Source organism: Lontra canadensis, unplaced genomic scaffold (genome assembly GCF_010015895.1).
Source record: "Lontra canadensis isolate GAN:19392208 unplaced genomic scaffold, GSC_riverotter_1.0 scaffold3, whole genome shotgun sequence".
NCBI classification, from domain to species: domain Eukaryota; kingdom Metazoa; phylum Chordata; class Mammalia; order Carnivora; family Mustelidae; genus Lontra; species Lontra canadensis.
In genome coordinates this window covers 18,112,762-18,401,119 of record NW_022630997.1, presented here as the reverse complement: position 1 = coordinate 18,401,119, position 288,358 = coordinate 18,112,762, and the positions used below count along the sequence as shown (strand labels likewise).

Here is a 288,358-nt window from a genome sequence, read left to right as displayed (position 1 = left end):
TGCTTAAACCAGTGCTTGATGCATGATAAATTGTTATTGTTGTTGTTTGCCCATAGGGTGATCAACTCATACCTGCTTGCCTGGGGTCCCTGGTTTTATCACTATTAAGTCCCAAATCTTGGAAGATCCCTTAGTCCTGAGAAAACTAGGACGTTTTGTCACCCATAACCCTATTGCTCAGTACGGTGTGTGTTTTTTTTCCTCCATCAAAACCATACTATGCAATACCTATAAGGATTAGCTCGACTTTTATAGATACATCACAAAATGCAATTTTTTTTTCATACACATAAAGTCCATGCTCTTATCTCATTCCAGTTGAGTGTCCTCCCCCCTCCCCACCCCTCCTGGTCCTGGGGGCTTGTAGACATTCTTTGTCCATCAGAGTCTAATCTGGGATTTCCTCTGGCTTCCACGTGAGCCATGATCAAAGAGCCCCCCTTCCACTGCCAAGAAGGGAAAGGTGTTGGGAGAGAAGTGGGGGGTTGGGGTCAAAATAGGGCTAGACAGAAACACAAGGTACAATGACTCCAGGACATTGGAGTCTGGGAACACTTTGCTTCTAGAATAGAGAAACAGAACAGGATCCCCAGGTTTGACTAGCTAGAATGTAAAAGGACAATTGTCCTCCTCACTGACCATCCTAACTTTAGCACTGTAATAGACTAGTAGGATAGATATCACTGGGAAGGGAGCATGGTATGTGTTTATCCGATCCTGCCACCAACGCCGTGCCTACTCAGAGGAGGTGTCTGGCAGTTTCTGTATCCATCAGGACAAAAGTGTAAGGTGCCTGGCTGGTTGGAGGGAAGAGGAAAGAGAATTGTTTGCATTGAAGAAATCAAGCCTTGGGCTTAATTAGACTAAATTTAACAGTGCAATGGAGAGAGGTCTGGACCAAAAGTCAAAAAAACTTAAAACGAAGTTCTCATCCCATCTGTTTCTTGACTAACTCTAACCCCAAGGACACGTGACTTTCACAGAAGCCTGTGAATGTGCCCCATTAAGGCTCACAATACACGGATACCCCCACATATCTTCCCATGCCCTCCATTTCTCCCTTTATAAAATGAAGGACTAAATTTGAGTCTTTCATTATTCTGTTGACAGTCTCTCTCTCTCTCTCTCTCTCTCTCTTTTTTTTTTTAATATGTTCTACACCCAGTGTGGGGCTTGAACTCACGACCCCAGGATCAAGAGTCACATGCTCCACTGACTGAGCCAGGCAGGTACCCCCAGTTGACAGTCTTTATGGTTCAGTTCTAAGCACCACACTGGGAGAATGGGATCCTGGCACACCAAGTTCCTTCAGTTAAGTGTCGTTTGAGAAAACACCATGTTCTGGGTTTCTTTGACTCCTTCCCTGGAGAGTACAGTGGTAGAAACAAACACGATGACAATGTGGAATCTGTTGTTTCAGCTTCGCCTGCATCCATTAGCCCTTCTTTTGGTGACTGTTCTTTGTTTTGCTTTGGGGAATCACCTTTCCCAATTGGACAAAGTCTGGCCAGTGAAGGCACCCCACCCTCTGCTCGCCGGAGAATGAGCAAGTGGCCCAAGTTCCGCCAGTCAGATGCCCTCTCACTGGAATTTGAATCTTGAGCCAAGTGATGTGAAGATTGAAAACAGAGCAGATCCATGCCGAAAATGTACCTTAAAGCAGGGGTTAGCAGACTATGGTTGTGAACCAAATCCAGCCCTATGGCAATATTGATAAAGTTTTATTGGGACACAGACAAAATAATTTATTTACTTGTTGTCTATGACTTTCATGCTACAATGACAAAATTGAGTAGTTACGTTAGAGACTGTCCCACAAAGTCTAAAATATTCACTATCTGGACCTTTGCAGTAAAAGTTTGCTAATCTCTGCCCTAAAGGATTTCCCATTTATTCCTGCTGCCTAAATCCCAGGAGCTATCCTGGTTCCTGCCCATTTCAAAGCCTGGTTCTTCAGGTTTTCTACTGAGCTATTCCATATTTTTCTAAGAAATTTCCTTCCCTCCTTCCTTCCTTTTCCTTAAGTTAGAGTGAGTTTGTTTCTGTTGCTTACAACCAAAGAAGCCAAATTTTTTGGCACTTAAATATGTTTTTAGTTTTAAAAATCATTTAGAGAAATAAATATTTTTCTTTTTAAAGATTTTATTTATTTATTTGACAGACAGAGATCACAAGTAGGCAGAGAGGCAGGCAGAGAGAGAGGAGGAAGCAATCTCCCTGCTGGGCTGAGAGCCTGATGCGGGGCTCAACCCCAGGACCCTGGGATTGAGGCTTTGCCTGAGCCAAAGGCAGAGGCTTTAACCCACTGAACCACCCAGGCGCCTGTAGAGAAATAAATATTTGATTAAATTTTTCTATCTGGCTAAACGTGTCCATTTAATGTAGCACTGATGGGGAGGAACCATATCTCTGTGGAGCAGCACGGGTGTGGCAATGAAAGCAAGTAGTATGAGTATGAACGAGTAGAAAGAGGAGCGGTACTTTAAAAAATAAAATAGAGTATTTGTTTTAAAAATTTTCATTGCTTTGGTTTGTTTAAGCCACAATATTCTAAGTATTTTAAGTTTTCAAATAATGTTCAAGGAAAATGTGAGATTTTCCTGTTTAGCTAAAGAGAACACAAACTTATTGGTTTTTTTAAAAGATCGATTTGTTTATTAAGGGGGGGCGTGAGTGGGGGGAGAGGCAGAGGCAGAGGAGGGGGAGAATCTCCAGTCGAATCCCCGCTGACCGGGGTCCACCACGTGCTGCTCAGTCTCATCGCCCGTGAGATCAAGACCTGAGCTGAAATCAGGAGTTGGACACTTAACCGACGGAGCCACCCAGGCACCCCAAGTTTATTGTTTTATAGCAGAAATAGTAATAACTGAATCATGGAATGAATTTTGGGTTAGAAATCCAGAATTCTGGGGGCACCTGGGTGGCTCAGTGAGTGGTTGGGTGTCTGCCTTCAGCTCAGGTCATGATCCCAGGGACCTGGAATCAAGCCCAGCAACCCGCTCCCTGCTCAGCAGGCAGCCTGCTTCTCCCTCTCCCTCTGCCTGCTGCTCTGCCTACTTGTGTTCTCTCTCTGCCTATCAAATAAATAAATAAAATCTTAAAAAAAAGGAAATTCAGAATTCTGGGTCCGTGTTCTGCCTCCGGGAGGATAGCACTCTGTGTGTGAACATCACCTCTACCTAAGGTGACACTCAGTTGCCTTATGTTATAATTATCGGTGGAAGGAAAGGAGAGTACCATCACAGATCATTTCTGTAACCTGGGCCAACAACCAGAGCCTGGTTGGTGCCGGTGATTTCAGAAATGAGTCCAGGGCTGATGCTTGCGTGAAGGAAGGAGACTGATCCTCTGGATTTGCAGAGCCCTGGAAAATACCTTCGGTGATGAAAAACATCTCGTTGGATTAGGCGGTCTCCAATAAGTAGGCGGATTATCCAGCTTCCTTCGTTCAGAACTGACTGGACTTGTTGGACGACTTCTTAACTGTCAGGAAGGAAGAGGGAGGGATGTGCATGTTAAATCTAGTGCAAATATGAAGCACGCTGAGTTGGAAGACAAGCTTCTTTCTGTGTATGAGCAGAGGATGACCAGGGGGTGGGAGGGGTTGGGGTTGGGCTGATGGCTAGAGAGGGGAGAAACCCCCAGATTAATTCTGAATAATCACATAGTCACGGGAGCCGGAGAGGCTGGTGGTTTAGGAAGAAGGGATAGAAAAAAAAAAAAATGAAAAGGGAAAGAGATTTGGAAATAATTTCTTCCCTTCACCTTTCCCAGGCTCATAAGCATAGAAATTCTGTGAAACAGATGTTTGTTGAGCTAGAAGCCACTGTCACTTGTAAAATTCAGGAAGTCTGTGAACTTGGTTGGGGGGAAAAAAGTGACATCTTTATTTTCCTTAACATAAAATGAAATCTGGTATTTCCTTCAATTACAAAATATACACCACAGACCAGCTGTATTGGTGAAGCTGAGACCTGTCACTAATAGAAATCATGGATGTTTTCATATCATGTTATTGTGTGCAGATCTCATGAAATATTTGTGTCCATCATTACTTTGGAATTATGATAGAAATTAGACTCACCGTTAGTCTTGTTCTTTAATGTGCAAAGAAGTATGTATTATTACTATATTACACATTTTTATTTTGATAATTGCATTTCAGTGTAATTGACTTCTTTGTTGGTCCTATATATCTTATTGTGTACATTGGAATGTACGGTTCTGAGAAGGGGTCCTGAGGTTTCACCAGGCTCTAAGGGCTATGTCCCTGGAGCTCTGCTGTAGGCACTGCCCTGTGGAATAGCCCAGCACCTTCCACAGCCCCCGTGCCCTCTACTCCCTGATCCAAGCCTTTGAGAAAGCTCTGTAGAAACACGGACGAATGTTTAACACGGACGAATGTTTCAGATAACATGCAAAGGAAGTATTTCAGCATGGTTCTAACCAGGTAAAAATACTTGGTCTAGTTCTTGTATGGGAACAAGAACTGGAAAATAATTAACAAAAATGAAACTAGCTCTGTTCACTTTTAAAGTATTGTTACATTGTCTTTTCAGTACTGTTTGTAAAAAAGAGTGTGATCTCTTTTTTACATAAGTAATATATCTTCTTTGTTGAAAAATTATCAAATGTACATGAGTAAAAAGAAAAAATATCCAATCTTCCTTCGCCAGTTTTTAAAAACCATGCTGGGTTCTACAAAGTGTTTTAAAAAATGATACAGAGCTATATATTCTGACATGGCAAGATTTCTATCATATAGTAAGTGAAAAAGAAAAAATAGTACATAAAACAGAATCCTATTTTTTTAAAAACATGTGTGAAAATGCCTAGGAGGGCACTGATCCAACAAGCATCGGTGTTTACAATTGGCAATTATGAGCTAATATTAGTCAATACCAGTTTTCTCACAGGAAAGGAAATCCTTCAAGGAGAAGCACAGTGTTGATGCTAGGATTAGCAGCTTCTCGAAGTCCCAGGTATATCCTGTGGCAGCCCGTAGAGCGGCTCCTTGGTCAGATGGCTGGTGTCTGGGGTGGGGGGTGGGGGTCCGCCAGGCAACCCCCACAGAGACTCCTGGGCCTGGGCCTCAGCTTCACAGTCTGGAAGCCCCAGAAATTCTAAACACTTCCAGCTGCCTCAGTTAAACCCACCATCAAGGTGGGTCTTCCTGAAGTCGCCCTCCCCACCCCACCCTCCAGGTTCCTTTGATTGGATTCTGATGTTCACAAATTTTCTTGGGATTTTTTTCTTAAGGCTTTATTTTTTTTATTTTTATTTTTAAAAAGATTTTTATTTATTTATTTGAGAGAGAGAGGGAGGGAGAATCTGAAGCCGACTCTGCACTGAGCCCAGAGCCTGACATGGGGCTCGATCCCACAACTGTGAGATCATGACCTGAGCTGAAACCAAGAGTCGGATGCTTAACCGACTGAGCCATGGAGGCGCCCTTAAGACTTAATTTTTTTAGAGCAGTTTTAAGTTCACAGCAAAATTAAGAGGAAAGTGCAGAGATTTCCCCCATGCTCCCCTGCCCTCACACGTGCAGAGCCTCTCCCCCTTTATCAACATCTTCTACCAGAGTAGCACTTGTTAGCACTGATGGACCCAGATGGACACAACATACTCACCCAGGGTCCACAGTTTACACTAGGGACAAACGTATAAATGACATGTGTCCACCATTAGAGGATCATGCAGATTATTTTCACTGCCCTAAAAATCCTCTGTGCTCCACCCAGTCATACCCCCGCCCCCATCTTGGGACATTTTAAAGATGGCAACTCTAATTCCTAAAAACTGGACCCAGTTCCTTTTCATTGTCAGAGTGGGACTGTCAGCCCATTAAACCAAACACACATCCTGCATACCCCAGGGAACTGAGTCTGGTTGACAAAGGTGCAAATTGATTTCACCTGAGTTTGGACCCGTAGATGTGGGTGTGCGCTTTTAGGCATAACCACTGTGAGCTTAGTTCTCCCAGGCTCCAGGCAGGGGCTGAGACTGAGGAGATCCCGTCCCTGGACAGCTGCAACCAGGCTCTCTGCTCCTCAGCAGGACCTGACCTTGGACACAGGGCTCGATGGAACACAGCTCTCTCGGCAAGTGTGTAGGACAGAGGAGTTGGGCTGACTACGGTCTGGTGCAGGCTTGTTAGGGCTTGAGAAGGCCACAGAAGCTGCTAGTCCTTTCTCTTAGCTGGACTTCTCTACAGGCCCATGAGGCCTTGAGGCTGTGCTGTTTTCATTCCTGGCCATTATTCCAGGACAATGGATTTTTTTTTTTTTTTTTTTTAAGCACATGAGGGTTTATTCAACAAGCTTAAGCTTGGGCCCAAGTATACCCAACACAGCGGAGTAGGAACTTGGACCCTGAACCGGTTTACAGTCAGAGTTTTAAAGGCCGAGTAAGGGTGGACTCGGCTGTGGGTGAAGACAAAGGTGATATTTTTTTTTCTTTTTTTTTAAATTTTTTAAATCATTTTTTTAAATTTATTTTCAGCATAACAGTATTCATTGTTTTTGTACCACACCCAGTGCTCCATGCAGTCCGTGCCCTCTCTAATACCCACCACCTGGTTCCCCCAACCTCCCACCCCCCACCCCTTCAAAACCTTCAGATTGTTTTTCAGAGTCCATAGTCTCTCATGGTTCACCTCCCCTTCCAATTTCCCCCAACTGCCTTCTCCTAACTCCCCATGTCCTCCATGCTATTTGTTATGCTCCACAAATAAGTGAAACCATATGATAATTGACTCTCTCTGCTTGACTTATTTCACTCAGCATAATCTCTTCCAGTCCCGTCCATGTTGCTACAAAAGTTGGGTATTCATCCTTTCTGATGGAGGCATAATACTCCATAGTGTATATGGACCACATCTTCCTTATCCATTCGCAGGACAATGGATTTCTTGTCAACAACAGTATTTCTTTATTCCTGAAAGACATGCTGCTGACAAGAATGTTTCACGAAATCCTTCCCTTCCACCTCTGATCTTCCACGTGAAAGATACTGTCTTCCTATTCCCACTGCACCCTTGTGGTGTACCCAGGCCATTGGCATTGCATCGGAAACATCCAAGTCCTGCTTGTCTTATTATTTCCTTAACATTTTCCTTTAAATGTGCTCCCTTTTTTTTACTTTTTTTTTTACATTTCTTTTCAGCGTAACAGTATTCATTGTTTTTGCATGACACCCAGTGCTCCATGCAATACGTGCCCTCCCTAATACCAACCACCTGGCTCCCCCAACCTCCCACCCCCCCGCCCTCCCTTTTCTCTTAAATGAAATAATTTTGTTAGGAACTAGGTCAGAAATATCTGTGGAATTACAGATTTAATGAGCTGCATTTTTCTGAATATATTAAAATAAATACATAAGTATGGATCAGTTAAACATTTTCCTATGGATCCTCTAAAAACACCCTCCCCAGGTGGCTCCCGCTGGTATATTCCAGCCCAGCCACAAGAAACCCTGGCAAGGTCTGTAAACTCTTCAAGAGATGCTTCTGGGTCATCCGTGTCGTTACTGTTGACTTCGTTCTCTGAAACCACTCAGTCTGCGTCTGTGGGCCAATGTGGCAGGAAAGGAGCAGGTCATTTCACTTGAGGTCCCACCCTGGGAGTGGTGAGTTCCGTGGCGAGGTGCCCTCTTCCACTCAAAGTTAGATTTCCTTCATCTCTGGTCATGAGAGACCCATTCTTTTACTGATCAACGATGAAAACAGGGTGAGGATTTTAAGCGGCTTTCCTCCCTGAGGCATGATGACCAGACAAGGCCCTGGAAAAGGGGGCCTCAAAGGCGATCGAAGCTGGGGGCAGCTATGCAGAAAGGATGGGCTTGCCTGTCTAATTGAAGGACAGACGTTTGCCTCTTTTCACAAAGTTAACAGCTGAATAACCGTTTGCCTCTTATCCACAGAGAATTTGAGGTGTTGTTGGCTGTGAAGACCTGAGGGCTTTGTGGGTCCTACCTCCATCAGTTAGTTACCAGCTGTGCAGCCCCAGGCAAATCCCTTCATCTGCCTGAACCTCAGTTACTCCCAGTAGAACAGGACTGGTGACATTTAGTCACACTTGTCTTATCTGCTGTCCAGGCTGTGGGGAGGATTAAATGAGCAAAGGAAGGAGTGACTGATCTGAGTACTCGAAGGCAGGGTTCGCAACACTGGATGCACTCTGGAATTGTGTGGTGGGGAGAGGGGTGGCTTAAAAAAAAAAAAACAACCACCAAAACCATGCTGTAAGACCCAAACCCAGAGACTCTGATTGAACTGGTCTGGAGTGGGTCCTGGGCATCTGTACTTTGAAATGCGCTTCCGGTGATCCTCATGTGTAGCCAAGATTGAGAACCACTTCCCTCAACACATGCCATCCAATACAGAAGCCACTTGCCACAGGTGGTTATTTAAATTTAAATTAGTTTGAATTCACTACAACTTAAAATTCAGTTCCTTACACTAGCCACACTTCAAGTACTCAGTGACCACGTGTGGCTCCTGGCTTACCATATTGGACAGTGCAGAGATGGATTATTTCTGTCGTCACAGAGAATTCTGTTGCCTCTTAAAGCATTGTCCATGTACCAGCAGAATCAGCGTCACTGGGAGCTTGTTAAGAATGCATACTCTCAGGCCATTGCCCACCCCACTGAATCAGGATCTGGATTTTAATGGAATTGAACAAAATCTTTAGCGTCTTCTTCAAGTCTGTAAAGCACTGCTGTAAAGCATACATTCATTCTTTCAACCGATGTTTATCAAATGCCGGGCATGTGCCTTGTACATGTCAGGTGATGGAGAGCGATTAGGGAAAAAACAGCAGTGTCTGCCATTCCAGCTGGAGGAAACAAATAGTCATTGCGCAAGAAAACCAATAGGCAAATGCAGTTCAGAGGGACAAAAGTAATACAGGAGAATTTGCTAGAGAGGCACTCTAGGGGCAGGGCTGCTACTTTCAGTTGGGAGAGAGTGTCAGATGCTCCCTGACATCTCTCTAAGGACCCCTGAGTGGAGCCTGAGTAACAAGGGGCTGGCCAAGGGAAGATGTAGGGGTGGTATGTTCTGGACAGAGACATCAGCAAGTAAAATGCCTTGAAAGGAGATTGCCAGATATAGCAAATAAAAATATAAAACGTTCACTTAAATTTCTGCTAAGCCATGAATAATTTTTAGTTATCTGAAATACTGCATGGGACACAGTTGTTGTTTTGTTTTGTTTTGTTTTGTTTTTTTATAGAGTGTATTTGTTTATTTGAGAGAGAGAGAAGAGAGTGAGAGAACACAAGCAGAGGGAACTGCAAAGGGAAAGAGAGAAGCAGGCTCCCTGCTGAACAGGGATACCAGGAACCTGGGATCATGACCTGAGCAGAAGGCACACACTTAATCTACTAAGCCACCCAGGGGCCCCTCCTTGGGACATACTTATACTAAAAAAAGTATGTGTGGTTAACCTGAAATTCGAATTTAACTGGACATCCTATATTTTATGGAGACCCTACCTTAAAGAGGACCAAGGAGGGACCAGAGTTGGAGGGACAAAGGAGGAGCAAGCGACTGGGATAGTCAAGGCAGGGTGCCACGAGGAAGGGTGGGAGGGGTAGCAGGGCCCAAATCTTGGGCTACATAAAGGCAAGTTTTAGAAACCAAATGGTCACCAAAGGACTGTACTGACCACTGTTGTTTCTTTCGCTTTGTGTAGTCATTGGCTTTACCTTCCTGCAACCCTATGGTTTCTGGGAAGGGCTTCTTGGAAGATGAACAATTGTCCAGGCTGTCAGGCCTGGGTGGGGCTGGGGGAGACGGCAGACCCCTGGTTGCCCTGCCCAAGCATAGCGTGCAGTATACATTGTTTGGTCTGAGCTTTTAAGTGCTCTTTCCCTGTTTGTTTGTTTAATTCCTGTGCTTTTGTATGTGATCCCCTATAAATCTCCCTCTCCTTAAGGACCATGTTTGACAACTTCATTTCCCCCCAACTGGAGACATTTCCCCTGCTAAGGGTCAAAAAGACTAATTACCCAAAACTGAGTATTGGAGACACCCTCAGGCCACCCATGACCCAGAAGTGCCTGATCCCGGTCATATGAATAGAGGAATTCAGTGAGAGCAGACCTGAGCACAGAAGCAGTGATGTCCTCGAACCCCAACTGTATTCTTATCAGAAAATAAACTCCTGACCCCTTCAACAACAATAAATGTGGAAGAGACCATAAAGGATCTTCCGTTCAGTTTAGTTTACATGTGAGGCCCTGGGAGGATCATGATTTGCTGAAGGGTCCCACATAGGTGATAGGGCCGGGACGTGAGCTCAGAACTTCCTAAATCTCTGTCCAGTGCTCCCTCCTCCCAAGTTGGGCTTGGTGTGGGGAACTGTGGGAAGGGAGAGCAAAACAGCAGCTGACCCTCATCAAGTGCTTTAACACTTAGAAAGCACTTCTCTACATTATCTCCTTCGAGGCAGGGACAGTTTCCATTTTGGAAGCAGGGAAGCAGGAGCTCAGAGAGGTTAAGTGACTTGTCCAGGATCACACAGCTGTTAAGTGACAGAACCTGGAATTAAAATCCAGATGCAGGCTCCTTGGTCTGTTTCCATTATAACGTGGAAAAAAGGAGGAACGAGAGAGCAGCACACTCACCACCAGTATTATCAGAGGTTGAGAGCCGGCAGTGGCCTGAGAAATGAGAAAGAAGATTGCTTGCAGGGAGCCTTGGTGGCACATGGCGTGCATCATCCCCTTCAACTGTCATATCAGATTTACACTTGAGGAACTGAGGCTTGGAGAGGTTGGCTGGTGGCTCAGCTGGTTAGTAGCAGGGCTGGGACTTTGATCCAGATCTGTCGAATCGAGAGTCTCAGCAGGTCCCTCCTGGGTTTTTTGGGGGCCGGTGAAAGTGCAGGATGAAACAGGACAGCACTGAGAACATGCAAGAAAAAAAGGACCAGGAAGGCTTACAGGGACAATGAATGATCCTTGGGCGGCGGGGGAGGACAGTGTGTGGGGGGTGTGGAGCCTCTTCCTCCCTCTTGCTTTCCCCTCTACTCTGCATGCAAATATTGTCCCAGAAGCATTAGCTAAATCCCCTCTTTTTAAAGTCTGTAGATTTGCTTGGGGGCTGAACTGCAGCTCTACTTGCGTTGCTAGTCGGTTCTGTCCTTGGAACTGCAGTACTCTGGCCCCCTGGCTTCTCTGGCCACAGCTAACAGGGCCTCCTTTCCCCTGAACTGCCCCCTCACCCCCCAGCTTCCAAAGACCACCAGCATTAGGCAGGAAACAGAGCTGGATTGTCTTGTTTTCATGCAAGAACTTGTTCCATCTTCTCCTGTCTCCCTCCCCCCACCTCCAGCTTCTAATTTTGTTTCCAAAATAATTGTGAGGTTTTTCCCCAGCTGAGGGTCCCTGATTGACTACTAGTAGGGAAATTCCTACCAAGGCTCCCTTATCTTTTCAAGTCAACCATCCTGCTTGTCTGTTGTTGGAGGCTGGCATCATTAAGTCTTCTCATTTGCCCGGGTATCTAATTCAGTCCTGATGAGGAGTAGGTTCACATTAATCTTTCTGCCCTGAATTGACAATGCAAGGGAGTAAGAGGTAGAATTATTCTGTGGGGCTGTCATCACTAATGTTTCCCTTGTTTAGACATCTTTTGTAGCTGGGGAATCTCTCAAGCCTGGCGTCTAGGACATTCCTCAGAAGCCTCCCCATTAGGCGAGTCACTGGATGACCCTCTTGTCCTCTGGGGGAATGCTGGGAGTCGGCACATCTGCTCCCGGGGCTTGGGGTTCACACGTGGTCAGTGAGCCTGCTGCCCACCAGCCAGCTGCCACGTTGCTTCTCATCATCGCCCTTGGACAGTGTCTGTAAGCCTCAAAAAAATGAATGAAAATATAAGTCCAGGGGAATATAAAAATGTCAGAAAATGTAGTTAATATTTACTCTGGGCAGTAAAAAGGCCAACATTTGGGGAATGGGGGTGGAGGGTCTATGGGGATTCTTCATATTGTTCTTGCAATATATCTTCTTGATATCTGAAAACATCTGAAAATAAAATGTCTTTTAGATAGATGGACAAAATCCATTTTGCAGCCAGATTGAGTAAGTGAGCAAGAATATGAGGAACAGTGTGGAGCAGAGGCAGGAAGCGAAGTGGTTAAGATGAGGGCCACAGGGTCAGGGCCAATGGCGTTGGTCTGTTGCTTTCCACCCTAAGAGCTGTCATACCTTGAACAGGTTACTTAACTTCTTCAAGTTCCAGTCTTTATCATCTGGAAAATGGGGATGTGAATGTCGACCTCCCTAGAATATCAAATTACGTGAGATAATGCACACAGGACGATACCTGAGGCTTAGTAGGGGGGTCACTACATGGTAGGAAGAGGGCAAAAAGAGAAAGTACAAAGTCTTTCCTCATCCAGTCTCAATGATTTCCCAGTCACTGTCTTGTGATCCCCACACCCAATACCAGACACCCACTGCCTGTTGTACCCAGCCCCTGGCTTTGACTGGCTGTTTTCCAGGTGGTGAATTCCCCCAGAATGTTTCCTGACATTTCCAAATGGTCGTCTTAAAGGGCCAGCAGGAAGATGCTTATGGATCCTTCTTAGCTTGTGACCTTGGGGCCATAGTCATTCATTCATTCATTCATTCAACAAATTTCACTGGGTAAAGGTAGTGGGAACTGTGGACCAGCCACTGAAGTTGGCATGGGGATATAGCACAAAACAAAATTGACCTGGTCCTTGACCTCCAGCTGCTTAAATTCTAGGAACTAGCCTTTCCCTATGGTTTTCTCTGGCTCCTCTTCCTGACAACACCCAGTCTTAGTCATTCCAGAAAGCAAAACCTCCTTTAGTGCAACATGCAGACAGCTCAGGCTCACAAAGCCACAGGAGGCAGGGCACAATAAGATGTTGGCAGTTACTGGGCCGGATCATTCTTTAGCTGCCCTTGTTGGGAATAATTCGGCCTTGGGAGAAATGCAGGGTAGCCTGTGGTACGAAGCCAAAACTGCCTTCTCTGCCAATACTCAGACGCTAATTGGCTGCCTCACCCACCTGACTTCCATGTCCACTGTACTTTTTAAAGCTAGTCTCTGCCCTAGACTCTCCCTTCCTTCTGTCTGTAATCCCTATCAGTCTGAAACCCTTTTTCCAAACAGCTTTCCTTTGGTCATCAAATAAGCCCTCCACCCGCCCCCCCACCACCCTGCCCCACCCTCACCCCGCCTCCCCAACCACAGCCCTGCTACCCTTCCAGCGCCACAAGAGTTCATGCTTCCCAGGTCTTGGAGACCAATTAATCACAAAATCAGCATTAGCAAACCTGCCTAGCCTCTCTATCTGGCGATTTTTCCATCCATTTGTTTTACAGGAAAACTGGAGTAACAGTACAAAACAATACAAACTGAAGGAGAAAGAATTTCATCTCTCTTACGCTCTTCTGCATTCATAACTGTTAGTAAACCTCTCATTTATAAAAACCGTTTACCATCAGTGTTCTCGAGAATGTACTGCTATTGTTTCCCTTTAGAACGTTACTTCAATGATATTTATTGAGGACTGCTTGTGTTTGATGACCTATAGAGGAAGTCTTATATATTTTTCACAAATAAGACCTATAATGCCAAAAAAATATAATTAAGCATATACTAAAGGAAGGACTCCAGTGAGTTCTGTATGCTGAGATTGGAAGACTCAGTCTCTAAAAGGTGAACTGTGTGTGTGTGTGTGTGTGTGTGTGTGTGTGTGGCCAAGCAGGGGAAAAAAAAGAGATTTAACAATTACTTTGTGATTTTTTTTAATATCATAAAAAATAAGTATCCACGAAAAAGAAAAAAAAAGGAGCCCACCCAGGTACTGGACTCAGAGATAGTCCAGGTCTTATGCTCCTTTCTACCAAGTACTTGCTAGTAGAATTGGTATAAAAATGAAAAGAGAGAATAGATATAAATTGATTACCACAGTGCTTCAATAAATGGTAGCACAGACTGTGACCTGTGTGCCCCCACACCTATTCTCTTTCTCTTAGTAACGTAACATTGATTTTCATCTGAGCACATAGAATTTCTTGCAGCTAGGTACAGCCATGGGACTAGACCAATGAGTTCTGAGCAGAAGCATTGCATGCTACTTCCCAGGAAGTCTCCCTAAAGAGAGAAGACAGTCTTCATCATCCTTCCTCTGCCTATTACTGGTCTGGACTCTGACTGTGATGGCTGGTACCCCAACTGCTATATTGGGGCATGAGGAGGAGGACCACACTCTGAGGGTGCCTGGCATTGCAGAAAGCTAAAGAGTTTGAGTCCTTGATGAGCAGGGATCTGCCATTCCAGTTTTGGACTTCCTGAGGATTTCTTTTCATAAAGCATAAATTACTTTTCTCATATCTAAACCATTATTTTTTCAGCTCTTCATTTCCCTAAGTGAAGCTAATCCTAACTAATATACTATAATTATTATTGTCATCATTATTTTATTAGCACTGGCCCACAATCCTGCTCACTCACAGATTCCTTTTTTAGGCCAGTAGGAACAGCAGTGAATTTTAAAATAGCACGGTGAATTTTGCCTTTGTTCTGGTCTCTGTTGCCAATCTATTCGTGCCTTTAATGTGGGGGCCCCATATCCTCCTGGTCTCCCACTTCTTTCCCTCCTCTGTTTCCATCTCTTTCTAAATTCCTGACTCTGGGTCTTTCCCCACTTTCTATGGCTTTTCTTGAAGAATTCTCACCTGACTGGCTGGAACTGAAGTACCCTAAAAGCAGAGGAGGGTTTGGATTAGGTAGAAAGGAAAGGAAAGCATTCCAGGTGGGAGAAAACATAAGCAAAAGGGAAGAGCAGATGGAGGTAATGGGGGGTCTAGACAGGAAGTGGCAGTAGGTTTCTGCTGAGGGTGGTAGGAGATGAGATTGAGTTGGGAAAGTTGGAAGGTGGGGAGATGGGACCCTATTATGGAGGGTCCTCAGGGCCCAGTAGAGGAGTCTGGACTTGATCCCAGAGGAAACAGAGAGTCACTACACGTTACTGAGAGGGGGCAGCGACACAAGGCAAGAGATGTTTCCAAAAGAATGAATCTGGCTGAAGTGTGCAAAACAGATTGAAGGCAGGAAGAGCCTGGAGACAGGGAGACCAGTATAAATCTTCCACCCAGTAATCAGATGGCCAAACATTGTCAACAGACTTTGACAGGGGCCGTATGAAACAGCTACATTAAAGTGTAGTGATTTCAGTTAAACAGATGAAGAAGCCTTAAACAAAGTCTTTCCCCAGAACTTCTCACATGGAGAAAACAAGCAAGCATCCAAACAGTGAAAATTGGTTCAATCCTTTCGGAAAACAATTTGGCACTATGGATCAAGAGCCTTAAGAATGTTCACACCCTTTGACCCAGTAATGCTACTTTCTGGGAATGCTAGGGAAATAATCCAAACTGGAGACAGAAAAAAAGAATGCATGGAGATCTTAATCACGGCACACTTGATAATAGCAAATAATTAGAAACAATCTAAATGCTCGGCAGTGGAAGGATGGTTTAAGCACACCGTGGTTCTCAGTTACATGTCACTCAGCCATGAACTACAAGGAGTAAGAAGACCAGACAGATGACATGGAAATGCTTGTGACATAACTCGAGGAAAACAGGATACAAAATATACTGAATGTATATCACACAACAAACACCCCAATTGTAGAAAAGTAGTATTCTGAATTTCTCTTGGTTATTTCATTAAAGTGAGAGGACTATAGATTTTGTTTCTTCTCTCTTTAAAAAATGTTTTCTCCCCCCAATACGCTTTTGTTACATCTATACTTTCAATCATAGGGAATGTCAAGGACAAGTCATACAATTCATTCTTCTCTGAATTGTTTGGCTTGATAAGAATAACTATGTATGACTTTTATGTTTTTTTTTAAAGAAGTGAGTGATTTTTCAAAAACAAAGTATATTGATAAATATGGAGAAGCCTTGAGAAATTCTCTTGTCATCGCAGGCATAGACACTTACACTCATCTTCTCTATGATGTGGTTTTAAAAAAAGGTAAAAAAAGAAATGTCACGTGTGTGTGCATGTGCCGGGGGGAGGGTCTGAGTTTGAATCCCACCTTAGCTGGACGACCCTGGCTACCTCATCTGTGAAGTAGGGAATGATGCCTTCCACGCGTAATTACTGAGGAAATGAAGGGAAAGAAAGTACAGAGAAAGAAAGTGGGCGAGATCTCCTTAGCACAGTGCTTTGCACTTTGGAGACCCACAGTAATGGTGGCTTCGAAGACTGAGTGCTGTTCTGTTCTCAGTTCTGCTTTCTGTATCTTGCAGGTGCGTAGCTGTGGGTTTATGGGGTGACTGTCCGTGGAGGGAGACAGCGCTCTGAGCGGTTTCCTCAGTCTCAGTCACCTCATGCCTCTGGGCCGCTGCCACCCTGATGTTTTGACCCCCCACCCCAGGCAATTTTGCCTCCTTTATCTGCCTTCACGGTGCTTTCCCCTCTGCCAGGACCATGCTTTTGTGACAGTACATAATGACCTGACTGTACAAAAGCAAGTTTATCTTCAAAAGGATGTTTTATCCTCCATATACTCAGCCAGCACATATTTAAGAATGGTTTTATGTCTTCAGTGTTTAAGGCTGGAACAGAAAGTGGCCTTTGTGTGCTGAGATCATTCTGCTATACCTCCCTTGACCCCAGCTTTGTGCAAGTCCCAGGGTACAGCCCTGTGCAAAGTGGCATGGGTCTGTGGAAGATGACGTACAGTTCTAAAGGGCCACTGAGATTAGAGAGAGAGAGAGAAGGAAGAAGACAAGGCTGACTAGGAGACCACGTGAGGCAGAGCAAATTAATGGCAAAAATGATTTTGGAGGGTGCTAAACAGCACCCTTAATCTCCCCAACATCCTGCTTATGAAACTTTTATACTCAGCCATCTTTTCTAAGTTTCTCAAGGACTACTTAAGTGTGGGAACCCATTCAAAACCTTATGAAAATCCAGGGAGATGATGTTTATTGGCTCTGTGTGGTCAGCTAAGCCTGCCGGTCTGTCCAGGGATGCCACGGATTGCCTCCCTGGCGTTCTCAGCATGCCAGGCGCTGATGCTCTGGGAGAGCGGAAGTCCCCTTCCTTCCCCACCCTGGATTCTGTTCTCGAGCCAAGGATGTGGCCAATTTGGGAGTAAAAACACCGTATGTGACTCTTGCAGCATACATTCTGCCCCTCCCAAAAGAGGGAAACCGAGAGAGATGGAGCACTGGGTGTTATATGCAACTAAACAAGGGGGCCTGGGTGGCTCAGTCGTTAAGCATCTGCCTTCAGCTCAGGTCATGATCCCAGGGTCCTGGGATCGAACCCCAAATCGGGCTCCCCACTCATCGGAAAGCCTGCTTCTCCCTCTCCCACTCCCCCTGCTTGTGTTCCCTCTCTGGTTGACTCTCTGTCAAATAAATAAAACCTTAAAAAAAAAATGAATTGTTAAACAATACAACAAAAACTTATGGTGTACTATTTATGCTGGCTAACTGAAAACAATAAATAAATGAAATAATATAAATTTTAAAACTCAGTACCAAAATTAACAAAAAAGAGAAAGAGAAAGAGAGCGAGAGAGAAAAAAGAGAGATGGTCATTTGAGAGAACAAAGGTGGGCTTGGGACCGTCTTCTCTCTGTAGCCCCCCCCCACCCCCCAACAGCTGCCCCTGGCCCTTTTTGGCCCAGGGCTTGTTCACTGAGACATCCAGTTTCATTTTTCAGTTAGCAGTGCTGTGTCATGAGCTGACTTAGAAGGAAGGCTGTTGAATTCCCAGCACCAATCACCTACTAGGTGTTTAGTGACATTTGGTGAATAAATGAATGCATTCACACGTGAACTAATGAAACTTTCGCTTATTCCCACACCACTTGTTTTCCTTCTTCCCATGTTCTAGCTCCCACCGGCAGAGGAAGAATTATGGTGATTCGTTACAATGCGTCAGGCCATCTTTCCTGGTTACTGACTTTAAATCTTTTTTTTTTTTTTTAAGATTTTATTTATTTATTTGACAGAGGTCACAAGTAGGCAAGAGAGGCAGGCAGGGAGAGAGAGGAGGAAGCAGGCTCTCCGAGGAGCAGAGAGCCCGATGCGGGGCTCGATCCCAGGACCCCAGGATCATGACCTGAGCCGAAAGCCGAGGCTTTAACCCACTGAGCCACCCAGACACCCCTCCTGGTTACTGACTTTAAAAAGAATTATGACTTTTCTTAATCTCACAGAACAAACTGAGGGTGGCCGGGGGGAGAGGGGCAGGGAGAGGGTGGGTGGGTTATGGACACTGGGGACGGTATGTGCTATGGTGAGTGCTGTGAAGTGTGTAAACCTGGCGATTCATAGACCTATACTCCTGGGGCCAATAATACATTATATGTTTATTAAAAAATTAAAAAATTATTTAAAAAATTAAAAAAAAGAATTATGACTTTAAAAGGAAAAAAAAAAAAAACAACCCTAGAACATTATTTAAATACAAACAAGAAATCTGAATTCTATAACCGTGTGGAGCAGCACTGCCCAGTAAATGGGAATCCCAGTGCCAAACTGTATGTGATGAGAAAAGCCTATTTTCTTGGAAGAAAAAGAGAAAATAAGGAAGGGAGGAGGGCAAGGAGCGAAGGAAGACAGAAAGAAGGAGAAAGAAGCAGAGAAAGATTGAGGAAGAAATGTGAGTTCTGGTCCTTTGACTCCAGCTTGGCCACTCATGGCTTTGTAACCTTGATCATCAGTCTTCCCAAATGAGCTGTTAACAGGTCAGTTCTCAGACTTTATGAGCGCATCTCAGTTGTGGTGGTGGTGGTGGTGGGTGGTTTTAAGTCTTTGCCAGGATGGGGGTGAGACAGCTATTAAAAATGCAGATTCCTGAGCCCCGCCCTCAAAGACTTTGACTCTGGTCTGGGACCCTATGAAGCAAGCCATTTGGAGAGCTCACTTTGAGAAAACAGGACCCAGTGGTCTGAGAGAGGATGAGACTCTGACTCCTCAAGGGACTGGGACAGTATTCCTCACCTCCTGGGCCAGCCGCTTCAGGGCACGCTCTAGCTCTGGTTCAGATGGGAACGACTTGTTGGTTAAGTGCTCGAGGCAAAGGGAATGGCACTTTAGCCTCTTAGAGACAAGCGGACTCAAGGTCGCCTTTGCTCCCTGAGTTGTCAGCACTTGTTAAACAGGACAGGGATGAATTCAAGTGCACAGGCTCCCTGGATGTACTCACGCGTGTTGGGGAGGGGGAGGACAGGAACAGGACCTCCCACAGAGGGGTGCTTTGTGTACCTTCCCCTGCATGCTCTCATCTCACCTTCAGGGCATAGATTTTCACCTTCCTTTCACTGATGGGGAAACTGAGGCACAGAGCCTTCTTGCCAGAGCATACACCATTCTTCATTGGCACCCTCAGAGGAAGATTTCAGATCTCGTGATTCCTAGTGTAATAATGGTTTCCCCAGTGTACCATGTTGCAGAGAACTAACTATGTATTTATTAAACGAAAGGACTGAGGAATTATTAGCAATAAGTTTCTAACACTTCTTAGCCAGAACAATGATAAAATTCCAGTGTGGACTGCGATTACTGCTGTAATGAAATTAATGATGAAAATTCCTGGGCGTGCAGCCTGTGCAGTCCAGTCTTGTGGTGAGGGGACGCGGGTGTATATCATATGTATTTGCATACAAGGGTTTTTGAAAAGAGATGCAAGAGATACATGAAATGATAACAGTGATTATGAGTAGTGGAATTACAGGTGATTTTTATTTTCTTTATACTTTTTATGTGTTGATTATATTGGTTATGTTTTCTATAATGAGTCTTTTTTTTTTTAAGATTTTCTTTATTTATTTGACAGAGACACAGCGAGAGAGGTAACACAAGCAGAGGGAGTGGGAGAGGGAGAAACAGGCTTCCCGAAGATCAGGGAGCCCAATGCGGGGCTTGCTGGGATCATGACCTAAGCAGAAGGCAGATGCTCAACCGACTGAGCCACCCAGGTGCCCCAATATAATGAGTTATTTTTAATCAGAAAAAATATACATTTAACACATCTCTGTGTTTATAGATACTTGAGAGTTTCCAAGATGCCTTCACAGATTTCTTAGTGGGTTTTGTACTTACTGCATAAAAGTACTATTATTTAATTATCCCCATTTGCAAAGGAAGTAAATTCCCTTGTGTCACACCGCATAGCTTTATCAGAGGTGGGCTGTGACACAAACCCAGATCCACCAGCTGATTTTCTCATTTCTTTGCTCCCTGAGACCCTGTGTTTGCTCATTTGTTTGAGTGAGATCTGGACCCCTGCTATCAGTTCATGCATGGGCCTGTGGTCTTGCCCTCACTTCTCCTCCCTCACGTGGCCTCTGCCTCATACAAGGAACCCCAAAGTGGGTCTTTCCCTGCATTTCCACCTTCGCAATGCTGGGAGAAGCCTTGCAGGCAGACGTCCACACATTGGTGAGATGGATTCTTTTACTCCCCCTGGGGCCTGTTGAGACAGGAGTGTGGGTGCCCCGCTGTGGGGCTCCTGGAGGAAGGCCAGGAGGGAGAGAGAGAGGCGAGTGTCCCTTGCAACACTGGGGAGGCTGAGCCACTCTTGCTGTCTGGAGGGTGACCTGAACCTGGCCCACCACGCTGCCCTGGATGCTTGGTGGCAGAGAGAAGGGAGGAGGTGACACTGAGACCATGCCGTGCTTCTCAGAGGATGCCACTCCACCTGCCCGGGGTAGGTAAATGGCACTCCTGGGTGGTGTTGGGTTTCTTTCCTTTCTATAAACAACGAACAGACCCTGGACCACAGAACAATGGACTGAGTCAGGGGAAGAGAAGAGAGCAGTGTGGGGGCGGGAGGGCTGTGTGGGAAGGAGAGGGGCCCGGGCACACATCCAGTCCCAAGGGCAGGCCCTGTGTCGACTGGCCAGATAACTTTTATATGCTTGGTCCTTTTTTTTTTTTTTTAATTTAAAGGTTTTTGTTTTTTTTTTTTTTAGATTTTATTTATATGACAGACAGAGATCACAAGTAGGCAGAGAGGCAGGCAGAGAGAGAGAGGAAGGGAACCAAGCTCCCTGCTGAGCAGAGAGCCCGATGCAGGGCTTGATTCCAGGACCCCGGGATCATGACCTGAGCTGAAGGTAGAGGCTTTAACCCACTGAGCCACCCCAGGCGCCCCAGGTCCCTTATTTTTAAAAATGGCAATGAGGTTCATGTTGTCAAAGATGATTTTTCTTGAAGGATTGTTGTAAGGTTCAAATTGATTCACTTGCTCAACCAATTATTTATTATCTGTTGTGTTCCAGATCCTGTTTTAGGTGCTGGGGGTAGAGCAGTAACCAAGACAGAAGTAGGCCCAGTCTTCATCTGGGGAGAGAGACAACAAACAGGTAAGTGTAAAATCAAACTTCAGACTGCTGAGTTCACTAAGAGACAGAAAGCTAAGTAGAAGGCATAAAGGTGTCGAGGGAGCTATTTTATTTTATTTTATTTTATTTTATTTTATTTTATTTTATTTTATTCCATTCCATTTCATTTCAATTTATTATCTTTCAATCTTTGTCATCTTTACCCCCAGCATGGGGCTCAAACTCACAACCCCAACATCAAGAGGTGCGTGTGCTACTAACTGCGCCAGCCAGGCTCCCCAGAAAGCTATTTCAGACAAGGAGTTAGAGGAGGACCTCTCCTGGGAGGGGAGACTGGAGCAGAGGCCAGGAGACATGAGCGAGCGAGCTGGGGGGCATCTGGGGAAGCACATTCAATGCTGAGGGAACGGCAAGGGCCGTTAAACCCCTTAAACCCCTCAGAGTGGGGTTTAAGCATGACAACGGATGTGACAGTCCCAGCCTATAAATGGGACTAGATGAACCCTCCAAAGCGGCCATTTCTCACTGGCCTCTTGACTCTCTGATAACGAACCAAGAGGTGAGCAGTCGCAGAAAGACAAGAATTACACCTGACATTCCACTGGTCCTGGGGTCCTACCCTCACGCACTATCACAGGAATAGGCTAAAAGAAAAAGAGAGTACTTTCTTCGGGCTTCCATTAGAGCCAGGAGCATCTTACATTTCATGATCTGTTTATATTCTCTCTTCCCCCAGGGACATGGCTTCCGGGGACAGGAGTGCTCCTGACTTCTCCGGGATCCTGTGGGGTGGTGGTGAGCCACACAGCCTTGGAAAGCGTGGGTCGGAATCCTGCTTCTGTCATGTACTTGCTGTGTGAGTTCAGGCATGTTTCTTGTCTTTCTGAGCCTTGGTTTCCTCATCTATGAAGTGGAGGCATTTTTATAGACAGCCCATGGGGCTGCCATGAGAATGAATAGGGCCTCGGGTATAGTAAGTGCAAAGTTATACATTGCTCATCGACAGTGCCCACGTTCCAGATGCCCAGCATATAGTAAGTGCTCAATGCATTTTGTGGAATGGGAGCTTTAGCGTAAGAAAATGCTGCACGAAGACTTTCATATTCTTCTGCAGCTCTTGCCAGGGGATCTGCGGTGCCCCCAGGAGGGACACAGCCATTGTCTTGGAACACCTACCAGACAGGCCACAAGCTAAATCTCCGAATTGAACTCCTTGCTCCAGGGCCTGTTTTAGTCTCATTCTCAGATGAAAAACATGTCCAGCCGCTAACTTGATAAGGACAGATACAGTGCCTGATCTTTGCCTGGAGCTAAAAAGCAGCCCATTTGCTTCCCACCTGGCTCTGGCTGTCTTCCAGCTCCTGCCCATGGGGTCTCCCCTCAGCCCTCTCTGGAGCTCCACGTGGGCCTGGTACTCACCCCACCTCAGTGCCATGTTGTAGTCATTTCTGTGACTTGTGGAAAGCAGTCTTAGAATCAGGTGAGCCGGGCAAGTGATAGAGCAGAGATCTGAGGATATGGCCAGATGTAAAACATACCTTACACTCACCTGTTCCCAAGGTGAACCCGGCAGCAACCCTCTTGGTTCATAATAACCCGTGTCATTGTGCGGCATAGAAAAACTGAAACAAGCAGCTCATGGGCCCAGAAAAGAGGATTTGAAGGGAAAGGGGGAGAGCATCTCAAATGGAAGAGTAGGGTGCGCGTGTGGCTACAATTGGCTAATGGCAGGAGGCACTGAGAGTGGGAGTAGATTCCGAGGGGCCGGAGGGACCATCTGCAGAACAAGCCTAGGCAAGTGTCTCCCCAGGGACTTCCTCCTTGCTTGCTCCAGTTCCAAGCGACCGCCAGCATTTTGCTTGCTTTCCTAAGACCCAACCCTGGCATGAAGACATAATGGTGACCTTGAGAGCTTGCCCTCCCTCTGTCTTGTGCAACCTGATGTAATGCAGATTGAATGTGTGTCTTCCCCCATTTTTCTGAGTCAGGAGCAGGAGACTGGAGTGGTTATGTCTTCTAAAAGATGGGGAGGTGACCTCATCTTTTAGGTCACCTTGCCCTCACCTCTACTTCCATTCCTTGGGTTCTTTGTCCAGGCAGGCTAGACTCAGCTGAGTGACCCTTGAGTGAGCCGCATTACTGACCTTTGGTGAACCAATGCCAGGAATTTGGTATGTTTAGATGAAGTGGGCTGTAGATCTAGGCCAAAGTGACATTTGACACTGGAGGGCTCTGTTAATACCTTGTACGTGAACCGAGGGAGAAAGTAAGGTGTAGGGATCCCCAAAATAAGAGTCCAGAGTGTTGGCGGACAGCCCTTGGCTGAGTGGCTGTGAGCGAGGGCCTTCACCTTCTCTAGTGTTGTTTTTTCTACTATAAAGTGGGGATAATTCCTGATGCACTGAACAGACAGGGTTCTTATGAGATTCACATTTGAGCAAATTTACAGCATGTGATATCGAGTGGTAGAAAGTACGTGGTTTCCCTCATGCAGTGGTTGTGAGACTCAGCCAAGCAGTTAACTCAATGACCAGCACATAATAGCTGCTCAGTAAAGCATTATAAATAATTCTCAGTGTTGCTCCTAGAATTCTATATGGGCACATGTGATCTTAGTCCACAGAGCCATATAAAATGTTTGTGGTGATTTTCATTTTTATTACCTGTGTATATGTATCTGTGTTTACACTGCCACCTGTTCCAGCCCAGGCAGATACTTCCCATCCCGGTGATCCTAGTAACACCCCTGCTGTTCTCCTTGCATTTGCAACTCCCCAGTTCAGCCCCACACAGTCTCTCCCTCAAACATCATAACCATCACATCATTCCTCTTGAGGAACAGTGTCTTTTGTGGGCATGTGACCTCAGCACCCTCCAGATCGGTCTTTGATGCAAACCCCCTTCTCTGCTGGAGGATCAACCATTTCTGCCCCAAACCTCTGCTTAAGCATCCCTTGAGCTGTCACTGCCAAGTGGAACACCCTTGTCTCTTCTCTTATCTTTCCTCAGTTTCAGCCCTTTCACAGCGTGTATCAGCTCTTTCCTTTAGGAGACTTCCCCTGGTTTACCCACCCCACAGATCACTCAGCGTGTATGGGCTCAGTTTGTGTTCTATGATTTTGCTGTGGCCTGCCCATGACTTTCTAGACAAGCTTTGAGCCACGTGGCACAGACTAGGTTTATGGTTTCTTCTGGATTCCTGGCTGGCCCTTAGTGGGTTGTCCTTGACACATCTGAGGAGGTTGTCCTTGACCATGAGGCTTGCACCTCATTATCTCCATTCTAGACCGCTCTTTTTTTTTTTTAAGATTTTATTTATTCATTTGAGAAAGAGAGTGAGAGACAGAGAGAGCACAAACAGGTGAAGAGGCAGAGATAGAGGGAGAAGCAGACTCTCTGCTGAGCAGCGAGCCTGATGCAGGGCCCTATCCCAGGACCCTGAGATCATGATCTGAGCCAAAGGCAGACACATAGCCATCTGAGCCACCCAGGCGCCCCTCCCCCCTTTATTTTTTAAGATTTTATTTATTCATTTGGGGGAGAGAGAGGGAGCAAGGAAGAGAGAGAGAGAGCGAGAGAGAGAGAGAGAAGGTCCCTCTTTAGCAGCAGAAGTTCCTTGAGGAGCAATGCCACCCTTACATGAAACATCTTATGTCAGATGCCAAGGTGGGTTCCTTCCTCCCACCCCACCCAGGGAAAGCTTTCAACTCATGCTTGCAAATGGTAAACCCTGCCTGACTCACTGCTGTCCTACACAGGTATAATTGCTCTTGTTCTCTAATTTAGCAGGGACCTTGAAACCACCTTGAAATCACCCATGGACCTTGAAACCACCTATGCAAGGAGTGTGTCACAGCCTTGGGTCAATGTCTCTTCAGCATGCTGAGAATTTTCTCCTGGTTTAGTTTTCTGTGTATACCTATAGATAAATGCTCATGCTAGGTTCCCTTTCCTCCAACCCACCTCTCTGTACTCTGGTTTGGTTCTAGGCCTTCTTGGCAAAGAGCAGTCGTGAGCTGCATGTGCAGGTTTGCTCCCAAGTTTCTCTTCCCTCCTTTGGTGTCTCTTCACTTGGCATTTGTGTGTGTCCTTGGCACTTGGCGTAGATACAAGATAAATAGAAACTTGTCTTCTTTGGAGAATCTTATAAGCTGGTGAAACTTTCTCCCCCACTCGTAAGAGACTCTAAAGAGGGCCGGCCCCTGGATTTCTGCTCTCTTCTCTTGCTCCCTAAACATTTTAGGTTAAAGTTCACTTTAAGAATATTTTGAAAGCTGTGGATTTTCTCCCCAGAAAAGGTACACACATATCTAATAGTTTGCATTAAACTGCAGGGGGTTTACCGACCCCATCAAATCCATCCACAAACCCACAGGCCCTAGGTAAGGAATACTTCTCCTCTTAAAAAATAATGAACAAGGATGAGGAGAAGGGAAAAAACCCTCAAAACCACCTAAAAATGGAACATAAATAGAATTGAATGAGCCTAACTCTACTTCAAATAAATAATACTACCACACTGAAGGGAGAGTAAACAAACAAACAAAAACCAATGAATATTGAATTCTAGTTGAAGGACTTTTTCCTATAGTGGTATGGGTTAGCAATCCTAAAAGTTTTTAGTATGCTATAGAATTGAGCAATTGAATAAATATATTGAGGTTAATGGGAGCCTATTCTTGCTGTTGGAGAAGAGAGTTACAAAGATAAAGAGAAGGAACACTAAAATCAATCTTATGGTAATGAATTAGAATGGGAGATATCTATATGAGTTCATGGTTGTGTGTGTGTACAGATATGGTAATAAGATATCAATATCAACTCATATTTCTTAGTTCTGTCTGCTAAAAGTCTTAGAAGTAGACACTCAGTAGCACTGAGCACACCTGGCAGCTAGCTCTTGGTTTCTAAATACCTTTCATCAGTAAAAGGAACCAGGACTCCTTGGAGAAATGGCTGGTTTCAGGGCTCAGAGAGAGAAAACACAAGATGAACCTAGATATCATGTTGTTCCGAAATTAAGGAGGTGCTAAAAAGATAGTAGCAATATGTCAAAAGGACAGAGGAATCAGAAGAGGATCCCACTGGTCAAATCTGGGGCAATCTGAACATTAAATAACAGTAGTTACATTCCCATAGTACGTTCTTTGAATAAAATAAGAATCTAGGAACTCATAGCATCCAGAATATATAAAGAACTAACACAACTCAACACCCCAAAAATAAATAATCCAATTTAAAATGGGCAGAAGACACAGATTTCCTCCAAAGAAGACATACAGATCAATAGACACATGAAAAGATGCTCAACATTACTCATCATCAGGGAAATCAAAACTGCAATGAGATATCGCCTCATGCCTGTCAGGATGGCTAGAATCAACAACATAAGAAGTAACAAGTGTTGGTGAGGATGTGGAGAAAAAGAAGCATTTGTGCACTGGTTGTGGGAATGTAACTGGTGCAGCCAGTATAGAAAATAGTACGGAGGTTCCTCAAAAAGGTAAAAATAGCGGGGTGCCTGGGTGGCTTAGTGGGTTAAAGCCTCTGCCTTCAGCTCGGGTCATGATCTCAGAGTCCTGGGATCGAGCCCCGCATCGGGCTCTCTGCTCAGCAGAGGGCCTGCTTCCTCCTCTCTCTCTGCCTGCCTCTCTGCCTACTTGTAATCTCTGTCTGTCAAATAAATAAATAATATCTTTAAAAAAAAAAAAAGCTAAAAATAGAACTCCCATATGATTCAGTAATCATGCTAGTGGGTAATTACCCCCCAAAATACAAAAACAGTAATTCAAATAGATACATGCACCCTTATGTTTACTGCAGCATTATTTACAATAGCCAAATTTTGGAAGCAGCCCAAGTATCCATCAATAGATGAAGATAAAGAAGCGCTCTCTCTCTCTCTCTCTCTCTCTCTCTCTCTCACACACACACACACAGAGGAATATTATTTAGCCATAAAAAGACTGAAATTTTATCATTTGCAACAACATAGGTGGAGCTAGAGAATATAACGCCAAGCAAAATAAATCAGAGAAAGACAAATACCATATGATTGTACTCATATGTGCAATTCAAGAAACAAAGCTAACAAAGGAAAAGAAAAGTAAGAGTGAGTGAGAGAGAGAGAGAGACAAACCCAGAAACTCAATTATAGACTCAACTGTAGAGTCTGATGGCTACTGGAGGGGAGGAGGGAGGAATGGGGGAATGGGTGGAGGAGACTAGGAGCACACTTATTGTGATGACCGCTGAGTAATGTCTAGAATTGTTGAATCACTATATTGTACACCTGAAACTAATATAACACTGTATGTTAACAATATTTGAATTAAAAATTAAAAAAAAGAATGTATGAGCTCATACTAATGTAAATAATAAATAAATAAGGGAGAACTCTCTCTCATAGAAGAATATTAACGAGTAAATGTAGAAAGAATAATGAAGTTAGAATATTATCCTTGTGCAACCATTAATAATAACCGGCAGAGACAAGAATCATCAGTGGATGCTACAACTTGAAAGTTTGATGAAAAACAGGATATTTACATGAGCGGAAAGCACCTCTCTACAAATTGCTTCCTAGCTACAAAGGGAAAATGATTAATTCTACAGTGGGTTAACCTGGTGAACACAACAGTAAACACTGGGTCAGTTTACAAGACCAGTCAAGAGACAAACTGACCTTATGTGCCTCCTGATATGACGCCCTGAGAAGAAGTTGGTGTCATTTCTATGGTGTATCTGCCAAAATTCCATAGCCTCGATCTAATTTTGAGGACCCATCATACAAACCAAATGCAAGGCCATTCGGCAGAATAACTGGCTTGTAATCTAAATTTGAAAAAAAAAATCGAGTTCATGAGATTAATAAAAAGCTAAGGACCTGATCTCAATTAAAGAAGACTCAAAGAGATATGAACATGTGGTAAGTGATCCTGGATTGGATGCCGGATCAGGGGGAAGAAATAGCTATGAAGTAGGACGTTGTTGGAACAGTTGGTGAAATTTACATATGAACTGTGGGACAGATAATCATTTTGTATCAGTGTTACAGATACACACATATGCACATCTACGTGCCTGTGTACGTACATATTTCTGCACACACGTTCTCTTGGGCACAGGCTGAAGCTGCGTTCACAGCTGGAATTTCTTCTTCAGGCAAACTTCAGTTCTGCTCTTAAGACCTTTCAACTGATTGAATGAGGCCTGCCCAGATTATCTAGGATAATCTTACTTACTTAAAAAAAAAAAAAAAAAAAACAACGAAAAACTGATGATATCCACAAATACCTTCACAGCAATGTCTAGATCAGTATTTGACTGAAATACTGGAGACGATGGCCTTGCCGCCTTGTCACCAAAAAACTGCCTATCCCATAGGCCCAGCATCTACCCTGGGACCCCTCCCTGCTCTGTACAGGTTTGTGAAGTGAAATGGTCATTCCTAACGCCAACACCATTTTCCCAGGCAAACCTCAGTGTCTGACCACAACAGTACCTGCATCCCCCTGTCAGCAGGTGGTTTTCAAGCACAGTGCAGGGGATGGTACCAAAGAGGCATGATTCTACAGGTTCCCCAGTCTGGGGAGACGAAGAAACACAGCCAGAGGAGTGCAAGACAACCTACAGGTTCATTCCCATACCAGTGTCTGAACCACCAAGTCCCCTTCATCTTCTTGTAACTACCTTTCCTAGGTTCCTCTTTTCTAGATGATGACAGCTCCTTGGCCAGAGCTCCCGTGTCTAGCTGGCTCCCCATCCAGGTTGCCCTAGGCCTGGGCTGCTGGTGGAGTTGTCCTCAGACATGACTTCAGTCATCTCCCTCCCGCTTAAGAATTAGCTGCGCTCCTCATTAGCTGCCAAGTCAAGCGCTCCTCATTAGCTGCCAAGTCAAGTCTGGACACCTCTGCCTGGCTTTCGGGCTTCCCCAGTCTGACCCTCCCTGAGTGCATGACAGCTGTCTGCAGAGTTGTGAAAGGCCGTCAGAGAGAAGACGAATTAGTCTGATTCCGTGCTGCTCCAGCAGGCGGAAGGTGATCCTAGGTGCAAACTACGGGGAGACCTGGGTGCCTCAATAGAAAGAATTATTCTCCTTTGTTTTTGGTGTGTGTGGATGTGGGCTGGGGGGATGGGGGTGAGGCGGTGTGTGGGGGGCTCTGATGACGGGTGAAATATTGAGCACAGCACCCACAGGACTTCTCTATTTACCAGCCTCACGGGGCAGGAAGTCACAAAATACTGCACGTCCGGTCTAAACACCAATCGTGTGACGTTTCTGATGGTCTAGACAGACTATTGTTCAACAGGCCTCCTAAATCAGTGAGTGGAGACAACAGGAGGAATATTTTAGATTCTCAAGAAAATACGTATTTGTTCTGATTGCGCTGTGTTTGTATGGTACACTGGGGTTCAGAGATCGGCGGGAGCCCAGTGATAGAAAGCCCTGTTGGCCATGGTGAGGAATTTGGCAACTGAAGCAGGCCAGCGACGTGATCCTAGAATGGAAGCAGGAGACCATGAAGAATGAGCTTTCCAACAGCAGTGAACTTGGCAGCGATGTCATGGATGGCCTTGAGCGGCAATGAGCTCCCAGACACAGGAATGGGGAGTGGGGAACCCCCTCTCAGGGATGCTGCAGAGGGAAGTGGAGCTCCAGAAGGGATGGTGAGCAAGATGACTTCCGAGAACCCTCCCACCTCTGACATTCTCCCGGGCCTCCTGCCCTCCCCTCCAACCCCACATCTCCAGCCAGGATCTCTTCAGCGGCACCACCAAACAGACTCCCCTCCTCAGAACCCTCTCTGTAAGCCAGCCTGCTCCCTTTCTGTCATTCAGATTCTACCTACCCACAGCAGTGCCTCTTGACAATAAATTATGACAAGGGCGCAACGAGTGATTGACAGAATAAGCCATTGTACAACGGAATGTTGGGTGGCTATTTATATTGAAGTGTTGGAAGATTTAATAATGTGGAAAGATGGGCACCATATACTATCACGAGAAAGAAGCTGGTTACAGTGTGACCTGAATTTTGAGTGTTAACCAAAAAAACAAACAAACAAAAAAACCAACATAGAAAAAATACTGGACAATGAGTACATCAAATTATTGTCATATTCTCTGGGTAATGGGATTGGAGGTATTTTCTCTTTATCTATTTTTAGAAATTGTATAAAATTAGCATGATTTGACTTTTATTGGCTTTTACAAAATTATTTTTTAATTCTATTCATCAAAGCCACATCTTTCCCAATAACTCTGACCTACACTTACCTTTTTTGTCTCTAAATCTTCTTGTTGGTTCTGTATAATCCACTACATGGCTGTATTCTGTCTTGTGTTATTACAAGACTGTTTCATTCATGTTAGTCTTGTCTCCACAATTAAGAAAACTTTTCTCTGGCTAACCTGTGACTTCTTTTCTTGCTTTAGCATAGAGGTGAGCTTTGGCACGACTTCTTGCATGGCATGGCATTGTGCAGGAACTGATCTTGGTCCTGGATCCTCAAGGTGCCACATGACCTACATGGCTTTCCAGAGAGGCCCTGGACCTGAGAATAACCCAAAGGCCCACAGCTCTCAAGGGAGTGGAGGTGAAGCTTGGCTTCTGACCCAGGCATTCAGGAACGAAGATCGTTCAACCCTCTCACACTACGCTGTCTCTATCCGCTCTAGTGACTGGACGAAGAGACCTGCAGAAACTAAGGCCCTGTCCAAATTCCAAACCAATGGTCCTCCAACAGCTAGGGCACAGCTGGAGATTGGAAGGTGACTTTTGCATTCTTTTCTCATTGTTTGTGAATGACACTAGAGCTGAGAGAATCTTCAGTGACTGTCGTTCTTTCAAAAAGTTACCCCATATTCTATTCTTAGAAAATGGTCATATTGACACAGTGCCTACTGTGGTCTGCATACCATGCCGATAGCAGCTCTATCCGGCCAGCTGAAGAGACGAGGTCTGGAGAGGCATGCCTTTGTTCTCACATTCCATGTGTGCTGGGAGGCAGTGACTCTCTTACATTTTTACCAGAAAACCCTGTGAAACGGCCTCTGCAACGATTTCATCGTGCCCGTTTCGCTCCGTAGTCGATTCAAACTCCAGTGGCCACCAGCCAGCTGTTAATGTCTCTCTTTTCCATCACTACAGCAGAAGGGCAGCATCGCTTACTTGAATAAGGCTTAGAACAGGAGACCCTGCTGTTTCCTTGACAGTTTTTCTTCAAGTGTATTCAGACACGATTCTCCACAGATACTTGTCGGGCTGTCAGGTGGAAGAAGGGTAAGATTTATTCTGTAACAGATTTCTATTGCTTCTATAACCCTAACATCACGCCAGTCTGGCACCTGCTGTCTCCCTTGCCCCAGTCCTGGTGCAGACCACCGTGCGGCCTCCCATCAGGTCTGCCGGCCTGTCCAGTCTTGCTCCTCTAATCCTTTCTCAGAGAGCCTAAGTGATCTGTTTAAATTGTAAATCTGATCACACCACACCTCTGCTTAAAACCCTGTGATGCCTCTGTATTGCCTTCAGGATAAACTCTCAACTCCTTAGTATTGCCTTTAAGACTCAGCCAGGTGCATGCCTTGCCCAGGTTGTCAGCCCTACCAAGTCCTTTGCACACTGAACCCTCAACACTTGTTATCCTCTCTTACCTCTCTTTTCTAGGTCTTTGTCTAGAACATTTCCCCTCCTCTCTTCACCTAGTTAGCTAATTTGCCTTCCAGAAGTCACCTCAGATATCACTTCCTCCAGAAGCCACCCTTAGTCACCCAAGGCCAAGGCTGGGTGATCTGTTTCTTGTCATTTTATGTTGTAGGTACCTGTTTACATTTGCCTTCCTCTCCAGACAATAAGCTCGTTGATGGCTGGGATGGTTTTATTTATCACCATAACCCCAACATCAGTGTCTGACACAGGGACACTCAACAGTTACTGAATGAATGAATGAATGAATGAATGACAGATGACATAACAAGGATGGCAGATGGGTATTCTTGGAGGTAGATTTCCATTCTGTGTACTGAAGAACTTGCTATTAACTGGGAATATCCAAACAAAGAAACCGACCAACCCATGAAGCACAGTGAAAGCCCCACCCCCGAAAGTCTCCAGACGGAGCCCGAGTGGCCGTCAGGGGAGAGCTTCTTCAGGAGACGGGCTGCAGTACGTGCCCTCCTCTCATTTCCTGTCTGGAGGAAGACACGATTAGGTCCACTTCCGGGAGCAAAAGATCTGGGCTGGGGTTTCAGTTCTGTACTTGCTGTGAGAACTTGAGCAAGGGATGGCCTCTCTGAGCTTTTCTTACCTGTAAAATAGAGGTGATGCTCCGACTGCCTACTTCACAGATTTTGTGAGAACCAGATGAAGTCACATACAGTACTCTGTAAAAGCCTTCAGGCCAAATGGAAAGTGTTATTATTTGCTACATAATCTTTTTTAGGTCTTGCAGCTTCACTGAGTAACTCTTGTTCTGCGACGACATCAGAAAACAAAGTGCCATGTGGGGAGTTGGACTTTGGCAGGCAGAGCTGAGACAGCCGAGAAAGCTACCTCTTCTGTGCCCGGCCACTGCCCCAGGGAAAAGTGGGAATCAAGAGTGCCTGTTTAGCCAGAATCTGTCAAACGCCATTGTTCCTGCCCACAGAGAGATTCCTTGAAGCCTACTACTAAAACAAAGGGAGTAGGGCTCCGAAGTCACTGTGTAAATCAGAAGAAACCCAAACTATGGACAGACAGACGTGATAAATCTTCCCGTTGGGCCCCTTGATTTACGCTTAAAGTCAAGAGCAGTTGACAGCATTTCACTTCCCCTCTGGCAAAACAAACCCAATGAAACCATTTAATTTAAAGGCTTTTTATTAGGAACCACGGGAATGAGCTGCTTATCCCTCTGTAACAGTCTAGAGCAGGTCGTCAGGCCCAGGAGGGAGAGAGGTTATCAGAGGTGCTGTGGTGTGCTTTGCTGCATTGCTTAGGGCCCGGAAGGAAAGGTGGCGGCAACAGAGGTTGGCAGGAACTGGTGTTAGCCAAACACCAACAGCCCCAGGAGAACCCTCTCCCTTCCTTCCAACGCCACGCAAGGCTGGAGCAGGCTAGAAGACGGAGAACGTGGCTGCATTTTCTGCTGCTTCACTTCACTTGCTGGCCCTCCACTCTTGTTGCCGTTTGGTGATTAGGTATTTGAAGAACTCATACACAGACCACGCGATGGCTGTGGAGGGGATCTGGTAAATTACTCTGGCCTGCACCCCTCGGAAGTAGGCGGTCACCCCGCCTACTTGATATACCGTCCTGAAGGCACTTGCCATGCCTGTGATATGTCCTGTGATGTTTGAGTTCAAGGCCAGGGACTCCTGGGTGTTGAGCAGTGTTTTGCAAACGTCCAGTGGGGTTGTGGCAGCAGCAGCGACGGCTCCTGCACAGGCTCCGGAGAGGACGTGGGAGCTGGGGCTGTACCGTCTTTGGGGGTTAAAGTGCTCCTGCAGGAATTCATAGGTCATGAAGTGAATGGCTTGGAAGGGAACATTCATGGTTAGCTGCGTGGTGTAGCTACGATAGAAGGCGCCGGCCCCTTCATTTTGCCACACTGCCCGCACACAGTCTGTCACCCGGTGGTATGGTGAATTGTACATCTGCATCCTCTGCTTGACCACTGAGGGTGCCACCAACAAGAAGGAAGGAAACGATGCCAGCCGTCAACGGGGGAGCGAGGGTATCCAGATTCAGAGTCCCAAGTTGACGGGTCGGCCATCGGAGCAGAGGGAGGGAAAAAAATATAAGTGAGCTATCAATAATACGTTAATGCATTCTTATCTAATACATTCAGGTTTCCCTTTTTTGAGAGGCGATAGGAGAAGACTGGTAAAGAGCCAAAATATAACAGACCCACTTCTATTAGGTTTTCTTTATAACCAACCAGTGAGGGGTACCTGGCTGGCTCAGTTGGTTGGGCGTCTGCCTTTAGCAGATCCCAACCCTGGGATTGGGATCGAGGCCTGCACTGGGCTTGCTGCTCAGCAGGGAGTCTGCTTCTCCCTCTGCCTCTGCCCTTTCCCCGTTCACCCTCTCTCGCGCTCCCAAATTAAACAAAATATTAAAAAAAAACCAATAAACACACAGAATATATGTATGATTTAGAGACTCCAGAGGGTTTCCTTGAAGTAAGTACCTACTACTATTATCTTACCCTTTCATAAAACTCAAGACAAGAAATGACTCAGTGGCAGTGAACATAATAATGAACGGATAGCCCTAATCTGCATCCTCAGGTATGCAGAGCACCCAACTCTTATGACACGAGGATGGTTAATCCTTCTACAGGCAAAGGGCTACCAAAAAGGAAACAAAATTCTTAACCAAGAAGGACTGTGGCTTTAGTTTCCAAACATCTGCTCCCTCAAGTGGATAACATGATGTGAGCTCTGGATCTCTAGCTTAGGTTTGACCCTTGTCACACCATGGCCTTGCCTAGACAAATAAAGAACTAGAACTTAAAAGAACATGGCAACCACGCTACCCCTTCATATTTGAGTATCTCACCCTCCACCTGGAAAGCCGAGATCCAAGTAGCCATGCATGAACTGAGCTCTACAATGTACCCTTTCATTCCTATTTTATCTGTCTTCATTTCAACAAGGCTGGATTTTTAAATGTTTTAAAAAATCATCCATCTTCACCTCTTTGAAGAAAAGTGAAATAATCTGTTAAATTTTCAGATGAGATCAAATCCCCTACAGAAGAGACTTCCAGGAAGGCCCGGAAATAGGCCTTCTTTTTTGAGAAAAGCCCCAAAGCCGATGAACTCTCAAGGAGTTTCCTTCCTAAGGGGCGCCTCCTCAGTACCTACAACATGGAGGGGAGCGCCCTCTACCGGTAGGACGCAGTAGCACAGCAGGATTTCCCACCCAAACCAACCACGTGCTCCCTGGCTTTCTTCCGCAAACCAGAAATAAAGGAAAAGCCCCGAGATGCAGATGCAGCTGCCCACAGAGGGAATGGAGGCAGAATCATTACCTTCTGCTGGATTCATGGCTGCATCATGCAGTAATGTTGCTACACACCCGGCCGCACCTGCAAAGGAAAAAACAACTGCCACATATAAGGCCAGGAGAGATCAGGTGATTCACTGAGGCCTGGGAGGGGGTGGGGGGACAGCTAAGCCAGAGTACGTACAGGGAACGTAGGAGCCAGTTCAAAAGATGGGACCCCACTACTCCTAAACCCCCGTTCAGAGAAATAAAGATACTTGTTCCCACCAGCTTAGTTAAGGTCACCAATCTCCATTCCATAGGTATAATAGGAAGGCCCAGAAGAGCCTAGGAAAACAGCCCAGATTTTACAGCTAGTTCTGAGAATAAACACAGTTTATGCCCCAGATAGGAACCAGATCCACTGCGGCCAAGGGATGCCAGCGTCAGCTGCCTCCAGTGGAGGGAGAACATGAGGGGCGGCGGGGTGGTCAAATTTGCACCACAGCATCCCATCTCCCAGCCTGCCACCCCTGTACTGCCCAGTCCACCTCCACAGATTCTAGTATCTGTACGACTAGACCTTTCCATCGGGTCCTGAACTGCTGTATCCCTCACCACTCCCGTTCGCTCTCAATTTGGTGCTCAGTCCTCAAGCACCCGGCTGCTGTCCCTTCCGTTCCTTCCACATAACCTCCAACCCTCTGGTTTCTCTGTGCAGAAGTCCCTTGGCTCCAGCCCAATTCACATGTTGAGGCCTGGTCATGTCCTCAGCAACTCAAACTGCCTCTGGTCAGTTAGGGTCCTGAAAAGGTGAGGCAAAGAGCTGGGGCTCCATTAATGTCTTCCTTGGGTGGCTGGGTCACCTCTGATCCTGCCCCGAAGAGCAGGACATCACCTGACTATCAGGAAATACACAATGGGGGGGGTAGTTTGGTGTGTCTCCACGTTACCGGGGCATTAGAAGTTGGTGCAGGGAGATGAGTCGAGCTGGTAGGTAAGGGAAGATACTGTTAACTCTTTGTTGAGGAGACCCCAAGGAGGGGTGGGGTTGCAGGAGCCCCTTGTCCGAGAACTTCAGGTTTGGAAGTCCCTCCCCTATAATCTGGCCTACCCCAGCCCAGAGCTTCAGCTCCAAACCATGCTGAGATGGGAAAGCACGGACAGCAGCAAAGCCCAGAGAGTTGAGAAAGTGGGGGAACCAGCACAGGAAGGCTCAATACCGTTGGCAATATGGCTATTGCCCCCAGGGTGGATTACATCACTCAATGTCTTTTTTAACTTTTCATAGCAGGCAAAATAGAGGGCATGGGCAGGCCCCGCGCCCGTCGCTGTGACGTTCAGCCCCCGCATAGGCCTCCACAGCCCCTCTGTTCTTATAATCCTCCAGAGCGCCTCCAACACATTGCGGTAGCGGGCGGCTGGGTCCGGCTGTAGGCTCTGCATCCGGGTCTGAAATTACAGAAAGAAGCGCAGGGTCAGCGATGCCAACTCCCCATTCAGCTTCCCGACTTCCGACACGGAGGCTGTGGGCACTTCTATGTGGAATCGTGCCAAGGGGCAGGAGTGCCACCTGGCTTCCAGGTTTACTTCCTTCCAGATCTGCATCCAATCTTTCCAAGACCTGGACCTTTTTTTTTGCTAGTCATCTATGAGGGGAGCATCTCTGTTGTCTCTGAGGACATCACTGCTTGGGACGTGGCCTTGGACTCTGAAATGATTCAGAGCCTCAGCAACAAATACCAAGCCCGTGTTTCAGAAGAAATTGCTTTTGTGCCTTAATAATCTCGGGCCAAGTACTTTCCCAATGTATTTTGAAGTCAACTATTTTCTGTCTACAACATAGTTTATGCATTATTTCCGAAGATTGATCCTGGGCCTGCTTCCTCACCACATACTACACTAATGAGGATAACTCATCCTTTGTTAGATCCTTGATAATTATCTGAGTTTCTCAGATTACTTGGCATTGGCACCTGGGCCTGTATGTTAAACTCTTGGCAAAGGCAGCATCTGTAATCGATACTGCTCTAATTTCATGGGAAAAAGCATTTAACCTGAAACTATGAAAGGTGGAAACCAACTTAGTCTCTAAAACTGAAGGGATTTCCAGATCTCTAATCCAAACTGAATGAATCCCGAAATTGGTATCCAATAATATCAGCCTTCATGAAACATAATCCATGGAATTTCCAGAGGATTCAATGACTGAGACAAAAATACATGGTAGACACTTTGTATAATGCTGGACAAAGCTGGATTGAAATATAGGAAATGTATCTTTTCAAAACATTCCCCAAATCACAGACCCTCAGGGGAAGGGTGTGTCTCCTAATGAAAATCTCGTCTGTTGATCCACTTCAAGATTAAGGTAGCATGGAGATGAACAATATAAAATCAATGTCCAGGGCCTGGAACAGAGTAAGCACTCAAGATACGTTTGTTGAATGAATGAATGAACAGATGAATGAAAGAACAAATGAATCTTAGCTGTCTGCACCGGTTCACAAAGTAAGACGTGGGCTATTAGTGAGTCAGTAGGGGCAACTAATGCCCAAATGCAGTTTAAATTCCTACTTCATTCCAGTTACTGATTCAATTTGAACCTTCCTTTTGGCCATCTGAAATCCAAGAGCACTGCCGCTTCTCAAGAGCATAGGGGAAAACAATTAACCAGATTAACAGGTCCTAGTTAGCTGTAAGCAATCCACATTCCTCTAAAGTTATTTTCTCCTGCTTGCTACCGACGAAAAACCGGAAGCTTAAAAGGTTAATACTGTAAGTTCAATCATAAATACAGTATCATTTATTACAACTTGACTCATTCTACTTCTCAAAAAATAAATAAAACACCATAAATTTCCAATAAAGGATATGCTTACGACAAATCTTTCACATCACGCCGAGGTACAGAATCCATTAGAGGAGTTATTCGTGACTACAGGTCTTTGCTGGCTACAGCTGCTAATAAAGATAAACTGGGCCTGGTGGCTTAACAATTGTGTTTCCATAGGTTTATTTGAAACTGATCTTGTACAGGGAGAATGTTCAGAAATTGCATTGTTCTGCTGAAGTCAGTGGCATTACCAGCCTTGAAAGGTCTGGCCTCAGAGACTTAGAACCTTTCACCCTCAAGAGAAACCTGGACTGAAAGTTACTTTGAACATTTTATACACACCTTTACATCTAACACAATTCTACTTACACCCTTATGGAAAGGACCCAGGCATAAGCTAAGCCAAATATAAAAATCAATATGGCTCCCCAAAGGAGTGAACCAATAAATCTTTCTTTGGGAGAAAAATGAAATCTCTACAAGTTTACGAATAACCTTTAATTATTTAGAAAAACACCGGCTTTGAAGAAAATCCAAATGAACTAATAGGGAGATAAGTGGTTTGGTAAAAGAACAAGCCACATTTGAGTCAATTGAGTATGAGCCTGAGTATGAGCCCCTGCTTTGCTAGATGTGCGGTCTTGGATAGATCACTTAGCCAGAGTTTCAATGTTGTCCTCTAAAACATGAGACTAAGAATGGGTCACGGGGCTGTTGTGCAGATTCCAAGAGGACATGTAAAAGCCACTGGTAATTTATGAAGCACTAGAAATATAAGGCTTTTTATTTTTTTTATTCAAACACGATTCTTGGGCATATTTGTTCATACCATAGAATTTGTAGATGATGGCACTGTTGTCTCTTGTATACATTTCACAAATGTGCATGGGCAACTAACTGGTGCTTAGCCACCAGTAAATTAGGTTTAATTTTGTATTTTTTTGTTTTTACTTTAAAGTTTCTCTGTGGCTATAATGATTTTTATGTCCAGCTATTAATCTGGAGGTCATGTTTAGGGATGAGCACTATTATGAAACTCTGTGCCTTGCTTGGATCTGGAGATCTACTTCTGGGAAGGCTGTATGGAAGGCCTGAGAGTCAGACTGGGTTCAAATCATGATGGTGCCACTTAGCTTGCTTCCTTTTCTTCATCTGTAAAATAATGAAAATGGTGTATACTTTGCGAAATTGCTTCAAGGATTAAATGAATAATTTTATGTAAAGCACATCAATTAGTGCTTGGCAAACAAGAACAATTGCCCTTTATTGAATAATAAGTATTATTATTAGATACAAGAAAGTCAAATAAGCCAATGTTTCTACTTCCTAACTTTTCACTGGTGCATGTGTATAGATAACCATTTGCATCTGGAGTTTGGAAAAGATTTCCCTTGCTCTTTCTCTCTTTAACTTATTATGTAAGTAGATTATTTGTGATCCCAATACAGAGCCAAAAAGTAGCACCTTGGAGGCAGGTGGGTGCTTAGCCAGATGATTTTGAGATGATTCTGACTACTTTGGTTGCAGAGCCTATCCCTATAGATAAAGTCTGGTGTTTGCCTCTGAGGCTCAGAAAAGGAAAACTGGAATATATTTGGACTCCCAAACCTCCCTATTATGACTATGTAAATAGTTGGCTGAGTAACTGTGGCCTAGCGGGTTATGGTACGTTCCTCCCAAGGATATTTTAAATCAACTTGACCCTGATAAGTAGCTGGGGTGCACAGGCTTGCATGCCAAGAGGCAATGCCAACTTTCATTTGAAAACACTGTGGCTGCTGTTTAGGCTCCAACACAGTTACCTGCCTCTAGTCTTACGGACGGTTGGGCTGCTCTTCTTCTCCACCACCATTTATGGTAAAAGAGGAACTGGGAAGCCCTGGGACAAGTGAACTGGGAAGTCCTTTCTGAAGGAAGAGATTTGAATTTTACTTTCATGTCTGCACAACAATGTCTAACATCCTACTGACATTAAATCCTACCAGTCTCACCTAGCTGTTCCCTCTAGTCATTTAAATCTCAGTATTAATGGCAAATGCAAATGATTCTTCTAAAATATGCTTTTGTATCTTTGAAGACTCTTGAGCATTTTTTTGCCTCTGAATCAAATAATTATTTAATACAGGGCTTTGAGGCATGACTGTAATGTCATATGACTAATTTTTTAAAAACAAACAGCGGTTTGTGTAAATGAATAAAAACTGTTCTTCAAAACAGTTACCTTGGAAGGCTAGAAGTAACTTATTCTAGCAATGTGATTATGCAAAATATTTCTGGAACTCCTCTTTCAGAAGAGTTCCCTCAGTGGGTTTATCAGCCTCAAGAATAAATCAGTCTCCTTGCTTTCTGGTCCTACCTTCTCTTTGTTTTCAATCAGTATTACCCATTTTGATCTTCTGCCTTATTTATCATTTTTTATTCCAAATGGTCTGTTAATTAAAAAAAAAACAAAAAAACAAAAACAAACCAAAAAACCCCAAAATCCATTTTGTCACACGGCAAAGATTTGCCCTCTTTCATATTCACCCAAATATTCTGCAAGCATTCCTAACAGAGGAATCTATAAAATATTTATAGCAACATTACGCAAAGATAGTGAATAAGGAGACAGCCTCCCAAGGTAATGGGACAACACTTAAGTTGATAAGTTATAGTAATATTTCTCAGTCACATTATTACGTTGTATTTTTCAAGTCATTAAGTAATTATCACTGCTTTCTTTGATCTAGTTTTCATTTGATACCCATCCTGAAACATAGCACCCTAAACCCTGCTCTCTACTCACAGTCTAAGTATAGTGAAGTTACTTTACTTTGCAGTTAGGTCATTTTAATTTTTGGATATATAGCATTAACAACTCACAGTCATTCAACCTAGACTTTACTACATAAATGTCAGAATCTTTACTGGTACTTACCGACTTTATATTTTAATACTGTTAGAGCATTAACCATCCTCTTACTTCTCTCGCATGGATTTTACTATTTATTTCTATTCCTCTCAACTGACAAGGGTATTTAAAATTCTAGTATCCATTTTAACCAAGTGCAATCTACCAGTTTCAATAGGTATGGCCCTTGGTAGGAGTTGCCTTGCAACTTGCTAGAAAACTATCAACTCAGAGTCATTCAAAAGTTTAATGAGCACTTTCCCTATTTCTTCATCCACACTACCAATGAAAACATGTGAGAGTGCCAGAACCAGGAAGAAGCAGAAAAGATAGACTTTGTATTTCCCAACTCAATACTCTCTCCTTTTGAATATGTAACATTTTCCTAATTTGAGGGAAAAAACACACTTCAAAGAGCTGTGAGGATACTGTTTGACTATAACCCCAACATTTTAAAGGAGGCATCAGTCTGTCAATACATTTACTTCAACAGCCCCCTTGAATTTACTTTTCATTCAATCTAGTTCTCACTTTCAGAGATTGGTACCTTTGCTAATGCACAAGAATAAGAACTGTAAAGAAAAATCAGCTCCTCTCTTCACCTAGCTTTCTTCCGAAGCACTTGACTTCTTTACCCACTTATCAGTCCGCTTGGTTGTGGCTGCAGTTAGTTCTTACTTTCACAGGAATCATGCCGTCAAGTTGATCCCAATTCATTTTCAATATCATCATGCTTCCCTTCTAGGCAACTTACCCCTTTTGTCAACATCAGCTGGCTAAAGAAATACACTGTCAGGTCCATCTCTTGTTTGAGGGCTGCACATACAAAATCCTAATCCCAGCTTAGCTTTCATGTTCAGGAAATAGGTGGGGTATCATGCCTGATGCAGAGAAACCGAAACCTCTTCCTGAATGTGGTCTTTCCCAAATTACTTCCAGTCTAGAGCTATGAATTCTCACTGCACAAATGATTTCCAGTCACTCGGGGGTTAAGATTTAATAAGTAAATGCTCTATCTAGCTGAGAGATTTCAGATTTCGGTTCTGCCCCCTCACTTTTAAGGGAAGACACAGCAAGAAGCTTGTAAAAGCACCTGCCACAGAACATCTCAAGACTTTAAGATTCTATTCAGGGTCTGATTCACCCCAGTTGGCTTCACCTTAATCAAGTTAGTAGCACTTACCTGTTCCATCCCATCCCACCCTATTCCTGTTTAGTCCCAGCTAGGATCCGGGGCCTTGGCTGACAGATTTTCTTTCCACAGTCCCGATTCAGATCTCACTGACGGTTAGAAATGGGTCCTGGTTCCTGGCTGGGTTCAATCCCCAGCCGGGACCTTGCTTGTACGGAGTATCGGTCGAATCGTGCGGCGATGGCATGGGCCAGGAAGAAACCCATGTCGGCTCCGGCTCTCGGCCGGGATCCTGGCTCTGGACAGGACCCAGGGGTCGGGTCTGCCTCAGGTCGGATTCGGAGCCGGTCCACGTCTCACCTTGACGCAGTCGATGGGATACATCACGCAGTGCTCCAGGATCCCTGCCACGGCGCCCGCCACCATGTGCGTGGTGACAGTGGCTCCAGCCGGCAGCGCCTCGTAGTCCGGGCCGGTGTCCGGATCCTGCCGTACCGGGGGCCTGCAGGCCCCGGCCTCCCCGCCGCCGGCCCCCCGGCCCACGCCCCGCTGCAGCCACCCGTCCAGCAGCGCCGACTCCCCGGGGCTCCGCCCCGGCCCAGCCGCCGGCCCCCCCGCCACACCGCCAGCACCCCGCCCCTCCAACTCCATCCACCCGGGCCAGCTGCGGCGCCCACCCTCGCCGCCGCTGCCACTGCCGACACCGTCCCCCAGCCCCGTCGTGTCCGCCTCAGGCGCGGCCCAGAGAGCCCGGGGCCTCCGGCTCCCGCTCGGCCCATGAACACGCCCCCCAGCCAGCCATTGGTGCGGCCGTCAAGGCAGCCCCGCCCCTTTGCTTACGTCGGAAAAAGATGTCTGTGGTATTAGAGAAGTTGCCTGTCATTCCTCCGCCCTGCGGCGTTGCTACGGTTTAGATCCCACCCCTTCCCCTTTGATCTTGGGAAGCTTCTTGTTTATTGGCCATTGATTGGCCAACATGCAAGAACAGCCCGCCCACCGACTATTCTGGAGGGCGGAGGGAAACTTAAGGCTGAACTTTGATAGGCTCAACCACTCTCGATACTTTGACTGCGGCCATTGGCCATCACCACGTCGGGATCCGATTGGCTACGGGAAGAGAGCGAAGAGCCCAGCGGGTAGAGGGACCGGATTTGGGCCCCCGACTGGTGGCTGAGGAGCTGCTGGCGCTGCATGCCGGATCGTCTCGGGAGGGGGTGGGGTGGTGCCAGGCCTTCAAGGTCAAACCGTTGCAGTCAGCCGTTAGAACTGCGTTCGAGCGCGGGCCCCAAATTCCGGGACACGCGGGTCGCGGGCGGGCGGCGCTGGCCCCAGAGCTCTGTTCCCGCGGGATCTCGGGCTGGCGTGAGGTGGAGCCAGCTTGGGCCGGGTATTCCCTGGCGCGGCCCGCGGGCCTGTCCGGGAAGCTGTTGCGACATGCGGGCGGAGGCCCCTTAGACTCCGGTTGGATCTGGCGTGCTGTACCCCGCCCCTTGCCGCGCGCGAGCCGGCTCCTGAGGGCTCGGTGCTCCTCAAGCCCCGGCATGCCGCCCTGGGCTTGCACGCGAAGTCGCCCGGTATATCCCGCCGGTGCTGAATGAATGAGTTCTCCGGGGCCCGCTGTCGCTGGGTCCTGCGCCAGGCCGAGAGCTGGAGGCAGGAAAGAGATGTCGAAATGGGGCGGGATGATTCAGAGATGACAGGTGGAGAGGCCGGTCTGGAGGCAGCTGCCAAACAGCACAGAAAGTACGGCGACTGTGGAGAAGCTCGGACAGAACAGCTTTTCCCCGCACTTTCGCGCGGATGACCACCACTGCCTGGGGGAGATTGCCTTTTGTGATAAGACCGCTGTTCTTCCCAACCTGGGCGGTCTGAGTCTGAGAGCTGCACTCACTGGTTAATGCCGGCTATTCCCAGCCGGGAGCACCACCTCCTGGGCGGTGACGTTGCGCGGGAGCTCCGTGGACGAACGCAGATCTCTCCGGGCCTCTGTCGTCCGTGCCTCAGTATCCCTTCTCCGGAGTGTGTTTTCACAAGCCTCCCCCGTTTCCAGCTCTGTTCTTACTACCTATTTTACCGAGATGACGATGCAGTTGTGAACTTTTCCATCTCGTTATAGCTTTTAAGAAAGAGGCTTTCTTTTTTAAAGCTTAGCCCTTCTCTGAGCCTCGGGGCGGGGGTGTGGTGGGTTTGTTTGGTTTTAACTGTTTTATTCATCTGTTCTCTTCCTCCTCAGCAGTGGTTAATAACCTTTGGGCCCAGGCCTTTGCGAAAGTAACGAAACTACAGACGCTCTTCCCTCCACTTCCCACCCGCCATGCACACACCTGGGGGGCCATAAACTTTAGGTTAAAAACCCTTCTCTACATCTTCTCTCTTCTCTAGCTCGCTTCCCTTGAGAAATGAATAGGTCTCCCCTAAAGATAAACCACTCAGTCCTGCTAGAGTACTAATTCCCTGCCAGACTGCCAGACTACTGCAGTAATGAGCTATACCTGCTGTATCCTTTCTCTCCTTAATCCCCACATTTAAATTTTTTTAAAAAATTTTATTTATTTACTTGAGAGAGAGCGTGAGCAAGGGAAAGAACACGAGCAGGGGCAGAGGGAGAAGCACACTCCTCATTAAGCAGGGAGCCCCTTGGGGGGCTCCATCCCAGGACCTGACATCACGACCTGGGCAGAAGGCAGAAACTTAACAGACCGAGCCACTCAGGTGCCCAACCCCAACATTTTCACTCATTTATCCAGTGACCACAGATGACCTTTCCAAATGTAATGGTATTTTTCTTAATCCCTCCTGCCCCCACTGACATATCCCTCACTGAAATACTTTCCTCCCTAGGAACCACTCTATTCTACATTTTAGACTTCTCAATCTCCTACATTTCTCTAAACACCGAGGGAAAGCATTGTTAACGTTTTAATGGTTTTTGTCATCTTCAATACCTTAGAGAAACTTACCATTCCAAATCTGTTTTCCCCATTTGGCCTGTATTTCCCTCCTCACATACTACTACTACTACTACTACTACTACACTACTACACTACTACTGTTACTACTGCTACTGTATTTCCCTCCTCACATATTACTTCTGCTACTACTACACTACTACTACTGCTGCTGCTGCTGCTGCTTCTTTTTAACTTAAACTTCAGTGGACATACAGTGCAATATTGGTTTCTGGAGTAGAATTCAGTGATTGATCACTTATAACACCCAGTGCTCATCGCCCACCTAGCCCACACCCACCCACTTCCCTCTATCAACCATCAATTTCTCTATTAAGAGTGTCTTATAGCTTGTTTCCCTCCTTTTTTTCTTTTCACCTTTCCCATATGTTCATCTGTTTTCTTTCTTAAAATTCCACACATGCGTGAGATCATACGGCATTTGTCTTTCTCTGACTTATTTCACTTAGCATAATACACTCTGGCTCCATCCATGTCATTGCAAATGGCAAGATTTCATTCTTTTCCATGATGAGTAATACTCCATTGTATATACAAACTGTCTTTTTTATCCATTCATCAGTCAGTGGACACTTGAGCTGTCTTCATAGTTTGGCTATTGTTAACATGCTGCTATAAACATCTAGGGCCATGTGTCCCAGCGAATCTGTATTTTTGTGTCCTTCAGGTAAATACTTAGTAGTGCAATTGCTGAATTGTAAGGTAGTTCTATTTTTTTTAAGATTTTATTTATTTATTTGAGAGAGAGACAGTGAGAGAGAGCATGAGCGAGGAGAAGGTCAGAGAGAGAAGCAGACTCCCCGTGGAGCTGGGAGCCCAACGCAGGACTCGATCCTGGGACTCCAGAATCGTGACCTGAGCCGAAGGCAGTCGTCCAACCAACTGAGCCACCCAGGCGTCCCAGGTAGTTCTATTTTTAACTTTTTGAGGAACCTCCATACTGTTCTCCAGAGTGGCTGCACCAGTTTGCATTCCTACCAGAAGTGCAAGAGGGTTCCCCTTTCTCTGCATCCTCACCAACACCTGTTGTCTCTTGTTAATTTTAGCCATGCTGACAGGTGTGAGATGGTATCTCATTTTGGTTTTGATTAGATTTCGCTGATGATGAGTGATGAGCATCTCTTGTTAGCCGTCTGGATGTCTTTTTTGGAAATCTGTCTATTCATGTCTTCTGCCCATTTCATAACTGGGTTTTTTGTTTTCTGGGGTTCATTACATACTTCTTTTTTTTTTTAGATTTTTAAAAATTTATTTGACAGAGAGATCATAAGCAGGCAGCGAGGCAGGCAGAGAGAGAGGGGGAAGCAGGTTCCCTGCTGAGCAGAGAGCCCATTGCGGGGCTGAATCCCAGGACCCCGAGATCATGACCTGAGCCGAAGACAGCGGCTTAATCCACTGAGCCACCCATGCGCCCCTCATTACATACTTCTTAACTGAAGTTTCCATGTGAACATTCAGTAAATATTTATTGAGGACCAGCTCTGTGCCTGGTACTGTACTTGAAGTGGGTGACACAGGACACAGTCCATGGAGCTCTCATGGAGCTTACTTTTTAATGAGGGGAGGGGGATAGACAAAAATACCAGCTAGCTCTAGGTACTATTCTGATAACTGAAATAGGGATATGTGATAAAGTGTGACTAGGTGGCTACATTTATTGGGCCAGGGAAAGCCTTTCTGAGAAAATGACACTAAATGATAGGCAGGAGCCATGATGAACCCAGAGAAGAGCATTCCAGAAGAAACAGTAGATACAGCAACCTAAGGTGAGAACAAGGTTGGTGTATGAAGGAACAGAAAGCCAGTGTGGCTGGAACATGGCAAGAGAAAGGGGAAGTGACATGGGATGAGACTGGGTGAACATCTACCTTAATTTCTGGCATGACTCAGCATGTTCATTCCAAACTTCACCTTTGAACTTCCCACCCCAACCAATTCCTCCAAAATTTTTATTTTCTACCCAACCGGACTCTAAAGCTGGGAGTCTTCTGGAGCTACCCTTCAGAAATATTCTGAAATGTTTCTTTGGTTTGTGCTTTCCTTTTCCTTCCTATTGATATACTTTCCCAGTATCTGTTCCCTTCACATGTATATTGTAATAACCTTTGAATGTCCTCGTTACCTCTGGGATCCCCTGGCTTCATCAGTATTTTGATTCTCACTCTTTCAGGTACATGGTAGGATTGTTCTTCCCACCTCCCTAAAGATAGGTATGGCTCTGGATTTGCTTTTTTTTTTTTAAGATTTTATTTATTTATTTGACAGAGATCACAAGTAGGCAGAGAGAGAGAGAGGAGGAAGCAGGCTCCTTGCCAAGCAGAGAGCTTGGTTCTGGGACTCAATCCCAGAACCCCAAGACCATGACCTGAGCCGAAGGCAGAGTCTTAACCCACTGAGCCACCCAAGCATCCCTTAAAGTTGTTTTTTTGTTTTGTTTTGTTTTGTTTTTTTGTCAGAGAGAGAGAGAGAGAGAGCACAGGCAGGCAGAGGCAAGGGAAGAAGCAGGCTCCCTGCCAAGCAAGGAGCCTAATGTGGGACTCGGTCCCAAGACAATGGGATCATGACCTGAGCTGATGGATTTGCTTTAACTGATGAAATGTGAGAGAAGCGTGAGAGCCACGCACTGACTGGTGATGTTTAGAAGGAACCATCAGCCTGGGGCCTGGTGAAGATGAGGGAGCTGAGTCTTCTGCTCACCATCCCTTTCCTCCCAGATGGACGTTCACCATGAGTAAGAAAGAATCTTTGTTTTTAAAACAGATTTTAGGATTATTCCGTAGCATAGCAAAATATAGCCCGCTCCCGCTCAGACTTTAATGTGATATTAAAGTCACCTGAAGAATTTGTTAAAATGCAGATTGTTATTCTGTAGTGGGGCCTGAGAGTCTGCATTTCTTCTAAGTCCCCAGGTGGTGCTGATGCTGTTACACCCTGGACCACACTTGGAATAGCAAGAACCCATCCTGACTACATGATATACCACTCTCAACCCAACTATGCATACTACCCTACATCTCACCAGCACTTACACTTTCCTAAACCAATTACCAAGCAAAGAAGTTTCTTGGAGATATTTTTTATAAGCCCTCAGTAGCTCCCATACATGCAGCTCCTCAGTTGGGCTTGGCAGAATCTTATTTTCTTATATTCCTAGGGTAATCGTTTCCATATTTTTCCTTCTGTACTGTCTTTCTTGTTTTCTACCTCGACCTATGAGACTATTCACTGTCTCACTACTGAGTCTCATTTATTTTCCCTAGTAATAGAAACCCCAAGTTTTAGCTTGGAGCTAAAAGTCCAGCTGAAGTCCATTTTCCCCCAGCTTCCCCTACAGCTAGTGTTGGCTATGTGACTAAGTTCTAGCTAATGAGATGTGAGTGTAAGTGGTGTGAAATATCTGGGTTCTACCTTTAAAAGGAAAGGTTTGGGGACACCTGGGTGGCTCAGTCAGTTAAGCGTCTGACTTCAGCTTGGGTTGTGATCTCAGTCAGGGTCCTGGGATCGAGCTGCACATCGGTCTTCTCACTTAGTAGGAATCTGCTTGTCCCTCTACCCTTCCCCCAGCTCATACTCTCTCACTCAGATAAATAAATTCTTTAAAAATAAATAAATAAATGGAAAGATGGTGTTCTCTGAGTATTTTTTCCCATGTTCTCTCTTCTTGTCATTTAGAAGACAGACCCAGAAGATGTCAATACTTTTGGGCCATGAGACAAGGCCCATTCTTGAGGTGGCAGAGCAGAAGGTAGAAGAAACCTGCTGCCTTTTGGGCAGTGACAGTACCTTTGGACTACTCATGTTCTGGTACATGAGAGAACTTGTTTAAACAGTTGCTGTTGGTCTGAATCGTTGTTACAGCATCAGATTTATATCCTAACGGACACATCTTCATCCCTAAAATGCATTTCGCCCTTTGTTCTTATGAAAATTCTCATTCTTGAAGGTCCAAAACAATTCCCCCTACTCCTTCCAGCTTACCTGACCATCACCCTCTTCCCCTGAACTGCCATCTCATGTGACCATATGAGGTACATGTATCATACAGAAGGAGATTGATTCCAGCAGCCACACATGAAAATAAGACTGACTTCTTTACAGTCACTTAAAGCAAAATTGGTTCCTATGTTATGAAGAGTAGACCCTAAAAGCTATAGGAATTCAGAGATGGGCAGTCAGTGAGGACAGAAGTGAGAAGACCTGATGCGTTGAGCAGTTCATGGCCGGAGAATGTGCACAGGAAGGTGCTCCAAGGGGGCTTTGGGGACAGGTTCAAGGGAATCAATTTCTTATTCCTTGTCTTCGGCATCTTTGCTAAAATTAATCTGAGAAAGCATTTGAGGCATCTCTCCTTTCCTTCCTCTTGTTTCTTTGTCTGTCTTCCCACCTTATGAAAGAAGTGTGCCTTCGCCTATCCAGCTTGTTACAGTTCATTGCCCTGGGACATAAATTTCCAGGTAGCTGAGCAGTCCTGGTGCTAGCAAGGCTCCCTTCAACCAAGACACAACTAACTGTAGATTTCAGGTCTTTCTCCAACTTACATATATTTTGATTAGGGCAAAAAATGGCTTTAGAAATGGATATTTTCATCCTTGTGGGATATCTGGTGTACATATATATTGTACAGTGGAGTAATGGGGTTTTTAATTTAACCACATCACCTATTCCAACCCCTATTATCAAAGAATACATTGTTTCTGAGGGAGAGTCCCCTTAGAATAAAGCAAAAAAAAGCATAATTAAATGTTAAAGGTTGTAGTGCCTTATTTCATTCAGCTGACACACTCCTGGTAAGGTCCATGTCTTATTTATTTCTCTTGGGACAAGGATATTCAAGACTTATAAAAATGTATGTGGGAAGTACTAACATGCTACAAAGTGCAAGGCTCCCTCTAGTCAGAAACAAGAAAGCTGAGTGATGCTCTTCATTTGCTCACGTCTCAACTTTGGTCTCAATTTTATATCTTGCATAATTTCTAGAAGTATAGGGAAAGTACTGTTTAATTTTCACAGATCGGCATCATGCCTTCAAGTAGAAGGAAATATGTCAAAAGTAAATTCATATTTTGTTTTATCTTGAACATTTTATTCAGGCTTGTACTAAAAACATATTCATTTTCTTTTGTCAATAGACTATTGGCTAAACCATTTCATACCCACTGGGATGGCTATAATCAAAAATACAAACAGTATGTGTGGATGAGAATATGGAAAAATTAGAATCCTCAGATGTTGCTGCTGGCACTGTAAAATGGTTCAGCCACTGTGGGAAATAGTTTAGCCGTTCCTCAAAAAGTTAAACATGGAGTTACCACGTGACCCAGCAATTCCGCTCCTCGGTATATTGAAAAGAAGTGCTATAAACAAGCATACACATGTGTTTGTTTAAGTACTTCTTTTCAATACTTCACTTTTCACAGAGGCAAAAGGTGGAAACAGTCAAAGTGTCCATCAAGACAAGAACTGATAAACAAATTGTGTACATACACAAGATGAATACAATTCAGCTGCAGAAAGGAATGGAGGAGGGATATATACTGCCATGGGAATGAACCTCGAAGCTATGTTAAGTGAAAGAAGACACTTACAAGAGATATCCCGAATACGTTTCTCTATAGAGACAGAATGCAGACTGGTGGTTACCAAGGCCGGCAGTGGGGGTCGGGGGGTCATGAGATAGGAGAAGGTGCTTAATGGGTACAGAGCACAACACCTTTTGAGGGTGATGAAATGATTTGGAACGAATAAAGGTGTTGGTTGCACACCACCATAAATACACTAAATGCCACTGAATTGTTCACTTTAAGGTGGTTTAATTTCATGTTACATGACTTTTGCCTCCATTGTAAAAAGGGAAGATTGGCTAGCACCCCAGAGATGAGCTGAATAAACTAGGACTTCATTATCCTCTCAAATGCTTGTGCCTCTGTAACTCCAAACAGCAGCTCTACACAGTCATTATATAATTCCTGGGTTGCCTCACACCAACTTGAAGAAAATCTACCTTGGACAAAAGTGAAAGATCTGGGCAGTGATTGTTAACGGATACAAAGTTTCTTTTTGGTTGAGGAAAATGCTTTCAATTTATACTGTGATGGTTGCACAACCCTGTGATTATACTAAAACCCACTGAACTGGGTGAATTTTATGGTATATAAATTACATCTCAATAAAGCTGTTCTTAACACACCACAATGTCTAATCGAGATATGTTGAAGAGTATCTTCTTCTGGAACTCCAGTTTCATCATTCTTTAAGCAATAAACTGTAACCCTTTGCACATATATTTTTTGAGAGGGTAGTTACTGCAACCACACCATTCTTGTCTCTTAAAGTTTCTCCTAAAGGATTTTGTTTGTGAAAGAAAAAAAATTCAAAACAAGAAAAATTACTAACTTTGGTCTAAGAAACAAACATAATCTCACCTCTGACTCACAGGCAGAAATTCAGAAAAATTACTTTGCTTCACTGTTTCTTGTCTAATAGAAAGTTTCTGTTCAATTCATACTCAAATTGAGTTGAAACAGACACAGGAAAAAAATATTATAGTCACTCTTATCTGGGCACCAGTCTCCTTATTGCCACTCATTTTCATTCGCATTTCTACGTTTCTATCATATCCTTATTACTTTGACAGGAATGTAAATTCTGGAAATAATGCCGCCAAACAATTATTTTTACACCATTTTGTAAGCCCTGCACCTACCCGTCATATAATACCTTCTCTTCTTTTTTTATTTGTTTATTTCCACAAAGTAAAACTGCACTCTCTTTTTAAAAAGATTTTATTTATTTATTTGAGAGAGAGAAAGGGGGGGCATGAGCAGGGGGAGGAGCAGAGGGAGAGAAAATCTCGAGCAGATGTGGGGCTCTATCTTATGACCCTGAGATCGTGACACTGAGTTCATGACCTGAGCTGCAATCGATATTCAGATGCTTAACCAACTGAGCCACCCAGGCACCCCTAAAACTGTCCTCTGAAAAGCATCTACTATGTCCCTGGTAAGACAAAGTGTACCCCCAAAATAATTTAAGATATAATGTCCTTGAACTTGAGGGAACTGCTTCATTTAATTAGAATATCTCCTCAGATAGTGACATGTTCTTTTAATTCTGTCAAATGTATAATTTAAAACTGTTTAAATCTTGAAAATACAAACCCATATATAATATTTTTACTAAGCCAATTTCTACCCATCTGTAATGTCTCCTTAAGGTACTTTATATGACCTAAATAACTGAAAAAGATCTTTGTTCACAATCAATAAGAAAAGTTATGAAACACGATTTTGTGGGGTTTTGGCTCCAAAACCAGAATAGCTTTAAGCAAGAGAGAAACAAGAACAACTAATAGTCACTTGACTTTGGTGTCACTTCCAGAGACTGAAAAAATGATTTCTCAAATAAGTAACACATCCTTTTGCAATGAAATGGTTCCTAATCCTTTGACAAAATTTAAGAAGATGGAAAAATTGTGACAAAGATTTGGCAAAACTCCATTCATTATCTGTTTTTGTTTTGTTTTGTATTCACTTATTTGTGTAAAAAGGTTACTTGGTACCTACCTATAACAACTACAACAAAAAAAGGTACAAGAATTGGTGATGCAGTCCATCCCACTCTGTCAAAAGTTAACAGTCATCTAATGATGGATGATGTAATCTAAAGTGTTCTAAAAGCCCCATCCACCTATTAAGAGGTACAGTCCAATAAAATTTTACTTTCTTTTTAAAGTAGGTTCCCACCCAGCTTGGGGCTTAACGCGGAGCCCAAACTCATGACCCCAAGACCAAGACCCGAGTCAGATGCTTAACCAAATGAGCTACCAAGACACTCCTTACTTTTTATGCAGGTAATTATTCATTCAATCCAATTCAATCATTATTTCCCTGATGCCCCCAGACTGATCAGTTTCCCCATCACATGCCTCAGGTCCTCTACTTTGTAGACGCTAGTTATAATTTTGCATAGCTTTATAAAATTATTTCATTAATGTCTATATTACTAATAGATGGTAATCCCCATCAGGGCAGGGAACATCTTTTTACTTTCTTTTTTCCCCTGCACTTCAAGCATTGTACTTCAAGCTCTGTAAGTACTTGGTAACATTTATTTGAGTAATAGACGTTGACAGATCTTGGTCCTGAGCTACTATGTCTCCCCTTGAGTGGTGGCAATGACTCATCCAGTGAGTTCCAGTTCTTTCACTGGTTCCCTCCAACCCAAGGCCTAACCTTCCCTGGTGTCCTGGCAGTTGTGATCAGGGATACCACCCAACAGGGTGCTAGCAAAACTCATTGCAGCCCTAATCTTGGCATTAATTTAGGGAAGCACTCACGGAAGAGATAGGCCCTAAGGTGAGTTCACAAGCCAGGACTGGAAAAAGCTCATGTCACTGCTTTGTAAGAGTTTATTAAAAGGTCACATTTGAAATAAGATCTTAAAGATATGGATAGTTAATTAAGCTAAGTCAGATGGGGGTGGTAAAAAGGCGTAAAGGAGGTAAAACCTTCTGGACCAGGAGAACACCATATTGCCAAAGTCCCTAATGAGAGGATTGGGACAGTGACACAGGGCTGGGGGAAGCATAGTTTTGAGATAAGCCTGGGAGTAAGTAGGGGCCACACCCTGAGAAGTTCCAGAGTCATGTTAAGGGAATCAGTTTATATCTTTTTTTTTTTTTTAAGATTGTATTTATTTATTTGACAGACAGAGATCACAAGCAGGCAGAGAGGGAGGCAGAGAGAGAGGAAGGGAAGCAGGCTCCCCGCCAAGCAGAGAGCCTGATGCAGGGCTCGATCCCAGGACCCTGGGATCCTGACCTGAGCTAAAGGCAGAGGCTTTAACCCACTGACCCACCCAGGTGCCCCAGGAATCAGTTTATATCTTAAGAAAAATGGGATCCCATTGTGGAATTTTAAGTTGAAGTGAGATAACCTGGGCAATTTTGTGTTCTGGAAAGAACACTTTGTCTGCAAAGAAAGAGTGAGGGCAGCAACCCTGGAAGTTGAGCCATTATTCTTATTTTATGGATAAGAAAATGAGCGTAAATGAATAAAACTTCTTCAAGGCCACATAGTTAGTAAGTGATGAAACCAAACTTCAAACACTGGTCTGAAAACTTAACCATAGCCTGCTGCCTTTCTAGAGCAAGGTAATAAACCATCAAAATAGAGTTAGTTAAAATGATTTTTTTAAAAAGTTATAAACAAGAACCTTATTCTCTGACTCCTCCTGACTTTACCTTGATCACGACTGTCAGAAAATGAGGAGGAGCTGAAGTTCCATGACTTGACCTAAGGTTCAGGGACCTCATTTGTAAAATGGTAATAATGTGTATTTTACTGGATTGTTTCAGGATTCTATCAGAAAAAGAATAAAGTTCTTTACTCTAATATCAGTCATATAGTTAGAACTTGACAAAGGTTGATCACTATTGCTATCATTATAATTATTATTATCCGTTTTTCCTTTTTGACTGTCCATCCAGCTATCATAGAAATCTCTGGCAACCTGTTACCTAACTGCTGACGAAGAGACCATGACTAGTCATTGTCCTTTGCTAGACTAGAGCACCAAATGTGGGATATCTCATAAATAAGCCTGCTTTTCTCCAAGCAATAATATCCTTACTTCAGGCCCATGTAATGTGTGTCCTCAATTAGTGTATGAACTTCATACCATAAAGAGTTGATTTAATTATCTTTAATTCCTTAAGTAAAATGGATGAATTACAAAACTTCCCTTGAATATTATCAAAGAATGTAATGGCCTATTGTCCATGACATACAAAGAAAAGCTATCAGCAGGGGATGAGGTTTGGGTTATTTATCTAAGTAGATACTATGTATTTTTAATGCTCTGTGGTGTCGAATCCTTTATAAATATGGCATATATTCTCAAAGTAACTAGCCACAGTTATGGAGGCAACAAACATTATTTTTTTATATAAAGATTTTATTTATTCATTTGACAGACAGAGATCACAAGTAAGCAGAGAGGCAGGCAGAGAGAGAGGAGGAAGCAGGCTTCCCGCTGAGCAGAGAGCCCGATGTGGGGCTCGATTCCAGAACCCCGGGATCATGACCTGAGCCAAAGGTAGAGGCTTTAACCCACTGAGCCACCCAGGCACCCCAACAAACATTATTGACAATAGAAACAACATAATTACCAACAAACAACAAATTATGGCAGCAGATGTGGGTCTCCAACCCATGAACCTTGAGGCCCTGATTTATCAGTGTGATTTTCCTTGTTGTGCTCTGGGTCCAATTCCCATTTTTTATTCTTTTTTATACAGGCACATCCCTTACCCTCTTACCTGGTCTTCTGCCTTGTCTGATGCTTGTTTCTTCATTATCTCCTTTTAATTAATCAAATCTTTTCTCTTTACCCCTTAGACTTCCTTGCCTTTACAGCTTACTCATTCCAAAATAACATATAAAAGCCCAGGCATTTACATTAACTGTAACAAAGGGGTTAATCTAATATTTCAGGTGGTGAAAATTATCCTTATAGTGACAAAGATAAAACTATTTCACTTTTGGATTTCTTTACCGCCCTTTGAGTTACTTACTGGGCTTCTGCTATATGTCTGCCCGGCACTGTGCTGGGGGACTAAGAAGGATGAGGAGAGGTGGAGAGTGAAAAAAAAAAAAAGGAATGAACTGAAGTCCTCCTTTGCAAGAAACTTGCACTTGCTACTGAAAAAAAAACCCATGTATGCATTATAACAGCCAACATTTATGACGGGCCTACTATGTGCCAGCCAATATATCTATTCTTTCTTTTTTTTTTAAGATTTTATTTATTTATTTGACAGACGGAGATCACAAGTAGGCAGAGAGGCAGGCAGAGAGAGAGGAAGGGAAGCAGGCTCCCTGCTGAGCAGAGAGCCCGATACGATACGGGGGCTAGATCCCTGGACCCTGGGATCATGACCTGAGCTGAAGGCAGAGGCTTTAACCCCCTGAGCCACCCAGGCGCCCCATCTATTATTTTTTTTTTATCCTATGTGGTTGTAAATTAGTTATGTGCTACTCTGTGACAAATTACTATAAAGCATAGTGGCTTAGAGCAGCAACAAACATTTATTACCAGTTTCTGCTGGTGAGGTATATTACAGTGGTTTAGATGAGAGGTTAGGGCTGAGCATAGGAATCGCAAGTCAAGACGTCAGCAGGATCTGCAGTTACATGAAGGCTTGACTGGGGCTGGAGAATCCACTTCCACAGTGACTCACTCACACAGTTGTCAAGTTGATACTGCCGGCTGGCAGAAGGCCTCGGTTCCTCTCCACATGGGCCTCTCCAGAGAGCCGCTAAGGGTCCTCATGACATTGTGGCACACAGTACCACATTCTTGGCAAATTACTCTCTTAGCTTATAGCCATTCTAGTGGGTACGTGGTAGCATTTCCTTATAGTTTTAATCTGCATGTCCCTCATCACTAATAATGTTGAACACCTCATCGGTTTATTCGTTATCTGTATATCTTTTTTGGATAAGTGTGTAATCTTCCACTTACAGGGTTGTTTATTTGTTTGCTCTTTTTTTTTTTTCTTACCATATATTACTTTTGGTGTCCAGTGTTTATAATACAAGGGCCAGAGCTTTCTCCCCAACTCAAGTGGGGGATTTTCGATTGACTTGTGAGGCCAATAGGGGTCCTTCTTCTTGTCTGATTTGGCTTCTGGGAAGACTTCGTTCAGGTCCTCAGTGGTCATCTGATCAAATGGAATTACATTCTTCATCTTCTCCAGCTCTTTTTTCATATCCCTCAATCCTGGCCTTTGAGAGAGATGAAAACTCAGCACAGCTTTTCATATCTTCTTTTTCTTCAGCATCCACCTGAAAGGTATATTTCTCCTCTGGCACAAGAAACGTCAGGGTATTAAATTTCTTCCCAAAGCCATCTACCAAGCCAGTTATAGGTTTTCAGACTTTTACTGAAGGTTTAGGGTTTGTGGAGAGGATTACAATATAGCACAGAACTCAAAACTGAACCCTAGAAGTCAATACTATTATCTAAACCTGGACTACTCCACCGTAGGGACTGTGGTGATTTAAAAATAAGTCTGGGGGCACCTGGGTGGCTCAGTGGGTTAAAGTCTCTGCCTTTGGCTCAGGTCATGATCCCAGGGTCCTGGGATCGAGCCACACATCGGGCTCTCTGCTCAGGGGAGAGCCTGCTTCTCCTTCTCCCTCTACCTGCCAACTCTGCCTAATTATGCTATCTCTCTGTTAAATAAATAAGTGAAATATTAAAAAATAAAAATAAAAAAACAAGTTTCCAAATTGATACTTCTCCCTTCAAAATGTGGAGCCTAATTGCCCTCTCCTTGAAAGTGGCCTGGGAGTTAGTGACTGGTTCTTTATTTTTATTTTTTTATTGTTACTTTTTAAAGATTTTATTTATTTATTTGACAGAGAGAGAGAGAGAGAGAGAGAGATCACAAGCAGACAGAGAGGCAGGAAGAGAGAGAAGGGGAAGCAGGCTCCCTGCTGAGCAGAGAGCCTGATGCGGGGCTTGATCCCAAGACCTTAAGACCATGACCTGAGCCAAAGGCAGAGGGTTAACCCACTGAGCCACTCGGGCACCCCTAGTGACTGGTTTTCAACAAATAATATGTGACAGAAGTGAAGATATGTGACCTCTGAAGCTAGATAATAAAGGGATAGAGTTCTCACCTGGCACTTGCTCTCAGATGGCTCTGGGAGAAGCCAGATGCCATATCATGAAGACACTCAAACATCCCTGGGAGAGTCCATGACATGAAATGCAACTGTGGCCTCCACAGACAGCCAGTATCCACTTGCCATGGCCATGCAAGCATGCCATCTTAGAAATATATCCTTTAGCCCCACTCAAGAGTTCAGATGACCCCAGCAGACATCTTTACTGCACTCTAATGAGAGCCCCTGAGCCGAGAGGCTCCCACATTCCTGACCCACGGGAACTAAGAGATAATAATAATGCTTATTGTTGTTTTAAGCTGCCAAGTTTTGGGGTAATTTGTGATACAGCTATAGAAAAATAATGCAGGGGGGCCTGGGTGGCTCAGTCGTTGAGTGTCTGCCTTCAGCTCAGGTCATGGTCCTGGGGTCCTGGGATCGAGTCCCGAGTTGGGCTCCCTATGCAGCGGGAAGCCTGCTTCTCCCTCTGCCACTCCCTCTGCTGTATTCCCTCTCTTGCTGTCTCTCTCTCTGTCAAATAAATAAAATCTTTAAAAAAAGAAAAAGAAAAGAAAAAGAAAAAGAATGCAGGAACTCTCTCATGGGTCATTGTTCTCTTTAGTCTTGTCTTCTAGCACCTTGCATAGGTCCCTCTTTTCCTTCGTCTTTTTCATGTTATCTTACCAGGGCTTCCCAAACCTAGTCTCTAGTGGGAATGCTCAAAATCCCGCATTTTATAAGGCAGAGCCATCAGTCTTGTTGGTCTAAACCTCTTCTGCCTAGGCTAAGCCCAGGGATCCCACTTTTGTGGACCAAACATACAGATTAAAGTTCATAAACCTAGCTACTCTGCCTTCCCACCAGGCCAACTAGTGACAGGTCCACTCACAAAGCTGCCAGGTTTTCAAACAAGTATTCTTGCCGTCACAGAAGCATACATGAGCAAAGTGCTACAAGAGCAGAGAAAAAGAAGCACCCAGGAAGACTGGGTGGAGCTCACAGGTGACATGTGAGTTGGCTTCTGAAGGATAAGCAGGAATTCATTTCGTAAAGAAGTGAAAGAAAGTCATTTATGCGGAAGTAATAGCCAGTACCAAGGCTCAGAGGTAAGAGAAGGCATAATTCTGAGAACTGCAAATATGTCACGGTGTGGGTGAGAATAACTACTGGGGAGCTAGAGGATGTTGGGGCTAGATCTTATCAGGTATTGGAAGTCACATGTATCATTTAGGAGAGTACAGGTGACAGAACTACCCGATTCAATGGGCTTAAAAATGAGAGCAGTAATGAATTTAGTATCTCTAATAAGTCCATAGGTAGAGCTTCTCCTGTGTTCATTAAGTTAGCAACAATGTTAATGATGTTATCTGTACTTCTATTCTGTTATTTCTAGGCTTCCCCCCACCCCCACACCCTGAGTCTCCCACCCTATGGTTCTAAGATGGCTACAGAGGCTCCAGGCCTCATATCCTTAAGATTACTTCTAGAGGCAGAAAAGGGACTTTCTCTTCTTACTCTCATTATGTAAACTTTTTATACTCTTTATAAGTTGGATAAAACCTCTCCCAGAAATGTTTCCCCTCTTCCTCTCGTTCCTCCCAACAGCTGGCTTCCCTTTGGTATCATTGGCTAGAATTGCATCATATTCCCAGGCTCAATATTTGGTTAGGGAGTGGGACACCATGATCGACTTAGACCAATCACAGTTTACTCCCTGGGGCTGGTGTTGGAGCCTGGCACTCTTTATGCATATGGCCAAGCAGAGCAGTGTGGTTATAAGAATAAATTGGGATTCTGTTAAGAATTGAGAATTAAGAATTAAGAAAAGAGATTGTTGGCTTTTTGGGTAGGCAGTCAGCAGAATCTGCCACACCATACCAAGGAATCTGGACTGTATCCAGTTGGGATGGGGAACCACAAAGATGTTAAAATGGGAATTAGCATGATTGTATTTCACTATATCAGAATGGAGGGGTACTAAGGAGGGACATGAGTCTAGAGATAGGGTCACCAGCTAGAAGGCTTCATCAGAAGATTTTGGAAAGGATTTTAGAAACTTGAATTAAGAACAGCTAGTCATTAACTGGATGAAATAGGTGTTGGGGAGGAAAATATTTTCTATTTCCCTCAAGATTCTCTTGGCAGACCTAAGAATTAAATTGACATGAGACAGATTAACAGGAGAAAATAAAATTTAATTACATATAGATGGGGCTTCCACGAGACTAAGGGGCCTACAGGTAGTCAGGCAATTGAGGCTGATATGCCATTCTGAGCTGGGACTTCAAAGGGAAGGAGGACAATTCACAGGAAGAAGAAAAAGAATAAATGTTTGTAAACAAATGTTTGTTGAGCCATATAGAAAAGATGGGACACAGAGAGGAATCTTAATAAAACGACTTTGCTAAGTTCCTCCCTCTGTGTCACACCTAGTTCCATATTATACTGTAGTTACTTGTGGTGCTAGCTCCCTTCCTGGAGCAGGTCCTCTATCCAAATTCTTGTAGGCAGGTTGGGGGGGGGTGGTTTGAAAGGCTCTTCTTGAGCCTTCTGTTTGTTAAAAATAATCAGCCTAAAATAATGCACATGCAAAAGAGTCGCCTTTGGGGGTGGCAAATTTTGCTCCCCTACAGCAGAAAAGAAGTAGAAGGAAGAGATTCTAAAATGACTTGCAAATTTCTACTTGGGTGGATCACAGGGTAGTTCATTAAAGTTGGGCATATAAATGGAGGAGGTTTGGGTGGATAAAGTAAGAGTGGCAAGACAATGAGTTTTGTCATAGGCAAGGAGGTGCCTACAAGGCATACGAAGAGAAGACAGTAAACTTGGAAAGGAGAGTGAAGATGACAGTACTTCAACTCCTTTAGAGATTAAGGCAGGATGGTGTGTGGAATGAAGGAGAAAGGAGGGGAAATAAAGTGATAGAGACAACTGATACCAAGTGTGGGGCTGGTATGGCTGATTTTGCTCAGAGCTGGGTAGAGTCAAGGACTTCTTGAGAAAATTGTAAATGTAACTGAAGGCAAGTCTTTGAAAAGCAGTTAAAGGCCAGTTTTGAAATATGGATTTCTGTAATTTGTTTCAACATGTTGAGAGTTACAGCAAATGAGATGGGGAAATGATCTCAACCTACTTCTTTTGGCCTCCTGACTGGAAACCTCAGAACTCAGGCCTGTGAGCTGTTAATCAGATAAGGACTGCAGGCTTTTGTAAAGAATCATGTTTTACAAATTCCTGGATGCATATGGACTTACTGAAGGAAGTATTATCCAAGTGCAATGGACAAAGAAAGTATAATGAAGTATTGGGATTAAAATATGGATTTCTTTTCTGTTCTATAATAGTAGTTATTAAACATAAGTTAGAAGATGTTTCAATGCACCTTAGCTCTAAGTTAATATAGATCATAAATCACATGGATTAAGTACTATTTAAAACATAAATAGGAATTCTGTTCCCATGCAAAAACACCCATTTATTGAACCACTGGATTTTGAAATATACATAGGTTAGACAGAATGGCGCAGTTGGCAGGCAACCTCAAGATTAAATATATATATATATATATTCCAAAACATTTGTTGAGTTTTTCCCATGACTACCCGAGCTGAGCTCTGGAATAATATAAACACCTGATATTTGTATAATTTTGGAGTTAATCCTAACTTTATGCAACTATTCTACCCAATGTGACTTTTGGAGGCCCAGATAAAATATAACACCTGAAGCAGAGTAGGGAATTAAAGGACAAAAAAGAATAGAACACTGAGAATCGATGATAAAAGTTAAGTTAGGAACCGAATCCAGGCTGGGAGGGAAATGGAGGGAAGAGCCTGAACATATAAACTGGACAATGTCAGACCATTAGAATTGTGACCCATGACCTCTACAGCAATCAACCTAGAGCTCTCACTACTGCTCACTATCGGCTTCCCTGCCTTCTCACTTAGGATCAATCAAAGAAAGCCGAATATGCTCCCCACAATCACATGAGATGCCCTGCTCCTAGTAAGCCCACCCCCAGCTTCCCTATGTTAATACTCTCAAATCAGAGCATACATGAAGCCTTCCTCCCCCACCCCCCCTCCAGTTTAAGCTTTCCCATTTCCCTGACAGTCTTTTTTTTTTTTTTTTTAAGATTTTATTTATTTATTTGTCAGCGAGAGAGAGCAAGCACAGGCAGACAGAGTGGCAGGCAGAGGCAGAGGAGAAACAGGCTCCCTGCTGAGCAAGGAGCCTGATGTGGTACTCGATTCCACGATGCCGGGATCATGACCTGAGCCGAAGGCAGCCGCTTAACTAACTAAGCCACCCAGGCGTCCCTCCCTGACAGTCTTAAGGTCTCTGTCAAATATAAGTGTTGATGGTTGGCTGCCTTTTTATAGTAGGTATAGGACAAATAGCCTCTTTTTGATCCCAGTGGGGTGGTCTTCATTTATTTCTACATTCATTCCCTTATTTGTTATACATTAGGTGTATTGTATACGCCTGACAATACCCAGCCTTGCTGTGGAAGCAGTAATCCCTGCCCTCAAGCATATTCTGTCGACTGGGACAGAAAGACACACAAATTGTAATTCAATATGGTAAGTGAAACAACACGCATATATTACGGGGTTGTAAGTCAAGGAAGGTTTTTAGGGGAGGTGACCCCTAAGCTAAGTGGTAAGGAATGAGTATGATTGGCTTGGCTAAGTGGCCGGGAAGGATATTCAAGGCGGATGGAAGGGTGGAGAAGGCAGAATGAACAAAGCCTAAGAGGGCAGAAGCCACGGATGTGCGTTGTTGAAGCACAGGAAAGAAGGTGAGGAGCCGCAGAAGAGGCTGCATGGGCGGGTCCTGGATCGCCATGTGTATGCCACGTTTGTAAGGGCTTGGACTTTATCCTGTCCAAAGGGCTCCCTCCTGGAAATGAGAGAAACGGTTGGTGTCAGCTAGGAAGAAGAACATTAAGGAAACATTCATTACCTCTCTATGTATTACTGTCAGGTCCGAGAGGGCAGGGGCACAGGGGCTCACGTCTGGCACACAGTAGACATTCAATGAATGCTGAAGGAATTCGTTGTAAACGATATTGCCCCCCATTTCTGTTTCTCTAACAGGACAAAACAAGGAAGCGAGGGCATAAGTCTGGGAGGCTATAGGGAAGGTTTAATTCTGGCGATCACGGTTGCTGCACAAAATACCTCTGATAGGTTGTGGACAAGGGATGCATTTCTCTCGTGGCCTCTGCAAGACTCACCTGCCGGCGCCGCTCAGTCCTGGAAACGGCCGCGCAGCAAGAAGCTAGCAGAGAAATCGCGCCGCCAGGAGGGCAGCGGGCGCAGGGCACCCCTGCACCGCTTCGCCGGGCTCACGGGAGCGCCCACCCGGCCCGTCAGGGCGGAGCTACGGCACGACGCCTTTCCGGATTGGACGCGCGCTAAATCCCGGGGCGGGCATTAGAAGCCGAACGCTCTTGGGGACTGGCCACTCTGGCGAACGGACGTGCGGCCGGCGCAGCTAGTTCGCCCGCAGCCCCGGCTGGGTGGAGGCTGGGCCCCTCTCCGCGGGTCTGCAGTCGGTCATTGGCTCCCTGCGGTTTCCTTGGGGACGTGGCGCCGCCGCTCGCCCAGGCCTCTTTCCCGCTGGGCGAAAGGCCGCGGGGAAGCGCGCTGGACCGGGCGGAACGTTGCCGAGGGAGCCTGCGGGCCGCTCGACCTGTGAGTGCGAGCGGGGGAGGGCCGCGGGGCTGGGAGAGCCGGGGAGGGCGGAGAGGGGAAGTGGGCACCCCCACCTCGCCACCTGGGAAGCGCCGCTGCCTCGAGAACGCCCGGCTCCCGGGGAGTCGGCTTAGCGTCAGCTGGGCCCCGGGAAAAAGAGCGGACGCATATGGGGCGGGTGGGCGCCTTGGCCTTCCCTCGGAGGTCTAGTCCTGTGGGCACTGCTGGAGGTAAGCCTGAAACCCCACGCACTCTTAACAGGCTGCAGACTTAGGAGATGCCTGAGACAAGGAGACCAATTTCTCAGGGCAAAAAGAAAAGGAGGTGACAGGCACTGAGACCACTGAAGGGATCCCATGGCTAGGTAAGGCTGCACATTTTCTCCTCAGCTTGGGGCGCAGTTGGGGGTGGCAGGTAGGTGGAGGGGCCCTGGCATGTTTTTACAAGTGAGGTTTTCCCTAGTGCTGCATCTGGACTTGGCTGCTTGGTCGGATGGATGCAAAGAAGATCAAAGTGATTTAGTGATTTTTTTTTTTTTTTTTTTTTGAAGGCAGACACAACTGTAGTTTCTGGCTCATAACCCCAGGGTGATGGAGTGAGTGCTTGCTGACATGTGAAAAGTGCTAAAATGTAATGTTCTTTCAGATTTCCATTTGAGTGAGACTACATGCATTCTGAGGAGGTTAAACAATGTTTTTTGTTTTTTTAATGAACTTTGAAAGTAGGCTGAGATCCTTTTGAACAATATGGAAAGTGAACTTCATATCATAGTTGAGTATGTGTATCCATACATTGTGATGCTCTGAAACTTTCAGAAAAGATTAATGCGGATCAAAATACCAGATGGAACAATTGTCAAATAGAGTAAGTGGGGAGAGATGCAGAACATAGGTACAATGTAAAATCAGAGGAATCGAGATTCACACATGTATATTGTCATACATGATACACATTTATCCTTGTGTAAACATGGAGTATCCCTGGAAAAATATACAGAAAACGGTACCAGTGGTTGCCTTTGAGTGGGAAATGATTGGTTAAGGCCAAAGGCTCATCTTCCACTGTATGTCCTTTCAATCTTATGTTTTTTTCTTACCATGTGTGTATTTTATTTATTAAAATATTTTTTAAAAAATTAGTTGGAAAAATATTCTGACTGTCCGTTTTTTTTGGACATCATTCTTGATGGGAATGCTGTAGTTGCTTTCATTCCGCAGTGTTAAAGATTGACCAGGGAGACTGGTGATCTTTCCATAAACATGAGAGTAATTCTTTGAATTACACCCCAAAGAGCAGACATTGGGAAAGGAGCAGATAAGGCTTTTCTGATTTATAGAAGCACTATGAACTATGTAGGTTCTTTTCTAAAGTTTGAGACTAAGAGAACATTGATAGACTTCTGGTGGCATAAATTTTTGCCTTTATTTGGAAGGGCTTTAGTCCAGTTTAAAAACCATTTTTGAGCACTCAACCGTAGAGACTTTCTTTACTTACTAATGATGTTTGTCTCATTTCAGGATCAGTTTTTCCTACCTCTGCCCAGCCTCCTGGTACTTTACTGTGCCCACAGTGAGTCCATTTCCACGTCAGCGGGTGGCATTCCTAGGACTCTTCTTCATATCCTGTCTCCTTTTACTTATGTTAATCATGGACTTTCGACATTGGGGTGCTTCATTACCACGAGATAGGCAATATGAAAGGTGAGTCAGCTTTAGATGTCTTTGATCAGACCTGGCATTGAAGTCATAAATATTTTGTCATTTAACATACTACTACCTTTGACCCTTTTGGGGAATACTGCACTTTTATTAGTAAAATTGCATGCCACTTATTACATAAAGATCTTAAGTCCTGTTTTGGCAATGTTCATTTTTGATTCAGGAATGCTGATGGTGCGTTTTAATCATGAAAGGCATCTTTCTATATTCTTGTTTTGGTGGGCTGACTTATTGGATGCATAAATGTTTAGGATTGTTATGTATTCTTGATGAATGAACCCTTTTATCATTATTAAATGACTTTTAAAAAAATCCTTGATTATATTTTTTGCTCTGAAATCTTGTCTGGTATTAATATAATTACTCCATCTTTCTTTTAATTAGTGTTATCATTATAGATGTTTTCTCATCATTTTTTGTTTTAGCCTTTATGTCATTATATTTTATTTCTACCCAGTTTTTTTATAAGTAACTGCTTTTTATTCAGTCTGACAATGTCTGCCTTTTATTTGAAGTGTTTAGGACATTTGCATTTTATGTGATTATTGATTATGCTTAGGCTTAAAGCTGTCTTGCTATTTGTTTTCTGATTGTCTCATCTGTTCTTTGATTTTCCTCCCTTCTTTTGAATTGAGTACATTTTTAATATTCCATTTTATCTCTTTTGTTGGCTGAGTAGATATAACTGGGTTTTTTAATTTTTCAAAATTTTTTTTTAGTGGTTGCTTTAGGGCTTAGGATTTATAGTATATATTTTTAACTTACCATAGACTACCTTCAAGTAATATAATTCCTCTTCCCGAATACCTCTTTATCTCTTCCCCTGGGCCTTTGTGCTATTGTTACACATTTTTTTTCTACATATGTTATAAACACCATATATTGTTATTATTTTTGCTTTAAATATTTAATTGTCTTTTAAAGAGATTTCAGAAATAAAAAACAGCTGGTATATTTCTCATTTCCAGGCCTTTTCATTCCTTTGTACTATAGTTCATATTTCCATCTGGTATTTGTTCGTTTTGCCTAAAGGACTTCCTTTAACATTTCTGGTAGTGTGAGTTTGTAATTGGAGAGTTCTTTCAACTTTTATGACCAAAAAGTCATTTAGCTTTCCTTTGAAAATATTTGTGGGGTATGGAGCTCTAGATTGATCTTTTTTTTTTTTTCTTTCATTACTTTAGAAATGATTCTGCACAGGGCACCTGGGTGGCTCAGTTGGTTAAGCAACTTCTTTCGGCTCAGGTCATGATCCAAGGGTCCTGGGATCGAGCCCCGTGGCTCACCAGGGAGCCTGCTTCTCCCTTTCCCTCTTCCTGCTACTCTGCCTGCTTGTGCTCGCTCTCTCTCTGTCCAATAAATAAATAAAATTAAAAAGAAAAAAAGAAATGATGCTTCACTGTCTTCTGCATTGCATTCTTTCTGAGGAGAAGTCTGCTGTAATTCTTAAATCTTGTTCTCTGTACATCATGTGTCTTTCCTCTAGCTTTTTACATTTATCACTGGTTTTGAGCAATTTGATTATGATGTGCCTTGGTGTAGTTTTCTTCATGATCCTTTTACTTGTGATTTGTTGATTCTTGCATCTATGGATTTATACTTTTTAATCAAATTCAGAAAAATTTTGACCATTATTTCTTCAAATATTTTTTCCCAACCTCCTCCACTTCTCCTTTGGTATCTTCAGTAACATACATATTGAACCATGTGAAGTTTTCTCACAACCCACTCATTTTTTTTCCCAGTCTTTTTTCTCTCTGTATTTCTTTCTGGATATTTTATATTGCTGTGTCTTCCGGTTCACTAGTATTTTCTTTTATAAAGTCTAATCTACTGTTAGTTCCATCCAGTGAGTGCCATCCCTTTTTCTTTCTGGAAAATACATCTGAATTATTTGATATAGTTTTAATGCCTTACCAGTTACATAGAAGATCTGTATCTTATAACAATGATTTGTTTTGCTCTTATTTTTGTTAGTTTCTGATTAGGCTACAAAGTGAAATGATGATGTGTTGTGTTCATCGTCAATATGACTTTCTCTTTGTTGTTTCTCAGTATCAGGAGACTTTGGGCTGCAAGTGACAGCCAAACTGACTTAAATAAAAAGAAAGCTTATTGGCTCACACAACTAGAAGTCCAGGAGCAGAGGGACCATCAGTGCAACATTGACTGTCAGGTTGAGAATCTCTGTCTCCATTTTCCACAGTGTCAACTTGTTGAATGGTTGTAAGATCGCAGCTAGTAGCCACTAGGGCTACATACATCCACACTCACGTCCTACAGGAGGGAAACAGGTCTTCTATGCCCTTGTGTGAGAATGAGGAGAGCTCTTCCTGGAAACCTCCATCAGCCCTTTCTTTCAGTCTTTTCTGGTCAGAATTGGGACGTGTGACCACTCCCCTTAATATTTCTGGGTTGTTCTGTCCCCATAATTTCTCATTTCCACTTCACTTTGGTCATTCATCCATTCGTTCATTCAGCAAGCATTTATTGAGCAACCACTGTGTGCTGGGTGATGACAGGTACCAGGACATGGAGACTTTGGTACCTTTTTTCAAGAAGTTTATGTTTCCAGCCTTTCATCCCTCAACAGCACTATTCATTTGTATTTTTCATTCTGTCTTTCTGAAGAAGGAATATTTGTTTAGAGGACTATATTTGTCAATAATTAGCCTGAAGCAGTCTGTTAGCTTCAAAGAACTAAATCCATAGTTCGAGTGTTTTTTAATGCTTATTGAGATTTTCTTGACACACCCGAGGACAGTTTTCCACTGGAAGACCGCATGGTGTAATTATGGAATTCTATGTGGGTTAATACGGCTAGGGTAAAGACTGTTAGGGAATGAGTGGTGAGCTGTGTGGCTGGAGAGGTAAATCAGGTCGAACCTGTTAAGTCCTTTGAGGGGGTTTAGACATTATTTTCAGGGCAAGGTAGAGTGATCTGATATTCTTGTCTACCTCTCTACCCCAAGTGGCAAGATCTGATAAATACTGAAGTTGAATTAATTGCAACAAGTTAGCTGCAGAGCTGAGGGACACACTGTGCCTGTGTGGTTATCTTACCAAAGTCCTGACCCTTGTAATGCTCTAGTTGAGCAGCCAGCAGCCATATAGCCTAGAGCTCCTGTTCTTTATTGAAAGGTTATGTGCATATTGCCACAAATTACTGTGTATCATTACATTTCACTCATGGCAGCCCCTGTGAGTCATTTTGGAAGCAAACATTCATTGAGAATTTGCTGTGTGCTTGCTGCTGTTGTAGATGTTAAGGTACAAAGATGAATAAAACATGGCTCCTGAACTCATGGAGTTCATAATCTAGTTAGGGAGGCAGATGTGAAGGAAGAATTATTTCCCAATGAGGTAATAGTTTATATATATATATCTGTGTAGAATCAGGAACTGTACACAGTCAAGAATCAGGAACAAAGAATCAGAAATTAATCAGTAGAGGCTTAGAGTAACTAAAGTCGATATCCTTAAGCTCATGCACTTTACTGATAAGATAGTCTTTCCCATAGACCCTGTTTGCTTTTATTTTACATACTGTGTTAATTAGCTTGGATTTGTCTTGTGTCAGAACATAGCACATAAACAGCAAACTAGATGGTGGTAGTAGGAAGGTTATGCTGACCATTAGATGTGGGCACACTGATGACAATTGTCAATAAATAAAATGCTGGCATCTTGACAGTGAGGCAGGAGAGAGTCTTTTATTTGAAATAATCTTGATTTTTCTGTTCTCTAATTCCATTTTCTGCCCTATAGATATACACTGAAGATAATGGGCAACATTATCTGCATTTAAAATATTCCTTCCAGAATTTTTTTCTTCCTGGTTGCTGCTGTTGCTTAAACATTGGTGAGCACTAGCTGATGATAAGATGATTAAGCAAATGATTAGGAATTGATGGAAATACTTCAATTCAACAGCTTATTAAAAAATCAGACAAGTGGTTATTGAGATTTTTATATTATGTACTTATAATATAGTCATATTTTTCCAACTTAAATTGTTCCACTTCTCATGATGAAATTATATCAGTAGTTTGTATTGAAAAAAATAATTTGAATTTTTTATAGCCATTGGTGGAACTTAGCATATTTCTTCTGAGGCAACGTGACCCAGGATTTTAGAAGCCTGCATGAGGGTTTTCCTTCTGTAGTTTCAAAACTGAAGAGTTGTTGTATTTGTTTGTTTGTTTATTATGAACATGTACCCATATTGCTTCAGGAAGGAGAAATCAGGAGGTTTGCATCAGAACTAGAATTTCAGAAAAGATAAATTTAGACAGTGATGGGGGTATCAGTAAGGCTAGAATCCAGAGCTGTTTTTAACAGACTTTATTTTTTAGAGCAATTTTAGGTTCACAGCTAAGTTTATCAGAAGTACAGAGGTTTCCCAGGTACCCTCTTCCCCTATATGCATAGCAAAGTGATTTTTTTTTTTTAAAGATTTTATTTATTTATTTGACAGACAGAGATCACAGGTACACAGGCAGGCCGAGAGAGAGAGAGAGAGAGGAGGAAGCAGGCTCCCTGCTGAGCAGAGAGCCCGATGTGGGCCTCGATCCCAGGACCCTGAGATCATGACCTGAGCCAAAGGCAGAGCCTTTAACCCACTGAGCCACCCAGGAACCCTAGCAAAGCGATTTTTAAGAGTAATTTTTCTTAGATATATGTTTTAATCAACTCTTTGTCTGGCATGTGCTCTATAAGTAGTGCTCTGACAACTTCATCAGACTTAGTACACATATTTTACTGCTTATTTACTCATTCATCTTTTCACTTATTCAACAAATACTATTGTCTATACTGTGGCATCCAATAGGGTACCCACTTGGCAGAGTGGCTATTTAAGTTTAAATTAATTAAAATAAAATAAAATAAATTCAGTTACTCACTTGCCCTAGCCACATTTCAGCAGCTCACTGGCCACATGTGGCTAGTGGCTATCCTCTTGGACAGATGGGGACTATTTCGATCACAGCAGAGAGTTCTGTTGGAAAATTTTAGCCCTAGGTAAATTGTTAATAATTTTTAAAATAAGGGGCACTTTTAGCATGTATACATATATAGAGTACAAGACAAATGATAAACTGCCCTTACTTGAATGTTCTGTATATTCAATGAATTTCTTCTAAACCTTAATGTTTAGTATTATTCACTTTTTTGTAGCCTCACTACTGTCTTCATTAGAGAGGAAATTTTTGTCTGGTTTATTGTTCTGAACAATGTCTTTGGTACCTGTTAAAAGGTGGTGCCAGGGCTCCTGGGTGGCTCAGTCAGTTAAGCATCCAACTCTTGATTTCGGCTCAGGTCATTATCTCAGAGTCATGAGATGGAGCCCTGCATCAGGCTCTGCACTGGGCATGAAGCCTGCTTATGATTCTCTTCCTCTCCTTCTGCTTCTCCTCCTCCTAGAAGAAGGGAGGTGCCTTCATGTTCCTTTGTCATCTAGGTATAACTGAATGAGAGGTTCTGCGTCGGCAGTGGGCTCAGTACTGGCCTTCCTTAAGAATTTCAATTCTGTTTAAAGCAAGTTGGAAAGAAACATTACTTTTGGTTAGGATAAAATGATAAACTTTGAGATATGCAGATGAAGTTAAGGCTTCTTATGTATAATAGAAAAATTCAGAGATTTTTCCTAGTGAAATGGAAGGCATTTCCCTGCATTCTTTGGCACTTATTCATTTATTCACTTACTTGTTCTTTAGTGGTCTTTATAGTGTTTATAAGCAGAGCTTTAAATTATAAATGCTCCTGACTGCTCTGATTAATCTTGTTAGGAGATCAGCAATAACCTTTAAGATGCTTTCCTACGCATTTATTACTATCATCAGTCATGCACAGCTGCTTTCCATATAATGTCATTATATTTGGTTCTGAGCCTTGAATGGAGTTGAAAGAGTATGATGACATTCAGCAAAAAGCTGGTAGCTCCATACTGATGGGGGTTGCTTTAATGGACTTTTGGCATGTTGCTGAGTTCTGTTTGAACTCTAGAAGTGGTATAATTAGTGTTGGTTGTAAGCTAGGTAATGGTTTGGTCAGTTACCACCCCAATGCTGTTAATGTTTTTAGGGTAATGGCAGTGAAAGCAACTGTCTTCCAGTTTTACCTTGGGTGATGTATATGTGAGTAATTCCCTTTTCATTGACTGAGCAGTGATTAGAGGGAAATCAGGTTTCTCAAATAGAAACAGTATGTGTATGTGTGTAGGGGGGTTAAATATGTGGGATAATGAATCAGATCTGTCCTGGGAAAGCAGATATGAGGGATTCCAGAGCTTTTGGAACTTTTCTTATGGACTTTACGTCCTCTTTAGGGATTAATTTAGTGTTATGCAGCAAAGCAGGAGAGTCCAGCAATGCAAGTAATTGACCCTGCTGGCTAAAGCCAGGACTGAAAATCACAAATGAAAACATCCAGGAAAGGACCATTGATCCATTCATGTCAGGAGCTTGGACAGAGGAAGATCCCCAGGTGTTTGAAAACTGTAAGAAGCCTGGTTAGATCATTAGACATCCAAGTTTCAGAAAGAGGCGATGCTATTACTTCCTAAAGGGGAAAATTGTTCTTCAGTTACTCATTTGTATGCATGATGAGAAAGATGGAGGCTTCCTGCTGACTGCAGCCATTAAGCAAAGACTCAAGTGGGAAGTGTAACATAAATGCTGTCTGGTCCTAGCTTTCACCCTTGTGTTCAAAGGTCAGCTGACATTTGTGACTAATGCACACAGGGAGACTTCTAAGAGACGAGAAAGCAAAGTTGACTTGGACCCAACTTAGAGTTGCTTATCTTGACAGGAACCCAGGAGGGTGACAGGATGCTTTAAAAAGCCATTGGAGTTTTCTGAGGAGACCAATTGATTTTGAATATGTATAGCTAGACAGCTAACAAAGACATAGAGGAGTTAACAAACGCACAGCTCTATATTGTGAGCTCTGGACCAAACCAGCCAGTGTTGGTTGGTACATGTCAGAGAAACGTGAAGAATACTGTGACAGTTCAGAGATACTGCGGGTTAAGGTTTTTGCGCTTGAGAAATGCAAAGGTCAAACAAAGAAATACGAAAGAAGTCTTAGGGGCTCATACTGGAATATAAACAAACTGCTTAAAGGGAATAATGACACTCCACATTTTAAAACAGAAGAAAGAGGCCTTTTCCAAATCATTGTGAGTATTACAAGAGTCAGCATTGTTGAGTGGAGACTTCTTAAGAACTGGGAAGCCATGCCAAAGAAGGAAAAGGGGAGAGATAGGTAGAGAAGCAGGTGGATGTTCCAGAGAAAAAGAAGGTTAGAGCAGCGGTTGTCAAAGTGTTTACTGACCCTTGGGAGTTCCTGAGACCCTTTCATGGTGTCTGTGAGGTCAAAATCGGCCAAAACTGTTTTTGTAATACCTACTAAGGTGTTATTTGCTCTTTTTTTAATTGCTAAGAAACCCATAACATAAAATTACCATCTCAACCACTTTTAATATACAGTTCAGTAGTGTTAACTATATTCACATTGTCATTCAACCAAACTCCAGAACTTGTTCATCTTGCAATTCTGAATTCTCTGCCCATTGAACAACATCTCCTTTTTTTCCCCTCCCCACGCCAACTCCTGGTAGCCACTATTCTGTTTTCTGTTTTGATGAATATGGCTGCTTTACTCTTATATAAGTGGAACCATTAGGTATTTGTCTTTTGTGAGTGGCTTGTTTTACTTAGCACGATAACCTCAAGATTTGCCCATATCGTAGCATAAGATGAAGTTTCCTTCTCTTTTAAGGCTGAATAATATTCCATTTTATGTATACACCACATTTTGTTTATTCATCTGTCCGTGGATATTTATGTTGTTTCTACCTCTTGGCTACTGTGTTGTTTTTTTTGCCCTTTTCACTGAGTTGACATTTATACTAATGATGCAAAGCAACGGGTAGGTAAAACTGCAGGTGCCTTAGCACAAATCAAGATGGAGGCACCAAATTATGCTATTAATTATTGTAATCATCATTGTCACATAGTTGTAATGGGGAAAATATTCCAGTTCCATTTAAGAATGTCTTTTTCATATTCTGTGTGACAGAATTGGAAATACGTATTAAGCACTTCTGATGCACACTGGAGTTTTCTTGAGGAAAAGCCCTTAGGCAGTTGTTTGGGTTATGAACTGCTTTTATCATGGAATATTATTTTTACTTGAAAGAATGACTACCAGAAAAGCTATGGTTTTCAGACTTGGATATTTCATAGATTATTTTTTTGAAAACAAATGAAGTAAAAGCCTGTCACTTTAAGGAAAACAACTGTCAGTGTTTATTGACAATGATAAAATTTGAGCTTTCAACTGAAAATTAGCAGTTTGGAAAATTTGTGCCTGCGACTATGTGTTTGATAGCTTCTCAATACTTAAATGCCTTTTTTTGGATAATATGGGTAGTGATACTAGTGAATGAGTGTGTGGATTTTGTTTTTTTTAATACTGTAGAATGAAATGTGTCAGTGTTGGGAAGATTTGCATCCTCAGTGAACCAGTATTTTTGAGTATAGGATGTTACAAAATTATGCAGGGATAAAAGTCATTCAAAGTGTGAGATAGACCGATGGTTAACTTTATAGAGTATGAAACATTCTTAGATAGGGTTTTAGATTTCACGTTGCAACTAGCCTTTAAGAAACTTCACTTCTTGAATTATAGTGTAGTATTGAAGAAGACTATGCACAGTGATCTAAATGGTTTCTTAAAGTATTCCCTTTTCCAATAACATGTCTCCACGAAGCTGGACTTTTTGAAATACTTCAGCCAAAACAACATATTGTAACAGATGGAATACAGAGGCAAATAATGAGAATCTAGCTGTCTTCTATTAATCTACACACTAAAGAGATGCGCAAGACCATAAGACAGTGCCACCCTCCTGGGTTTTTTTATTTTAAAAAATAGTTATTTTTATAAAATATATTAATATGTAATGAGTTTATCATTATATCTAAATTAATAAATTCTAAAAATGTTTCTGTTTTATTTTGTAACATAAATATAAATAGATGGAACCCACCTATACAAAAACTCTTTTGGATCCAATAATTTTTAGTAAAGGGTCTTGAGCCCCAAACATTTGAGAACCAATGACCTGGAGAAAAGTTATTCATTAAGTAGGAGGGAATGGGATTCAGAATCTAGTGAGAAAAGTAGAGGGGAAGATTTTCAGAGGGGGAAAGCAGAGAAGGATCTGTGAAGGATATGAAGTAGAAAGATGGCTAAAATGAGAAATCAAAAGTCACTGTGGGCGAGAGATTGCTTATCGTGCCTATGGTGTGCTGTGAGATCAGTATTTGCACAAGTTCTGTAACTTGAACCCAGATATCTTCCCACCTTTCATGTGATAGCAATGAGCTGTCCTGAGTTGATTGTGGATTATAAGCCCAGTTCAACCCAGTCATTTGATCAGAATGGGTAAGTATGTGGTTTTTGGGACTGTAAATTGCCTAGACTGTAATAGTTTTTACCACCTGCTTCATTTCCCATAACTCACTGTGATGTTGGATTCAGAAAAAAGTTCTGCCTGACCATAACTATGTAATAATTTGCAGCATTATATTGGAGCCCAAATACATGTTCTTCCTTTATTTTGTACTGTACCTTAGGAAAGGTACTTAGCTCCCTTTTTTTCTTTCCACAGTTTCTACATGGTCATCTATTCATCAAGTTTGCTTTTCTGTCCAAAGTAGGGAATTCTGTGGTCTTCATAGCAATGTGAAATCACCAGTAAACATGGACTAGAATGTCCTCAGGGGTGGGACATGTGGCTTATTGCCTAATCAGAGGTAGATTTCCTGCAGAGCTATTGATACCTATACTTCAAGGCCCCAGGCATGTGTGGACTCCTTTTGCATTTGTAATGTTGAATCTTTCTTTAAAAAGAACACCTCTCCATTGGCACTGGCTTCAGGCTTCACAAAACCTAGTTCTGAGGGCTTCTGTGTAAGGGTCTAGGGGATCTAGGAATTAGCTCTAAATATAGTGTTGGGTGACTAGGGCAGATAGAAGGAAGGTTGTTCAGCTGTGATACTTGAAAAAATTCACAGCACTGCTTTCAGAGCATTTATTCAGCTATTATCTCAACGTATACTAATACTTAATCAAATTTAAAGGAATTTTGAAGACATTTGAATCTGTCTGCCATGTAGTATGTATTTGTAGCACTGAGAAAGAGCTCTTTTTCCATATAATAAGCTAAGAGCCGTTCTTCCTGAGCTCCCCTTCAAGTGAAGCTTTTGAAGAGGAGTTGATAATATTTGTACTTTTCAGACCCTCAGGTTCTGAGTGAACTTTAATGTTTATTAAAGACTCAGAGTTCAGAAGCATTTTTACCAACCCTTAGACTTCTTTCCTTCTGGACTTTCCTGCCCTTTTCTCCCAAGAGTCTTCTATTATTTCCTCTCCCAATACTCATCACACAACAACAAGAGCAGCAGCAGCACAGCGCTGAGCTAACCACTCAGCACTCTCATACTCTTATTTTACAGATGAGAAAACAGTCTGAGAGAAGTTAAGTAACTTGCTGAAGGTCACACAGCATAGAAAGTGCTAGAGCTGAGATTCAAACCTTGGTGTTCTGATGATAACATCTTCACTTGTTTCATCTTTCTGCTGTCAGCCAAATAAATATCTTGTAATAAGAATCTGAAAAAAAAAAAATCCCACCACAAAGTATTGCTGTCCTTGGGCCTAGAAGCTTTTTGGTGTTTTTTTTTTTTTTTTTTTTTTTTGAAGCAGTATAATGTTTTATTTTTTAAACTGGGTATTGGGCACAGAGGCATTGTCTTATTGTTATTACTTATACATACTTTATAAACATTCTTTCTATGACTAAAAAATAGTTTAAAAGTTTGTAGAGAAGAATATAGTATTTTAAAATACATTTTTCGTTAATGCAAATCTAGCACTAAAAAATACAAAGCAAAAGCCCCATAAATTTTTACCACCTAGAAACATGTATTAAGTGATAATCATTCCAAAGTATTCTTTAGATACAGAAAAGATGAAGAGAAATTATTAGGATTCATTTAATTAATCAATGTGTGTAACAAACTGCCCCGAATCTTAGTGGCTTAGAACAACAAAAACCAGTAATTTACTCAGGCCTAGAAGCTCTTTAAAGTTGGTGAAAGATTTGGTACTTCAGCTGGTTTCAGAACTGCCTCCAAACATGGAGGAGTCTTTTAGTTCTCTGATTCCAGTGGCCTCTAGGCGAGCGAACCAGCTGTTGTCTCATACGTATCCATCAGTAACTATGGTCAGTGTTGTTTCATTCCTTGAGACGTGTGGTTCCATGTGGTTGGCACATATAGACAGTTAATGAAGACTAATGAACAAATGAATTAAAGTAGTAGTGCCTTTTGTGGACCTGGATGCTTGATACCAATTTCTCTTTCTGCCTGGCGTAGGTATTTGGCACGAGTCGGGGAGCTTGAAGCGACTGACACTGCAGACCCAACTCTGAATTACGGACTTGTTGTGGACTGTGGCAGCAGTGGCTCCCGGATTTTTGTTTATTTCTGGCCAAGACATAATGGCAACCCCCATGATTTGCTGGATATCAAACAGATGAGAGACCGCAACAGCCAGCCAGTCGTTAAAAAAATCAAGCCAGGTACTAATTGGAATATATTTCGTTGTCAGTCTCTTTTTATCTGCTGCAGGCATGAGAGAGGAAGGAAGAGGCAGAAGGAAAGAGGCAGAAAAAAACCTTTTTTTCCCTTGAGATTCTGGATAATGGAAGGGATATCTCATTCGTTGCTGCTCCCATCCTCACAAATAATTATGTGTTTAGGACCTTAAGCAGAACTTCATGGCGTATCAGTCTTCTGAGTCAATGTGATCTGCTTTTTAAAATATTTTGTCTTGCTTAAGGAATCTCTGCAATGGCAGACACCCCAGAACATGCCAGTGATTACCTTCGTCCTCTGCTCAGCTTTGCCGCTGCTCACGTGCCTGTGAAGAAGCACAAGGAGACACCCCTCTACATCCTCTGCACTGCAGGCATGCGGCTTCTCCCCGAGAGGTGAGGGCTGGGGTCTGGACACAGGAAAATGGCTGGTACAAGAGTTGCAAGACTGATTCTATTTTTTTTTTTTTTTTTGAAGATTTTATTTATTTGACAGATAGAAAGAGATGGCGAGAGAAGGAACACAAGCAGGGGGAGTGCGAGAGGGATAAGCAGGCTCCCCACTGAGCAGAGAGCCCAAAGCGGGGCTCAATCCTAGGACCCTGGGATTATGACCTGAGCCGAAGGCAGCTGCTTGCTTAACGGCTGAGGCACCCAGGAGCCCCACAAGACTGATTTCTACACATTGTTCTCTGTAGTTCCCCTGTCTGAAGGTGGGCTGGGGATATATCACACAGAGCTGGCAGGTGGCAGGCAGTAAAAGGCTCCTTGCTCAAAATAGAGCAGAGCCACCTCCGCACATCATTATTTCACAATCTGTTGTTCAGAGCTTCATGTCACTTGCTTCCTTGGGATCGATATCTATCTGAGATGGCTGTAATGATTGTTAGTTTTGATTGAGAAGCAACGGTGATGGTGGTAACTTTGGATCACTAGATGGGGAACATAGTTAGAGAAGGGCTGTAGGAGGTTCATCTGAGTGACTGGGTGCCTGGAGGCCAGTAGGAGAGGCTCTGGTAGGAATGCTGCTCTGTCTGCAACTGCCTGGCTCCCTGGTGATAGTTGGTGCTGCTTGCAAAGCTCAGTCTCCATTGCTTTAGACTAGCTTTTTCCATCCCAACCAGTCCAGTGTCCACTTGGCTTTGGTAGTTTAGCCCAGGATCTTGCCACCTGATCCCTCTTCCTTCTCTGGAAGAGGAGGAAGAGGAGGAGGAAGAGGCAGTGGCTATACTTAGGTGACACCCCTTCTTGTTTGTGATTTCTCTCCTTCGACACCTCTCTGACCCCTGCAGACTTATGGTCATGGGGTGGGAGTGACCTTCCTTAACCTTAGAATTTGTCCTCTTGGAATGCTCTAAGTCTCACAGGCATCAGGTGTTTTTTAATTAGCTTAAATATTTTATTCTTGGTAAATAACAGTAACCTTTTCGAGGAAGTTTTGTTCTATATGCTTGGCCAGCAACAACAAAAACCTCAGCCATGAATGTAGGGCTTCATACGGCTTATGCCAGATGAGCCAGAAAACACATGTCCACAGTTGTTGCAGTGGACTTCCTTCCTTCTGTTTAGACACGAGGTTACTGGTTTACTATCTGGTCTTCAGTTGAGGAGGAGATTATATAGCCATTTGTGGAAATGAGAGCTCTTCTAGCCTCTTATTTTTCCATTTATCTTGACCTTTAAGAAATTTTTGTCTTGTTTTTATTTTTAAAACCAAATTTTAAAATATTATAGCTGCATTAAAGAAATTTTAAAAATAAAACAAAACAAACCCCAAACACTTACATTCCTGGTGCCCTTTCAAAAGTGTTTCATTTTGTCACATTGCCTTCTCTCTGTACATCTATGTGTAGTTTCTACAAGGTCGTAACCATACTGTACATGCAATTTAGGATTTTTCATTTTGATATAAGTAATATTCACATAGTTCAAAATTTAGAAATCCTGGGAAGAGTAGAGGTGACACAGGGATGCCACATCACAGGTCTGTGAGTGGTCTACAGTCAACAGAGGGGAGCAAGGGGGAGGATGGCCAGAGAAAAAGCTGACTCAGAAGTCAGAAAGGCAGAGCCAACCGGAGGATGATGGTTTAGCCATGTTTTGGGGGTCTGAAGCAAAGAGGATTGTCTCATTGTTTGACACCGCTCAGCACTGACTCTGTCAAAGAAGTTTCCATCTGGGGCACCTGGGTGGCTCAGTGGGTTAAGCCGCTGCCTTCGGCTCAGGTCATGATCTCAGGGTCCTGGGATCGAGTCCCGCATCGGGCTCTCTGCTCAGCGGGGAGCCTGCTTCCCTCTCTCTCTCTCTGCCTGCCTCTCTGTCTACTTGTGATCTCTGTCTAATAAATAAATAAAATCTTAAAAAAAAAAAAAAAAGAAATTTCCATCTGGGGAAAACCCACTATGTAGCTCCATTCCATTTGGCAAGATGTTCACTGCATGGAAGCTCTGAATATTAATATTTCTTTTATCTTAAGTATTTGTGAAGAGCTTTCGTTTTAACTTGCCTTCTGATCACCTCATCTAATAATGCCTGGATCTATCCTGGGCTTCTGAAATCATTGCTAGCAATTGAGGCAGCCATAGTTGTTGACATAAATGTAACCATCACTGCAAGAACCTGTTTTGTATATTTGATGCTTTGCTAATTTATTAGTGTTTGTGAGCAGTATTCAAAATGGGTTCAAATTACAGGGACTGTAATTTTGAAATGTATTAGCACTAGGTTTTATTTCTTTGCCAAAGTCCTGAACTAACACCTTGTTTTACCTCGTTTTCATTTTGTAATGGAAATATCTTTAAAAAACTACAAATATAGTATAAGGTGATATTTAAGGGGAAAGAAAACTTTTGTTATGGAAAATTTCAAACATTAAAAAAAAACAAAACAGCATGATGAATCTGTATTTTCTTACCCACCCAGCTTAACAATTACCAATATTTTGCCACTGAAAGTTTTTCTTTAATAAAGAAACAATAATTGAATTTTAGAGAGTCCTGTGCAGTACATGAAGAATTTTTTTGTTTCATTGTTTAATATAAATTGGGATCACATTATATGTATTGTTTAATAACCTATTAGAACTCAGAATATATTGGACAGCTTTTCACACCAGTACATACAGATCTATATCGACCTCATTTCTTCTAACGTCTGTCTAGTATCACACCGTGTGGATATACCACAGGTTATTTAACCAATACCAAATGATGTGCATTTAGGTTATTTTCACTTTTTCACTGTTACAAATAGTGCTGCAATGTTCTCTCCTTTTTGTATTCTTATCTGATGATTTCCTTGCAATACATTTTTTTTTTAAAGATTTTATTTATTTATTTGACAGACAGAGATCACAAGTAGGCAGAGAGGCAGGCAGAGAGAGAGGGGGAAGCAGGCTTCCTGCTGAGCAGAGAGCTCAATGCGGGGCTCAATCCCAGGACCCTGAGATCATGACCTGAGCCGAAGGCAGAGGCTTTAACCCACTGAGCCACCCAGGCACCCCTGCAATACATTTCTAAAAGTGTAATAGCTGGTCCAGGGTTAAGCACATTAAAAATGTGGACACATAGGCCTGGATTGCTCTTGGAAACATCATACCAGGAATTTGTATTCCAGACAGTAGTGTATACTGGTGCTTCTTCTTCCAAATCATTGCCAAAACCAATAAGCCTTCTTCTTTGGGTATTTTAGAAGCTTATCCAAGAGGGAGGGCAAAATAGTCCCTCTTATTACACATGCAAAATTCTTATTGCAAGAATTTAATATGTATAACAATGAGCTTTTTTATAAACTATATTTGACAGTATACTGGGAAATTATTACTTTAAATGTATTCTTCACTTTTAAGTGTTAACATTCTCCACTAAGTCATGCCAACAACTATCTGAGCCAATGGAATATTTTTGTAATGAGTAATTTAAAAAATCCAGGATGATTGCTCTTATTTTTAACCATATTCTCTAGATTCACATTATTACTTCTAGCTTTGTTTCTTTGCTCTCCTTTAATAACATGGATAACAAAAAACTTTAGAGGCAAAAACAACCTTAGATAATAAGACTCAAAACTTTGTCCCCAAATTGTTATAACCTTTGGATTTTGATCCTGATCTGGGTTTTTCAAATGATAAGATTTTTTATAAAGAAAAAAAAAAAAAACCCAACCCTTGAAATAGATAAAGGGAGATTAAAAAGTTCATTGTCAGCTTGTGTAAAGGATTATTAAAAACTTGTGGACCTAACAGTGCTCATCGTGTGGTGACTTGAGGTGTTGTTTCTGTATTATGTAAGAGCTGAGGATGAGATTGTGTTCCTCAGTCTAACAGCTTCCGTTCACAGTAGTTAGGGATCATGTAATTACGAAACCGTGCTTCCTGCCACTTATACGTATTCAGCCTGTGAGAGGCACAGAACCACGGTCTCATCTTTTAAAGCTATACGAATCATAAAATTATAAAAATGGAAAGTATTACTAGTACCACATTACTCTTTAGGTAGGAGGATAAGTTTAAACCTTTGAAATCAAAGAAGGTACAAGAAAGATGTAGGGCTCAACTGATGGATGGCTGTATGAACAGTGAGTTGTAACGAGTCTGAGTAGAAGCTCAAGTTGAAGCTAATTGTGAGAAGAGTGTTTAACGATTAACTTTTACATGTTTTTTCTTTCTTGCAGAAAGCAGCTGGCCATCTTGGCTGATCTAGTGAGGGATTTACCGCTGGAGTTTGACTTCCTCTTTTCTCAGTCTCAGGCAGAAGTGATCTCTGGGAAGCAGGAAGGTAATGGGCCTCAAGGGGCACCCTGGTTTGGCTCCCAGCCAACCATGGCATAGTCTCTCTGGTGGGGGTTTAGGATTCCTTTATATATTTGATATTTACTTTCCTTCGATTAATTTTCTTGATTCTGCTGTATAGTTTTTTAGTTATTATTTGCGTATTCTGCATTAGTATCTGTTTTAGAATGCTGCTTTTAGAGGGGAGGTGGGTGATGGACATTAAGGAGGGCATGTGATGTAATGAGCACTGGGTATTACATAAGACTGATGAATCACTGAACTCTGCCTCTGAAATGAATACTCTATATTTTAATTAATTGAATTTAAATTTTTTTACAATGGGAAAAAAAGAATCCTGCTTCTAGAAGTCCTGTGTTTATATTTGTTTTTAACTTTGTGCTAAGTACTATGTTTATAAGAAGGTATTAGATTTTCTTGGTGGTTAGACCCTTTAAGAATGATGAAGTGTCCTTCTATAAATCTGAGTGCAGTCTTTAGTTTAAAATCTAATTTGTCTGATATGAGAATCACTACCCCAGCTTTCTTTTGAGGCCTATTGGCATGAAAGATGCTTCTCCATCCCTTCACTTTCAGTCTGGATGTATCTTTAGGTTCCATGTGTGTCTCTTGTAGACAGCATATGGATGGGTCCTGTTTTTTTATCCAGTCTGCAACCTTGTGCCATTTTATGGGAGCATTTAGGCTGTTCACGTTTAGAGTGATCATTGAAAGATACGTTTTTATTGATATCATGTTGCCTGTGAAGTCCTTGTTTCTATAGATTGTGAATTTCTGTTCTATGTCACTCTTGGGTTCTTTCTTCCTTTATAGAACGCCCCCCCCTTAAGATTTCTTTTAGTGCCGGCTTGGTGATCACACACTCTTTTAAACCTTGCTGGTCTTGGAAGCTCTTTATCTCTCCATCCATTTTGAATGTCATCCTTGCTGGATAAAGTATTCTTGGCTGCATGTTCTTCTCATTTAGTGCCCCAAATATGTCTTGCCAGCCTTGTATGGTTGCCAGGTTTCTGTGGACAGGTCTGACGTTATTCTGATGGACCTTCCTCTGCTCATAAGGAATCTTTTCCCCCTAGCTGCCCTTAGAAGTTCTTGTCTAAAAATATGATTCGTGAGTTTCACAATCAAGTGTCTTGTGGTCTTTCTAGACTTGTTGATCTTGGTGGGTATCCTTTCTGCCTCCAGGACACAAACGCTTTTTGTATTCCCCAGATTGGGGAAATTCTCATCCAGAATTTGTTCAACTATATCTTCTAGTCTTCTCTCTCTCCACCCCCTCAGGGATCCCAATAATTCTGATGTTGGAACGTTTCATGGCGTCATTTATTTCCCTAATTCTGTTTCCATGGCTTCTAAGCTGTTTGTTCCAGGCCTCCTCTTGACCCTTTTTCTCTATCAGTTTGTCCTCTAGATCACTAATTCCCTCTTCTGCCTTGGTTACCCCCTACCTGTTAGAGTATTTAGATTAGATTGGATCTCATTGATAGCATTTTTAACTTCTGCCAGGTCAGCTCTTACTTCCGCCCTAAGAGATTGTGTGATGTCACTAAATCTTCTAACACTGAAAAAATTAAATTAAATTTTTTAAAAAAAGAAGGTATTAGTATTTAGTGATGATTCCAAATGGATATTTTGCTAGCTAATTGTAGTTTTGAAAGCATACATGCTTTTCTGAGTTCTACTGAGTTTGCCAAATTCAAATGTAAATCAAATTACTAGATTAAAGTAAGGGGAAACTTTAATTTTAGGGGGTGATCAGGATGATCACTATTTTTCTTTTGTTATGGGCTCTCCCTTTATTGCATTTACTGTGCAGTACTGATAAGTCCCTAAAAGCTTGCCGTTTGGGGGTGGAGTTGAATGGGTGTTCTCTTGTGGCCCAAATGTGGCCCGTATGACAAAATTATGTTTCCATTTCTTGAAAAAGACAAAATCTATGCATTCTAGTTATAGTTCACATAAGGGAAAAGATTTACCTTTTTCAATTTCAGTATTGCATTTTTCAGCCCTAGAATTTTCATTTGGTTCTTTTGTATGTTTTAGTAGTTTGCTGAAACTATCTTTCCATTCATGCTAGGACTGCTCTTACTTCTTGATTATATAGCTGCTTTGATATTTTTGTCTGATAATTCTGACATCTGTGTCTTCTTCTTGCAGTTGGCATCTTTTCCCTTATGAGTTGAGAATTTCCTGGTTCTTTTTATGCCAAGTAATTTTATATTGTATCCTGGACATTTAAAATATTACATTATGAGATTCTGGGTCTTTTTTCAGTCATAAGGAGAATATTGATTGTTTTAGCAGGGAATTGACCTGGTTAGGTTCATGCCTCAAGTTCTGACCTACCTTTTGTTGGCTGTGATTCTATTGATTCGTTTTTCAAAGCGTTGGCACTGCTATTTGAATTTGTCCCATTTTTGTGTCATCCAGTGGCCAATCTAGAATCTGGGCATAGCCCATACCAATGGGTTGTCTAGCCAGTAGTTCAGTTCTCAGAACCTTTGGTGTATTTATATTGTTTAGAGTGAGATCCATTCATGTGTAGCTTGACTGTGAGCCCAAGAGTTGATACACTACTTTATTCCCTACTCTTTGTGATTTCCCCTCCCTCTCCTCTTTCTGATTCCCTGGGGCTCACTTTCATGGTCCTCCGGTCAGAAAGCCAGGACTTTAACTTACCTGCTCTGCCGTTCATTTCCCATGATGTAGCCAGGGCTAAATGATACAGGACAGAGGGGGAAAAATAACCAATAGGGATTTTTGCCAACTCTTGAGGCTGTAGCTCCTCTAGTCAGAGAAAAGGATTCATGTTCTTCAGAGTTTTAGGTACCTGCCCAACTTCTGCCTCTACCCCTGCAGGATTACCTGGGGAAGCAGAGAACAACAACAACAAAAAAAACGGAAAAAAACCTCAAAGGATTTTCCTCTATTCTTTCTGAGCTTTTAGAGTCCCTTTTAATGCTCCTTGAACCAGAAAGCAAGGTCTTGAAGTTCTTTCCTCCACACCTGTATGTCCTTTTGTGTTTCAAGCTGCTGTTGAGTCCAGGCCAGGCAATATCTGGGGAGGAGAAATGGGGAACTCACTTCCAGTTTGGTGGCACTTTAACTTCTGATCTCTGTCTCTGTGTGCCCATTATCATTTCCTTTCAGAGGTCTCACAAATCTGCTCTTTCCATTCCATCCAGAGTTTACACTTGTATTCAGTGGGGAGACAGGATGGAGTGTGCTTATTCCATCTTGCCCAGGACCAGAACTCCCAAGAGTCACATTTTTTACCAGTTGTTTTTATACATTAATCCATAATCATCTGTAGGAAATTTAGACAATGCAGATCATTTTAAAGTGATTAAAGGGAAAAGCATCATAAGTTGAGATTTTTAAATTCATACAATGAGAGTGTGGAATAAAATACTCTCATCACCTTTTTCTAAGAAAAGGAGGAAAAGAACAGCCCTGGGAAGAGGTGTAGTCATGGCATAGCAACAGAGAATTAAGCGAGGACTTTCATATTTCTTACTTAGGAGTTTATGCATGGATTGGAATCAACTTTGTTTTGGGAAGATTTGACCATGAGGATGGTGAGTAATACTGTTGCCTTATGACAGTTCTAAGCACTGAAGGTTTATGTTGTAACCTATCTGTAGAACATAAGTGCTGTGTTTGAGTTGTTTTTCTTTCTTTCTTTAGTTTTTAAAAACTCTTTTAAGATGCTTATTTTCTAGTCCTAATTTGCTTTCTTTTTTTTCTTTTTAACTTCTTAATATGGAAAGTTCAAACATTCATAGAAGTAAATAATAAAATGAATCTCCATGAACCCAATACCCAGACTCAACACTAATTTGTGGTTAGCTAGTTTTTTGGCCCCACACTCCCTTTATACAACACAGGTTTTTTTCCTACTGGATTAAAAAATATATATTTATTTATTTTGAGAGAGAGAGCAAGAGCTAGAGAGTGTGAGTGGGGAGAGGGGTAGAGGGGGAGAATCTCAGGCAGACTCCCCACTGAGTGTGGAGCCCAACATGGGTTTCAGTCTCCGGACCCATGAGATCATGACCTGAGCTAAAACCAAGAGTCAGATACTTAAATGTCTAAGCCACCCAGGTGCCCCTCCTATTGGATTTTTCAAAGCAAACCCCAGACATACCATTTTATCTTCATGTACTTCAGTGTATCTCTCTCACCAATGAAGAGTTGCAAAACAAACAAAATATACACAATGGCATTTTTAAATTTAAAAAAGTTAATAATTTCTAATATTATGTAATATTCATCTACCCAGGTGTAGACTTACCTTATTGTCTCAAGAATATTTATTTGTAGTTGTCTTGCTAAAATTAGAATCTGAATGAGGATCACGTGTTATGTTTGATCAGTTTCTTAATCTAAAACAGTCCCCCCCCCCCGCCCCAAACACACCTCTTTTTTCTCAAATGATTAGAAACAAAAACAAAACTGGGTTACTTGATAGCATGAATTTGACACATTCTTGATTTGATTAACTGCATTTTTGTGGGGTCTGCAACATGCTCTTCATCCCTCCTTCCGTCCAGTATATTGGAGATTAGAGATAGAACCTTGATTAGACAGAGATTCAGTTCTTTTGGCAAGAATAAATCATAAATATTGGCGTTAAGTGTTTCCTGGTTGTCCCACTTTTAGTCATGTTAAGACTGATCAGATATTCAGGATTCAGGTATTGTCAGTCTGATGTAATCTATTATAAAAATTCCCCAGCCACTTTTCATTTAATTAATAGCCAATTGTGATGGTTGCTTAGATCCATTTTCTTCATTAGAGGTTGCAAAATGTTGATTTTTCTAATTCTTTCAGTTATTCTGCAATAAATAAATAAAGTAAATATTATTCTTTCTTTTTTTAAGATTTATTTGAGAGAGAGAGAGAATAAGCAGAGGGAAGAGGTAGAGGGAGAGGGAGAAGCAGGCTCTCCACTGAGCCGGGAACCTAACCTGGTTAGGCTCCACCGTAGGACCCTGGGATCATGACCTGATCCAAAGGCCAACATTAACCTACTGAGCCACCCAGGCACCCAACAGCTTGGATTTTTCTTTTCTTATTTTTTTTTTAATATTTTAACATTTTTATTTATTTATTTGACAGAGAGAGCGCACAGGTAGCCAGAGTGATAGACAGAGGGTGAGGGAGAAGCAGGCTCCCTGCTGAGCTGAGAGTCCTATGTGGGGCTCCATCCTAGGACCTTGGGATCATGACCTGAGCTGAAGGCAGACACTTAACCCACTGAGCCATCCACTGCCCAACTTGGATTTTTATATAACAAAACTTTCTTCACTAACTATTCAATTATCCTTATTGGAAAGACAAAATGAGTCCTTCCTTCTTTCATTTATCAAGTTTTTTAATAACGACTTCATGTCCTAGCACAAAAAGGTTAAAGGTAACCAGTGAAGTTCCCCCCCGGCCCCAGTATCTTATGACTTTTAGATTTTAATGTGTTTGATGCATCATGGTCCATCACATCATTATTCTTTTCTGTGCTCAAATTATACTGTCATTGGCCAGTAGAGGCATCTTTAGGTTAGCTCCCGTACCGTTTAACATCCCAATAGTTTTGTAGTCTATTTCCCTTGCTTTTGGGCACACTAAGATATTCCATGATCATCTTGTATTTTTTCTACCTTAGACCTAGCAACAACCATTTTTTAAGGAGCCCTGGTTTCTTTGATTGGAAAATGGTATAAAGTAGCGTGGATGCCAAGGGTGCTCATTGCTCTTGGGTTATCCTTGCTGTTAGTCCCTTTCAGTGAACAGACCTAGAAAGTATGTGTTTTTAGAAAGAGAAAAATAAATCATGATTTCACAGTGGTAGTTCCAATTCATATTTAAAGTTATAAGGTTATTGCTTAATATGTTTGATTTTATACTCTTAGGTTTTTTTATGCTGATTATGTTTCTAAAGATACTAATATAAATATTTGCTTTATTTCATAATATATGATTAATGATTTAAAAATAATAATACCAATAAAATTATTACCAATAAGACTACTAAAGTGCAGTTTAAGATATCTATTTGCCTCTTTGTCATTAAGATACATTCTATAAGGGATATAGTAAAAATGCGGTTGTAAGTTACTTGAAAGAATTCTCTATAATATATAGTTGATATAGTTTTAGATTAATATATTTCAGTTTGCTCTTTATTTTTATTTTATTTTATTTTTTAAAAAAAGATTTTATTTATTTATTTGACAGAAAGAGAGATCACAACTAGGCAGCGAGGGAGGCAGAGGAGGGGGGGAAGCAGGCTCCCCGCTGAGCAGAGAGCCCGATGCAGGGCTGATCCCAGGACCCTGAGATCATGACCCGAGCCAAAGGCAGAGGCTCAACCCACTGAGACACCCAGGCGCCCCGTTTGCTCTTTATTTTTTAAGGGATTTCCATTTTGGGTTTTTTTTTTTTTCTTTTTGATTTAATTTTGTTTTTTAATTACTAGATCCTTCCTGTTCCCTTATTTATTTCAGAATCTGATGCCGAAGCTCCCCAGGAACTGGCAGCAGGGCGCAGAAGGACAGTAGGGATACTGGATATGGGAGGAGCCTCTCTTCAAATTGCTTATGAAGTTCCTACCTCAACTTCTGTCCTTCCTCCAAAACAGGTATTTTACCTTTTCGGGAAATTCGGTTGCTAGAAATGCCAGTATTTAAGAAGAAGGGCACTGTCTTTGGACATAGACCAACCTACCTTGGTCCAATATTTGTTCACATACTTGCTAGCTTATATTACCTTGGGTAGGTTACCCCTCTGAGCCTTAATTTCCTCATATATAAAAAGAGAATAATAATAGTATCTACTTCGTAAAGTTGGGAGGATGAAATGACACCATGTGTGTAGAGCACTTAACAGATTTACCAGTATGTGATAAATGTTTAATATATTTTAGCAATTGTAATTATACTCCCATCTCCTAGGGCTGTGTGATGATTAAACATGATAATACATATAAATCCCAGAGCATGGTATTTGATATATACTTGTTTATTAAATGTTACTTCCTTTCCCTTACTTATGATTCCATTCTTGTGCTTCTAATATTCCTTACCTGACTAGGGTGTAAAGAACGTATCTTGAAGTAGTTTTATCACAGAGAGGAAAAAGAAATGCAGACAGTTTTTAAGCACCTATTATGGGCAAGGAAAAAGACATATTATACTGCTCCCCAAAAGCTTATAATCTATCAGTGAAGACAGCCTGTGATAACAGACAGACCATGACAGTGCTGTCATTTCATCTAAACCAGGGTTTCTCATCAATGGTACTATTCACATTTGGGGCTGGTTAAGTCTTTGTTGTAGCTGTCCAGTGCATAAAATGTTTAGCAGCATCTCTGGCCTCTACCAGATCCAGTAATGTCCCCATCCCATGTCCCCTGCTCCATGAATGAGAGTCATCCTGGCTTGTTACCTGGGTCATGGGTGATAGTAGGCTTTTGCATAGTGGAGGTGGACGAAGGCCACCTGTATGGAGGCACCAGTATGCACGAGGGCACAAAAGGAAAAGCAAAGAGTCCAGAATGTCCAGGGAGTGGTGAATAGCTTGTTGTGGTATAAGATTTGTCAGTATGGTACAGCTAAGTCTAGGAAGCTAAGATGAAGTTAGATGGGGAGGACTCTTGGGTGCCATGCTAGGGAATTTCACTTTTTTATCTGTAGATGGAGGAGAATCAGCAAAGATTTTTGAGTAGGGCAGTCATATGGGCCTCAATTTCATCACCTGTGAAATAAAATTCCCAAAGTTCTTTCCAGCTTTGTATCGTGTGACTGTGGGCTAATTGATTTGTTAGGAAAATAATTTTGATATTAGTGGGAGAAAGAAATGTAGGCCAGGGAAACTTGGATGAGAAGTAATAAGGGATAAACTAGGCAATGGAAATGGAAATAGAGTAGAGGGGACAGATTTCAGGTGTATTTTAGAATTTAAAGCACCAGTGCAATGAAGTGGTGTGGGTAGGGCAGGGAGGGGTAGATAGTGATGCTGAGGTGCCTGCCTAGATACCTGGTAGGGTAAAGAACCAAGGCACTAGAGAGACCCCAGGGTAAAAGGTGGGTTGATGCTAAGCAAATCAGGATGGCCTGGGTGGTTTGGGTGAGAGTGACTTTCTGGTCTCTAGCCCAAGTACTGTGACAGGTGAGTTCAGTTTTGAGTATGTTGAATTTGAAGTACCCGAGGCACAGATGTGTATAAATAGCCAGCAAGATCGTTGGAACTGTGGGTTTGATAAGCAGCAGGGGTCTGTGCAAGGTTTGGAAATTTGGGGAACTAGGTTGTAAGACATTTTAATTTTAGTCTGTATTTGTTAATATGTAGTCAACAAGTAAACTGAAGGCATGGTTCCAGTAAGTGGCACTGATCCTTAAAGTCTTAAACAAATGATTTTTTTTATTTGTGTAGATTTAGAAAGTGACACTGGTGTAGAAAGTGATCTTGCAAGCCACTAAATTAGATGAATGCATAGCAATATAATGGTCTTAAAGATGGATCTTAGTGCTTGGTAAAGAAGGAAAAGAACAATGAGACATAACACAGTAGCACTTTAAAAGACACAAATAATCCTCCGTGCCTAAAGTGTTTTTTTTGTACAATTCACAGAGTTGCGCACGTTCACAAAGTAACCCAACCACCACTACTGAATTCTAGAACATATTCATTACCCCCAAAGAAACCCCACATTCAGTAGCAGTCACATACCATTCTCTCCTTAGAGCCCTGACAGCCAGTAATCTGCTTCTCATCGCCTGTGGAGTTGCCTGTTTTGAGTGTTTCACATAAATGGAATCATACAGTATATGACGGTGTGTGTCTGCTTCCTTCACTTAGCAAAATGTTTTCAGGGTTCATCTCTGTTATAGCACATGTCAGTCAGTACTCCATTTCTCTTCATTGCTGAATAATATCCCATTATATGACCATGCCACATTTTGTTTATGCATTCATCAGTTGATGGACTTTTGGGTGTTATTTCCAGTTTTTAGCTGTTAGGGATAATGCTGCTGTGAAAATGCACATACACATGTTTGATTAGTCATAGTTTTCACTCTTCTTGTGTATATACTTAGTGAAATTGCTGGGCAAAATAGCATCTTCATAAATTAAATACATTCAAAACAATAATTTCATTTTACAACAATACGTATGAACATATATTATGCATTAAGCACATTAGAATGGTTGCCTGTGGGGAGCAGGAATGGGAGTGAATATGAGGATAAAAGGAAGTAAATAAATAAAGCAAAAATGGGGCTTTGCCATAATAATGTACGTTGAAATGAGGAGTATAATTAATTCAACCCATGTGTCTGAAGTTAAAAAAAACAGAGCCCTCTTTCATGGAAGGTCCAGCAAAACGGAACCTTTCCTATTCCAGCCCCAGTCCTTGTCATAGGAAACATTAGATCTTCTTGAATAGTTTTAGAAAAACCCATAGAATAGGTATCATGGTGCTCTCCCAAATTCCTTAAATTTCTTTTTATCAAAGGATTTTTTTTGTCCTAATGATAAAAAATAGTACATTCTCATTTTGGAGAATTAGAAAATCAGAAAAGTACACGCAAGAAAATGACATGATCTGTAATAATGAGTCTATCTTTTGTAGAACTACAGTGTTGTGGTCTCTAATTTGGTATTTAGTCTCTGTACTGTTTTAGATAGGTTTGTCATTTTGCCTTTGTTGAAAATAATGCTATGAGAATGAGAGAACGCTATCATATATCTTAAAAGAGTAGTTACAGCACATGAAGACTGGTGTATTAGTGATGTCATAGCTTTCTGTCAATCAGCCAAAATTAAAATTCCCTTTTTTCTCTTTACATTGTATTTTAGGAAGAAGAAGCAAAGATCCTGCTGGCTGAATTCAACCTGGGCTGTGATGTGCAGCATACTGAACACGTGTATAGGGTTTATGTCACAACCTTCCTGGGTTTTGGGGGTAACTTTGCTCGGCAACGCTATGAAGACCTTGTGCTGAATGAAACCCTTCACAAAAATAGGTACGTTTGACATGGGAATCTATGCCTCTGGAATAGAATGTCATCAGGGTGCAGATAAGAGGAGGAAATACTCCTGCCCTATTAAGATAGGTATGCCTTGCTTCCTCCTTCTTCCTTGACCATTCCTGCCAATGGGGTAGTGTCGCTTAGAGACCCTCAGTTAGTAGTCCCACCCAATCTAGGTGAGGGTGCCTTATGGTCTTTGCAGTTCGGACTCAAAAAAGTACAGAAGCTTATTGGACCTCTTGCAGTGTTCTCTTTCAGAAATGGCATTATAGGATAAATGAGATTAAGTTCTTTTTTTTTTTTTTTTAAGATTTAAAAAAAAAAACATTATTTGACAGAGTGAGCACAAGCAGGGGGAGCAGCAAGCAGAAGGATGGGGAGGAGCAGGCTGCCCACCGAGCAGGGAGCCTGATGCGGGGCTCAATCTCAGAGCCCTGGGATCATGACCTGAGCTGAAGGCAGATGCTTAACCGACTGAGCCACCCAGGCGCCCCAGTGAGATTAAGTTCTTAATTTACAATGTGCATGCAGTATGATATAGCTCTTAGAAGTTCCCTCAGCACGGAAGACATTTTTGTTGAATTACATGGGGTTGCATCTTATGTGGAAGTGAGGTCCATAGTGTGTGTAAAAGAGAAAAAGCATGTAGTCAGACTTAACCTTTGCATTGTTCTCTCATAAAATTCAGAATAGCCAATTTTCCCTGCAGCATGGACAGATCACAGGCTCCTCATTTGAGTACCCATGAAGTATTTAGGCCGTAATGTACAAATAGTTGTGAGATTTTTTTTTATTTAAAATTGTTATCGTTATGTGCATTGAAGGAAGCATAATAGATGGCAGAGTTTTTTTCACCATAAAATTATTTACCCCCATTTGTTTTGCTAGAAACACTAGTTTGAAGAAGTACTGGTATAGCCTGTTTGTAGGAACTTCTCCACAGCAATTGTCTTATATTGGGACCATGTTAAAGAAAATCCTATCTCATAATTCTTTTTTGTTTTTGTGAGTCTCAACTACCAAGAGTTCATGGTATTTTGGGAGAAATCTCTTATCCCAGAGGACTGATGAATGCATTAAAATCAGGCAGTGTGTTTGCATTCTGAAAATACTCCCACATCTGTACTCCCATTGCTTGGGCTGCCAGCACCACGGCATCTGGAGAACAGCTAGGAGAGTTTCACACCAGTTTTGTTGTGTTCCTATTTCGTTAGCTGCTGTGCTTCCTCTTCCATTGCCTTCTTCTCTTGTTCTGCTGCCCTTTGCGCTTTGCTCTTTTCTGCTCTGAACCAGGCTGCATCATCATCATCCCATTCACTGGTATTTTCTAAGTTCCTAGATCAGCAGATTCTTTCTTCATCTCGTGTTGCTGCTAATCTAGAGAAACCTGTGTTTCCTGGGATGTCAGGACATAATGGTTCCTTCCTCTTCTTCTTTTTCTCTTTCTTTCTTTCTTTCTTTCTTTCTTTCTTTCTTTCTTTCTTTCTTTCTTTCTACGAGAGAGCTAAAGAGCAAGCAGGGGTGGCAGTAGGAGGAGAGAGAGAGAGAGAGAGAATCTTGAGCAGGCCCCATGCCCAGGGTGGAGCCTGAATTGGGGCTCAGTCTCACAACCCTGAGATCATGACCTGAGATCAAGATTTGGATGCTGAATGACTGAGCCACCCAGGCACCTCTGGTTCTTTCTTCTTAATATGATTTTCTGAGTTTTGTTTTTTTTTTCATAGTTGGTGTCACACCCTTAAAATAGGTTCCAGTCCCAAAGCATTTTGTGCTGTTGCCACATTCCACTCTCTCCTTCAGTCTTTACCCTTGTGGGGGCATCTTTATCCCAGGAAGTCCACTCTTCAACAGGTGTCTCTTTAGGAACTGGTGAATAATTAACTGTGGTTGGCAACATTATTTGGTCTTCACTTAATTTCTCTTCTTGGCTAGATCTGTATTTCATCCCTTTAGGAATGGGAATATTGTTGCTGGACAAGTGCTGACTTGAAACAGCCAGAACCATGTGACGGCCACGGTGGGGATGAAAACCTGCCTCTCCTCTCCTCTCCCCGCAAGGGGGCCAGGCATGTCCTCCTTCCTATTGCCAGCAGTTGTCACTGCACCACTGATACGGTCTCCTCCTCAGGAGCCTCTCCAGGGCCTTCCCTCTTCATCTTCTCCCAGGTGTTTTGTTAGATATTAGAACTGCACTTGGTGGATGAAATCCTGACACTTTTTTTTTTTTAAGATTTCATTGATTTATTTCATTGATTTATTGAGCAAGAGTGAGAGAGAGATAGAGCATAAGCAGGGGAAGCAACAGGCAGAGGGAGAAGCAGTCTTTTCTCTGAGCAGGAAGCCCCATGTGGGGCTTGATCCTGGGATTCCGAGATCGTGACCTGGGCTGAAGGCAGCCACTCAACCGACTAAGCCACCCAGGTGCCCTGAGATCTTGACACTTTTAAGAGGCCAGTGGGGATGAAGACTAGAAGGAGACCTCCAGATTAATATTTCCAGTTTTACTCTACACTGGGAGATGTACATGTGGACTGAACGGTTGAACAAAATTTGATCACTGCCATATTTCTCTCCCTCTCCCTTGCCTGCCTCCATCCATCCATCCATCCTTCCATCCTTTCTTCCACTAAATTGAATTTGCTTATGGTAAATTTTGATGTGTTATGACTGCTGCTAAAACTCCACTCTTGTTTCTAGGGATGCCATTTGAAACAACAAGATAATCTGTGAAGCGCATTCTTAGGCCAAATTTCTTAAACTAAGCGTTTCTTAGAAGAGATTGTGTACATAAGTGATGTGTCCTGTGTGTTTTTGTCATTGTGACAGGTTGCTGGGCCAGAAGATCGGTCTGAGTCCGGACAGTCCATTTCTGGATCCCTGCCTGCCCGTGGGCCTCACAGATGTGGTGGAGAGGAACAGCCAGGTGCTGCACATCCGAGGAAGGGGAGACTGGGCGTCTTGCGGGGCGATGCTGAGCCCCCTGCTGGCTCGCTCCAACACCAGCCAGGCCTCGCTGAATGGCATCTACCAGTCACCAATTGACTTCAACAACAGTGAATTTTACGGTTTCTCTGAGTTTTTTTACTGTACAGAGGATGTGTTACGCATCGGTGGCCGCTATCATGGGCCAACATTTGCCAAGGCTGCCCAGGTAAATTACTTATAAAAAAGATGACTTGTGCCAGCTACAGCCATTGATTGGGTGCCTAACTTTATGCCAGATGTGCAAAGAGCTCTGCATGCCTGATCTCACTGGATTCTTCTAGGGGCCCTATGGGCCCTCATTTTATAGATGAGAAAGTAGACTCAGGAGTTAAGGAACCTGTTATGCTGGACTCTCTTCTAGTTCGTTAAGCTTGGATTTCCATGCATGTCGTGATCACCCAAATTATCATCCAAGTCCAAAATTGTTGTGGTGGCTAACAGTTTTTCTTTTAGTTTTCTAATAATCTTGTTTAATGTTTGTGGCCAAAAGTGTCATGCCCAGATATTTTTCCCCTTACTGGGTATTCTCGGTTGTAATGGGCTTTTGGAAATGATGTCACACAGGTGGGCAAGTGTACTTTCATTTTCTTGGTAGGAGTCATTAGGAGGCCAGAATGGTATACAGGGTCACTTGGAATATTAGAAAGATGTTGGGAAAAGCAATGTCAGTGGAAGTATTATTTAAAACTAAAATGCAGAAGAAATAAAAATTCGTTTAGACCATGTCTAGGACATTAGCCGCTTGTAAGCTGAAATCATTGTTACCTGAATAGGTAAAAGTTTAGCTAGCTTTCTGTAGCTCCTCCTTTTTAAAAAAAGTCTTATTTATTTTAGAGTGAGCAGGTAAGCTCCTTTAATTTTTTTTTAAGATTTTATTTCTTTGAGAGAGAGAGCATGTGTGCATGCACAGTTGGGGGAAGGGCAGAGGGGGAGGAAGAAGGAGAGAATCTCAAACATACTCCACAATGAACACAGAGCCCAGTGCGGGGCTTGATCTCATGACCCTGAGATCATGACCTGAGCCGAAACCAAGAGTGTGATGTTCAACAGCTGAGCCACACAGGCGCCCAATCTCCTTTAATTTAGATTCATTTCTGAAGTTTTGCTTATCTTTCTGATCTGGAATAATCTGTCCTTCCTTACATTTTTTATTCTTTCCTTTCTGCTTTGTTACAGTTCTCTAGGGTTCTCTGGATAGAAGACTTGCAATTTAATAATATCTGTGGGGTGCCTGGGTGGCAGTCAGTTAAGCATCCAACTCTTGGTTTCAGCTCAGGTCCTGATCTCTGGGTGGTGAGATCAAGCCCTGAGTCAGGCTCTGTGCTCAGCACGGAGTCCTGAGATTCTCTCTCCCTCCCCCCCGCCCCTCCCACTTGTGCTTTCTCTCTCTCTCTCTCTCTCTCTCTCTCTCTGAAATAAATAAATAAATAAATAAATCTTTTAAAAAAAATCTGTAGTATGTGTAGTATTCTGTTCCCTAAAGGCAGTCCTTAAGAAATATTGAGGGGGGACGCCTGGGTGGCTCAGTTGGTTAAGCATCTGCCTTCAGCTCAGGTCTAGGGTCCTGGATTCTAGGGTCCTGGAACGAAGCCCCACATTGGGTTTCCTGCTTATCAGGGGAGTCTCTTTCTCCCTCTCCCTCTGCCCCACCCCAACATGCTCTCTGTCTCCCAAATAAATAAACAGAATTTTTTTTTTTTTTAAAGAGAGAAATATTGTGGAAAACCTGGTTTGTATTTGTTCTTTCTTCTCCAGCCTCCAGGAATACACTCATATTCCTTTTCCTTTCCAGCATCCAGGGCTCCCTAAATGTCCATGGCCCGCATCTTTCTCTCATTTTAAAACTTCTTCAGATTCTATTCCCTTGAACACCAAAGGGCTCAAGTTATTGCTTGCCCAAGTTGCTAGTGGCTTAATATGTTCTCTTTCCCAGGTAAAAGAGATAATTTTGTTCTCTCTCTCTTTTTCACTTTGACTCAACCGTTACTTTCCCAGTTATTCCTTCCCTAGCAATCATGTCCAGAACTGCAGCCCTTCCCAATATTACCTGTTTCCCTTTCCTGCTTTAATTTTCCTGTGAGCACTTACGTCATCTAACACTCTGTACGTACGTGTATGTGCATGTTGTATGTATGCTTGCATGTATATGTATGTATTTGGTTGCTGTCTCACCACTAGAAGGTAAGCTTCATGAGGACAGAAAGTTTTTTCTGTTTTGTTCAATGCTAGATCTCCTTGGCACCTAGAATAGCACCCGGCACAAAGTAGACATTCAGGAAATATTAGTTTACTAATCAGAGCAAAAGGAATCAAAGGAATGATTCCTTTGAGGAGAACTACAACATGGAGTCAGGCCAATGGTAGAATTTTGACCATTCTGTACCATCTACTTTAGTCTGATGTGTTAGACTGACACAGGGCAGAATGAGGCTCCCTTTGGCTTTGATGTTGCTCTTCCTGGTCCTCCCCTTCCCCTGTCTGAAGCTGAAGAGCAGGAGCAGTGTCAGGCTATCTCTGTATTGGACCTGAGGTGAGGGGAATAGAAAGGAGACCCACAGCAGCCTGGGTTTTGGCACTTGTTTTGCACAGTGTCCTGTGAATGAAGATGGCGCTTCTGTTATTCTTTGTCATCTAGTAGCCCACGAGTAACTTTAGACATGGAGCAGCTGTGAGTGTAGGGAAGTTACAGAGTTTAGCTTTAATTTCACATCACACCATTCCTCTGTGGTTGTTCCAGGATTACTGTGGCATGGCCTGGTCAGTACTAACCCAGAGATTCAAGAATGGCCTCTTTTCATCTCACGCAGATGAACATCGACTCAAGTAAGTAGCTTCCTTTTTTCTCTTAGATGTGGCCTGAAAGTGTAGATGGCAGATTATAATGAGGGAGAGCATAAGTAAGAGTACAGATGGGATTTTATGTTGAAGGAGAATTTTGTTTTGTTTTTTTTATTTGGTTTCCTGAGCAATAGGGGCCAAAACAGTGAGCCTAGTTTAGCGAAGTCACTGAAAACCAGGGTCACTAAAAGGTTCTCGATGAGTGGCTTGAAATCAAAAGTAGTGGGGTTTTTTAATTAAAATATGGAACATGCAGAAAGGTAGAAAGAAAAGTAATATAAACCTCATCCATTTCAACAAATGCCAGTATTTTGCCAGTTTGGCTCATCGGCCCTCCCATTTTTGTAAACATGTGTAAAATATCTTGAACATAAACAAAAATAGAACAGTATCATGAACTCCCTTGTGCCTGTCACCCTGCTTCTCTACCAACAGTTACCAACTTCTGCCCAATCTTGTTGCATCTATTTTCCCACCCTTCTACTCCCCTCTTAAAACAGTTGGGATTTTTTTTTTTTTTTGGAAGCAAATCCCAGATATGATATAAGTAGACTTGTAGATACTTCAGCAGGCTCCTTGAAGATAAGGACTCAAAAAGAAAAAGGGGGCACCTGAGTGGCTCAGTCAGTTAAGCATCTGACTCTTGATCATGGCTAAGGTTGTGATTTCAGGGTTGTGAGACTGAGCCCCCCCGTCGGGTGCTGGGCACGGAGCCTGCTTGAGCTTCTCTCTCTTCTCCATCTGCCTCTCCACCACCCTCTCTCGCTCTCTTAAAAAAATAAAAAGAAAGAAAAAATCACAGTCACAATATCATTACTGCATAGGCATTCTTCGCCTTTGTGGTAAACATCAAGATAAAGTAGGCTCAGGTTTGGCTCCACCTAGAGGCGAGGAAGGTGAAATGGAGAGAGAAAGGTCTTTTTTTGACATCCAGTGGAAGGATGTAGAAAGCATTAGAATTCTTTTTTTCCTTCTTCTTCAAGAAAAATATTTTTTTGTCACACAGATACCAGTGTTTTAAATCGGCTTGGATGTACCAAGTCCTTCATGAAGGATTCCATTTTCCCTATGACTACCCGCACCTGCAGACAGCCCAGCTGGTGTATGACCGAGAGGTTCAGTGGACACTGGGAGCCATTCTGTATAAAACACGATTCTTACCACTCAGGTAAAGTGGACTGAACTGGCATCTTGAGATCAGAGGATGTTGGTTGGTGTCTCAGAATAGGTTTTGTAAGTGACCTCTCTCCCTCAAAAAAGCATCCAAACTAACTCCCTTTATTATTATACTACACTGTGAACTATTATTACTACCCAGGCATATTGAAACAGAAAGAAGGTTGAAAATTTAATCCACAGTCTATTCTTTAGCTTTTCAGTTTCAGGAATTCAGTTTTATTTGTTTATCCATAATAAATCAGTCTTTAGAATTGAGCTGTTATTTAGCCAGTTCTAAGATAGCAAGTGATCAACTAAAATGCCATTCTTCAGTTGCTACAGAAAACATTGGACTAGAGAACTGAGTAAGTCTGTGTGTGTAGGGCAGTCTTTCCTAATGGGTAGAGTCACTCTAGAGATCATGTCATTGACTTAGAAGGCTTTTTGGTGGGCCAGAATGAGAACAAAGCACATGAGAAGCGCTTCAGGGGGCACTGTCATCAAGCCGTGATCATCTGATGTCTTGCTCTATGTACCTTAAGATATATGGGATAATTTTTAGGTTCTCTTTCCTCTGGATTATTTCAGATAAACTAAAATGAATTTTTAATCTTTGCTGCCTATTTCTCTAACCTCAGAAGGCAGGTGGCAGAGAGGGGTGAGAGAAGTGGGGAGCTAGAGAGTATGTTATCCAGATGGAGGGCTGATGACTGCCATGCATAGCTGTCCCAGCATCTGCCATTTCTCATCTGTCAGGACAAGCCAGAAGTCCACATTTTACAGGCAGGCTTTTCAGTTTGGAGATTGACATTTTAAAAAAACACTGCAGGTCAAACAAAACAAAAATTGACCTGGTGTCTAGACTAAAGGGCGGCTTCGGTTCTTAAGTACACAGTCTGCTGCCCTTTGGCTTACAGGTCTCCTTACTTTTTTCCAGACTACAGTACTACTGACCAGGTGACAGCTTTCTCTAGACAGAACCTAACCCCTCAGGAAGCACAGTCAACTTTGTTTTAAAGATTTAGATGCATTCTGATGTCTTGATTGAACTTAGGGGCCGCCCTGTTCTTGTTAGTACCGTATTTACAAACTGGATGCATGTGTTTAGGGAATGGTATGGGGTCACTGTTGAGACTAAGGTTATAGAGGGGCGCCTGGGTGGCTCAGTGGGTTAAGCCTCTGCCTTTGGCTCAGGTCATGATCTCAGGGCCCTGGGATCGAGCCCTGCGTTGGGCTCTCTGCTCAGCAGGGAGCCTGCTTCCTCCTCTCTCTCTCTCTCTCTGCCTGCCTCTCTGACTTCTCTTACTATTCATTTTTTTTGCCTTCTAATTTTTTCCCCAGATCCCGGAGGATGTAGGCCTTTGATGCTCCCTCCTCCTGTAGGTCCTGGCAAAGAAAAGTGCAGGAGGAACCACACAGCAGTCCTCAGGCTGGAGACATTCTTTAGCTTTGCTTGCTCTGTGGAGCTAGTATCCTGGCATACTTACACGAAGAGCATAAAGTGGGATACCACTGGCCTTTTAAAGTTTTGTTTTTTTTTTTTTAAGATTTTATTTATTTATTTGACAGATAGAGATCGCAAGTAGGCAGAGAGGCAGGCAGAGAGAGAGGAGGAAGCAGGTTTCCTGCTGAGCAGAGAGCCTGATGTGGGGCTCGATCCCAGAACCCTGGGACCATGACCTGAGCCGAACGAAGGCAGAGGCTTTATTTAACCCACTGAGCCACCCAGGTGCCCCCCACTGGCCTTTTAAATCAGCATAGCTGTCTCTCTTTGAAATTAACATGACTTTCCACCTTCCTACTCTTCCTAGGGATCTACGGCAAGAAGGTGTCCGGCAGGCCCATGGCAGCTGGTTCCGCCTCTCCTTTGTCTACAACCACTATCTCTTCTTTGCCTGCATCCTGGTGGTGCTATTGGCCATCATCCTGTACCTTCTGCGTCTGCGCCGAATTCACCACCGACAAACTCGACCCTCAGCTCCACTGGACTTGTTGTGGATTGAGGAGGTGGTGCCCATGATTGGGGTACAGGTAGGGCCGTGAGGCCAGACAAAGACTGGGGAAGCCCAAGTATCCCAGAGTGCTGCCCATTGAATTCCACCACTTTCTTGTTTTGGCCTCAGATGCTGCTTTGCCTGACCTTGGGATATTTGGCCTTGGAATTTCTACCTTAATATCTACTTTAATTCCTTTTCATTATCTAGGTCCTCTTCTCTGAGAGAAGCTGTAATTTAGTCTGTGAAGAACTAAATAATGAGAGTTTGGTGCTAACAAAGAGGACCAATCTTAGTCCAGTGGAAGCATGCTTCTACCCCTTTATCTGAGAGGTCTGGTGTGTTTCTGGCATCTAGACTTTTCTCCCCTTGCTAAAGCATGAAGTTTGGCATTGGGCAGACTGGAAGCCTGGTTGTAACCAAACAGGAGCATCTGATACAAAGCCGAAGACATTCCAGCAAGTGCAGCAGCCGCTTCTTTCTCTGTAACAGAGATATCATTTATGTGGACATCCACACTCTTTAGTAGGGATCCAAGATATTTGCATTTCAGTGGAACAGATGTGAGCTTCCAGGCAAACAAAATAACATAGTTTCTTTGCTTACTTGACAAAGAAGCCATTAAAAGGATAGAACCCTTTCTAAGTGAATGGTAAGTTGAAGACTTCAACAGTATCTTATGTGATAGCTGGTATGACCAGGATAGAAAATGTTTCTGTGTCTATGCGCTTCACCAGCTATTTGGGCATTAATTTTTCTTTTCGAGCCTTAAGTGTGCTTATAGGATGGAGAAACTGATGGGATTGGAGATCTGGGTTTGTATGGTTTTAAGTCACTGTCTCTAGGCCTATTTTTATGAGCCACTTTACAGGAAAATTCAAAAAGAGTTCCTTTATTTCACTAAGATCAATACATAGTTCAGGGAGGGGTATATTTGGGTTGTTTTTAAAGAAGGAAAGAACAGTGTCAGTAGAGTGGGCAAAGGCAATAAAATCCAAGCTCTTATTTATTAATGTTTTCCTGAGAAATAGAAATTTTCTCAGTTTGACTCTTGGAATGTCTGAAAAGAAGCAAATTCTAAACTTGGGAATAAATAGGTAAATCTGTTAATAAGCCACCTGGAAACTTTCAGAACCTTTGTTAAGAGATTGCTCAGTCACAGACTGCACTTCTATTAAGGAGTAGAGAAGAGAAGCCATTTGATTACATTTTCATCCACTGTCCTTTAGGAGCTCTGTTCTGCCAGTACATGTAGCCTTTAATTTGCACCTTCCCCTGTGGGATCTTCCTCATGCTTTACCCTTTACTACATGTAGCCTTAAATGTCCTTCCCAAGAATATGCTCCCAGACTTGAAGTAGCTTTCTTTTCCTTTTTTGTCACTTTATTTTTAGGGTTAGTTGAGTACAGGGAATGATCCCTGACTTTAGTGGGGAAAAAAGAATCATTAAAATATAAATTCCATAGTGGGATCAGAAAGGAATTAAATGCTTCATAAAACAGAGAAAAAGAAATCAAGATCCTCCTAGAGATAAACTGAGATGAAAATAAGTATACTTACTCTTAGTTGGCAGGCGAAAAGATGATGAGTCTTAAATTGTTTTCAAATTAAATCAAAATGGATCTAGCAAAGAATCTTATAGCTCTCTCTGGAAATATTTTTACTTTTCATGAGGACTTCATGTCACAGCAATTTCCTTTCATCTTTAAGACTTCTAAATTGCCTTGATTTTCTTTGACTCCTTACCTTCGTGTCACTGTGAGTGAGCCCTCACCTTATGAGTACTGCCTGTAAATAATGTCAGAATGTTTTTTGCTAGCCAGTGTCTCCTCCAGTACTCTTACTTTTTCCGTCATCTTGGTTTCCAAGTGAGATCTGGTCACGATCTGGCCAAAAGCTATCTAACTGGCTAATAGTGATCATATTCGTGTGCTCAAAATGAAGGGGAAGCAGGGAGGAGGTGGTGATGAGTCCAGTTTGAAAGCTCATATTAATGAAGTTATTCTTCTTTCTGGTTATAATAATGATAGCTGCCATTTTTTAAGCTTTTACTGTGTACCATACACTCTTATGAATTTTATGTATGTTATTTAATCATTATGACAGCCTTTCAGATGGATATTACTTTTTGTGTTCTTTTTATAAATTTATAAAGAAAACTCAGGATATCCTATGCTTATCATTTATTTCAATGTAAATGTATTTCTTATTTTTAATTTATTTTAATTGGTTTCTGAGTTTTTGTTTAGTGTATTATATCCTGTTTATTATTTTAATATTATAGGATCTAGGTTTGGCTTTGTTACTGTATGATTTTTCAGAGTTCTTTATATCAGTGTAAGAAGGACAAATTCTTATCATACTCCTCAGAAAAACTGAATATTTGCTGTTGGTATTGGTTCCTGTGCTGCTTTCATTACTCCCAGTTAACAATTTTAAATGAAATCTCATTAGCTAGAAACAGAGGCCCCTTATTCTTTGAAGGCCAATTATATATATTGCTTTCTCATAATCGTCTTACGAATGGAATCAATCTTGCCTTTTAGCTCTTAGTTTTTAAAGATATTTTTAAGATCCGTGTTTGTATTTCTGCGTTTTCAGTGGTTTCCCTGTGAAGATAATTATAGTTTCATTGAATTCACATACCAGCAGTTCCTTTGAATCTTAACCAACCAGTCTTCTTGATAACAGCAAAATGAATGTGAACTGTTTTTGTACTTTTATCATTAATGAGACAGGTCACAAATGTAAAAATCAGAGTCAGATTAAGAGGTGATGCTTTTATTAGTCTTACTATGGCACAACCCATCACTTTTTCTGAATTCTTGTCACTAGAACATAATGAAAATATGTATAATGCCCACGTATACGGCATTATGTTGACTTAAGTTGCAGTTAACTCTAGGTCAAATTATACTGTCTTTATCTCTGTACCTTAGCTCCTTGGATTGATTTTCCTTGGTGCAGGGAATTTAGTCACTTTCCAATAGCCTTGTCTTAATCTTTCATGTTATCTAAAGCATTCCGCCTCCTCTTCCGTCAGCCTGACAGCTTTCTTTAACTTGAAAGGCCTTGGGCAGTGATTATTAATATGTGGTTGATTGAGTCTGTCATGCACTTGCTAAACTAATCTTTTCAGGGATTAACATTTAGTATCACATCCCTATTTGTTGTTGAGGTGTAGGTGACATATAACATTGTATTGGCTTCAGGTGTACAACACAATGACTTGATATTTATATACACTACAAAATGATCACCACAATGAGTCTAGTTTTCCCCCGTCACCATATAAAATTAAAGTAACATGCAACTCGGTGTTATTGACTGTAGTCCCCATGTTGAACATTACATCCCATGACGTGACTTATTTTATGACCCCTTTTTCTGTCTTGCCCACCCTCCCTGCTCCCCTGCGCTCTGGCAACCACCAATCTGTTATCTGATCTGAGTTTTGTTGTTTCTTCTTTTGTGTTTTAGATTCTACATATAAGTGAAATCATACATTTGTCTTTCTCTGACTTATTTCACTTAGCGTAATACCACAGGGTCCATCCATGTCACAGATCGCAAGATTCCATTCTTTTTCTTGGCTGAACTCATATCCTTTTGTGTGTGTGTCAGGGTGGAGGGGAGTTGTGTACGTCTTCTGTATCTGGTCATCCATCAATGGGCACTTTGGTTGTTTCCTTGTTTTGGCTATTGTGAATAATGCTGCAGTGAACATAGGGGTGCATATGCCTTTTTGAATTAGTGCTTTCATCTTCTTCAGATAAATACCTGGAAGTAGACTTGCTGGGCCACATGGTAGTTACGTTTTTAGTTTTTTGAGGGACCGCCATACTGTCTTCCATTATGGCTGCACCAATTTATATTCACAATAGTACACAATAGTTCCCTTTTCTCTACATCCTCACCAATATTTGTTATTTCTTATCTTTTTGTTAATAGCCATCCTGACAGATGTGAGATGATATATCTCATGGTTTTGAGATACATCTCTCTGGTAGTTACTGATGTTGAGAGCATCTTTTCATGTGCCTGTGGGCCGTCTGTATGTCTTTAGAAAAGTATCTGTTTAGGTTCTCTGCCCATTTTTAAATTAGATTTTAAATTAGATTGAGTTATATAGTTCTTTTTATAATTTGGATATTTAACCCTTTACCAGATTAGTGATTTGTGAATATCTTCTCCCATTCAGTACGTTGCCTTTTTATTTTGTTGATGGTTTCCTTTGCTGTACAGAAGCTTTTTAGTTTGATACAATTTCATTTGTTTATTTTGGTTTTTATTGCCGTTGCCATTGGAGTCAGATCTAAAAAAAATATAGCCAAGAGTGACGTCAGGAAGTTTATTGCCTATGTTTTCTTCTAGGAGTTTCATAGCTTCTGGTCTTATATTCAAGTTTTTAATCCATTTTGAGTTAATTTTTGTGTATGGTGTAAGATAGTGGTCTAGTTTCATTCTTTTCCATGTGGTTCTTCAGTTTTCCCAACACCATTTATTGAAGAGACTGTCTTTTCCCCACTGCATATTCTTGCCTCCTTTGTTGTAAATTCATGGATCATAAATGCAAGGGTTTATTTCTGGGCTTTCTGTTTTGTTCTGTTGATCTATGTTGTCTGTTTTTATGCCAATTCCATACTGTTTTAGTTACTATAGCTTTGTAATAAAGTTTGAAATCAGGGAGCATGATGCCTTCACATCCATATTTACATTTTTGAAATAAAATAACTTCTATTTCTTTTTTTTTCTTTTCTTAATGTTAGTCACCAAACAGCACTTCGTTAGCTTTAGATGTAGTTTTCCATGATTCATTGTTTACGTATAACAGTGCTCCATGCAGTACGTGCCCTCCTTCATACCCATCACCGGGCTAACCCATCCCCCCATCCCCTCCCCTCTGAAACCCTCAGTTTGTTTCCCGGAGTTCATAGTCTCTCATGGTTCATCTTCCCCTCTGATATTTTTACCATTGTATGTTACAGACTTCTTTTCCCGGGCTGCTTTCAGGATTTTCTCTTTGTCACTAAGACTTGTAAATTTGACTATTAGGTGACGGGGTGTGGACCTATTCTTATTGATTTTGAGGGGGGTTCTCTGAACCTCCTGGATTTTGATGCTTTTTTCCCTTTGCCATATTGGGGAAATTCTCTCCAATAATTCTCTCCAATATACCTTCTGTTCCCCTCTCTCTTTCTTCTTCTTCTGGAATCCCAATTATTCTAATGTTGTTTCGTCTTATGGTGTCACTTATCTCTCGAATTCTGCCCTCGTGGTCCAGTAGCTGTTTGTCCCTCTTTTGCTCAGCTTCTTTATTCTCTGTCATTTGGTCTTCTATATCGCTAATTCTTTCTTCTGCCTCATTTATCCTAGCAGTGAGAGCCTCCATTTTTGATTGCACCTCATTAATAGCTTTTTTAATTTCAACTTGATTAGATTTTAGTTCTTTTATTTCTCCAGAAAGGGCTTTTATATCTCCCGAGAGGGTTTCTCTAATATCTTCCATGCCTTTTTCGAGCCCGGCTAGAACCTTGAGAATTGTCATTCTGAACTCTAGATCTGACATATTACCAATGTCTGTATTGATTAGGTCCCTAGCCTTTGGTACTGCCTCTTGTTCTTTTTTTTTTTTGTGGTGAATTTTTCCGCCTTGTCATTTTGTCCAAATAAGAGTATATGAAGGAACAAGTAAAATACTAAAAGGGTGGCAACAACCCCAGGAAAATATGCTTTAGCCAAATCAGAAGAGATCCCAAATTGTGAGGCGGTGGGGGGAAGGGGATATAAAGAGGTTCAGAAAGAAAAAAAGAAAAAAAAAAAGAAAAAAGAAACAAATAAAAAAAGAAAACCGATAATGAAAAAATATAAAAAGGAAAAAATATATATATATACATATATATATATATTAGATAAACTAGTTAAAAAACGTTAAAAAAGAAAAGGGTAGAAGTTAAAAAAATTTAGCAGAAGAAGAAAAAAAATTGAAAAAGAAAAAAAAATTAAATTAACTGCAAGGCTAAAGAATCATGGGGAGAAAGCCATGAGTTCTGTGCTTTGCTTTCTCCTCCTCTGGAATCCCGCGGCTCTCCTTGGTATTGAAACTGCACTCCTTGGTAGGTGAACTTGGTCCTGGCTGGGTTCCTTGTTGATCTTCTGGGGGAGGGGCCTGTTGTAGTGATTCTCAAGTGTCTTTGCCCCAGGCGGAGTTGCACTGCCCTTATCAGGGGCTGGGCTGAGTAATCCGCTTGGGTTTGCTTTCGGGAGCTTTTGTTCCCTGAGCGCTCTCGGTAGAGTTCCGGAGGACGGGAATGAAGATGGCGGCCTCCCAGTCTCCGGCCCGGAGGAGCCGAGAGCCCGGGGCCCCACTCCTCAGTGCGCCCTCAGAGAACAGCGCCCAATTGCTCCCGTCACCCTGGCCTCCAGCCGCTCTCCGAGCTGACCGAGCCTGCGAGCGGTTCAAGGTAAACCCGAGCTTAGAGCTCACTCCTCGGCTCGTCTCTGTAGCCGGCTTCCCCGTTCTAATACCTGTAAGCTCTGCGACACTCAGACACCCCCGATCCTTCTGTGACCCTGGGGGACCTGAGGCCACGCTGACCCTGCGTGCGCTTCACCCCGGTTAAGCCTCTGGAGCGATGTCCCTCAGCGGAACAGACTGAAAAGTCCTGATTTTGTGCTCCGTTGCTCCGCCGCTTGCCGGGAGCCGGCCCCTCCCCCCGCGGTCTAACTTCCCGTCGCTTTGGATTCACTTCTCCGCCAGTCCCACCTTTCAGAAAGTGGTTGATTTTCTGTTTCTAGAATTGCTGTTCTTCTTCTCTTCGATCTCCTGTTGGATTTGTAGGTGTTTGCAAACTTTAGATAAGCTATCTAGCTGATCTCCCGCTATCTGAAGTAGTCTCAGCCTGCTACTTCTCCGCCATCTTGACTCCTCCCCCTCATCTTCCCCTCTGATTTCCCACCCTTCATTTTTCCTTTCCTTCTAATGACCTCCATGCTATTCTTTATGTTCGACATAGAAGTGAAACCATATAATTGTCTTTCTCTGCTTGACTTATTTCATTTTGCATAATCCCCTCCAGTTCCATAACTTCAGCTTCTCACTGGTATCATCTAAATAGTTGCTCTCCCACCCCTATTCCTATGCTTTTGTTTTGCTTCTTGTCAGCAGTGAAAGACAAGTGGGTGGTATGACGTAGGGGAAAGAAGACTGGCATCAGGAACAGTAGACTTGGTTTCTTGTCCTGGCTTTGTCGTTGACTAGCTCTGGTATTCCAGGCAAGTCACTTACCCTCTCTGGCTCATTTCTCATCTGTAAAACAAGGTGGCTAGACAAGATGCTCTGAGGCTGGTTCCAGAGGAACTAAGGACTAACCATTGGCCTAAGGAGCTTAAAGGTGAGGGAGAATGGAGGAAAGTGATAGAGTTTTAGGAAGTGGATTTTGGTTTTTGTTTTGAAAGGCCAGGTTGCCCAAGGGAGCCAGTGGTCATCTCCTACTTTATCCATTGTCCCTGACATTAAGGTTGATGGGAATGGAATTTCCAACAGCAATCATTATATGTAAATTTCAGAAGATGAGATTTCTACAACTGGGATTTTAGAGGTCTTCTGTTAACCGCCTTGGTTTTATGGATGATGAAATTGAGGCCCAGAGCACTGCTAATATGTGCAAAGTTACAGTGAGTGGCCTCCTGGATTCTGTTTTCTCTGTTTTCTGAACTACGGATACATACCTTTGACAGCTGCAATGAAATTCTCATTGAGAGAATCTTCCTGTAAGATTGTGTATTTCAACAGAATCTATTCTTTATAATAGAGCTGACTGCAAGTAGCCAGGCCCAATCTTTAGAATTGCTTCTGATCTTCATGTGTGATTGCTTTGCTCACATTCAGAAATAAAATATGAAAGAAATACTTCATTAGAGGGGCACGTGGGTGGCTCAGTTGGTTAAGCCTCTACCTTCGGTTCAGGTCATAATCCTGGGGTCCTGGGATTGAGCCCCTCATCGGGCTCTCTGCTCAGCAGGGAGCCTGCTCCCCCCACTCCTTGCCTGCCTCTCTGCCTACTTGTGATCTCTGTCTGTCAAATAAATAAATAAAATCTTAAAAAAAAAATACTTCATTAGAAATAGCACTAAGTTGCGACTACATTTATTCTACCTTCTATATTTCTTTTAATACTTTTACATTTTAGATGTTTCTTTTAAACAATTTGCTTAATTTTGTACAATTTTCTTAACCACAGCAACTAAGCAATTCATCTGATGGTTAGAATTGATATTATTTAAGGTGTAAATGCCAATCAGATCTACCTCATTAATGAACTTGGCTGTAATTCTTGGGCAGGTCTCAGACTCCCTTACAGAAATAAAATGCTGTTCCTTTCTGCTGTCTTTAAACTTCTTTTCATACTAATTCAGAACTAGTATCTAATTTCCCTGTATGCTGTGGTATGTGATGTCCCTTCATTTGGGATCAAGAATTAAGGTAGATTAGCCACAGATCCTTCAGATTCTCCCAGATGAGCGGCTTAGGTCATGTGTAGTTTCAGAGTCTGGCCACTAGGGCCACATGCGAGGATTTGGTTGGTGTTAACAAAAAATACTTGTTAAAAAACAAGGACTCTTTTATTATATACTAACAGATTTCCTGTGTATTATTACATAAGTGCTTCCCATTTACTCTAATTCATTATTTCCAGTTTGTCAGTGCCATTATTAGAGGGACAGAGGAGGTCAACATTTGTTGATCATTTTGTTTCTCTGAAAGTCTGAGCACTAAGAAGAGCCTTTTATTTGTAAAATCAAGTCATTACTTATACTATAAGGACTTTTTACTTTAAAAGTGTATTCGGTCATGGCCTGCCATTTTTATAAAAACCAAAGTCGAAAAACGTTTCTGAGTCACAGGATGTTTATAACCATGCATGCTGATTTCAGGCAAGCCTGGGGACATGTCAGCTCCTGAGCCTCTCCTTTTTACGTAGTACCTGGGCTCACAGCCCCCCTGGCGGTCTACCACTCTGTTTCTCCAGTATTAAGGTAGCCCTGCTGCTTTCCCGAGGAGCCCCTCCTGCAGAGGATGTTCCTGAGTTTGGCCTGTTAAAACTGGTAGTGGTGCAGGCTCTGTACCTTATTAGCTTCACAATTTTCTCTGCAGGCAAGGATCCTAGACGAACACTCTGATTTTTGGTATTGCTGTCATTACGTTGTGTTTGAAATTCTCATTCCATGGTTCTCCTTTTGTGGAAGCCCTGATGTGTATGCCTTGTCTCCTCCATCACTTCTGCCTTCAACAATGAACTCTGCAGTGTTGCGAGGCATTTATTGTGACCCACAGCCAGAGAGTCCCTTCTTGCTTCAAAGAAACCAAAGGCTGCCTGTACTGCATCACTTTGGGGGGTTGCTAAGACTGTATGTTTTTCTAATGCTTCACATTAAGTAATTTTGCTCAATAGTTCTTAAAATTCTGTTAAATACTGTTAAGCCAGTGTCGTACAAAAGTGCAAGGCGTATTAGAGAGAGATGCATTGTCCCTCATGCTGGGACATGGGTATATGTGTTACATTGGCCAATATGGAACCCACCATTCATTCCAGAACTGGAAGGAATGCTATAGATCGGCTGGTTATCCTGACATCATGAGCATCACTCTAGGCAATAGCTAATCAATACCTCTTCTACAATGGACAACATTTGTCAGTGTAAGTTAAAGATAAAAAATTCTGGACTGATTAAAAAAGCCAGGTGTTTTAATTTCCTTTGATGTTTTAAAAACTGACAGAATTATTGACAGACTTAAAAATATTAAGGGAAATTCATTTAATCTTCTAGATATATGATGACTTATTTTGAAGGAAGTATCTGGGACCTCCGTCTGTAATTGTTCATTTTCCATTCACTCATGCAGTATTTGGTCTATGTCTAAAGCTGGGAATAATGCAAACATAATAATTCAGATAATCTCCATTCACCAAGAGCTCATAGATAGGCACACTACAGTTACATAGCTAAATGCAATCAAAATCTGTTTTTCCAGACTTACCTATTTGTAATAAAAGAAAAATGAAGTAAAACATTTGGAACTTGAACTTACTCTTTGCCACTTTGTTGGAGGGAACTGTAGAAGTCCTAGCATATGGCTTTTGGGGTTGGGTCAGACTGCTCTCTGCTGACTCAGTTATTAACTAAGGACAACCTCAGTCTGCAGAATCATGTGATGATGAATAAGAACCTGCCCCAGTCACCAGTTTCCTTTCTCTAAAGAATTCTATCTAGAAGAGGTGGTGATAACCAGTGAACACACTAGTAGGATCAGATTAAATGAGATGGGGGTGGGTAGAAATTTGGAGGGGATGGCAATAAGCCAGTCAAAACTTTCTAAGGTGCCTACGCTATTAGGGCCTAGACCAGTGGTGCCCAATTGCCTGCATGCTGAAATGACCTAGGGAATTTAAAATATATCTATTACTGCTTCCAGAGATCATGATTTAATTAGTCTTGGGTGAGGCTTGGGCTCAAGATTTTCAAAAATTCTAATGTGAAAAAAGAAACTACTTCTAACAATAGCATAAGCCCCAGGATCTGCTATTTTTTTTTTTTTTAAATCAAAGACAAAATCTAACTTCTGTTTTGCTAAGAACTGCTTGAACATGGTAACTGTAGGTCACAATGAAACTCACAGAATGTTGGACTTGAAAGGGAACGGAGATCATCTAATTGAGATTATAAATGGGCAAACATTAGGCTATTTATGGCTCTCAGATAGGTTTAGCCTGCATCATGTTCTAAAAACCCTGAAATTAGTTGCTAACCCACAAGAGCTTTCACATAAAAATCTAGATGTTCTGTTTCTTTAAAAAAAAAATCAGATCTGACAACTTGATCTATACAGCAGCAACAGGCCAGAGCCCAGCAATGGTTTAACCCCTTACCTGGGGCACCTGCTCTCCACTTTGCCACAGTCTTCACCAGCCATACCCTAGTGGGTGTTTGTTTTGATCCAACTCTTGCCTTGTACAAAACAAGAAACTAGCTTTCTGTTTTTTTTACCCACTGCTCCCAGCTCCGCGCATAAGGAAGCTCATTCCTTTTGCATGAAAGAGCTTCAACTTCTGAAGGACAGGAATCTTGCTCTCTCCAAATGTTCTCCTCCAGCTAAATACCCCTAGTTCCTTCAAGTCTTCCCTGTGGGGTATAGGGTTCTGGAGTCCTCACCATCCTGGTCCCTTCCTCTGGATACATATTTAGTGGTCCGTGACTTCCTTAAATGTGGTACCCATGATGAAACACAGCACTTGCATGGAGGTATTCTGAGTGTGGCTGTGACACCTCCATTGATGAAATCTGTAACACCACTGATTTTTTTTTATCAGCGTCATCACAACGTTGGTGCATGTTGAGCCTGTGGCCAACTGAAATCCCTATCTTTTTTATATGAAATGATATGATGCCAGGTTTCTCCACCTCAAACTTATACAACCTATTTAATTAAAATGAGGATGTTACATTTATAATGTTTAATTTCATCTTGCTGGTACCACCGTGGAACTGTTTTGAGTTGTGAGACTGTCATCTATATTACATTAGCAATGCTGGGTTGTTCCATCCTCAAATTTGATCTTTGTGATGCCTTTATCCAAATCACCAATTTAAAAAAATAAAGTTGAGGGGCACCTGGGTGGCTCAGTGGGTTAAAGCCTCTGCCTTCAGGTCAGGTCATGATCCCAGGGTCCTGGGATCGAACCCCGCATCAGGCTCTCTGCTCAGCAGGCAGCCTGCTTCCCCCTGCTCTCTCTGTCTGCCTCTCTGCTTGCTTGTGATCTCTATTAGATAAATAAAATCTTTAAAAAAAAAAAAAAGTTGCAAAGAAGACATCCAGATGGCCAAAAGACACATGAAAAAGTGCTCCGTATCACTCGGCATCAGGGAAATACAAATCAAAACCACAATGAGATATCACCTCACACCAGTCAAAATGGCTAAAATTAACAAGTCAGGAAATGACAGATGCTGGCGAGGATGCGGAGAAAGGGGAACACTCCTACACTGTTGGTGGGAATGCAAGCTGGTACAACCACTCTGGAAAACAGCATGGAGGTTCCTCAAAATGTTGAAAATAGAACTACCCTATGACCCAGCAATTGCACTACTGGGTATTTAACCTAAAGATACAAACCTAGTGATCCGAAGGGGCATGTGTACCCGAATGTTTATAGCAGCAATGTCCACAATAGCCAAACTAGGGAAAGAACCTAGATGTCCATCAACAGATGAATGGATAAAGAAGATGTGGTATATATACACAATGGAATACTATGCAGCCGTCAAAAGAAATGAAATCTTGCCATTTGCGATGACGTGGATGGAACTAGAGGGTATCATGCTTAGTGAAATAAGTCAATCAGAGAAAGACAACTATCATATGATCTCCCTGATATGAGGGAGAGGAGATGCAACATGGGGGGTTAAGGGGGTAAGAGAAGAGTAAATGAAACAAGATGGGATTGGGAGGGAGACAAACCATAAGTGACTCTTAATCTCACAAAACAAACCGAGGGTTGATGGGGGGAGGGGAGCTGGGAGGGGGGGAGGGGAGCTGGGAGGGGGGGTGGGGTCATGGACATTGGGGAGGGTATGTGCTATGGTGAATGCTGTGAAGTGTGTAAACCTGGCGATTCACAGACCTGTACCCCTGGGGATAAAAATATATGTTTACAAAAAATAAAAATAAATAAAAATAACTTGATAAAAAAAAAGTTGAATAAGACAGAGTCCTGTGAAATAGCAAGAGACCAAAAGACTAAAATTACAACAATTAATTAAACAAAAATTTGTTTACGTATCTGAATAGATGTCCATGTACTTCATATACCATCAAGATCATACTTTATCCATGAGGCTGTTTGGAAACGCTTTCAGGAACTGACTCATACTAGGTATTCTATTCATCTAACCTAGCGATGTAACAGCACAATCAAAAGAACTAGGTTAGTGCTTGATGAGTCAAAGTGGGTTACCAGTGATTTTCTCCTTTTCTAAGTACTTATAAGCCATTTTTCTACATACAGACATTAAGCTTGTCAGATTGCACCCTTTCCCCATTGTGAAAATCAGGATACCAGAAGACACTATTTCCTGCCGAAGGCTCTCTGGCTACTTTAGGGTGTGTGCCAGTCCTTCCCTTTGAATCTTTACCTGATGGAAGTGAAGTCGAGATCATAAAGAACTTCTACTTAGACATAATTCAGGACTCAGGAGGTCAAGGAGATGAAGTGGTGCATGTAGAATCAAAAGTTTGCCAACATTAAGAAATCTGAGACAGTCTATTAAGCAGCAAAGGCAGATATTTCTTTATCTAGTACATTAAACATGATTTTCAACAAGAAAACCAAATTTACAAATATTTTTAAAAGGACTCTTAAGTTAAACATACTTAATGACACTCTTGATCCAGTGACTTTGTCAAAAACAGACAAAGAATTTTAAATAACTTGACCAATTTGGTATGCCAAGGTCATCCTTTTAAGAGGAAAACTCCCAAGTTCTGTGCTCTCTGATGAGCTCTCAAAAGCAATTTCAGTCCTAGGAAGCTGATCCTCTGAGAATTATTTTGGGACTCTTCGGAGTTCACTCATGAGCCAAAGGGCAACACTGAGCAGAGCCAGGGAGCCTGACTGGTGAGTGGCAGCCAAAGGAGTTGGAACGTACATCAGCAGAGTGCTAATGCCCAAGCCCACCTGTTCCAGAGGAGAGAATGCAGTAAAAAAAGCAGGAACCACAAATTCAGAATTGACATGACTGGGCATGGACAACCAAATACATACACCTCCACATTCTCTCATCAAAACATTAAAAATACGTATTTTTAAATTTTCACAAGTAAGTATACTCAAAACAGAGGAAATTCAAACAAAACAGATAAACCTAAAATTCTCCTTAATAATCCTTTATCCTAGCCCAGCTACCCTCCCCAAAGATAGTCATCAGTTTCCATACACTCGTACTTTTGTATCTGTGTTTATAAAGAAACATACTTTTGTGCTTTAAAAAATGGGGTTGTTCTGTTACTTGCTTTTTTTCACTTAACAATGTATGTCTTGAGACCTTATTATTTTAAACTGCTATACAGTATTACATAGTATGTGTGTACCACTGTTGTTTATTTAGGTGGTTTCTGGTTTTTCTGCTATCACAGCAATTCTACCATGAAAATTACTTTGTACACAGGTCTTTGTGCCTTAGAATATTTCTAGGGCAGGCACTAAGAAAGTCAATTTGTTGGACCAATGGATTATACATTTAACATTTTAAAAGCTATTGTCAAACTGCCCTCTGAAAAAACTATACCAACTCATGCTCTCACCAAGAATATAGGAAGGTATACCATTTTCCTAACCCTATGCCAATGCCTGATTATCTTTTCAAAAAAAATTTTCCCCCAATCTGACAGGCACAAAATGGCAAGCATTGTTTTAATTTGCTCCTCTCTGGTAACGAGTGAGGCTAAAGACCTTTTCATGTTTATTGGCCACTCATTGTTCCTCCTGTGAGAACTGTGTATACTGATAACCCTCATTTTATTTTCTGAGTATTCTTTATTAAGATAAAAATCTTAAATAAAATAAATAATACATAACATTTATTAGAAGATATATAAAGAGATAATCAATATTATAAATACTGAAAATATTTTCTCCTAGCCTGTCACCTTTCTTTAACTTAGTTTTGGGGTCACCCTAAGACCAAAAAGGAAGTGGTTTGTACCTGTGTATATGCCAAAGCTAGCAAAGTTGCTGCGGCCATCTTAGTCCTTCGAGGAAGGGAGATTCTCCGGGAGAGGAAGTAGAGCACTGTCACGGCTGTAACTGAAGTGATTCCCTGCGGGACGAAGCCCTCTCATCAAGAATCAGGAAGAAATGCTCCACCCTCCTGCTTTCTGTTTGTCCGCTGCATCTCTCCTCTAGGACCAATGAGTCACCCTGAGGGTTCCTTGTCCCAGACCCAGAGAACCATCTGTGGCTCCTCCTATAATTACTCCTTGGTCTCCTCCATGCTCTTCTGCTTGCCACTTAAATGCTCGTGTTCTCTGAGGCTTTACCAGCAGTTTCTGTACCTATTGCTCTACACACTCTCTCTTCTCAAGTGGGTACCTCCCTCCCAGGTGTGGCCCTCACCTTTGAAATCACTCTTTGCATCCTAATGCCTCATTTTACCTCCTCTCTAATCTTGTATTTTTAAAGCAGGGCTGACCCCAGCACATGAAACTTATTACCTTCCTGGGCTGTGAGTAGAGGAGGTAGTGGTACTGGCAACTAGGCTAAAAACAAGCCCAAGTCTCATTTCCATTCCCCACTCTGGCAACAGGATCTCCTCCCCCACTTCCATGATGTCAAGGAGAATGTTTTTCTATCATTTTCTGTATCCACTTTTCCTTTCAGCGCTGTCCATGATGACAATTCAACTGGACTTTACTTATTACAAAATGTTGTTGCTGGAGGGGCCTGAGCCCAAACAATGTAACTGGCCCAAGCCCCAGTGTTGCCTTTGGGGATCTGAGGCCTCTGGACCCCTCTTTGGGTGTGCTTCAATCATCACATGCAACACACCTCAATCTGACAACACCCTCCATCTCCAGGCCGATGCTCATTTCAATAGTCCCATGTCTGGGTGTGTCTTAAGCATGCCACAGAACAGACTTTGGGGTCTTCTTTACCTTCATTCCTATAACCCAATCTTCTATTCCTTAGAGCCTCTCTCTGATCCACCATTCTCTTCAAGCCCTGCTCCTCCATGCAGCCTAGAGCCCCACCACTCTCACCTGTATTACTGCAATGGCCCCTCTGCTTCCTGCTGGCCTCCTTGCTGCCAGTCTTGCCCTGCTCCAGTGTATCATGCCCAGGCTACCAGGCCACTCTTAACATGACCCCAGCAGGCCCTTAATATCAGCTTAATTAAGATGAGAAATATTTATGATGCTCTTAGCTCCCTGGGGTTTTGGGTCAGCTCTGACAATTATGTGTTCAGCAACCAATGCCTTTGCCCTCTCTTCTCTACTCAGCCTCATTTCCACTAAAATCACTCTCCTTTGTGTGTGTAGGATTGAGGGATGTTATCCTTTGACAGATGGTAAAAGGCACATGTGAACTTGAGTAAGACAGTATTATCCCCAAAGCCAGAATTTGGCTGGAACAGGTGTGGATAATTAGGACAAAAACATCCCATCAGAGAATCGGTGGGAAATTTCTTCTAAAAAGCAAAGGAAATCTAGTGCCCACGGGATTCTACCCTCTCAGGGTTGCCATCAGTGCTTCAGACACCCCAAAGCCTGGGAGAGGCTCCCTGGACTCAGCAGCCGGTAACCACCAGCCAGACTCACCAAAATCCGGTGATCAAACTGCACCATGGTGGGATTCTCAAAAACATTCTTCAGGATGGGAGAGAAGGTAAAGAGATCCTCTGGGATCCAAGATTCTCCCATCTTCGGGAAAGAGTTGTACACAAGCCCAGCATCCAGCCCTGCCACAAAAGCCCCTATATTCCAAGGTAAATGGTAAATGGTATTTATTAAAATGAGATAGAAAAGAGCTCAAATGCTAGTTCTGCCACAGAAAAAGTCATTATCCCAGAGTTAGACAAAAGATCTACAGAAGGGGTTGTCAAACAGAGATTATACATCAGCATCACCACGGGAACTTAAAACAACACAAGTGCATTCTCACCTTGTCCCACTGAAGATTCTGCATGTCTCCCATAACTAGAAGCTCTAGAGCAAGGCACATTGGATGGAAACACTCCCTTAGTGATTTTGATGCCCTCTTTATCCCACTACAAACGCCATCTATTCTGGAAAGGCTCTTCCCTCGGATACCTGCATAATTTACTCCTTCATTTCCTCACATCTCCACTCAATGTCACCTTATCAAAGAGATCACCCCAATGATCCTGTGTAAGACAGCACTTGCCCAAACTCACCTCTATCCCCTTATCCTGCTTTATTTTTTTCATAGCACTGAACACCATCTGCCGTATGTTTTCATTGTTTATTATCTGTCTTCCCCAAGTGCTCAAAAAAATGTTGAGTGAACACAGAAGTGAAAACATTTATAAACTAAATATTGGATAAACATATAAAGTATCCATGAGTTAATGGATGACTGATCCATTATTTATGATCAAAGGAGGACTCAGGGATGTTTAGATCACATTCCTTGTTTTTAAAAATAGCACATATAAAGTCAAAATTCATGTTCTTCCATCAAAAATGGAGGGAGGTGAATCACTGGTTTGATGGTTTTCATTGGAACAGTGCTACTGAACAGAACTTTCTGTGACGATAGAAATGTTCTATATCTGCCAGCCAACACAGTAGCTACTGAGCACTTCAAATGTGCGTAGTGTGACTGACGAACTAAATTTTACATTTTATTTAATTTTAATTAAGCTTAGACAGGCATGTGAGGCTAGCGATTAATGTACTTGATGGTATAGTACTCGAGCAAGAGAGGTAGGGTAGAGATGCAATTTAAAGAATGAAAAAGACCTGTATCAGTCTCTTTGCCCCAGTGAGCTCCTCATCTTAGGCCACCTTTGAGGAAAGGACTTTTCTCCGATTTACACCTAGCCTTTGCTACCTGCCAGGTACTTTTCTAAGCATTTCACGTGTATCACTCATACTATTACTATCATCCCCATTTTACAAATGAGATCAGTGAGGCTCAGGAGGTTACACAGCTTGCCCAAGGTCAGAGAGTTCATAGGTCATAAAGCCAGGATTCGAACCTAGGCAATCTGGATCCAGATAAATGCTCAATATTTGTGTTCAAATGACTGGGAAGCAGAGTTTTTGGAAGGGAGGGAGAAACAGAAAACAGAGAAGGGAGATGATGGGTATGGAAAGGCAAGTGTGAAGGACAGTGTTTGGCACGAGAGCCCCCCCCGAGTGGAGAACAAAACTAGACTACACGGGATGTGAGGGTCCTACCTGAGAGTGCGGTAAGGAACACCAGGCCTGCTGTTCCATGAGCACATCGCCTCAGCCACAGGAGCTGACGAGTTTCAGGCAACTAAAGAAAAGAAAACCATTCCGATAAACTGTACTGTAGGGACTAAGGGAGACAGCAAAGATCTCCAAAGCCAAACCCTAGTGACAATCTGAGCTCAGATCTTCTTTGATGGCCTAAATAGGTTAAGCAGTCCCAGCAGATTTTCTGGTCTAACCTGCATCATATTTTACTACATTTATACATTTACTGTCTGTCTTCCCTGCTATCCTATAAGTCTGGTGAAGGCAGGAAATGCCATCTGTTCTGCTTAGAGAAGTAATCCTAGCTCAGGGCTTGGTATGTAAGTACTCAATACATACCTGTTCAATAATGATTTGCGTTGTTCAAGGGAAAAATGCTTCACCATGGTTGAAATGATGTGCCTTAAGACACAGGACTAGATTTTCATGTTGTTTGTGATATTTCATGTTTAGCAAATATAGTCAGAATCAAAACTGTATGAAATCCCTAAAGTTGAAGGGCACCCGGGCGGCATAGTTGGTTAGCTTCCAACTCCTGGTCTCGGCTCAAGCAGTGATCTCAGGTCATGAGATCAAGCCCTATGTCGGGCTCCATGCTCAGCCCAGAGCCTGCTTGAGGCGTTCTGTCTCCCTCCCTCCCCTCCTGCTCCTCTCTGCTGTGCGCACTCTCTCTCAAATATATAAATCTTTAAAAAGAATGGGGCACCTGGTGGCCTGGGTGGCTCAGTGGATTAAGCCTCTGCCTTTGGCTCAGGTCATGATCTCAGGGTCCAGGGATCAAGCCCCACATTGGGCTCTCTGCTCAGCAGGGAGCCTGCTTCCCCCGCCCCCTCTGCCTGCCTCTCTGCCTACTTGTGATCTCTGGGTCATGATTTCAGGGTCCTGGGATAGAGCCCTGCATCAGGCCCTCTGCTCAGCAGGGAAGCAGCCTGCTTCCCCACCCTGGCTCTCTGCCTGCCTCTCTGGATACTTATGATTTCTGTCTGTCAAATAAATAAATAAAATCTTTAAAAAAATAAATAAATAAAAAATAAAAAGAAATCCCAAAGGTAGAGATTCTTGCATTTAGTGTTTTCATAAGATCAAAATTTTGTTTTATTTTTACTATAGCCAACTTCTGATACTAATCAGTGAATCAACAAATAATTATTAAGAATTTTATAAACAGATTACCATAAAGATACAAAGGAGTTAAGTCAGAGTGCTGCCCTTCAATGGTCTATAATCTAGTATATGAAGAGTGAGCTATCATTACTAAGATACCATAGGACCATCTATCAGAACTTTAAAAATAATCAATTAATCAATTATTAATTATTATCAATTATCTGTTGCCATCCAACAGAACTTTCTATGATGATGGAAATGTTCTATTATCTGCAGTGGCCAATACGTGCCTAATGAGGACCTGAAATGAGGCCACTGCACCTGAAAATTAAATAAAAAGTTAATTTTTTTCATTTAAAAAATTTTTAATTTATTTTTAATATTTTATTTACTTATTTGACAAAGGGAGACACAGTGAAAGAGAGAACAGTAGGGGAGTGGGTGAGAGAGAAGCAGGCTTCCTGCTGAGCTGGGTACCCGATGCAGGGCTCAATCCTAGGACCTTGGGATCATAACCTGAGCCGAAGACAGACACTTAACGACTGAGCCACCCAGGTGCCCCAAAAGTTAATTTTTTTTAAACTTTAAGAAAATAACTGCTTTTTAAAATATAAATTTATTTAATTTTAATTAAAATTTAAATGGCCACATGTGACTAGATACTGTGTTGGAGAGCACAGCACTACATGTTTGACTATCATCTCAAATCCTTTCTGCAATTAGTGGAATATGAATAAATAAGAAGAGAAAAACAGTTGATAATTAAAAAAGTCATTGGCAACCTTTCACAGTACCATTTCCCACAGAGAATGTTTAGGAGTGTGTGGGTATATGTGTAGGCATGTACAGAGTGCCATGTACATGGGTGTCTATATACAGAGGTGAGTGGGTGGGAACGCCAGATGACAAGAATTTAAAGAGTGGGTTGTCAGCAAGTACAGTTACACATTAGGCAATTCATTTGAGAAGCCCAGCTTTGAAAGAGAATAAGAATTATTCCAATGTAGATTGTCTACTGTACCAATGTTTTGACCCCATCTGGCTTCCCTGTGGGGATGACTGCCAAGTCCACAACTCCCTTCCGTACCGGAATCAAGGCTACTGGCTCCAAGTACCTATTGGATAATTCTACTTAAAAGTCCTACTGTCATCTCAAACTTCATTCCATCAACAGGTTATCCAGGTCAACCATAACTTCAATACCTAAAATAATACTCATTTTTAGAAAAACTAGTATTTTCCTTTAATCAGCATACAGGAAAATACTTTCAGGCAAGATCACAAGAGCAGACTTGTCAGACTTGATGAATGGTAGGTCCCCACCCAAAGAACAAGTAACTCTCATGGCTCTTGTATACCCTCAGAGGTCCAGAAACAGCTCTCACTCTGGCCTTCCTCACGGCTAGCCACCATTCATCTAGGAGTCAGAAGTGGTTGGGGGGGATAGCTCTTGTTGCAACCCCTTCCCACCATTCCTAAAATTCATGTTTTCACTTTTCCCAGTAGGCAATGCTGACAGGATATTTGGGTCCTGTACTAAGTTTCCTTTGAATGCATTGCTCCAGCTCAGAAGAATAATGGTACGTTTCACTATGCAGTTCCAAAGCCTTCCAGAGTCTCGAAGCTCAATGTTGCGGTCATCTTTGGTTATACCTAATTGCTGGCAAATTGGTAGATGTTACTAAAGGAATGTGTGCGTGTGGATTGATAATTTCCCATTAGAAGCAGAATTTCTGTTCCTCTGACCTTGTCAGCATCTGTGCAGATACACTAATAATATAGACTGACGTTTTTACCTTGTGCTGAGGTAGCAGCAGTGAGAGCGAAGTCCATAAGCTGGCACAGTAAAGAACAAGAGCTGATCCCAGGTGGGCAGCGAGGCGGTACTGACTGACTCGAGGGATGTCATGGGAGTCTGGTTTTTCTTCTAATCCACTTTTCACCATATACCATCCCAACAGACCCTGGAACCAAAAACACAAGAGGCAAATAAAACAAGGCTGGATCTGTCCATTCAACTATACTAGGTGAGAAAGTGAGTTGTCAGTTATCGGGAGTACTCCCCACCTGACCTCTCATTTCCATACCTTCCCATATCCCCAGTACCTCAGGAGTCATATCCTACCCACATTTTCACATATAGCACCATAAATGCTTAACCACTGTTTAGATTAATATTTTATTAAAGTGTAAGCCAAATGTAGAAAAGTACACAGAAGCTTATCTACAAGCAAAACCTTAAAAATACTTGATATAATTTAACATTATGTAAAATGAAATGTCAGTAAAATATAAGAATAAAAGGAGAGTTTTTCTATAAAAACCAGATTTAGTGTTTTGGAAAAGCTTTGATAAAGATAACTGCTTAAAAACAATTACTGTTGAGTTAGTAGGAATAGACAATTATAAAAGTCTTGCATGCGCTGGGGCACCTGGGTGGCTCAGTGGGTTAAAGCCTTTGCCTTCGGCTCAAGTCATGGTCTCAGGGTCCTGGGATCCAGCCCCACATCGGGCTCTCTGCTCAGCAGGGAGCCTGCTTCCTCCTCTCTCCCTGCCAGCCTCTCTGCCTACTTGTGATCTCTGTCTGTCAAATAAATAAATAAAATCTTTAAAAAGAAAAAAAAAAGTCTTGCGTGGGGAGGAATCATAAAAGTCTGTAAGGCTTTGCTGGCAGATGGCTTTGCAAATGTCTAAGTTCCCACTTCTCTTTTAAGGAAAATGAAATGAAATGGTAGTTTATGGGGATGCAAGAGATCGGAAGTTAAACTCCAATCAGAGAAATCAAAGAACAGGCCTTAGTTCTTTGTTTAAAAAAAAAAAAAGTAATGAAAGTACATGTTTAAGCTTAAAAGTTCAAGGTACGTATTACTCTGATACCCTGCTTTAATTTTTTTCAATTCATACAAATGTCTGTTTCACTTGTATCAGATAAGATACAGCCCTTTCAACACTGCCCTACCAAGTCAGTAGAAGCATGTCAGAGAGGTAGGGTTCACCTACCTCCTCTTCTTCCTTTTTTTTTTTTTTTTTTTTTTTATTAACACATAATGTATTATTTGCTTCAGGGGTACAGGTCTGTGAATCATCAGTCTTATACGATTCACAGCTCTCCTATCTCTTCTAATAGATCTCCTCAGGAAATCTTTTAGGGCATCTCTTGCCCCCTTCGTGATTACCCTGGATTCTACTTAGCTTGATTCCATCTGCATAGGACATTGGAAGACAAAGGAGTATATAGTGTGATTTGCCAGCTTCACTTTCTTCTTCCCATAATCCTATGTGCCATCTTCAAATTGCTGCCTCCCTGGGAGTCTGCTTTAGGGTGGTTTTGGTTTTGTTTTTTTTCATTCCAAAATAAACTTTCACTTTGTTTAACCAACCCTTCCCTAATTATTGTTAGACTTTTATTATGTCTCTTTATCTCTTTCTATGGTCTCTATTTTTTCTCTTCCATCTCCCTCTTTAATTCCAATAGGTTCTTACTATCTTTGAGCTCAATTAACCAATTAGCTTCTTCCTGGTCAAATTTTGATGTTTCTTTAATGCTCTAAGATGCTCTCTGAGGGCCTTTAATTGTGACCCAAATACTCGTATGTACCTTCTCTCATATTCCTTTTTTTGGATCTCAGTCTCAGCAAACCCCTTAACTGTGGGAATCTTCAAATTTGCTTCTTCAGCCATTCTAGCACAGGGATTCCATTCCCCATCTAGCAGACAAGTCAGAAAAGAAGAGACAAGAACCCAGGAAGAGAGCCATGAGAGGAAAGAACCTCTTGTGACTTAAAAATGTATTAACCGAGTGCTTACTAATTCCAGGCACTAAACTAACTACTTTATATGCATGATCTATCTTATTTAAGTCATACAAGCTAACCAGTAGGCACTAAGATTATCCCTATTTACAGGTAAGGAAAGCATTGTCTGCAGAAGGTAGAGAACTTACCCTACTAAGTGACAGGGCTGGGCCATGCCTGTAACACTAAAATTCATCCTCTTTTCTACTCTGTTATACAGACTCAGATTCCTTCCTTAAAAACAATCCCAACGAGGGAGCTCCTGGAAGCATCTCTGGCTTCCCAAACTTGAATAAATCTTACCTGGAAGCAGACTAGCCCACATAGGGCAAGAACACGTCCTTTCATGCCATGGCTGAGCCAGCCCTTTCTCCAAAAGTAGGCAGCAGGCAGGATGTATGCGAGGCCCACAAGGCGACCCCACATTCGGTGTGAGTACTCCATGTACCAGATGAACTTGAACTCAGCCAGTGTCATATCATGATTCAAGCTGGGTGAAAAGGGAAGTCAAAATAGAAAGAAGAAACATCCTGATTTTTATTTCCAGACAGAATGCAGGAGCATTCTCAGTTTCAAAGCTTGAAATGAAAGGTCTGCCTTCTTCCTCATCAGTGATGTCAGGATCACTTTGGAACTGGAGGTTTAGAGTAGGAAGCTCACTAAACATTAACTGAAGCAAATATCGAGAAACAATGGAATCTCACCATACTAAAATGTTTAAATAAGCAAAAGATTGAAAGGGCCTCGTGGGATATTTACTTGATTTTCTATTATACTTACTTTTTAAAAAAATATTTTATTTATTTATTTGAGAGGGAAAATGAGTGAGAAAGAGCGAGAGCATTAGTGGGGATAGAGAGAGAAGCAGACTCCCCTGCTGAGCAGGGGGCCTGACATGGGGCTCAATCCCAGGACCCCAGGATCATGACTTGAGCTGAAGGCAGATGCATAACTGACTGAACCACCCAGAGGCCCCTATACTTACATTTTAAATTCCGGAAATTGCTGATATTTTTGGAATTCTGTTTCCCATTCCTCTTGACTAGTAGGTGGCTTCATCTCCTTTATCAAATGCCAGTCTACCATTGAAAGGCCAGACTCTGTCAACCTTAAGATAGGAAAGAAGTGTGTGTGATACATGCACACACACACGTGCACACACAATGCCGGATTTCTCATAAATGGTTTATAGAACCAAATGGATCTGAACTTAACCCCTCTAAAGGTAAACATATCATTTTAGTGTATTCTTTTTTGACACCTTGCTTTCTTCTTACTGCTTAAAATTTCACCAGAAACAGCTGCCATCAGATACAAATTTCTTTACTCCTTGTTCTATCGATCCTTTAATTCAGTTCTTTTTACTTTTTTCTTTTACTAGCATTCTTTAACAGGTAAAATCAACCCTTAGAGCAAAGAAATGTGCCCTCAATGAATAAGTGACAGAGGGATTATTTACAGAGGGAAAAGAGATTTGTTGCAGATATAAAACAGTTTAGACTCTTGAGTGAATTTAAAGCTAATAAAACTTAAATTTGTCACAATTTCCCATAACAGTCTATATAACATACGGTATTTTGAAATAAGAGTACAGGGAATGTGGAGAGAATTTGAGGAACACATACTGTATTAACACCAGAAGGTATTTTCACCAAAAGGTGTGTGTCTCTAAAGTGAAAGCCTGATTTAGGTCGGAAGCAGCAAATGTATAAGATGAACCTGGAATATCTTATCCACAAAGGAAAGAATTTAGTTACTAGGATTCTGTCCAAAAGACTCAGGAGGCAATTTGAAGAGGCTCTCATTGACTAAAGACGGAACAATTTGACCAAATCATCAGGGCAATGGATCGAAACATCAAATACACTTAAACCTATGAACTTATAATACTTAAAACCCAAACCCTTTATTGATCACCTTTGGAGGATGCTTGGAATCCAACTTATTACTTTCAAAAATGGTAAATTAAGAGGAAGATTCAAGTATTTATCCTGCCTTTCTTATAGAAACTGTACCTTACAATAACAAAATTGTTGATGAGGGCAAGTTTTTCTTTAGAGTTGAGCTAATAAAATATTACAGTTTTGCAACTGTAATAAAATCATGGATCTAGGCAATGATCATCAATGGCTGTTGGCATCTCTAATGGACACCAGATATTTATGAATGTCGTAATCACTTGTGAAGTATTTTGCCCCTGCTCCCAACCTGAATCTGATCAAGCAAAAAGTGGTTTACAGGAAATACTGGGGATTTTGGGACATGTTAAACACCACCACAAGTATGCAGTTAACAAAATCCAGACTGGGAAACTCCATAGGACCAATCAGTTACATTTCTTTAATAGAAAAAAAAAAACAAAAAACTACATGAAATGGGGGAGGGAGGGAGAAGAATCCACAGATTTAAAGGGACCCAAGAGGCATACAATACAATTGTGATCCGTTTATGTGCATTTAATTCAAACAAACTGTTTTTTTTTAATTTTTGAGACAAACTTGAAAACTGTTTGTAGAGGGAAAATATATACAAATAATGCACAGCAAACAGGTAAGACCTAAACCAGGCTTTATGAAGGGCTCCCAATAATAACTCTATAAACTGTTCTATGGCAGGCAAGCCCTCAGACATGTCCCACTTTAGGCCTCAGTTTCTACATATATAAAATGAGGGAGTGAGACTAGATGATTCCCAAGGTCCCTTCCCCCTTGGTCATCCTGTGCTTCTACCGATGACCCAAAGAGCTGACTCGCTACAAGCAAATTACTCACCTAGTCACTCCACCAAGAATAACTGCTCCAGCCACTGTTCCACTGCAGACCAGGAGCCATCGACCTACCACCCGCTCAGCAGCTTTTGAGGGAAGGGACACTGTACCCCTTCCAGATTGCAAAGTTACTTCAGAGATGGTGCTGTACTGCCCTGGCCTCAGGGAGCGCCTGATCCCACAGCTGCAACCACACTAAGGATCAAGACAGACAAATTACAACTGGCGACAGAGGGAAAGGCCTCAGTCCACTGTTCTCAAACACAATCCCACTCTGTTTAGACTGGAGTACCCTGTATGGCCACATCTCCACTGCTTCTGCCCTAGTAAATCATCATCTCCTATCTGGATTACTGCATCCAGCCCACAACTGGCTCTGCTCTAGTTTTGCCTCACTCCAATCCATTCCCACACTACATGACCCTTCTGGTCTCTGCATACTTCCCCCAGACTTGACACCTAGATATGGATTATTTTCTTTCTTGCTGAATGGGATGCTCCCTGCCTCCTTACTGAGAATATCTACAATACATCTCAGTTCAGATGCCACCTCCTCTGGGAAATATTCCTAGATTCTCCTGGGTCTGCAACAGGTCATTCCCCCAGTACACTGTACCTTTCCTATCTCAGCCCTTAAAACATGATAATGTACTTCAGGTTTATTTGTTTCCATCTCCCACTAAGCTGAGTTGCAGGACAGAAGTGTCTGGTCAGTCTGGCTCTTTGTCTCCTGACACTTTTGTTCCTAACACAGTTCCCTTACACAACAAGACCTTAATAAAGATTTGACAAATGAATTACAAATGAATTAACTGTGCTTTCCTCCAGGGCAGGAGCCTCTTGGTATTTATCTTTTGCTTCCCAGCTCCCAAGACATAATAATCACTCAATAATTATTTGTTGAGCGAATGCACGTCCTCTTCTGACTCTGTCCCTGAGTCTAAAGATTTGTGTTCTGTTTCCTAACTTCAGTGAACTTAAATTAAGCGTCAATTTCCTTCTCTGTGGAATGGGGTTATAAGTTCCTTACCTGGCTACGTGGGGACTTTTAGCAAAAACCAAATATATAGGTAAAAATTACTGAGCTCTTACTATGTGCTAAACGCTTGCTGTATATGAAATTAGTTAACTCTTACCACAACCGTACGAAGTAGGTATTGGTATTGCTATTCCCATTTCACAGATGGAAGGAACTAAGGCACAGAAAGGTTACTTAACTTGGTTAATACCATATAGCCAGTAAGTGGCAGGTCCGGATCCTACCTCAGGAACTCTGGGTACAAAGAAATGCGCTGTGAATTTAAAGGAACTACGGGAATGTGATGTGGGGTTATCTGTTATCTTTCTCCTGACTCTCGACTCCTGTACGATTCCGCGACCGAGTCCTCTGCGGTGCAATACCTGGGTTCTAGGCGCCGCCCTAGGAACAAGGAGCCGGAGACACGGGCTCCCCACCAAGGCCTTCAGGGGCGGAGAGAGTAATCGCTGCATACTGAAGACAGTGCAAAGAAACCACGTCCAAACCCCAGCTCTCTGTGGTCTCCTTTCTCCACCACTGAACAAAGAGACACTTCCGGGTCACACAGCGTGACCCCTCCTTCTCAGAAGGCAAGAAGCGACTGCGACTGCGTCAGCGACTCTCCTCTCGCGGGGGCTGCTGGGTCTGGGTGTCGGGGACGCGCAGAGGTGCGCGCAGCCGTGAGGCGCGCTTGCTTGGTCGCGCGCGCGCCGGAACTCCGACTCGGTAGAAACCGAAGACGCAGAAGAGAGGAACGCATCGAGCATGAAGAGGCAGGGGGCCTCCTCGGAGCGGAAACGGGCGCGCATACCGTCCGGGAAAGCCGGTGCGGAAGGGGGCGGGGAGGGGGCGGTCGTCCGGCTTGACAGCGCGGGGCGGGCCTGCGGGAGTTCTGGCCAGTGATGTCGCGATTTCTCTCACAGCACTTCGCCCACCCCCTCGCAGCTCGCCGCGGGGCACGTTCTGTCATTCTGGCTCTAAATGTGGGGAACCCGGGAACCCGAGGGCCTGAGAAGGGGCTTGTAGCGAGAGTGACCGGGCTCTGGAACCAGACGTGTGGCCTCGAATCCCGGCGCCACCACGTTTAGAGTGCGACCGTGTTCAAGTTGGTTAACTTCTCTCAGCCTCACGTTCCCCGTCGCCACGCGAGGCTACCAGTCCCCACCCCGTGGCGTCGTTGGGACAGTTAGATGCCGAGCGCTGAGCTCCGTGCCAACCCCTGGTGACCGCTTGGTAACCTGTAGCTGCTGCGGCGGAGGTGAGGACTGTCCCCAAAGCTGCACAGCTGCCGGGTGCCAGAGCTTGTGACTGCCCCCAGTCCCGAGTGCTTGCTGCTGAGCCAGGCGGGACGGCGTGGCAGGTGCTAGGGGATTTGGCAGAACCCCCTTCACCCCGCACCTGAACTCTTGGTTCCTGTGGACCAGGAAAGCTTTTTGATCTCAGGACCCCTTTCCCCTCCTAAAAGTTAATTGAGAACCTCAGAGACGTTTTACTTATATAGGCTGAGTCTATTGGTGTTGCTCCTATACGAAGTTAAAACAGAAAATTTAAAATATTAATTAATTAGGAACCCATTACGTGTTAGCACAAATCACATTGTGAGTGTGTGACAAATAACTGTCTTCCTAAACAAACAAATAGAATGCCAGTGTTTTATATATTTTTGCAAATCTCTTTAAGATCTAGGTTAATGGAACTGTTACTTCTGCATTCAATCTGACCTGGCAGGGAGCCGCTTGAAAATTCCACACCACTTGTCAGAGAATGAGCGTGAACAAGGCAAATAAAGTCTCAGTATTATTATGAAAATGCTTGTCATGGCACAGACTCTGACAGGGTCTTAAAGGCCCCTGGAGCTAACTGGACTACCACACTTTGAGAACTGCTGCTCCAAACAAATACCTTTTTGTGGAGCGGATGGACGCCTTTGATTCCTACAAATAACTGTTTCCTGGACAGCTGACTTACTCTGCCTTCTGTCAGAGCCTCCCCTGTGCGCCTCCCTCCTCTCCTGGCCAAAGTCCTTCCTCCTGTGAGGCAAGTGGTACCTATGCAGCACTGTCCAGTTAGTCTGATGGGACAGCTGGTGTGGGTGGCTCTCTGGAAACTTGGAATGAATGCAGTACTCTTGGTTAAGAACATAGAGTGGCTCTTAAGTCTTGAACAGTGTGAGACTGACAGTCTTCTTTTAAATAAGTGAGAGTGTTGCAGTTTGATGTAAGCAGATGATAGATGTTTGTTTTTCAAATTAAAAATAGCCTTTTGGGGCGCCTGGGTGGCTCAGTTGGTTAAGCCTTTGCCTTCGGCTCAGGTCATGATCCCAGGGTCCTGGGATCGAGCCCCACATCCAGCTCCCTGCTCAGCGGAGAGCCTGCTTCTCCCTCTCCCTCTCCCTCTGCCTGCTGCTCTGCCTACTTGTGCTCTCTCTCGATCTCTCTGTCAAATGAATAAATAAAATCTTTTTTAAAAAAGCCTATTAAAAAATGGTAAAAGCAATATTGGGTAGGAAAAAAGCAACATAGAAAAGTAAAAAGAGGAGGATCCACTAGGCTGCTCAGTTTGTTAAGCAGCAGACTTTTTTTTAAAGATTTTATTTATTTATTTGACAGAGAGCAAGAGCATATAAGCAGATGGAGCGGCAGAGGGAAAAGGAGAAACAAGCTCCCTGCGCAGGGAGCCCAATGTGGGGCTCTATCCCAGGACCCTGGGATCGTAACCTGAGGTAGAGTCAGGCATCCCAAGCATCAGACTCTCCATCTCAGCTCAAATCTTAATCTCAGCCTGACGTTTGGGTTCCACAGTGGTCTCCAGGCTGGGCTTTTTAAAGTGGAGCCTACTTTAAAAAAAAAAAAAAAAAAGGTAAAAAGAGAAAAGTAAAAGTAATTCCAAATCTTACCACCTAATAGCCATCATTATCAGCACGTAGTGATTCTTTTAGGTATTACTGCATGAAGTATACATTTAATACCCTTAATTGTAAAAAAGCAAAACAAAACAAAAAACTTATGTATTCAACTTACAGAAAGACAACTTACAGAAAAAAAAAATCAACTTACATTCCCCTCATCTCAGGGTCAGAAATTTGTGAAGACTTTTTATCATGGAAAATTTCAAACATATACAAAAGTAGAATAGTATATTGAATCCCCATGTACTCATCAGTCAGCATCTGCTAGTTTCAGCACATGGCCAATATTTTAAGTATCCAAACTTATTTTCATCACACTTTTAGTGTAAATACATGAATGAAATTTGTGAATTTATATTATTCAGCCTTTAGTAAGTCTTTGCATGACTACTGTGTACCAAGGTATACACTGTGCTTGTTGTAGGTGATAATGAAGATTTCTCACATAAAAACCTTAGGAACTTTAGGTCAAGTAAAATGGAACAGATACCTATCTACATACATAATAATAAGAGGTAGAAAGTAATTAGTATTTTAAGAAGATACAATTAGTGTTTTAAAGAGGAACATATAATTTATGAAGAGTTATATGAGTTCAAAAGAGGGAGATCCCTACTTTGGGAGAGAGAAGATATGAAAATGTGATTCAATATGAATCTTGGAAGATTTTACCATTCAAAGATGGAGCCGGCAGGACTTTGTGGTTTGGGGAGATGGTATAAGCAAGAGCAAAGATGAGAATTGAGGGGAACTGGAGGTTTATAGAGGAAATAATATGTCATTTATTAATGATAACTTTTTGTACACACAATGGGTACTCGCCACTTTACATTAATTGAATTTAGTCCTCACTACTCTGAGGTAGGTTCTAAAAGCTACTCTATTTTATAGAAAACTTAAGCTAAGTAACTTGTCTGGGATCACACAAATAAGTAGTGGGGTCAAGATTTGAAGTCCATCCTTGTTCTTAAACATATCTTTATAAAGATATTTAAACATACTCTGAAAACATCGAGAAACATTGAAAAAATCTGACTTAGAATATGATGATGAGGGCTGTGTTTTAGGAAGATTAATTTGGCATTCAGTGTATATTTTCTTCAGTATAATTTATTATACATATGTCTGTATACTTATTTCATAGTTAAGCGACCGATTTAATACTCAGTGTGGTATTTTATTGCATTCATGGTCTCTAGTGTATTTACCTACTTGCCTATTATTGGACATTGGATTTGGGCAGCAAAATATAAAATAATGGTTGTCAACTGGTCTGGATGGATAGTACCATCATGAATTGCATTGCTTTCTATGTGTTTTAGGAACAGCAAATGGATTTCTCATGGAAGTGTGTGTTGATTCAGTAGAGTCAGCTGTAAATGCAGAACGAGGAGGTAAGACAAGAGAGAATGAATGACAGTTGGCAATCCTTCTAAAAGTCTGAAAATGGGGGTGCCTGGGTGGCTCAATTGGTTAAGCATCCGACTCTTGATTTCTGCTTAGGTCATGATCTCAGGATTGTAAAATTGAGCCCCAGGTCAGACTCAGCACTGGGTGTGGAGCATGCTTGGAATTCTCTCTCCCTCTCCCTCTGCCGCTCCCTCTGTCCTCTCTCTCCCTCTAAAAAAAAAAAGTCTGAAAAGGAATCCTATGAACTGATCTTGGGAGCCCTTGTGATCTCTAAGGATCTTAGTAATCTTTTTGAAAACAGCCAACCAACTGGAAAACATACTGGAAAATTGTCATCTTTATCATCTTCTAATCTTACTCCTCCAATAGATCACATTTTGAGTCAAGTGTCCATAATAGTGCTTACTCACCAACTTCATGTTTTTTCAATTGAACTTAGCAAAGACTTCATTTTTTTTTCAAACTGTTGACTTAAAGATGATTTAAGAGTTTTGCTGCCATTTTCATCATCAAGACTTTTATCATTATCTTTCTTTTTAAAAAGATTTATTTGAGAGAGAGCAAAAGAGAGAGCACAAGTGGGTGGAGGGGTAGAGGTAGATGGAGAAGCAGGCTCCCTGCTCTCAGGGCTCAATCCCAGGACCCTGAGATCATGACCTGACTGTAGGAGGACACTTAACCAACTGAGCTAACCAGGTGCCCCCATTATCTTTTTTTTTTTTTTTTTAACATTATCTGTTTTACCTCCAGGTTTGTTTTGCATTCTGAACCTGCTTTAATGGGGGAAATGTAGACATTCCCCTCATCTCAGGGTCAGAAATTTGTGAAGACTTTTTATCATGGAAAATTTCAAACATATACAAAAGTAGAATAGTATATTGAATCCCCATGTACTCATCACTCAGCATCTGCTAGTTTTAGCACATGGCCAATATTTCAACTATATCAGGAAATCAGGACACTTTTTATAAAGAGCAACATAGTATAGGGGTGCCTGGGTAGCTCAGTTGGTTAAACATCTGGCTCTTGATTTCAGCTCATGCCATGATCTCAGGATCAAGGAATCTGCTTGAGATTTTCTCCCTCTCTCTCTGCTTACCCTGCTGTCATGTGTGCATGAACATGCTCTCTCAATAAGTAAATAATTTTTTTTAAGAGCCACATGATAGGGGCGCCTGGGTGGCTCAGTGGGTTAAAGCCTCTGCCTTCGGCTCAGGTCATGATCTCAGGGTGCTGGGATGGAGCCCCGCATTGGGCTCTCTGCTTAGCGGGGAGCCTGCTACCTCCTCTCTCTCTGCCTGCCTCTCTGCCTACTTGTGACCTCTGTATGTCAAATAAATAAATAAAATCTTAAAATAAAAAAAAAGAGCCACATGGTATGTATTTTCAGTTTTACCGGCAACATTTGGTCTTCATGGAATATTCTTTGTATTTTTAAAATAATCCTCTGAAAATGTAAAAACAGTTCTTAATTTGGCAATAAAATAAGAGTGAAGTTCTGATATGTGCTACAACATAGATGAATCTTGAAATTCATTATAAATGGAAAAAAACAGTCACAAAATACCACATGCTATATGATTCCACCTGTACAAAATGCCACATTAGGTAAATTTTATTATTTTTTAATTTTTTAAAGATTTATTTATTTGACAGAGAAAGAGAGATCACAAGTAGGCAGAGAGGCAGGCAGAGGAGAAAGGGAGGAAGCAGGCTTCCCGTGGAGCAGAGAGCCCAATGTGGGGCCGATCCCAGGACCCTGAAATCATAACCTGAGCCCAAGGCAGAGGCTTTAACCCAGGGAGCCACTCCGGCGCCCCTCACATTAGGCAAATTTTAGAGGCAGAAAGTAGATTAGTGGTTGCCTAGGGTTGAGGGGCGTGGGAGAACAGAGGTGACTGCTAAAGGGTATGAGGTTTCTTTTTGGGATGAGGAAAATGTTCTGAAATTGATTGTGGTGATGGCTGTAAAACTCTGTAAGTATACTAAATGTATTGAATTGTATACTTTAAATGGGTGAATTATATGGTATGTGAATTATGTAGCAATAAAAATTTTTATTTTTTAAAAAAACAAATACATTTTTAACTTATAGGTCATAACAAAAAAAGCTGTGGCCTTTGGCCTGCAGTGGACTAAGATATTGTCAGCCTGATCCATTCTTTATAAGTTTTTTTTCACCTTTTAATTAAAAATTTTAGCACTGCATCTTTTAGTAGGGTTTGAAAAATTGTACTATATTACATCAAACATTTACTTTTCACTTATTAGCAGTATGCTTCTTCTATAAAGAACTTTCCCTCATCAACTGTTTATCTTGAGGTTCAGTTTCTAGAAGGCAGGATAAATGCTTGCTCCTTTTCCTGTTTACTGATTTTTGGATAATGAGTTTATTCTCTATCTCCCAGTGAATTGTTTTATCATCAATGAATTTAGATTTAGACATATTTCATATGTTTTACTCCTCTATAGTTATTCTTCTTATTGATTCTCAAAGTGTCCCATGTTTGACTGGTACGAGCCCCTTCAGCCTGGATCCTGAGACTCTCTTGACATGACCCTGTAGGCTGATGGCTAATCTGCTTTTAGCATTCACCTATTCTTGAAATTATTTTGATGTAAGCTATTTAAAATTACCTTGTACTTTTATATATCTTAGAATAATAAAGACTCTTGCAAAAGATTATCAGTGAAGGTCAGGGTTCCACTATTGTCAATCCAGACCATATTTATTCTGAGTCACATCCTTGTACATGGAGAAGAAACCCTGTAATACAAAATTTCAAGAGACTTAGCTTAACTTGAATTAACTCTTAAGTTTGATATCAGTAACACCAGATGAGTTGCAGAATATAGTTGGGATTAAAAATAAAGTTTTAGTCTAGTTTTATAATTTGATTTCTTTCAACCCCTAAGACTCTGCTCTATATTTGGAAAAAATGTTAAGTTGACTGTTTCATAAATGTTTATTATGGATGATAATTTCTGAGAAGTGCTTCTTAAAATTTTTCTTAATTTTTAAAAGTTTATTGTATTGAGCAATTCCTTTTTTTTTTTTTTTTTTTAAACATAGGTGCTGGTCGGATTGAATTATGTTCTGGGTTACTGGAAGGAGGAACCACACCCAGCATGGGTTAAGTGTTTTCCCTATTTTCTGGTAGGAGTTTATAGAGCCTGGAGACAATAGAAAATATGTTTCATTGAGATCCTTTACTAATGTTAACAATGTTAACATTAGTTTGTGTGTGTGTGTGTGTGTGTGTGTGTATTAGATATGTTAACAATGCTGTAGATATTAAATTAGTTACAGGTGCTTATGGTTGTAAATAAACTTCAAAGATGAGATCCTTGTACATCAAAAAGTTGAGAGATAGTTACTGTTAACGTTATCTTTTCATCCTGGCATCTTCAGCATATTGACTTTTGTCTTCATTTCTCCCATCCTGGTCTTTGTGCTGTTATCATACATTTTGCTTCTGTATATGTTAAAAATACATACACTCCACACTGCATTTTTAAAAATTATGTTATATTAGTCACCATTCAGTACTTCATTAATTTTTGATGTAGTGTTCCATGATTCATTATTTGCATATAACACCCAGTATTTTTGTTTAAAGAGCCAGTTGGGGCACCTGGGTGGCTCAGTTGGTTGAGCATCTGACTCTTGAGTTCATCTCAAGTCATGATCTTAGGGTTGTGGATTGAGCCCCATGTTTGGCTCAGCACTCAGTTGGGAATGGGCTTGAGATTCTCTCCCTCTCCCACTGCCCCTCCCCCACCAACTAGTGCTCTCTTTCACACTCTCTCTCTCTCAAATAAATAAATATTCCAAAAAAGAAGAATCAATTATCTCTTTTAAAGAGATTAAACTAATAAGAAAACAATCATGTATTTACCTATGTGTAGTTACTATTTCTGATGTTCTTCATTCCTTCATGTATGTCCGTATTTCCATCTGATTTCATTTTCCTTCTGTCTGAAGTAATTCTTTTAACATTTTTCTTGTAGTACAAATATGCTGGGGATGAATTCATTCAGCTTTTATATATCTCAGAACATCTTTCCCCATTTTTTGGAAGTTATTTTTGCTGGGTGTGGTATTCTAGATCAATAGTTTTTTTTTTTTTTCCTTCTTTCAGTACTTTAAAGATGTTTCTCCACTGTCTTCTTGCTGGTGTTATCTCTCATATGAAATATCATCTGTACCTTTGTTTTTTTGTTTTTCTATGTAATGGCTCTTTTTCGTGGTTGCTTTAAAATTTTTTTCTTTATTCCTGGTTTGAGCAATATGATATGATATACCTGATTATAGTTTTCTTCATGTTTCTTGGACCTGGGCATTTGTAGTTTTCATCACATTTGGAAAATTTTCCTCATTCAGTGTACACCACCCCTTCCTTAAGAAACTTCAGTTATACTTGTTTTAGGCTGCTTGAAGTTGTCCCACAGCTCACTGATGAACTACTCTTTTTTTTTTTTTTTAAAGTAGCCTCCATGCCCAGTATGGAGCCCAACTCGGGGCTTAAACTCATGACTGTGAGATCGAGACCTGAGCTGAGATCAAGAGTCAGACACTTAACCAACTGAGCCACCCATGCACCCCTCTTTTTATATTAATCTCCCTTTTCTCTGTTTCATTTTGCCTAGATTCTGTTGGTTTGTCTTCAAGTTTACTAATCTTTTCTCTGCAATGTCTAATCTGTTATTAAACCCATTTAGTATATTTCTCATCTCACACATTATAATTTTCATCTTTAGGAGTTTGAATCTGTCATATCTCATATATTCTGAACTCTTTTGAAGGTTTGGAATAAAGTTATAATAGATGTTTTAATGACTTGGCTGCTAATTCTAACATCTATATCAGTTCTAGGTTGGTTTAATTTCAATGATTTATCACCTCATGATGCATCTTAGTTTCCTGCCTGATAATTTCTTATTGGTTACCAGACATGAATTTTGCTTTATTGGATCCTGGATATGTTTGTATTCTTATAAACACTCGGAAGCAGTTGGGTTGTTTGGAAACAGTTTGTTCCTTTTGGGTATTGCCTTTAAAATGTGTTAAGCAGGTCTGAAACAGTGGTCAGTCTAAAGTTAATTATTCCTACTACTGAAGAAAGACCCTTCTGTGTACTGTACCCACTGCCCCATGAATCTTCAATTTTTCCTATCTGCCTGTTGGGAATGGGTATTATTTTTGACCTGACAGGTGTGAATGAAAGGCATTATTTTTTTCTAATTCTTTTAGTGCATTTTTTCCTGGCCTTGTATGATTCATTGTATATATGCACTTAATAATACTGAGCTGAATACTGAAGGGAGATTCTCTGCAAATCTCCAAAATTTCTTTCTGTCCTCCCTGGTGTTCTTTCCTGGGAACTCCAGTCACTTGGTTTCCCTGGACTCTCAGCTTTGTCTCTTCAACTCGGAATTCTCTGGCTTCCACTTGGGTTCCCCCTTTCTATGCTGCAGCCTAGAAAACCCTTAAGGACATTAAATAGATAGATAGAAAGAAAGAAAGTAAGAAAGAAAATCCTCAAGGTAGTAATTTGGGCCAGTTATAGAGCTGACTTCGTTTGTTTCCCATCTTTCAGGCATCATTATTTTTTGTTGCTTGACACAAAATCTCTTGCAAACCATTGTTTCATATATTTTTCATATTCATATGTGTTTTGGTTATTATAGGTGGGAGGGTAAATCCAGTCCCTGTTACTCTGTCTTAGTCAAAAGCAGAAGTCCGTGTATGAATTTTTGACTCTTCTGTGTTATTCTAAAGTTGATAATAGCATTATTTAGTATGAAGGGATTATATATGCAATAGCTCTTTGGAATCTTCTCACTAAAGGAGAGCATTCCCTGGCCATTCTGTGGTATCTCTAGAACATACCTAAATTTGAGTGCAATCTGTGTTTTGTAACAGCAATCATGATTTATTGCTTGGTATTGGGCATATTGTTGTCCCATGCAAAATTGGGGTTCTTTTAGGAAGGAAGAAGAAGTAAATCCATCATGCCTGTCACAAAACTTATACAGTTGGTTCCCAATACATGGTGGTTTGGCTTATGGCTTTTTGGGTTTATGATGGTATGAAAGTAATATGTATTCAGTAGAAGTTGTTCTTTGAATTTTGAATTCTGATCTTTTCCTGGATTAGCCATTTGTAGTATGATACTCTCATGATGCTGGGCAGCCACAGCTTCCAGTTGGCTTTGCAATCACAAGAGTAAACAACTGATACACTTGCAACCATTCTGTACCCACATATCCATTCTGTTTTTCATTTTCAGTACTGTATTCAATAAATTACATGAGATATTCAGCAGTGTTATAAAATGGGCTTTCTCTTGGATGATTTTGCCCAACTGTAGGCTAATGTAAGTTTTCTGAGCACGTTTATGGTAGGCTAGCCTAAGCTGTAATGTTCAATACGTTAGGTGTATTAAAGGCATTTTGACTTAGGATTTTTTCAGCTTAAGAGAATGTAATGTAATTATAGTATAAGATGTAATTGCAGTGTAAGTTATGGAAGATCTTTACTATTGAGGGTTTCTGAGCTAGCAATGAATTGTGTCATTTAGGTATTTTTGTTCATAGATCTCTACATAAATTCACAAGTAGAACTTTGCTCTTTTTTATATTATTTTCAAAAAAGGTTTGATAAATTTCTTTGTTCATTAAAGGTTCATAAACTTTAGAGCTATATAAACATCTCTAGTAAGTTCTAAATAGAGCTATAATCAATCAGAAAGGAAAAATCTTATGGAATACACAGGCAGAATATTGAGCCTGTTATATTACACTTTCAAATGTCTTACACCAGGAAAAAGATTTTTTTTTAAAAGATTTTGTTTACTTGACCAAGCAAGAGATCCCAAATAGGCAGAGAGGCAGGCAGAGAGAGAGGGGGGAAGCAGGCTCCCCGCTGAGCAGGGAGCCTGATGCAATGTGGGGCCTGATCCCAGGACACCGGGATCATGACCTGAGCCGAAGGCAGAGGCTTAACCCACTGAGCCACCCAGGTGCCCCCAGGAAAAAGACTTTTTTTAGTCAACTGACAAGTACTTTTAAAAATGCAGTAAATTCCTTTTTTTTACTAAATTGCTCTTTTTTACCCTTGATTCTCTTATTACTTAATTTTTATTATATACACATTTTAAAATTAATGTTGTCATTCCCTTTAGATCCTCCTTTCTCTGGTTTCCTCAGCATTGCTTCCTTTTCTTGTAGAAGTGATACACAAGAGCAAATGTAAAATAAATTTTATTGACTTCCTTGAGCTGTTAGTTCACATTTGAATTTTATTTTTTTTTAAGATTTTTAAAATTTATTTGAGAGGGAGAGTATGTAAGAGAGAGAGCACAAGCAGGGGGAGCTGCAGGGTGGGAGGAGAAGCAGGCTCCCTGCAGGGAGCCCAATATAGGGCTGGATCCCAGGACCCTGAGATCATGACCTAAGCTGAAGGCAGACACTTATCCCACTGAGCCACCCAGGCATCCCTTACATTTGAATTTAATTAGTCCGCTCTCTATTCTTTTAGGTGTCCTTCAAGTAGTGAAGCAATGTGTCCAGATCCCAGTTTTTGTGATGATTCGGCCACGTGGAGGTGACTTTTTATATTCAGATCGTGAAGTCGAGGTGATGAAGGCTGACATTCGTCTTGCCAAGCTTTATGGTGCTGATGGTTTGGTATTTGGAGCATTGACTGAAGATGGAAACATTGACAAAGAGTTGTGCATGTCCCTTGTGGGTAAGAATGTAGCCTCTAGTGATAATTGCATTTAATCCTCCTGATATTGAAAATAATATAACATTGTGTGTCATCTCAGATTTAAAGAAAATAAAGAAAAACGCAAGTTTTCCTGAAAACTGGCTTTTCAGTCACACCTGCAGGCACTTAAGCTAACCTATTTTAAGCAGTAGTTATCTAGATGTTTGGAGTAGAGGGTATATGTGTTCTAGTCCTATGACTCCTAAGTTTAAGTTGTTATAGATCAAGTTCTGTTACTGTTCCTAGAAGGTTTTTTGTTTAAGATTTTTATTTGTTTATTTGACAGAGAGAGAGAGATCACAAGTAGGCAGAGAGACAGGCAGAGAGAGAGGGGGAAGCAGGCTCCCCATCAAGCAGAGAGCCTGATGTGGGGCTCGATCCCAGGACCCTGAGATCATGACCTGGCCAGAAGGCAGAGGCTTAACCCACTGAGCCACCCAGACACCCCTGTTCCTCAAAGGCTTAAGGGAAGTTTACCTTGATTCCTTTAATCACTACACGAAAAACTTTAAAAGCTATTGCAATTGGTGAGGATGGGGAGATGTGGAGAGGATAGAAGCATACTACTTATATTACTAGGCAAAGTCTTTCTTGAAGATTCTCAGAGGGGTAAAAGTAATAGATATAATGCTGCCTTTGTACTCACCAGATCGCATAATTTTTATTTGGTCTAGCTAAGGAGTGGATGACTGTTTTTTGGTATGAAAATCGGAGATTAATGGAAACATAGGAATTCTGAATTTGGAAGGCTCGATTTTGTTATTTTAGTTCACTCTTTTTACTTCCTAAGAAAGGAAAGTATAAAAAAGTCCCACCTAACATGGAAAATTCTGTGTATAGTAATCAGTGATGATCTCTTCATTTATATTGTTATTTGGCTTTCTTTTTATAGCTATATGCCGTCCTCTACCAGTCACTTTCCACCGAGGTGAGTCATTTCCATTTTAGAACTTCTGTTGAATGGTGTCAGTTTTCTAATTTCACCAAATGCCATAACCTTTTTATGGAACACAATACTGGAGTATTACACTATTGCCAGTTGTTTTCTTTTTTCTTTTTTAAGATTTTATTTATTTATTTGACAGAGATCACAAGTAGGCAGAGAGGTAGGCAGAGAGAGAGGAATGGAAGCAGGCTAGCAGGCTCCTTGTTGAGCAGAGAGCTGATGCAGGGCTCTATCCCAGGACCCTGGGACCATGAACTGAGCAGAAGGCAGAGGCTTTAACCCACTGAGCCACCCAGGCGCCCAGCCAGTTGTTTTCTTTTCTGACCTTGGGATGGACTGTTTTAAATTTAGAGATGCACAATTTGAAGCTTCGTTATGAAAAGTTGTTAAAAGTAAGTAGTAGTGGTGGTTGTGGATTAGAATAGAGGGAGAGATTAGGAATTGGCTACAAGTATATGTACTTGTCCAAGCAAGAATTTTGCGATTCTTTTTTTTAGATTTTTTTATTTTTAAGTAACCACTACACCCAGTGTGGGGCTTGAACTCACAACCCCAAGATCAAGAGTCACATGCTCTTCTGATGGAACCAGCCAGGTGCCCTGAAGTTCATTTTTATTAGATTGCCTTAGACCATATGCAACCACCAAAAACCACTGTGGCCAGTGAAATGAATGGCTTAAGCCAGACAAGACCATTCTAGGAGCTAGTGGTACAGCCAGCTTTCTCAGATGAATATAAGATTCATGGGCAGAGAGAGGGGTGGATATCTACATAAGAATTAGATACTATTAGGAAGGAGGAAAGACAGAATAGATGGAGAGAGTCAATGAAGAGATGTTCACTGTTGCGCATAAAACTATATTAATTGTCTGCATCAGAATGATTTCTAAAAAGTATCTGATAATTTCATGTAAAAAATACCTCTTACCTATAAATCAGGTAGTTCTAATTTCTGTACACTTTTGTCAAACCTTGTTTGGTAAAATGTAGGAACAAGTGACAGTTTTGCCTGAAGAGGGCACTCTGTTATCCATGAAAAGAAAGAAGTCTTAAGTCATTTTTTTTAAGTTGATGATATGTGCTTGAGAAATTGTTGAATGTTTTTCTGGCCTTTTGAGTGAGCATTCAAAGATTAGTATAACGGTGGGCACTGGCATTTGCATCTATTTATAGAAATTAGAGATAAAACATTTGTTACCCTTGTTTCTTTTTGAAATGAATAATACCACCAGATAACTGTTTTCTTGACTTGCTGTTTAGTAATGTTTATCATAAACTAGCAATAACTAAAAGATGTTAGAGTGTTTAAAATTCAGCACCTTGAGAGTGGCCAATAAGCAATCATTAAATATGAAAAGTAGTTTAAATTAGTAAACTTTTTTCTGAAAAATATGTAGTTTAAAGTTTGACATGTTAAATAATTTAAAAAGTAAAGATGTCATGTAGAATGTATTTTTCTCTGTTCTTAAACTAAGAAAATCATTTCAAATTTCTTTTCCTTCAATACATTTAACAAACATGTTTTCATGTTTTCAAAATTTTACTTTGTCCTGGGTTCTACATTTTTTTTCACTAATGTATTTAATGAGGTAGTATGATAGTTTAATCACTGGTGAGGCACTGCTACAAAAAAAGGAAAAGCCTCTGTGGTACATTTAGCTGTCTGTATACACTGAAGGGTAAAGGGGTCAAGCACCTAATCCATTGTAGATTAGAACTTCCATATTATGTAGCAGTGCTGAGAACCAAAGCAGTAGTTTTTCTTTTTGAGGTTCCTAGTGCCACTTTCCTCTCTGAGGAGGAGAAAAGTCTCTTAGAAAATAGAATGGAATTGTGAATATAGATAGACTATCGTAAACAACTGTCCTTATACTGTGAGCCTTAAGTATTTGGGGTAAATGGGATAGCATAAAATATTGTCAATAATGAGAATGTGAACCAAGGCCTTTTTTAGAACTGGTCAGTGTAATATTTGTCTGAGGTCCAATTTGTCCAGTTTATCTGAAGCCTTAAAACAGAATTTTCCAAATTTGAGTCACTTGTGTATCTTATTTATAGTTTTACCATACCTGAGTGCTACGTGGCAAATTTATTTAATAATTTTCTTTAAATAAAATCTTAAGTGAATTATTTTAAAGAGAGACTTTTATAACTCATGAAAAATGGAAATGTTTCACTTCAAATCTGTATTTAAGTAAATACATCTATTTAAATCTGTGTTTATTTAAATCTATTTAAAATGTTTACCATCTAAAATGCATACCATTATGGTATGCAGACTGTGGTATGCTGATAATTTTGTTCTTGGACAAAAATATATATATAGTATTTGTAGAATTCTTTGGTTTAAATTGTCCCACCTTGACTGATTTCAAGCTATCAATGGATTAAAAATGGTGCTTGCAAAACTCCTGAATATTTAACAATTAGCTTTGGCTTGCCAGTACGAACTAAGTCCAGCACATCACTGTGTGTATACTACATTTTGAAAAGCACTGTATTAGAGGATATCTATACAAAATTCAAATCAGTTTTATTTATTTCAGCCTTTGACATGGTGCATGATCCAATGGCCGCTCTAGAGACCCTCTTAACCTTGGGATTTGAACGAGTATTGACCAGTGGCTGTGACAGTTCAGCACTAGAAGGGCTACCCTTAATAAAGCGACTCATAGATCAGGTATGCATAATTTCTTTCCTTTCTTCCTAACTCTGTTGTGGTTGCTCCTGATATTCTGTTGTTTAGCTAGGTTAGGTTACTAAATATTACTGACTTAATAGTTCCCCTATACAGAAAAGCAATCAGGTAGTAATATATAATTCTCATTTCTTTAACATAAGTGTTAATTATTTTTTTTAAAGATATATTTATTTTAGAGAGATGGGGAAGTGGGGAAGGGGCAGAAGGAGAGGGAGAGAAAGTCTTTTTATTTATTTATTATTTTTTCAGTGCAACAGTATTCATTATTTTTGCACCACACCCAGTGCTCCATGCAATACGTGCCCTCTACAATACCCACCACCTGGATCCCCCAACCTCCCACCCTCCGCCCCTTCAAAACCCTCAGATTGTTTTTCAGAGTCCATAGTCTCTCATGGTTCACCTCCCCTTCCAATTTCCCTCAACTCCCTTCTCCTATCTCCCCTTGTCCTCCATGCTATTTGTTATGCTCCACAAATAAGTGAAACCATATGATAATTGACTTTCTCTGCTTGACTTATTTCACTCAGCATAATCTCTTCCAGTCCTGTCCATGTTGCTACAAAAGTTGGGTATTCATCCTTTCTGATGGAGGCATAATACTCCATAGTGTATATGGACCACATCTTCCTTATCCATTCGTCCATTGAAGGGCATCTTGGTTCTTTCCACAGTTTGGTGACCGTGGCCATTGCTGCTATATACATTGGGGTACAGATGGCCCTTCTTTTCACTACATCTGTATATTTGGGGTAAATACCCAGTAGTGCAATTGCAGCATTACAGGGTAGCTCTATTTTTAATTTCTTGAGGAATCTCCACACTGTTCTCCAAAGTGGCTGCACCAACTTGCATTCCCACCAACAGTGTAAGAGGGTTCTCCTTTCTCCACATCCTCTCCAACACATGTTGTTTCCTGTCTTGCTAATTTTGGCCATTCTAACTGGTGTAAGGTGGTATCTCAATGAGGGAGAGAAAGTCTTAAGCAGACTCTGTACGGAGCCAAACACAGGGCTTGATCTCAAGACCCTGAGATCACAACCTGAACCGAAACCGAGAGTCGTATGATTAATCCATTGCGCCAACGAAGCGCCCCTCTTTCAAATGAGCATTTGAAAGAGTATTTGAGTTTTTAGTGGTTAAGGCTCTTGAGGTTAAATTACAGACAGTGCTTAAGGATTTAACCTAACTTGGATAGCCACAGAAAATTTTACCTTTTGTCTACCTTCAGCGTTTCATAGTTTTAAGCCATATCATCTCACTGTTAGCCTACGTATACTCAGGAGATCCATATAAAATTTGAAATAATTATCATTTGGAAGTGAATTCTAAAACAAAATTGTATTTTATCATCTCTCCCTATCTATCAAGATAGGAAGAAATATATTTTTCTCTTGTATGAATTTCCAAGATGACTTAGCATCATTTGTAGAGCAGTATAAAGGTGACTTTGTGGTACTTCTTTTTTTCTGACACCAGTCGAGCACCATTCTGAGTTAGTGAGTACAGACTTTGAGACAAGAAAATTCTGGATTTAAGATTCAGACGCTTATTTGCTGTGTAATGTTGAGTAGATTATTAAGCCTCTGTTCCCTTGTGTGTGCAACTGAGATAAGTTTATTACTTCCTTTATAAGGTTGTTCTGATGATTGGTAGAGATAAGATATGTAAGAGCCTTAGTACAGTGATTGATGTATAATAGATCTTGCTACATTATTATTACTGCTGTTGTTACTAATATTTTTTAGTGTTCCTGTGTAGAAATCTGATATGTTCACTTTCCTATAGGCATGAAAATAATTTTCAGAAATTTCAGCTAAGGATCTGATGTGACTTTGCTAGTCTGGAACTTACTGATTTTGTAAATATTTATTAAGTATATATTAGCTATAGGGCATTTGTACTATGGTAATGACCATCGTGTGTGTGTGTGTGTATGTGTGTGTGTAGTCACTACCCTTACAGTTTGGTGTACAACAGGCACTTTTAATAGACTAGGTAATTCTAATAGAGTGCTATAAAGAAAAGTACTAAGTGGTACCTGGCTTGGATGAGTCGGTAAAGCAAGTAACTCTTGATCCTGGGGTCATGAGTTCATGTCCCACGTTGGGGATAGAGTTTACTTAATAAAACAAATTTGAAGATACTCAGGGGGCACATTTGAGATATTTGGGCATGGGGTTAGCAGTAGTTAGCTCTCCAGAAGAAGACACATCACACGCATTGCAGTGTCTTACTCATTCAAGTGATGGTTAAGAGTGATCTATGTAAAAATGGGTAGAAAGAGTAGGTGACTGCTTCATGCAGAAGAAATAGTACATACAAAGGCCTGGAAAAAAAAGTAAGTGTGACTTCTGACATACTGAAGAAACTAGAATGTTGGATACAAAGAAAAGAATACTGTCCAGAGCCTTGAAAACTGTTGAAGAGTTTGAATTTTATCCTTGGGGCAGTGGGGAGGTCTGAAGAGTTTTAAAATAGAAGAGCTGATGAATCAGGTTTTCATTTTGAAATTGTTACTATGGAGGAGACAATAAGGTAGATATAATGCCATAGTCGTGTCTTGCATTTCATAATCACTGTGTTGCATATGTGAATTGTAGTTTATCATTGGTTGGCAGGAAGCACTGGGTTAAATATTCTCATACACTAACTTTACTTCTTTTTTATAAAATAAAAATTGCATGTATTTAGGGTATATGGGATATTTTGATATTAATATTAGTGAAATGGTTATAGTCAGGCTAATTAACATATCCATCTCCTCATGTAGTTATTGTTCATTGTGTGTTTGTATGTGGTAAGAGCACCCAAAATATTATTGTCTTAGCAGATGTTCAGTATTCACTGTAGTATTATTAACAATAGTTAATTGTTATTAGATATTAATAGTTATTGTATATTAGATCTTCAGATTTATTCATCCTACATAATTGCAACTTTGTATCCTTTGACCAATATCTACCCATATCCCCCCGCTCCTCACTCCTGATAGCAGTGTTCTACTCTCTTTTTCTGTGTATTTGACTTTTTTAGATTCCACATATAAGTGAGATCATGCCAACTTTACTTTTTGAAGCAATCACCTAGTGGTATAATATACTGGTTAAAACATAGGTTTTGGATTTAGAAAGGTCTGTGCTTAAATCCCGGCTTTGCCACTTACTATCAGAACTCTGGGCAAATTACCTAACCATTCTAAACTTCAGTTTCTTCTTCTACAAAGTTAGCATATTAATAGCACCTACCAGCTAGAATAGTTGTGGATTACTTCAGATAACAGCACAAAGTCTGATACGTAGGAAGTACTTTATACTGTTAATCACTTTGATAGCTTTAGGTAAGCATATAGTTCTCAATAATCTTTTATGGAAACCAGCCCCCTCCCAAAAGTGGTGGTTTCATTTGTTCATGTTTTGGAAATTTTTCACTTGGAAGAAAGAGTTAAATGTGATTTTTTTCTCCTAAAATCATTTCAGTATTCCAGATAGTAATATTTTGTATTATAGATGCTTTGGTTTAATACATTTGAGAATACCAAATGGTCTTATTCTACTTATTTCTCTGAACAATTATTAAATTCTATGAGTTAGCCCCTTCCCCCTTTTACTCTCTAATTTCGTTACCTTGCTTTATAGTTTTTTCATTGTACATATTACTACCTAAAATTTTATTATATAAATATACCTATTTGTTGTCTACTTTCCATGAACATGTAAACTCCATGACAGTAGGAATGTTCTCTCGTTTACCATGTCAGGGAGGAAAGTCTGTTTCTTTGCCTTCTTAGATTTTGTTTCAGGGCTTAGGAAGTAAACTGACAAAATACAAAATACAGATCAGTGAGAGAAAAACAGATTTTAATCAACTATGTACATGTATTGGAGTTGACAAAGAAATGTAACTCAGAGGTGCTTAGAATTTGGATCTTATATACCATCTTTCCAAGAAGTGAAGAGGAGTGGGGAGAAGGGCACTCAGGAATTTAGAAAAAGGAAGACAAGAGCATTTATGGGGCTGGGGAGAAAGACTTTTTGGAAAGATAAATAGATGGACCCCACTGAGAATAAATTGAAGATACTATAGTTTTGTGACAATGTCTGTTTGGATGTGGTACTAATGAGTTGCTCCCAGAGAGGGGATTTTTGACAATTGAGTTCTTTTTAAGTTATTTTCGAGGCTTTGCTTTTAGGGCAGATAAGGAATTTCAGGAATTCAAATGCTTTCAGCTCAAAATCATTTTTTTTTAATTTTTATTAAAGATTTTTATTTATTTATTTGAGAGAGAGACAGTGAGAGAGAGCATGAGTGAGGAGAAGGTCAGAGAGAGAAACAGACTCCCCGCGGAGCCGGGAGCCCGATGCGAGACTCGATCCCGGAACTCCAGGATCATGACCTGAGCCGAAGGCAGTCGTCCAACCAACTGAGCCACCCAGGCGTCCCTCAAAATCATTTTTATGACACAGTGGCATATTCTGGGTCCTTTCAACTACAATATTCTCTATACCCAGAACAGTGCTTGATAATGTGGTAGGCACTTAATACATAGTTGTTGGATGGGTGGATGAGTGAGTAAAGTGACACTGATAAACACTTTTATGATAGATCAGTTTGATTAGGGTTAAAAAAAATGATCAGAAGGAAGTTCTCTGAAAAATTTATAAAATTGCAGTCTACCGATTTTTTTCTATGGAAAAAGAATCTAATCCTTTTTGGTAACTTCAGAGCTACCTTTCCAAAATGATATAATTCAGCTGTCATGAAAAATTATGTGCTTTTTCAGTGACAAATGTGCCAGAAGTTGGACTTTGAGGTCACTTTTGATTTTTTTACTGAATCCCTGTTACTTAAATACTAGTCTGGGGATTCTGATTTCCTCATTAGAGAGTATGAGTTGTTGCCTCAGATCTGCAAAAGAGACTTTTTTTTATACCTTAAAGTATTATAATGTGCCACTAATTCATCAGTCTCTATTTCCTTTTTTTGCACCAGTGTATCATTTTTTAACTAAAAAAGTTTGGAATGCTTTTCACAAGAAAACTTTGATAATGTATCTAGCTTTTTGGAGCTGTTTTAGAGTATGTTGCTATTACATAAAGATCCTCAAAAATCATAATGAATGCTTATCTTAACTTTACACTGCTAGTTACTTAGAGCTCATTAAAGTATCTGTAACTTGTCTGAAAAGTATGGGAATGTCTGTTTCTCTGTCTACTCACAATAATGTCTATCGTCTTCCCTGTTTATTACCTTTCCTTTTTATTGTCTTTATGCTACCATTGCTTTTGAGAGTTTCTGCTTCTCTTCCCTTCTTTGCATTTGTTATTTCTGGTGCTCGCTAATTTTTTACTTTACTCCATTCTTTCTCTTCTGTCCTCTTATATCCTCTTTTTCCTTTCGTTTTCTGTCCCTCTTGTCACATTGGGCATGCTACTACCTCTTTTTGTTTTCTCCCCATTTTCCCTTCCCCACACTAAGCCAATCTTTTTGTTTTCTTATTTGTCCTAACTGGACATGATATAGAACTAAGTATTCTCAACATTAATTGTAGTTATTGAATATATTAGTCATTTGTTTCATTTTTTCTGTGGAAAAAGAAACTAAGCTATATGTAGTTCTTTATTGAAATATTTTATAGTTCAGTAGCACCCAGTAGAAGAAAGATTATGTACCCAACCCTGAGAGCATAAGCTGCATAGTTGAGGCAAAATACTTGGAATTGTTTTGAGGGACAGAATTAGCTGATCCAGTATTAAAGACTCATCTCAAGCATCACACATGAAGTCAAGCAGAGAGAGTCAATTATCATATGGTTTCGCTTATTTGTGGAGCATAAGGAATAACACAGAGGACATGGGAGATGGAGAGGAGAAGGGAGTTGGGGGAAATTGGAGGAGGCGACAAACTATGAAAGACTGTGGACTCTGAGGAACAAACTGAGGGTTTTGGAGGGAAGGGGAATGGGAGGTTGGGTGGGCCTGGTGGTGGGTATTATGGAGGGCACATACTGCATAGAGCACTGGGTGTGGTGCATAAACAATGAATTCTGGAACACTGAAAAGAAATTTAAAAAATTAATAAAAATTTAAAAAATAAAAATAGAAAAAAAGAATCACACGTGAAGAAATTCAATTTCCATACAGTTTCAATGGTTTCATTCTAAAAATTAGTGAGCTTGACATAGTATGTAATTATTTTTAATTTAAATTTTAGTGAACATACAGTGCAATATTGGTTTCTGGACTGTAGAATTCAATGATTCATCACTTACATACAATACTCAGTGTTCATCACTGTTTAATACCCACCTAGCCCATTCCCCGCCTACATCCCTACATCAGCCCTCAGTTTGTTCTCTTATCATTAAGAGTCCCTTGTTTCCCTCTCTCCTTTTTATCTTTTCCCCCTTCCCATATGTTCATCTATTTTCTTTCTTGAATTCCACATATGAGTGAGATCATATGGATTTGTCTTTCTCTGACTGACTTATTTCACTTAGCTTAATACACTCTAGCTCCATCTGTGTCATTGCAAATGGCAAGGTTTCTTTTTTGACAGCTGAGTAATATTCCGTTGTATATATAAACCACATCTTCTTTATCCATTCATCAGTTGATGGATATTTGGGTCTCTCCATAGTTTGGCTATTGTTGATAATGCTGCAGGGTGCACATACCCCTTCATATCTGTATTTTTGTATCTTTTAGGTAAATACCTAGTAGTGCAGTTGCTGGATCTTAGGTAGTTCTATTTTTAACTTTTCACGGAACCTCCCAACTGTTATTCACGGTGTTTGCACCAGTTTGCATTCCCACCAATAGTGCAAGAGGGTTCCCCTTTCTCCATATCCTTACCAACACCTGTTGTTGTGTCTTGTTAATTTTAGCCATTCTGACATGTATGAGGCAGTATCTCATTGTGGTTTTGATTTATATTTCTCTGATGATGAGTGATGTCGAGCATCTTTTCATGTGTCTGGTATCCCTCTGAATGTCTTTGTTAGGTGTCTATTCATGTATTCTCTGCCCAGTTCTTAAATGAATTCTTTGTTTTTGGGGTGTTGAATTTGATAAGTTCTTTATAGATTGTGGATACTAACCTTCATCAGATAGATCATTTCAAGTATTTTCTCCTATTCCATAAGCTGCCTTTTAGTTTTGTTGACTATTTCTTTGCTGTGCAGAAGGTTTTTGTCTTGACGAAGACCCAGTAGTTCATTTTTGCTTTGGTTTCCCTCGCCTTCGGTGATGTGTCTAGTAAGAAGTTGCTGTGGCCAAGGTTGTAGGATTTTGATGGTTTCCCATCTCACATTTAGATCTTTCATCCATTTTAGATTTATTTTTGTGTGCGTTATAAGAAAGTGGTCCAATTTCATTCTAATGCATATTGCTGTCCAGTTTTTCCGATACCATTTGTTGAAGAGACTGTCTTTTTTCCACTGGATATTCTTTCCTGCTTTGTCGAAGATTAGTTGACCATATAGTTGTGAGTCCATTCTGGGTTTTCTGTTCTGTTGCATTGATCTGTCTGTCTGTTTTTGTGCCAGTACTATACCATGTCAATGACTACAGCTTTGTAATGTAGCTTGGAATCGTGATGCTTCCAGTTTTTTCCTTTTCTGGAATTACTTTGGCTCTTCAGGGTCTTTTGTGGCTCCATACAAATTTTAAGATTGGTTGTTATAGCTCTGTGAAAATGTTGGTGGATAATGTATAATTTTTATTCTGTCATCACTACCTACCTGTTACTAGTAGTTCTACTAAATCTGCATTTGGTTTATATCCTTTCGACTCTCAGTGATACAGAGTATATCCCCAAAACGTATTTAGGAAATATAATGAACATTTGAATACAAATAAGGGAATTTCAATACCTGTCATCCAGAATTATCAGAAATTAATTCATATAGTCTAATTTTATTACTTAAAATCCAGTTAAGTTGACTTGTGGCTTTGTTTAACTGATATAATAAGCTAGGGAATTTAGTTGAAGATACAAAATTTGAGGAGGTTGCTTTTTCCCCCCAGTAATTTACTGTTACACTATGCTCTTTTTTTTCTGCTAAAATCTTGTTTAAATTCAGTTTTCATTCCACTCCATACTAAGAACTCAGAATTAGTTAAAAAAAAAAAACCCTCAGAATTAGTGTTATTTTTCAGTAATGACTTTTCTTAAAGCGATGTGATTGTTCAGTATTTATACTGTAGTCCCCTATTCTTTGTGTTCATCACAGTGCAAGTCTTCAAAGCAATAGAAAGAATTACTGTGCTAAACATCTTATTAATCAATATCCCAAAGAAATAGAGATGACTATTGAAAGTTAGACACTAGTACTAGTTTTTAAAATTTGATATACTTTCACTCATGCTTCTGTTCTCACTGCCTTATTACCCCATTTGAGAGAAAGATATTAAAATTTGTTTTTTTTTTTCTTTTTTCAGGCAAAAGGGAGGATTGTGGTAATGCCAGGTATTTAATTATCTATCCATTTGTTAGTGTAAACTGAGGTGCAGTGAAAGAAGAACAAAGGAGGCAGGACAATATGGGAGAAAATATTAATACATGGTATTCAGAGAGAAGAATATGTAATTTGATTAAAAATTTAAGATGGGAGATCTGTGCTGGAATTTAAAACTTCAGATAAGGAAAACATTCTACCAGGAATTAGCTCAGAGAGTAGCAAATAGAGAAGTAGATTGTTTGGGATTGGGGTTTCTCCATGTTTGCTCTCCCATAGTATAGAATTTTGTGAATACGGATGTTCATCTCTGGTGAGACACACCAAGTTTGATACTGCTATAATGAGTTAGGGCCAAATATCCTAGTTGTTATCAAAGTGTAAGCAAATGTTTAGGCAATATCTATGGACAAATATAATACTCACTTGATTCTTGAAAATCTCTGATCACCAAATTCTTCCTTAAAGCCAGAGCAATTGGAGCATATGCTCCTGATGATAACCATAAGATAAACTCAGTGCATACTGGCTCATTATAGATGAACAATTTTTTTTAAAGATTTTATTTATTTATTTGACAGAGATCACAAGTAGGCAGAGAGCAGGCAAAGAGAGAGGGGGAAACAAGTTCCCGGCTGAGTAGAGAGCCCGAGGTGGGGCTTGATCCCAGGACCCTGGGATCATGACCTGAGCCAAAGGCAGAGGCTTTAACCCACTGAGTCACCCAGGCGCCCCTAGAGATGAACAATTTTTAAAGAATTAATAAGGAGATCTAGAATCAGAGTGAGACAAATAGAAAGATAATCTTAATTTTTTCAAATTAATTTTCTCAAACATACAAGAAAGTTGGAGATAGCATAATGAATACTCATATATTCATTCCCCAAATTTAACATTTTGCCACAATTGTTGTCGTTTTTTACCCTTAGACATTTTAAAGTGAAAAGTGTCATGACATTTTATCTTTACACATGTTAAAAAAAGTCTTTGTTCTTTCAGCTTCTTAGGGCTCAGTGATATTACTGTACCACTACGAAAAAAGAAAACAAACAAGTTAATGATTCCAAAAGAGTATGTAAAGTCAAGTTACTTCAGCAACTTGAATAGTTGAAATACCAAGTACATATTTTAATCAGTCATTAAAAAATCTTTATTGAATATGTCCTGTATATTAGGAAAGAAGAATATAAAGATGAGTAATTTTATATTTTTAATCTGGCATCAGTTCAGAATGTGATTGTTTATATAAAAATATTTAATTAAGGGATTATTCAACAAAACAAATGAGTCCTTAAAAAGTACGGATTGTGCAGTTTTAGTAAAGTAGAATCAGATTCTTCTGTGAAAAACAAAGTTGATATTGTAATGAATTAACTGTGTAACACCTTGCATTACTCCAATTTCCAAAGAAGTCTGTGTGTTTTTGGGCTAAAGAGAGAACTTGTGTCTTTCAGACACATCTCTCAGGCTGTGCTTTTGTAGCTTCATCCTCAAACGTATCCTTACTTTTTTTTTTAATTTGATTTTGCTTAAATTGAGGGGGAGCAGGGATAGATCACTCAGTGATTTTTCCTTGCCCTAGAACAACCTTTTTAAAGTCAGGATCATATGATGTTATTATATAAACCAATGGATGTAGAAGATACTATCATACAGGTACTATGGTTCCATCATAAGGTTTTATGACCCTATTAGTTGTTCTCCAGAACCTGTAGCCTATGTCTTTTATCATTTTTTCTAATCTCATTCTAGCTTAGTAGGGAGAGAGTAACTCTTGAGTCAATGAGAAATTTTGGTATGGAAATTTCAGGTAGAGCAAGCAGTCACTATTATTCATTAAATTTTATACAGAATTCTGTTTGACTTAATGTATTACTTACTCTTCCAACAGGGGGTGGTATAACAGACAGAAATCTACAAAGGATCCTTGAGGGTTCAGGTGCTACAGAATTTCACTGTTCTGCTCGGTCTGCTAGAGATTCAGGAATGAAATTTCGGTAAAAATGTATTCTTTGCTTCATACAAGAAGGGACAGATTAATCTTTACACATTGTTAGAGGAAAACCTTAGTTGATGGCATGATTAATGAATGGAATGTTTTGAATAATATGTAAGCATTGCAGTCATTTTTGCAGTTTTTCAACTGCAAAATGGTTTTATCCTGCCTCACATAAGCAGGCTCTTCTGAACATAGGTGAACTTTATATTTTTAAGTCATTGCTGAACTTAGGCCACTTAATAATAAACCCTAATTCAGCAGCTGAGCTTCAAATGAGTCAGATATGTATGGATGTCCATTCAACTGTGATTTCCTTTAGCAGAGTTAATAACTATGGTATAAGGATCGAAGAATCATAGTTATTTTTATCCCTCCTACCTTTAATACTTAGTCTTCTCTCACCTTTGCTATTTTTAGTTACTTTGAAACTATACCACCATTAAGAAATTTAAACTATTGAGTGTTTTCTTATTATGCTTTAGAAGACTCCTATAATTTAATAGTTAGTAGTTTATTATTTCTATTTCGAATGGAGAAAATGAGATGTAAAAGAAACATGAGCCTTAGAACTACATTTTTAGACATAACATCAAGTATATTGTTAGGTAAATTTAGTTACTAGATTTTCAAGTAATTAATAAAAATTATGAAATATGGGGATCCAGTATTCTTGACCTACCCATGTTCTTGAACCATTAAATAGTCTATTATAAAATGAAGCACCAGTAGGAGGGCTCATTTAACAACTTATGTAATTATCTATCTTTTTATTATTTCTGTTGCAGAAATTTCTCTGTTGCCATGGGAGCCTCTCTTTCTAGCTCAGAATATTCTCAAAAGGTAACAGATGTGGCACAAGTAAGGACTTTGAATGCTATTGCAAAGAATATTCTGGTTTAGTCAGACCTCTCTGAGAGACATGGATATCACAAGATGAAGGTAGAAGAGTAGTCTGTAATTATGACACAGCTTTAACCTTCTTCACTGGCCAGGACTGTCACAGTTTGAGTCTCACATGGCCATGGAGAGCGTTCCCAAGAAGACAAAGAATTCGAGCAAAGCTACAATCACTTGCTTTGTTTAATCTTGCCAGCCATCTCTATTATCATGGTTAAATGTGGTGTATGCTTCTTCCACAGACAGAGGTTAGTCTGTTTTGTGGAATTAATTGATGAACTGGGAAAACTGGACTGTAAGGTATGAATATAGAGTGTGACTTCAGGATCAATTTAATAGCAGTATTTTGCTTTTTCATTTGTAAAATAAAAATTTCCATTCTATTCTGGTAATCTTTTTAAATTTAAATTTAATGTAATTAACATATAGCATATTATTAGTATCAGAGGTAGAATTTTGTGATTATCAGTTAGTTGCATATAACACCCAGTGCTCAAGTGCCCTCCTTAATGTCCATCACCCAGTTATCCCACCCTCCCACTCACTTCCCGTCCAGGAACCCTTTGTTTGTTTCCTATAGTTAAGAGTCTCTTATGGTTTTTCCTCCCTCTTTGTTCTTATTTTATTTTTCCTTCTTTCCCCATATGTTTATCTGTTTTGTTTCTTAAATTCCACATATGAGTGAAATCAAATAATATTTGTCTTTCTGTGCTTTGCTTAGCATAATACCCTCTAGTTCCATCCATGTCATTGCAAATGGCAAGATTTCCTTTTTTTTGGCACTCAGTGATATCCCATTGTGTATATATATATACCACATCCTTATCCATTCATCTGTCAGTGGACATCTGGGCTCTTTCCATAGTTTGTCTGTTGTGGACATTGCCACTGAATACAGTCTGTAGCCAGATATAAAAGGGAAGATTTTTTTCTTTCATTTTTTCCTTTTATTATGTACTCATTAGATGGGCAAGACACTAGGATACAGAGTAAAATGGTTCAGCATAAAAATTTCAATACATGGGAAGCAGGATACAAATGTTTTCAGACTCATAAAGGCAAAAGTTATCTCTAGTATTTACCAGATTACTTCTTCCTCTAGTCCCAGATGGAGAAGTGACTTAGCCGTAAGGTTCATCTAACAACTTACAAAGACCTATAGTAATAATTGGGGAGGTTATTGATGTTAGCAAAATAGCTGTTTCTTTGAACTGAGGCCACAGATAGGGAGAATGGATTCCAGTGATGAAAGAGGCTTTTCCTGGAGTGGGTCCCAAATTGTGACGTTCATCACTAGCTTTATCTATCACTTTCATATTTATAATGTCATTTTATATTAACAACACACTGGTAATAGAGCTGTCATTTCTATTTTAAGAGAGTAACTGAAGAACAGTATGAAGAGCTTGCCCTGAGAAAGTTAGTAGTGTGGTCTCTCTGAGGAGTGTGCATAGACTTGGGTACTAATAACTGTGTATGGCAGGAGCTTTGCCTTTATTCAAATGAGTCCCTTACCTCACTTTTAAAACTGTTCTATTCTTTCCCAACTTTTTCAGGTATAATTTCAATGTGGAATATTTGCTGGGTAATTTAAGAAAAAGGAGAGGCAAACTATTAAAAACCAACAATGTGGGGCACCTGGGTGGCTCAGTGGGTTAAAGCCTGCCTTCAGCTCAGGTCATGATCCTGGGGTCCTGGGTTCAAGCCCCATATCGGGCTCTCTGCTCAGCAGGGAGCCTGCTTCCTCCTCTCTGCCTGTCTCTCCACCTACGTGTAATCTCTGTCTGTCAAATAAATAAATAAAATCTTAAAAAATAAAAATAAAAACCAACAATGACCTCAGTTATTTCTTTTCTTGCTTGTTCAGATTATCAGTAAAGATAATAAATATTTCAAAAAATAGTTTTCATTATTGACTTAAATGTTATAGATATAGATATATAAGTATCACACACACACATAATCATATTTAGTGTTTTGGCCTGGCCCTCCCCCATGCTTGGACTTTACCGTATGATCTCCCAAAGACAACAGCAAGTCACGTTATCATCTCATTTTTATAAATACAGATTAACTAGGGATGTGAGAGGTAGGATGAATTGCTCAAACTTTAACAAAATCAATATTATTTATGAGACTTGACTGCTAGGCTATTAACCTTCAGGTCTTCTGCTTTAAGATGTTTCTGGCATGTGGATGTGCTACAGAGAGCAATACTCCTAGGAAAATCAGATACATCTTGGATATCCTAGTTCCAGTTTAAGCATGAGAAAGTTGACTTAATTTTTTGAATATTAATTCCCTCATTTGTAAGTCAGGAATAATAACTAAACCATGGTTCCTGGTTAAATGATATATTCAAACACCAAATACATAGGGAGTACCCATTGAGTGTTCTTTTCTTCTAAAGTTTTGTTTTGTTTTGTTTTGTTTTTTTAATTTGAGAGAGAGAGCATGCAGCAGAGGGAGAGGAGAAGGAGGCTCCACGCTGAGCCGGGAGCCCGATGCAGGGCTCAATCCCAGGACCCCAGGACCACAACCTGAACCAAAGGCAGACGCTTAACCGACTGACGCAGGCACCCCAATTCTTTTCTTCTAATTTCGCTTTCTAGTATCAGTCTTTGATAGTTTAAAAGCCCTTCCCAGGAATGTAGGCATTGAGTATTGAAGCTAACACTTCGCCTTCTACTATGTGAATATAAAAGAAGTATAAGGTAATTCCTACCTTGATTTTATTTTTCTACACTTTAGTCCTGTTTTTAAATATTTACTGATTATTTCATATGTAGAAGTTTCCTCTCAACAATATAAGTATTTTGAAGGCTAAAGGACCATGTCTTTGTATTTTTATATATCTCTCATTGCACTCATCAAATTGTATACTCATAGTATTGATTACCTTGCTAGTGGAAAAAGAGTGCTGGATTGATGGTCCTGACTATATCACTATCTTTGGTAACTATGCTGGGTATTTTTGGTTTACCCCTCCAAATCCACTCTTTTCTTTGTTCTGTAAACTGAATGCAGCAACATAAAAGTTATTATACACTATTACCAAGTAGGATTTATACTAGGAATGCAAAGCTAGTTTAACATCAGAAGTCAAACACCACATTGATAGAATAAGCTGTAAAAATCACACAAACTACTCAACACAGAAAAAGCATTTGACAAAATTCGACATCCTTTCATAATAAAAACACTCAGCAAACTTGGAATAGAGGGAACTTCCTCACCCTCAAAAGGAATATCTGCAACAAAGCAAAAACACACAACTAACACCATACTTAATATTTTACTTAACATAAGAAATAAGGGGCGCCTGGGTGGCTCAGTGGTTGAGTGACTGCCTTCGGCTCAGGTCATGATCCTGGAGTCCCGGGATCGAGTCCCGCATCGGGCTCCCTGCTCAGCAGGGAGTCTCCTTCTCCTTCTGACCTGTCCCCTCTCCTGCTCTCTCTCTCACTCTCTCTCTCTCTCAAGTAAATAAGTAAAACAAAACAACAAAAAAAAAGGAAATAAGATGTTCACGTTCACCATTCCTATTCAACATTGTACAGAAGGTTCTGGTGAGGGCTATTAGACAAGAAAAAGAAATAAAAAGCATACAGATTGAACAGGAAGAGGCAAAACACTTTTTAGTGACATGATCTTGTATGTAGATAATTCTAAGAGGTAAAAAAACACAAAAAGTTAAATTTGAGTTCAAGTTTGCAGGATATGAAGTCAATATACAAAATCAGGGTTGTAGGATCTCAGTTGTGAGCTCGAGCCCCAAGATGGTCCTTGCGCTGGGTATAAAGATTGACTCTCTCCCTCTACCCCCCTCCCCCTCTCCCTAGCTTAAAAACAAAACAACAAAAATCCCGTATTTGTAAATTGGAAGACAATATTGTTAAGATAGGAAATACTCTCCAATTGGTCTACAAATTCAGTGCAATCTCTCAAAATTCCAGCTGTGTTTTTTGCAGAGATTAACAAGCTGATCCTAAAATTTATCTGGAAATACAAGAGACCCAGAGTAATCAATCTTGTAAAAGAAGAACAAAGTTGGAAGACTTACATTTTAAAACCTACTGCAAAGCTGCAGTAATTAAGATAACGTGGTACAGACATAAAGGTGAATATATAACAATGCACTAGAGTTGAGAGTCCAGGAATAAACTCTTACAGTCAGTAGATTCTTGACAAGGGCGCCAAAACAATTCACTGGTGAAAGGTCTTTTTAACAAATGGTGATGGGACAACTGGATATCCACATGCAAAAGAATGAAGTTGGACCTTACTTCACATCAAGTACCAGAATTAACTCAAATGCATCATAGACCTAAATAAAAGAACTAAAACATAAAACTCTGAGAAAGAAACAGGAGTAAATCTTTGTGATCTTGGGTTAGGCAAAGTACAAATGACATAAGAAAAGCACAAATGACATAAGAAAAAAATTGGGTAAATTGGACTTTATCAAAATTGAAAACTTATGCTTAAAGGATAACATCAAGAAAGTGAAAAGATGGGGTGCCTGGGATGGCTCAGTCAGTTAAACATCTGCCTTCAGCTCAGGTCATGATCCTGGGTCCTGAGATCAAACCCTGCATTGGGCTCCCTGTTTGGAGGGAAGCTTGCTTCTCCCTCTCCCTCTCCCTCTACTTGTGTTCTCTTTCTCACTGTGTCTCTCTCTGTCAAATAAGTAAATAAAATCTTTTTTTTTAAAAAGTGAAAAGGGGCACCTGGGTGGCTCAGGTCATGATCCCAGGGTCCTGGGATTGAGCCCCACATCGGGCTTTCTGCTCGCCTGGGGGCCTGCTTCCCCCTTTCCCCCTCTTCCTGCCTCTCTGCCTACTTGTGATCTCTGTCTGTCAAATAAATAAATAAAATCTTAAAAAAAAAAAAAGTGAAAAGACAGCCCACAGAATGGGAGAAAATGTTTGCAAATCATATCTGATAGAGGGCTTATCCACAATATTAAAAAAATACTTAGAGTTCAACAATAAGACAACCCAATTTTAAAATGGACAAAGGATTTGTATAAACATTTCACCAAAGAAAGCACACAGTTGACCAACAAACAAGTACATGACAAGATGCACAGTGTCATTAATCTTTAGGGAAATCCAAATCAAAACCCCAATGAGAGACCACTTTACACCCGCGAGAATGACTATAATGGAAAAGACTGACCATACCAAGTGTTGGCAAGCATGTGAAACAACTAGAACTTTCATATACTGCTGGTGGGAATGCAAAATGATGAAGCTGCTTTGTAAAATAGTCTGGGGGTTTCTTGAAATGTTAAACATAGAGTTTCCATATGTCACAGCAATTCTATGCATAGGTATATACCCAAGAGAATTGAAAACAAGTTCACACATGTATCCAAATGTTCATTAGCACCATCATTCATCTTCTAGAATTAGAGCATAACCCTTTTGCCATCCTTAATGACAAATCAGTTAAAGACCACCAATACTAAAATCATGAGGTAAAAGGCTGAGTAGGAGCTGAATATCTCATAGATTATTTGCTACTCACATAAGTAGGCACTTAACATTATAATGGAGCTATCTGGTGGTCATCAACTTAATCCAGTGAACAAACAATAATACTAGCAGGGGAGAGTGTAGTACTGAAAGATTTTGAGAGGGGAAGAGGTCATCCAGAGTGCACAACCTATGTTAGGAATGGCAGTTTGGAGGCCTCCAATGTGCCTCAAGGAAGAGCCCGACTACTTGCAAAGCAGCTGTAACAAAGTGAGGTTAGCCGTTGATAAAGCAAGAGTGAACTATAAACACCAGCAGCTCCTAGAGTGGCTTGGAATTTTCCAACTTTTGCATTGGAAAGTCCCATTGCTTGGGGATCTCCTCATTGCCAGGCAAACTGGGAAAGTTCAGTCACCCTATCAGCTCAGTAAAATTACCTTTGCCTCTTTCCTTCAGTCCTCACATCCCAGCCCCAATCCTGGAAATTAGATGGCAAGGAATTCAATAACAAGGAAAAAATGATAAAAGGAATGACTCTCTCTCCCTGGCAGTCACTGAAGTCATCGAGCCAAGAAAAGGGTGGCTTTAAAATGAATGCAAGATTGTTTTGTGGGCGATGATAATGTTCCAAAATTGATTACACTGAAGTAGCATAACCATTGAATTGTATGCTTTAAGTGGGTGAATTGCATATAATTTATAACTCAGTAAAGCTGTCTTTTTTAAATATGAGTTTCAGATTCGAGTAACTTATTTTAATGCCTGAAGAAGACCCAAAAGCTGTAGGATCTGCCTGAGATGTGGTCAAGGGCAGGGAGAGGGGTTTTATACAGTATGGTTGAGGAAAACGGTGGAAACAAAATATTTCTTGTTCGTTTTCTGTTCAGTTTGCATCTTGATAAGCTGGCTACACTAAGTTGAATGGCTTCCTATACCTGCCACCAAAAGTTGTGGCCAAGACACCTGAGGAATACACGTTCCATCTTCCTGTATAGATGCTAAGTTTCATCCTTGGGTAAAAGTACAGAAATTACATATTTGGATTGTGTTGCTCTGATCCCTCATAGAATTTTTTTTTTTAATTTCAAACCATGTTGGAATTATGCCACTGGTCTATATTGGAGATGTGATAGAAAACAGTTGTATAAAATATTCATATAGGTGTGTTATTGAGGCCCTGGAGGAGACTTTTTTCTCTGTGTTAGTCTGAAGACTAGTTGGGCTTCTAAACAAATAATTTGTTCATATTTTATGTATATGGAATCATGTCACTATCAAGACATTATTTTCTTGTCTGCCTAACTCTTCCTTTCTGAAGCTACCCTGGAAAGACGATACTTTCCTGGTGGGATTGCCAATCATACAGTTTCACCTCCCCTGCACGTGGGAGAAGGCACATGACCCAGTCTGGCCAGTGGAATGAATGCCTCATTTTTTTGTCCACATGATTGATCCAGACAGAACACAAGGGCCATTCAGAATCTTACCAAGGATTTTTTCTGGAGCTCTGAGAAAAGAGATGTTCTCCTTACTTTAGGATTATGGGCTGTAACAACCCTGTAAGCCTAGAGCTTTTGTAGTCATCTTTGCCATCAAGTTTGAAAATGAAACTAACACAGAGGTCAATGTCCTGAGGACATTGTTTGACTCTCTGGACCATCTGTGCCTAAAGATAGTTCCATTGATGGTCTTTTCTATTAGATGAGCAAATACATTTCCTTTTTTAAAAAATAACAGTTTGATTTGGATCTAACACTTGTAAGCAAAAGAGTTATAGCTAATACGGTTACTAAGTACATTTTTCTCCTTTAATCTACATGTAGGAACCTCAGAGTTAAATTTGCATCCCACCTATAGCAAGTGGACAAGATAATATTGAATGAATTTTGTGCAACGTGTTTGTCCTTTGTTTCATCTTTTTCTATCCTTTTTTTCTTCATTCATATATTTTATCTTGTTATATTTTATGTATGTCATTTCTCTCTGTATTTACATACTTTGAAGTAGTCCGTTATTGTTTCTGTGAAGATAAGGCGTTTATAAAGCCATCCTATTTGGAGATCTTTCAACCCACTCACAAGGGTCCATTCACATGATGCCAAAGAGATAGCCCTTCCATTTTTATAGATCAAAGGGAAACAGTTGCCTGTCATGTCAAAAGTCATTATTATGAGAATGGCAGATTTTATTTATTTAGCCTCTGTCCAGCACTGTAACTCCTGTTCTATAGATGCAGCCTCAACAGTAAAAGAATTTAAAGTTGACATTATACGATTGAAATCATGCATTTTTCCTTTAAATAAAATACGAACCTCTTCAAACTCTTTTTGCAAAACCACTTGGTAGCCCTTCTCAAATATGTCCCCAAATGATAAGTAAAAAACCAAGTGTGAATAAAAGCACTCTCCCAAAATTGCTACATGTACATGTGGACATATGTAAACACACAGAGAAACGCATTTTACAGTCTTACAGTAGACTTAAAGGTATTTATCCAGCAAATTTTCTTGGGCCTACTAATTTGGCCCTCTTCATGCTCTCAATTCACAGAACTGCCAATAACGATAATAGTCCAACCATAAATTACAAGAATGCATTTGGTATTATGAATTTAAACAACTTCATAGTAAGAAGGCCAACATATGTTAGTACTTTCTCTTACCTTGATAAGAATAACTTCAGATTTTTCTTATCAACAGTTTCTTTTGATCAACAGATTGCTTTGGTGCTATTTTCAGGGAGCCAGTGTTCTACAGAATTCAACATCTTATATATATTTTCACTTGTTTCTTTCAGTCCTTCAGTTCTCCTGAAAGCAACCTTAACAATTCCTTGTATATACTTCCAGAAATTTTTATAATTTACTTGTATTTAATTGCTGGTAAAACTATGTGATTTCCTGTGTGATAATTACTATTTTTGTCAGATATATTTCCTGTTTGATTGCTTTCATATTAATATTTGTTTTATAAAATTCTCTTGAAAATTAAAAAAAAGTGATATAAACATTTCTGTATGTTTGGGTATCACCCCCCGCCCCCGCCCCAGGACTCAGAAGAGTATTTTTCTCTCTACCATATATCTTTTTATGCCAGTCCATTTTTTTCTGTTGTCTTATGGCCTACCAAGAATGTACGTTAATGACAACTAATGAATCATTGAACACTACATCAAAAACTAATGAAGTACTATAAGTGGGGTAATTGAATTTAAATTAAAAAAAAGAAAAAAAAGAATATACATTATGGGATGATGTGAAATAAAGACCTAAATTAATTACTTCTTTTCTATACTAATATTCTGCTGTCCAAAAAACGTTTAACAATTCATCCTATTTCTCTCTAGCTTGTCAAAAGTTAAAAGATTATCCTTTGAATTTACTAGGAACATTATTCTGTACCATCAGTAACATCTACTATTTTTTAAAGTATATACTGTTTTTTAAAACTATATGAAACTTTTTAGTAGATGACTCTTTTTGGGGAGGCTTTAAGTCTAATTCAATGAGTTCATTCATTATTTAAATCTATTTGCAATTTGTTTATTCTTCTGGAAGAGTTTTGCTATATTTCAGGTTTTAATAATTAAAAGGAGTATAGGTTTATAATAAATGATGGTATTTTAAAAATTAGTGCTAATTTAATCTCTGTACATCCTATTTGGTCTCTGGTTATTCTAAAAAGATTTTTGTTTTAGCAGTACAAAAATATACAGATTACCTTTGGTGGGAGAATTGGGGAGTAATCATCTTATTACTTTATAATTATAGTTTTTAGTTTTTGCTATAGGAACATGAATTCCTAGACCACATTTTAAAATATGCAGGAAAAAGCAATCTTTTTACTATTACCACTTAAATCCCAGTATCTGTTTTAAAACCTTTCTTAAGTTCATCTGTAATCATTAACTAAAGTATATGACTCTTTGCTTATCCTGAACATTGAACTTTTGCATATATTTCAAAATTATGTAATGTAATCATTTATAACTTAACATCTACTTACTAAATAAAAATGATACAGCATTTCTCTTTTTTTTTTGCCAGGTCATTCTGGTCAAACATTCTCTCCAACTAAAGTATCTCTATGCAATGAATTTAGTGTACACACCTTGCACCAGTATTAAGGAGGGCACGTATTGCATGGAGCACTGGGTGTGGTACATAATCAATGAATCTTGGAACACTGAAAAACTGAAATAAATTAATTAATTTAATTAAATTTTCGAAAAAGAAGAGAAGAAAAAGAGACGTTTACAGATTATTAAGAAGAGATTCAGGAGAGATCATTTTACGTAAGACCAGCAGAGGGAAGCCAGGATCCAGGTTTCCTGACTGCTTTCCATCCTGCAATCATTCTTAGTATGGTCTTTACACATCAGTGATAACACGAAAGGAGAGTCCACAGAACACTCGTCTGATAGAATAGGAGCATCCCTGTAAACTTGCATGTATTGACATATGCAGATCTCATCTTCAGGGCACTAAGACAGCTTGATTTAAAGAAATCCTACAATATATCCTCAGGTAAAGGGAATCATCACACTCTTTTTTCTTTGATGGTAAATTGCATATACATTGTATCATAAAATCTTGGAAATCTTCTAGTCAGACCTTCTCGCCAGAACATATATCTTTTTTCCAGTGTTCCCTACCTCATAAAAGGGTAGAAGGACACCTGACAATGTTTCTACTATACAGCTATAGAATATTATTCTTCATAATAATAATAATAATAATAATAATTTTCTTAACCCTTGTGAACATCAGTTTCCTAATTGGTGAAATTGTAATAAAAGTACCTATCTCATAGCATTATTATAAGGATTAAGGAAGACAAAATTGTTAGTGTCTAACATAGAAATGTATTCATTATTTAAGAGACATATGTGAGGTTGACATGTAATAGAGATTCACTACATGGGAGTTATCTTAATGCCTGTAAGTCATTGATACAAATGTTTAAGGTGCTGAAGTGACTGCGGACCCTCTTGGCATGACAATAAAGCTCTCCCTCAGGTTACAGAATTCTGTTCATCTCTTTGAACTACACATTTTGTAGTTGTCCCACAGTTCTTAGCTATTATGTGGTTTCTCAGTCTAATTTCTCATCGCTTTCCAGTTTTAGCATTCTCTATTGAGATCTCCTCAAGCTCAGAGATTCTTTCCTGAGCTATGTCCATTCTACCAGTAAGCCCATTAAAGGCAATCTTCCTTTCTGTTACGGTGCTTTTTATCTCCGGTATTTCAATTCTTTCTTTAAATTTCTATCTCTGCTTACATTGCCCATCTGCTCTTGTATGTTGTCTATTTCATCCATTAGAGCCTTTAGTATATTAATCATAGTTGTTTTAAATTCCTAGTCTGATCATTGCAACTTCCCTGCCATTTCTGAATCCAGTTCTGGTGCTTGCTCTGTCCTCCAAACCATTTTTTGCCTTTTAGTGTGCCTCGTAAACTTTTCTTGATAGATGGACTTGTACTGGGAAAAAGGAACCGCTGAAAATAGGCCTTGAGTGCTGTGGTGGTAAGGTGCGGGAGGAGAGGAAGTGTTCTCTGGTCCTCTGATTAGGCTGTTAGTGAGCCTATGCCCCTGGACTGTGAACTTCACAAGGGCTTCCCAGCCCTCTCCCTTAGATGGAAAAAGAAGGGTAGAATTAGCTGGATTGGGGTATTTCTCTTCCCCCAGGTTGGTTAGGCTCTGATGATACCCCAACAGGTTACGTTCTGGTTAAAGAGCATCTCCTGAGAGCAGACCTTGTTAAGAACAGAATGCTCTGGTATATTTCAAATGGCTTCAGCTCTCCCCCTGCCAGAAACAGGAGATTTTTTGCCAGTATTCACTGTGAGAACCTCCTAAAGCTCCTGTAGGTAAAACTCACAGAAGTGTCTGTAAGGTGGAACTCCCCTCTGACTGAGTCCCCCTGGGTTGTTTTTTGTTTGTTTGTTTGTTTGTTTAATCTTTCAGACTTGACTGAGACTTCAGTTGGTCTTTAGGCAGACTGAGTCGCCCAGTTCTGATTCGTGAACAGGGTCCAGCAGCAAATGAACACCTCCTTGGAGCAATTCACAGAACTGCTTTCTATTGATTTGATTAAGATATTTGATGAAAACGAGCTGGAGTTGCTGATGTGCAACCTTGGCAGTGTGGGCATGAATGACTGGGGACAACATTCTATTTATGGGATAGGCTACTGCCCAACCCTCCTGACATTCCGTGGTTCTGGAAGGCTATGCTGATGATGCTTGCTGAGAAGTGTCTCTGGTTACCACAGTGTGTCACAGAGACATCCCAAGTACCTGTCTATGAATTTGCCTAACCCTTTTATCCCAGTGGTTTTCAGTGGTTCACAATAGAGCAATACTGGAGTTCTGAAAAACTTCCCAGAGTTCACACATGCTTTAACTGCCTTGACTTAGCTCCATATGAAAACTTTGAAGATTTATGAGAAGAATTTCTCACGGCTGTGGAAAATGCACAAAGATTTGAAGAGGTCAATAGTACTCCCTGCCTCGGGGTGCTTGTTTATGGAGTGAGTCCTGCTTGTACTTTTGAGCTTGCCTAATAGACTTGGCAGAGACAATGGCAGAACCATTGCAAGTGTGGCTCCAAGAGCAGAGTCTTCCCCCATGCACTTACCCAAGTTCAGATGTGGGAAGCCAGTCATAGGTCATGTCCCTGCATTTTCTACTACAAATTATCAGCTGGATGATGACTACACTGATTATATTTTAGGAGGACTTTGCCTATTTGTGTTGTACTTTTGTTGGCAAAGCCAATAAGTATTTCAGTAGCTTTAAAAAAAAAAAAAAACACCTCTCAGTGACTCCACAACTGTCAGACACTTTAGACTCTTATCAATTGGTCAATTATAGTTCAGGATTCTTTACCCCAGCACTGGATTGTGTAGAGGTTTTAGCTCATGGGGTTTTGTTCTATTAAGTTGTAATTCTCTGCATTGGCTTGTCTGTCTTTTCAATCTAGGGGCAGCATTTTGCTGTGTGACCTCACATCTCTTACTGATCCAAGAAGAATTGTTGATTTTTCAGTTTACTCAGCATTTTACTTGTTAGGATGGAATGGTAACTGCCAAGCTCATTACATGCCAGACCCACCCACTTCTTTTTTCCTTTAATAACATCATATGTTTATTCTGTCTATGTCAGTATATGTCCTATAATCTAAGCATTTGTTCTGATGAATATTTAGATCCTCCACCATCTCTTTTTTTGGCTACTCAAAATGTTTTAAGCACAAACGAATGCAATTTCTGCTCGTTTAAAAATGTGATTATAATTTCTATCAGTTATTTTGTTCCTCTTATTTGCAATAGACATGGGGGGATTATATTTTATCTATAGAAAATAATTCCACTCACACCATACCACTCATTAAGTCCTCTCTTTGGTCTCAACGAACATTTCCAAGCACAGCCAATTTGCTTTCACAACTACTTGCTGGACAAGCGCGGTCAGCAGATCCTCCACCTGCTAGAAAGATAGAGGATTGGTGTGGTTGTCAAGGAATAACTCAGACATTTAGTTAAACGTTTGTGTGCTAGTTTTTTCTTGCTTGAGGAAGATCATCATTACACTATTGGCAACAAACAAAGGCAAAAGCCAGGACTTATAAAAAGGAGACAGGAAGGGAGGAAAACACACAGTCTGGAGAGAGTGAAGGTTTATTCCCGATTAAGCTAATTCCCTGGAGGGCATCACACAGGCCAGTATGGAAAGTCTGGTGTGGAGCAGGCCAGCTGGGTTACCAGGGAAAACAATTTCAGATTTTTATGACTTTTCTGAAAAGCCTTTGTTGGAATTTGGCCATGGGGCATGTGTGACCAGTCATCCAATATCTGCCCGTGTACCATTAGTATCACTGCTTTAGGTCAGCCAGGTGTGTACTATTTGTTTCTCTCACCAGAATTTCTCATTTCCCCGCTTTGGTCAAAGTGGCTTCCCAAAGAATGGATTCAACCGTGAGGATTTCTTTCTTTCTTTCTTTCTTTTTTTTTTGGAGACAATATCAGTTGGATGTCAGCTGGGGATCATGGACATACAACATGTAAGCATTCTGATGTTCAACAGTGGAAGCACGTAACAGGTGTGAGGATGATCACAAATCCCTAAGAAACATCTCACATAAAAACCATGTTTTTATCCAGGTTTTATTCATGCTTTTATACATTTATGTGGTAAGTATGATGATGCCATCTGATTACATAAGAATAGTTTAGAATGTGCACATTGAGTAACTGGAAAATGTTGTTTTTGGTAAACAGTAGCCAGTATCCATCCAAATATATCTGGACACCCTAAGGCCTAACTCGATTTTAACACTGTTACAGGCACATAGAAAAGTGTGGGAGTTCATCTTATGTTTATCTTCTCATGAGAAGAGAACTGAGTGAATGTCCTAATAAAAGTTATACATCTTTCAGATGTTAATAATTCACAATATATCCACTGGTACTAGTGAGTAAATGTTACTATCATTCGTGAGTTTAAGTTTAACTATACCTTTGGTATAGTTAACTTTAGGCCAGGCATTAAAGTACACATGAAATATATATGTATATATGTATACATTAAAGTGTACATTATGCTCTTGTTAATTACTCTCTGTAGGTATAGTCTATCTATAACCATAGGACAAAGAAGTGTTTTTATGTGTTAGTGACCAAAATGGTTTCACATGATCCCCCAAATGATGGCATTTGCACTTTAATATGTTGGCAAGCATGTGTATGGCTGCCGTTAATTTAGGGTGACCTGATTTTAAAAGAGTATTTGCTTTACTAGAGGAGGGAGTAAAGGGGAGTTGTCTAATGGGTATTAGAGTTTCAGTTGGGCAAGATGAACAAGTTCTGGAGATTGGCTGCACAACAATGTGAATATACTTAACACTACTGAACTGTATACTTTTAGGAATGGTAAAATTTATGTCATGTATTTTTTACCACAATACCAATAATTGCTTTAAAATATTATTACATAATACCTAATAATTATGGAAAAATCAGAAAATATAGACAAGCAAAAACGAAATCCACCTACAATCTTAACAGCTAAGGCTAACACTTCGTCGCATTAAATAAATAAATAAATAAATAAGTGTGTGTGTGTGTGTGTGTGTGTGTGTGTGTGTGTATCACACTATATATGCTATTTTAGAACTTGACTTTTTGAAATAAAATCTATACTACTTTTAAGTATATTTTATGTTCTATGGTCTTTTTTAAAAGATTGATTTATTCTAGAGAGAGAGCATGAGCAAGAAGGGCAGAGGGAAAGAGAGAGAGTGAGAATCTCAAGGAGACTCCACGCTGAACATGGAAGCCTACAAGGGGCTCAATCCCTTGACCCTGAGATCACGACCTGAGCCAAAACCAAAAGTCAGGTGCTTATTCTGACCTCACAAGACTGCACCACCCGGGCACCCCTTAAATTCTATGGTCTTAATTTAAAATCCAAAGGAGTAGGATATTTCACATTCCTATAAATTCTAAGGCCTTAAAATGGATGTGAACCTGCATGTTTAAGGGTACTTGCCCCTCCAATGATGCTTCTCTTTTTAGGTCAAGAGAAGGAATGGGCTCCTCCACTCGCGAATTGTCCGCCAGCTCTGCTGACATTTTTCAGTGTTTCCTTTTATGACCATACCATACAGAGGCTTCTGGTACTTGGGAAATGATGAGTCTACCTACCCCTGGGGCTCCTCATTCCTGAGTCATGTGTCTCTCTACTGGGATATTGTAAATAAACATCTGAGTCAGGTTAATGAGTAAACTGTTAAGATGAAAGGTCAGGAGACCTGGTTTTATTAGGAACATCAGAACATCAGAATGGGAGATAATGCATTGCTGCTTGCAGTCCAGTTTCTCTGAGGAAAAGAGTAAATAAAAAACAAGAGTCACAGGAGAGTCTTCATTCCACAAGAGCTCCAGGAACCATGCTGGAGAAGTTCTGCAACTCTACATTTTGGGTGAGGAATCATACTTATTTTCACTGTTGACTCTTCTCAGACTCAGAACTAGTAGATTAACCTCAGTTGCTACCATAAGAACTAAAAAAGTTAGATGTACAGGTGGTCTAAAGCTCAGGGTTTTTTGGTTTGGGTTTGTTGTTGTTGTTGTTATTTAGGTTTTGGTTTGGGGGGGGCTTAAGAAAAGATATGTCATAATATCTCCAGAGGATATTCTGTGTGGAAGAGGTAATGGATGTATTCTCTACCATATATTTATTGTATCCCAGACTCTCTTCTCAGACTAGCTAGCCATAAAATTGTGTTCTCTGAAGAGAAATGGGGGAAAGGCTTCCAATTTCAACAATGTTAGGAGGGAAAGTTGTTGTTGCAGAGTTTGTGGGGTGGGAGGAAGAAGAGAAGACCCAAGGTTGAGTCTTGCTGATGTTGAAATGAATATCCTCTGGAGACAGTTCTAGAGGGACTGGCAGTTAGTGGTATGGAGTGGAAGTTGAGGCCAGGGATACGGATTTGGGCATCATGAGCACTGAGACAATTTTTGAACCATTAGAGGAGAGAATTTCAAGTCAGGGTGAGCAACAGTACCAAATGGCTTAGTGGAATTGAAAATGAAAAAGAACCTGGATTTAGTGATTCTATGTAAGTGTGGTCTGCAAATGCCTAGCATCAGAACCACATGGAGGGCTTATCAAAATAGTTAAAATATCTTAGGGAATTTTTCTGAATTCTAAAGTCAAGTAACTTTATGGAGTGATAAGAAGAGTGGGAATGAGATAGCAGAGCAGTTGGTTAACACTTCACATCCTAGAAAGAACCTGGGCCCCAAGGGCCTCAAGGCTGGGACGTGTTTACCACAGGTAGGTGGGGCTTAATGGGGCCAGGATCTTACCAGGCCATCTATGGGGAATTCTCTCTGGGAATATCTGACAGATCATGTTGGTCAGGGCGCCACAATGTTTGTTTTAAAGAGTCTGTGTGAACAACTATACAAAAATAACTAAAAAATGTTTATGAGGAGAGAAAAATCTACCCTCACAAGACTCAAGAAATAACTGGTGCTCCCCACCCTCACTTCACAAGACACTTCTATCCATTGCAGAATGTAAAGACTAGTATAGACTTGCTGGGGACAAGCCTTCCTTCTACTGTCTACAGCTCCTAGGCCCAAGGTCCCCTAAGTTCCAATGACTGTAAGCCCTCTGGCCCAAGGAGGCGAAATGCCATTGTCTGACGAAAACTTTCAGCTGCCTGCATGTTTGAACATCTGTCAGGGAGCATAATTAGTGCTAGAAACGAAAATAAGAACAAGTTTCTATATCCCAGGGAACTATTTGAAGAATAGTCTGTCCCTCTTCTTCCCATAACTTGGCAAATGCAGTTGTGAGGTTTACTTAGAGTAGCTGGTGAACGAAAGGTTCATAAAGGTTGCATTGACCCAAAAAGTCACTGTCATTAAATGTTGATTTTGTATCCATGGAGATTAATAGGAAAATGCATCTAGGTAAAGGGTCAGGTTGGCTATGGATATAGAATGGAATTAAAATTGTTTGGGAACAGGGGTGGAAGTGGAGGGTTCCCTCACACAGGTTTTCTGTCTTCAAAAAATGAGTATATTCAATAATCTTTCTGTTTTGGTCCCCCCAGAATTCTTCATTCTTGGATAGCCCAGAAGCGGACCTGCCACTTTGTTTTGAGCAAACTGTTCTGGTGTGGATTCCCTTGGGTTTCCTTTGGCTCCTGGCTCCTTGGCAGCTTCTTCGTGTGTATAGATCTAAGATCAAGAGATCTCCTATAACCAAACTCTACCTCGCTAAGCAGGTATGGGAACTCCACTATTTTCACTGGTACAGGGCAGAGACATCTTTTGATGGTTAAAGTGTCTGTTTCCCTATCTTTAATCAGCTTTCCTAAGACAGGCAGTCACTGGCCCCATGTCCTATTTCTTAGTTCAGGTAACTTTAATTTTTGCATAATGATGACTCTTGGGGCACCTGGGTGTTTCAGTTGGTTAAGTGTCTGCCTTCGGTTTGGCTAATGATCTCAGGGTCCTGGGATCCAGCCCTATGTCGGGCTCCCTGCTCCCTGCCCAGCAGGGAATCTGCTCCTTCCTCTCTCTGCTCTACCCGCATCCCCCCCCCCACGACTCATGCTCTCTTTTTCCCTCTCTCTCTCTCAAATGAATACATAAAATCTTAAAAAATAGGAGGGTAGTGACACTTAAATCTTATTTATAGCAGATTTTTAAAACACCAATGACAAGTAACCAATCAGTCAAATATTTATTGTCTTTTTAATATTTGAGAAACAAATATTGGATGACCTGTCTTGAGACTCTATGAATAACTCAGGAGACTGTAATTCAGTTGGCACCTACAATGAGGTAAAAATAAAATGCACCATTTTCTCTGTACCATTCAGGCAACCCAACCATCATTCATCTCCCATAACTTGGGTCTGAAATAAGGCTTCCATTTTCCCAAAGTCTTCCATGAGTCCCGGACACTCACAATAGAGTGAGGTAGGTTGAGTGCTCACAGTGACATGCCTGAGTAGGGAAATATGGGAAGGACAGGAGCTGCAGGAGAGGGCCCAAGAGGAGCTAGGGGAGGAGCCGGTCAGCCACCTGTACTGATTAATGCAGAAAGGGTCTTGTGGGAACCAAGACATTCAGTTGAGTTTGAAAATCCACCTCCTAAACTCCACCATCTGCTTTTTTCATTACTTTTTTTGTTGTGGTGGTGGTGGTTTGTTTTTCCATATCTCTCCTGATCTTTAAACTGGGTTTAATTAAAAAGATTAATTAGTTCTGTGAGTGCACATACCAACGACCTCAGGTTACCTGGAATCTAAACAGAAGGAAGGAACTTGGCTAAATGAAGTGGGATTTTCTCTGACACTCCAAGGCAGGGGCTGGTGGTGAGCTTTTTGGGACCCTGGACAGGAAAGAATAGTCCCTGAGAGTAGGGGCAGGGTCATTGTCTCTTTTATTGATCCAAGTGCCAAGCACAGGGCTTAACACTCAGTATGAATTTGTTGAATGTTAATATTAAACATACTCTAGAAGTAGAAGTGGAGTCAAGAATGCGTTAGATTCTGAACATTGAACAACATGCTTTAATACCCCTGGGAATGAGTTAGAGACTTCCAAGAAAAGGCTGGGTAATGAATAAATCAGTATCACAGTCTAATCATAGTTCTTAATTAACTATAAGAACTTCTAACTTAAAAAAAGAAAAACAGCTTTAGGACACCTGGGTGACTCAGTGGGTTAAGCTTCTGCCTTTGGCTCAGGTCATAATCTCAGGGTCCTGGGATCGAGGCCCACATCGGGCTCTCTGCTTGGCGGGGAGCCTGCTAACCCCTCCCCCCTGCCTGCCTCTTTGCCTACTTATGATCTCTCTCTCTGTGTCAAATAAATAAATAAAATCTTTAAAAAAAAAACAGCTTTATTGAGATATAATTCACATACCATACAATTCACCCATTTATTTTTTAAATTAAGTTAAGTTAAATTTAAATTCAATTAATTAACATATAGTGTATTATTAGTTTCAGAGGCATAGTTCAGGGATTCATAGTTGTATATAACACTTGGTACGCATTACATCACATGCTCTCCTGAATGCCCATCACCCAGTTACCCCATCTCCCCACCTCCCTCCCCTCCAGCATCCCTCAATTTGTTTCTTATGGTTTTTCTCCCTCTCTGATTTTGTCTTATTTTATTTTCCCCCTTCCCCTATGATTCTCTGTTTTGTTTCTTAAGTTCCACATAATGAGTGAAATCATATGATAATTGGCTTTCTCTGATTGACTTATTTCATTTAGCATAATATCCCCTAGTTCCATCCACATTATTGCAAATGGTAGGATTTCATTTTTTGATGGCTGAGAAATATTCCTGTGTGTGTGTGTGTGTGTGTGTGTGTGTGTGTGATCTTCTTTATCCATTCATTTATTGATGGACATCTGAGCTCTTTCCATAGTTTGGCTATTGTGGACATTGCTGCTATAAACATTGGGGTGAAGGTGCCCCGATCACAGCATTTGTATCTTTTTGGTAAATACCTAGTAGTACAATAGGTAGTTCTATTTTTGACTTTTTGAGGAACCTCTACACTGTTTTCCAGAGTGGCTGTACCAGCTTGCATTATGCCAGCAGTGTAAGAGGATTCCCCTTTCTCCACATCCTCAAAAACATCTGTTGTCTCCTGACTTGTTAATTTTAGCCATTCTGACTGGTATGATGTGGTATCTCATTGTAGTTTTGATTTGCATTTCCCTGATACTGAGTGATGTTGAGCATTTTTTTCATTTGTCTGCTGGCCATTTGTATGTCTTCTTTGGAGAAATGTCTGTTCATGTCTTCTGCCAATTTCTTGACTGGATTATTTGTTCTTTGGGTGTTGGGTTTGTTGTTATTTATAGATTTTGGATACTAGCTCTTTATCTGATAAGACATTTGCAAATATCTTCTCCCATTCAGTAGGTTGTCCTTTGGTTTTGTTGAAATTGTTTCCTTTGCTGTGCAAAAGCTTTTCATCTTGATGAAGTCCCAATAGTTCATTTTTGCTTTAGTTTCCCTTGCTTTTGGAGACTCAATTCACTAATTTAAATATAATTTTTAGCATACTGATATATATAACCATCACCATAATCAACTTTAGAACAGAAACAAACCTCCTATCTCCCCATCCTCCTTAGTCCTAAGCAACCACTAACCTACTTGCTATCTCTAGTTTCCTTATTTCAGAGATTTCATAAATGGAATCTTATAATACTATATGGCCTTTTATGGTTGGCTTCTTTCACTTAGCATAAGATTTTCAAGGTTCATCCATATCATAGTATATATATATCAGTACTTCTTTCCCATTTTATGCCTAACTTATATTCTATAGACAAAAAGAAAATAAATGTATTGACTTTTTTTTTTCATAGCTAATAATCCACTCATCCTTGCTCATAGTCTCAGGATCAGGAGCCCCATTCCTAATTTATACTTTATTTTTTGCCCTCTACCCTGAGAGTAACAAGCACAAATTAGCTGCCTCTTAAAATTTTCAAAATAATTGGTCTCTTCTTTAAAAGTAGAAGTATAACTCCTCACATAGTAAAACTTTACTTCTGTGAGAACCTTCTTTTGGGCTCATTCCTCAACTTGATTTTATTTCTCCATTTCCTGCTTTTGGGCTATTTCTCTCTGACTTTCCTGAACTGTCTATACTTGTCTGAACTAAGGCCATTTGCTTGACCAAAGTGAGAGATTCTACAAGTTTGTTTGTTTAAGGATGCATCTTTACAGAAAGGACCTGATGCACAGTAGGTAACTGAATTGAATCACAAAATACATGAATGAATGAATGAATGAATGAGCTCAATCCCAGGGAAACAAAAAAGGAATTTGGTTCTGGAGGTTGGGGAAGTGCTGAGGTTAGATGAAGGAAGATGTGTGGCAAAAATAGACTTGGTGTTGAGCCAGTGAAATGTGGAAATCATCTTTAAGTGATTGCAGAATATAACATAGAAGATTGCGAGCCTGTTCTGTTCGGCAGAGTTTCAGAAAGCAGGATCAAGATTAAGTGGGTGGAGGTTATTCCAGGGAAGCCTACTTTGGCTAAATATATTGAAGGACTTTCTAATAATACTGACTTTCTGAAAATAGAATAGACTGCTGGGGGTCATATTCCCTTAAAATATTGATGCTGAAGTTAAATACTTATCTGCCAGCGAAGTGATAGAAATAGACACTCTACAATGGATAGAAGATTCAACCAGAGTGACTATCATTCATAAAGCTCTGAGAAAAGGAGGACCTTGCAGAGATGGAGAGATATTAAATATGGCCAAAGCACTCTTCTCTCTTTTTTAATACCAATGAGATTATGTTTCCTTAAAAAGTTTAGTAAATTCCATGTGCGCTTGAAACTCCTCCAATAAATCAGAGATCAAAGACAAGAATTATTTCAGGGCAACCATAATATTTCCCTGATCCTATTTAATGAAAGTGTGTGCATGTTTCTGATTATAAAAGTAATGCATGGTTGAGCGCCTGGGTGGCTCAGTTGGTTAAGTGTCTGTCTTGGCTCAGATCATGGTTCCATCGTCCTGGGATCAGGCCCCATAATCAGGCTCCCTGCTCCACGGGGAGTTTGCTTCTCCTTCTGCCTCTGCCTCCTGCTCCCCCACTTGTGCTCTCTCTCTCTCTGTCAAATAAATACAGTCTTTAAAAAAAATTAATGCAAGATTATTGTAGAACATTTGGAAACTCTAGGGAAATAGGAAGCAAATTAAATCCATTGACCATTGTTATCACCCTGATACACTCCTATTAACATTTTGGTATGTTTCCTGCCACTCTCTTGAAAAAGAAAAAAAAAGAGCCAAGAAACACAAAATGAAAAGTTAAAGTCTATTTCTTACCCTTCTACCTCCTAGTACCATTCTCCAGAGATCTTCATTTAAAATTATTTTAATGGTTACCTCTATATCTGTAAATAATGTGTTTATACCTATATTTCTTGATCAATCACCTTTAAAAAAAGATCTATTTCTACCTTCCATGCAAGACAAGGAATTCAGTTCATTGGCCCTACCCTCACCTTCCTTTTCTTCTTCTCTTTCTCTCGGTCTTTTAACTTTGTATAATTGCTTTCAGTTCTTCTGTTGGTTACCCTTATTCCTAAAGATAATCTGCCATCAATTTTAGACTCAACATCTTGATAGCCCTTTGTGTAAAATGAGAGAATTTGTACCCCACAGTTCTTGGATCTGAAGAAGATCCTCAAATAAAATTTTCAGAGAGAGCAACAGAAAATAAAGTCTCAAAGTCCTTGCTTTCTGCAAATGTTCATCTGGATATGGAATGCTAGCTTCAAACACATTTTTTTAAACTCCAAAGATGTTGCCATATTGCTTCCCAACATCCTGTGCTACTGAGTTATCTTCTGTAGGCTTTATCTTCTTTTTTCCTTGATGTCTTGAAATTCCATGAGTCTGTTTACATGGGTCTTTTCTCATTCAGTGGGTTTGACGTTTTCAACCTAAAGACTGATGTCTGTCTTATCTCTGAGAAATTTTCATCTATTAATCTTTTTACTTCCTTTCCTCCAATTTTGAAATTCCATCTCTTCAGAACTTCTTTTAGGTTGGTTTTGGACACTGAATTGATTTTCCTTCTCAACTTCTCTCTTTTTAAAATTTGTTTTTCTCTTTTCACCTATGTTCTGAGATATTCCCCAATTTCTTTTCTTTCAGTCATCCTAAAGAGCCTTTATTTTTGTAATCATGGGTTCGATTTCTAAGAATTATTCTTAATTTCAGAATACACTTTTAAAAAAAAAATCAACCTATTAATGGATGTAATGTCTTCTCAGGTCTCTCCTAAGACATTAATATTAAAAATAATTTAGAAGTATCTTCTGTTCATTTAATAATTTGTTTGTTTTATCCCAGAATCAGTTGTCCAGTGTAATTATCTTGGCTATCTTCTTTGCTAGTATTGGTTTTTCTCCACCTTCTTATGGTTATTACTGTTCTTTTTGCATTTATAAGCAAAGGACTAAGTTAATGAATATATGTGATGGGAGCGGACCCCTCTGCCAGTATGTAAGACAGCTCCCCCCGGGTGGCCTCTCCTTGAGGGGAGGACTGCTTTTGAGCTCTGAGTCCTGAACAACTGTGTGGAACTATGGCTTCTCCCAAGAGCAGGAGGCCACACTGGAGTTCTCCACCCTTACTGCATGCCGTATGAAGACTAGTTTCCTCTGGGGCACCAAGACACTCACTATCTTCTCATTCCTCCTCAGGAGAGCATTCTGTTTCAGAGAATTACTTTTGTTTTAGCCTGATTGGGGGTGGTCATGGCAAGTAGAGTTTCAGTGGATTTGTGATGATGGGTTGGAAGTGGGAGAAACAAAGAAATGATTGGCCTAACCGTACCAGCTCTGTGCATAAGGCTTCCATTAAGACTCTGATTTCTGTTCTTTTTCCCAGTCTTACTCTCAGCTGGTGCTGACTATAAGGAATAGATTTCTGTCAGTGGAAGATCTCACTGGCAAGTCACACCTGTTAGCTGAGGCAATAAGGAATTGATTCTCTTACATAACAAGAAGACCAGAGGCAGTACAGCCCCAGGACTTATTACTTTAGAAGCTCAACAACCTCAGCAGATAGCTGATTATTTTCATCTTTTCCTCATCAGCTCAGCCTCTCAAGCCAGTTATTAAACTAGCACATGATGACAGGGTGGCTGCAGCGGTTCCAGGAATCACACTCTCAAGTCAGTGTCCAAAGACAGATAAAGACAGCAGGTGCTCCTATATAGCCCTTAAAAAATAGCTTTATTGATATATAGTCTACATACCATAAAACACACCTGTTTAAAATGTACAATTCAGTGGTTTTTAGTAGACTCACAAAAATGTGTTACCATCACCTCTGTCCAATTCCAGAATAGTTTCATTACTCCAAAAAGAAACTCAGTTCCTATTAGGAAGTAACAACCCATTCCCTTCCCCCTCCATTCCTCTCCCCTAAGCCCTAGCAACTACTAATCTACTTTCTGTCTATGGCTTTGTCTTTTCAGAACATTTCATATAATAGAATTATATACTATATAGCCTTTAGCACCTGCCTTATTTAACATAGCAAAATGTTTTCAAGTTTTCCTCATCTTCTTTTTTTTTTTAAGATTTTTATTTATGAGAGAGAGGGAGCACAAATGGGGGAAGGGACATAGGGAGAGGGAGAAGCAGACTCCTCACTGAACAGTGAGCCTGATGTAGGGTTGGATCCCAGGACCCTGAGATCATGACATGAGCATAAGGCAGACACTTGACTGACTGAGACACCCAGATGTCCCTATTTTCAAGTTTTATACATGTAATGGCATGAATCAGTACTTCACTTCTATTTTTATTATTATCATTCATTTATCAATATTTCATTCCTTTTTATGGCTAAATAATACAATATTATAGATACATCATGTTTATTTGGGATGGACACGGATTTTCAATTTTCTTAGTATAAGTATTATACTTACATACTTAGTGTAAGTATTATATACTTTATGCTTAGTTTAAGTATTAGTATAAGTATATACTTATGAGTAGAATTGCTAAGTCATATGGTAGCTCTACATCTGATATTTTGAGGAACTGCCAAGCTGTTTTCCAAAGTGGCTCTCTCCTTTAAATTCCTGCCAGCAGTGTATGGGGGTTCTAATACTCATTCTCACCAGTACTTGTCATGGTTAATCTTTTCAGTTATAGCAATCCTAGTTGGTGCAAAGAGCTTACTATGGTTTTGACTAATGACGTTGAGCATCTTTTCGTATGCTTTTTGGCCATTTGTATACCTTCTTAGGAAGAAACCTATTCTTTAAATAAACCCTTTGACTATTTTTTAATTGGGTTACCTGTGGTTTTTAATTTTTATTTAATTTTTTAAAAAATTTTTTTAAATTTATTTATTTGACAGAGATCACAAGTAGGCAGAGAGGCAGGCAGAGAGAGGAAGGGAAGCAGGCTCCCTGCCGAGCAGAGAGCCCAATGCGTGGCTCCATCCCAGGACCCTGGGATCATGGCCTGAGCAGAAGGCCGAGGCATTAACCCACTGAGCCACCCAGGCACCCCACCTGTGGTTTTTTATTGTTGACTTGTGAAGAGCTCTTTACATAGTCTGGATCTATGTATCACTTTGATCAGTGAGAAAAACGTTTCCCAGAGTCCCCAGAAACAAGAAACAAGTTCCCCCCTAGCTGTCCCCTAGTTCTCTTTGGCCAGAATTGTGTTGCCTGCCCATGATCCAGGCAGTTACTGGCCAGGAGAATGGGACCATCATGACTGGTTTTAACTCACCTCATGGGGTTGGAGATGGGTCCAGCTTCCACCTGACCACATGGCTGAGCTGAGTGGAGTAGATATTTTACCAAAAAGGGGAGGGGTTCTATTAGGAAGAAGAGAATAGCTTTGAGTAGGCAACTCTACCATCAGCATCACAAGAAACAGATGGCTGAGGCCAAATAGGATGTGAGAAGGTTGTATTTACAAGGGAACCTGGAGCCAACGGTTACCACTCCAGGCTTGAAGGGACGAGGATGGGGGTGAATCTGGGAGGGGAGGTACAAACACAGCAACGACTATGACTATACAAAAAAAGCATGTTTGCTTTTTGTCTTCTAAAACTTTTCTGGTCTACTGAGCTTGCCCTTCTCCATTCAGATGCTCAGTGCTGTTATGGATTTATTATTTGGGTGCCTCTTTACCAGCAGTTCAACTGGGGTAGAGAGGGATGGGAGTAAACAAATATACAAAATCTGGCATCTTGAATTAGAAACTCCTGTCTTTCTCTGTGTGTATTTAAAAACCTAATTAAACTCCTTGCATAGGCAATTTTATAGTCTATGCTTTTCACTTAAGATGATACAAAAATCACTTCCCATTGTCATTAACACGATTTTTTTAAAAGATTTTATTTATTTATTTGACAGACAGAGACCACAAGTAGGCAGAGTGGCAGGAAGAGAGAGAGAGGAGGAAGCAGGCTCCCCGCTGAGCAGAGAGCCCGATGTGGGGCTCGATCCCAGGACCCTGAGATCATGACCTAGAGATGAAGGCAGAGGCTTTAACCCACTGAGCCACCCAGGCGCCCCCATTAACACGATTTTAAATGTAATTTGGGTGAATACTGTAGGCATGCCGACGGCACTGACTCCATCTTTGACTCTTGTTCTCTTCTTCAATGCACAGACGGCACCACTTAGGTAACTCAGAGAGAGCCCCTCTGGTGCACAGATGGTGCCCCTTTAGATAACGACCCTGTGACCTCACCAGCAGGCCTCTCGTTCCATAAGAACTGGGGATGAGGGTCCGGATAGTCGCAGAGAGTGGGGAGGAAGGCGGTGGGGAATAGCTGTGTGGTGCTCGGGCTCTCCCTCCCATCCTTCTCTACTTCCTCTGGCCCCGGTGAGTAAGTCACCCGGAATCAAATTCTGTGTAAATGGTATGGAGGGGCTTCCTTCGTTTTCTTCCATATTAAAGTGCCTTTCTCAGACTGAAGAAACACCCCGACCCTCCTCCAGCTTCTAACAATTGGCCTATGTAGCTTGTCGGATACAAAAAAATGAAACAAGCAGGGGTTTGTGCCAGGAGAACGCTCGCTGTCTGTGGGGGAAAGCCCAGGTTGGCCAGCTACCTCCATGTGGGCGGGCTTGGTCGGGTTTTTTGAGCATTTTGGACCAGGCTGTGAGTGTGGGGATGCCCCAAACACACCCGGGAGTGGTAAGGATCCCATTCTCGGTGGTGTGGGGCTGGTGGGGGCAGGGGGTGTCCTAGGGAGTGTCGGCTATCCTGTTTACAAAGGTGGGGACAAGGGAGTGGGGAAGAGACCATGCATGAGTTACTTAGGGTTGTTGCTTGGCCATTGATCTGTGCCTTACAATAGGCCACGGAATGAGGGGGGGTAACAGGTGAGAGAATGCTAAGAGACCACAGATGCATTGGCTTTGGAAAAGGATAAATGAGCCACATGTGCTTCTAATATAGACAATATGTTTGAAAGAATTCAGCGTCAGAAGGAGTGGTTAGAAATTAGGATGGTGCAGGTGCACAGGCACAGACTAGCATGCACGGAAGGGAGAACTCTTGTATCTTTATTCTTAATAAATATATTTTTTTAATTTATTTAATTGACAGAGAGACAGTGAGAGAGGGAACACAAGCAGGGGGAGTGGGAGAGGTAGAAGCAGGTTTCTGACTGAGCAGGAAGCCTGATGCGGGGCAGAACTATTCTATCTTGAGAGAATTGGGCCCCTAAATCTTGGGATCCCTGCGGTAAGGACTCCTCTTTGATTCAGACAAAGACTTTTTATGTATGTGGTTAAAAGAAATCTTTATTTTACAAAATTAAAAACATAAATGATACATACACTCCTCTTAAATACCAGCTTATAGTACTTGACATTTCTGAATCATTTGAAATGGAGTTTTCCATAAGCTTTTATTTTTTCTTGAGGAGGGGGAGGGGAGAGGATAAGGGAGAGGGAATCTTAAGCAGGCTCCTGGTCCGTCTCATAACCCTGAGATGATGACCTGAGCCGAAATTAGGAGTCTGAGCCACCCAGGTGCCCCAAGTTTTCCATAAACTTTTAAAATGTAAGACTATTCATCCTCTTTGGTGAGTTACAGATTCATTTCCACCATTTCACAGGGGGTTTTGTTTTTTCCAAGTTGTCCATACTGTAGTCCTTCAAAAAACAATACAATGTACTGGGGATGACCAAGAGGAAATTCCCGCTAGCCAGAAAGTGACTGCGGGAATATTCTGCAGCTAAATTAGTGGCGCTAAGGAGCCACTTCAAGCGAAAGGGCCAAGAGAGGGGGTGGCAGCTTGGGAGTTCGGACTGTCGGACACTGAGAGACGGAAAGACCCTGAGGGAGGAATGCAGGACCTTAGTATCTGCCCTATTAACCCAGTGCTAGTGTGGCTGCCACGGGGCTGACTTAAGTGAAACCAGGACAATCTTTCCAAAGGGAAATCAGTTCTACTTATTTGTAGAAGTTCAATAGGAATGTTTTCCTGGGACGCCTGGGTGGCTCAGTGGGTTAAGCCAGTGTCTTTGGCTCAGGTCATGATCCCAGGGTCCTGGGATCGAGTCCCATATCGGGCTCCTTGCTCGGCAGGGAGCCTGCTTTTCTCGCTGCCTCTGCCTGCCTCTCTGCCTGCTTGTGTGTACTCTCTCTCCCTCTGTCTCTCTCTGGCAAATAAATAAAATCTTAAAAAAAAAAAAAAAGAATGTTTTCCTTAACATGACATCATTGGAACGATTGGTTGTATTACCAAGGCCTTGACAGGAGTGTCCTATTTGAGAAGGACCTACATAGACTCAGGTATGACCAGACAGCCTGAAAGCACTAAGACTGACTTTATGGAGCCAATGAATGCCATTGGGGGAGGGGGGCGGGAAGCAGCCTGTTACATTCCATATAGGGTTCCTGGGAGCCTTGCCAGGTAAGTAAGGAAGGTCACTTCCTGGCAGGTTCATGAGATTTTGGGGAAGAGAGGAAGTAACCCAAATTGATAAGCATCAAAGGGGAGTTAATAGCAAGTATTTGGCTTGGCTACCCATGAAAGCTCCAAATAATGGTTCCATGCAGGGCGGGGGCTCAACTTACCACCAGGGAATATCTTTAATTGGATGTAAGGCTGTTTCTTGTTCTTCAAATTCTGATCCACACCCCTTTTCAATAGGAAGAAGCCAGAGTGGTTGTCACCCCTATCTCTCTGGAATGACGAATGATGAAAAGCCAGGGGTGGCACTGGCTCATGGGGCCGAAACAGCTATTGGGTTATTGCTGGAATAAGATCTGCCATGTCTATTGCCCGGAAAGCCTTTGTCTCACGGGCTTAGCACAGCTGATGTTCCCTCCTGGTGCATCAGGAAATGTCTTCCTGTCATGGGCTACCTCTTAGGCTGAAATTCACAGTTGCTTCATCTGTTGGGTCTGAGGAAAGGACGTCTTTCCTGGGCCCAGGGGGACCTTGCGTTGCTGTTTGTATTGCTGCTGTGACCCAGGAATGCAAGTCACCTCTTGCAATCTGGCTCTGGGGTCATCATGAAGAATGCTGTGCATAGATGGTGCAGGCCATAAAGACGTCCCCGTCTCCGTTGGGGACGGAGTGTAGGAGTGCAGACAACACTGACTCCATCTAGCCCTCCATTTGTTCTCCCCTCTGACTACTTTAGATAACTAGTAGAGAGCCATTCTGGTGCACAGATAGGACCACTTTAGATAACTATCTTGTGACCTCACCAGCATGGCCCTTGCTCTATGAAAGCTGGAGATTAAGATCTGGATGGCTGTGGAAAATGGGCAGGGAAGTTTGGGGTGGAAAACAGCTGCCTAGTGCCCTCTGTTGTGTGTCTGTCCTCCTCCATGATTATCCCTGTGGATAAGTTAACTGAGTAAAACTGTCAATGGTCTAGAGTGGCTTGCAGCATTTTTGCATTTGAAAGCAGCTTCTCAGTCTGGAGAATGCATTACTGACCCTCCTCTGTCTTCTACCAGCTACATAATCATTCATCACATGAGGATACCATAACTTGTTTTAACAACTCTTGCAGCATTAATTCCTCTCCACCATTGTTTTGGGTTACTTTAGATTTTATAAATAATTCACTGCTAAAACTGAGATTCCAGTTAAGATTCTGTGCACAAGTATTTGCCTGAAATTCATTGTATTTCCTTAGAATAGCTTCCTAGGAGTAGAATTACTATATCAAGGAATATGAGTGGTTAAGGCTTTTGAAACACGGGAAAATTTTTATAATTTAGGAAGCTTTTTGCTGATTTACATTCTCACCTAAGGTGTGTTAGAATTTGTCTCTGCACCTTTGCCAGCCCTGGGTCTAACATATTTTTATTTTATGTGTAAAATGGCATCCTTTTGGTTTACTTTGCATTTCTTAAAGGACTAATGCAATTGATGTGTGGGTGGGTGGGTGGGTGGGTGTGTGTGTGTTTAAGATTTTGTTTTATTTTTTTGACAGAAACAGCGAGAAAGGGAACACAAGCAGGGGGAGTGGGAGAGGTAGAAGCAGGCTTCCCACCAAGCAGGGAGCCTGATGTAGGGCTCAATCCCAGGACTCTAGGATCATGACCTGAGCCAAAGACAGATGCTTAACGACTTAGCCACCCAGGTGCCCACAAATGATGTTTTTTAATTTGTTGAGCATATTTGTGAATTGTCTGTTCACACCACTTGCTCATTTTTTAAAATGGGCATGTTACTGTATTTAACTTTTTTCCAAATATACTTTTTTGATTTAAATTCAATTAACATATAATGTATTATTGGTTTCAGAGGTAGAGGTCAGTGATTCATCAGTTTTATATAACACCCAGTGCTCATTATGTCACTTGCCCTCCTTAATGTCTATCACCCAATTACCCCATCCCTCCACCTACCTCTCCTCCAGCAAGCCCGAGTTTGTTTCCTGTGATGAAGAGTCTCTTATGCTTCGTCTCCCTCTCTGGTTTTGTCTTGTTTTATTTTTTCCTCTCTTCCCCTATGATCCTCTGTTGTTGTTGTTGTTGTTTTTCTTAAATTCCACATATGAGTGAGATCATATAATTGCCTTAACCTGACTTATTTCACTTAACATAATATCCTTTAGTTTAATCTACATCATTGCAAATGGCAAGATTTCATTTTTTGATGGCTGAGTAGTATTCCACTGTATTTAACATTAATCTTTTGAGTAAATCAGGATTACAACTCAAAATTTACAAAAGGTACATGGTATTCTAGTCACTCATTCTTGTCTGAATTAGCAACCACTGACCCTAGTTCCTTGGATATCCTTTCAGAGATAAGCCATGCTTATAAAAATGCCTACTTTTCTTTATATTAGTGTCTTGTGTTAATCTCCATGTCTTGATCCCTCCATTTTAGCACATAAAAATCTGCTCTCTAATGTCCACTCATAGTGCTGTTATTTGGATGTATCCTAACTTATGTGCCTTATGTGACAGAAATTTAGGTGGTTTTTAACCTTCTGCCATCATAGGCAATGCTGCAAAAACAAAACAAAACAAAACCCAAAACAACAAAAAAAACTTTGTTCCCCTGTGTGTCTGTAGCATAAATTCCTAGAAATGAAGTTACTGGGTGAAGAGTATATTGACTCAAAATTTTTGAAATAGTTGGGGGCACCTGGGTGGCTCAGTGGGTTAAGCCGCTGCCTTCGGCTCAGGTCATGATCTCGGGGTCCCGGGATCGAGCCCCGCATCGGGCTCTCTGCTCAGCAGGGAGCCTGCTTCCCACCCAACCCCCCCCCGCCTCTCTGCGTACTTGTGATCTCTCTCTCTCTCTGTCAAATAAATAAATAAAATCTTTAAAAAAAATTTTTTTTGAAATAGTGAAAATTATCCTCCATAGAGGTTTTTCCTCAGTCTCACCAACTTTTTATCAAACTTTCTGATATTTGCTAAGCAGTTAAGTAAGAAGTGGTATATCCTTATAATTTGAAATTGCACTAATTTTCACATTAAGTTCCTGTCTTTAAAAGCCACATTTTTTCTTTAAACTTTCCATCTTACGCCTTTTACACTGGATTGTTGGTTCTTATCTTGAAATGTTTTCTAGGACTGCTTTATAATGTAAGTTGTTCTTTTTGATATGGGTTGCTCAGTATATCTCTAATCAATGTGTAAGAATTTAAGTGGAAGCCTGTGGCAAGGCCTGCCCTTTTTCCTTGGCCTGGGTAGCTGGTTAGTATTCTCTTCACCTATTCTCCTCAAATCCTCCTTGACTGGGTTCTCTAGCTCCACCTTGCTCATTTTTTTAAAAGATTTTTTACTTATTTATTTGACAGAGAGTGATCACAAGTAGGCAAGAGGCAGGCAGAGAGAGAGAGAGGGGAAGCAGGCTCCCTGCTGAGCAGAGAGCCCCATGCGGGGCTCGATTCCAGGACCCTGAGATCATGACCTGAGCCGAAGGCAGAGGCTTAACCCGCTGAACCACCCAGGCGCCCCTCCACCTTGCTCATTTTTATACCCAATTTACCTAAAGGCAAACCTAAAGGCAAACCTATCTTACCACGTCAAAAGCTGTTATATTTTTTCCAGAAAAAAGCCTGTCTCATGTGAGAAAGCACAATATAGTATATTATGTACTTGAGAAATGCATTCCCTTCATTAATGTGTCTTTGACTTTATGCCTTGCTAAATAACCACACAGGTCCTACTATCCTACTATAGATGCATTCATGTCCCTCGTTGGTTGGTTTTCATTTTAAGCAGCTCAATACTTCTGCCTGAACCATTTGGGATGAATGATACATGGGAATGAATAGGGACAGATGTATGGGAGTTGAAGGGATGGGGGTAGGGGAGATGGTCCTAAAGACCCTCATTTTGAGGGCTAAGATTCTGGTAGACCTCCTCTGCAGAAGTAGTAGTTTTTCGTCCTGATGGGTGAGGGTGATTCTTTAGAATAATATGATGTATAGCATGTCTTATGAACTCATAAGACAAATATTGATTGGCTTGGATTCCTCCTAGGGTGACATAGTCACAACTGTTTGCAACATTAACTTCAAATCTTGTCTGGGGAAGAGGCTGGGAATAATAACCAAGGAAAGGGAATAGGACCAAGGAAACTGGAAATCCCAATTAGGGTAAGGGGGCTCCCTTTTTAAATCTATTTTTTTAGTTACCTATTGTTGTATAAAAAATTATTCTAAAACTTAGCAATTTTTTAAAAAGCACATTTTTTCTCACATTTTCTATGGATCAGAAATTTGGGAGCCGCTTACCTAGGTTCTGCTCCAGGGTCTCTCACGACATTGCAGCTGATATGCTAGCAGAGACTAAGGTCATCTGAAGTCTTGACTGGAGCTAGAGCAGCTAAGTCTAAGATGACTCACTCACGTAGCTGTTGACAAGAGGCCTCCGTTATTTACCAAGTGGATCTCTCCATAAAGCTACTTGAGTGTCCTCCTGATGGCACTAGGAGCTTTCGCTGAAGTGAAGTGGGTGATCTGAGAAAGAGAAGGAGGAAGCCATATTGTTTTTTATGAGCTTCTACCATATTCTGTTCTTTAGAATTGAGTCACGAAGTTAAGTTCACATTCAAGGGAACAGGTACCAAGATCTCCTTTTTGAAGGGAAGAATATCAAAGAACTTGTGAACATAGTTTAAAACCATCACACTCAGCATTCCTCAAAAACCTATCCTGGCCTACATTGAACTTCATTCCATTGCTTGAACTACAGTCCATTGCTTGGTATTCATTGATGCCAGAAGTATTTCTTGTGTTCTCTGAATCTGTGCATACCATCTTTATTATCTGTTATCAGGAACCATTCTATTCTAAAGCATGATATCCTCTTAACAGTGGTCTTTTTACTTCTCAGGTGCTTGTTGGCTTTCTTCTTATTCTAGCAGCCATAGAGCTGGCCCTGGTACTCACAGAAGACTCTGGACAAGCCACAGTCCCTGCCATTAGATACACCAATCCTAGCCTTTACCTGGGCACATGGGTAAGTCCTACCTCCACTCCTGCCCTGTTTATCTTCTTATCCATAGCTATCTAGTTGAAATGTACTCTTTTGGAATAAAATTAAGGCCTGTGACTGAGGATTTCTGTCCCTGGTGCATGGCCCCATTTGGAGTTGCCAAACCTGCTGACTCCTGCAGTGTACTCCTGGCTGCTTCTCTCAGAGAGGAAGGAGGGGATCTCTGTGGATCTGCCACTTGTGGGGTCCCTGCTCAAAGAGCAGTGGCCCAACTGTGCCAGGTAACCATGAGCTGAGAGCTCACTCCTTGGCTCCGTCTCTGTAGCTGGCTTCCCTGCTCTGATACCTGTGAGCTCTGCCACACTCAGATACCCCCAGTCTTTCTGTGACCCCTCAGGACCTGAGACCACACTGTCCCTGTGAGGACTCCACCCCTGCTTAGCCTCTGGAGTGATGTCCCTCAGTGGGAACAGTCTTCTGAAAGTTCTGATTTTGTGCTCCATTGCTCCACTGCTTGCTGGGAGTCAGCCCCTCCCCATCGGTCTATCTTCCCATCACTTCGGATTCACTTCTCCACACGTCCTACCTTTCAGAAAGTGGTTGATTTTCTGTTCCTAGAATTGCCTATCTCCTACTGAGTTTGTAGGTGTTTGGAATGGTTTGGTAACTATCTAGCTGAACTCCTGTGACCTGATGTCATTTCAGTCTGCTATACCTCCACCATCTTGCTACTAAGTTGCTATGCTTTTCAACAGAAAAGATGCCACACAACTATTTGGGTTTCTAAACCTCCTTGAAAAATCAGAATGCCTGGTATCTATGGGCCTGTATCTCCATAGGACAATGGTCAGCCTTTGTGTGTGCATCTCTTCCCAACACTGTGCTTAGTGACAGCTTGTTGGGGCCTGAAATCCACCACAGTGATATTATCTATACCACAGAAATTAACAGATGATACTAATTATGGCTTTGTTTTCGGAACGCTAGTTTACAAGCTCCGCACTGAGTCTAGGAAACCATTTAATTATATTTAAGTGAGATGTTACAAGGCAAGGTTTTTTTTTTTTATTGCCTAGTTTGATATTATTAGAAAATCCCATAGACAGTTTACACCTGTTCTGCAGAAACTCCCTCCCAGGTGGACTACTGCAGCACCTGAAATTCACTTCCTTGGGTCTTGGAAAGACTTTTGGCTCCCAAACCAACTCCATTATATGCAGAAGGTGACCCTCTGTGTTCGTGGCTAACTCCCCACCCAAGTGCAGTGGGGATATGGGGTGAGGAAGGGGGTCCCAGGGAGAGGATGGACACCCAAAAAAGGAGGTTGGATTATATCAGGGAGGAAGTCTATCACTTGACATTTGTGTGTTTTCTGCTTGGCCTGATTAGTTCTAACCGTCTCCTCCTTTAACCCACCATTCCTTCCCTGTCTCTGGCATCTTTCTTTCCTTTCATCCTTGGTGACCATATTTTTCAGAACGTGATATGAATTTCTCTTTAGCTCCTGGTTTTGCTGATCCAACACAGCAGGCGATGGTGCATACAGAAGGATTCTTGGTTCCTCTCCCTATTCTGGATTCTCTCAGTACTCTGTGGCGTTTTCCAATTTCAGACTCTGATCCGGACACTCTTAAAGGTAAGGAGGAAAGAGAGGGTTACTTGAGGAGATAGTGTGGTGAGCAACTTCTAAGTCAGAGTGAATAGCATACAGTCAGTTGGACTCTGGGATAGAAGTATGTTTAGGAGATTTGATGATAGGCTTTAAGCACAAGCATTGACCTATGTGGGCCATTGAGACTTAATTTGGGAAAAGGCTCATTTTCTCTGGGTTTTTTTTTTTTTTTTTTTTTTTTTTTGTTCCCCCATAGGACAGCAATTCTAATCTGGCCTATTCCTGCCTGTTCTTCATCTGCTATGCACTACAGATCCTGATCCTGATCCTTTCAGCATTTTCAGAAAAAGATGCCTCCTTAAATGTGAGACTCTAAATATGCCGATCTCATGTATTATTTCATTAGATGGTATTTTGACACGTGTAACTTCAAGATGCCCTAGGCCTTGTGCGGGGGGAGGGGGGTGTCCCTCAAGCCCAGAATATAACTGTGTGGATCATTAATGGCTCAAGGAGACCAAAAGTGGCTAGTGTATGGAAATACTCTTTTATGAGTCTGGAAATACTTTTATATTGACCCGCCAATCTTCAGCATGGATAATGCATTCATCTATCTATGCCAGAAAATCTGGTTTTTACTGGTAAGACTTTAGGGTCTCCAGATAAACCTATGTTGTCCAGTCTACTTCAGTCTTAAGTCTGCTTTTTTGCATAACATTATATCTAGAAAAATCACTTTCCGATTTTAGAGTCCCACAAAGTTCGTGTTTCAGGTTGATTTACTTTTTTATTTTTTGTGTGTGTCTTGCAGAATCCATCATTCACAGCCTCATTTCTGAGTAGCATTACGTTTAGTTGGTATGACAGGTAGGAAATGCCTGGGGTGTGGGTTGTCCATATCCCTACCCCCTCATTCTTCTGAAAGTGGTGGAAATCTTAATTTCAAAAATGCTTCCTGAGGCCTCCATTTCTCCTCTACTTGGAGTCCAAGAATGTTAATTTAACAGATGTATTTATTTCAGACTGGGATGTGGAGGAGAGGATGGCGGGGACTTTGCTCTTGGTGGCCTGGAGGTTCACAGGGAAAAGGAAGGATATTAGGAAAGGTGGAAGGAAAAGAAGGGCAGGCAGTGTGACACCATTTAAAGGGTAAGGGATGAACTAGCTGGCCTGGGCTACCAAAGGATCTGCAGCCAACACTCTTGGCCTTTGTGGTTCCATGGACCACTTGGCAACTGGTACTGCCTAGGAATCCCTCCTCAGATCATGTTTTCTGTACATAAAGAAAAAGACAGGATTACAAAGGAAACCAAATACATTGAAATATATTCACTTAAATATTTTTTAAAAATTTGTGATGTAACACAAGTGCTCCTTTACAAATGTGTTAAATAACAAGATCTAGTGATCTAGCAATAGGGCTAACAATGACCACAACCTCAAAGGAGCAATGAGTGTACCTGTGCCACGAAAACACTGCAATGTCTCTTGGTGTCCAAGGAACGGGTACTCCTGTTTACAACTGCTTGTTTGCTTCCGTTCATGTTATAAGGAAAGGCAAGGTTTCAGTTAGAGGCTAGTGAAAATAAAGATGTAATTTATTTTGTATCCGTGTTCTCAAACACCAGGTTGGTGGGCCTGATCAAGAGAGAGAGCAGAGAGGAGGCCTCCAGGGCTGCTCAGTTCCTTAAGGGCATTGAAGGCCCCTCAGGGAGATGCCCCAGGGGCAGAGTGGGAGCCAGTGTTCAAGGAGGAAGGAGCAGGTGGACATGATGCTCTTTTGGTTTTTCATTCAGTCGCATTGCTCCTTGTGGCCTCCTCCTCGTCTTAGTCTACATTCCATCACCTCTCCCATCCATTTTCTGCCCTCCCCATGCCTCTGTCAGGTTTAAAGGGCTGGGAGATGGAGCAGTGGCCCCCCCTCCCTTCCTCTATCCCTCCACCTCTGAACTGGGGGTTGGGGGGCAGCTTTTGTCAGAAGCAGCAGGGGAATTGCCACTGACCCAGCATGTAGGGTCTCAGCCTGTGGATTGCTCTGGTTCCAGCATAATTTTGAAAGGCTACAAGCAACCTCTGACACTTGAAGTTATCTGGGATGTCAATGAAGAGATGAAAACCAAGACACTGGTCAGCGCGTTTGAAAAACATATGGTAGGAGAGCTGCAGAAGGCCAGGAAGGAACTCCAGAGACGGCAGCGGAGGAAGTCCCAGGGGAACACTGGAGATGGGCTGCATGGATTGAACAAGAATCAGAGTCAAAGCCAAGATATCCTTGTCCTGGTAACTTTCTCATGAGTGTCTGTGTGAATATGCTCTAGGTTTCAGGCAGGAAGATATCAGTATCCTAGTGATTCTGTCCTATTATGATAGCGCTGTATATACTGCAGTGCATTTATGGTATTTGTAGTGTTTATAATACTAATAATACCTTAGTGATGGATACATTTGGGTAGGATGTGCTGTCCTCTCTCCTTTAGGGTATATTTGAAATTTTCTAGAATATGTCTTTAATAATAGAAAAATAGGGGGTGCCTAAATGGCTCAGTCCATTAAGTGTCTGCCTTTGGCTCGGGTCATGATCCCAGGGTCCTGAGATCGAGGCCTGCATTGGGCTCTTTGCTCAGCGGGGAGCCTGCTTCTCCCTCTGCCTCTGCCTGCCTGTCTGCCACCCCACTTTCTTTGTCAAATGCACAAATAATCTTTTAAAAATAGAAAAATAGTACCTTGGCATTACCAGAATTCGTACTTTGGTGAGCTTTAGCATAGCAGCTACTCCTTGTATTTATTCACTCAGAAGTATTAAGTACTGAGTGTCTGACTATTCTGGGCACTCGTACAAGGAATAGCCTGAAAGTGTCCTCTTCAGAGAGCCAGAAAATAAATAATAAAAGAACACATGTTATTCTTTGAGAGTGATACATGCTATTAAGAATGTATAAATCCTGTTAAAGTCTTTGAAATGGAATGCCTTTAGGGTCATAGGAGAGACCTCTCAGAGGAGGTGTCCCTTGAGTGGAGACCCAAAGTCTTAGAAGTGGATTTCCACCTGAGGAACCGTCACAAGGAAGGGTAATCCCGTCCAAGGGAGCAGAAGTGTGAGGCCAAGGGGAACACATTTAGTTTGTCTGGAGAACTGCAAGAAGGTTCTGAGGCAGGGAGAGAGGGGCTGAGTAAGAGGTGAGAGGAGCTCAGAGCAGTGGACAGGGACTGTGCTGTGTAGACCCTTGTGGGCCATGGTAAGGAGTGTAGGTTTTATTTTACAAAGGGTGGAGAGCCAGTGGAAGGTTTTGAACAGAAGAGTAATGGGATCAGATTTGTACGTTAAAAAGTGCATTTGGCTGCCGCTGGGAAGATGGATGGTTGGGGGCGAGAGTAGAAGCTGGGAGGCAGGCTGGGGCCGTTGCCCAGGCAAGAGAGACTGATCAGATGGGATCTCAGTGACCCAATTACAAGAGGACGTCACTGGTAGGAAAAACCTGGAAACTCAGGCTGCGAGGCTGTATTTGGGGCCTCACGGGACCCTGGAGAATATAACAAAGAGGTCAGATCACAGGAAGAGAAAGAGGCTGGCAAGTGAGCAGCAGTGCCCCGTGGATTCGATTCCTGGATGGAACAGTGAAGTTGTGCCCTTACAAAGCACTGCTAACTGCCTGGCTTCAAACCAATGTATGGGTCACCGGCAGGAATCCAGAAGCCCAGTTGGAGGCAAAGTATCAGCAGGGCCATGCGCCTTCCAAAACCCGGAGGGGAGAAACTTTCCTTGCTTCTTTTACCTTCTAGTCTGGCTGTTCTTTGGTCTGTGGAGGTGTCGCTCCGATCTCTGCCTCTGTTATCACCTGGCCATCTTCTCTCCAGCTTGGAGTCTCTTCTCTTCTGAAGACACCAGTCCTACTGGACTAGGGCCCCGCTAAGGACCTCCTCTTGATTGCATCGGCAAAGGTCCTATTTCCAAATAAAGACCCATTCTGAGGTACTGGGGCTTAGGGTTTCCACATCTTTTGAGGGAGGACATAATTCAACCCATAACATCCCACAACAACCACAAGCAAGAACAAACAAAAAGGCTCTGAGTATCAAAACTTTGCGTCAGGTTCATGCCCTTCATTCTCCGGGATTACCCAGCATGCCCCCCTACTTAGGGTCTATTCTTTGTTTTTTATGTATTCTCCCCCGCTTTGTTGCGTGGTTTTTCTCACCCAGACTAGATTAGGTGTGTCAGGATAGGGGAGAGGGAACTGGTGATGGCAGCTGAAGGGGTGGATGACGACCAGACAGAAAACCAAAACGCGTACAAAGACAGCGACAGGACTCGGGGCCTTAACACTCTGGAACTGAGCAGTGCAAGACAAAGTTTTATACTTCACGGCTCTGTAAGCTCTGTTGGTGTTTGGATTTTTTACCTAGGAAGAAGTTAAAAAGAAAAAAAAGAAGTCTGGGACAACAGAAAACTTTCCCAAGTCCTGGTTGGTCAAGGCGCTCTTCAAAACTTTCTACGTCATACTCTTGAAATCATTCTTCCTGAAGCTGGTGCACGACCTCCTCATGTTTCTGAACCCTCAGCTGCTGAAGTGAGTCCTGGGCCTTGGCTCTCCCTTGAGGGAAGTCCCCTCTGCCCCTCTCCTCTGTGCTGGCCCCTTGGATATGCAGGCTGGAGCTTTTTATTAAACCCCTGCTATTTCAAATGCTGATGAGATTCTTCTACCTGATTGTGTTGTGTTCATGAAAAGCACAAGGCCATTTTCAAGATCCAAAATGCTAGGTCCTTTAGCTTCCCTCTTTTCTATAGCCCTTCCCTCCTAGGAAGCCAGATCCTTGTTAGGAGCTCTTGTTAAACAGAATGGGAATTGTTAAACTGATATGGGAAGAGCAGTGCCCAACAGGTGGGCAGCAGGGTGCAGGACAGCTTTGTACCTGAGCTCTGGAGCCCCCGCCCTAGAGCCGCAGGCTTCTTTGGGAGGTTCAGCGTGATCAGGACAAGACTTTGCAGCGTGTGGGAATCTATGGGATGAATTCTCCTCTAGGGGGAGTTCGAACTCGCATTGGATACAATTACTTCTTGGGCTTGCTTTGTCCAAGATCAAATCCACGTATCCCACGCAACCTCTTTTATCAGGGGGTCGGGGAAGGCCAGGCCAAAGCCTTGCAGCAGCAGGTGTAAGGAGCATTTCTTTCATCATCCCTGCTCACAGCCACGGGCCATCCTCTTGGACCTCTTGCTGCTGCGAGGAAAAGCAAGAGTCCCAGCACGACTGGAGTTCTGGTCTTCCACCGGCTTTGGACCATTCTGGTCACTTTGTTAACCACAGGGCAAGGGTAGGGTAGTTGGCCGTGCGTGAGGAGTGGGGAGAGTCTCTGGAGGCCTGACCGGACCTCACTGACTTCGTTTTGTTTCGGCAGGTTGCTGATCTCCTTTGCAAATACCCAAGACATGTATGTGTGGACCGGGTGTCTCTATTCAGTCCTCTTCTTTGTGGTGGCCCTCGTGCAGTCTTTCTGCCTTCAGGGCTACTTTCAAATGTGCTTCATGCTGGGCATCACTGTGCGGACAACCATCATGGCGTCCACATACAAGAAGGTGAGTGGCTTGTGTCAGAACTTGCTGAAAAAATCCCCTTAAGTGTCAGCATTGATTCCAAGGGGCTGAGAAAAATTTGATGGAAATGATAACGGATCTTAACACTTGATTCTGACTAGCCAGATAGCCTCCTCTGGATTTTTCTTTGCAAGCTGTGGAAAAGTGGATTCACAGACATGTGTGACAAGGGCATGTGTGTGATCAGGGGACACAGGGGAGAACACACACTAGAGGAGAGCTGGCAGGCTCTTCTCCACCCAGGATCTGCCTTTCAGCCTCGAAGGCTTGCATACCTGTCCCTCTCTTCGTGCCTCTCTCAACAAAGTGAGAGCACCTTGGGAAAGAATGGAAGATCAGAGTCCTCCCTTGGCGGCACATACACTAAGATTGGAAACCCTATAAGATCAGGAACAAAGTGCTGGCCCACAGCAAACTCTTAAAACCACCATTTAAATCAGCTACTATGTGAAACTGGGTTCATAAGACTTGTGCATCCATCTCCGTGACAATTTTGCCATAGACTAGAATGCTCTGTGGGCCAGGGCTCCATCTCCCCAGCCCCACTTTTCCTTAGACACGCTTTTTCTCATCTTTAGCATCTGCCCATCCACTCTCTGCCTGATTCCCTTTTTCATTTTGTAAACACACATGCTCTCTGGTTACTGAGTTCTGCAGACTTGGGAAGATTCCCATGACTTTACGAAGATTTTGCTAATCTTCCCTATGATATGTTGCTTTTAACATTTAACTTTCTCAGAGCCACTGTATTTTCCTCGTGTCCCAGATACCAAGGTGAAATCTCATTTTGTCCCTTGAAAATAGAATCAACCCTATCTCAATAAAAAAATAAATGAAAAGAAATGAGAATAGAATAGCTACCATCAGTGACTACAAGCCTGAGGGAAAAATTCATACATGAGGAGATAGGACTTTCTATAGACTAGAACATTAAACACCAATTGCTTTTTCTTCCTTTTTCTTGGACCACTAGAGCATCCCATAGTGATTTCTCTGTTACAGTTCCTGGTTTTCTCCTTTGCATTTGTTTCTTAAAACTAATGTGTCATTGTCTCGCAGATGTTGACTCGTCCAGAGACCCAGACAGGTAGTCCAAAATGTCTTTAGATCAGAAGTCTGGTCCAGACTGGAATTTGTCTCCCCCTCAATTTTTAATCCCCTTATTTCTTTTGGAGATACTGGATTTCTGCCCGTTTGCAGGATATGGGGGTCCCTAACCAGGCTATCTCAGCCATTTCTGTCAATGTACACTTTTACAATCGTGGTGATTCATTCCCACTATTTTTGATTCTTAATATATTCCAAGTTTTAAATGGTTACAATCCATAAAGAATTTATAAAATGGAATCCTTAATAAGTCTCTCATTCAAATAAATTTTGCTACTTAGATAGAATTTGAAATTGATTTCCTAGGTTTAGACAATGCTTCATTAGTGAAATGTTATGAAATTTTTTAAATATCCATTATCAGTTCATGGTCCTGTGAAATAACTGCATTCTTCCTATTTTAGAGAAGTAAGGCTTAGATCATTTCAATACCTACAATCACATAACCAGGTCTTGCCCTCAGATAAGGGCTAGTGGCACTAAACTAATGTCTAATGTCTCTTCTACTGCATTGAAATTTTATAGAGAATAGAATAATGATGACCTTGACGGGTAATTAGTTTGTTTGGCTTTTTGGTTTGTTATGGGAAGGAGGAGTTTGTTTTTGCTCTCCCATTCCAAAGGGGAAACAGAGCAGCCGACTGATTTCTCTAAAACCTTGGTGGCCTAACATTTTGGGGAATTTCCCTCATTTTACTGTATAACCAAGAATCCTGTTATGTTCCAAAGAAGCATGTCTTGGTGGATTAAGACGAGGATGGCTGTGGATCCCTAGGACCACCCCTAGCCCATACACCATCTTTTGTGGGAATTATAAGGCTCTCCTTCCTCTAGGAAGATGTAGCCCATGCTGGGTGGTTGTTTGGTGAGCATGGTGTGAATAAGTGCCAAATCCCTTGGCTGGGTACATTGTGCAAGGCACTGTTGTAAGTGACAGACCTGTGGAAGTCAGTCTTTTGATCTCTCTAACATGAAAACAGAAGCCCATGCTAGATGATTCAGCATCTAGATTTTGCCCACAAGTTCCTGACAATAAGAAAATTGTTTTGCTTCATATGCATGAACCATGCAGCTTTCCTCTTCATGCTAAGATCTCTGTCTTTCTTGGAAATGGTTGCAACTTCCGCATAAGAACGTTGCTCCAAATAACATTGCCACATCCAAAGTCCGAAGGGCCAGAATCAATATGTGATTCCTCCCTTCCTGTCATCCTTCAGTATCTGATGCCCTACTGCGTGCCGTGTAATACAATAGTGAAATGAACAGATGTAGCCCTTGTCCTTACAGCGTTTACATCTGGTGGAAAAGTAGAAAGGTGAAACAATCGCAGTTCAGTGTGATGAAAGTAATGACAAAGGTAAGCCCAGAATGTTCTGGGAGTACCCAGGAAGTACCGGCATCTAACCCAGACTCAGGAAATCTTCTCAGAATAAATTCCATCTGAACTGACACTAAAGAATGGGAATTTTCTGAGCAAAGAAATGTGTGTGTTGGGGAGGGGGTGGCAAGGGGTTCAGGGAGGTTGGAATAACCTGAAAGAGTAATTGAGAATGAGAGAACACTGTGTGTAAGATTTGGAGACAAGAAGGCAGAGCCCCTGGGAAAAGTTGTGTCCATGTGGAGCCCATCCTTCTACTGTGTTCTCACTTCTTGAGTTTCCTTTTTACTCCCCGTTGTCCTTGGCCTTGTCCATAGATCCTAATTCCAATCTTCATCTTAGGCGCTGACCCTATCCAACCAGGCCAGGAAGCAGTACACTGTTGGAGAAACAGTGAACCTGATGTCTGTGGATGCCCAGAAGCTCATGGATGTGACCAGCTACCTTCATCTGCTGTGGTCAAATGTTCTCCAGATTACTTTATCCATCTACTTCCTATGGGCCGAGCTAGGACCCTCTGTCTTAGCTGGTGTTGGGGTGATGATACTCCTAATTCCAGTTAATGGGATACTTGCCTCCAAGAGCAGAGCTGTTCAGGTAAAGAAACCGAGTCACCTTCTTCAAAGTCTAAAGTCTTGGGCTTACTCTAACTCTTGGGCATTTGGGCAGGCAAAGCTGATAGAAAACATTCTACCATCCCACATGAACGTGGCTTTCTCGATCTTCCCTTTTCATCTTTCGGCCACTCTTAAATGTACTCCCTCTTTACTCATGTGAGAGGGCAGAGCCTGATTAGAGAGGGGAGAGCGTCCCAGGGATCCTGCACAGAACTCTTCTAGCCTGCTCTGCTGGGCATCTTAAAAAAAATTATTTTTAAGTAATGTCTACCCCCAGCGTGGGGCTTGAACCCACAACCCTGAGATCAAGAGTCGTACCCTCCACTGACTGAGCCAGCCACTACCCCAGGGCTGTTCTTAGAGTCATGGTGATTGGTCCTGTTTCCTTATCACAGCAGGACAGACCAGTCATTCAGAGCAGATGCATGAGTGACCCAGATTTTAAGCCTAATTCTTGGCAATCAGCCCAGCTACTACCAGTGGTCAGGGCTCTCTGTGCGCAGTCCTGTGATCTGCTAGAAATCCTAGGGCTCCATGCTGAAGGTGATGTATTCACTCTTCACTTTGCCTTCCTTTACTTACAAAGAATTCTTTTTAAAAGATTTATGGTACATACTATTCTGGGATCAGGGCATTAAATTAGACCAAAGCTCTTGGTCTTGTGGAGCTTATGTTTTGTTTGGGGTGGAGAGTCAGGCCATCAACAGAAGTAAACAGGAAATCTATCAGGTCATAAATACGATGAAGAAAATGAAATGGGGTGATAGGAGAGCAAGCGAGTGGGTGGTGGTTTTAGATTACGGGGTCAGGGAAGGGCTGTGAGGAAGGTACCTCTGAGTTCAACTGCAAATAGCAGGAGCCTGACTGTGAAGGAGCAAACCCCGGGAAGTACACCCTGGGAAGAGGCAAGCCAGGAAAAAAAAAATAATAATTATTATTATATTATTTATTTAATAAATATATTTATTAAAATATATTTAATAAAAATATTAATATTTAATAAAACATGTTTTAAGGATCAGAACAAAGATGGGTGTGGCAGGAGCAGCCTGGGCAAAGGGGGTGGGAGGTGGGGGGAGACTTGCATCCCATCACCGGGCTCCTCCAGTTCTTACCAAGTGACATCCACAGTGCCGCCAGCAAGACCTAGCATTCGTGCCAAATCTGGACCTTCTCATGAGGAAGTTGTTTTGTTTTACTTTTTCCTGGCAGGTAAAAAATATGAAAAATAAGGACAAACGGCTAAAGATCATGAATGAAATTCTCAGTGGGATGAAGGTGAGAAGTGGTGGGGGTACAGGTGGCTCTCCATGTAAAATGGCAGCCCCACGGGGTGGCAGCCTTCACCGAGGCTGTTGGGGTGGTGGATGCTCCCTTGGGGGCCTGAGGTGTGTCGCAGGACACCTGACTCCTCTGTCCACAAATCTCCAGGTCTCCAGGCTTCTCCCAACTGTTTCAGGCCCTCTTTCGAATCTTGATTTCTGCTTATTTACCTTCAGTGGTTTCTTTTGTTTTATGTTTTACTGTAGAAATTGTCAAACGCACACAAAAGTAGAGAGAATGATCTTTGGCAGGGAGCCTGCTTCCCCCCCCCCCTCTCTCTGCCTTCCTCTCTGCCTACTGGTGCTCTCTGTCTGTCAGATAAATAAAAAAATCCTTAAAAAAAAAAAGTTCATTGCCTTGGGAAGCCTGGGTGGCTCAGTTGGTTAGGCGTCTGCATCTGTCTTTGGCTCAGGTCATGATCCCAGATTGCTGGGATGGAATCCCACATCGGGCTCCTTGCTTGGCGGGGAGCCTGCCTCTCCCTCTGCCTGCTATTCCCTCTGCTTGTACTCTGACAAATAAATAAATAAAATCTTCAAAAAAAAAAAAAAGTTCATTGCCTTGATCTATTAGTAGTAGCAAAAGATTAAAATTTTAATTCTATTACTCCTTTGGCATTGATTAGCTGGAATTCTATAATGAAGAAGTATCTTTAATCAACTAGTTGGTTACCCTAAAATAAAGTTTGCATAGGACAAGTGGGGTAAATGCTTATTTCTTTCCCTCCATTTGGCCAGCTTTCAAAATAGTGCATTTCCTCCTGCAAAGATCACTAAGAAGTTATTTTTTAATATTTGTGTTGTTTTGAATTCAGGAATCTAAGCATTACCCTAAACTTCTTGAAAATGAAACAGAGGGCTCTTTTTTTAAAATTATGCTCAGTTAGCTAGCATATAGTACATCATTAATTTTTGATGTAGTGTTCAATGACTCATTAATTGCCCGTAACACTCAGTGCTCATCACCACACATGTTAGGATGCAGAGGCCTCTTTCAACTCCCTGATGTTTCTCTACACAGAGCTATCATATGCCTTTCTGCTGAATGTAGTAAATGAAAAGATAGCCCTGGCTTGGAGTCTCAGCTCTTACATTGCTAGCTTGGTAACTTTGGGCAAATTAAGTAGCTTCTTCAACCTGTTTCCCTATCACTAAAATTGATACAATAATTCTACAAAAGTAGGGGACTCTCCCTGGTTTGCCCAGAACTTGCTGGGGTTAGCACTCTGAGATCCCATGTCTTGAGCAACCCCTTTAACCCCAGAAAACTGGGACAATCGATCTCACTAAGGTTGTTACAAGGATTAAGTAAGATAATGTGTATAAACCGTTTTTATACATAGGTTGTCAACAGATGTAACCCACCTTTCTATAATCATACTTTATAATGTGGATTTCTACCCTCTGTCCCCCATTTTGGAGAGCATATCCTAAAATCTGGGCAGATGAGATCTACCTGGTATCCTTTTGGGGCAACAGTGTGAGCTGTGCCGTTTTCTATCCTATTAGATCTTGAAATATTTTGCCTGGGAACCTTCATTCAAAAACCAAGTTCATGGACTTCGGAAGAAAGAGCTCAAGAACCTGCTGACCTTTGGGCAGATGCAGTCCGTGATGGTGTTTCTCTTATACTTGACTCCAGTCCTGGTGAGTAACAGGAATCAGTGGGTTGGATCAGCTTCCTGAAAAGGAAGGTCTGTTCTAGATAGACTGCCCAGTGCCCGTAGGCCTGACCCTGAAAGCCAGGGAGCTCTGCCCCCTCCTCAACTTCCCAAAGCTGCTATTCCTACCTCATGCCCCCCAGCTCTAGTTTCAACCTGGTGTACAATTTGGTGGTCTGTCCGCCCAGAGCACGTTTCCAGGATGGTCCGCATGAAGGTGGCATCCAGGAATGGTTTGCAGAGCAGTGTGTCTTATCTTCTTCAGGAGGCTGTGTGGGTCTAGAGCAGGAAGGAACACCAAAAAGCAAGCCGGGAGACCCGAACTGTGGTCCCAGCGATACTCTTAATTGACCTGTGACCCCAGGCAAGATACTTCCTCTTCTCTGGACTCCGCCTTCTCGTTTGTAACACAAGAAGGTGGAGATAATCATCCCCAAGATTGCTTCAACTCTAATAGACTGTGTTCCCGAGACTTAGCATAAGACTGCTTGAAACCGTTGCGGAATGAATTCCTCATGACCTTGCTTTTCCAGGTGTCTGTGATCACGTTTTCAGTTTACACTCTGGTGGATAGCAATAATATTTTGGATGCAGAAAAGGCCTTCACCTCCCTCACCCTCTTCAATATCCTGCGCTTTCCCCTGAGCATGTTTCCCATGGTAATCTCCTCCATTCTCCAGGTGGGTAGGATCTCTCCCTGCTAACTGATTATCTCTGGTTAAAAGCCTTACTTTCCAAAATAACTGACCTGTCGTAGCTCACTTCCAGCTTCCGTGGGTGAACTTTTGATCAGAGAGATTTCTTTGGTCTCTGGAGACCAAGTTTGGTCTTATTAAAATCACAAGCTCTCAGAGCCCTAGTTTATCTGACTATAAAATGAGGAGAATCATACCAATCTCCTCTACTCACAGGGAGACAATGGTAGTGAAGGCTTTTAGTGAGAGAATGATGACGAGCCCTGATACCTGGAATATTCCTAAGCCTTTTTCCCCAGCCCAGTTTCCCCCACATTTTTCCAAGGCTTTGGCTGGGGGGGTGGAGGGTGGTAATTTATACAGCATTAGGGAAATACGGCACAAAGGGAAAGAAAAGATTCTCTCTGCATGAAGCCATGTGGTGGTAAAACTGAATGTAGTTCGTGAGTTTGGAGTTCGAGAGGCCTCAGACGGGCCAGAGGGAGAATCGGGCTCCTGAAGAGTGAGCACAGTCTGCGAGATGCACCGGGCATCAGCCCTCAGGAGGATGTTCGTGGGGTGGGTGGTAGACTAGTGACATGGCCAGGAAGATGGAATGTGGTGACGTGCATTGACCTCAGGGATGCCTGGCTTCAGTCTGTAAGAATGACGAGTTTAAGAACTCCCTGTCCCGGAGGGTGTTAAGAAAGGCTGACCAATGGGCGCCTGGGTGGCTCAGATGGTTAAGTCTGCCTTTGGCTCAGGTCATGTTCTCCAGGTCCTGGGATCAAGCCCCACATGGGGTTCCCAGCCCAGCAGGGAGTCTGTTTCTCCCTCTCCCTCTGCATCTCCCCCGTCATGCTCTCTCTGTATCTCTCTGTCTCAAATGAATAAATAAGATCTTTAAAAAAAAAAAAAAAAAGAAAGAAAGAAAAAGAAAAAAAAAAGAAAGAAAAAAAAGAAAAAAAGAAAAAAGAAAAAAAAGGCTGACTAACTTGGCTGATGAAGAAACTGCAGGCCCTTTTTAGATTCGGATAGCTTCTTACATGGATCGCAAAAGCAAGATCAGGAGAGGTTTCTGCTCCCTGCATTCCTTGTCTCACAGGATGACTAAGACATGAAGGGGGTCGGCTGACCACGCACCACGGGCAGTGGGGCACTCCTGTCTGAGGCGCTGACCCACACGGCAGCTGCCCTCAGAGGAGCAGGCGAGGCAGACAGTCCGCAACTTCACTAGAACCCAGGCGGTAATGAGAAACCGTCTCCTGGCAGGCCCCCTGGGAATAGGGAGGCAAGTGACAAATGTCCTTATAAGAGCTGGCGGGAATCCTCCCAAGTTCTCCTGTTTCAGGAGACCACAGGGTGTTCTGCCAGTGTTTAGGTCAGCTGTAGTTTGTTTTGTTTTGTTTTATTAACATATAATGTATTATTAGCCCCAGAGTCCTGCAAATCACCAGGTTTACACACTTCACAGCACTCACCATAGCCCATACCCTCCCCAGTGTCCATAACCCCACCACCCTCTCCCTACCCTCTCCCCCCGGCAACCTAGGTCAGCTATAGTTTAAACCTGGGCCGCGTGGACATTTGTAAGGTCTCTGGGGTGCCATGGCCAATTCCTCTATAAAGGGTCCCAGTGGTGGCTCAGTGAGGACCCTGGATGAGCCCAAGGCAGGAACTCCATTACAGAAGAGCATACCAGGGGCCCAGTTACCAAAACCAAACAGAAGTTAGGGTTTTGTCTTAGAAGAAGACAGAAGATGGTTTCTGAAACTGGGTCCAAAGATTGGAGAGAGGGCCATAGAGTTGACCCCCGAGTTTTCTGAAGGGGTGAATCAGAACATCTTAATTGCCTTCTGTCTCCCGAGGCTGAGGTGTGGCTGAGTCTTTGGTGGGTCCGAGGTGCCCACTGTGGCACCTGGCGAGCAACCTGGCAAGTTGACACTGCTTCCACCTCCAGGGCTGATGACAAGGTCAAAATCCTCTCCCTGCTTGTGCTTGTCATTGGATATTTTATTCTTCAGATGCTTTGTGTCCTTCCCTAGGCCAGTGTTTCCAGAGACCGGCTAGAAAAGTACTTGGGAGGGGACGACTTGGACACCTCCGCCATTTGCCGGGACTGCAATTTCGGTGAGGAATTCTGAAGTTGTTCCCCACAGTGCTTCACAACACTGGCACATTGATATTGGGGGGCTTGGGGCAGCCAACTGATTGACAGGGAGAGCTGGGGGTTTGTCTTGAACCTACATTTGCATAATAAGCTTACTGTTTTTACTTAAATTCTGTTTTCATCTAGAGCAGAGTACTTAGCCAGATTGCCAAACTGAGCTGGGCCAGCTACTGTGGGGGTGAGCAGGGAGTCCTGCAAAAGATACAAAAGTCAGGATGGAGCCAAGCATGTGAACTGGGGAAGGTAGGGAAGAACATACGCAGGTTCTGAAGGTCTGAGGCCTGGGGGCCGCCATGGGCCAGAGCGAGCTGTGTGTCTGGAATCCAGGGAGCGGCCAGATTTCTGTTTGGAGGTGGAATTTTTTTTTACCAGGACACAAGGCAACAGAGGGCCTGAGAATGTACCCAGAGTGTCTGCAAGTCCGGAATCTGGGTTCCTGACAGGGCTGGAAATCTGAGCAAAAGGGCCTTTGTTGACGGGCCACCTTTGGTCTCACCTGGGGAGTTCCCCTTTGCCCTTGTTAATAGGGGAGCCAGCACCTGACAGAGGTGACCTCAGGATCCGTCGAAGGAAGCGAAGATGGACATGTGAGAGCTGAGGAGGGGCAGACATGGGGATCTCCATGGGACTAAAAGAGAGGGCCTTCTTCTCCACAGACAAAGCTGTGCAGTTTTCAGAGGCCTCCTTTACCTGGGACCAGGACTCGGAAGCCACAATCCAAGAGTGAGTTGCCTCCTTTCCGTATTGTTGTTCTTCGGGATTTCCCTTGCCAGTCCTGTTCTTGGAAGATTCCACGTAATAGGGCACGTGGGAAATGGGCTATGTGCCCATGTTCAGTGTAGGCTAATCCCTGGAGGGACGAGCTGACGGCAAAATCCTGAGCCTCTTTCCCCGTAACTGCCTCTGACTCCCCGCTGTCTTCCTTGGGGCTGAACGCCTCCAGCTAAGAACCCGTGAAGTACTCCAGACTGTGGATGGAGGGAGCGCAGCATTGGCAAGTGGCCTAGGGCTCTGGGTATGGTAAAGGAGACACACAAGAATCCAAAATCAATTTCATTTTATCCATTCGTTCAAGAATAGTAACCAAGAATATGGCTTCTTTCCCCCCAATGAACAATGGGACTGCCTCTAACTAAGCTTCAACTTGAGTTTTACGTCTAAATAACCCATTTCCGCATCCCACCTCCTCTGCCCTAAGCCCACCCTTTCCTGCCATGCTGCTGCTTGCCCAGGAGTTCCCTTATCCACAGTTTTGCTCTCCATGATTTCGGTTACCTGCAGTCAACCTTGGTCTGGAAGGAGGTGATCCTCCTTCTGACCAACAGTCTGAAGGTCCGTAATAGCCTAACGCTGGGTCACAGCACTGACATTATTCACCTCCCGTCAGCTCTTCAGGTAGGCCTTGTCTGATCTTGCGTCATCAGAAGAAGGGTGCGTGCGGTACCGTAAGAGAGCAAGACCGCATTCACGTGCCTTTTGTTACACTATATTGTTCCAATTTTTCTATCTTGTTAGTTATTGTGAATCTCTTACTGGGGCTAATTTATGAATTTAACTGTATCATAGGGTTGTCTGACAGGAGAAAACACTGTCTACACAGGGTGAAATACACGGCATATATCCAGCGGCACTGAACACAGCACACACGATACCCAGGAAGCCTGTGCAGGCCAGATCTTCCTTCCCGACCCAGCAAACCTTATCTTCTCCCTGTTACACCTAGGACTTGCCACACTTCTTATTTCTACAGCCTTTCCTATGGATTCTGGAACCTGCCCCAGGAGGCATCAGGCCAAGAGCCCCTCCTCTGAACCCTCCCAACCGGAAAGCCTTCCTTTGCAGAGAGAAGACTGGACAGAGCTCCCACTTTGAGCTGAACTTCTTTTAGACTTTTACTAGCAACGGGCAGGTTCAGAAAGATTGTGAGCAAGAGCCCGATGTTCCAAATATTCCAGGGACTCAAAAACAGGATGGGCACAGAGTTCATAGGAGTCCAGGCCAGTGAGTGCTCCTCCCCAGCCAGACACAGCCAGATCTCCAGGGGACAGGGCAGGGAATGTGTGCTTTCAGCAAGTGTCCCCCTGAATGGCTATTCTTGTCGAATAACCAAGTTTGGGAAACACGGATCTATTCCAGCCCCATTAGTCCTTAAATGAGGGTCCAGACGAAGCGACTTTCCAAGATCACACAGCTTAGCGGTAGCAGAGTTGAGACTCAAACTCAGGTCTCCAGACTCCCATTAAGGTCTTGTTCAATGGTATCATGTTGGTGCTAAGAGAATTTTTCCAGTTGAAAGCTATAATGGTACAAAGAACTCATATAGTTGGGTAAGATAGGGTTCACTCTCTAGCCCTTTAGAGCTTAAAAAAAAAAAGTATTAACGAAGCATTTCAGGGTCTTCTATATCCAAGACAAATTTTCCAATCTTGAGGGGAAGTTTCCTAATGCCAGACTTCCCATGGAGAGTCTGAGAAGCAGCCTGAACTACTCTTGAAAAACTCCCTCCATTTCCTTCAAATGCTCTTCTCTCTTTCAGTGTGAACCTGGACATTATGCCAGGCCAGCTGGTGGCTGTGGTGGGCACTGTGGGCTCTGGGAAGTCATCCTTGATGTCAGCCATGCTGGGAGAAATGGAAAATGTCCATGGGCACGTCACCATCAAGGTGAGAGTGGATGCCAAGGAGAAGAGTTCTGACATTCAAGTGTGGGCCACTTAGTGCTGCTTTCTTGTTTGGGAGAATGCACTGAGGAGAATCTGCTAACCGCTGTTGTTGTCTTGCTGTTGGTGCTGTCTTACGGACATTTGTTAGACTTGCAAACTGTAGATCTTTGCCCTACTCCACACATAGATTCAAACTCCGGGGCCGATTCTGGAAACCTGCGGGGTTTTGTGTTTTTGGTTTTTTGTTTTGTTTTTTTGTTTTTTGTTTTTTGTTTGTTTGTTTGTTTTTAAAGATTTTGTTTATTCGCTTGACAGAGAGAGACACAGTGAGAGAGGGAACACAAGCAGGGGGAGTAGGGGAGGGAGAAGCAGGCCTCCCGCCGAGCAGGGAACCCTATGCGGGGCTCAATCCCAGAACCCTGGGACCACGACCCGAGCCGAAGGCAGCCTCCTAACCAACTGAGCCACCCAGGTGCACTGAAACCTGCGTTTTTAATGAGGTCCCCAGGTGATTCCCATATGTATACTTAACTTTGAAAACTTAAACAGAGCCTTCTTCCTTCAAAGTATAGGCAGTTCTGCTTTATCTGTGTTTCTAAAAGCATCATTAAAAATTTACATAACTTTTGGGGGACCTGGGTGGCTCAGTTGGTTAAGTGTGCTTTCTCATGCCTTCAGCTCAGGTCATGATCCCCGGGTCCTGGGATCGAGTTCCGTATCTGGCTCCCTGCTCAGTGGGGAGTCTGCTTCTTCCTCTGCTTGTGTTCTCTCTCTCAAATCTTTTAAAAAAAATGTAACTCTGTAACCAGGGTACCAACAAAACTAATAACAATAATAACAATTAAAACAGCAACATTGTAAATTACACTCAGCATCACAGTTAGCTCTGGACTGCTTACCTCCTCCTTTGAGAGCTTGGTCTTTGAGTGCACTGCTTCCAATACAGAAACGTGATACCAGGTGTAGATATCTTCATCAGTTTTTTTAAACAGAGAAGAAATCTTTTCATAGTAGCTTCATTAGCACTCTCTGCTTCTCCAGAGAGTTAAATTTAGGGGAAATTATAGGTACTTGGAATCATTTAACCAGTCACTACTTGCATCTAAAAAACAAAAAAAAAAAAGTCAATAAGCTTTTTAGCTTTTTTCCTTAAGATCTTCGTATATTGCTAAGCATTTCTTTTTAATTAGGAGAGACCTTGCCCCTGATTGCTTGACACTGACATGCTTAGAAAATTAAGAACTAACGCTTCTTTCACATTTGCTGACACTATTCCCTGATTTACCAATCGCTTATGAGCTAATTTACATTAAATAAACATGCAGTATAGCAGAACAGACTCTATAGATTAAAATCTGTTTCCTAGCTTCCTTTTAAAAACGATTTCTTTATTTTAGAGGGCATGTGAGTGAACGGGGGTAGGGCAGGTGGAGGGAAAGGGAGAGAGAGAATTTCAAGAATTTCAAGATCCTGGGTCACGATCCCAGGATCCTGGGATCGAGTTCCACACCAGGCTCCCTGCTCAGGGAGTCTTTGTCAAGCTCCATCTCTCTTTGGACATGATCTGCTTCATGCATCAGCCTGCACCGTAATTCAAATCTCTTGGTTCTTCCTAAAATATCATCTATATTATCTCCTGTGTCAGTGTTAGCCCTCTGTTGGTCTTAGGAAACTCGGGGTACCTGGGTGGCTCAGTGGGTTAAAGCCTCTGCCTTCGGATCGGGTCATGATCCCAGGGTCCAGGGATCGAGCCCCACATCGGGCTCTCTGCTCAGCGGGGAGCCTGCTTCCCCCTCTCTCTCTGCCTGCCTCTCTGCCTACTTGTGATCTCTGTCAAATAAATAAATAAAATCTTTTAAAAACAAACAAAAAAACCCCTGTTCTAGGAGCAGCATGTGCATTCATCCCCCAGTTTTTGGGATCATGACTACAAAGTGATAGTAAAAAAGGGTGGGAGGGTAAATGAAGAATAGGGTCTCAAATCTTTCTCCCTTGTTGCTACAATACATACAAGCACATTTATAAATATCAGATGCCTAACATTCATCTTTTCAAATCCAAGTTCTGTTTTTTCTTCCCCATCCTCCTATTCCTTCCTCCAACCCTGCATTTCTGGAGAGAGGACTGTCACGTGCTCTGATCCTTCCCATCTAGGGCACCATAGCCTATGTCCCCCAGCAATCCTGGATCCAGAATGGCACCATAAAGGACAACATCCTCTTTGGATCCGAGTTCGATGAAAAGAGATACCAGCAGATTCTGGAGGCCTGTGCCCTCCTGCAAGACTTGGAAGTACTGCCTGGAGGAGACCTGGCTGAGATTGGAGAGAAGGTACTTGGAACCCCAAGGGACCTAGAAGGGTGAAGAAATAGCAAAGGCAAAAAAGTGAGGATGGTGGAGAGGATGGGAGGACAAGAGCTGGCCGGTTTGCATAGTCGGGTTGGAACAAATACCAGAAAACATGAGTTTATACAATATTTGAAAATTAAAAATTTGTAGCTGGAAGCAAATATCAGAGTTGTGTCATCTAAAAGAAAGCTGATGAAGATCTGAGAGGCTAACCAACCAGTGCCTGGCCCAAGGCTGACCTCCCAGGGGGAGGAGCAGAAAGGCAGGACCAGAACTTGTGTCCTAACTCTACCTCCGGATATGAGTGAGGCCCAGAGAAAGGTCCGATAATCTCCTTCGCATGCTTAGAAATTTAGTGTGAATGGTTTTCTCAGGTTATTAATGCCTTTCTTAAAAACAGATTCTTAATGACTTTACTGTATCCATTATATGGTCACAGCATAACTGGTTATGTACTTAGAGTGTTTTCAACTTTCCTCCCTATTACTAAAAATTAATAGAGCAGCCTTTGTGGGACAAGGATCTTCAGATATTAGCAGATTAATGAAGATATGGCTCGAGAATGATTTTGTACATTAATTCAACATACATTTACTGAGGACCTACTATGTGCCACACACTATTTTAAGTGCTGGATTTACATCTGTGAGTTAAATAGAGAAAATCTGCCCTGATCTAGTTTTACATTCCCATGGGGATGGATACAAAATTCATAAGTAAATCATATAATAGAAAATGGTAGGCACCTGGGTGGCTCACTTGTTAAACGTCTGCCTTAGGTTCAGGTTATGACCCCAGGATCTTGGGATAGAGGCCCACATCGGGCTCTCTGCTCAGTGGGAAGTCTGCTTCCTCTCTCCCACTCCTCCTGTTTGTGTTCCTTCTTTCTCCATGTCTCTTGTCAAATAAATAAATAAAATCTTAAAAGAAAATGGTAATTTGGGCCTACATTTAATAATTGGGCAGTATGTATTTGAAGTAATGTATTTTAATCTAAGTTACTTACTTATATAAAGGAACCTATACGATTTTAAAGTCCTTGATAACTTATGGGGGAAAACCGTTTCCTTTCCCCTCCTTAACGAATAGTGTCTGCAAAGGCAGAACTGTGGAGTAGTGCTTAACAGAAATTATTTTATTCTTCAGGGTATAAATCTCAGTGGGGGTCAGAAGCAGCGGATCAGCCTGGCCAGAGCTACCTATCAAAATTCAGACATCTACGTTCTGGATGACCCCCTGTCGGCCGTGGATGCTCATGTGGGAAAACATATTTTCAATAAGGTCTTGGGTCCCAATGGCCTATTGAAAGGCAAGGTGAGAAATTATTTAAAGCAAAGAAGACATTGGCGTGGGGGGTGGGGTGGGGAGACACATGTCCTTGGACTGCAGCTGTCCTGAAGCAAATTTCCTTACTTACCTGCCTCCTAGGCTGCCGAGGACATACAGTGTCACACTGGTCTCCCAGGCGAGGACCCATGAAAGCTTCCAACTTGAGGTCATGGCTTGTGCCAGAACTGTCTGATTGGAGCCTTGTTCTGTGGCTCTGACATTGAGCCTCTTAGGATGATCAATTGTGATAGAAGGCTCTTTGAGACCTTGTGGTATAATAAGGAATATGTTTGGGTTTTTCCCCAGGTCCTGGCACAGACCCCCTAACCCTTGGACTTTGCTGAGTAATAATACTAGGTTTATTAAATAAAACTAGGTGGTTTCTGTTCATAAGCCTGAGGAGTGACTTAAGATGTGTTCCCTCAACGGCTTCAGGACAGGGCTGTTGGAGAGAAAGCCCAGGTGATAGGTGGGTTAGAACTTTCAGCCCCACCTACAAACCTCTGGGGATGGAAGGAGGGCCTGAAGACTGGGTTACAAAAATCTGTGGACAATGGGATTCAAAGGGCTTCTGGATTGGTGTCACAGCAAAGGTCCTGAGAGGATGGCCCAGCTGGTGAGAGCAAGGGAGGCCCACAGGTGCTCCCCACACCCCCATATGTTGCTCTGTTTGCATTTCTTCCATTTGACTCTTCTTGAGTCCTGTCCTTTACAACGAGCTGACAAACCTAAGTGTGTTCTGGAGATCTGTGAGCCACTCTAGCAAGTTATTGTTCACGAGGAAGGGGCTTTATAACTGGTTGGTCAGAAGTATGGGTGGTGCAAGAATTCCAGCCGGTATCCGAGATCAGGTCCATCTCATGGGCCTGAGCCCGTAAGCTGTGTGGTTTTTGCTAATTCCAGGAAGTCAGTGTCAGAATGGAATTGAATCATCTGAAAACCTCCCAGATGACCCAACAAGTCACCACTGGTGCGACAGAGGTCATCCTGCAGGTTTTAGCACTCTGCTCTATGAAGGCACTTCCCCAGATCCCCCACAGGATCTAGGAATGCTGTGCCTGGAAGGGATGACTCAACCTAAACATAAAGAGCCAACATTCCTTGAGTATTCGTTATGTCCCAGGCTGGTGCTAAGTACTTTGATTGCACTTCCTCACTTGGTTCTCGCAATGCTCCTGAGAGACAGCACCAATGAGGCAGCCAGAACAAGTCAGAAGAGCCCATGGTAGGTGAAGACTTGGCTTTTCTTACCATGGGCCACTTAATACATCTTCCCGGACACGGCAGGCTGAAAGGGGAAGGGCTGACAGAGCCCCTCGAGGATTTGAGTGTGTTCCTCACCAGCAGTAAGTGTAGAATGAGGGCTGTCAAAAACAGCTCCCTGAGCATTGGTCAGTAAAAGTCCATCTGTGTTGGGCCTGTTTCTTTCAAGACTTTTTGATTGCTGCCGGTCAGGATGGGTGGGCTGCTGTCCCACTGAGGCCCTTTGCCTCTTTGGATCAGCGAGTCAACAGGAGCTCACTCTCCATCCTACTCCTGGTTCTGGCTCCTGTCTGTAAGTCCTCTTGGCCCCATTTATTCATGAACTGTGTACCACCCTGTGCCTGACTTGTTGCAAAGACTGGGCATACACACATGAGAAGGCCTGGTCCCTGCTTTCAAGTAAACATACAATCTAATGGGAAGACATACAGAAAAGCGAACAATAATAATACAAGAATTATTTTAATGGCAGTCTATACAAACTACAATAGAACCATTGCGGGCATACCCAAGTCTTACCTGGGGACTCAGGAAAGGCTCCCAGAAGACTTGGCTTTGAGCTGAGACTGGGAGAGTGAGCATTTCCTGGGTCTTCTAGATATGAGGGATATGGTCTCTGTGGGGTCATGAGGTAGAGAACAGAGGCAGTGGCTTGGGTCCTCTCTCCAGAGGCCCATTTCAAGCCCATCCCCTGTCTGAAACACATTACTGATCCATGAGTGTTTTTCTTTCTCTGACTGGAGTCTCTGCGTCCTTGGTCAGTGTGGTTCGCAAGTACACAGGAATACAAGGCATGCCAGCGCTCCCGCACCAGGGAGGGCCTGGGCTAAAGACAAAGTTGGATGCCCCTGCCGTGTCTCTAACGTGCTGAAAGAATCTGAGCAGCTCTTGTTAGTTTAGTCGGTTAGCTGGTTATTTGAAGGGGAAGTTAGTTAGCTAGTTATTTGGTTTGTATGCATCAGTTATACTGATAGGCTTTGATCGCAAGTAACATTCCTAAGCTCCCAGGAAGCTGGAAGAATGTGTGTAGGGAAAACCGCATATCACTACAGAAAATAACTGAATATATCCACCAGGGAAGGAGTCTCATCTTACACACAGGGTCTGGTGTTAGGATGAGGTGCTGGAAAGGAAAGAGGAAGGAAAAGAGATTAGGTGGTCAGGGCTACATTTTGAAACCGAGCCCTACTTTGAAACAGAATTAAGATGACTTTTTTTCTTTTCTCCTTTCTTTCTCTTTCTTTCTTTCTTTCTTTCTTTCTTTCTTTCTTTCTTTCTTTCTTTCCTTCTTTCTTTCTCTTTCTTTCTTTCCTTCTTCTTCTTCTTCTTCTTCTTCTTCTTTTTTTTAAGAGCAAGTCAAGGAAGGTGATAGACATTCTGGGTAATTGGAAGTTAGCTACCCATAGTTAGTGGGAGGTTAGTTTCTTTCCTTTTTAAGAGCAAGCCAAGGATGGTGGTGGCCAGAGCGTCTCACTAAGGGAAGGCGATGGTACAACCCACTGTTGTTCTTTCAGACTCGACTCTTGGTTACGCATAGCGTTCACTTTCTTCCCCAAGTGGATGAGATCGTGGTTCTGGGGCATGGCACCATCTTGGAGAAGGGATCCTACAGCTCTCTGCTGGCCAAGAAAGGATCGTTTGCTAAGATTCTGAAGACATTCACAAAACAGACGGGTCCTGAGGAAGAGGCCACAGGTATGTAAGGAAGAATGGAACAGGATAAAGCTTGGGTATGGAAAGGGTAGGACTGGTAAACTGTTATCTCCTTCCTAAACTATTCAGTATCCAATAGATTAGATTTGGAAGTGAATTATGCAGAGATCCAAAATCTGTTCTTTCTGTATTTTATGTCTCTGTAAAGAAACACAGTCTAAAAACTCTGTGCCTGAGCCAAATGGGGGGCTCATCTTGCTCATACGGTCTCTGACATGCAGTCGATGGACACTAGAAGGGTATGACTGAAGATTTAGGGTTATTAGCCCTTGTGGAACAAACACTAGTGGCTTCAGGGGCCCCCTTTTAGGGATGCTGTGCTCTATTGATTCATATTACCCATTCCACCCCACCTACCCTGAATCCACTAAAACCACTTCCTGGGCAGCTTCATAAGCTGGTCCCAAGTGTACACAGAATTTTTTTTCAAAGATTTTATTTATTTATTTGACAGAGCAAGATCTCAAGTAGGCAGAGAGATAGGTGGTGGGTGGGGGAGGAGCAGGCTCTCTGCTGAGCAGGGAGCCTGATGCAGGGCTCCATCCCAGGACCCTGAGATCATGACCTGAGCAGAAGGCAGAGGCTTAACCCACTGAGCCACCCAGACGCCCCTGTACACAGAATTCTTGATAAGCCCTAACAAAGGCATCCGGACCAATATACCAAAACCACTGGGTGTTTCAACTCGGGAAAAATCATGGCAGTTGCATGGTCTCACAGTGTACCATAGGAATAGCCCCTAATACCACCACTATTGGGATCATCAATTAGTTCTAGTCAGCAATGGAGCCCTGATCCCTGAGGACCTTCCCAAGGATCTGCCAACAGTAGTCCTGTACATAGTCCTAGGTATCTACTTCCATAGCAGTCACCAGCAGAAGATCAAGCCTGAGAAAGCAAGATCTGGAGAGTGAATTCCAGAAGTCAGTTGGGAGAGGGAGTAGCTACAGAGCCAGCAAGTGGGGGCTCATGCAGGCACTGAAGTCAGGAAATGTGATGGTTCAAAACCACCCTGGGGAGCTCAAGAAATGGAAAGAAAAGCCTAAACCAGAAAGTCTGTAAGTGTTGGAGGGATAGTGCAGGAGCAAAAACCAGGATGATATGGGTGACAGGAACTGGCAGCCATCCCAGGAGACCGGGGTAGGGGCACTTCATACCAGCAGAAAGGAAGAAGCCAGAACTTTCCATCAGCCTTTATGTACCCTAGGGACTGGCCTGGAGAAAACGAAAAGCACCTGCCTGGGGAGCAAAGGTCCCAAGTCAAAGGGCAGTATCTGTTGCTTGATTCCCCTGAGTCATTGCTTAGTCAACCACATCACCATGACTTGCTCCAATAGTTTCCTTATGCTAAGTCTAGCCTTTCCCCGCCTCCCTTTGGCCATGATCGGAGTTTCTGGATTCTGTTATAAACCCCCATGGGTGGATGGCCCCTTTGAAGTAATCCTGTCCTTTATGTGGCAAAGGTCAGTTTGCAAAAGAGCTCATCAAGCCTTTGTTCTGGTAAACACTGATTAACTAGGTCTGAGCAATGCCTGGCATGCTGCTGCTGTAGGTTCTGGGACTCAAGGTTCAGACCAGTATATGGCAGAATGAAGGGAAGGGCAGGAGGGCAAAGTGACCTGTATCAATACTAGTTTGGTGTATTAGTTTCTTAATTAGCTGGCATAACAAAGAACTACAGACCGAGTGGCTTAAAAAACAAATTTATTTTCTTATGGTTCTGGAGGCTAAGTCCCAAATCAAAGTGTTGGTAGGATTCATTCCTTCTGAAGGTAATGGGGAAGGATATGTTTCAGGCTTCTCTCCTAGCTTCTGGAGGTTTCTTGGCAGTCTTTGGCAATTTTGGCTTGGAGACGCACCACATTGTTCTCTATCTTCATCTTCTCATGGGATGCGTGTGTGTCTCTATGTCCAAATTTCCCCTTTGTATAAGGACATCAGACATAATGGATTAGGGGCCCATCCTACTCCAATATGACCTCATCATAACTATGTCTATAATGAGCCTACTGCCAAATAGGGTCATATTCCGAGGTAGTGGAAGTTAGGATTTCAACACACACATTTGGCAGCAGACACAATTCAGTCTATCACACCAGTCCTCTGACACACCCAAATGCTTTCTCGTGTGCAAAATACATTCATGCCATACCGACATCCACAATGTCTTAATTATTCCAGTATCAACTCTAAGTCCAAAATCTCATCTAAATGTCAGTTCGAAGTCCCGCATATCAACATTTGACTCATGCAAGTCACTTGTGGGTGAGACTTGGAGTCTTGGCGCAGAATTCCTCTGCATCTGTCAAGCTGCAAGATCAGACAGGTTATCTGCTTCAGTAGTGAAACAAGCATAGGATAGACATTCCCATTCCAAAAGGGAAAGATCCGAAGGAAAAAAGGGGTCATGAATCCTAAGCAAATCTAAAATCTAGCAGGACAGGTTCCATCAGATTTTTAAGGTTCGATAATGATCTTGTTTGGCCTGATGCTGTCTGTTGTTTAGGCTCAACCTGGGCTGGTGGTTTCAACTCCTCCACCCCTGGGCAGCGGTTGCACCCTATGGAACTGAGGAGTAGCCAACCCCAGTGTCATTGTCCCGTTTACTTCAATGATAACACAGCTCTCCGCAGCTGGATAGCTCTATTGGTACATGTTCCGCCTCTAGAATCCTAGAAGTCTGACAGTGTTCCTTCTTTTAGTCCTGTCTCTGTCCCCTCCAGTCCAGACGGGCAGCACTTCTGCTAAGAGGGTTGGTCGGATTAAGTCATATACTCAATCTCCTTAGTAAATCTGCTCTTGAGCCTTGCTGGTGGATTTTTCATTTTCATTATTGTGCTTTTCTAGAATTTGTTTTCTTTTTAAAAATTTGATCTCTTTATTGATGTTCTCTATTTGATGAGAACTCATACTTTATTTTTTTTATTATTTTTATTTATTTATTTGACAGAGACCACAAGCAGGCAGAGAGGCAGGCAGAGAGAGGAGGAAAAGCAGGCTCACCGCTGAGCAGAGAGCCCGATGCGGGGCTCGATCCCACAACCCTGGGATTGAGCCCGATGTGGGGCTCGATCCCACGACCCTGGAATCATGACCCGAGCTGAAGGCAGAGGCTTTAACTCACTGAACCATCCAGGTGCCCCTCATTCTCATACTTTAGATCTCAGACATGGCTTCCTTTCATTCTTTGGACATATTTGTAATAGTCAATTTGAAGTCTTTCTCTGCTAAGTCCAATGTCTGTGCTTCCATGGGTACAGTTCCTGTTGACTGTTCCTCCCCACCCCCACCCCGTATATGGTCCCATGCTTTCTTCTTTGTATGTCTCACAATTTTTTTGTTGAAAACTGGTCACTTTAAATAATGCAACTCTGGAAATAAGATTTTTCTTCCTTACCCTGCCAGAATTTGTTGTTGTTTGTCCTGTTTAGTTTCCTGAACTAATTCTTATGAAATCTGTATTTTTTGTCCTATGTGGCCACAGAAGTCTCTGCTTGGTTGGTCAGCTAATGATTGGACAGAGATTTCCTTAAGGGCCTGGAAATAAGTCACTCAGCTTTTTCTGAAAGACTTCGTGGTGGGAGGGAAGGCATATCCCTAACACACCAATAGGCAGTTGACAAATCTGCTTCACCTTTTTTTCCTTCTTGCCCAGAGTCTGAAGGTTAGCCTGGGTAAGAGAATAGGACCTTCTCATGTCTGTCTTGAGCATGTGCACAGCCCTACCCGTGTGTACAGCGTTCTAGATTGCCAGGAATACATTAAAAATATCAAAGATCTCTAAGTGTATCTTCTTCCCCTATTTTCCCTTTTAAGTTTTTGTTTAGCTTATTATTTGCCCCAACTGTTATCATCCCTTAGGCAACTGCGATGTTAAACAGTTGCTGCTGATTATTTTAGCTAACTCCAGTAAGTCCGGTCCAATAAAGACAAGCCCTGTGAATCACTTCTCGGCCTTTTGGCTAAGATCAAGTGTAAAGACAAGCCCTGTGAATGGGGTTTTCTAGAGAACTGCAGGCAGGTCAAATAATGACAATTCTCTAGGGATTAAAATTGGTAATCCAAGGGTTAATGGGACTAGTAATCACAACTGCAACTTTTTACCCAGGCCTTTTTTATTTACCTTTAAATTCCCCTGACTCTCCCATCTTTGGGGAGGCAAATTTGAGGCTTGTCCTCCCATCTCTTCATTTGGCTTCATCTTGCGTAAACCCTTTCCTTATTGAACAGTCAGTATCTCAGTGATTGCCTGTCCTGTTCATTGGGAAGTCAGACTTGGGTTTGGTTCCAGGATGAGACTTTTGGGAGAGTTTTGAACACATTCCCTTCCCTCCAGCAGTTAGGAGGCTGCTGATTTTTTTGTAGTTACCATGTTTGTGAGGTTATTAGTATTCTAAGCTATAGCAGATCCAAGGAGGAAATTAAACTATCAAAAAACTTAATGTTCTTACTGAGATTTAGCTATTTTTCTTAAATAAATGTTCCTTGGATTGTTGAAAGACTGGTTAATTTCAGAGTTATAAAGTTGGTTTTAACAATATTTTGCCATTGGGGCACCTGGGTGGCTCAGTCATTTGGGCGTCCTCCCCGCTCATTCTCTCTTCTCACTATCTATCTCTGTCTTTCTCTCAAATAAATAAAGTCTTAAAAAATATATTTTGCCATTGATTTCATGGAGTTATCAATTTCCAGAGCTCTTTATCATTGCCACTGATGCCCAGGCTGTTTTAGATTTTATTTTTAATTTTTAAAATTTCTTTCTTATTTGCAGGATATGTTTTTTGAATGTTTTAAATCCAGGGTGCCTGGGTGGCTCAGTCAGTTAAGCATCTAACTCTTGATTTTGGCTCAAGTTATGATCTCAGGTGGTAGGATTGAATCCCACATCAGACTCCATGCTGGGCATGGGCCTGCTTGGAATTTTCTCTCTCCTTTCTTCCTCCTCTCTCTCCCTCTCTAAAAGGGAAAGGGAAAAAACAAGAATAAAAATAAAAAATATTTTAAATTCGTAAAACTTTGTAAAGTTATTTGAAGTTCAAGAAGAGCATTTTCAATTTACACTCACCTCCTTAGTCAATTCTAAGAATTAGGACTCTTCTGCTTATCTACTCTAACCCTTAAAAAGTGCTTTTCTTGGGGCGCCTGGGTGGCTCAGTGGGTTAAGCCTCTGCCTTCAGCTCAGGTCATGATCTCAGGGTCCTGGGATCGAGCCCCGCATCAGGCTCTCTTCTCAGCAGGGAGCCTGCTTCCCCCCTCTCTCTCTCTGACTGCTGCTTTGCTTACTTGTGATCTCTCTCTCTGTCAAATAAATACATAAAATCTTAAAAAAAAAAAAGTTCTTTTCTTGCTGCAAAGAAACTAAGACGCTTCTGAGAATATTTCTCTCCTTTTGAACATTTCTCTTCTACTAGAAACTCCTCTCTCCTTTATTCTGGTATTTCTCAGTGAGAAGGTGTATTAATCAATAATCATTCTGGAACAAAATCACCAGCCTGTGTGTATGTCTGGGATCTCTTGCTGAGGGGCCAGCAAGATCAGAAAAGAATTCTTCTTGTTTGTAGAACTTTGCAGCTCTATGTTGCCATCTCCCTAACCTTTGATGTGTCTCCTAGTCAATGAGGACACTGAAGAAGATGATGACTGTGGGCTGATGCCCAGTGTGGAGGAAATCCCTGAGGATGTGGCCTCCTTAACCACAAAAAGAGAGAACAGCCTTCATCGAACACTCAGTCGCAGGTTGGTCATCTCGTCAGCTGGTAGCCCTCAGCACATCCATGTTTCCACTTGATCATTCTCTTTCTCTCTGTGGGCTTTTCCCAAGGGAGTGGACACCGGGATACTCCCACCCCTTTGTTTCTTTGAATGGAGTGGGGCTGGTGGGGGGTGGCAGGTTTCCCCCAGAGCACTTCAATGTAAGCAGAGCGACTGTGACACATGCTTGCTTCTTGTCCTTGGGGTGCACCTACGTGCTCAAGAACGCATCCCCCCCTCTCGATTTCTCAGTTCTAGGTCCAATAGCAGGCATTGGAAATCCCTAAGAAACTCTTTGAAAACTCGGAATGTGAACACCCTGAAGGAGGAAGAAGAAACAGTGAAAGGACAAAAATTAATTAAGAAGGAATTCATACAAACTGGAAAGGTGGGCACCACGATAAAATGTTCCATTTGAGGTGATACAAGGCTTGGGATCTGAACATTGTAAAGTTTGATGATTTGACTATCTGTCTCCGGGAGGGATAAGTCTTGTGTCCTTTGCAAATTGTTAAATTCATCATTGAAATGTTGGTAGAGGCTTTGGGCTTTCTATCAAATCATATTTCCAAGAAGGATAGGTTTCCTGTGTATATCCTCCTAGCACATTTCATGAATGATTCCATCTGATATGGGGAGAGAACAATAAAACTGATTTGAGATGCAGGCCTTGGACCCAGAGAACACTAATAAATCAATCTCAGAGCACACGATTCAAATTAGTATAACTTAAGACCTTAAACCTAAGACCTTGGTTTGAACTTAAGTCCAAATTAATAAGAACAGATTCCAAGGTCTACAGTATAACCCCCATCCCATTCTGGGGTGTGTGTGTGTGTGTGTGTTGTTGTTGTTGTTGTTGTTGTTGTCATCCCACTCTGTTTTTATCTTTCTCCCTTAATCACATCTAGAAGCTCATTAATAATGTGATGTTATTTCCCCTGCACTGTATTTCAGCATTGATTATGATCCTGGCCCAATGCAGAAATAGACCACAGATGACCAAATCTTGCTACCTGCTATCCACTTTTCCAGGGGAGGCCACTCCCCCTTGTGATTGGTATTCTAGGTAATTCCTCACCGAACGCCATTAGGATTTCTAACACTGAGGATGGGGCTTTTCAGGTGAAGTTCTCCATCTATCTCAAGTACCTAGGAGCAATAGGATGGTATTCAATATTCTTCATCATCTTGGCCTATGTGATCAATTCTGTGGCTTATATTGGATCCAACCTCTGGCTCAGTGCTTGGACCAATGACTCTAAAACCTATAATGGCACTAACTATCCAGCGTCTCAGAGAGATCTGAGAATTGGCGTCTATGGAGCTCTGGGATTCGTGCAAGGTACGTCTGATGGCGATGACAGCCATCTCTTAGAGAATCTGTCTCGTCTGTGTACTTTGCCTAGACTCAGGGCAAAAAAGATGCCCTTGTGTCCTTGGCACAAGTCCTGCGGACCGTGCTGACTAATCGGTTCTATTTCTAGGTGCATTGGTGCTCATAGCAAATCTCTGGAGTGCCCATGGTTCCACTCACGCATCGAACATCCTTCATAGGCAACTGCTAAGCAGTATCCTTCGAGCACCCATGAGTTTCTTTGACACAACACCCACAGGCCGGATTGTGAACAGGTTTGCTGGGGTACGTACCTGAATGGCTGTGTGATGTGTTTGTATGCTGAGGGTGTTTCCACTCTGACAGGGACAGAATTCTCCCATGGCCCAAGGCAACGCCATGCCGTTACAGTTTCTCGGTTCACTTAGCGTGCACATGCTTCCTGCATACCCAGGATGAGGTCCCAAGGATCCTGGAGATACAGAGACGAAAAGCTCTGGCCCTTTAAGGCGCTCACCGCTCACCGACACTGAGACAACCAAGGAAATAAGAGGAGTATGACGGAAGACAGTAAAACCAGTGACAGCGATGTGTGTAGAGTGGTCTTCTGGGAACACAAAACAGTGACAGAGAACAGCAGTAGTAGCTCAGCCTGGGTGACAGGGCGGGAAATGTCAGAAAACATGAGACTTAGGTCCTAGAAGGAACTTTCTTAGCCAGGGAGTTGGTGGAGCCAGGGGTTGGCGGTAGAAACAAAAGGAGAAGGAATATTCTGCCGAGGGGGAAACACAAGTAAAAGCACGATCACTGGCTAGAATGGTGAATAAAAGGGAAAACAGGAAAACCCTTTGCTTAGTCTATGTTCTGTTCCTGCTTCTATCTTTGCTACTTTAAGAATAAACTGGGTCTGAACTATGGAAGAGAGCCATCTATAATTTAATTTAATTTTTTAAAAGATTTTATTTATTTGACAGACACAGCGAGAGAGGGAACACAGGCAGGGAGAATGGGAGAGGGAGAAGCAGGCTTCCTGCCGTGCAGGGAACCCTATGCGGGGGCTTGATCCCAGGACCCTGAGATCATGACCTGAGCCAAAGGCAGATGCTTACTGACTGAGTCACACAGGTGCCCCAAATTTTAATAAGGTTCTAAAACCTAGTCTCTACATACTACAGATCCTGGACCCCTTGGCATTCACTCATTCCACAGCACTTCTTGAGCACTTGAGAGGAGCACTAGAACGCTCACTAAACGTTAAGATTGTAGATGGCTCTCTTCCAAGGGCCAAACCCAACTCATTCATTCTCAATGCATAGGAGATAGTAATTTCAGGAACAGAGGAAGAAAGCAAGGAATTCTGAGTAACAGTCAACTGTCATCAGCACAGTTTAAGTCCTCTGTTTGTAGAAGAGGGAGCATGTTTTTCAAAATGTCTGAGCAGCTACGGGCCCTTCCTGGTTTCGTCTTGGAGCAGATAAAAGAAAGGCCAGCCCACAGCCAGGTTCTGGGGACACAGTGGCTGCTTCAAAAGTGTGCATATTGATTGGTCTGCATTTATCACTTTCTTCTAGGACAAAAATGGTGAGCATGATATCATTGGGGACCACTTCAATAGGTTTTCTGCTCTTCAATAGAACCTAAAATAGCATACAATTTTAGATGGGAAGATTCTCACGGGAATTTTGCAAAAATTGCACACTTTTATGTTGCAAAATATACATAATCTTCTGAAAAAGGAATGCAGAACTCTTACTGTGAGTTAGTAAGGCAACTGTTCTATTTTGCTCACTGCTTTTGCATGAAAAAGGAAACTCGTGTTTGATTATATGGTGAGTTATAGGGGAAGGTTTCCTATAAGGGAAAGTTTGATTTAGAATCCTCTCGGATTGATAGCTGAGCCCCTAAGAAGAGGTGAAGGGAAAGGGTGGAAGAAAGAAAGCTGGAGAATCTGTGCCAAGTAGGGGTAAAAAGTAACCTACATAGAACTGATAGCCTGTGAGGATTTCTTTTTTTTTTTTGCCAATCCTGGACATAAAGTTATTTGCATCCTGCTATGACTTTGGGAAGGTAAATTAGACTCAGGAGTCATTCAGGACTCTCTTGGGAAACCTACCCTTACCCAGATTGGGACACTCCAGAGATAATTTGAATTCGCCTTGATAATCACATATTACTAATTGTAGAATCAGCAATATTGAAGAAATAATCGGTCAGGGAAACCCAAAGTGTAAGTCAGGCTTCCTTGTACAGTATACTAAACCATTATCCATTCATCCACCTGTCCATTTGCTCATTTATTCAACATGACATGAAGGCAATATGGCAGTAAGACCAATTTTTCACCTCTGGGTTACTCTGTTAGAACACTGGTCAGGCAAGGGTCACATTCAAACTCCTCCTCCCTCTCCCCTTGAAGCTCTGTGCTCGGTGGAGAAAACAACTTCCCAGTTAAAGGATGGTTCTTTAGTCAAGTGGGGGTGACCAGGCTTGTTGACTGGAGCCTTCATACGAATTAAATGCTGGTTATGTGCCAGGTTCTGTTTAGGCACTCAGTGGAGTTAGGCCCCTTGTACAGTTAGATTAATTGAATTGGCTTGGTTATAGGAGGATTTACCTGTAAAGCTCTATTAGCTTACAATGGTTTAATAAATTCAAAGACCTTTACCAAGTCTATTGAAAAAGGTGAAAGGTGACCGCCATATCTGTTTGGAGGGATTTAGAAAGAGGAAGAAATTACAGAAATGAGATTGGTTATTGGGAGGAGCACAACCATATATTGCAAATGAATATCACGAAATGATTAAACGAAGGAGACACTGAGAGCCCAGAATCAAACAAATTCTCTGCTGGAATCAGAAAGATGGAAAATGGGGCAGGAATCCATTAGTATACCATTCTTCTAATTCTGTGTTCCTAGGATATTTCCACAGTGGATGACACCCTTCCCTTATCCTTGCGCAGCTGGATATTGTGCTTCCTGGGAATAATCAGCACCCTTGTCATGATCTGCACGGCCACTCCAGTCTTCGTCATCGTCATCATTCCTCTTGGCATCATTTATGTGTCTGTTCAGGTAGGTTTGGAAACAGCTAGGTCTCCTCTCTACTTATGAAAGCCCAGGTTCTTTCCTGAGAATCTTCTGTTTTGTCTATTGCTAGTCACTCAGTCCTGTCCAGCATCTTTGTCATTTAGTCCTATATTGATATACCAAGGAGCCGTAGGCCACTGTCTAGAGCTTAAACATCAATACCAATTGGTATATGGTTCAGAGAATATCTCACCTTAGCTGCTGCCCCCCAGAAGCTTATATGGGGAAGATTTATGTTTGGATCCAAGACTACCTTGAGGTAGTCAAGCCATCCAGAGGTTGGCACTGGATGATCTTGAAGTTTGGTTACATCCCCCATAATGGTTAAGTCATTGGTTGCTTCTAGAAGGGTTATATACTATGGCTGCTTCCTTGATTGGCTTAGGCTTATCTGCTGGGAGATGTATCTCAGCAGGAGCTAGATCTCTTCTCACTTCAGGGTAGTTCTAGTTTCACTGCGATGCCTATGAATGATGGGATGTCTGTAGGCTCAATGTCAGTATGTTCTTGAGGGAACCGGTGGCTTGAAAGCCAATTCTCAGGAAAAAAAAAAAAAAAAGAAGGGACTCCATTCCCATATTAAAAACTGATGAGGGGAGGCAAGCTGTGGAGAGAATTCCCTAGGATGCTCTATTTGCCTTGGGAAAACAATTCCAAAAAACTTGCATTCAAGGGCAGCCCTGTCACCTGTGGTAAGGTGATACCCCCTGGTATTTGTGTTAAGTTCCTCAGGTACATTGTTACCTCAATGACAGCCTCCCATCCAATAAAGAAGCAGGATATTTAAGGAAATTTCCAGGTATAACATTTTGAATTCTGATACTCAAATGCCCATCCCTTTCCTGATTTCAACAAATCTCCACAGAATCTCGTAGTACCACTGAACCTCATCCTTCAACCCTTGTGTCTCAAAATCCAACTGTACACTTTTAGTTCTAGTTCTTAGACTCTCGACACTCCACACATTTCCAGAACTATCTCTATCTTCACAAACCATTGAAGCACAGTGTGGTCACTTACCTGACTGTTCAATTTTTATCTAAACCTCAGAATGCCTTTCTCTGGCCATTTCCTGTCCATCTCCACTTTCCATGCCCCTTGGGTCCCAGCTACAATTTACAAAATCCATTTGGAGACCATTTTTCTAGCTGCTACAAAAACTGTCACTTGGACAGTGTATGCAGATTCTTGGGAGAATATGGATTAGGCTGACAAAATTCCTCATATGGTTATAGTCTCCTCACCTTCATCGTCTTCTGTTCTCTACCAACCTCTTCCTTTGCACCTCTCTCATCATTCCTCTAGCCAGAGGGGAGGCTGGAGGCTTCTGTCCTGTTCAAATATGGGCTGTGCCCATCAAGGTGAAGGACACTAGGTCAGGGCCACCAAGGAAGAAGTATCCCATATGCAACATGATTGTGTGACTGACTCTTTACTTTTGGGGTCCAGATATTTTATGTGGCCACTTCCCGCCAGCTGAAACGCCTGGACTCTGTCACCAGGTCCCCAATCTACTCTCACTTCAGTGAGACAGTGTCAGGTTTGTCCATCATCCGCGCCTTTGAGCACCAGCAGCGATTTCTGCAACACAATGAGATGCAGATTGACACCAACCAGAAATGTGTCTTGTCCTGGATTGTCTCCAACAGGTGAGGCTGCCCCTGTGTATTTACTGAAATATGAACTTTAGGCTTCCACGTGTTTGATATTAGCTATGGGAGGGGAGGTATAGCCAGTGATGTGAATTTCACTGTGGCCAAACATGGCTGTCCCGTAAGTAGAAGAAAGTATGGGCTTCAGGGTCAGAGACGGGGTCCCTGTGCCTACTTTGCTTTTTAACCAAGCTAGGTAAAATGCCTTGACCTTCAAAGGAAAATCTCACTTCTTGTTTTTACAATGACTAGAACACAACCTATATCATAAGTCAAATGACTTCTATAAGCATTTGATATCCCAGGTACCAAACAAGCGGGGTGAGCTGGGCATTCGTAGTTGGCATCCCTGAGAAGCGGATGTGAGATTCTCCACAGGCAGGACACTCTTTGTAGGGTGGCAAAAGAAGCTTGCTCACTTGGTCAAGCATGTCACTCAACCTTGGGGTTGTGAGTTTGAGCCCCATGCTGGGGGTAGAGTTTACTTTAAAAAAAAAAAAAAGTGAATTCCCATACTCCACTCTAGGCTCCCTGAATCAATCTCCTAGGAAAGAGTCCCAGAATTTTCTTGCATGAATTTTGTATTTTTAATAATTACCTCAGGCAATTCTTCTGCTTTGGCAAGTATGAGAGACCCTGAATCACAGGATTCCCTTCATGTAGCAAACTTCCCTAGTACCTTTAAAATGCCATTTATTTTCTAAAACCTAATTTTAAAAGACTTTAGGAACATATGATATAGTCAGATTGAGGCATCTTGTGAGAACACAGCCCAACCAACTCAATCCCTCCCAATGTTCCATGGACATGTAGGTTGCTGGTTAAGGTAAGGAGGTGAATGTCAGTGACACTTTTTCTCTGGTTCTGTTGCCCTACAGGTGGCTTGCAATTCGTCTGGAGCTGATTGGGAACCTGATTGTCTTCTTTTCATCCCTGATGATGGTTATTTATAAAGATAACCTAAGTGGAGACACTGTGGGCTTTGTTTTGTCCAATGCGCTTAATGTGAGTATGAAGGTTGGGAGTTAAATTAATGCACTTATTCTCAAACTGAGTCTAGAGTATACCATGGAGTTTGTGTTCTTGATTCCTTTCTAGACCCAGAGGGACAAGGGAAGACTGAGGTTCAAGCCCTGGCTCTGTCTCTTACTAATTGTGTAACCTATTGACATGTTCCTTACCCTTTCTGAGTGGGTACCAGTGTCATCTGGAAAAATGGACAAAAATGTTGTTGCCCTTGGGAGTTAAGAAAGCAATGTGAGGGGCACCTGGGTGGTGCAGTGGGTTGAGCATCCAACTCTTGGTTTCGGCTCAGGTTGTGATCTCAGGGTTGTGAGCTAGAGCTCTGTGCTGGGCTCTGCGCTGCTCAGGGTGGAGTCCGCTTGGGATCCTCTCACCCTCTGCCTCTCCCCCCCTACTCTCGTGCCCATACTCTCCCTCCCACTGTCTTCCTCAAATAAATCTTAAAAGAAGACCGCAATTCAATATGACTTAATCTGATAGTTCCCTGTCTCTTTGCCTCTTTGCCTGATTCTAGTCAAAAGAGAATAAATGAGTTTCTTTCCATTTATTTATTTTTTAAAGAAGGCTCCACACCCAACGTGGGACTCAAACGCATGCCCTTGAGATCAAGAGTCACATGCTTCACCAACTGAGCCAGCCAGGTGCCCCCAGTTTCTTTTCCATAATATAGTAGTAATGAAGTCTTTTGACTATCTTTTTCTATTTTTGTTTTTCTTAAATCACAGAATAAATTCTAATAAAGAATGTGGTCCAGTAAAGCTATATAATGTATCCCCAGTATGACTAGGCAATACCTTATTTCCTAGTGCCCAAGGTTGTGGCTGACACTACAATCTGTATTCACTAAAGGATACTCATTTTATGAGTCATTTGACCATCTTTCATGATATTTTGGGAACTAATATATTGGCTTATATAACTACCAGTCAGTTCTGTATGGTGCTGTGCTCATTTGGAGTTAATAAGGCCTAAGGCAATCACGGTGGGGCCCCAAAGAGAACTCTCTTATACACCAGAGTTATTCAGTTCCTTGCACCACTGCTCCTTCATTATCCCCAACCCCATTTTTGGGCTTATTAACCTTGGGTGGATGGGGCAAAGGCAACGATTAGACTAAATGAAAACAAAAACATTCAGATATCAACAATTCATTTCACATGGTTCTACCTAAACAAAGTGGTTACTCTTCTCTCCAACATCCTGTACTCTCCCTCTTTTTAACCACCATTTGCTCAAAAAAAAACCCCCAACAACCCTGGTCTAAGTGTATGTGTGAAAGAAGCTTGCATCTAAGTAATCCACAGATTCCCCAGGCTCTAGACGCACAGACTTGGACAAGCTCTTACTGCTGGTTACACGTATTTCTGCAGGCAGGAGTTTACTGGGGTAAAGGAGGGTCCTTGTCGATGCTCCACCCTGAGCCTTGGGCTCTTGTTGAAAGCAGAGAGAGGAAGCAGCTTTTTGGAAAGCTTTCTCTTATGCTTTCCCCATTTATAGAATGCCACCCACTACTCCTTCCACAGAGAACATTGGGCTTCCAGGCAGGAGATTGGAGTTCTGGTCCCACTCTACCACCTGCCAGCTTCTCCAACCCCAACTTAGCCCTACCCACTCTGGTCTCATGTTGTCTTTCATGTGCCATCACACGGTTGAGCTCTTAATTGTCTTCCAGACCTTACTGGTCTCATTGCCTCCCCCAAGGAGGTGAGGACTGTCACTGACACTTTCCCCTGCTCTCTCAAAGAGCTCAGCATAGTGCTAGTACGAAGTGGGCACTGGATTGACCTTATGGTTTGACTGAGTTGATATCTGAGCCAGAGGTGATCTTTAGTTTTCTGGTTTTTTTTTTTTTTTTTCTGTAGATCACACAGACCTTGAACTGGCTAGTGAGGATGACGTCAGAAATAGAGACCAACATTGTGGCTGTTGAAAGAATAAATGAGTACATAAAAGTGGAAAATGAGGTAAGGAGGATTTAGAAGAACCCAGGGACAAGGCAAAAGAAAAACGTTCCCTTCAAGAGCACATCTTTACCCTGTCTAGCGATTTTACATGGAGTCACAAAGGTTCTTCTAAAGTTTGCTTTGCTCTAATTCAACCCAATTTCTTGAAACTTAAAATAGGAAATGGTTTAAGGGGAGGTGAGGTCTTGGAATGCATCAGGTTAAAGGTGTCTTCATTCTGGAAGTCCACAGAGCAGCACCCTGGAATGGAGCTTCTTTGAATAAGACAGGAACCTTCTGGAAGTACTAGTCTAATTCATTCTAGTCAATACAGATGCCCACAGGTGGCTAGGACACAGCTATCCTCCTAGTCTGTGACACGAGACCTGTGGGGACTATTCAGTGAGTTGCCACCATGTAAAGCACTTCTCTTCCTCTTTGCCAGGCACCCTGGGTGACTGATAAGAGACCTCCCCCAGGTTGGCCCAGCAAAGGGGAGATCCAGTTTAACAACTACCAAGTGCGGTACCGGCCGGAGCTGGATCTTGTACTGAGAGGGATCACTTGTGACATTAGGAGCATGGAGAAGGTAGGTGAAGCTGAAGAAAGGCCTGAATGTGCGTCCTCGTGATCAGGACACAGTTGGACACAAGGGTGGAAATCAGCTGGACTCTGCTTTCATTATTGGGCTGGAATGAGAGGGTCAGGGCAGTCTTCTGCCCTGGGAAGGTGCAGGGACACAGTTCCACCACCAGAGGGCAGGAAATCAACAAGGGATCAAACCGACTTACTGGGGCTGGAAGGGTTTTCTGCTCAGTCCTTCCCCATCTCCCTGAGGCACCCGCAGCACCGTCTTCTCCTCTGGCTGATGGGGGCTCATTTCCTGTAAGGGCCATGTCTTGTGGAGGGGAAGTCAGGAAGCACCCAGCCTAGGGAAGGAACTGGTGAGAACAGCAATGTGGTCCCAGCAGAGAGAATGATTTAGTTCTCTGGTCTGCAAAGTCCTGCACCTTCCTGTGGTGCTCCTGTTCTCAAGGACTTGGGGTCTGATGTAAAAACATAGAAATATTTAAAAAAATTAAAAAAATAAGTCTGGGTAAGGTTGCTGATGAGGTTCTCAAGTGATGTGAGGCCTGACTTTCCCTTTTCCTCACTTCTAAACAAAGATTTAAAAAAGAAGAAGAAAAAAAAGAAACCCAACCTATAATGTCCAGTCATAATTGTAAGAGCTGCTGAGGTGTCCATTTCCAACAGTCACTGTAGTTCTGAGCAACAGCAATTGAGAAACTAGAATGAGAAGGCCTCTTTTTCTGACATCTGGGCACTTTTTTTCTCTCACCAAAACCAAAATTAGTAGAATATCTTTGAGAAGGAGGAGCCAATCACGGCCTCTTTCCACCTGGGCTTCGGAATGGCCAGACTAAAATCGTCCTCCCGAAGAAGTACATGGTGAACTAATGTGCAAAGGAAATGTATTTACAGATTGGTGTGGTCGGCAGGACAGGAGCTGGGAAGTCCTCCTTGACAAATGGCCTCTTCAGAATCCTCGAGGCTGCAGGTGGCCAGATCATCATTGATGGAGTAGATATTGCTTCCATTGGGCTCCATGACCTCCGAGAGAAGCTGACCATCATCCCCCAGGTGAGCTCTAGAACTTGTCCTGTACCAGCCGCAGGGGACAGATTTTATGCTGGAAACATATGCATCTTTTTCTTGATGTATATTCACTTAGCAGGCTACCCAGGATATCTAAGCCCGTTCCCTAAGACACATCCTTTCTAGAACTTAAAAATAACGCTGGCATTTTGTGGGGATAGGCTTGTGTGACTGCCAGCATCTAACCGCTAGGTGGCAGGAACACAACAGAAGTGAAATAGAGCAGATGATTATTTAGCATTTCTAGAGCCCATCCTGGGTTCACAAAACCATTGCAATCAACATTTGCAGTTTTGCTGCTGAAGCTTGAAACCATTAAGCTTTATACTCCCCATTTGCTATCGTTAAAAGACAGCAGAGGGAATTTGCTGCAGGTTTTTGCCAGCAAGTGGAACGCTTAGTGTGCATCAGCAAAAAAGTCTTCCCTTTGGCTTCCTCTGGACCCTCCCAAATAAGGTCTGCCTTGGAGGCTTCTTGGCCTGGGGGTGGGGGATGGTATGTGGGTCCTTATTAGAATCATTCCTCCTCTATTCTTGGAGCCAAGTCTCTGGGGATGGTTTTGGCTTGTCCGATGTTCACTCAGTTTGATGTAATCTTTTCTCCAGCTTCTTCAAAAGCTTAATAAATTCTTCCATGACTGTACTGTCCCTTCCCCGGCCCACCCCTGATCCCTTCACTTCCATACCCTGAATTTTCATTTGAGGGTGTGGAACATTCCTCTTACCTTCTTAAGATATGCTGAGGCGAACTTGGAAATCCATAAATGAATCTCAAAGTGAAACAACCAAGAGCTCCCCTTTATCTTGTGGAAGCCCCCGTAGTCTTCGCAAGAGCTTGACCACTAATGAGCTGTGCATCTCGGGTCGGTCCTATCTGCCTTCTTCTAGCCACAAATAAAACCTGCTAGACCCTTTCTTGTCATGAGCTTCAATAGCCCCCCTCCTCCCTTGACTCACAGGATCCCATCCTGTTCTCTGGAACCCTGAGGATGAACCTAGACCCTTTTAACAACCACTCAGATGAGGAGATTTGGAAGGCCCTGGAGCTGGCTCACCTCAAATCCTTTGTGTCTGGCCTGCAACTTGGGTTGTCTCATGAAGTGACAGAGGCTGGTGACAACCTTAGGTAATGTTTCATAACCCACTTCCCCCACAGGCAGTGGGAGGAGGTGGGGGGAAGCACCCCTTTGTTCCTGGGGCTAGTGGTAGTCTGTGGGATCACAGAATTACTCCGGTCCTGGGTGCCTTCCGAGTGGTAGGCAGGGCATGAGCCCTGAGCTGAGGAAGCTCTGAACAGAAGGGTGGCCCAGCAGCTCTGGCTTCCCTTGGGAACTTGTTATGAATGCAGACTCTGACGCTAGACCGACTCATCAGATGCTAGACCGACTCATTAGAATGTACGTGTTAGCAAGAGTCCCACGTGATCTGTGTGTACATTACAGCTTGAGAAGCACTACCTAGAGCAGGGAGTCTTAGCAAGGCTACACACTAGAACCCCTTAGGGAAATATTTAAAAATCCCAATGCCCAGGTGGTGCCCCAGACCCACTGAATCGGGGCCCAGGTGACGCCAGTCTGTAGCCTTGATACAGAATGCCATCCCGTTTGTTTTCCATCAGCAACAGATCTAGGAACTAGCAGGACGTAAGTGGGTCTTCAGGCCTATGCAAAAGACCCTTCAGTCCACAAATATGTACTGATCGTGTAGAAAATGTCGTGTAGCAGATAGGCAGCCATGAGGGGCTGTGGGCTCCTCTGGCCGGATATGACATGGGGGCCTTGACATGTCTGGTTTGTGAGAACACCACATCCTACCCTCTTTCTCTCTTCATGCTGGGGACACCTAAATGGCGTGACCAGGGCCTTGATTTCAGACCTGGGTTAGAGGGGTTGAAGCCTCCATTTCTCTGGTGAGTGATGGGAGGTGGGTCATGTGGAGAGAGACAGCGGCTGAAAGCCAGACTGGCACCTGGGCCCCAGCCTGTTCTAGGAAGCCCTCCAGGGCCAGGCAGGAGGGCATGCAACCGAACTCCAGTCTTGCCCTGTCTCTGTGTGGACACTACAGTGGAAAACTGGGAGTTCATCTTGGGTGACTTCTGATCTCCAGCAGAAATTTTCTTGCGGAGAATTACAGAACTTTAGCCCAGCCCCCCTCTGTTTAATATGTTCCCTAATGGCCACAGCAGGAAAGAGCAATTAGCGAATTCCCGAATATTTCCTCCACATCATTTCCCAAAGCTGTTTTATGTAAGTAAGAGGTCCAGCCTTCATTACTGGCTTTTAGCAAATTAAAGCGATTTGCATTTTACAAGCATATTCGATTTCCACATACATTGCATCTCACACCAAGACACCATGTTCATTAGATAGCTACATCTCTAATCAAGGCAGAAGGCCTTGAACAAATAATTAGCCTTGAGACTAGAATTACACATTAAAATAATGAATGGATTTGCTGAGGCCGCTAAGAAATGCCACTGGGACATTCTGATGTGGTGTCACCCTATATTAATAGTGTCGGGTCAGATACGGCTGTGGTGAACTTGGTGACCTCCCATCCTATTTTGGAATTGCTGTTGATGTGCTGGGATATCACCTAGGGATCCAAAGAATGGTTCCCCGGCTACGGTTTTCCAAACTCATGAAACATGGAAATTGCCTGGGGTGTTTATTAAAAAATACATGCCCTGAGGCTCCTCCCCCTTGTGTTTGAGAAGAGCAGGACCCAGGTGTATGAATTTTTTAAATTAAGCACCTGCGGTAGGAGAGAGTTTGGAAAACCTCGTCTTAGCCTCTTCTGTGAGGTGTTTGTTCTGGGGGAATTTAGGAGTTGGGGTTTCAAAAGTCGGATCTGGAACGTGACCTACCCCGTCCCACATTGGCCATGGCTCCCAGGGGCTCGTGCTCACTTTGGTCCCTTGGCTGCAGCGTAGGACAGAGGCAGCTGCTGTGCCTGGCCCGGGCTCTGCTTCGGAAATCCAAGATTCTGATCATGGATGAGGCCACCGCTGCCGTGGATCTGGAGACTGATCGCCTCATCCAGACAACCATCCAAAAGGAGTTCTCCCACTGCACCACCATCACCATCGCTCACAGGCTGCACACCATCATGGACAGTGACAAGTGAGTGTGGGGACAGCTTGACAGACACCACCGGGCCCTTGAATGACAGAAATAGCATTAGTCATAAAATACCCCACAGCTGAAAGTCTAACCACCATCATTTTACTGATGAGGAAACCGAAGCTTCAAGGAATTTGTCCAAAATTATACACCAAGCTAATGAAAGCCAGCAGGGTTAAGGGAATGGACTTGAGGGCAAAATGGGCAATCGTACATGATTATTAACAGAGTGTGAGGAGGTGGAGACCCTAGCCATGAGGGGCAGGTATTAACCACAGATCTTCTCAACCCCCGAACCATGACTAGACGCTTCCTGCTTTTTCCAGCTCTGGCATAGTACGTTAAAAATGGGGGTAATGTCAGTAGTCTTGGAACCTGTTTGGAGACAACAGGCTCCCTGAAACAAGGTCTATCTTTAAAAAAAAAAAAAAACAAAACTTCTGTAAAGGGACGTCTACTGTATTCTTCTACTACTCGATTCTTTGGCCATATATATGGAACCCACCTGTGTCAATGCAGACAGCTGCGGTCCATTCATTCTCACTGCTTTGGGGCCTTTCATGAATGAATATACCACGTCTTAGTCCTGATTGTTCTTACAAATGCCAAGATGTAAAATGACTGCTGACACCTTTCTTTCTCCTTTGTTTCAGGATAATGGTCCTAGACAACGGGAAGATTGTAGAGTATAGCAGCCCTCAAGAACTGCTGAGAAAATTGGGCCCCTTTTATCTGATGGCCAAAGAGGCTGGCATTGAAAGTGTGGACAGTACATCATTCTGACAGTAGGTCCCACGGGTTGGGAAGGACTAGAGGGATCATGTCTGATTTTTTGTGAGTGCAGTCACACAGAAGTGTGTAAAATGTACATTCTAAAGCAGGATCACATTCTATCCAGCTACAGTAGAACCTCCCAAGCCTGCTGTGATGATCCCATTTTGATTATACCTCCTTCCTACTTACCTTCCCAGAGAGAACTCCTATCCTGAATTTTGTGATAATCATTTTCTCTTGCTTTTCACTTTAGTTTTACTACTTGGTATGTACCCTTAAACAAGGTGTATCTTTTTTAATTTATGTAAATGGCCTGACTCATACTTGACATATTCTTCTCTGGCTTTTGTTCAGTATTATTTTATTAGAGATCCATCTGTGTCAATGCACACAGTGAGGCTGGTTCACTCTCTGCAGCAAGGCAGGGTGTGAATATGCCACCATGTTTCCATTGTCATGCCGCTCAGTAGGCTTATCGCTCAGGGTTTTCTCCCATTATGAACAATACTGCCAGGAACATTCTGGTATATTACCCCCGAGATACGTGTGTAAGAGTTTCTTTAGGATGTAGTGTAGGAATGGGGGTTAAGTGCATGCTTACGTGTATCCACTAGGTAACACCAAACTGAGTGCCAATTCAATACACTTTTTGTCAGTTTCCCTGATTACTACTGAGATTTCTGCTGGTTCTTATTCATGGTGCTTTGTTTCCTTGTGTGCCTTGTGAATTTTGACTGTGAGCTGCTCACTCCCAACATTTTATCTGTGGGCATTCTTTGAAAGCTGAGCTCCCTGGGAAAGCGTTTGCCTGTCCCTTGGGGGCATTACCCAGAACCGATTTGAATTAAATTCTCTACTAGGGGTTTCAAACCATATAGTTAGTGGGACTTCAGACCATAATCTGGCACAAGAACCAACTTGTGGTTTACAAATTCCAAAGGTAAGTTCCTCCCCTTGCCCTAGTGTCTAACATTGCCTTGTTGACTCCTCCTGCAGGGTGCGGTTGATTTCTCGGTTACCTATATTACTACAGATAAAGGCTTATATAGCTTTGCGTCCAGGTTTATCAGAGGGTCTCCTGTTACACTCTTTATCTTGACAGGCGTTGGCTTTATCTCTTGCCTTGGCATCCTGTATTGTCAACGAAGGTCAAAGTCTTCTGGCTTCAGAAGTCACCCTAAGCTTTGACCCTTCTTATCTTCCAGGGGTTTTTTTGTGTCCCATTACTTTGGGTTCAGTATATTCTTTACTTCTGTTTCAGTGATGAAATTATATTTTTCTTTATTCATCATGTTGGCTGTTGAATGAGATGCTCAGAGACCGAAATGTCCTATAGGAAGAGCAGAATAGCTGCGAGGCTGGGTGAGGAAGGGGTTTTTCCTATTCGCTTTGTCCAGCAGCATCACCGTGGCAGTGTTGTCTGCAGGGTAGGTCATAACTGGCAGCAGTGCGGACTTCAGTTTGTCCTGTGCTTCTGGAAGCAGGGTCATTGTGCTCCTCAGACACTAGCAGCACGCCTTCTCAGAAGCCTGGGAGTTAGTTCTGTGAGGACCTCCTATGTTTTGTGGGAATGCAGACCGCTCTCATTTTGTTCTCATAGGCTTCCAGTGGCAGCTGCTTCTGGAAGGTGCTGGCTCTCTGAAACTTATTTTCCTTTGGTCCTTTCTTCAATGCCTACTTAATTCTTTATATGGTTCTGTTAAAATAATATAAGGTTTCTGTCTCCTGACTAACCCAGCTGATAGAACCCTTGGAGATTATCAGGTTAAAGTCTATTATTTTTCAGAAAAGCACATAACCTGCAGAAGGTTAGAATATCCAAAGTCAAAACATGGGTGTTTCTGGCAGAGCCTGGACCAGAAATCAATTTGCTGATTTTTTTCCTTCAATGGCAAAGGGTTTTTGACCTACCTACTCCTACTGATGAAAATAAAGAGAAGGTAAAGGTCATTCTTTTCTCAAAAGTGATGACTAAGACAGGCAGTGAAGCTGGTGGAAACCAGAGCCAGCCTGAATCTAAACCTTTGGTGATGACTCCTCCCATTTCAAATCTTGTTGGTCCAGACCCTGGATAACTGAATCCCCACTCTGGGCCACTTATAATATGATTGCTCTTTCCTACTTTTCTTCCTGAAGGTCCCCTTCTTTCACTTGCCCTTGAAACATTAAGATATTCCTATGTTTTGGTCCTTGACCTCCAGCTCCTTCCTCCCATCCAGTTTTGACATTCATATGTTCAACTCCCTGCAGATACTCAGACCTGAATATTCTTCAGGCATCTGACCCTCAGCTCACCCTACTTTGACAGATGCTTCTACTCCCTCCACTCAAAAGATTTTCCCTCTACTTACCTCCAGTGATGACCTCATTGTCCATTCAGTCCTACAAAAGGAAAACCCTGGGCATCACTCTTAATTTTTTCTTTTCTTCTCGGGTCACATTGACCACTACACCCTTCCAGTTTTCTTTCTTTATCCCCATTCCTTTTACTCTAATTCAGATTCTCATAACATCAAAGGGCATAGGTACCCACACATCCTGTGTTGTTTTCTTAAATATATCCCCCCGTGTCTATTAGAGTGATCAGATGTGCAAAACTGCCCAGGTTACTCTTACTCTCCAGAGTAAATTAGAGTCCTGAGTATGGTATAACAGCTCCCCAGCATCTGGTCCAATCACATTTCTTCTAATTCCTGTTAAAGAAAGAGACAGGAAGCCCAAAATGGGGTCACTTATGCTAAGCCTCATGCCACCAAGCGGAGACTTTATACTTCCTTTTTAGTTTCGGCCCTTCCCAGGAATGGAATCTTAAACCAGTCAATCCTACTGAGGTAATCTGCCTGACAGACCCCTGTGTCCCCTAAAGGAAGGTGACCTGGCCACAACCACTCTACTTTTTGCTAGTATAATTTCTGTGTCCCATTCCCTTCTGCCTATAAAAAGTCTTTCCATTAATCAGATACAACAGCACTGGGGACACCAAGGCAGGGACGTCTGGCAGTCGCAGCTGTGACCATCACAGCTGTTCTCTGTTGGTGGGGGTTCTGGCACCAGGGTCCAGGGATTTGGCCTGATACTGAGCATCCTTCCTGGCTTCAAAGACTCAAATCAGGCTTTCTTCTTCTCCCAGAGAGTCAGTGATCTAGCTGCTACCATTTGAAAACTTCCTTTCTGCTTAAGTTTTACCAGAATTGGGAACTGTCATTTACAACTCAAAATACTCCCTGGCTAATTTCTTATTACTATATCACTTTGTCAGATAATTTTCTGTTTGGATCTCCCTCACTAAGCTGTGAGCCTCTTGAAAACAGTTTTTTCCAGTGTTCAAAAAAATCTTCATAAAAAAAGCACACATTTCCCCCAGTTGTGTAACAGTGCAGCAAAAGGGAAAGAAGCGTGACTCCATGTTGGTACACTGGCACGGACAGGAAGAATAAACGTAACGATCAAACCTTAATTTCTTGTGGGCTGGTTTTGTGTAAGCGCCTTTTGAAATGCTCTCTGGAGAAATTTATTCCAATTAGGTCCTAGGATAAGCACATTCAATCACAAATGCACATTGTTCATGACTTTGCTAAAAAATTTGCAAACACTGTTGTGAAAATATTGACATTTAAATCTTCAAATGGCTACAACTTAGCAGAACCATAGTTAGCTCTAAGTGTGCAGTCTTCCACATAGATACTGAACTGTTTTTGAAAGACTATGCTGCTGAACAGGAGAGAGGGGGAAAAAAGTGAAAATAGACTAAGGGAACTCAGTGACACCATGAAGTATGATACTATTCACATAATAGGGACCCCAGAAGGAGAAGACAGAAAATCTATTTGAAGAGATAATAGCCAGAAAGTTGCTGAATCTGGAGAAGGGAACAAGTCCAGACCCAGGAGGCAGAGAGCCCCCAACAAAATCAACCCAAGGAGGTCCACACCAAGTCCTATAGTAATTAAAAGGGCAAAAAGTAGTGCTAGATAATTTAAAAGCAGCAAGAGAAAACTGTAACATACAGGCGAAACCCCATAACTCTGTCAGCTGATTTTTCAGCAGAAGTTTTGCAGGCTACCCTGGAGAGTCATGATCTATGCAGATGCTGAAAGTAAAAAAAAAAAAACAAAAAACAAAAAAAACCAACCAACCCTGCAAATAATATTCTATCCAGCAAGGCTATCCTCCAGAATGGGAGAGGGAAAGAGTTTCCCAAACAAAGGAATTCATCACCCTTCAACCAGCCCTCCAAGAAATATTAAGGGGACTCTCAGTAGAAAAGAAAGACAAAAAGTAGGAAACACAAAGGCAGTAAAATTAAGTATATCTATAAAAATCCAAGAGTCACAAAATAAGAATGTAAAGCATGACACCATATACCTAAAATGTGGGGAAAAGAGTAAAGAATGGGTTCAAACCTAAGTGACCAACAACTTAATACAGACTATTGTATGCATCTTAATGTAGACAGCTTAATGTGCTATATACTTAATATAGACTGCTATATAGGTTATATATAAACCTAATGGTACCCACAAATCAAACACCAGTAATAGATATGTAAAACATAAAGAGAATGGAATTGTATCATTAAAGAAAGCCACCAAAGCTTGAGAGAAGACAGCAAGAGAAGGAAGACACAGAAAAAAATTCCAGAAACAACCATAAAGCAAGTAACCAAATGGCAATACATACCTATCAGTAATTGCTTGAATATAAATGGTCAAAATGCTCCAATAAAAAGACCCGGGGTAACAGAATGGATAAAAAAGCAAGCCCGAGCTATATGCTGCCTACAAGAGACTCATTTCAGACCTACAGACACATGCAGATTGAAAGTAAAGGGATGAAGAAGCATTTATTATGCAAATGGATATGAAAAGAAAGCTGGGGTAGCAATACTTCTATCAGACAAAATAGATTTCAAAACAAAACAGGGAACAATCCAACGAGATACAATTGTAAATAGTTATGCATCCAGGGGAGCAAATGAATATGTAAAGCAGTAAGAAAGAAAAAAAAAAAGTGATAGTAGTACAGTAATACTAGGGGACTTTAACACCACACTTGCATCAATGGACAGGTCACCCAAACAGAAAACCACCAAGGAAAGAGTGGTTTTGAATGACATAGGACCAGATGGATTTAACAGATATAGTGAGAACATTCCATCCTAAAACATCAGAATATACATTCTTCTCAAGTGCACAGGGAACATTCTCTAAAACAAAATCACATATTGGACCGTAAAACAAATCTCAACAAATTCAAAAAGACCAAAGTCATACAGTGCATCTTTTTAAACCACAACACTATGAAACTATGAATCAACCACAAGAAAACATCTGGAAAGAGCACAAATACATGGAAGTCAAATAACATGTGATACTAAACAATGACTGGGTCAACCAAGAAATCAAAGAGGAAATTTAAAAAAAAAATACATGGAGACAAGTGAAAATAGAACAATGGCCCAAGAGCAACAAAACTGATAAAACTTTAGCCAGACTCCTAAAAAAGAAATCAGAAATGAGAAACAACCAACACCTCAGAAATACAAAGGATTGTTAAGAGAATATTATGAAAAGATGTATGTCAGCAAATTGAACAACCTAGAAGAACTGGACTAATTCCTAGAAATACATGACCTCCCAAAATTGAATAAGGAAAGAAAGAGAAAATATGAACAGACCAATTAGCAGCAATGAAATTGAGTAATTAAAAAAAACGCACAACCAACTAAAGTCCAGGACCAGATGGTTTCACAAGGGAAGGGAATTCTACCAAATATTTAAAGAATTGTTAATACTTGTTCTTCTCAAACTATTCCAAAAAATAGAAGAGAAAGGAAAGCTTCCAAATTCATTCCATGAGACCAGCATTACCCCAATACCAAAACCAGATAAAGACAAGATACTAACCAAAAAAGCTATACCCCAATACCAAAACCAGATAAAGACAAGATACTAACAAAAAAAAAGAGCTATAGGCCAATATAGATGCAAAAATCCTGAACAGAATGTTAGCAAACTGAATCCAACAATACACTGAAAAGAATCATTCACCATGATCAAGTAGGATTTATTCCCAGGATGCAAGGGTAGTTCAATATTCACAAATCAACCAACACGATACATCACATCAATAAAAGGATAAAAACTGTAAGATAATTTTAATAAATGCAGAAAAAGCATTTGACAGAGTACAACATACATTTGTGATAAGAAAACCCTCAGCAAAGTCAGTTTAGAGGGAACATACCTCAACATAATAAAGGCAATATATGAAAAACCCACAGAAAACATACTCAATGGGGGAAAAACTGAGAGCTTTTACCCTAAGGTCAGGAACAAGACAAATATGTCTACTCTCACCACTTTTATTCAACATAGTCCTGGAAGTCTGAGCCACAGCAATCAGACCACAAAAAGAAATAAAATGCATCCAAATCAGTAAGGAAGAAGGAAAACTTTCACTACTTATAGATGGCATGATACTATATACAGAAAATCCTAAAGACTTCACACACACACACACACACACACACACACACACACACCTTTACTAGGACTGATAAATGAATTCAGAAAGGTTGAAGAATACAAAATCAATATACAGAAAGCCATTGCATTTCTATATACTAATAATGAAGTAGCAAAAAGCAAAAGAAACAATCCAATCTAACTCAACATCCCAAGAACAAACAATTTGGTCAAGAAATGGACAAAAGACATGGACAGATATTTCTCTAAAGAAGACATACAAATAGCCAAGAGACACATGAAAAAATATTCAACATCACTCAGCATCAGCGAAATACAAATCAAAACCACAATGATATACAAATCAAATATAAATCAAAACCCCAAACCAGTCAGAATGGCTAAAATTAACAAGTCAGGAAACAACAGATGTTGGCAAAGATGTGGAGAAAGTGGAACCCTCTTACGATGCTAGTGGGAATACAAGCTGGTGCAGCCACTGTGGAAAACAGCATGGAGGTACCTCAAAAAGTTAAAAATAGAGCTACCCTATGACCCGGCAACTGCACTACTGGGTATTTACCCAGAGGAAACAAACATAGTGATCCGAAGGCGCATGTGCTCCCAGGTGTTTAGAGCAGCGACGTCCACAACAGCCAAACTATGGAAAGAGCTCAGATGTCCATCAACAACAGATGAATGGATAAAGAAGATGTGGTATATATACAATGGAATATTACTCAGCTATCAAAAAATGCAATCTTACCATTTGCAATGATGTGGATGAAACTAGAGTGTATTATGCTAAGCAAAATATGTCAGAAAAAGCCAATGAGCTCACTCATATGTGGAATTTTAGAAACAAAATAGAGGATCATAGAAGAAGGGAGGGAAAAATAAAATAAGATGAAATCAGGGAGGAGACAAACCATAAGGGACTCTTACCTACAGGAAACAAACTGAGGGTTGCTGGAGAGTAGGTGGGTGGGTGGGGGTAACAGTGATGGGCATTAAGGAGGACACGTTGTAAAGAGCACAGGGTGTTATATGCAATTGATGAATCACTAAATTCTACCACTGAAAGTAACACTGTATGTTAAATTTAAATTAAAAAATTAAACAAGGGGAAAATGCAAAAAAAAAAAACAAAACCTACTCCAATCCCATTTACAATTGCATCAACAATAATAAAATATCTAGGAGTAAACTTAACCAAGGAGGTGAAAGACCTATACCCTGAAAACTACAAAACACTAGTGAAAGAAACTGAAGATTTTCCATTCTCATATTGTTAAAGTGATCATATTGTTAAAGTGATCATACTACCAAAAGCAATCTACAGATTTAATGCAATCCCTATCAAAATCTCTACAGCATTTTACTCAGAACCAGAAACAACAATCCTAAAATTTGTACAGAACCACAAAAGACCCTGAATAGCGAAAGCAGTCTTGAAAAAGAAAACTGCAGGTATCACAATCCCAGATTTCAAGATATAGTACAAAGCTATAGTAATCAAAACAGTGTGTACAGGCACAAAGATTGACGCATAGATGAACAGAACAGAGAGCCCAGAATAAATCCACAATTATATGCTCAGTTATTCTTGGATAAAGGAGGAAAGAATATACAATGGAAAAAAGTCTGTTCAACAAACAGTGTTGAGAAACCTAGACCATATTCTCACACGTTTGCAACAATAAACTCAAAATGGATTAAAGATATAAATGTGAGCCCTGAAACCATAAAAATCCTAGAAGAGAACAAAGCAGTAATTTCTCTGGCATCAGCTGCAGCAACATTTTTCTATATATGTCTCCTGAGGCAAGAGGAAAAAAAGCAAACTATAAACTAGTTTGGGACTACACCAAAATAAAAAGCTTCTGCCCAGCAAAGGAAACAAAACCGAAAGGCAACTTACTGAATGGAAGAAGATATTTGCATATATATACATATATATATATATATATGCATTTATATATAAAATTTATACAACTCAACATAAAAAAAAACAAAGAATCCAATTAAAAATAGGCAGAAGACATGAACAGTCATTTCTCTAAAGATGACACACAGATGGTCACCAGACACATGAAGAGATACTCATTATGATCACCATCAGGGGAACGAAAATCAAAACCACCACGAGGTCCACCTCGCACCTGTCAGAATGGGTAAAATAAAAAACAAGAGACAAGTGATGGTGAGGATGTGGAGAAAAACCTCTCCCACTGTTGGTGGGAAAGCAAACTGGTGCAGCCACTGTGGAAAACAATATAAAAACATAAATTCAAAGGGATACCTATGTTTACTGCAGGTTTACAACAGCCAAATTATGGAAGCAGCATTAAGTGTCCATCAGCTGAGGAATGGATAAAGAGATGTGGTGTGTGTACATGATGGGACATTACTCAGCCATAAAAAAGAATGAAATCTTACTATTTGCAACAACAAGGATGGACCAGAGGATATAATGCTAATGGAAATAAGTCAGAGAAAGACAGATACCAGGCACCTGGGCTGGTCAGTCATTAAGCGTCTGCCTTTGGCTCAGGTCATGATCCTAGGGTCCTGGGGTTGGGCTCCCTGCTCAGCCGGAAGCCTGATTCTCCCTCTCCCACTCCTCCTGCTTGTGTTCCCTCTCTCACTGTGTCTGTCAAATAAATTAAAAAAAGAAAAGACAAATATCATATGATTTCACTCATATGTGGAATTTAAAAACCAAATGAACCTGGAGGCTCAGTTGGTTAAGCGTCTGCCTTTGGCTCAGATCGTGTTTCTAGGGTCTTGGGATCAAGCCCCATATCCAGCTCCCTGCTCAGTGGGAAGCCTGCTTCTCCCTCTGCCTCCTGCTCCCCCTGCTTGTGCTCATGCAGTGCCAAGTAAATAAAAATCTTCACATATATACAATGAACAAAGCAAACCAAGAAACAGACTCTTAACTTAAGAAAACAAACTGCTGGTTGGTCACCAGAGGGCAGGGGGATGGGGGATGGGTGAAACAGATGGAGATTAAAGAGCACACTTACCGTGATGATCACTGAGTCATGGACAGAACTGCTATACTGCTATAGAATAAACAGAACTGCTATAGAATAAACACTATAGTTTATTCCTGAAACTCTTAGAATCTGTAGGTTAACTATACTGGAGTAAAAATTAAAAAATAAAAGGCTTTATGATGCTTGAAGATATTAAAGGAAAAGACTGTAAAAAATGCATAAAGGAATTGGCTATAAGAAGCAGTTCATTTCACCCTGAAACAAATCATACAGTATATGTTAATAAAAAATAAAATAAAAATAAAACCATGAGAATAAAGCAGTTAACAACAAAAACAAGAGAAGCCGTCCATTTCCAACGTACTCTCTTTTACTTCATAGGCAAGTAAAAGATTAGGCTGTAGAATTTAACAGCTGCGGTATAAAAAGCAGTCACTTAGGAAAGAAGCTGCAGAAAGAAAAAAAGGGGTAGGGTTTCTTTAGGTAAAATGAGCAGAAAAATAAAGTTTCAGGAAGAAAAGTTACTTAAGACTAGTTTGGTTTTTACTAAACTTGAAAAAAATGAACTAATAGTATAAGAACTCCCTTCTTCAGTCAAGTCCTTGGTCACCCTATTGATTAGTAAACTTGGTCCTTGCTGTGACAGCCTCTTTCTGACAACCACTGTCACTGATCTCAGATTCTCTTACCCTCTTCTTGGCTTCCAAGAAGATTGGAAGATCTGGAGCACAAATCTTTGGGACATTTGCTGCTTAAGCTCACAGTCACTCACTGCTCTCTGGGAAACAGCTTGGTTGGAATCCTGTAGAGATTGGCAAGTTATCCACTGATTGTACATCTAGACACAGATTTCTCTCCCAGACCTGGTGTTCACAACATTGCCTGCTGGCTCTTCTGTTGTTAGCACCTGTTACAGGGAAACTGTGATCTGGTTTGTCAGGGTTTACATTCTGGTATCATAAAGACACCTCCTGGGGTTCCTGGGTGGCTCAGTGGGTTAAAGCCTCTGCTTTCGGCTCAGGTCATGATCTCAGGGTCCTGGGATCGAGCCCCACATCGGGCTCTCTGCTCAGCAGGGAGTCTGTTTTCCTTCCTCCCTCTCTGCCTGCCTCTCTGCCTACTTGTGATCTCTGTCAAATAAATAAATAAAAATCTTAAAAAAAAAAAAAAAAGACACCTCCTAGCCCCACAGATATCTGCCTGGCTGATATGTTAGTTCCCATCTCTACACCAATTACGCTTTTGCTAGCTTTTCATTTTCCTTCCTCAAAAGGTCTCATTTTCCTTCACACTTAACCTCAACGTTAGTGGGTGACCCAAATCTTTTTGCTGTAGCCAGACCTAGAGAAGGGTATGGCTCCAGGGCCAAATCTGGCTGGCTGTTTTTGTAAATGAAGATTTACTGAAACATAGCCGTGCTCACTTGTTTCTGTATTATCTACGCCTGCTTTTGGGTTATAAAGGCAGAGCTGAGGAATTGTGACAGACTGGATGGCCTGCAAAGTCTGGAATATTTCCTATCTGACCTTTTCCAGGAAAGCTCAGCTGACCCCTATTCCAGAATCACCAGTGTAGCCACAACTGGATCATGTTTCCATTTTCAAGATCATTTGCCTCAGAAATATCATGTGGCTTCGTATCTGCAGCAGATCGAATAATGGGCCCCAAAGATATTCATGTTCTAATCCTCCAAACCCACGAGGATTTACTTACCTTACATAGCAAAAGGGACTTTGCAAATGTGAGTAAGGATACTGAGATGACCTTACCCACATGGGCCTGATTATCAAAAAGATCCCTATACGAGAGGCAGGAGGGTCACAGTCAGAATGATGATGGAGACCCTAGGAGACATTATGCTGCCAGCTTTGATGTCAGAGAAAGGGGCCATAAGCTAATGCAGGCAGCTTCCAGAAGCTTGGAAAGTGCAAGGAACCGGATTCTCTCCTGGAGCCTCTAGCAGGAACCAGCCCTCCTGCCATGGTGAATCTAGCCCCATGAGACTGATTTTGAACTCCTGACCTCCAGAATTGTAAGATAATAAATTTGTGTTGTTTTAGGCCACAGACTGTAGTAATTTGTTGTAGCAGCAGTGGGAAACAACCACAAAACCCTGAGTCTATGAAGCTCTGATAAAATTGCCAATATTCTCCAATATTGTATATATGTGAACAAGAACAAAATGGAGGTATCTTAAGTATCTGAAGCCAGACCGTCTGGCTCTAGAACAAGGTGGAAAGATTCAGTTAGAGAACCCAAGACCCAGGTTTCATCTTCATTGAATCCTGTTGTCTGAATTTGTAGGATTATGCCATCTTTTTAGCCCTGCTGAAATGGGTTTCAGTGCTCATGCCTGCCACCCCTTCTAGCAAACTGCGAAGATCTTATTTAGCTTCATCATTTTGGGTTGGTTTTCTTGATCTCAGCCGAGGGGTTGTAGGAAGGTCCCTTGTTAAAGTGAGACATGGTGATTCCAACCACAGGAGGAGACTGTGGACGGATCAGCAGTCGCTCTCGGCATCCCTGATCCTGGGCCTGAGGAACAGCTGCCATGGGAACGGTTTGGAGCTCGAAACTTGGTGTCTCAGGGACAGGTGGTACTCAGGCAGGGCCTTATACCATGGTTTAAGTCTGTAGACCCCCCTGATCGGCAGTGGATTCCCACGTGTCTCCATGCTCCCAATCAACATTTCCTGAATGAATACGCCACTATTGCCCTAACTGGAACATCCGTTCCCTCCCACCACACTATCAGAACTTCTGAGAGGACACTAAATTGGCTCCTTTCTCTTTGAGGGTCACCTTGGAGGGATATGAAGGAATAGATGGCCCTATGTAGCTTTGCAAGGCCCCCAATTTGTTGTTGAACGTTCCCTTCTCGATAGAGGCAAAAGACTAATCCTGATCTTCATTAACAATTGCGGGAAGATTCCAGTAGGCTAGGAGAGGTAAGGCAAGGAAGGGCTCTGCTGTACTTGGCAAAGGTGTGACAGTAAAAACTCCATCAATACAATGTATTAACAGGCAGAAGAGCTTAAAATCCCCAGTTGTGCGAGTTGTGGCAACTAAAGAGAGGATTTAGAATGATGTGTCGACATCTTGAGGTATCTTGGTCCTTGGGTCTAAGGTTCTCCACGTGAAACAACCATGTTCTTCTGGGGCCGGTTTGAAATCCTGATTCTGAAACAAAAACCGCATGGCAGAGTCCTAGTTTCGCAATCTAATTAAAACAGGGTGACACAAAATTCAATCCTTATTAGAACCATGTAGTCCTAGAGCTCCCATTGCACAAAAATTTACACGTCATCTTATTTGGTTCTCACAATACTCTCGAGATGAAAGCCAGAAATCCAGACTTTATAGATGGCAGTCCCCACCACTGCTCTGTTCTCCTAGGCCTCTTGGATAAAAGCACAACTGAAGAGCTACTTCCAGGCAGGAAAGGGAGAAAATTCAGGAGTTGATGCAAGCAGACAAGCCAGATTTAGAAATTTTCTTCAATAACATTTCCTTCTGTTGTGTCTGAAACATCTGATACTTTTTTTTCTTCCATGGGTTTTGTAATTCTTACTTTTCGGACAGTAGAAAGTTCCATTTAAAAAATTGCCTTGGGGGGTATGTAGGTGGCTCAGTCAGTTAAGCAGATGTTTAAGTTCAGATCAGATCATGATCTCGGGGTCCTAGGATTGAGCCCTACCTCGGGCTCCCCGTTCAGCGGAATCTGCTTCTTCTCCCTCTGTGCTCTCTCTCTCAAGCAAATAAAATCGTAAAAAAAAAAAAAAATTGCCTTGACAGATGGTTCTCAAACTGTGCTGTGCACATAAATCACGTCAGGATCTTAAGCCCTGGGATGCTCGGGAGGGGCCTGCATTTCCATTAATTCCCAGGTTGCAGTGATGCTACTGGGCTGAAGGCCACACCTGGAGGAGCAAGACAGGCAGACATCTCGTGTTTAATACGACAAACCTCATCTTTTCATAAACCTGCTCCCATCCCAGTGATCTCCCTTTTGTCAGTGATTCCATCATTTCTTCAATTGCAGTCTTTATAGAATGCTTTTTTCCACTCTCAAGCAATCTGATGCCCAAAGCAGTTACCTTTTTTTTCCAACTAATTAGATTTTCTTGCCTTTGATCTGTCCTCCCTCTCAATCATCCCCTTAACATTTAGCTTTCCTAAAACAGACAATCCATTAAAGAGCCTACCAGAGTTTCTTACTACCAGACTCATCAAATTTAAATTCCTTGACTTGGACCCCAAGGGCTCTCCAATTTACTACTAAGGATCAGGCAGCTCTAGGACTCTCCATGTACTAACTCATTCAATCCTTACAACAACCCATGATGCGGATAGAATTACCACCTACTTTAGATGAGGAAGCTGAAGAATGGGTTGGGTAAGTTGCCAAGGTCACAAAGTTCTTAAGTATCTGAAGCCAGACTGGCTGGCTCCAGAACAAGGTGGAGAGACTCAGCTAGAGAACCCAAGACCTAAGTTTCAATTCAGGATCCATTAAAAACTCAATATGTGGCTTGGGGAAGTCACAATGTCTCTAGATCCCACTTTCCTAGTCCATAAAGTAAGAGTTGGCCTAGCTGACCGATAAATTTCTTCTCAGAGTCTACCTATCCCATCGTGTTTTCTCTCCCTTCACAGTATCAGGTAATTGCTTCATGGTCCAGGGTCTCCCCTCACCCACAGCAAACCCCCCACCCCAACCCTGGACGGCCAGTGCTCCTGCTACTTCTCCCCCTACCGTCCGCATCCTCGCCCAGCTGCTACTCCAATGCCTTGTTACTTCATCTCTAGGGCGTCAGTTTCCACCTCTGTGATATCAGCAAAGTACTTACCTTATAGGGTCTCCAGTTTGTTTGTTTGTTTGTTTGTTTGTTTTCAGCAGCAGCACGGCTAGTGGGTGCACCTGGGAGGAGTCCCGGACGAAGACACTGCCGATGGACTTGACAGCCATGAAATACGGTTTTTTGTTGTTGTTGTTGTTTTTTTAGGGTCTCCAGTTTAAAGCCTTCAGTTCTGTTCCACTAGCATTTTATAGCACAAAACAGCATAAAGAGGCAATCACCTGGAACATGGGCATCTTTTGAGGGTATGGGAATTCTGTTGAAATTATATTTGACAATGGATTTTTGACTGGAATTTCTTCAGTTAGCCTCTCTCATTGTCTGGAATCTCGCCATCGTTTTGAATTGTCAAAAAGGTACCTTCAGAAATCCGACAAGGTTCAGGCTAAACACATGGACGGTAATCAAGAAAACACACTCACGGCCCATAGAAATGCTTTTATTTATAAAATAACTACTTAAATATAAACATCTCTAAATATAAACACTATTCACAAGAGATTCGCATTGCTGCCTTCTGACCAACCCGCAGACACACAAGGCTAAGGGGCCCATAGGTGTCTCCCAGTTCATCAAGATTTTTAAGGCCAAAGGTGCACTTGAAGGAGCAGGGGGCTGTCAGGTATTCTTAATTCCTTTTCTTGAGACAAAAGTCTAGTTTTCTATTCCAAGGTAGGCCTCATATCTGGGGCAAACCTTAAGAATAAGAGCCTTGCTTAAATAGAATAGTCAGGGAGAGATTCTTTGTGTAAGGATTAGTGGAGATCTTCCTGAGACCAGATGCAGGGACGATCAGGCACTTTAGAATCTGTCTGGCTTAGACTATGGTCTCTGAAGCATGGAGGTTAGTGGTGAAACAGAAAATGCTTATTTCCAAGTCTTGGATAAGCTACCTCTGGGACCACTTCTCATTCATACGATACATGAGCATTAGGCTTTCTGCATCTGTGGACAGTAGTGCGGATGAAGGAGAAAGGCATCCAGGCTTCCGCCAGGCCAAACGGGTTCAGCTCACCGTAAGGCAAGATCTTTCCATGGGGTAGCTGAAGCTCTCACCTTGTTCTCCTAGGAAAAGCTATCTGTTATTGGATTCTGGGTGAAGGGCCAGGAGACATCACACACGGACTTGATAAGGTGCAGGTGACTGTCAGAAAGGAGTAGACGGTTGTACATCTCAAAGGGAAGAGACCCATTCACAGAAATGATGAAGGGAAATAAAGACCCTAAATGCTTTTAAAAAAGAGAACACAACTGAATGTTGCCAAGCCAATCTGGGAATGCAGTATTTGAAACAAATAAGGTTACAGATGGTAGTATTTGAGGGACTTTTGGAAATTAGGGGTGAGGGTGTATGTATGAATGTGTATTAAACACAGAAGCGTTGAAATACCAGATTTGGTACAATCTCAACAAACTTCTTGCCACATGCGGAGGCGCAGTCTATAAGGGCTCCCAGAGAATTCTCTTCATCCAAGTCAGTATCTGGTCATTTGTTCACGGAGCATGGGACCACCCCAAACTCAGTATAGTACAACCCAAGCTCACATTTTCTCAGGCTGGAGCGTGCCTCCAGCATATATCTGATACTGGTCTTCCCACGGGAAATTTCTCATTTCCAAAGGCTGACCCGAGACATGCCTTTCTTCTCATGGTCACAGAGTCATTCACAAGCCCTGGGGTCCATTTCAAATTCTAGAAAGTCTAGTTAGCATCAAAGTTGACAACCCAATGGCGGGAAACAAATCTCATCTTGTGTCCTGTGCCATGCTGTAGTTAAACAGTGCGGATGGGGCCGGTGTCCCAGGAGCAGGTGCCCTCTCGCGGGCCCACCAGGACCCTTCAGCAGAAGGAAGTGAAGGCAGCAAGGTTGAGCGAGAAGGAGAATAAGTTCAGGTATATTCAGCTTTGCGGATATAATTGGATGGGACATAGCCCTTCTTCCCATTAACTTCGGCTAACCACCACTCTGTATTTCCCATAACATCTTTAAACTCCAGGATCTTGAGTCTCTGATTGGCTGACACACTCAGCTCATTTGGATTCCGTGCCTTGAAGGTATACACAGCAAAATAGACCTATGAGAGGGAGAGAAAGTGAGTTGGGAAAAGGGACATTGATTGGAGCAATACTGTCCAGCAGGACTTCCTGCAGTGATAGGAATGTTCTATACCTGTGCTATCCAATATGGCAGCCTCTAGCCACATGTGGCTATCAAGCACTGGAAGTATGGCCAGTAAGACTGAGGCACTTAATTTTAAATTTTATTTAATTTTAACTAACTTAAATTTAAATAGCTACACAGACCTGGTAACTACCATAATGAACAGGGCAGATTCAAAGAAAACCAAAATTTATATCCTTCTACTCTTTCAGAGTTGCCTTAAAAAGTGGAAGAAGGAACTTTCAGCCAATATGGCTGATAGGCGGTGCTCAGTGATCGGGAGGGGAAGACACGAAGTCCAGGGAGGCAAAGCCACAAAGTCCAGGGAGGCACAAGGGTGAAAACATACTCTTAGGACTTGGACGAGTCGATGAAGGGAGAAGTGAGCTTTTTAAACAAAATCAGAATTTTAAAAAAAGGGGGGCCATTTCCTCCTTCCATATGTCTAGGAAAAGTGTCCACTGACTGGCCCAAAACTTGGATGTCTGTCCTAGGCAGTGGGCAGTAGCAGAATCACCTGAGGAAGAGGCAATTCCCTAAGCCCATCTGTAGTCTTGAGGAATGTGGCGTAGAAAGAGCTGAGAAGCTTGTGTTGAAAACTGGTCTTTTGGAATCCAGAGCTTGGCAGAGGCAAATGCCTCCACAACCCAGGACACATCTGAGTCTCTCAAAGGCAACCCTGCTGGAGATGAGCTCACAGACAGATGGTCTAAGACACACATGGAAAATCCCTGATGCAAGAGGGAGCAAAGGCAACCAGGGGTTCCCCAGCCACGAATGTGAAAGTGACCTTAAAATAGGTAGGTTTAATATGTTCAAAATACAAAAGCTTATTCAAATTCGTAAAGACAAAAATAGGCCATTATAAAAAGAATAGAAAAAACTGAGAATGTTATTTCTAAATTCCAGGGGGGAAAACACAGAGCTATTTGAATAAAAAAACAAATAGATGGGATAAATGGCAGGCTTTATACAATGAGGGATTATGAACTGGCAGAGTGGAAAAGGTTTTCGTTGTAACACTTTGTAAATGCCCAATGACACAGCAGAAGGGGCCCAGAAACAGCCCGGGAAGTGTCAGCCAACCTGAAGGCATGGAGGTGCTCATTCCTAGAGTGAGTTTCTGTGTGTGCTTTATAAGACTTGTCGGTGAGCTCAGCCCAGACTACCACCCAAGCCCTAGGCGTGCCTCGGACTCCCCCGCTCCTCCACCTACCCCCCAACACTCCCGCCACGTCTGCCGCACGGTGACCAGTAAGCACTTGCCTGGTTGCCTTCTGCCTCCCTGCTTTCTGGCTCCTCGTTTTTGTCTTCCAGAGACTGGGATGTTCTCGTACACCCTCTCATAAGGTCTTTTCCCTGCCCGTTTCGCCCTGGTAGGGAGTAACCGACCGTTTCTGGATGCCTGGAGTTCCTGCAGCTCCTGAGGGCAGGGGCAGGCGGGTGAATGTCTCTGGCTGCCTCCGGGAGGTCCCATGACCTGAGCTGGGAGCTGGGGTCTGGGTCTGTGGGGCATCTGGAAGGACTGCTCTCTGAACAACCCAAATTTAAGGATGCACTGAGAGCTTCTTGGTCCAGTTCCTTCAATGAAGTGGCATCTTGAGGCTGCTTCTGGCAAGACCCCGAGGTGAAGGACACGGCCATGCTGCTGGGATTGAAGGTCAGGGTACTGCTGCTGTTCTGCCGCGGGAACCTGGGGGAGGAGCTGCCCAGCTCCGACTCGGTGGACGAGTGGCTGCCCACCGAGGCGTCCGAGTGGCTGCGGCGTGCATTGTAGGGCTTCAGGAAGGAGCTGTACACAAAGCCTTTGGTGACTACAGGGAGGAAGAGTCAACAGGAAGCGCTTTTAATGGAATGGGTGGCGGGCAGAGTCAACGAAGAAAAAACTACGGTTGAAAAGCGAGGGCAATAGTGAGAGACACAAAATAAGATGCTTAGGGACAAAAAAGTGGGACAGTCAATCCCAGGAGACACAACCCTGTGGCTACCTGCCAGGGCAAACTTACTACCACTGCCTGAAAGGTGAGTGACGGGAGTCCTTGTGGACATTCAAGGGGGCAGTAATACAAGTGGCCATGTGCTCGAGAATGAGCAGATGAAGAAGAAAACTGAACAGGATATCTACATCATGGAAACAAAGGCTAGGAGAGACTAAACTAAGGATGTGTTCAGATACACTGAGTATGGAAAAAGGGATTTTAAAAACCATCCTCCTAGTGACTGAGCCGCCCGGAGATGGCCACCAGCCCTTTTTCCATCCAGGGCACTTGAATCTCCACGTGTGGTCTGGGAACATGGTGGACATATTGTGAGAACAGGCTAAGGCAGGAGGTGGTCTATGGGGCTCGTGTGGACGCAACACGGGCACAGCACGTGATCACTTTAGTAAATGTCTTAAGATAATGACAGAGGGGTCTGCAGCTCAAACTTTGCAACATATAAGACTGAAATCCTTGATCCACAGGTACATTTTTTATAATACTAAGTAAGAAAGGAGGATCTGTCAAGGGAAGCACCCAGAGCATGCAACGTCCATGCGACCAACAGCCATCTCCGTCTTCATCTTCAATGTGTTTTTGTTACATCTGGCTTAATGGGGGCAGAGGGAGTGGTTTCCCTTGGGCAGATGGTGAGGGTAGAGGGTCTAACTGCCAATCCGAATACTGTGGGCTTCCTGCCACCACTCACCGGGATGGCGTAGATAAAAGCCCCAGGGATGGAACAGTTTCTTGAACAGCCTGGATGGTTACTGGGAACCCTTCTGTGAACCCATCAGCAGCTTCCCCGGCCCATCGCCCTCCATCCTTGTGTTCCTTTCCCACTGCCAATCTCCATTCTTTTGGGTAAGCAGGAAGGATGGGCGGGGGAGGAGATCCACAAAATACTTTCAAACTGAGAATGTCACAATTTTCCATTTCAGTGGTGTGAACAGAGAAGTTTATTGTATAGGCCCACAGTCCTTATTTAAAATGCTAAGAGCCAGATAGGTTTTGGAATTCAGCCTTTTTGAATTTGGGAAAAGGAATCAGGTCTGTATATGGTTTATGGCATGACATCCCCAGCAGGGTCTGGGTCACCGCCTCAAAATTAAACCCACTGATGTTTCTATAATGTATGACTATTCACATCAAAAGAGAGGAATAACAATTATAAACAGCTTCACAAGACTTTGCTGGGATTTTGCTACCAAATAAGTTCAGATCAGGGAAGATTTTGGCAAGTGAGTTCTGGGAAAAAAGCCCTTTGTTTTTTAGAGCTTTTTGGATTTTTGGAATAGTGGAGAAATTACATGGATTTTTTTTTTACTTTTCTTTAAATTCTGTACCCAACAAACCCCCTAGCCTCTGCCACCACCCCTGCTAGAAAAAAGCTGTAAGCTATTTTTAAAGCCATTCCCTAGTCATGAGGTAAAACCAGTAAAGCAAACAAAAAACCCTTTACTACAGGTTCTAAATTCACACACTCTCAAAACCCATTTCCAGAGCTTGGAAGAGGGCAGCTTATTTTGTGGTTCACTTGGAATAGGTTGAAAGGGCTTGGGTGCCGATAAGCATGGCCTGGAAGAGCTATGAAGCTTGGCAAGAGCCTGCAAAGGTAAGAAATGGAGCCCCTTCTGGAATTTGTGAAAACAAAACCAAAACCAAAGACAGGTTTTGTTTTGGTAATGACTTGGGCACTGCACTCTCCCAAGATGGACAGAACTTGTAAGGTTATTTTTCCCCTTTAATCAAAGACTCTCGTTTTCTTTTCTTTTCTTTTTTTTTTTTTCTTTTTCTTTTTTGGCCTAGACAAGATTTGGGTACAGTCAGAAATAACTTTCTCCTCATTTAGAGTTAGAGTAATCTGAGGTCTAACATTCCTACCTCCGTTGTCAATCAGCCAGCGGTTCTGACTGCCCATGGGGTCCTTTTTTTTGATCACGCCCACCAGGTCCCCTTCCAGAAGTGAGACATCCAAGTCCTGAGCGGCATTGAAGTTCCGTTCTGCTTGGAAGAGTTTCTCAGGGGGATACCTTGCCAGAAGGGAGGTCCGGAGTTCTTCCGACTGTAGCATGTAACTTGGCTGGAAGGCAACACAAGAGACGCAGTAGACACAAGTCCTCCCTGGCCACCAGACCATGGCCACAACTAATCTCAGCTCACAGTCTGAGTCTCAGAAATGGGGACAACGACAGCCAGCCCCTCGCTACTCCCATCGGATGTTTTTGAGCCTGAGACAGTCCATGTGGCTGGGTAAAAATCATGATCTTAGCTCATGTTTTATGCCTTGGTAGCTATTAAGAAAATTTAATGTTCCATCTTAGTGCCACATCTGTTTATCTTGTGACCAAAAAATGCGATTTAAGTGTCACGTGGGGTGTCTGGCTGGCTCAGTCGGTAGAATGTGTAACTCTTGATCTCGGGGTTGTGAGTTCAAGCCCCACATGGTGTAGAGATTACTTAAAAATAAAACTTTAGGGGCGCCTGGGAGGCTCAGTGGGTTAAAGCCTCTGCCTTCGGCTCGGGTCATGATCCCAGGGTCCTGGGATGGAACCCCACGCCGGGCTCTCTGCTCGGCAGGTAGCCTGCTTTCCCCTCTCTCTCTGCCTACCTCTCTGCCTACTTGTGATTTCTGTCTGTCAAATAAATAAATAAAATCTTTAAAAAAAAATAAAATAAAACTTTAAAAAGAAGTGCCACCAGAAGAGTCAAACTATGTAAGTAATATTACAAGATTTTCTGTTTTGCTATATGAATTTAAACAACTGAGACTTTCCTGGGGGCGCCTGGGTGGCTCAGTGGATTAAAGCCTCTGCCATCAGCTCAGTTCATGATCCCAGGGTCCTGGGATCGAGCCCCACATCGCGCTCTCTGCTCAGTGGTAAGCCTGCTTCCTCCTCTCTCTCTGCCTGCCTGTCTGCCTACTTGTGATCTCTGTCAAATAAATAAATAAAATCTATAAAAAAATTTTTTTTTAAATAAACTGAGACTTTCCTTATCTTGACTTCCCCATCTATAAAAACAATTATGATTTGTAAAAATTAGAAAAAAATAAAAGTAATAATAAATTTGATTTTCCCTTTTAAGGTAATATAAATTAATGCCTATGAGATTATACGGAGCAATGTGTTGTCAACAGAGATCAATAATCTTTCCAATTATGGCCCCATATAATCTGGCGTATCTCATCCTACCTTGGAAATGAGTTCTAAAATAACGTTACTTCGGGTAGAAAAGCAGTCAGCCATGAACAATTTGGCCATGTATCAGATAATTACTTTTTTTCTTTTTAAGATTTTAATTTTTATTTATTTGACAGAGCACACAAGCAGGGAGAGCAGCAGACAGAGGGAGAGGGAGTAGCAGACCTCCCGCTCAATGGGGAGCCTGATGCAGGGCCTGATCCCAGGACCCCGGGATCATGATCTGAGCGGAATGACCTGAGCAGATTGCCAACGGACTGAGCCACCTTGGTACCTTTTCCAGTACATGATCGAACACGGGGAAGCCTGGCAGAATTAACATACCCTTAAATCAGTTTCCTTAATTAACTGATCAAAGTATTAATATTAGTCCTTTGCAAACTCCATTCACTGGATAGACTAAGATCTGAGAATGCTTTTCAGAAGCTGTTCTGACGGACCTATCCAGTGTAAAAAAGCTACTGACGGTCGGTAGTCTTACCTACCCTGATGCTCAGGGACATTGCCTGCAGGAGCCCAGACAGATGCGAGAACTCCATGACCTTTATCCTCCATTACGGTAGGATATTTAAACTCCTGTGAAAGCGCTCCTCTGTGGCCGAAGCTGGGTGCATCAGCAGTAACAATGAAGACAGATTCCCTGTGCCATGCTCGCTCTGTGCCAGGCCATTTCTAAGTGCTTTACGCATACGAGCTCGTCTGAACGTCATAGTAACTCGCTGATGTCAGTATGATACCCGCGTCCCTTAGCTGAGAACCGGGCTAAGCGGCCTGCTCCAGGACACAGAGGGCGTCGCTGACCAGGCCGGCCGAACCCCCCCACTCACCAGGCCCAGGAGCGGCTTCCGCACTGACTGGCGGTCCATGGTCTTCCTCTCAAAGGGCTTCCTGGCGGCAGGAAGGGACTCCGGGAAGAAGGTGAAAACCTGGAGCTGCTGCAGGACCCTGCTGTGCTCTTCGTGGAAGATGGCGATCAGGTTGCCTTCTCTGCCGGCGACTTTAAGTAACTGGAGTTGGCGGGCGGGGCAGAGAGAGAGAGAGAGACCACGGATGGAGGACCCAGGCTTGCCGGGTGTGGGTCCCGTGGCCCCGCCAGGGGCTCTCCACCGCTCCGCGGCTCTGCAGGGTGGAAAGAGCCGCTTGGAAGCCCCAGACACAGGCAAGGGCCAGGAAATTCCAGGTGGGACGGGCCTGACCCCAGGCCCTCTCTAATCTCTCCAGCGGGAAGACTTTCTCAGGCACCCCACATGTGCACTCCCAGGACACTGGGAGAGCCTGCGACCCCTCTCCCATGCCGGAGGTTGGGGGGCAGGACACGGACGGGAGGGTGGGCGGCACACGCACCGACAGCAGCGGCTGGAGCTGCTCCAGCGCCCGGCGCACAAAGTCGCAGTGGGCCTGGGCATAGCCGTGAACGCAGTTGGTGAGCAGCCCCCGCGCGTACTGGTGGAACTTGGGCAGCTCGTCCAGCAGCTGCGCGTTCAGGGCCTCATAGTTGTTCCGGGCCGACTGCAGCTCCTCCAGGGTCTTCTTGTCCTTCAGCTTCTCCGCCCGCTCGGTGCAGTTGTAGAAGTCCAGCAGCTTGTCGAAGCGCTTCTGCACCAGCTTGTGCGGCCCCGTGAACATGCTCAGCAGCTGATTGAGGGGAGAGATGACCAGCCGTTCCGTCCTCTCCTTCTGTGGGGACAAGACAACCACAGGGGTCAGCCCTTCCGGATCCCCTATTTCTGATTTTAACCTACCATCAGGTTCGGGCAGACAACATTTGTATTTACTTTGTAAATTGTATTTACTTTGTATTTATCTGGGTTTGTATTTACTGAGGCTCGATCCGCACGGTAAGTCCAGTGACCACCGGAAGGACACAGGGATATGTGTCCTTCCCTGAAACACCCATCGGGCCGATCTGTGATATCCTGCAATGCCTGCTTTGCTCCTCCCACACAATGGAAACCCACGCACGTCCAACGTGTTCTACTTACCCAACACCAGACAGACTCACACATTTTATAAAAACTCCTCAATGTATAACCTTCACCAATCATATGCACTCGCCAGAGTCTGCGAAATGTGCTGAGCCCGCCTTAGCGCCACTGTGGATAACGGGGTCGTCTGCCGGGTATCACAGCTTAGTACACAGGTCTACATGGCTCGAATTTAACCCAAGAGGTACTTGTTGCAGACGTCTGAGGGGGAGAAGCCTTCATACACCCACCATACCTTTTCTAATCATAATTACTTGTTAACACCTGCTTCTACTTTTCAAAAGATTTTTCTCTTTAATTTGTTCTAGAAGGACAGACATCGAGGGGCAGGATACTGTCACGTAAAGAAAATATATAGGGACTTAGTATGTTTCTTTCAGTAAGATGCTCCTGTTGTGAGAACACCTGTAAGTTCCTCAAATGTGAATGAATGCTTTCTTCAGCCTGAAGCCATCCAGAAATTTCCAAGAAACCTTCGAACCCCACTCATCTCTTTCTCCTCACCACCAAACAATCCCACATCTATATTTAGAATTGCCAGAGCAATTTGGCCTTTAGTACCATCTTTATAAGGAAGCACATGCCATTTCAAAGATCCATTGGTTAACTCTGAAACTACTAAATATTCCTTTCTAAGTTAGGGCTCCTACAGTTGTCCTTTTTCTTCAGAGTTATCAACAGTGATACCAGATGAAATTTCCCAGTTTGCCTCTGCCTCCTCAAACCTGACTGATCACAAGCTATAAAAAATTCTCTTTGAATACCAGATGCCCAACCTGTCCTTTTAACTAATTAAAAGTCATTGTTCTGAATATAAAACCCTGATACGGATGGAGCCAGAGGATGACTGGTATTCCTGAGGCACACGGTATGTCTCTGTGGAATTAACTTTTCCACAGAGCGGGTGCTCAAGAACCCTGGGGAGAAGGCCACCCTACGAAAAGAGGGTTGAAGGAAGAGTCACTTACGAAATTTGTGAAGAGCTGGTCACTGATGTAGCGATGCACCTTCTCAAACTGCTCCAAGTCTCTGTGTCCCTTCTCCATGCACACATCCCACATGCTCACGGCAGCCACCACTTTCACGCACGCCGATTCCTGGAGCCGGTTAGAAACAAATGCGATAAGACAGGCAGAACTTTCTAGCCTTCGCCATTCATCCCTGTTGGCAGAATGGTACAAAACTTAATTTAAAAAATTAAAAATTTTCTCTCTAGCACAGTATTTTAGCTTTGAAATAAGGACACTCTGATCAACTGTGATTTATGAGGCACAGAGAAAAGCCTAAGACTCTTACTTATAGGAAAAAGTAGTGAAGGTTTTTCAGCTCCTTAGCATTCCTTTATGTTCCCAACTTGAGCCCAAAATGATTCCTGCAGGATCATGTCAAGGAGCGATCACCTCTCCTCCTGCAAGCATTAGCTCATGGTGTCACCTTCTCCAACAGCTGGCCAGGACCCTACGCAGATTACAGCCCCACTTCCTGCACTCAGACACACCTGACTGCTCTGATCACTTACTAATGTTTGCTCACTGACTCTATTCCCCCCCACCCACAACCCCCTGAAAATACATAAGCTCCAGGGGGGGCAGCGATTTTTGTCTGTTTTGTTCACTGACTCAATTATCACTTGCTGAGTAAATGAATAAATAAATAAATGCAATAGAAAACTGTTCCTGACGGATCCTGACACATTTAAAATCCCAGGCTGTTTTCTCTGGCTAATTAAACAATGCTGGGTTCTCTCCTTTTTTAGTTGAAGTTAGGGGAAGGCCTATTATTTCGTAGACATCGTGTTTCCTCAGAAGGAGAAACTGTGTCATCTTCCTAATTCCTCCTGAGTGGGAGAATAAATGTGAAAAGAGATGTCCTCTCATTTTCTTTTAAAAAATGCTGATTGGGGCACCTGGGTGGCTCAGTGGGTTAAGCCTCTGCCTTCAGCACAGGTCATGATCTCAGGGTCCTGGGATCGAGCCCCACATCGGGCTCTCTGCTCAGCAGAGAGCCTGCTCCCCACCCCCGCACCTCACCTGCTGCTCTACCCACTTGTGATCTCTGTCAAATAAATAAATAAAATCTTTAAAAAAAAAATGTGGTTGAAATCTCAGAATAGTAGACTACATGCCAAGGTAGATACCATATATAGTCAATGTCCCTCAGCTTGTATTCTTGCCAGCTTGCTCTCTCTCTGTGGATCCAGCTAATTTTATGAGGCAGGGCTTTTCATTTTATGTCAGTGATGAAACCATTTGACGTCTTCTCCCTTCATTTCTGGTTAGCAGTCAGAACCAAACTGACCTGCCCATCAAATGGCTGTGTCTGTTCCATTATGTCCCACCCACTACCATGGAGATAGGCCTTTTAAGAGCTGGGGACTCGGATATATGCTTGCTACACACTTAGAAAACATGGGGCGTGGGGCGCCTGGGTGGCTCCGTGGGTTAAGCCTCTGCCTTCAGCTCAGGTCATGATCTCAGGGTCCTGGGATCGAGCCCCGCATTGGGCTCTCTGCTTAGCAGGGAGCCTGCTTCCCACCCCCACCCCACCTGCCTCTCTGCCTACTTGTGATCTCGCCCTCTCCCTGTCAAATAAATAAATAAAGTCTTTAAAAAAAAAGAAGAAAAGAAAAGAAAACATGGGGCGAAAACACCCAATAGGAAGGTACTGAAAGTAGAGGAACTGTAAGGCAAAGTCCTAGACCAGGGACTATACTTGGGAGTTGTATCAACACTGTTTTTGCCAAATTTCTCACTTTAAGCCAATGTGCTCTTAAAAAGTCTTATAAACTCTAATTTTTAAATAATTATATACTTAAAACATGAAGGGAGAGAGTTTGCTACTTAGGGGCATGTAGGAAATGTAGGGAGCATTTCAAATCGTAGGGATTATTTAATAAATGATGATAATTGGAAAAGCAGGTGTGAAAAAAAAAATCACAATGGATCTCTACCTCAACCTTATACACTAAATTCCAACTATATCAATGACTTTCAACTTTAAAAAAATGAAATAATAAAAATACTAAAACCTGGGAGATACTTATGACCTTGGAAGAGCAAAGAACTTTACAAGTATGACATAGACCTACGACGCCATAAAAGAAAAGTTCAGACCATGCAAACCTAAACATTTTCAACATGGAGAAAACACTGAAGCAAACTTAAAAGTCAACAAACTGAAAACACTGAAGCAAACTCAAAAGTCAACAAACTGAGGGAGAAATAGTGGTAAACTATCATCATACACAAAGGCCTCTTTTATTTTCTCCAACAATGCAGAAGTACTACCAGTCAATAAGAGAAGGATTATCAAATAAATAAATAAGGGCCTCAAGATATAGACAAATGAAAGAAAAAGGAATATAATGGCTTAAAGATAGGAAAATATCCTCAATTTCATTCATAAGGAATGCAAACTTAAACTATGTGGAAATAGCATTTTTAACCTATCTTGCAAAGAGAAGACATTTTGATTTGGTAACACCATGTGTTAGTAAGGGACGGGGGAAATCCTTTCATACGCGACCAACAGGGAGTCTTCCCTGGTACAATGTGTACATGCGCTATGATTCCGCTCAGCACATCTAGTCCTCTGGTGTTCAGATATACTCTCACAGATCAAAAAATGATGTATCTACAATGATTTATCTTGGGCCAATATATCATTTGCCAACTACAAATAAATGTCCATCAATGGGAGACAAGTTAAACATGTTGTGGCACACCCATATCATTAAATACTAAGCAGTTGTTTAAAAAAAAAAAAAAAAGGCAGTTCTGTGCGCATTGGTCTAGAATGACTTCCAAAATACTACTATGTGCAACACCCAAGATGCTCAACAGTGTGTACCTTTCCCTTTTTCTCTCTCTCTCTCTCTCTCTCTCTCTCTCACACACACACGATTATCTTCAATGAGAGGAGAATCTGATAAATGCAGATTGTGTCTCTAGAGGGTGCCTGGGAGACCGTTGGAGGAAGAATTATTTCCACTTTTTACTTACCCCTTGGTACCTTTCGAATTTGTACCATTTTCCTGAATTTTTGTTTTTGTTTTTAAGCAAGCAGAGGATCTCTCTTTAAGAAAACGGTTTCATAGAAAGAGATGTCATGTGTGAAGGACAGGGGTACATGATATGCCATTCTGTGAAGCAAACACCATTCTGTGAAGCCCATAGGAGAAGGAGATACCCAAACAGAAAGGAGTCTAGTTCCACCTCTGACTGAGAAGCAAACACCTCCTGACCTCCTCAGCTCCTCCAGCTCTCCAGACCCATTCATGATTCTAACAGCTTTGGGGGCCTCGTATACGGCAACTAAATTAGATGGAAATTTACATTATTATGAGAAAACATGCCTCCAATGGGAACCATTCTCATACTATTCGATCTTCAAAATGATCTTGAGAAATGAACTTGTGACAAGTGCTTCACAAACAACTAGACAGAGGGGACGGTAAGAAAAAGGTGGTGAGGAGGTCGGTGAAAGCGAGAGTGGGGGAAGGAGCAGCCTGCTCTAGAATTGATTCAGCGTGCTCATCTTCCAAACACTGTCACCTCTTAAATAACCTACAGGACCCCCAGGAACAAGTATATCAGGGGACAGTGGTCGTCTGAGTCCAAATTATTCAAAACACATCCCACAGTAGGTGGACAAGCAGGAAAATGGACAAAATTCCAGCTTGTGTGATTCTAAGCAGAGCAGCGCCTTCTCTCACCCGGATATGCTGCAGGTAGAGAGACAGGTCTCGGATAAAAGATTTGATCAATCTTTCTTGCATTCGGAAGTTCTTTTCTGTTTCTTCAAACGCTTCATCTTTGATCTGTTCAAAATAAACAAGTGCTATTAGCCGATCTGGATTCTCCTTCAATCTATCCTATTGGCAAAAGTATCTTTCTTAAAAATATCTTTTCTCCAAATTTCAAGCCTTTGATGTTTCCCTGAATTATACTTGAGTTAAATACCTCTACATGACCTTGAAAGAGCGCCAAAATACACGTGGGCCGTCTTGCCTTTCACCTTAATTCCTCCTGCTCCTGATGGGAAGACGTGCTTTGCTCTGGTCAGGGTGCTCTCTCCCTGCCCCAGTGACCACATTCGTTCACCCCGGTGCATTGTCTCGAGCTGTCCCCTTGCCTGGAATGTCCTCTCCTGTCCCTATGACAAAATCCCTTTCTTTGAGCTTGGATTAAATCTCTTGTCCACACGAAGCTCGCTCTCCTGCAACTCCTATCTTCCTAAGTACTAGGGCATACGAAGAACACACTGCAATACTGGGCAACTGATTGTTTGCTAGCCGCTGCTCCCCACTGGCAGCGGGCTGCACGTATGCTGGACAATGAAGCCTGTGATGCACTCTCAGGGATGTGGACAAATGCTTCCAAATGACTCAATTTCTCACACTTCACATTTTTTAAATTTTTGACAAGTTGTGTGGAACTACGGTGATCTCTTAAATCCCTTCTAGCTTCATGTCTTCAGTTTGGTCTCCCCAAATACATCACAAGCTCCTCCACATTGACTATGATACCATGACCAGTCGACTAGACCTCCCGGTTAGCCTTTGCGCACACTGTAAGCCGCTCCGCACGGCGCGGGGGCAGGGCTGGGCGGGAGGATTCCCATGCACAGGAGCGGCTGGGCCCTGTATCCACCCTGGGGCAAACACCGAAAGAGGTACTAAGAGGGGAATCATGCCACACGACACCATGCAGGAAGCCCACGATGTGGAACCCCGAAATGCTGCTGAAGATGCGCCAAGCCTTCAACGGTGGGAATCTCACCTGCGGAGCGAAGCCAGTCAGGTGCTTCAGGTGACTGCTTACGCGGTTGGATTTCTTGATGATGGAATGGATGTTCAGTTTAGAAATCTTCTCCATGAGGCTGTCTTCATCGCCCTTTCGGTACTTGAGGACTAGGGAGTGAGTCAAGAAAGCCCTTCTCTGAGCAGGGACAGGCTACAACATGAGCCACAAAATGAGATCAACAACCCAAACTACAGCTAGTGCTTGTTTTCAATGAGCTTGTAGCTGAGTAGAGACAACACATGAATGCAAGTCACCGTTATGGAGAGACAGGCTACTTGACGAAGCTAGAGATGGTGCAGACTAGAGGTGGTTAGGAGGAAAGGGAGCAAGGGGTCGGGAGAAGAGTCTAAGATCTGGAGTCCAGGACACCTTTGAGCTCAACGCCTGGGCCCGTCATTTCATCAAGGTGTGGCCTCCCAGAAGTCACTTAACTCCTCTGAGTCTCATTTTCTTCTCCAATGAAATGTAGGAAGAAACACTACTTGCTTTATAAGACCATCTTAAGTGGTATCATGTACAAACGAGATATTTATATGCAATTGTCTCGCATAGTAAAATGCTATACGGGAGTCAGGTGATCAACTACTGTGTCATACCTTAGGCACAATCTCTAGAAAAGTCTGGAGACATCAAAAGGGTCACAGGGAGAAGACTGGGTGGCACTACAAAGGCATACTTTGTTGTTGTAGGAGATGAAGACGACATCACATTAGGAGATACGAAGCAGAGAGGGAGACAAACCACAGAAGACTCCTAATTTTAGGAAACAAACTGAGGGTTGCTGGAGGAGGTTGGGTGGGGGGATGGGTAACTGGGTGATGGACATTAAGGAGGGTACCTTTTTTTTTTTTAAGATTTTATTTATTTGACAGAGAGAGATCACAAGTAGGCAGAGCAGCAGGCAGAGAGAGAGGGGGAAGCAGGCTCCCTGCTGAGCAGAGAGCCCGATGCAGGACTCGATCCTAGGACCCTGAGATCATGACCTGAGTGAAAGGCAGAGGCTTAACCCACTGAGCCACCCAGGTGCCCTGAGGAGGGTACTTGAGGTCATGAGCACTGTGTGTTATATAAGACTGATGAATCACTGAACGTTATTAACCTCTGAAATCAGTAATACATACTATGTTAATTAGCTGAATTTAAATGTTAAGAAAGCGGGGCGCCTGGGTGGCTTATTTGGTTAAGCATCTGCCTTCAGTTCAGGTCACAATCCCGGGGTCTCCGGATCGAGCCTCACATCAGGCTCCCAACTTAGCAGGGAGTCTACTTCTCCCTCTGACCCTCCCCACTTCATGCTCGCTCACTCTCTCTCAAATAAACACATAAAATCTTTAAAAATAAATAAATAAAGTCTTAAAAGGTGGGCGGCAAAAAGGAGATAGGAACCAAGACAAAGGGCTAGCAGGCCTGAGGGTTTTAAGAGCACAGTCAACACTGCATACCAATGTGGGTGTCACAGTGGGTAGAAGGTAGAGAAAGAGGCTATACCATATTATAGATTCTTTGAGAGTGTGACTAACAAATCAGTTTAGCATGGTCACCATGCTGTACTCATCGGGGATTCAAATTAGAGCCTCATGAGAGGTCTGATGAAAGAGAAAAGATATGGTTCAGTTCCTTCCACATTATAAAGAAAGCGCTACGTGGTTTGCAACTGACTACACAGCACTGGGGGCAGAGCTCAGGCCAGAGTGGTGTCATAGGACCCAGAGACTGGGCAAACTGGGGTTTCCTGAAAAAAGAGGAAAGTCCTAACCTGAGTGGATGTAGTAAAACATCCAACACAAGATGAAGGAAAACAAGCCTAAGCATTGAAAAGGCTTGGCTTCCATGAGCGGAGAAAGTACTCAGCAGCGCCTGAATGAGCCACTCTCCGTATCCTTCAGAAAGACTCTCATTGATACAAGCTCAATCACAGGTGCCTTACTTCCAATATTCCACAGCTGTACTTTATGTTCTTGCTTGCTTTTTCATAGCCCATTTCCCCCCATTCTGCCACCATTTCTACAGCAGAGCCCTATCACCGAGCCCCTGCCTTGCCCATCCCTGGTGAAAGAGTAATTCTTTTGAGGAAAAGAGCATGGTCAAGGGCATACCTCCTTCTCAGCAAGTATGCTTTTCTTACCCAGGTCCTTGCGACGTTTATATTCATTAATGTTCACATTGATCTCCTTGACTGCAAGGACCGCACTGGTTAAGGGCACCTTATCAGGGTGGGATTCTGGGGTTGAATTCAGCAGCTCCATGAGCAGCAGGGGGTAGCGCATCACTCTCTGGACTGGTTTGATGAGGAAGGAGCCCAGATTAATGTAATTTGTGCATCCCCTGATACAAAAGGAAAAAGACTTTTAATCAAATATCAATAATACAAGGACTATTGGTAATGGTCGTGATTCTTAAATATAGCTCTGTTTTCTCGCTCTCCATTCCAATCTCATTCATTCAGCAAATATTTTCTGGGCACCTAATAAATACCAGGTACTGTGGTAGGTGCTAGGGATTTAGCAGTGGAAGGAGACAGGCAACAAGCAAACACTGTAGCAAGTATCATTTTGTGGTAAGCGCTATGGAGAAAAATACAGCAAAGGTCTACTTCTAGGGTTCTGTCTATAAGGGAAGAAAACAAAGAAATGAGCTTACCATTCTGTGTACAGGCTCCTACAGGGCAGCGAGCATGAAAAAAAAAACCAGACAACTGCTTAGAGGGAATGCTAAATGCCGATTTTTACATTCTTCAGAGAATATATTAGTTCAAGTAATGCTTATTACTTGGGCAGACAAAAAGAAAAAAAATCACAGGGGATAAAGGGAAATCATGAATATCTATGGAGGCATATCTAGTCCATTAAAGAGTTATTTAAGCCCCTAACTTCACTTTGATCTACTCAGGCATATATTGTATCCTTATAACCTAAGTCCAGGAGAATCTTACCTGAGGGTCAGAAATAGGTGAATTGGGTCTTCTTACCTATGTTCTTACTTGTTTGGACCAACTATCTCCCTGGCTGCTTCTTTTTTTTTTTTTTTTTAAGATTTTTTTTTTATTCATTTGATAGACAGAGATCACAAGTAGGCGGAGAGGCAGGCAGAGAGAGAGAGGAGGAAGCAGGTTCCCTGCTGAGCAGAGAGCCCAATGCGGGGCTTGATCCCAGGACCCTGGGATCATGACCTGAGCCAAAGGCAGAGGCCTTAACCCACTGAGCCACCAAGGTGCCCCTTCCTGGCTGCTTCTTACCTGAAATGCTAACTTAACACTTTGTATCTACAGATAGGAAGTGGGAAGCCACTGAAGATTTTCAAGGGAAAAGGCAATATAACAAGAGCAAGTTACATAACAGGACCTATAATAACATATCATTAATGATTAAAATAAGACAGATGTCATAAGAAGTCTAGACCTATGAACAGACTGACTTCTCAAAGACAGAACTAAAGAATTATGATGGAAGTGTAGTGGGGTCAAAACTCCTACTTGAGATCTGCCAAGGAGTCCTGAAGATGCTTCTGGATCTTCTCATCCTTCTCGTAGATTTCTAGCAATGAAATAGCCTCATCGTGATTCTGGCAGTAAACCTTGTATGTTCCCTCAAGCTCATCCCGGTGATCGAGAAACACAGGCCCTTCGGATTATACATAAACATAGAGTGTTTTTAGTAACTTTCTTCTCAGTAGCCTCCATACAGGCTGGATAACCAAACTTTTATCAATTAAATCCTATCATAAGAAATGATAATGAGACTAATCACCCAATTTATCATTTCCATGAAATAGCTCAAATTCATATTTATTTAAAGCAAAATTTCAGAGAACCATGTTCTCACATATTTATTTTTTAAAGCACACACACATACAGCTGGTCCCAGAAACCGTCTCCAGTCCCTTCTCAGTCAGGCACAGGTGTCTGCAAGTGCTCCCCACGTAAGATCAGAACTGTAAGGGCCCCTCACTCTCTAAGTCCCAGGGAAACCACAGTGAGGAAGAGAGTCCTTCCACAGCTGCAGTTTCTAACCTCTTCTTTGTGCCTGAATTAAATACACAGGACTATAAATGAAGTTTATTATATTAAAGTACCTATAATATTAAAAAATTCCAAATGTGTGACAGTAACATGTGATTTCTTTATAAAGCATTAAACAGCAAAACAGCTATAAACTAATAATCACCATAATGACTCTGACAACTCCTTGGTCCTTCCTGCTTCAGCCTGTACTGCTCCTCAAGGTCCACTCACCCTTGAGGTCCTCTCTTAAAACCTGATCCCACTCAGCGAGCCTGCTAACCCTTCCTACCAGCTGCTCTGGACAGAAACCCCCCACGGAACCCAACTGCTTTCTCTTCAATGTCACCTCCATTCTCTATGTGCTGTCTTATGGAACGCTCTATTTTTGCGTAGTTTTCATTTACATTAAACCCACGTCTTTAATTACTGCTCCTCTCTGTGAGAGAAACTTGAATTCTCCCATAAACATCCCTCTCACGCTGCCTTCTCCGGGGCAGCCTCACTTCTGCCTGTCCCCGCAGCTCAGTGGGCACAGCAGCAGACGGGGCTGGCTGCCTTCCTGACCTTCGGGACTTTGGGAGCCCTGACCTCCAATGTCTCCATATCGACATTGTCTCCATATCGACATATCCGCCTGCCTTGTTCTTCTGTGTTATTCCTTTGCACCCTTTCCACATCGACATTTCCAGAACCATCATGATCGTGCTGCTGCTGACGTGTGCCCCTCCACTCACTGCACTGACCTTCCCTGTAGGGCCCGCTCTACACCAATCACCAACTAGCCAACCTACATCTTAATTTCCAGTGTCCTTCAAACTGTGGGTCACAACCCATAAATGGGTCATGTGATCTACTGTGTGGGTCACATTCAGCACTTTGCGGAAATAAAATGGCATAGAAAAGAAAATCTCAGGCAATGTTGGACACAGTCAAAGCACAGACATACACACACACGAATCCTGGGTCACGATGTAAAATAGATTTCTTTCTGTGAGACAGGTGTAAAATAATCTAAAACACTATGTACCCAGAATCTCCTGGTGCTTTTTTCTCATCTCCTTACTCAGACAAGCCCCGTTCTTTCCTCCCTCACCAGATCCTGTCCTGCCTGCACTAGAATCCTTCCCCAGTCAGACTACTAATGCGAATTCTGTGCTGCTTTCACCAGCACCCAGTATTACCTTGATTTTGGCTGAGTTCTCCCCCTGTCTGTATACTTTTTCCATTTCTATTCCTGGCTCATAGAACTGCTTGGAAGGTACATTGTTGTTGGGGAGTGAGGCTTAGTGTAGAACAGTTTGAATAATTCCCTATTACCTGTGTGATTTGGAAAAGAAAAAAAAAAAGGAGGCTGGGGCCTAGAGTAGAGAAAATATATATGTAATTGTGGATATATGATAAACTCTCTGGAAGGCAAGAGAAGAAAACTAGTAACACTGGGTGCTTCTGATTTGAAGAGCTGGTGGCGAGGGAATGGGTAAGAGCCTTTTTCATTAAGTTGTTCTTTGTAACTCTCTATGTGCAGTGGGAATGTATTAAAAATAAGCTAAATTAGAAATATATTAAAATAAAAAACAAAGAAATATATTCAAATAAATCTGACTTCCCCCAAAATTGCTTATGCAATTCATGCCAAATTTGCCCTTTGCTAGTGGGTCACCAAAGCTTTAATTCGCCCGCATTCCTGTTCCTGTGGCCATTCCTCTCCCAGGTGAGTCAGGTGAATAGTACCTAGTTTAAGCTAACATCATGGTCACATTCTCCTTTCCACGGATCAGCTTAATAAGCATATGCATGTGACCCAGTTCTGGCCAATGAGAAATAAAGAGAAATCTGATAGGAGAGCAGTGGGAAAGCTCTGTTCACTCTTAAATGACACAGGGTTACTTTTCCCTTCTGCCTGATGTGTCAATGTGTATAGGGGGATGGCTAGAACTGCGGTAGCATCTTGTGACCATAATTCCAGGAAAATAGCAAAATGGTAGGATGTCCTTCCCATGTTGTACGAGAGCTGGTGTGTGTGACCAACAGAATATGGCAGAAGTGATAGTATGTCATATCCAGGATCAGGTTAGAGAAGACTCTGTGAGTCTCCCGTCTTGAGCCTTCTCTCCATCTTGGACCACTCAATGGGGAAAGCCAGCTGCCATGTCCTGAGGACAGTTCATGGAGAGGCTCAGAGGGCAAGTAATTAGGGCCTGAAGAGCTGAGGAGGCTTCCTTGGAGTGGATCCTTGAGTCCCAAAGGATGGCAGTCCAGGCCAACAGCTTGACCCCCACCTCAGGAGAGACCCTGAGCAGAGCTACCCAGCTAAGCCCCTCCCGGATTCCTCAGCCACAGGCACTGTGGGGTAATACATGTCCCTGATTTAAAGCTGCTAAGTTTTGGTATAATTCGTTACAAAGCAATAGATAACTAACACAGTTCCTTTGTTGATTAAAAACAGATGACTGTTTTTCAAACAGTTTTGACCATGACCCACATGACAGCCAACACTGTAAATCGTGACTCAGCATACTTATATGTAGAACTGAAGTGTCAAAAAACTGTAGCTGTGCTTATTCTTTACAGTATATTCGGTATTTTCTATTTTATTTTATTGAAAAAAGTAGATACTGGGTGCAACTTGTGCTAGCGATCTCAGGAGTGTCAGTCCGGAAAACCCACACTATGTGACACCTAAAATCTCTTCTATTGCTGACATCACCTCAACATAGGCCGTAGATAAAGGAGAACAGAGGGCCAAGTGACCCCTGAACTAGGTAGCTAGAATCTCATTTCCCCACTCAGTACCAGCAAGGCTGCTTCACCTCTTACCTCCTACCCATGAAGTTTAACAAATGTGATGGTTGGGGGGTAGGGGGAGAGCTGCTTCTGAAGCAATGGCAGGAGCTCATACCTACAGCATCGCTGATTTCCAGATCTGCCAATAACTGCTTTGAGGCCTTAATCACCATCTGCATATTTCCAAAAAGTCCTTCAAAGTCAATGTTTGGTATCTGAGAAAGGGAGACAAAACGTAAAGATGCATGGAAATGAAATTAATGGCACGCCATTCATACTAGGAACATCTCTTCAAGGATGATACAAAACTGTTGAAGGTCATCTTCACTTGCCATCACCAAGATTCCAGAAGAGAAGCGTCCCAGCATTGTCTTTAGTGTCACTCTTTGTCCCTGACCCAGTTATTCTCGGCTCCCTCCACACCCCCACTACCTTTGTAAAAGGACTGTGTTACCAATTTGGTCTAGAATTATATTGGGATACAAATTCCCATGCAAAACCCAAAATCTGATGGCAGTGCCCACTTCCTGTACTAGCTCTTAGGAGTGAATGTTCCAGAAGTATAAACCCAAGCCAGGCCCAGATGGTCAAGTAACAAGCAATATGGACAGTAAATGCCCAGGAGGCTGTTAACCTTTTTTCCCTACCTCCAGCATCTAGACAAGTATCTGGCACACACATGAAGGTCAGGGTTTCCTGAACAAACGCTGTACTGTCAGGTGCAAGAGCCACCGAACCCGCCATCCCCAGACTTCATTATTATACCACCTTCCCAATGCAGCGACCATCCAAACTGCCTAGGAGTGTCTTTAGGAGCCACAGAAGCAGGGAATGTCCCGGGAGCTAATACAGCAAGTCTGGTAAGTTAACAGTAGTCTTGGGAAGTGACAGGACGCTGAAAGCGTAAGTTGATGACACACACATGTGGGGGCCCTTCAATTAAGAGCAGGAGAAGCAGTCACAGCCTTTATTTCAAACCCAGTAACCCTTGTGGTGAAAGCACCCATAACCTAATGCTCCAGGCTTGGAGAATCACGTTAGGGGTAAAGCAAACTTTCTCGCACGGCTCCCACCTGTGCCTGCTGCAGGGGCACCATGATGTGCTCAATGCACATTTCCAGATCCCGAACGTAGTCTCTCTCTGTCTGGAGAAGTTCTTCTATCACCTTGGTTCTCTTCTCCAGCATCCTCTGCTCTGGGTTTTCAGTGTACACGGACCCAGGAGGGGCCACCGGTGATGAAGACTGGGAGGAGAGCAGCGTCATTTCTAGAAGGGAAGAGAGAACTGGTCAGCAGCTCTGGGTGTGGAAGCAAGACTGTTCAACAGTTCAGGCTGAAAAGAACACATTCCTTGAGAACCAAAGTCTCATTGCTGTCAACCACCAGGCAATCTGATCACACGTCACTTCCAATTATGAGCAGATAAAGGGCTGAGAAAGCCATTTCTGCAAAGAGAACTTCTCTCATCGGTGTGATAACATTTCTAGAATTCATCCTAAAAAAGAGAAGCTGGCCCACTTCAGGAGGGCAAATCAGTATCCAAAACCTCTTGGGAAAGAGGCTGAGAGAGGGGCTGTTCTTATAAGAATTGCTTTCACTTAATTAGGTAAAAAAAAAACAAAAAAAAACAACAAAAAAAAAACCCCCAATACATGAGGTCAGCAGCAGAAATACCAAACTGGACATTAAAAACACTGATGGAGCACATTAAAAAGAATATTAGGGGAACATGACAATGACAACTAAGGAGAAGACGAGAGTTAGATGGGAATTACCTGTCAGAGAACTGGGTGACTTACACGGCCTACTGTGTTCCAGTCACCGTGATGGAGGATGAACATCCACAATGAAATAAACAAAAATTATCTAGATTGTCCCTACGGAAACATTAATGAAAACATGAGCACCTTGTTATTCCAAATGCCCTAGAAGATACAAAAGTACTAGAAAGATGAAGTTCTTTTTAATGGTATTTTCAACCAAAAGAACCTCTGTAGAACCATACCGTATGAACTAAAAACGGAAACAAATATGTACCTGGTCATTAGCTTTTACAATAACCCATTATTGGCTGCTACACATAATGGTTAGCTACACATGATGAAATTTATAAAGATGGGATGGCATTTGTTCATTAAAAATAAACATTAAACACTAAAATAAACACGAAAAAAATCCAACAATCAAGCAGACTCTGCTCAGTTTATTTCAAATTCCTTAAAGATCCACATTTAAAAAACTACGAATTTGGTTGAGTAAATATACTAATCTGGGTGTGATCACAAGAATATTTTTAGCAGATCTAAGAAGCAAAAACACATGTATTTGTACTATTTATGGAAAACGAGGCTTTCGCATCAGATTTTAGTCTTCAAAAATCTTCCCCACTGCCCCTTCTCTAGGAATTCCAATGTTTAAAAAAGAATGCACCCAGATTCTGGTTTCTAAAAACCACTCTCCACTAAAAGAAACCAGAATTCTTTGGAGAAATAACTAAGATTGGGGCAAGGAAGGTACAGGTGAACCGGAAACATCGAATGGCAGAAAGTAAGAAAGCGCCCAACAAAATGATGAAGCTATTTCCAAAAGGCATGGAGGAGGCTTAACGCGGCTCCCACTGGCCAAATCTGGTATATAATTTGAGTATCAAAGTAAATAAGCTATAGACTATAATCCATTGACTAAGAATCCATGAATTCATATTGATAACATATAAGTATATAAATAAATGGGGAGAGGACAATGTTTTTGCTTATGGTATAATGTCAACTAATAAATACAGAAGAAATGATGGGAATTAGAAAACCAGCATTTTGCAATGATCAGAATAAAATGTGGTCCAGGCATAAATCATCAATGGGTGATTCTGGTGTTGATGGTGGGGTCTGATGATCAGGATATTTGCAGTTTTGAGATCATTATTACAAATTACTTATTAATTACAAAAATGAAAAAATAGTGACTATATATAGTGGAGAAAGGGAGAATATGGTCAATGAGTAAACAAAATTCACGTCACCAATAAGGGGCAAACAGATATCACGTTTTTCCATTTGTCATATCTGGAAACAACACATATCCCTTATGTGGTATTCCCGTCAAAAATGCATAAATCTGAAACAAATCTTGAGGAAACAGCAGACACATGCAGACTGAGGATTTGTATTCTTCCAAAATGTCACGTTATGAAAGACAAGCAGGGGCTCCCCAATTGGTGGAGCCTGTGACTCTTGATCTGGGGGTCATGAGTTTGAGCCCCCCACTGGGTGTACAGTTTACTTAAAGCAAGCAAGCAAGCAAGCAAGCAAAGCCTGAGAGACAGTTCCCAATCAAAGATGACTGAGGAGATGATATATAAATGCCATGTGTGAATATGAACTGGGTCCTGATCTGGGGGAAAAAATACTACAAAGGACATTACTAGGGCAATTGGTGAAGTTGTAATATAGACTATAAATTAGATAAATGATTAAATCAGTGAAAATTTTCCTAAAATGGCAAATCTATGTGGTCATGTATAACATCCATGGTTCATACAAAATGCACACATGGAAGCTTACAAAAAGACACAATGTATGAAACCTACACTCAGAAAAAAAGTGTGTGTGTCTGTGTGTGTGTAGAGAATGAACACAAGAACCCAACAAAATGTTAAACACCGGTGGAATGTGAATAAAGGATATACAGGAGGTTTTTGGTACTACTGCAATTGTATAAATTTTATACTATTCAAAACAAAGTTTAAAAAGACATAATTGGAAAATATCTTTCTTGAAGTTTTTTTGGTCAAACGAATGACAAAAGTTCAAGCATAACTCTTATTTCACAAGAATGCTAAATATAGGCCCAAATTAATTGTAGCATACGTGAAATTCATTTTCAATAGCCTTGTTTCAAATTTTCTTTGCAATTACAAGCAATAGGATCTCACTCCCAAATATGGTTCCATAAGTAGCAAGTTGAGAAGAGAAACTCATTTTTAAAATTTATTATCTTTTTTATTTAGGAATAATTGACATGCTTACTTCAGGTGTACAACATAATCATATGTTACTTTTAGAAGACACTCATTTTTAATACAGGACAAAAAGCTCTGAAAGGGAGAACATTTATTGAATTTCTACCAAGGGCAATACACTTTACCTATTTATGTCCCTGAACTTATTTAATATTCATGTCAAAACTCTGAACTTATTATTTTATTACTACTTGATTTAATAGAAAACGTGGGTTTTGAGAGGCTGACCAACTTGTCCCGGGTTATGTAGTGAGTAAATGGCAGTGTTGGAATTTTAATCTAAATATATTTCAATCTAAATCCTATGCACTTAACCCTGTACCAATTTGCCTCCCTAGACTAGAATCTCAACTAGAAAAGGTCAGGGCTTTATTTGCCTCAACTCTTGAAAATTCCCTGGAAACTATTTAAATCTCAGGAATCAAAATTCTATTAATTATAACAGTTGAAAGCTTAAGTGTATTCATCAATCAAAAGCCAGCAACCTACACTAAGAAACTCGGATTTTTATTTTTATTAAGAGAAAAATGAAATGGTAACAATTCTTTTGAACTACCAGCGTGATGCTTCCTTTTTTCCTTTTTTTTTTTTTTTTTTTGGCAGATGCATTTATAAACTCTTGGACCGTCTTTAAGAGAAAACCAAGAACACTTTAGCATGATTTAAAATCCTCGTAGACTGTATCGGCAATTTTGACAAAATTCTACATGTTTCTGAAGGTGTAGGTGACCCTCAAGCTCTACACACATATTCTCAGGATTAAGTCAAACTAGAAATATCTGGCTTGAAATGACTCCAAATGTAAAACCCTTTTTCCATTATTCCACGTATTACGTAAGGAAAAAAGTTCTGATGTAAAATTTTAGTGCCTGGGATGACCGAATAAGAGAGGAGGGCCTCCTCGCTCAGCGAGCTGCAGTGTGGACAGGCTTGGAACCCTGCTCTTCCCTGCTCTATCTGGGCAACCCTGGCAGAGGCCACTTTGACCTCTGGGCCTCAATGTCCTCATCTGTAAAATGAGGGTAATTGTGCCTGCTTTGCCAAGCTGTTGAGGCCATAACAAGGCCATAACTCGACACAAGTTAGTTCATTTCCCACCACGGGCCAGAATGTGTTCTCTGCACCAGATTTAGGTAAAATGCACCAAGTCAAAATGCTCTGTCTGTCCAGATACTGGAACACTCCATTTTTCTCTCAGAACAATAAAAGCTGAGGAAGCACATGGAGAAGGCTGAGGCCAGTACCAGCCCACACTGCCCTGTGCAGACCAGCTCCCACCTTCTTCCTGGGATGGCCCTAGAGGAATTCAGGGGCTGGAGCCAAAGCTGATTGCACAAAATTAGTCTCTCGGATCAAACAGTTCGTGCGGGGTTGTTTCTTTCCTTTTGTTCCCCTTCCCGGTCCCACCACCTGCACAAAGTCCCCATTCCAGCCACTCTCAGGACCCCCACCCCGCAGGTTAGCGTGTGTCACCAGGCTCCTTCCTCGGTGGGGTAAGGAGGGGGTCCAGCAACCCCGCAGCTTCCCTCAACTCTACAAGCCACACTTGTAAGCAGGGTCACAGAAAAAAGCCACTCACTTCTGGCTTCCTCTGCAAGCTGGCTCTGGGTTTGGTGAGGAAAGTCTCTGACCTGCCGGCAAGGTCCCCAGCTGCTCAGGCTACCCCACCTGTTGCCGCGGGCTCCGGTGCCCCGGGACGCACCTGCGGGGCCCAAGGCCTCAGCCAGGGGAAGGACGTGTGGGTCCCAGGGTAACAGGCAGAGCAGAATCTTCCCAGAGCTCTGGAATGCTCCGCAACCCCCAAATCCTTTGAATAGGGTAGGCATTTCCCCGAGGCTTTCCCACATTTACATATGAATCGCCCAAGTCCCCGAGGCTATCACGGCAGGGCCGGTTCTAAAGGACGGAGCTGGAATCCTCCTGGGGAACGAGCTGCAGGGTGAGGCCCAGCTTTGCTCAAACTCCACACCTTCCTCTCCTGCTCCTGAAACAGTCACAGTTTCACTTCAGGAGTTTTTAATCGAAGAGTATTGCCTCTCACTTTGCCCACCCTTACTACACTTTGTTTGGGGGGGATGCTTTTTAGGGAAGAATTCTGAAGGCCCATCCAGCTCTCATTTAAGAGGCCATGCTGTGAAGTGGGTGGCACTTGTGTACTCTGTCTGCCTTAGGACCTGGCTTTCGGCAGCACCCCCTCCTCCCCGCTGGCCAGGGCTCTGTCCAGGGACCCAGCCCTCCCACTTTGGGGCCTTACCCTGTAGCCAGCAGAATGCAGATCCCAGCAGGCCGGGCCCAGCACAGCAAGGAGAGCTCGGAGGGATTTACAGGACTGGGAGCCCTGCTCACAGCTCTTGGGAAGAACCAAGGAGTCAGGTGCACCATGTCCAAGTCTGCATTTTCCTATACCGCTAGGCTGGGAAGTTTAATTCTAGGACCAACTCAAGCACCATTTTTGAACACTTACCAATACACATCGCTCCTAGAGGGGTGTGTTGCTGGTGGGACAGCACTATTGTTACTTAATCTTTAGGCAGCAGAAGTGGAATTATCAAGAGAGCAAAAACAGTTTTCATAAAATAGCCCGCCAAGAATAAATTATCAGCTGAGTAAGCAGATTTTTATTATAATCGGCCAAAAAAAAAAAAAGCACCTCTATACGAAAAGATTTATAATCCAAACACACACGCACCTGATGTTATATTTACCAAGTCTCTTGAGGGAAGTTATTATTGCTCTCATTTTACAAATGAGGAAACAGGGGCACAAAGCAATGACATGGCTGGTGTGTGACCGCAGGGCTGAGACAGCTGCATATTCAAACCCAGCATTCATGGCCTGTGCTTCCCATGAGGGGTCAAGGTCTGTTCTGGATTATAGGTCTTCTCCGTAGGCACATGGCCATGCCTGGCATTATAGTTCCATTTGCTCATGTCCGTGCCCCTCTGGCTATTTTTCTATCCTACCCTATAAAACTAGACTTTTCAGCTTCTATGAGGTAATTTTTATTCCTTCCACTTGCTCTCATAGTATTTTACGTATACTTTATAAATGAGCATCCCCCCCACAATCAATTTCCCTGAATCATAATCCTATTCAAGTTCTAACTACAAAACTGTATGAATATTTAATAGGGAGCTACCAAGCAGAACGGTAGGCCATTGGGCAAGTAGAAAAAGTTGAAATGCCCTCAAAAGCTTTCCTTAGTCTCATCGGGAAAGTTATGTTATCTCTCCTGAGTTCAGAAATAGCAAATGCGATAGGGTAAAATTGGTGGTACTTAAAGTTACTCCCATTTGATTTAATGAATCTACTTGAGCAGGCAAAACATAAATTCATGAAACAAACGAATAATGCAAAATAGAATCAACTTAAGCATTAAGGGCTTTGGTAATATTTATTAGAATGAACCCAATCTCTCAAAGATTCTTTCCAAGTGTGATCCGATATTTTGATGGTAAAATCTCATTAAACTCAGGATATCTGACATTATATTACTAGTATCTGTTTTCTAGCTGAAACATGGGGAAAAAAAAATAAAACCTCAATACAAGGGAAATATAAGTCAGGTTTTCCCTGGGAACCCAATCATAAGTACTGTGTTGGTTTAAACAAGCTCTGGGTAATAGAGAAGGAGAGTAGTCCCTCTCTCCTTCTCTATCTCCTCTGGCTTCCATTTCTGAGCTGTAAGTGGAGCTGCTTCTAAGATCTTGAGAGGAGAGCAGGTATAGTGAATAAAGTCCTCAAAAAAGCCCTGGGATCTAGCCCTGCCTCCCCTCCTTCCTGTGTGATCTCAGACATGTTACAGGACCTCTCTGGGTTGTTGTTTCCATATACATATAACAAAGGGGTTGGGACTCGTTGGTCACTTCCGAGATCTAAACTCTTCCATGATGTGCTACCTTATTACTTCATTTACTCATCTCAGTTTGGAGTAACCACATCAACTACTAACTAGTCCCCAAAGCAATGGCACTTGGTATGTAAGGCCTCTTTGGACCCACCCAGGCAGCCACTTCGTCTCCTCAAGCCCTGAGGACAGGGTCCTTGTTGCCGTTATTATGGAACTCAGTGAAGCCAACTTCCAGTATATGTTCCCTTCCTCATCCTTGAACATGACAAGCCCAGCTTGTCTTTCTTTCTCCTCACCTCCTGTCCTTTAAGTCCAGCTAGATGAAAGCCTCTCTAGTCCCTGCATCGGTCTTTTCTCTAAACTTCCCTTCTTGAGCAGCAATACAAAATAATACATACCAGGGCACCTGGATGGCTCAGTGGGTTAAAGCCTCTGCCTTGGGCTCTGGTCATGGTCCCAGGGTCCTGGGATCAAGCCCCACATCGGGCTCTCTGGTTGGCAGGGAGCCTGCTTCCCACTCTCTCTCTGCCTGTCTCTCTGCCTACTTGTGATCTCTCTCTCTCTGTCAAATAAATAAATAAAGTCTTCAAAATAATATGTACCATTTTATCTTTTTTTTTTTTAACACTCCCAAGTCATATCTATTCTAGGATTATGATGCTGGTTCAACTTTTAAAAATCAAACAATGTAATTCACCACATCAATAGGCAAAAGAAGAAAAATCATAGGACCAAGTCAATTGACAGGGGAAAAAATACATTGGAAAAAAATCCAACATCCATTTATTGTAATAAATAGGAAAAAGGAAATAGGAAAACTAGGACTAGAGTGCAGTTATCTCAACTTGGAACAGAACATGTATTAAAACCCTACTTACTGTTTAGTGTACCTATTCTGTGCCCCAAAATAGAATATTCCATTTGACAACACACATTCACTGAGTACCTATGACATCCCAACTTACTAGGTTCTGGAAATACTCTCTTTACCACCATCACAAAGCTTAGATGCTACTGGACTTCTGTACCTAATGTATACCTAATCCATAGGATTTAGCACAGCAAGTGGTGCTTAATAAATGGCAACAATCATTGTAACTTAGAGTGCCCTGAGCATTACTCTGCTATTGTTGGGATATAAGACATTATCCAAAGATTTTTAGAAATCATGAACTATCCTAAGTTTTATGAAAATTTTAGTTAAAATTTAGGACTGTGGCACTGGGGGTAAATCAGGTTTCCATCCTCCTCTAAGCGGGGCAGGGGCTGGAGACCAAAAAAATCGAATTTCCTATCTCCAAATCACTGAGGAAAGTTAGAGGAATTCTACCATATTTTTCATCTAAGTATCGCTGTGAGGTCAGCACTAAGTAGAAACATCTTCATATTTCAACAGATGCTAAGATGCACATTTTTTTTCACATTTTAACATCTCTAAAAGCAAGATGTGTTTTCCAATAGTGTGTTAAAGTTTAATTAGATGTTGTCTTTTTAATGGTACCTAAACTTTTTCAGTGTCTTACAATAGATGGTGTTGTAGATGGTTAGAGTCAATGAAACATAATATATTCCATCAGCCTCCTCTCAGTTCACAATTAGAAGATATGGGTTTCTTGATATGGTGGGATGAGGTCCACTGTGGAACCGTGTATGCAAACATGTCCCTTCCTACCAGTAATCACTGTGCGTGGGCACGATTAGAGCCTGATGGTCATGCCCAGTGTGGGCACTGCCTGGTTTCTCGGGAAGTACCAATTTGGAAAATTCTGGGGCACCTACTCTGTGGGTGAGTCAAGTTCCTGGGTTCTCACTTTGACATCCTATTTAAGGCCAGGCCTGCTGTGGTTTTGCAAGTTAGCTGCTTTGATTCACCTGTCCTCCCACTGCGCCCTCTAACATCCTCCGGTCTGCATGAAAGATGGTCCTCAAGAGCTCTTCTTCCTATCCACCCCCAACCGCTTGCCTTTCCTTGAGATCTCTTGCTTTTACAGAGACCTGCCATCGTCCCAGGCCAATCTTCCTATGTTGCTGAGGAAACATTCTACAAAGACAATTTAGGGGACAGCTTGTGGAGGAAACAGACAATCTAGCTTGAGGACACAGCTCCCGATGCCAGGGCAAGGCCTCTGGGTTTGGTGGGAATCTACCAGACTGGATCATTCCAAACTCAGGAGGGCCTTATTTCCTCTCAGGCTTCAGTCATCTCCTAACCTTTGGGTAAATATGGCCCCCCACATATGTCTTTTGCCTCCACATATTTACCCTTTCCTTCTCCTTTCCCTCCTGCCTACCATCTGTCCTCCAATAAGCAACACCACCCTGATTGTAAAAAGTAAGCACAGGAAAGCTTTGTCCAACTCTGTGACCCCTCAGCTACAGTCACAGGTCTTTGATTCTTTTTGCCAAAGGTCTTGAAAGAGTGATCTTCATGCGCTCCTTCTATAACCTCATCCCCCATAGAAATCCTCTGAAAGTAATTCTGAGTCATCACTGTTACATCAATATTGTCTTTTCAGTCAACGAGTAACCTCCTCGACAAATCCAACGGCATTTTCTTGGGACTCTTCACAGCATTGGCCATTCTCTCTTACTTTAAATTCTCTGGTTTTCCATCACCAAAGGCAAGCAAAAATGAACCATTGGGACTTCATCAAGACCAAAGGCTTTGCACAGCAAAGAAAACAGTCAACAAAACCAAAAGACAACCCACAGAATGGGAGAAGATATTTGCATACAACATATCAGATAAAGGGCTAGTATCCAATCTATAAAGAACTTATCAAACTCAACACCCAAAGAATAAAGAATCCAATCAAGAAATGGGCAGAAGACATGAACAGACATAGTGCAAAGAAGACATTCAAAAGGCCCACACGTGGGGCGGCTGGGTGGCTCAGTGGGTTAAGCCTCTGCCTTCGGCTCAGGTCATGGTCTCAGGGTCCTGGGATCGAGCCCCGCATAGGGCTCTCTGCTCAGCGGGGAGCCTGCATCCCCCCTCTCTCTCTGCCTGCCTCTCTGCCTACTTGTGATCTCTGTCAAATAAATAAATAAAATCTTTAAAAAAAAAAAAAAAAGGCCGACACGTGAAAAAGTGCTTAACATCACTTGGTATCAGGGAAATACAAATCAAAACCACAATGAGATACCACCTCACACCAGTCAGAACAGCTAAAATTAACCAGCCAGGAAATGACAGATGATGGCGAGGATGCAGAAAAAGGGGAACCCTCCTACACTGCTGGTGGGAATGCAAGCTGGTGCACCCACTCTGGAAAACAGTATGGAGGTTCCTCAAAAAGTTGTAAATAGAGCTACCCTATGACCCAGAAATTGCATTACTGGGTATTTACCCTAAAGATACAAATGTAGTGATCTGAAGGGGCACATGCACCCCAATGTTTATAGCAGCAATGTCCACAATAGCCAAACTATGGAAAGAGTCCAGATGTCCATCTACAAATGAATGGATAAAGAAGATGTGGTATATCCAGCCATCAGAAAATGAAATCTTGCCATTTGCAACGACATTGATAGAACCAGAGGCTATTATGCTAAGCAAAATAAGTCAATCGGAGAAAGACAATTATCATATGATCTCACTGATAGGAGGAATTTGAGAAACAAGACAAAGAATCATAGGAGGAGAGAGGGAAAAGTGAAACAAGATGAAACCAAAGAGGGAGACAAACCATAAGAGACTATCACAGGAAACACACTGAGGGTTGCTGGAGGGGAAAAGGGTGGGAGGGATGGGGAGGCTGGGTGATGGATACTGGGGAGGGTGTATGCTATGGTGAGCACTGTGAATTGTTTAAGACTGATGAATCACAGACCTGTACCCCTGAAGCAAATAATACATTATATGCTAATAAAAAATACACATATTGAAGGTAAATTCTCTGGTTTTCTCCTGACCTCCTCACATGATCTCGCCCTATCCCTCCTCTGTCTGCCCCCAAACTGTGGCTTGGTTCTCAGACACCTGCTCTTCTCCCCAGTCACTCTTTGCCTCACAGAAGGCATCTACGCAGAGTTTCAGTGATTACATCTGAGAGGATGACGCACCCCATGCACGCCTAGCCCACCTTATTCCTCAAGCTCTGGTCCAAACTGCCATCTGGTTTCTGAGACTTCAGTACTCCAGTGCTCCCCACACTATGTTTCTCTGTCACCACAATTATGTAACCTTGCTCATAAAGTTTCCCCAACCGGGAATGCTCCCCCTGCTTCTCTCTGCCTAGGTCAACCTCCATTACTCTCTTCAGCTTTAGCTCAAGTTCAAACACCTTCCTAAAGCCTTCTCCCCTAACTCAGATAAAGACTGAGCTTTCCCCCTTCTGACTGTCCCTAGCATTCACTGTCTAGATGGTACAATTCTGTACCATAGTACATGATTGTTTTACATTTTACCTCTTCACCTGGTCTGTAAAGTCCTGTGTGTATACTGGGGGTAGGGAGACACCCTTCTCTGGATACCCCCTGATGCTTGGTCCAGCGCTAAGTACAAGTACTGGCTACTAAATCCCTGTTGAACTGTAGTCAAATGGAATCTCTGTGCTGGTGAAGCGACGGTGGTGGCTTATGTTTATTTAGCATTCCCACCCTCCAGGCTCTACTGGACTGTTCAAGGTATGTAGATATCTATAAACTCACTTAATCTTCACAATACTGTCATGTAGGCATATCAACTCGTTTTATTGATAAAGAAACTGCGGCTTGTGAGATTAAATGCTTTACACAAGGTTACACGGGTGGTAGGGCAAGTAGGGGAAAGGTATCTAACAGTTCCCCTTAAGGGACTTATAAAATTGTATTTTAACTATTTGTTTATATGTTGTTTTCTGTTCAAAACTGCAAGTGCCTGAAGGCAGGCACAAGTCTTATCTATCTTCTCCAGTGTCTCAGTGGGGACACAACTGGCACTCTGGACAGGACAATTCTTCATTGGATTGGACAGGTCTACACACTGAAAACATTTTGCGTCCCTGGTCCTTGCCTTCTAAACAAGTAGTTCCCTGCACCTGCCACTGTGACAGCCAAAAGACACCTCCACCCAGTTCCAAATGCGGGGGTTGGTGTGGGCCAGCCAGCCTCAGAACCGGGACACTCCAGAGCTCACCCCATCCCAAATGGGAAGGGTCGGCAGTCTTCGTGGCAATGATTTACACCAAGTGACCCCCATCCCGGACACACCTCTACCATTCTGGACCACGGGTTTGTACCCAGATCAATGAATGGTCAGTTCATATGATGAGGAGGAACTAAAAAACACCAGCTGAGTCACTTGTACTCACTCTCCCCGGAATCTGAATTAGGGTATCAGGCAGATCAGACAGGAACAGAAGCTGTAATAATGGCCCAAGGCAGTAGTGGGACGAGAGTCTGGTTCTGTGTAATCTAAAGTGAAGCAGGAGTAGAAACTATGAGTAAACGGGAGGTGTGGGTCTGCAAGGAGAGAAGCAGCAGACACTCAAGGAAATGCAAAAACATCAAGAGGAAGACGGTCCCTGAAGGAGAGAAAGAAGGAGAGAAAGGGAAGAGCTGTCCAGGAGGAGGACACATGCTTCCAGCCAGGTTGCACTGGAGCAGGAGCCCCACCCCTCCTCAGGACTGTCAAGGAAGCGAGGTCTAACCAGAATGTAAGTGTTTGGGACTCAACACACTCCTGTGAGCTAAAAATTGGGGAGCGGCTCATGCTTATAGTAACAGAATGACATTAGAGGGAGTGGCACAAAGTGCCCCGAGAACAGCCAAGCAGGTGAGTTAGAGTGGTCCTACCGCCCCTACCTGCATTACTGAGCGTGGAACACCGGCATTACTGAGCGTGAAACCTATGGTCTGTTTTGCTGGTCATTTGTGACTCGGATGGGTATGCCCCTCATGGCACCTGCCACACTCAATGGCTTTCAATCAGCATATGACATCAGCCAGGATGAAAAGCTAATGTCTTGGACTGACTGGCAGACATTTTATTCCAATAGTTTGAATCCAGTCTGAATCCAGCCTACAAAGATATCATGTTCACACACCTACAATGCAAAGAAAGAAACCTTGCCCCACAGAGTACTAAAACCTGAACTACATGTGTAATATGGGCAAAACTGCCTTCAAGTCTATGCTGCTTTTTCTCATCTTGGGAGAAAAAAAAAACAACAACCCCACAAGATTTTCCTGGATTCTGATGTTCCACTACAATTACTGTCCAAATTTTAAAGGAATTGCTTCTCTATCTTCATCACCACTTCCCTCCTAAACTCCTTGTAATGTGCTCTGGGCCTTGGTGGCACCTCTTCCTCACTCTATCGGCCAAATGCAAGGTCTTTCTTTGGTCCGCACCCCTCCCCTATTTCTGCAGAGTGTCACTCTGGCTGCGCCCCTCCTCCATTTGAAGTCCCTCCCCCAACACCCTTAACACAACACTTTTCTGCTTTTCTAAGTTCACTGACGTGGAAGGAACTCATAGCTGTGCTTCTAACTTCAACCCTGAGAGCACTGGTCTGGGCTTCAGGAGACCCTGGTTCAGTTCCTGGGCTCAGGATGGAATTTGGACAGAGGTTTCAATTTCTCTGAGCTCCATCTCTTTGGTTACAGAAACAGTGGGTAAGCTTTAAGTGTTTTTCAAACATTTTTTAACTGTGGCTGCCACACTTTACACTGTGACTCAACATATACATAACACATAAGATGTGTGTGTGTATGCATACGCTCACTCACAGAAGTATGACATACATACATACTTTTACTACATCAGATGTGCTATGACATTTTCTATTCACTTTTATTTTTCAAAAATGCTAGTTGAAACCCACCAAATAGACTGTAAGACCCGGTCGTGGTGGTTACCCATTATTTATAAAACACGGGTCTTGCTGATGTGTAGTGATGTAGGATTCGACTGTGGCTCTCCAACCCTGGACCTCCAAGCCTTGACTCTCACCTGGATTCCAATGTCCTAGTTCTCTCTGGGAGACTCCTTCACTCCGATATCCTAATATCACGTAACTCAGTTAACATGGAATTCGAAGCACCAAGTCCTTTCCCCATCATAACCACTTCTCTTACTAGCAAGTGTTAAAATCTTCCTGCTGACTCTTGGTCTAGCAATGGGAGGGCAGCTCGCATTGTTACAAAGCTCCCTGTTGAGAACTATTAGCAACTCTGGGTAAGGCATTTTCTAAAGTAACTATGTGAAAGGCACTGGAAAGCAACCAAAATCAGGCTGAAACTAGAGGGGATAGGACTCAAAACAAGGGAAGCAAACTAGGTAAGATCCATATTTACGCAATTCTTATCCCCTGAAGTCTATCCCTAGTCTTCGAGAATGTGGGGGGAATAAAGCAAAAATGTTAAGTCAACAACTGGCAATTTTCTTGGGCTGAAGAGTCAAAGGCTCGTATGTGGGGCTGTGAGTGTTTAGATATTACGGGAGACGTCTGGAAAAGAGGGAGCCACGCAGACAGCAGCCCAAGATCCGTGCGGAAATTCCCCTCAAATCCCTGAACGCTCCCTGCAGGTGCTGAGACTCCAGGAAGCCGGCAGAAAGCAGGAACAGCTGGATGCCAAAAAGCCCAGCAGATACTCATTCACAACTGTCTGGGGCCGAGAAGACGCAGCCTGAAATGTGAGTCCCTTCAACTTAGGAGGTTCAATAAAACACTCTGGTTTTCCACAGAATCCTCAAAAGAGCCAAACCTTAGGACTAAGGCCCGCCTCCCAGGACGAGGCCTTAGAGGGGACGGGGCGCTCCCCTTGGGTAATCATACCTGCAGACACAGGGTCTGAGGGCAGATGTCCCATGGTGGGGGGCGTCCATCTGGACCTCAGGAGAGAGGAGACCAGAAGTGACAGGCTGGCGGAGCAAATGATAAGGGGGAGGGGGGGGTGGGTCACCAAGAGAGAAAGAACTCATAATTTATGAGCACCTACTATGTTCCAGACATGTCATTAAGTGCTTTATTTATGTTCTCACACCAACACAGGTAGTATTAGCCTCGTTTTATAAATAAGGAATCCAAAGCTCAGAGAGATTAGGTAATTCTCCTGAAGTTACATTATTAATCAATGATGGGGCTGAGATGTGAACTCAGGGCAGAAGACAGACTCCCACGCTTGTTTCTTTCTTGAATTACATGTTGTAACTGTAACATTCGGGAAGGGCAGTGGTATGTGTGTATGTAAGACAGCCAGCAAAGTACGGTAGAAAGCAAAAGGGTTTTCGGGCAGACTAAGATTCTGTTACAGGTTAAGGAGGATTCTAGAGGTACAAAAAAAGGGGTGTCAACTGAGCGAAATACGAATATACCATCAAAACTCCAGTCCTCGAATACAGAGAGAGTTCTAAAATTGGAAATGACAGAAGGTGGGACTGAGCTACTGTTAGATCACAGGGCAAATTTCACCACTCTGGAGAGAAGGGTTTGACTCTCATTAAGTCAGAGAGAGTAAACACACTTATTACACTTAAGAGGCTTAACACAATAAGGAACTAAAGATAGGAAACAAAGTTCATCTAAGGAACAGATGTGGGGAAAGGGAATAGGACCAATACAAAAACCAATATAAGGAATCATAGAACCACTTGTGTGTGTGTGTGTGTATGTGTGTGTGGGTGGTTGGTTGTTGTTGTTTTGAGCTGGAAGGAATTTAGAGGTCATTCAATCCCTATCATCTCAGAGCAAAACTGCCCCTAGCAAAAGTGGCTAGCTGCTAAATACCTCTGTCTCCCAACTAAAACCGGGTAGGTTTCATTCTTATCTTTACAAATGCAGGTGGGGAGCCTGATTTATCCAAAACAATGTCCTGGAAATTCTAGTTTAGTCCAGACTGTGCTGGAAAACCACAGGATAAACCACCAGCAGTTAGGGCATGTCAGACCAGGGACTTGCCGTGCCCCCGCCAAGATTGAACGTATTCTGAAGATCTCGGTGAGAGACTTTCCACTTCGGAGGAAGGTGTGCAATAGATTTTCTAGATCCTTCACATTTTCTGACTCTAACCCTTATCCTCTGGTCATAACCTACACTCCCCCAAATTGGCAACCAGAAAGTTGGCCTGGCAGGAGAAGAGCACATACATAATAAAAATAAAGGTTTAACAGAGAGTCCAGAAATTATAAAAAAAAAAAAATAAATAAAACAAAATATAGTTCATTTCAGAGACCTGGAGAAGATAAGCTGGCAAGAAAGAAAGAACCTCTACATTATAAAAGACTCAATTAATACTCACATTACAGATAACTCAGTTTAGGGCTAAAGGAGATGGAGTAATTTGAATATACAAAGCATTGTGTGCTTGAACAAAGCACTATGCAGAATATCATCTTCTGATTTCCAGAAGAGTGGTAGTGCTCATCATTCACGCAAGATTCCTGACTGTCAAGACATGAACACTCTATAAAACAAGTTAAATCTTCTTTTCCCTAATGTCTAAACTATAGGGATTGAGAGAAGGAACATGCCAGGAAAATAAATTATCTCTTGGTGCCTCGATAATGAACTTGCCATCCCCAGAAGACAGAAAAAAAAAAAAAAAATTAAAGTAAGAATGGAAAGATATTTAGGATTAGAGATGCCTGACAAAACCCAGAATGGAAAGGAAAGTTCCCATGAGAATAGGGTCTGGTTCTGGAGGCCACGGTGCATATGTATAGCATTGGATACGGTCTTGCTCCGTGAAGTGCCTCCCAAAAGGATTAAATCTCTTAGAGATTTGAATGTTCTCATTCAAGACACACTTAAATAAGAATTTCAAGGGTCAGTTTCCTTAAGTGCATGAGTGTTCCTAGTACCTGGTATAACCACCCCTTTTATCTATTTTCATGTTGTAGCCTTCTCAAAAGGATGGCTGAGTTCATACCTTGGGTTTTCTTCCTGTTTTGCACAAATTCTGAGCGCCTCAGGCTGCTAGGGGCTGTGCGGCGGTAGCAACTATTCCTTTTCCAAGTCTCCAGGCCATTTCTTTTCTTCTCTTCCTCAAAATGCCAAGTATTCTTCCCTAACCAAGGGCCCTGAACAATGCCACCACCACCGTGGTGTTCTCCCGGGTCCCCTCTCATCCGCCGATCCTGCAGACTATCCGGGAATGTGCCTCTGCTCCCAAGCGCTGTCTTTCCTGCTTTGTCAATGCCATTATCCTCCCAATTCTTCATCTGATGCACAGAATCTGTCCCTCTGTAATTCTGAAATTTATACTCACAGTTTGCAAATAAAGTATTGTAGCCTTTATTTTCCATATCAAAGTCACTGGGAGCCAGCGCGTGACTCTCTGCTTTGGGACAGATTTTACCATTTTGATAAACCTTTTTGTCCCTTTCATAGTACTTGACAAATTCTTTACCTTCATTCATTCCATCCAAATCTGGGAAGTCCACAGACCGACCATTAGTATAATTCCCAGGAGCCTGACATAAATTGTTGAGGTTTCTATAATAAAAATTAGCT

At 42.2% G+C, this 288,358-nt stretch overlaps 6 protein-coding genes and 1 long non-coding RNA gene across 17 annotated transcripts in view; 4 read left to right on the top strand and 3 right to left on the bottom strand.

The window, feature by feature from the left end:
- Window positions 1–21,332: 21,332 nt before the first annotated feature.
- On the top strand, window positions 21,333–29,782 carry LOC116882271. The gene is made up of 3 exons (XR_004385611.1): window positions 21,333–21,392; window positions 22,108–22,227; window positions 29,589–29,782. It is a non-coding gene; the product is annotated as an uncharacterized LOC116882271 (long non-coding RNA).
- Window positions 29,783–33,213: 3,431 nt separating this feature from the next.
- SLC25A28 (solute carrier family 25 member 28) lies at window positions 33,214–42,982 on the bottom strand. 4 transcript variants are annotated; one of them, XM_032882560.1, is made up of 4 exons: window positions 42,561–42,982; window positions 36,566–36,794; window positions 35,389–35,445; window positions 33,214–34,027 (listed from the first exon to the last, which is right to left on the bottom strand). In XM_032882560.1, exons 1-4 carry the CDS (start codon window positions 42,849–42,851, stop codon window positions 33,510–33,512), a joined length of 1,095 nt encoding a protein of 364 aa, XP_032738451.1. In that variant the 5' UTR covers window positions 42,852–42,982; the 3' UTR covers window positions 33,214–33,509. The 4 variants fall into 4 exon arrangements, with proteins under 4 accessions (XP_032738451.1, XP_032738443.1, XP_032738448.1 ...); XM_032882552.1 differs by lacking the exon at window positions 42,561–42,982 and adding an exon at window positions 42,252–42,538; XM_032882557.1 differs by lacking the exon at window positions 42,561–42,982 and adding an exon at window positions 38,225–38,755.
- Window positions 42,983–63,365: 20,383 nt separating this feature from the next.
- Window positions 63,366–101,341, top strand: ENTPD7 (ectonucleoside triphosphate diphosphohydrolase 7). 2 transcript variants are annotated; one of them, XM_032882474.1, is made up of 13 exons: window positions 63,366–63,542; window positions 63,804–63,906; window positions 65,060–65,242; window positions 76,708–76,913; window positions 77,174–77,324; window positions 81,600–81,703; window positions 85,239–85,295; window positions 88,221–88,354; window positions 91,576–91,742; window positions 94,575–94,899; window positions 97,471–97,556; window positions 98,578–98,739; window positions 100,541–101,341. In XM_032882474.1, the coding sequence occupies exons 2-13, from the start codon at window positions 63,899–63,901 to the stop codon at window positions 100,770–100,772; spliced, it is 1,815 nt and encodes a 604-aa protein (XP_032738365.1). In that variant the 5' UTR covers window positions 63,366–63,542; window positions 63,804–63,898; the 3' UTR covers window positions 100,773–101,341. The 2 variants fall into 2 exon arrangements, with proteins under 2 accessions (XP_032738365.1, XP_032738370.1); XM_032882479.1 differs by lacking the exon at window positions 98,578–98,739.
- LOC116882221 (cytochrome c oxidase assembly protein COX15 homolog) lies at window positions 97,510–128,017 on the bottom strand. Of its 3 annotated transcripts, none has more exons than XM_032882499.1 (9): window positions 127,815–128,017; window positions 126,418–126,608; window positions 124,632–124,754; window positions 123,950–124,136; window positions 121,649–121,816; window positions 118,704–118,785; window positions 117,099–117,253; window positions 115,487–115,600; window positions 97,510–97,589 (listed from the first exon to the last, which is right to left on the bottom strand). In XM_032882499.1, exons 1-9 carry the CDS (start codon window positions 127,902–127,904, stop codon window positions 97,533–97,535), a joined length of 1,167 nt encoding a protein of 388 aa, XP_032738390.1. In that variant the 5' UTR covers window positions 127,905–128,017; the 3' UTR covers window positions 97,510–97,532. The 3 variants fall into 3 exon arrangements, with proteins under 3 accessions (XP_032738390.1, XP_032738382.1, XP_032738401.1); XM_032882491.1 differs by lacking the exon at window positions 97,510–97,589 and adding an exon at window positions 114,047–114,459 and having other exon boundaries at window positions 127,815–128,014; XM_032882510.1 differs by lacking the exons at window positions 97,510–97,589; window positions 126,418–126,608 and adding an exon at window positions 114,047–114,459 and having other exon boundaries at window positions 127,815–127,902.
- A 122-nt stretch (window positions 128,018–128,139) lies between these two features.
- On the top strand, window positions 128,140–154,909 carry CUTC (cutC copper transporter). 3 transcript variants are annotated; one of them, XM_032882526.1, is made up of 9 exons: window positions 128,140–128,257; window positions 131,662–131,733; window positions 134,823–134,882; window positions 139,293–139,502; window positions 140,416–140,451; window positions 143,016–143,149; window positions 151,612–151,639; window positions 153,520–153,625; window positions 154,413–154,909. In XM_032882526.1, exons 1-9 carry the CDS (start codon window positions 128,197–128,199, stop codon window positions 154,525–154,527), a joined length of 822 nt encoding a protein of 273 aa, XP_032738417.1. In that variant the 5' UTR covers window positions 128,140–128,196; the 3' UTR covers window positions 154,528–154,909. The 3 variants fall into 3 exon arrangements, 2 of the variants coding, with proteins under 2 accessions (XP_032738417.1, XP_032738427.1); XR_004385593.1 differs by lacking the exon at window positions 151,612–151,639 and having other exon boundaries at window positions 154,413–154,524; XM_032882536.1 differs by lacking the exons at window positions 153,520–153,625; window positions 154,413–154,909 and adding an exon at window positions 152,628–152,699.
- A 14,922-nt stretch (window positions 154,910–169,831) lies between these two features.
- Window positions 169,832–233,846, top strand: ABCC2 (ATP binding cassette subfamily C member 2). The gene is made up of 32 exons (XM_032882459.1): window positions 169,832–169,987; window positions 171,632–171,805; window positions 187,912–188,037; window positions 189,515–189,649; window positions 189,882–189,989; window positions 190,437–190,492; window positions 191,671–191,905; window positions 194,030–194,193; window positions 195,023–195,200; window positions 198,046–198,300; window positions 199,533–199,598; window positions 201,152–201,289; window positions 201,837–201,983; window positions 204,023–204,107; window positions 204,804–204,870; window positions 206,684–206,810; window positions 208,964–209,140; window positions 210,305–210,472; window positions 213,265–213,445; window positions 219,076–219,199; window positions 219,467–219,602; window positions 220,340–220,559; window positions 220,702–220,856; window positions 223,468–223,623; window positions 225,088–225,287; window positions 226,169–226,295; window positions 228,176–228,277; window positions 228,702–228,845; window positions 229,739–229,897; window positions 230,871–231,037; window positions 232,839–233,033; window positions 233,687–233,846. Exons 1-32 carry the CDS (start codon window positions 169,955–169,957, stop codon window positions 233,814–233,816), a joined length of 4,635 nt encoding a protein of 1,544 aa, XP_032738350.1. The 5' UTR covers window positions 169,832–169,954; the 3' UTR covers window positions 233,817–233,846.
- A 14,712-nt stretch (window positions 233,847–248,558) lies between these two features.
- The window catches only part of DNMBP (dynamin binding protein), a 101,256-nt gene continuing 61,456 nt past the window's right edge, over window positions 248,559–288,358 (bottom strand). For 2 of the 3 annotated variants that reach the window (XM_032882428.1, XM_032882446.1), the window contains 13 exons: window positions 271,125–271,318; window positions 270,167–270,266; window positions 266,740–266,887; window positions 265,908–265,925; window positions 265,393–265,592; window positions 263,244–263,374; window positions 262,178–262,282; window positions 258,432–258,560; window positions 256,823–257,155; window positions 256,306–256,485; window positions 254,160–254,358; window positions 251,563–252,110; window positions 248,559–250,210 (listed from right to left, as the gene is read on the bottom strand). In XM_032882428.1, the coding sequence (XP_032738319.1) occupies window positions 250,025–250,210; window positions 251,563–252,110; window positions 254,160–254,358; window positions 256,306–256,485; window positions 256,823–257,155; window positions 258,432–258,560; window positions 262,178–262,282; window positions 263,244–263,374; window positions 265,393–265,592; window positions 265,908–265,925; window positions 266,740–266,887; window positions 270,167–270,266; window positions 271,125–271,318 (2,471 nt within the window). In that variant the 3' untranslated portion in view covers window positions 248,559–250,024. Of the gene's footprint in view, window positions 250,211–251,562; window positions 252,111–254,159; window positions 254,359–256,305; window positions 256,486–256,822; window positions 257,156–258,431; window positions 258,561–262,177; window positions 262,283–263,243; window positions 263,375–265,392; window positions 265,593–265,907; window positions 265,926–266,739; window positions 266,888–270,166; window positions 270,267–271,124; window positions 271,319–287,774 lie in introns of all 3 variants that reach the window. The other variant, XM_032882435.1, reaches the window with a different exon arrangement.

Coding starts and splice junctions, on each gene's coding strand:
- SLC25A28 (XM_032882560.1), bottom strand. CDS start 42,851: ATGGAGTTGGAGGGGCGGGGTGCTGGCGGTGTGGCGGGGGGGCCGGCG. Junction 36,795..42,560: donor ATCCCATCGACTGCGTCAAG/GTGAGACGTGGA, acceptor CTGTAATTTCAG/ACCCGGATGCAGAGCCTACA. Junction 34,028..35,388: donor AGCCATGAATCCAGCAGAAG/GTAATGATTCTG, acceptor TGGCACCCTCAG/TGGTCAAGCAGAGGATGCAG.
- ENTPD7 (XM_032882474.1), top strand. Junction 85,296..88,220: donor AAGATTTGACCATGAGGATG/GTGAGTAATACT, acceptor TATTTATTTCAG/AATCTGATGCCGAAGCTCCC. Junction 94,900..97,470: donor CATTTGCCAAGGCTGCCCAG/GTAAATTACTTA, acceptor TGGTTGTTCCAG/GATTACTGTGGCATGGCCTG.
- LOC116882221 (XM_032882491.1), bottom strand. CDS start 127,904: ATGCAGCGATTACTCTCTCCGCCCCTGAAGGCCTTGGTGGGGAGCCCG. Junction 121,817..123,949: donor GTGGGCTAGTCTGCTTCCAG/GTAAGATTTATT, acceptor TTTTGGTTCCAG/GGTCTGTTGGGATGGTATAT. Junction 118,786..121,648: donor TGCTGCTACCTCAGCACAAG/GTAAAAACGTCA, acceptor TCTTTTCTTTAG/TTGCCTGAAACTCGTCAGCT.
- CUTC (XM_032882526.1), top strand. CDS start 128,197: ATGAAGAGGCAGGGGGCCTCCTCGGAGCGGAAACGGGCGCGCATACCG. Junction 131,734..134,822: donor TGTAAATGCAGAACGAGGAG/GTAAGACAAGAG, acceptor TTTTAAACATAG/GTGCTGGTCGGATTGAATTA. Junction 140,452..143,015: donor ACCAGTCACTTTCCACCGAG/GTGAGTCATTTC, acceptor TATTTATTTCAG/CCTTTGACATGGTGCATGAT.
- ABCC2 (XM_032882459.1), top strand. CDS start 169,955: ATGCTGGAGAAGTTCTGCAACTCTACATTTTGG. Junction 204,108..204,803: donor TTGCCGGGACTGCAATTTCG/GTGAGGAATTCT, acceptor TCTTCTCCACAG/ACAAAGCTGTGCAGTTTTCA. Junction 210,473..213,264: donor ATGGCCTATTGAAAGGCAAG/GTGAGAAATTAT, acceptor TTGTTCTTTCAG/ACTCGACTCTTGGTTACGCA.